The 214,029-nt window shown below is 43.8% G+C and overlaps 5 protein-coding genes across 23 annotated transcripts; 2 read left to right on the forward strand and 3 right to left on the reverse strand.

The window, feature by feature from the left end:
- Nucleotides 1-17,319: 17,319 nt before the first annotated feature.
- ttll10 (tubulin tyrosine ligase-like family, member 10) lies at nt 17,320-28,224 on the reverse strand (the record flags this gene model as incomplete). Its single annotated transcript, XM_084187121.1, has 11 exons — nt 17,320-18,140; nt 18,463-18,556; nt 18,678-18,794; nt 19,069-19,209; nt 19,784-19,955; nt 22,470-22,656; nt 26,304-26,389; nt 26,698-26,818; nt 27,028-27,146; nt 27,261-27,423; nt 27,933-28,224. The coding sequence occupies 11 exons, from the start codon at nt 28,222-28,224 to the stop codon at nt 17,320-17,322; spliced, it is 2,313 nt and encodes a 770-aa protein (XP_084043247.1).
- Nucleotides 28,225-90,101: 61,877 nt separating this feature from the next.
- Nucleotides 90,102-175,102, forward strand: LOC311150298 (E3 ubiquitin-protein ligase MIB2-like). Of its 3 annotated transcripts, none has more exons than XM_084187691.1 (19): nt 90,102-90,191; nt 125,362-125,751; nt 132,179-132,350; nt 143,836-143,942; nt 146,071-146,265; nt 146,439-146,581; nt 147,189-147,296; nt 149,611-149,715; nt 151,132-151,294; nt 152,339-152,472; nt 153,392-153,540; nt 154,174-154,330; nt 160,927-161,081; nt 167,156-167,282; nt 168,563-168,838; nt 170,036-170,214; nt 170,422-170,615; nt 171,945-172,010; nt 172,205-175,102. In XM_084187691.1, exons 2-19 carry the CDS (start codon nt 125,529-125,531, stop codon nt 172,444-172,446), a joined length of 2,895 nt encoding a protein of 964 aa, XP_084043817.1. In that variant the 5' UTR covers nt 90,102-90,191; nt 125,362-125,528; the 3' UTR covers nt 172,447-175,102. The 3 variants fall into 3 exon arrangements, with proteins under 3 accessions (XP_084043817.1, XP_084043815.1, XP_084043816.1); XM_084187689.1 differs by lacking the exon at nt 90,102-90,191 and adding an exon at nt 103,916-104,040; XM_084187690.1 differs by lacking the exons at nt 90,102-90,191; nt 147,189-147,296 and adding an exon at nt 103,916-104,040.
- A 3,831-nt stretch (nt 175,103-178,933) lies between these two features.
- On the reverse strand, nt 178,934-181,218 carry LOC311149789 (ubiA prenyltransferase domain-containing protein 1-like). The gene is made up of 3 exons (XM_084187016.1): nt 181,031-181,218; nt 179,951-180,551; nt 178,934-179,832 (listed from the first exon to the last, which is right to left on the reverse strand). The coding sequence occupies exons 2-3, from the start codon at nt 180,507-180,509 to the stop codon at nt 179,345-179,347; spliced, it is 1,047 nt and encodes a 348-aa protein (XP_084043142.1). The 5' UTR covers nt 180,510-180,551; nt 181,031-181,218; the 3' UTR covers nt 178,934-179,344.
- An 869-nt stretch (nt 181,219-182,087) lies between these two features.
- Nucleotides 182,088-194,096, forward strand: LOC311150063 (matrix metalloproteinase-23-like). Its single transcript, XM_084187327.1, has 8 exons — nt 182,088-182,461; nt 190,161-190,300; nt 190,519-190,658; nt 191,095-191,262; nt 191,721-191,885; nt 192,231-192,341; nt 193,353-193,479; nt 193,577-194,096. The coding sequence occupies exons 1-8, from the start codon at nt 182,333-182,335 to the stop codon at nt 193,749-193,751; spliced, it is 1,155 nt and encodes a 384-aa protein (XP_084043453.1). The 5' UTR covers nt 182,088-182,332; the 3' UTR covers nt 193,752-194,096.
- A 1,859-nt stretch (nt 194,097-195,955) lies between these two features.
- LOC311150061 (cyclin-dependent kinase 11B-like) lies at nt 195,956-212,781 on the reverse strand. Of its 17 annotated transcripts, none has more exons than XM_084187314.1 (21): nt 212,701-212,757; nt 212,001-212,048; nt 211,504-211,611; nt 210,882-211,021; nt 210,551-210,729; nt 210,289-210,433; nt 209,679-209,818; nt 207,843-207,977; nt 207,593-207,691; nt 207,275-207,382; nt 207,070-207,144; nt 206,637-206,866; nt 206,328-206,418; nt 204,570-204,691; nt 204,229-204,334; nt 203,810-203,931; nt 203,478-203,585; nt 202,503-202,619; nt 201,903-202,051; nt 196,810-196,999; nt 195,956-196,586 (listed from the first exon to the last, which is right to left on the reverse strand). In XM_084187314.1, exons 4-21 carry the CDS (start codon nt 210,935-210,937, stop codon nt 196,494-196,496), a joined length of 2,265 nt encoding a protein of 754 aa, XP_084043440.1. In that variant the 5' UTR covers nt 210,938-211,021; nt 211,504-211,611; nt 212,001-212,048; nt 212,701-212,757; the 3' UTR covers nt 195,956-196,493. The 17 variants fall into 17 exon arrangements, with proteins under 17 accessions (XP_084043440.1, XP_084043437.1, XP_084043436.1 ...); XM_084187311.1 differs by having other exon boundaries at nt 209,679-209,857; XM_084187310.1 differs by having other exon boundaries at nt 209,679-209,857; nt 211,342-211,611.
- Between the last annotated feature and the right edge of the window lie 1,248 nt (nt 212,782-214,029).

A 214,029-nucleotide genomic window follows, 5' to 3' on the forward strand; every position in this document is an offset into this window, starting at 1 on the left:
TGGTGACTTTAAAACAGTTAATGGTTGTGATGGGAGAAAACTGAGGATGGATCAACAACATTGTAGTTACTCTACAATACCAACCTAAATGACGGAGTGAAAAGAAGGAACAGAATAAAAATATATTTGCAATAAGGCACTAAAGTGGGGGGCAGGTAGCTTAGTGGGTAAGAGCGTTGTGCCAGTAACCGAAAGGTCGCTGGTTCTAATCCCCGAGCCGATTAGGTGAAAAATCTGTCGGTGCCCTTGAGCAAGGCACTTAACCCTAATTGCTCCTGTAAGTCGCTCTGGATAAGAGCATCTGCTAAATGACTAATTATTTATTATTTATTTATTTAAAGTAAAATTGCAAAACATTTGGCAAATAAATTAATTATGTCCTGAATACAAATTCAACACAACACATCACTAAGTACCACTCTTCATATTTTCAAGCATGGTGGTGGCTGCATCATGTTATGGGTCTGCTTGTCATCGACAAGGACTAGGGAGTTTTTTAGGATACAAATAAATGGAATAGAGCTAAGCACAGGCAAAATCCTGGAGGAAAACCTGGTTCAGTCTGCTTTCCAACAAACACTGGGAGACAAATTCACCTTTCAGCAGGACAATAACCTAAAAGATAAGGCCAAATATACACTGGAGTTGCTTACCAAGACGACATTGAATGTTCCTGAGTGGCATAGTTACAGTTTTGACTTAAATCGGCTTGAAAATCTATGGCAAGACTAGAAAATGGCTGTCTAGTAATGATCACCATCCAATTTTGACAGAGCTTGAAGAATTTTAAAAATAATAACTCAAATCAAATGTTATGTCACATGCGCCGACTACAACAGGTGAAATGCTTACTTACAAGCCCTTAACCAACAATGCAGTTTTAAGAAAATAAGTGTTAAGTAAAACATTTAAATAAATAATTAAAGAGCAGCAGTAAAATAACAGTAGCAAGGCTATATACAGGGGGTACCGGTACAGATGTGTGGGGGCACAAGTTAGTCAAGGTAATTGAAGTAATATGTACATGTAGGTAGAGTTAAAATGACTATGCATAGATAATAAACAGAGAGTGGCCACAATGCAAATAGTCCGGGTAGCCATTTGATTAGCTGTTCAGGAGTCTTATGGCTTGGGGGTACAAGCTATTAAGAAGCCTTTTGGACCTAGACTTGGCGCTACGGTACCGCTTGCCGTGCGGTAGCAGAGAGAACAGTCTATGACTAGGGTGACTGGAGTCTGACAATTTTTAGGGCCTTCCTATGTCTCCGCCTGGTATAGAGGTCCTGGATGGCAGGAAGCTTGGCCCCAGTGATGTACTGGGCCGTATGCACTACCCTCTGTAGTGCCTTGCGGTCGGAGGCTGAGCAGTTGCCATACTATGCAGTGATGCAACCAGTCAGGCTGCTCTCGATGGTGCAGCTGTAGAACTTTTTGAGGATCTGAGGACCCATGCCAAATCTTTTCAGTCTCCTTTGTCGTGCCCTCTTCACGACTGATGTGAACACCAAGGAACTTGAAGCTCTCAACCTGCTCCACTACAGCCCTGTCGATGAGAATGGGGGCGTGCTCAGTCCTCCTTTTCCTGTAGTCCACAATCATCTCCTTTGTCTTGATCACGTTGAGGGAGAGGTTGTTATCCTGGCACCACACGGCCAGGTCTCCGACCTCCTCCCTATAGGCTGTCTCATCATTGTCGGTGATCAGGCCTACCACTGTTGTGTCGTCGGCAAACTTAATGATGGTGTTGGAGTCGTGCCTGGCCATGTAGTCATGGGTGAACAGGGAGTACAGGAGGGGACTGATCACGCACCCCTGAGGATCAGCGTGGCAGATGTGTTGTTACCTACCCTTACCACCTGGGGGCAGCCCGTCAGGAAGTCCAGGATCCAGTTGCAGAGGGAGGTGTTTAGTCCCAGGGTCCTTAGCTTAGTGATGAGCTTTGAGGGCACTATGGTGTTGAACGCTGAGCTGTAGTCAATGAATAGCATTCTCATGTAGGTGTTCCTTTTGGCCAGGTGGGAAAGGGCAGTGTGGAGTGCAATAGAGATTGCATCATCTGTGGATCTGTTGGGGCGGTATTCAAATTGGAGTGGGTCTAGGGGTTCTGGGATAATGGTGTTGATGTGAGCCATGACCAGCCTTTCAAAGCACTTCATGGCTACAGACGTGAGTGCTACGGGTCGGTAGTCATTTAGGCAGGTTACCTTAGTGTTCTTGGGCACAGGGACTATGGTGGTCTGCTTGAAACATGTTGGTATTACAGACTCAGTTAGGGACAGGTTGAAAATGTCAGTGAAGACACTTGTCAGCTGGTCAGCGCATGCTCGGAGTACACGTCCTGGTAATCCGTCTGACCTGTTTAAAGGTCTTACTCACATCGGCTACGGAGAGAGTGATCACACAGTCGTCCGGGAAACAGCTGATGCTCTCATGCATGCTTCAGTGTTGCTTGCCTCGAAGCGAGCATAGACGTAATTTAGCTCGTCTGGTAGGCTCGTGTCACTGGGCAGCTCGCGGCTGTGCTTCCATTTGTAGTCTGTAATAGTTTGCAAGCCCTGCCACATCCAATGAGCATCGGAGCCGGTGTAGTACGATTCAATCTTAGTCCTGTATTGACGCTTTGCCTGTTTGATGGTTCGTCAAGGGCATAGCGGGATTTCTTATAAGCGTCCGGGTTAGAGTCCCACTCCTTGAAAGCGGCAGCTCCACCCTTTAGCTCAGTGCGGATGGTGCCTGTTCCATGGCTTCTGATTGGGGTATGTTCGTACGGTCACTGTGGGGACGACGTCATCGATGCACTTATTGATGAAGCCAGTGACTGATGTGTACTCCTCAATGCCATCGGAAGAATCCCAGGAACATATTCCAGTCTGTGCTAGCAAAACAGTGTAATAATACAATCCATGTGTGCAAAACACTTAGAGACTTACCCAGAGAGACTCACAGCTGTAATGGCTGCCAAAGGTGATTCCAACACATATTGACTCAAGGGTGTGAATGCTTATGTAAATGAGATATTTCATTTTCATTTTCAATAAATTTGCTAACATTTCTAAAAACATGTTTTCACTGTCATTATGAGGTATTGTGTGTAGATTGGTGAGATTTTTATGTAGATTGGTGAGATTTTTTATAATATGTAATCAATTTTTGAATTCAGGCTATAACACAACCAAATGTGCAATAAGTCAAGGGGTATGAATACTTTCTGAAGGCACTGTATACATGCTATCCACAAATGCAGTGTCTATTGATGAAAAGAGGCATGTGTCTTCTATTTTGTGAGGCAATTGGTCAGTTAGTCTCATTGATGTGCAATTATAATTGGTTCCTGGGACTCCTTTCTGCTCCTTTGTTTTTTTGGCATGAGGGGTGGAGCCGGGTGGTTTGAGGTAGCTTGAAGTTTATTTTCCGGCTATTGAGGAAAGAAATGAACACTACTGAATCGTTGCGACTACTTTTGGGTCTCTAATTTGATTTTTTCTGTAAAATCCGTTCAAGACTAAGCTAACTCATTTTTAGCATCCTGCATCTTCACAAAATGGATAAGCATGTATGGCTCAATTGGAATCAATACAGGCAAAAGGCTAGCCACACAGTTTTCCCGATTCATTTGTTTTGTTATTTTAATGGGACTGTAATGGTACTTTACCTGTTGTAGCTGGAAGATCCAGTTCTGATAGTCTTCAGGACAGGTGCAGGATACCTGCAGCGGCTCCATCAGTTCACCTGAGCCACACAACATACAATAGAAGTACAGTGCTCTTCACCAATGCATCCAGCAACACTTGATACAGTTGAATTGATACATATCTCTTTACAGTTTGGAGGGTCAATTTAGAGTCAATTTCCCTCATTATGCAAACATGTTAGAGCAGAATGACATGTAGTGTTTTGTATATAACCTGTTAACTCCAACTCCAGCCTCCCAGGTAATGCAGACCTCTCCACGGCTGTGATGCTTTTCCGAGGCAATCTACCCTAAAGTGTTATGAAATACAGGTTGAAGTGCCATTTATCTTGAATTGAGAAAGGTTAGTATTGGATCAACTCTATAATTTACAATATCTCCTAAACTGTACATCATAGTATATCACACCAACATCTACTTCATAGCTACAATTGGCAAACTTGGTAAGGTCACCAGGTTCATACTGTAGGAGTTACAGTGAAATTGTTCCTAGAGAACATAATTTGACTGTACCTCATATATGACACTGAGGCTCTTGTTATCCACAGAGAGCAGGAGGACATCTTGAGGGAAGAGTACCAGAAGTTGCTGATGGAGACCCTTCAAAAATCGATCAACATTGTCACACTCTTTCTTTTATCTCAAGTCCACTATGATAATTATCATTAGCATAATAATATTAGCATAATCAAGTATTATTATTAGCCCTATGATCATTATTGTTATCAATAGCATATTTATTAGCATTAGCATTATTTATATTTTCTGTCTTTATGTAGCAGATACTTGTGATGAGGTACTGGACTAGTGTAGGATTATTTTCAGAGTATTTGTTTCATTTGAATGGCATGCATACCATGTGTTGAATCTGTTTTAGAACAAACCTTTGTGTTTGCCTAATTCTGGAAATATGTCATTCATTATTTACCTGGGAATTAATGATCTGTTATTTGATTGACCAATGAATTAATTGTGTTGTAATAGCTTTATTGAAACAGGAAGTGACAGACAATTCCTGAGTTTTGGCTAATGGTATTCAATTGGGTCTGTCTAAATAGTAATCCATCTCCATCCACTCTTTGTGCTTAAAGGAAGTCATCCATCCAACTGTATGCGGCCCCTAAAGTTACAATGGTGGCAGCAGAGTGGTGCTATTTTTGATCGATTTGTGATTTTTGGTGAGTTCTATCTCTGGACATTGTGGATAGCTAAATTCACCTACCTAGCTTACCACTTGCATAAAATACTATTGAGGTCTTGAGCAGCTGTTGAGCTTTTTTGCTTTATGCTGGAGATAGAAGGGATTTCAGATTTTTTGGAGGTTATTCTGCCACCATTTCCACATAGTTTTGCCTTTTTCATTCCAGTACAACATGCCTATTTGAATCAGTTAGCATGGCTAACATGACAGCTATCAAGACCCCTTAAAATTGACTTTAGAGTACTGGTGAGTACACAAGTTACAGTGTGGGTTGTGTTACCTGTCTCTGTGTGTTGATGATGTGGACCATGGATATGTATACTGGCTGGCCCATGTGCTGGATGGGGGCCCCTTCCCACTGCTGTATTGGGGCTTGCAGTAAATACGTTTTCAGTTCCTCTTTCTTCCAGCTCTCATCGCAGGGTACCTACAGTAAGTGACAACAGAAACGTAGCTTCATATTTGGAGAGTTTTGCCAATGATAATTATTTGTAACAAATGTCCTTTCATGATAATGCATTTAGCTCATTAGTGTAATATACAGTGGGGGAAAAAAGTATTTAGTCAGCACCAATTGTGCAAGTTCTCCCACTTAAAAAGATGAGAGAGGCCTGTCATTTTCATCATAGGTACACGTCAACTATGACAGACAAAATGAGGTTTTTTTTCTCCAGAAAATCACATTGTAGGATTTTTAATGAATTTATTTGCAAATTATGGTGGAAAATAAGTATTTGGTCAATAACAAAAGTTTCTCAATACTTTGTTATATACCCTTTGTTGGCAATGACACAGGTCAAACGTTTTCTGTAAGTCTTCACAAGGTTTTCACACACTGTTGCTGGTATTCCTCCATGCAGATCTCCTCTAGAGCAGTGATGTTTTGGGGCTGTCGCTGGGCAACACAGACTTTCAACTCCCTCCAAAGATTTTCTATGGGCTTGAGATCTGGAGACTGGCTAGGCCACTCCAGGACCTTGAAATGCTTCTTACGAAGCCACTCCTTCGTTGCCCGGGCGGTGTGTTTGGGATCATTGTCATGCTGAAAGACCCAGCCACGTTTCATCTTCAATGCCCTTGCTGATGGAAGGAGGTTTTCACTCAAAATCTCACGATACATGGCCCCATTCATTCTTTCCTTTACACGGATCAGTCGTCCTGGTCCCTTTGCAGAAAAACAGCCCCAAAGCATGATGTTTCCACCCCCATGCTTCACAGTAGGTATGGTGTTCTTTGGATGCAACTCAGCATTCTTTGTCCTCCAAACACGACGAGTTGAGTTTTTACCAAAAAGTTCTATTTTGGTTTCATCTGACCATATGACATTCTCCCAATCCTCTTCTGGATCATCCAAATGCACTCTAGCAAACTTCAGACGGGCCTGGACATGTACTGGCTTAAGCAGGGGGACACGTCTGGCACTGCAGGATTTGAGTCCCTGGCGGCGTAGTGTGTTACTGATGGTAGGCTTTGTTACTTTGGTCCCAGCTCTCTGCAGGTCATTCACTAGGTCCCCCCGTGTGGCTCTGGGATTTTTGCTCACCGTTCTTGTGATCATTTTGACCCCACGGGGTGAGATCTTGCGTGGAGCCCCAGATCGAGGGAGATTATCAGTGGTCTTGTATGTCTTCCATTTCCTAATAATTGCTCCCACAGTTGATTTCTTCAAACCAAGCTGCTTACCTATTGCAGATTCAGTCTTCCCAGCCTGGTGCAGGTCTACAATTTTGTTTCTGGTGTCCTTTGACAGCTCTTTGGTCTTGGCCATAGTGGAGTTTGGAGTGTGACTGTTTGAGGTTGTGGACAGGTGTCTTTTATACTGATAACAAGTTCAAACAGGTGCCATTAATACAGGTAACGAGTGGAGGACAGAGGAGCCTCTTAAAGAAGAAGTTACAGGTCTGTGAGAGCCAGAAATCTTGCTTGTTTGTAGGTGACCAAATACTTATTTTCCACCATAATTTGCAAATAAATTCATTAAAAATCCTACAATGTGATTTTCTGGATTTATTTTTCTCATTTTGTCTGTCATAGTTGACGTGTACCTATGATGAAAATTACAGGCCTCTCATCTTTTTAAGTGGGAGAACTTGCACAATTGGTGGCTGACTAAATACTTTTTCCCCCCACTGTATGTCATATGTGCTATTTATATGTGCTATTAGATGTTGAAGTTGTGATCAAGCAAAGTGAACCTCACAATTGTTCAGACAGTTTAACATTTTGCAATGACATCTGTTTAGGACCTGTAATTTACTGTAAAAGGGGGTGGTTCTTATGGGGGGGGGGGGGTGTTGATTGAATACCTTACCAGGTAAGACAGTACACAGTGGGAGGGGCTTAGCGGTTGGCTCATGGATTTGTATCTCCTCTCCTCCATGTGGTGCATCCATTTGTTCATCTCTGCTGCACTGGCACAGGTGAATACTTTGGAGTCCACCATTGGACCTAGAAGGGGGAGAGAGATGGTAGCCATGTTCAATAAATAATTAAACCATTTACTGTTGGCTTTGTGTCATACCTATGACCGTTGCACCGCTGTGATAAACCACAATAAATCATGCACCCTTGTCTATTAATGCTTTAATGAACTCACTGCATAATCATAATAGGACTCACCACTGATCTGGAACATGGTTTGTTTGTTGGAGTCCAGTGAGGTGGCTTGGAAAGACAGTCCAGAGAGAGGCAGCATGCCCTGAGAAAGAAGAAGCAACACACTGACTAGCCGGCCTTAGGTGAACTCATTTTACATTCAAGTTAAATGTTCAACATGCATGCATCTGCACAGTGTCGTTACAGTATTTCCCCATTCGTAAAGGAACCAACCTCGTAGATAAATTCATGGAGAGAGTGGTCCAGAGATAGGATCAACAAGTGGAAGGAGAACAGCACCAGATAGTGTTCACGTGTCTCCTATAGGAACATAAACAAACACATGAACAGAACATCAATATAGAAGTACTAGAGCCGGAACATAGACAGTGAGTGATGATTGACGTCTACAGTATATCTGAGCTTGTTGTAGTGAGATGTTACCTGTGTGTAGCTGTTGTGGAGAAACACCAGGGAGGAGTGCACTATCTCTCCATACATGTGTGCACTCTGGCCCTCCCAGTCACGGATGGGCTGGTTGTAGATTCTGTGGTGTAGCTCCTCTCTGCTCCTGCCCCATAGCACAACCTAGGGGAATAGAATAGAATACTTCACCTGTCTCATGTAAATGTAGATGTAGTGAGGAGTTTACATTAGTATACATGAGTATCCCTGTATCATTAATGTGATATAACAACTTTGACATAAAATAGTATGTTGATGTTTGGCACAAATACATTCACACTTGCAAGTGCCAATATGTGCACTCGAAAGGTGCGATCCGCTGTTGTTTCCTGTGTGATGAGTGCATTGCAGAACTTTTTCTATTTCTATATCTTAGTGTCACTTTCATACAGATGGCCACTCTCTCTCGCTCTCTCTATCTCTCTCACACACACACACATACACACAGACACACACACACTTTCCTCCTCCACTGACCTCCTGGTTGAGGTGTCTCACTGAAGGGTAGCGAGAGGGTGGACTGTCTTTTCCATTCCTCAAAGAGCGCTGAAGCCTGCTCTCTCCTAGATTCCATATCCTGAAACATTAACCATATCAGCAGTCAACCCCATATCACATTAACCACAATACCTTCTGATGTCAACATCTCACATTTATCTCACACTACTGTAACATCTCACAAAACTGTAGACCAATTTGCCCACCTCATTTATGAGCCAGCCATCTTGCCTGACCCCCCTCCACCCCAACAGTGTCCAGACATAAGCAGATTAAAGTGGGGTGCACATGAGGAGCAGACACCCACCATCTGACCCCCTCACATAAAGACCTGTTGCCCTCATTGGCCCATTTATCTGGTAGTAATACAGTAGCTACACACCCCTAAACCATTCCCTATGTGTGGCAACATTTCTGTCACATCTGTGTTTGTGCTTGAGTGTCCGTCTCTGTTTGTGCATGTGTCCCTTTGTGTTTGTGCTTGCATGCATGCGTGTGTGCGCCGACATGCATGAACTGTATGAATGCAGTGTGTGGGAACCTATTCATGCATGTCTGTCTCTATGTGTGTGTGCATACATTCATAAGTCTGTGCATGTGTGTGCGCGAACAAGCATCCTCACGCGTGTGCACAGTATGTGTTGCTGGTGGCTGATCCCTCGTCTTCTCACAGTTTGGGCATGTGAAGTCTGTGAGCTGCTATTGTGATTAGATTCTTGTTTCCCCCACTACCCACATGAGGGGATTTAGAGGCCTGGCCAGTGTTAGACCAGACTGGACAGGAGGGAGAGACGAGCGGTAGCATTGTCTGCTAATTAGCGAGACAATATCACCGGCCGCTCATGTCCTAATCACATCAGTGCCGCATCAGTATGTTCATGTCTGTTAAACAGAGTCCAAACTAGTGTTTCGCCTCTGTGTGTGCTTTTGTGTGTAAATGAAAATGACACAGATATATTATGTTTCATTGTTCAATAAAATATGCCCTCAAATGTCATTGTTTCTTTCTTAAGGAACTGAAGTTCTGAGGTGGTTGAAACTGCTAGCACACTTGTCAATGTGTGCACTGTTTTTACCCGTCACCCCAAGGCAAACGACACCACTTCCTCTCAATACCTCGTCAACCAAACAGACCTCGTTCTTATGACCTTTAATAAGCCAAAACCCAACAATAGGTACTATTTAATAGTATTGCTTCAAACTTTCCTAGAAAGCCAAGAGGCTCAGTATTTTACTGTTTGTTTAATCTAGATTCAGAGAAGTTGATATTGTGAAGCGTGTCTATACAGTTGTGACCATGCTTGATAGTCTTAGATGCCGTCATGTGTCATCAACATATTTAAAACCTCCACAGTCATTACATTTACGTCATTTAGCAGACGCTCTTATCCAGAGCGACCTACAGGAGCAATTAGGGTTAAGTGCCTTGCTCAAGGGCACATGGACAGGTTTTTCACCTAGTCGGCTCAGGGATTCGAACCAGCGACCTTCCAGTTACTGGCCCAACGCTCTTAACCACAAGGCTACCTGCCCTGCATGTTTCCGAATTAAATTAAAATGTGATTGTGAGGTTGTAAAAAGCAGAATGGCAGTCTATCAAACTCAAACAGACCACTCCCATGAGGGATTGATAGGGTTCATGGTCTTCTGTTATACATCACAATATCAACAAAATAAGACTCACCCTGAGTTGTCAATCTCCAGGAGCTCGATCTCGTCAGGGCCCACCTCGTCAATCCCAGAATGTGTTCCTCTCTGAGTCACACTACAGCATCCCATGACCAGGTAGCCCTCTCCTCTCTCAGCCCAGTCGACTCCAGACAGACACAGAACTCCTTCCTTCACCCTCAGTCCCTAGTACACTAACTATAATGTACCATCTGCCTCCATCTGCACACATCCCCACAGCTTTGCGCTAAGACCAGACAGGGGGGATATGTAGAGAGAGGGAGGGGGGAAGGAGAGGAAAAGAGGACCGGCACGGTGCGTAGGGAAGAGGGGGCTATGTCGCTTAACTTCTCACTTCCCCATTTCTTCTAAAACACAAACCCTGAAATACCAAGAATAAGGTTCCAAAGCTTCTGAAATGAGTTGAGTCAAGAAGCAAAAAGCTGTGAGCAGCGTCACAGTGCACTCACTCTTCCTTGTTGTCAGTTTGCACGCAGAGAGCCACGCAACTTCCTTAGTGGCCTTTTCACTTTGACGGTGTCACAGAGCAAACTCAAGTTCTTCCGAAGCCTGTCTGCTTTCCCTTTGGAGAATCATTTAGATGAAGCAATTGATGGCAGAGCCATTGAGAAACAAGAGACGCTGTTGACCATTGTTGAAATAATCCTCCTGTTTACATGTGCATTGCTTAATAAGTACAGAGGCATGATAATTATGTGTTTTACAGCTGAGAGACAAAGGGCTGCAGTCATAACAACAAGCCACAGCTTCAACACAGTTGTGTGTTGTAGTTGTTGTTGTTCGTACAGATTACAACACTGTTGGATTGGTGTGGGCAATTCCACGATAACAGAGTGATGCTAAGACAGATTTTCCACGTTAAAATGTACACTACACGCGTTCTCTGGAGTGATGAATCACGCTACACCATCAGGCAGTCCGACGGACGAATCTGGGTTTGGTGGATACCAGGAGAACACTACCTGCCTAAAGTTTGGTGGAGGAGGGATAATGGTCTGGGGCTGTTTTGCATGGTTCGGGCTAGGCCCCTTAGTTCCAGTGAAGCTACAGCATACAATGACATTCTAGATGCTGTGCTTCCAACTTTGTGGAAACAGTTTGGGGAAGGCCCTTTCCTGTTTCAGCATGACAATGCCCCCATGCAAAAAGCGAGGTCCATACAGAAATGGTTTGTCGAGATCGGTGTGGAAGAACTTGACTGGCCTGCACAGAGTGCTGACCTCAATCCCATCAAACACATTTGGGATGAATTAGAACGTCAACTGCGAGCCAGGCCTAATCGCCCAACATCAGTGCCCCAACTCATTAATGTTCTTGTGGCTGAATGGAAGCAAGTCCACGTAGCAATGTTCCAACATCTAGTGGAAAGCCTTCCCAGAAGACTGAAGGCTGTTATAGCAAGAAAAGGGGACCAACTCCATATTAATGCCCATGATTTTGGAATGAGATGTTCGACGAGCAGGTGTCCACATTCTTTTGGTCATGCTGTGTATGTCAAACAAAAACCAATGATTGCAAAGTTAAACAAAACCAACTTTATACACAAAGACTACTTTAAACAATTTCCACAGAGTTGTATGGTTTGTTTAACTTTGCAATCATTGGTTTTAGTTTATAATACATTTCAAGTGAAAAGTCTTAGTCTCAGTATCACTCTGTTTCCGTGGAATTGCCTGTGTGCTATTTCACCAGTTGTTATACTGTTGTGCAATTGCATTATTGAAGCCACCTCAAAAATACCAAGCATCAAATGTCACGGTTTCGGCCGAGGCTGCCTCTCTCCCTTGTTCGGGCAGGCTTCGGCGTTCGTTGTCTCCGGAATACTAGCTGCCACCGTTGTATGTTTCATGTTCGTTTGCTTTTGTCTGATTGTTGTCACACCTGTTTTCATTTAGTGTCATTAGTGTCCTATTTAGTTCTCGTTGTGTTTGTCAGGTGTTGTGTGTTATTGATTTTTGTCTGTCGTGTGTAGGGCTGATGTTCGCTATTTCGCTCGGTTGAGCTTCCCTCCACTGCGTGGAGTGTTTACGCACCTGTGTAGTGCGCATTTGTTTTGTTCGCCTTCGTGCGTTATTTCGCCTACGGGCAAGTGTTCTCGTATTTCCTTGTTGGAGAGTTACTAAAGTCTGTTGGACTATACTTCGGTGTCCTGCGTTTGATTCCACCACTACACCCACCTACAGCACGCGTGACAGAATAACACACCTTAAAATGGAATCAGCAGGAGCCGCAGCAGCCCAGACGACGCTGGAGGACCAGGTTCGGGAACAACGGGACCAGATCCTGCAGATGGGGACCGCACTGCAGGAGGTGATCACCACCATTCGAGGCTGGGGAACGCCTCCACCGCCACCCTCCCTGCCAGCACCATCGGCCAGTCCGCCCATTCCAGCACCGGAACCCCGAGGAGTCCGACTCTCGCTCCCGAGGTCCTACGATGGAACCGCGGCCGGGTGTCAGGGATTCCTTCTCCAGGTGGAGCTGTACCTGGCCACCGTGCACCCGGCGCCCTCGGGACATGAGAGCGTATCCGCCCTGATCTCCTGCCTTTCCGGGAAGGCATTGGAATGGGCCAACGTGGAGTGGAGGAGGATCGACGCGGACACCATCACGTACGACGAGTTCTCCCGCCGCTTCAGGGCGGTATTTGACCATCCCCCGGAGGGGAGAGCGGCGGGGGAGCGTCTGGTCTTCCTCCGGCAGGGGAGGAGGAGTGCGCAAGAGTTCGCCCTCGAATTCCGTACTCTAGCGGCAGATGCAGGGTGGAATGATCGGGCTCTCGTCGATCACTACAGGTGTAGTCTACGAGAGGACGTCCGTCGGGAGCTGGCTTGTAGGGACACCAGCCTCTCGTTCGACCAGTTGGTCGACATGTCCATCAGGCTGGATAACCTACTAGCTACCCGCGGACGTTCCGAGGGGGGTCCGTCCATTTCACCCTCCAGCGCCTCCGAGCCGTGTCCCATGGAGCTCGGGGGTGCTGGCCCTAGAGAGAGGAGGGGTCGGCTTACTAGGGGGTCCATCCCCTGCACCAACTGTGGTCGGGGAGGACACACCGCGGCTAGGTGCTGGGGGTGGCCTCCTAGGGGAGAGGACGACAGGTCCCGCACTGGGGATTCCTTCCAGGTGAGTAGGCGCCCCACTCACCCAGAGCTCTCTATTGCACATTTCTGTTTGCCTGTGAGTTTTCCACAGGTAGCACCTCATTCCCAGCATAAGGCGCTGGTAGATTCAGGCGCGGCTGGGAATTTTATTGATAAGAAATTTTGTTTAGCTTTAGGGATTCCCCTTCTTCCTGTTGATGTCCCTTTCCCCGTTCATGCCCTAGATAGCCGTCCGTTGGGTGCGGGCTTGATCAGGGAGGTCACTGCGCCACTTAGGATGTGTGCGCAGGGGGGTCATCAGGAGATGATTCAGCTATTTCTGATTGACTCTCCTGCGTATCCGGTGGTGCTGGGCATGCCCTGGTTGAGTACCCATAACCCATCTATTTCGTGGCAGGAGAGGGCTCTGATGGAGTGGTCTGCCCAGTGTGTGGGTAGATGTTTAGGCGTTTCCGTAGGGGCTACCTCGGTGGAGAGTCCAAACCAGGTGCCCGCATTGCACGTTCCCCCTGAGTATGGGGATTTGGCTATTGTGTTTAGTAAGTCGAGGGCAACGCAGTTGCCGCCCCATAGGCAGGGAGATTGTGCGATAGACCTCCAGGCAGGAGCTGCGCTCCCACGGAGCCATGTGTATCCTCTGTCTCAGGAGGAGAAGAAAGCTATGGAGACTTACATAGACGAATCTCTGAGACAAGGATACATACGGCCTTCCACTTCCCCTGCGTCCTCGAGTTTCTTTTTTGTGAAGAAGAAGGATGGTGGTTTGCGCCCATGCATCGATTACCGTGGTCTCAATCAGATCACGGTGAAGTACAGTTATCCACTCCCGCTGATTGCGACCATGACTGAGTCCTTGCATGGGGCGCGTTTCTTCACTAAATTAGATTTCAGGAGCGCGTACAACTTGGTGCGCATCAGGGAGGGCGATGAATGGAAGACAGCCTTTAGTACCACCTCGGGCCATTACGAGTATCTTGTCATGCCATACGGGTTGATGAACGCTCCGTCAGTTTTCCAATCATTCGTGGATGAGATCTTCAGGGACATGCAGGGGCAGGGGGTCGTGGTGTACATAGATTACATTCTCGTGTACTCGCCTACCCGTGTCGAGCATGTGGCCCTGGTGCGCAGAGTGTTGCGGAGGCTGGTGGAGCACGACCTGTATGTTAAGGCAGAGAAGTGTCTGTTTTTCCAGGAGTCGGTCTCCTTTTTGGGGTATCAGTTGTCTGCGTCAGGGGTGAAGATGGAGGTAGACCGGGTGTCAGCCGTGCGTAATTGGCAAACACCAACCACTGTGAAGGAGGTGCAGCAGTTTTTGGGGTTTGCGAATTACTACCGGAGGTTTATCCGGGGTTTTGGACAGGTGGCAGCTCCCATCACGTCTCTCTTGAAGGGGGGCCCGGTGCGTCTGCAGTGGTCTGCCGAGGCGGACAGGGCATTTGGGAGGCTGAAGGACCTGTTTACCTCGGCTCCAGTGCTGGCGCATCCGGATCCCTCTTTACCATTTCAGGTAGAGGTGGACGCGTCTGAGGCCGGTATAGGAGCCGTGCTTTCACAAAGATCAGGCGCGCCACCTAAACTCCGCCCCTGTGCTTTTTATTCCAAGAAGCTCAGTCCGGCGGAGCGAAACTATGACGTAGGGGACAGGGAGCTGTTAGCCGTGGTACAGGCCCTAAAGGTGTGGAGGCACTGGCTTGAGGGGGCTCAACACCCTTTCCTCATTTTGACGGACCACCGTAACCTGGAGTACATCCGGGCAGCGAGGAGGCTAAACCCTCGGCAGGCTAGATGGAATATGTTTTTGACCCGGTTTACGTTTAAGATCACGTACATCCCTGGGTCCCAGAACGGTAAGGCAGATGCGCTGTCTCGGCGGTATGACACGGAGGAGAGGTCCGTGGAGCCCACTCCCATACTGCCGGAGTCGTGTCTGGTGGCACCGGTAGTGTGGGAGGTCGATGCTGAGCTCGAGCGGGCGTTACGCACCGACCCTAGTCCACCACAGTGCCCGGAGGGTCGGAAGTACGTTCCGCTCGAGGTTCAGGATCGATTGATCTATTGGGCTCACACGTCACCCTCCTCTGGACATCCGGGTATCGGCCGGACAGTGCACTGTCTTAGTGCCAAGTACTGGTGGCCCACGTTGGCAAGGGATGTGAGGGTTTATGTTTCCTCCTGCTCGGTGTGCGCCCAGTGTAAGGCGCCTAGACATCTGCCTAGGGGTAAGTTACTACCCCTGCCCGTGCCACAACGACCATGGTCCCACCTCTCGGTGGATTTCCTTACTGACCTTCCTCCTTCACAGGGGAATACCACTATACTGGTCGTTGTGGACCGGTTTTCTAAGGCCTGTCGTTTGCTCCCCATGCCGGGCCTTCCTACCGCCCTGCAAACTGCCGAAGCCCTATTCACCCATGTGTTCCGGCACTACGGGGTACCCGAGGATATTGTGTCTGATCGAGGTCCCCAATTTACCTCCAGAGTCTGGAGGGCCTTTATGGAGCGGTTGGGGGTCTCGGTGAGCCTCACCTCGGGTTACCACCCGGAGAGTAATGGGCAGGTGGAACGTGTAAACCAGGATGTGGGCAGGTTTCTTAGAACATACTGCCAGGACCGGCCGGAGGAGTGGGCAAGGTACGTTCCCTGGGCCGAAATGGCCCAGAATTCCCTACGCCATTCCTCCACTAACCTAACCCCTTTCCAATGTGTGTTAGGTTACCAGCCGGTTCTGGCACCCTGGCAGCAGAGCCAGATCGAGGCTCCTGCGGTGGATGAGTGGGCGAGGCGCTCGGAGGAGACATGGAACGCTGCACACGTCCACCTGCAGCGGGCCCTCCGACGTCATAAGGCGAGCGCCGATCTCCACCGCAGTGAGGGACCGGTGTACGCACCTGGTGATCGAGTCTGGCTCTCTACCAGGAACCTGCCCCTCCGCCTGCCCTGTCGGAAACTGGGTCGGTGGTTTGTAGGGCCATTTAAAGTCCTGGGAAGGTTGAACGAGGTGTGTTATAAATTACAGCTACCTGTTGAATATAAAAGTATTAACCCCTCATTCCATGTGTCCCTTCTCAGGCCGGTGGTAGCTGGCCCACTCCAAGAGAGTGAGATCAGGGAGACTCCTCCGCCCCCATTGGACATCGAGGGGGCACCGGCGTACTCCGTGAGGTCCATCTTGGATTCGAGACGTCGGATGGGGGGTCTCCAGTATCTAGTGGAGTGGGAGGGGTACGGTCCGGAGGAGCGGTGCTGGATGCCGAGGAGAGACATTTTGGACCCGTCTCTCCTGACGGAATTCCATCGTGGGCACCCGTCACACCCTGCTCCGCGTCCTCCGGGTCGTCCCCGAGGCCGGAGTCGGCGCACGTCTGGAGCCGCGCGTCAAGGGGGGGGTACTGTCACGGTTTCGGCCGAGGCTGCCTCTCTCCCTTGTTCGGGCAGGCTTCGGCGTTCGTTGTCTCCGGAATACTAGCTGCCACCGTTGTATGTTTCATGTTCGTTTGCTTTTGTCTGATTGTTGTCACACCTGTTTTCATTTAATGTCATTAGTGTCCTATTTAGTTCTCGTTGTGTTTGTCAGGTGTTGTGTGTTATTGATTTTTGTCTGTCGTGTGTAGGGCTGATGTTCGCTATTTCGCTCGGTTGAGCTTCCCTCCACTGCGTGGAGTGTTTACGCACCTGTATAGTGCGCATTTGTTTTGTTCGCCTTCGTGCGTTATTTCGCCTACGGGCAAGTGTTCTCGTATTTCCTTGTTGGAGAGTTACTAAAGTCTGTTGGACTATACTTCGGTGTCCTGCGTTTGATTCCACCACTACACCCACCTACAGCACGCGTGACATCAAAAGACAGAATCATCTGTTTTTTTCAGGGGATAAACATACTTTACTCATTTCAAATATGATTTAATGCTTTTCTGTAATGAAAAGCTAAGTAGGATTCCATTCATGACGAGGTTCCAACCTCAGCCATGCATATTGTTACCCACAAACCAAAATGATTAACAGTAAGTCTATACTTTGACAGGTGTGAGTGTCTCAGTGTGAGTATATCACAGCTGCTCCCTGTGCTCTTTGTCCTCTTACTCTTCCTTGGCTGCACTCTGTGTGTCTACACCGGGCTCCTGGCCCCCTTCTCCCTCTTGTCCCCCTTCCTTGTCCTGTTTGTCTGTCCACACGGGGCCGCTGGTGCCAGGTTGGGCCAGGCGGAACTGGGTGGGCCTCAGAGAGTAGCAGAAGGGTTGTTCCTGGTCAGGGTGGCAGGCTTTGGAGGCCCGCAGGCATCTCACAGAGAGGCGCGAGCCTTCAGTCATAGCCGGGGTGGACAAGGACATGAAGGTGCTCTTCACCCACAGGAGATCTGGGGGCTTGCGATGTTCTGAGTTCCCCGATCGCCCCTGCCAAGTGCACTTGCTGAGCCGGAGCTCCACGCGGGCTTGGGCTGGCTTGGGGGGCCGAGGACTGGGTTTATGGGTGGGATGGGGTCTGAGGACCCCTGCTGGGCCTGTGGGTCGGTTGGGACCGGCCTGCAGGGATGGATCATTGTGTGTAGTGACAGGGGAAGGATGGTCGGCGACGGAGGTTTGGGTGGCATCAATGCCAGTCAGGGGTTCCAAGACAGCCATCATGGATACAGGAGAAAATGTGTTTTCACTCACTGACTTCTCCCGAGACACTGATGCTACAGACTCGGCCTTCTGAGTCCTGCTGGTGGTGAAGGGCATTTGGGTGGAGGCACTCTTTGGGCGCTGGGCTCGGAGGCGTACTGCTGTTTTGCTCCTACGGCTGAGAACAGGGACAGGTGCGGTCTCGCCATCATATAGTAGCACAAAGTCCCTCTGACTGGCCAGTGGCAGCAGCTTCAGCCCACAGCGACACTTGTTGAAGATCTCCAGAGTCAGATCTGCAGGAGATAAGGCATAAGGCTGTAAGGCCTGACTAACCTACAGCTGGGTAGTAGCTGTCACACACCAGGCTATTTTCAACCCTCCAACAGAAAAACAGAGAACAGCCACACACAGGCAAACTAACAAATTAAAGGGGAACTGGTGACACATCAACAAATCATCTCGCTATCTTGAATTACAAAGACAAAAAAGTATTTCCATACTGAGTTTATTTCTGAGATCAGCTGCATTTGAGGATATCTTGTCAAGTTCTTGAGGTAATATCATAGTCCAACAGAACTGGTTAAGCCAGTCATGTGAACGGTAGTGTGTGCTCACCCAAAGTCTCCACAACAGTACTGGGAATCACTTCCTTCAGGACCTCACAGTTGGTGTGGAGGGCTGGGTTACAGTTCATCTCCAACAGCCACACCTAGATGAGAATAGACCAAGGCACAGCAAGCACATTAACTGTTAATTCGACCAACCGCTCACAAATACATTTAAACTCACACACACTGTACATTAAAAACCAAATGAGGTGTTTTGCCGACCTTAAAATCATCGTCAATCATGAAGTCACAGCCAATCAGGTCAAAGTACCCCAGTTTACGATCTAGCTTGGCTTTCACAGCGAAAAAACACTGGATCATGATCTGCTGCATTCGCTTCTAATGAATGGAAAACATACATAGGGCAAGGGAGAGACAGACAGAAAGACAGACAGACAGACAAACAGACAGACAGACATACAGACAAACACAGGCAGACAGACAGACACAAAGGTGTTGGTGGAGAGGATGTAGTTCGTAGTCTCTCCCAGGAGTAAAATCACACAAAGTATGTACATCACTTAACTATAAATAACAACAATGATGCTTTCATAATTGATCCCTGAAGGGTTAACTTAACCATGATGTAAACCTAACAAACGATCAAACTCACGGCAAAAGCGCCAAGCACCCAGTCCTTAGGCAGGCCCTTGGCAACACTGAGCTTGTCATTGACGTAAGTGTTGAATCGATCCATGGACCAGACGGTCTCCTCCTTCAGCACGCTGTAGAGAGGATTCTTCTTCTGCATGTACTGTGGGGAAACAAAAGGGGGACCAGGATACACATGAATGGGTCAGAGAGAGGAGTTGTTACTGGGCCAACAGTTTGAGACTGGATTGGTACCATTATTTTATGACCTGGTTTCTGGTCTATTTTCATGCAGTATCCTATGGAGATGCATCTGCTGACAACCTGATTCTGAAATAGTGATACTCTGCTTATATGACTAAACTTGCAGGTCAGGGGAGCAGGTTGACATTTATTGTCATGAGCCTTGTCCTGGAGGCAGAACTGAGCGATTTCCCTTACATAGGCCAGCTGCAAAGTCAAAATTGCCTATATTGTAAAAATTCATGAAAACAATTTTTAAATTTTGGGTCTTAATTTAAGGTTAGGGTTAGACATTAGGGTTAGCAGTGTGGTTAGGGTTAAGGTTAGGGTTAGGTTTAAAATCAGATTTTTTATGAATTTGTGGCTGTGCCAGCTAGTGACCACTCTGCAGAGCTGCCTCCAGAACAAGATTCATGACGAAAAACACTATCCTGCTCAGGGGAGGCAAAATAATTTTGTAAGCCAAGAAAGAGAAGCATCATTTTTCTACTAACCTGATTGGTCAAATGGGAAGAGAGGTTGGGGGAGTTGGGGTCATAAAGGTCACAGGTCAAGCGCACGTAACCATGGCGAAAAAATGCCATATAGGGTGAAGTGCAGGCAATGAGGAAATAGGAGCGCACATCAAACTTTCTCCCCTTTAGGAGCAGAGGGTTCTGGACATACCTGAGGAAACATTAGATATACATTATAATCCACTTGGCTGATCTAGGATCGTCCCCGCAGTCCAAATAATCATATTCATCATGATCTATAAGGCAAAACGGATCCTAGATCAGCACTCATACTCTGAGACTCTTTCTGAATACAGGCCCAGAGCCTTGTATCAATAGACGGGTTAGCTAAGAACGTCACGAAAACGATGCGCACGCTTCAATGGTGGAGAAGGCCGTGTGTTGTTGTGATTCTGGATAGCAAGATAGCTAGCAACAATGACAAGAAACTGCCATGTGGGGAATCGTAAGTGGCTCGTTTCAGTTAGTTTTATCTTGTTCTTAATACCATGTCTTGTTTGAGGTGTTTTGACTGATGTTTCGTCTATGCTAATATGGCTAAAATTCACGAGCTAGCTAACCAACAACTGTAACAATGTATTTGAGAGACACCAAGTGATCAATGTGCAGCTTTATTTATGTTTTTAATAAACATTGAAGACTAAATATAGTTGACATGTTGTCAACAATCTAAGCCAACCCCGTCTGGTTTGCCCCATAGTTGCGCACGTGTCGGTTTTGTTAAACAACCAACCCGTCTATAGTACATCACTCTTTTAAAAACAGATCTTGCATTCCCGTTGGTGAGAAATTGAATAATATATCCAATTCGAATGTGGTAGACACTGGCAGCTTTGCAATTCATGGAGAATGACTACAGTATAACCACATCAAATAAAATAAGAATTATAGAATACAGTACAGTGCCTTCGGAAAGTATTCACTTGACTTTTTCCACATTTTGTTACGTTACAGCCTTATTCTAAAATGGATTAAATAAATAAAAAATCCTCAGCAATATATACACAATACCCCATAATGACAAAGCGAAAACAGTTTTTTAGAAATTTTAGCAAATGTATTAAATACATTTAACAGAAATACCTTATTTACATAAGTATTCAGACCCTTTGCTATGAGACTCGAAATTGAGCTCAGGTGCATCCTGTTTCCTTTGATCATCCTTGAGATGTTTCTACAACTTGATTTACCACCTGTGGTAAATTCAATTGATTGGACATGATTTGGAAAGGCACACGCCTGTCTATATAAGGTCCCACAGTTGACAGTGCATGTCAGAGAAAAAACCAAGCCATGAGGTCGAAGGAATCGTTCTTAGAGCTCCGAGACAGGATTGTGTCAAAGCACAGATCTGGGGAAGGGTACCAAAACATTTCTGCAGTCCCCAAGAACACAGTGGCCTTCATCATTCTTAAATGGAAGAAGAGAGCTGGCCTCCCGGCCAAACTGAGCAATCGGGGGAGAAGGGCCTTGGTCAGGGAGGTGACCAAGAACCCACTGGTCACGCTGACAGAGCTCTAGAGTTCCTCTGTGGAAATGGGAGAAACTTCCAGAAGGACAACCATCTCTGCAGCACTCCACCAATCAGGCCTTTATGGTAGAGTGGCCAGACGGCAGCCACTCCTCAGTAAAAGGCACATGACATCCCGCTTGGAGTTTGCCAAAAGGCACCTAAAGACTATCAGACCATAAGAAACAAGATTCTCTGGTCTGATGAAACCAAGATTGAACTCTTTGGCCTGGATGCCAAGCGTCACGTCTGGAGGAAACCTGGCACAATCCCTACGGTGAAGCATGGTGGTGGCAGCATCATGCTGTGGGGATGTTTTTCAGCGGCAGGGACTGATAGACTAGTCAGGATCGAGGCAAAGATGAACGGAGCAAAGTACAGAGAGATCCTTGATGAAAACCTGCTCCAGAGTGCTCAGCACCTCAGACTGGGGCGGAGATTCACCTTCCAACAGGACAACGAACCTAAGCACACAGCCAAGACAATGCAGGAGAGGCTTCGGGACAAGTCTCTGAATGTCCTTGAGTGTCCCAGCCAGAGCCCGGACTTGAACCCGATCAAACATCTCTGGAGAGACCTGAAAATAGCTGTGCAGCAATGCTCCCCATCCAACCTGACAGAGCTTGAGAGGATCTGCAGAGAAGAATGGGAGAAACTCCCCAAATACAGGTGTGCCAAGCTTGTAGCGTCATACCCAAGAAGACTCGATGCTGTAATCGCTGCCAAAGCTGCTTCAACAAAGTACTGAGTAAAGGGTCTGAATACTTATGTAAATTTACATTTGAGTAATTTAGCAGACGCTCTTATCCAGAGCAACTTACAGTTAGTGAGTGCATACATTTTTTCATACTGGTCCCCCGTAAATGTAGTATTTCAGTTTTTTTATTTGTAATACATTTACAAAAAATTCTAAAAACCTGTTTTTTCTTTGTCATTATGGGGTATTGTGTGTAGATTGATGAGGGGAAAAAACTATTTAATCCATTTTAGAATAAGGCTGTAACGTAAACAAAATGTGGAAAAAGTAAAGGTGTCTGAATACTTTCCGAAGGCACTGTATATGATGATCATATCATTTGCAATTCCTTTTGGCTTTTTAGACACAGTACTGAATGTCCTCATAAAGTAGCGTTCACAGCCCTAGTGTTCACCCACTGCTGCACGATGCGTGCCTGGGGCAAGCGAAAAGGCAACGTCCTGTTGCACTGGCTCTCTGCGATGTTCTGCAGCTTGAGTCTGAAGGCCGAGATGTCTTCCTGGCTCCTCAGGAGGAAGATGCCTCGCCCCTGGTTGAGGCCCGTGGGCTTACAGATCCACACGCTTGTCTCCTCATCACACATACCTAGCAACGCAACATGGTCTTATTAGAATATCTTGTGTAAGCTTGAATAAAAAAACTGATACGAGCAAGAGCAGTGTGCGCTTTCTCTATTCGCATTATTCCCATGCACCTGCAACAATATAACTCAGATGTGGGAATGCTTTTTTAAATTTCTTATTAGAGTATCTCAAAAGTCACATTTAACCATTGTAGTTAAATGTGAACTATGCAGACAAATTAGTTATATGTCACCTTTGCTGACTACATTACCTATATGTCACAATAATTTGTTATTTATGTCACAAAGCAGACGTAAACCTTATTGTTGTCATTATGCATGTTATTATATTTCACCTGATTGTTGTCATTATGCCGTAGGTTTGAGAGATGCTGTTTCAGTTGATAATAATATGCACATGCAGATGTATCATTGTCATCCTCTTAACTTAAAGGAAAAATTATAGGATTTTCAAGAAGCAAAGTGGCACTTGCCACACATTTACATTACTCTTATCCAGAGCGACTTACAAATTGGTGCATTCAACTTATGATAGCTTGTGGGACAACCACCCAATCTTTTTTTTTTTATGGGGGGATGGGGAGGGGGGGTAGAAGGATTACTTTTATACTATTCCAGGTATTCCTTAAAGAGATATGGTTTCAAGTGTCTCCGGAAGGTGGTCAGTGACTCCGCTGTCCTGGCGTCGTGAGGGAGCTTGTTTGACTGGGCTGAGCGGGAACTGTGCTTCCGTAGAGGTAGGGGGGCTAGCAGGCCAGAGGTGGATGAACGTAGTGCCCTCGTTTGGGTGTAGGGTCTGAACAGAGCCTGAAGGTAAGGCGGTGCCGTTCCCCTCACAGCTCCGCAAGCAAGCACCATGGTTTTGTAGTAGATGTGTGCTTCAACTGGAAGCCAGTGGAGTGTGTGGAGGAGGGAACTTGGGAAGGTTGAACACCAGATGGGCTGCAGCGTTCTGGGTAAGTTGTAGGGGTTTAATGGCACAGGCAGGGAGCCCAGCCAACAAACAGCGAGTAGGAGTAATCCAGACGGGAGGTGACAAGTGCCTGGATTAGGACCTGTGCTGCTTTCTGTGTAAGGTAGGGTCGTACTCTGCGAACGTTGTAGAGCATGAACCTGCAGGATCGGGTCACCGCTTTGATGTTAGCGGAGAACGACAGGGTGTTGTCCAGGGTCACGCCAAGGTTCTTTGCACTCTGGGAGGAGGACACAATGGAGTTGTCAACCGTGATGGCGAGATCATGGAGCGGGCAGTCCTTCCCCGGGAGGAAGAGCAGCTCCGTCTTGCCGAGGTTCAGCTTGAGGTGGTGATCCGACATCCACACTGATATGTCTGCTAGACATGCAGAGATGTGATTCGCCACCTGGTTATCAGAAGGGGGAAAGGAGAAAATTAATTGTGTGTCGTCAGCGTAGCAATCATAGGAGAGACCATGTGAGGATATGACAGAGCCAAGTGACTTGGTGTATAGAGAGAATAGGAGAGGGCCTAGAACTGAGCCCTGGGGGATACCAGTGGTGAGAGCACGTGGTGCAGAGACAGATTCTCGCAACGCCACCTGGTAGGAGCGACCTGTAAGGTAGGTCGCAATCCAAGTGTGACGAGGTGTGAATGAAGGAGTCAGGCACAGGAGGTAAAATACAGAAGTTCAGAGTTTATTCCGTTTACATAAATCAAACGCCCCAAGCGTCAAACGAAACTATTACAAGGGAAAACATCCACCTTGGCATAAACACAGTGAATAGTAGCTCCACCGAGCTACACGCTCTCACAACAAACAATCACTCACAATGACAAGGGGAACAGAGGGAACACTTATACACATACTAATTAGGGGAGTGATGAGAATGGGATCGGCAGTAGCTAGTACTCCGGTGATGACAAACGCCGAAGCCTGCCCGAACCAGGAGGGGGGGCAGCCTCGGCGGAAGTCGTGACACCAAGAGTGAGCAATGCCGGAGATGCCCAACTCGGAGAGGGTGGAGAGGAGGATCTGATGGTTCACAGTATCAAAGGTAGCAGATAGGTCTAGAAGGATAAGAGCAGAGGAGAGAGAGTTAGCTTTAGCAGTGCGGAGAGCCTCCGTGACACAGAGAAGAGCAGTCTCAGTTGAATGACCAGTCTTGAAACCTGACTGGTTTGGATCAAGAAGGTATTCTGAGAGAGATAGCAGGAGAGTTGGCTAGAGACGGCACGCTCAAGAGTTTTGGAGAGAAAAGAAAGAAGGGATACTGGTCTGTAGTTGTTAACATCGGAGGGATCGAGTGTAGGTTTTTTGAGGAGGGGTGCAACTCTCGCTCTCTTGAAGACGGAAGGGACATAGCCAGCGGTAAAGGATGAGTTGATGAGCGAGGTGAGGTAAGGGAGAAGGTCTCCGGAAATGGTCTGGAGAAGAGAGGAGGGGATAGGGTCAAGCGGGCAGGTTGTTGGGCGGCCGGCCGTCACAAGTCGCAAGATTTCATCTGGAGAGAGAGGGGAAAAAGAAGTCAAAGCATAGGGTAGGGCAGTGTGAGCAGGACCAGTGGTGTCATTTGACTTAATAAATGAGGATCGGATGTCGTCAACGTTCTTTTCAAAATGGTTGACGAAGTCATCCACAGAGAGGGAGGAGTTAGGGGGAGGAGGAGGAGGATTCCTTGTTTTGCGTTTTGCATCATATGATGCATTTTGCATCATCATGAGATGTGGCAAGTGACACTTTGCTTCTTGAAAGTCCAATATCCTGAAAACTTGACTGCTGACATGCAAAACATTTTGGGATTGTATTAACAATGGGCTAATGAAATAAATACCAAAATATAGTTTTTGAGTGGATTTTACCTTTAACTTTTAGAATTAAAGTTACTATTAACTGCATGATGATGCACATTGCAAGTTATACTGCATCCTTCTTTTATGACAGCTGAGTCATAAGTCTACTTGTGCTATTGGTGTTAAGTGGGAGAACTGACTGTGTCATGGTTTCTTCTTCAACCCTTCTGTCTCTTTAACAAACCTTCTAACTGCAGAAGGTGAAATAAACAGTTTTCGAAGGCCTTGAGGCCGATATGTAAAGCTTAATAAAGAGCAGTGATACTAGCAAGAGCAGTGTGCGGGTTTCTTATTTTTTCTCATGTTATTCAACTGTTACCATGCACCTGCAACAAAGATAGCTCAGATGTGCGATTGCCTTTTGATTTTGAAATAAACAGGTTTGAAATTAGGAGAGGCGTAATGGTGGAAAGGCTGCTGCAGTGAGGCAGTAGCGACTGTTCAAAGGACTGTGGGTGTCATGGCTTTTCACTGCATGTCTCTCTCTGTGTCTCAGACCTGCCCTCTGCCGACATTTCTCTATGGCAACACAACAGGTTTCTCTTGTGATTTTATCACAATAGCCTGCTGGGAACTGAAATGCTGTACCTTAATGTTCCAATAAGTCAATAAATAATAATACATTCAAATCGCCAGGACAACTATTGTGTCACGCAAATCTGTCAGTTACGCATTATTTGTTTTCATTGTCTTTGCCTTCATTGTCTCTTCCATGAAGCACAAGTTCCTTTTTCAACTGTAGCCCCTACAGAATCTAGTTGAACCTGTATTATATTGTGCTAGTATTGACATGTCATCGTGTTACTGGAGGCGTTGTATTTGACTTAGGCCAATTTTTACCTTCCTGCTGGGCAAAGAAAGCCTCTCTCTCATCTCTCATGTCCATGCGGAAGGTGTTCGGGAAAAACTCGTCAATTTTCAACCTCCTACAAGGCACAGAAGTAGCCATTAGATGAAAGGTCACTGTCTTACTTAAAGGGATTGTCCACTTCTTTAAAGTGTTATCTTATTTTTAATACTGGATTTAAAAACAGATCCAGGAAAGACAACACCCTAGTGAAGTAAAATAAAAAGAGAAAAATAAAAAGTTAACCAACATAACTTATTATAGAAGTAGCCATTAGATGAAGTAACCATTAGAAGTAGACATTATGAACTACTCTATAGAGATACAGTATTTTACAGGACTATACTGTGAGAGCCCTATGCACCTTCTTTGTCTCGGATGCCTCACCTCAGTCCTCGACCGTGGTTGACCTTGCTGCTGACGCGGTCATACTCCCTTAGGCTGCTAAGGAGGCCGATCTTAGTGGTCAGCACCTTGTTGTTGGGGATCTGGTAAAGGAGCTGTTCACCTACGACATGATGACATAAGCAAAACCATTCTCCTTCATATAGTCATTTTACATCTGTTGTCTTCTACAAAAGAGACAACATTTCAATCACTGAACCCAGATATATATTTGGCGCTTATTATGAAATATTCAAGACTGAATTAACATTTTATGTAACTGTATTGATCCCTCTGTGGAGTGAAGCATATGAGCTTCTATAGAACAGCTACCTTCTTTGAAGTTGTAGTAGGTGACTGGGGATTTGATCTCGCACCACTTGAGTTTAAAGTCCTCTCTAGTCTTGTCGTAGATCCGTTGCCATCCTCTGCTCTCACAATAGGAGGTTACTCTACATTGAATAAAAGTAGTCAATACAAAAAATGTCAACACTCAAAAGATTGAATTAAGACCTAAGTTGAATTGTCTTATCATTTCACTTCATTGGTATAGGGCAGTGACTTACATGGAGGCTCCATTCCCTCCTCCAAAGAAGAAGAAGGGCCCCAGGCCCCTGGGCTCCTCTGTCCGCCTGTCCCTCTCCCTCTCTGGATACGGTAGTAACACCACCCCCCTGGGGGATGGCCTCCTCCTGCTCCCACTGAGGCACTGTTCCTCCAGACACACACCTGCCGCACCCAGAGATATGGATTAAAACACACATATACACACACACACACACACACGTAAACACACACGTGTACACTCGTACACTTACACACATTTGGACTGCTGAGTGCCAAATTCTATTCAAAAGTGTCAATATGTACTATAACTAAAATGGTGGAAACTCTAGTTCGGAAAATCTTGTTTACTAAACCATAAGAAATAACTTTGGTTTTATCACCTTTGTAGTTCCTGAGTGCTGACTTTGAGCATTCCTTTTCATTTGGGTATTCTAGCTTTTCTTTTATCTTTGTTCACTGAAGCATATAAGAACTGTTTTGCACTTTATGACTAACTGGTAGTTTATATGCCTCTCCTGTTACTTATTATTGGAAAACTTTAATTTCCACGGGGGGCCAGTATGAAAAATGTATGCACTCACTAACTGTAAGTCGCTCTGGATAAGAGTGTCTGCTAAATGACTAAAATTAAAAATTTGAACAACCTGAATCCCACCATTCCCCACACACACCTGGCCCTCCATCCTCCCCGCTCCTCCGTGCTGCAGACGTCCTCTGGTTAGCTCGGAGACCTGTCTCTGGGCCCTCCTGGGGTTGGCCTACCCCTTCACTGGGTTCTGTCACTTCCTGTATCTTGTTGTTGTGGGCCAGGGACCCGTTGTCTCCCACCTCGTCCTCCTGCATCCCTCCCTGGCTCTGTCTCTCCCGGGGCGGGTTGTCTCCACAGGCCAGCTGGGCGTCCGGCAGCCCTCTCACCCCTATCTCGCCCTGAGGACAGGGCTCAACCAAGTTCTCCGATGACATCACTTACCACTGACGCTGACCCAGATCGTGGGATTAGTGGAGTACTGTAACAGGAGGAGTTTTTCCATTAAGAATGACACCCGGACCGGACCAACCCTCTCCTTCTCGCAGTCTGTGACACCCGCCCTGTTCAAGATTGGAGACAGGAGTTAGCTGACTCATGCTGCACTTCAGCATGCACTCAGTACTAACTGGAGTGTGAAACCAAAGCTATGGATAAGATTCAAAAGGATGGCTGTTTAATTGTAGTTGCTTTCATGTCTGTTATTCTATTATTTATTGAGAAATACAATTTTCTAAATGTACTCACAAAATGCAATTAAATCTCAATGTCAAGCAAATTGTCTTTTACTGTATTTATAGCCTAGTACATTTGTCAAATTGTATAATTATTTTATGCTTTATAGCTAATAAAAAATTTAAGAACAAGTAATTTGGGTAATTAATACATCGCAAAATGTATTAAATGTAGTCCTATTGAGCAATATGCAGAATCGAGTGTTTAGCAGAAGTAGGTAGGCAGTACGTGATGACCTCTGACCTTATCTGGAGCTGGTCCTGTTGCACACTGATGCCTGTAGAACTTCAGGGGAAATTTCAGCTATGCCTGCAGCTATTTAGGTCCAAAACAACAGCTTTTTCTATGTATGCATTTCACCCAGTGGTCCACATGAGGCCCTGAAAAGGAGAAAAAAATGGCCCATGCACAAATGAAATGGTGTAAGTCAATATGCTGTAATTCAGCGTTAGTCCATGTAGGTTTTGGTCTGTATAAAATACTACTGGCACACTGGTAGCCAGCTTAGTCAATGCAGGGCAAACTGAGTAGGAAAGTGTGTAAACAGCCACTGGTTGCCTGGGAAATGGGTGCCTTGGCAACAGTTGCTAATTCTAGATTGAATCTTGCAACAATACCACCACAAGATATACTACTCAAGGATATGAATCCCACATGCACCCCACCTCCAAGTGTATCATCATTCAATATTAATTGCCAGTAAGCCTGTGGTGTGACTTCTATAGTAAAAAGAGAACAGAGTGTCAATCAAAATGGATTAGCCAATTTTCCAAGGCATTGTATCTAACAAAAGTGTAAAATAATATTTTCTGGAGGGTGCACACATGCTTTTACATACTGGCATTATAATGAAAGTATCCAGGGGGCATTTCTTTCCTTTTTATGTTGTAATAATCATCACACCTTGTCTTGGGTCTTTGTTCCATCAAGGTCCCCTTCTTTCCAGACTCAATTGAATAAGCAGTGATCTATAAATAAATATGTATAATTTTTATTCATTTTATCACTGAGTGTAACCTAATTTGTTTTTCTAAACATTGTCAAACTTGATGTGCTTGCTAGTTATTATTATTTGTATTTATTAATGTGTTTTTTTTTTGGGGGGGGGGGGGGTCATTTTCCTGCAATATGAATCAACTGGCAAATACTGGTAGGTTGTTAAGGAAACATTTCCCTTTTTTCTCTCCCTCATAAAATTTGCCTGCCCCTTTTTTAAATCCAGTAATCACTCCCCATCTCAACCATTTGCCTACACAGGACCCACCCAGTCACAGTTGGCAATTACCACTAATCCTCCCACTACCTCCGAACACCCTGATAATTTACTGGGAGTGGTGCCATTGCATCAAACAGCCAGGCAAACATACAATATACACTGTTGTCTGATTGTGGATTTGACTGTTATGAGGGTCATTCCACGAAATGGGTGCCTTTTGCGGCCCTTTGATATTTTAAGTAGAAATTGTACACCAATATTTAATTTTAAAGGCTGTTATATTAAATGAAGTTTCCTTTAATATAATATACTGAAGACCACATGGAGAATTTAATCTGATTTTTTATATGAATAAAGACTTGCTAAAGTGCCAAAAATTCAGCATCTTGACATGTCCCTCCGTGTACCCTTCTAGGAAGATTTTAACCCACTTAACCCCAACATTTCTCCATGTTTTCACCATCATTGTAAAGCCTTAGTTATTTTGTTGCTTTGACAACGTCATTTCTGAAGATTATTATTTATTTACTGTGATCACTGATTAATTTAAGTCTGTCCCTTATTTTAAGGTCAACCCTGTTATGTGAACTGAATTCTCGTTTTAATATGGTGAAACTATTCCTTTCTACATATTTTTTTCAAAAGAAACATTGTACATTTAATAGTCAAATCATAGTGTAAAGGCAGGAGAGCTGGTTCTACTCTTTTTGGCCATTTGCTGGTGTTTTGTGGTGGAAAACTGAGTGGGTCAAGCATAACACGTAAACCCTGTCATGCATTCATTAGATAGACAGGCTAGAAATGTTTTAACTATTTCACTTTTTTTGTTGTTGCTTGCATTCAATTGCCACTCCCTGTTGCACACACTGTAAAACCGGATAAGTTCTGGCTACTCAAACATTTTGAGAAAAAAAAAAAAAGAAAAAAAAATGTATTGGTCAATTTTGGGGGGAAGCCTGGCTTCCCTTGGCAACCATGAATATACGCGCACTGCCAAAAAATCTACCTGCAGTAGAGCATGCTGGGAAAAAAGTTCATTTGTTATCATATCTTTTTTTTATGTTGGTGTGACTTCTGATTAAGTTTTGAGTCAGTACCACATAAACATTTTAAGTAATAATGACTTTGAGTACAACTTACTAGAAGTATTTGAGTTAAAAATGCTTTGGGGTTTACAGTGAACAACAAGCTTCTAGTCCCCCTGTCACAAGGGGATTTATGGCTGATTTATGATGAAATCGTCAACCCTCTTACGGTCAACCCTGTTGCTGTTACTTTATTTGGCACTTAATAGGCGCTTACTATAGTCATTTTTTTATTTAACCTCTTGAGATGGGAGAACTTGTTTTTTATTAAGTTAAACATGTGCTCTTTATGACAGAATGTTAAAATAAGATGCAATCAAAAGGCACCGAGTTGCTGGAACGACCCATGAATTAAAAAAATTTACAATTGGGAATATCAATGTTGGCAAATAATGGCCAAAGAAAGTAATGGCCAAAAAAACACCAATACGTTTTCCAAATATATGCAAATATTAAATTTAAGGTCAGAAGACCACAAATCTCTTTAATATGACAGTGTAATGTCTTATGTCAGTGCTTGGTAGGACATTGAAGACACTCTAAGCACTCATTTTTACATGGAACCCTCCCATATTCTTGTGTAAAAGTGCTTTGTGTTTTGTTAGTGTTCAGCCAATGTCAGCCACACCTTGATAAAGAACCGCCATCTGATAGACACTCTGTGCAAAGTGCTGCATGGGTGGACAAAGAGAACAGGTTTGAAATACAGCCTAGTCGATCCCTTGGCTCGCCATCTGCCAAGAGTGACTGAGTGTGTGTGTGTGCGCGTGCATGTGTGTGTCTGTGTGTGTCTGCCATTGGATATTTTCCCATTCCCATGTCATCCCAACTGCCTCCTGTACCAGGAAGTAATAGGCAATTGTAGTGCACCCTTTAGCCATGGTGTCGCTACACAACCCATTATTTGGAGGGATTCTCCTTGTCAAGGTGTTGTAGTGGAAGGGAAAGAGTTAAGTTACGGTGTAAAGAAAGGCTGTTTTCAATGGCAGTCTCAAACCATTCATGATATCCTTACAGAATTACAGTGGAAAGGGGGGCTCTGGGGGTAAGTGTGTTCTCATGCTTAGGGTCAGATCCATTCCCCTGAGGGGGGAGATATACAAGATTGGGAAACCTTTAACACCAAGTTCCATGAGACAGGTTTCGCCAGCCTCCCCAAATGTGAGAACTAGGCAAGAAGTGTGTAACATGATTTCCTGTGAAACATCTTTCTTTTTGGGGGAAAATAGCAAAAGCAGTAAAGGCCAAAATGTTGTGAATATATTGTATGAGAATAATGCTGTATTCTGAGATAGAAAAGCTCCTTGTCTTGAATTGTGCTTTTGTGAGTGTGGCTATTACACAAGATCAACGTGGGATTCTGAGGGTGGTAGAACTACCTCCAATAGGTGTTGGCTAGTTGAGGATCATTCATCATCATAAAGTTGTATAATAAACTAAAAGTGTCATGTCCCAAATCCAGCATATGCTCCCAACCAATTTAATCCCTTCTTGTAATTCCATTGACATACTTGTACACTCTAAAGAATGCTGGGTTGTTTGGATAACCCAACTGCTGGGTTACAGACATTGGTTCACTTAGTTGGGTTGTTTTCTTTAAAAATAGCAAGGTTGGGTTGTTAATGCTGGGTTACTGATGTAGGGTTATTGAGATCATATGACCCAGTGGGTGGGTTAATTCTCCTGCTAAATCCAGAAGATCAAAGTGATCCGGCAAGCTCCTGAATAAGGATTGTTGCAGCTGTGTAGCAAGTCTACTAGACAGTGCAGCCGGCGCTGAGTGGAATTACTTTTAGATGGACAAATGGGCAAGGCGTTTGTGGCTGACCAAAAAATGGTGAGTAAAAAGCTAGCTAGCTAACATTACTAATTATTCATTCAGGAATAAATGACCTAGCTATCATAATTACATATTATCTCAGTCATTGATAATTTTAGATAATCTTAGCTAGCTAGCAAGCAAATAACCCCATGCATGCTAGCTCGAGCATTAGCTAGCTAGCAAGCTATTTTCCTGTGCTGTGTGTGGTAGCAAACATGTTAGATTTTTGTTGAAGTTTGGATAGCTAGCTAACGTAGCTATGTCAGTGCCTGTAGAAAGCTTGTCTTCTGTAAGCCTAACGTTAACATTACTGTGTGGTGAATTGTTCCACATCAGGTAGCTAGCTAGATAACTTGGCTTAGCTAGCTAGTTAGCTAAAACTAACATTAGGTTAGCTAGCTAACTATAGATTTTACTAAGCTAGCTAGGCCTATTCCCTGTGTCTGTTAATTTAACCTGATTGTAGCTAGTTGGCAAGCCTATAACTCTTGCTTTTATGGTGGTTCAGTTACTGTAGGTTTTTTTTGCACAAAAAAATATCAGTTAGCTAGCTAGCTGGTTAGCTAATCTCAGTCTGGATGCAGACAGTTAGTTTAACATTATATTGAAATTAAAGGAGTGTCTCAATTGTTCATCCAAGTTTAGGCTATCCATTTTGACTCTCCACTTAATCTGTGTTAACATTATGTTTTTATCACCACTGCCTAGATACTATTGGCTGCATGACCCTGAGAGTTTATCTCACCACCAGTGTCCTGAACGCAGGTAACTACATAGTTAAATGAAAGTCGTTTCTCAAATGTTCATCCACGTTTAACCATTTTGACTGTCACCTAAAACTTTGTCATTGTCCCCCAGATACTGAAGACGACATGGTCCTGAGAGTGTTTCTCCCACCACCAGTGTACCGAGTGCAGGTAACTACATATTGAAATGAAAATAGTGTCTCAAATGTTCATCCATGTTTATCAATTTTGGCTGTCCCATAAAAGCTTGTTATGTCTTTGTCCTCCAGATACAAGTGGAATATTGAATACTTTTTCATATGTAATACTGTAAACCAGAGGTGAGAAGTAACTAATTACAAATACTCTCGTTACTGTATATGAGTAGCTTTTCCAAGTACTTGTCCTTTTTTTTTTTTTTTTTTTTTTTACTTCTACTTGAGTAAAATGTAATTGAAGTAACAGTACTTCTACTTGAGTATGCGCTGAATACAACAGGTGTAGACATTACAGTGAAATGCTTACTTACAAGCCCTTAACCAACAATGCAGTTTTTTTTTAAAGAAAGAAAAAAGTTAAATAAAAAAGTGTTAAGTAAAAAAATTAAAGCAAATAACTAAAGAGCAGCAGTAAAGTAAAATAACAGTAGGGAGGCTATATACAGGGGGGTACCGGTACAGAGTCAATGTGCGGGGGCACCGGCTAGTTGAGGTAATTGAGGTAATACAGTGAGGGAAAAAAGTATTTGATCCCCTGCTGATTTTGTACGTTTGCCCACTGACAAAGAAATGATCAGTCTATCATTTTAATGGTAGGTTTATTTGAACAGTGAGAGACAGAATACCAACAAAAAAATCCAGAAAAACGCATGTCAAAAATGTTATGAATTGATTTTAATGAGGGAAATAAGTATTTGACCCCTCTGCAAAACATGACTTAGTACTTGGTGGCAAAACCCTTGTTGGCAATCACAGAGGTCAGACGTTTCTTGTAGTTGGCCACCAGGTTTGCAAACATCTCAGGAGGGATTTTGTTCCACTCCTCTTTGCAGATCTTCTCCAAGTCATGAAGGTTTCGAGGCTGACGTTTGGCAACTCGAACCTTCAGCTCCCTCCACAGATTAAGGTCTGGAGACTGGCTAGGCCACTGGAATACCCATCCACGACCAATTTTCAATACCCTGGCTGAGGGAGATTCTCACCCAAGATTTGACGGTACATGGCCCCGTCCATCGTCCCTTTGATGCGGTGAAGTTGTCCTGGCCCCTTAGCAGAAAAACACCCCCAAAGCATAATGTTTCCACCTCCATGTTTGACGGTGGGGATGGTGTTCTTGGGGTCATAGGCAGCATTCCTCCTCCTCCAAACATGGTGAGTTGAGTTGATGCCAAAGAGCTCGATTTTGGTCTCATCTGACCACAACACTTTCACCCAGTTCTCCTCTGAATCATTTAGATGTTCATTGGCAAACTTCAGACGGGCCTGTATATGTGCTTTATTGAGCAGGGGGACCTTGCGGGCGCTGCAGGATTTCAGTCCTTCACGGCGTAGTGTGTTACCAATTGTTTTCTTGGTGACTATGGTCCCAGCTGCCTTGATATCATTGACAAGATCCTCCTGTGTAGTTCTGGGCTGATTCCTCACCGTTCTCATGATCATTGCAACTCCACGAGGTGAGATCTTGCATGGAGCCCCAGGCCGAGGGAGATTGACAGTTCTTTTGTGTTTCTTCCATTTGCGAATAATCGCACCAACTGTTGTCACCTTCTCACCAAGCTGCTTGGCGATGGTCTTGTAGCCCATTCCAGCCTTGTGTAGGTCTACAATCTTGTCCCTGACATCCTTGGAGAGCTCTTTGGTCTTGGCCATGGTGGAGAGTTTGGAATCTGATTGATTGATTGCTTCTGTGGACAGGTGTCATTTATACAGGTAACAAGATGAGATTAGGAGCACTCCCTTTAAGAGTGTGCTCCTAATCTCAGCTCGTTACCTGTATAAAAGACACCTGGGAGCCAGAAATCTTTCTGATTGAGAGGGGGTCAAATACTTATTTCCCTCATTCAAATGCAAATCAATTTATAACATTTTTGACATGCGTTTTTCTGGATTTTGTTGTTGTTATTCTGTCTCTCACTGTTCAAATAAACCTACCATTAAAATTATAGACTGATCATTTCTTTGTCAGTGGGCAAACTTACAAAATCAGCAGGGGATCAAATACTTTTTTCCCTCACTGTATGTACATGTGGGTAGAGTTAAAGTGACTATGCATGAATAATAAACAGAGTAGCAGCAGCGTAAAAGAGGGGGATGCGGTGGGGTGGGGTGGGGGGGCAGTGCAAATAGTCTGGGTAGCCATGATTAGCTGTTCAGGAGTCTTATGGCTTGGGGGTAGAAGCTGTTGAGAAGCCTAATGGACCTAGACTTGGCGCTCCGGTACTGCTTGCCGTGCGGTAGCAGAGAGAACAATCTATGACTAGGGTGGCTGGAGTCTTTGACAATTTTTAGGGCCTTCCTCTGACACCGCCTGGTATAGAGGTCCTGGATGGCAGGAAGCTTAGCCCCAGTGATGTACTGGGCCGTACGCAATACCCTCTGTAGTGCCTTGCGGTCGGAGGCCGAGCAGTTGCCATACCAGGCGGTGATGCAACCAGTCAGGATGCTCTTGATGATGCAGCTGTAGAACTTTTTGAGGATCTGAGGACCCATGCCAAATCTTTTCAGTCTCCTGAGGGGGAATAGGCTTTGTCGTGCCCTCTTCACGACTGTCTTGGTGTGTTTGGATCATGATAGTTTGTTGGTGATGTGGACACCAAGGAACTTGAAGCTCTCAACCTGTTCCACTACAGCCCTGTCGATGAGATTGGGGGCGTGTTCAGTCCTCTTTTTTTTCCTGTAGTCCAGAATCATCTCCTTTGTCTTGATCACGTTGAGGGAGAGGTTTTTATCCTGGCACCACACGGCCAGGTCGCCGACCTCCTCCCTATAGGCTGTCTCATCGTTGTCGGTGATCAGGCCTACCACTGTTGTGTCGTCGGCAAACTTAATGATGGTGTTGGAGTCGTGCCTGGCCATGCAGTCATGGGTGAACAGGGAGTACAAGAGGGGACTGGGCACGCACCCCTGAGGGGCCCCCGTGTTGAGGATCAGCGTGGCAGATGTGTTATTACCTACCCTTACCACCTGGGGTCGGCCCGTCAGGAATTCCATGATCCAGTTGCAGAGGGAGGTGTTTAGTCCCAGGATCCTTAGCTTAATGATGAGCTTTGAGGGCACTATGCTGTTGAACGCTGAGCTGTAGTCAATGAATAGCATTCTCATGTAGGTGTTCCTCTTGTTCAAGTGGGAAAGGGCAGTGTGGAGTGCAATAGAGATTGCATCATCTGTGGATCTGTTGGGGCGGTATGCAAATTGGAGTGGGTCTAGGGTTTCTGGGATAATGGTGTTGATGTGAGCCATGACCAGTCTTTCAAAGCACTTCATGGCTACAGACGTGAGTGCTACGGGTTGGTAGTCATTTAGGCAGGTTATCTTGAGCACAGGGACTTTGTTGGTCTGCTTGAAACATGTTGGTATTACAGACTCAGTCAGGGACATGTTGAAAATGTCAGTGAAGACACTTGCCAGTTGGTCAGCGCATGCTCGGAGTACACGTCCTGGTAATCTGTCTGGCCCTGCGGCCTTGTGAATGTTGACCTGCTTAAAAGTCTTACTCACATCGGCTACGGAGAGCGTGATCACATAGTCATCCGGAACAACTGATGCTCTCATGCATGCCTCAGTGTTGCTTGCCTCGCAGTGATTTAGCTCATCTGGTAGGCTTGTGTCACTGGGCAGCTCGCGGCTGTGCTTCCCTTTGTAGTCTGTAATAGTTTTCAAGCCCTGGCACATCCGACAAGCGTCAGAGCCGGTGTAGTACGATTCAATCTTAGTTCTATATTGACTCTTTGCCTGTTTGATGGTTCGTCGGAGGGCATAGCAGGATTTCTTATAAGCGTTCGGATTAGAGTCCCGCTCCTTGAAAGTGGAAGCTCTACCCTTTAGCTCAGTGCGGATGTTGCCTGTAATCCATGGCTTCTGGTTGGGGTATGTACGTACAGTCACTGTGGGGACGACGTCATCGATGCACTTATTGATGAAGCCAGTGACTGATGTGGTGTACTCCTCAATGGTATCTGAAGAATCCCGGAACATATTCCAGTCTGTGCTAGCAAAACAGTGCAGTAGCTTAGCATCTGCGTCATCTGACCACTTTTTTATTAACCGAGTCACTGGTGCTTCCTGCTTTCGTTTTTACTTATAAGCAGGAATCAGGAGGATAGAGTTATGGTCAGATTTGCCAAATGGAGGGCGAGGGAGAGCTTTGTATGCGTCTCTGTGTGTGGAGTAAAGGTGGTCTAGAGTTTTTTTTCCACTGGTTGCACATTTAACATGCTGGTAGAAATTAGGTAGAACGGAATTAAGTTTCCCTGCATTAAAGTCCCCGGCCACTCGGAGCGCTGCCTCTGGATGAGCGTTTTCTTGTTTACTTATGGCCTTATACAGCTCGTTGAGTGCAATCTTAGTTCCAGCATCGGTTTGTAGTGGTAGATAGACAGCTACGAAAAATATAGATGAAAACTCTCTTGGTAAATAGTGTGGTCTACAGCTTATCATGAGATACTCTACCTCCGGTGAGCAAAACATCGAGACTTCCTTAGTGTTAGATTTTATTCACCAGCTGTTGTTTACAAATATACACAGACCGCCACCCCTTGTCTTACCGGAGTCAGCCGTTCTATCCTGACGATGTAACGTATATCCCGCCAGCTTTATGTTATCAATGTCGTCGTTCAGCCACGACTCGGTGAAACATAAGATATTACAGTTTTTAATGTCCCGTTGGTAGGATAACCTTAATCGTAGGTCGTCCAATTTGTTTTCAAATGATTGGACATTGGCTAATAGAATTGATGGAAGAGGCAGTTTACTCGCTCGCCGTCGGAACCTTAAAAGGCACCCCGAACTACGTCCACGATATCTCTGTCTCTTTCTCATGCGAATGACGGGGATTTGGGCCTTGTCGGGTGTCTGTAGGATATCCTTCGCGTCTGACTCGTTGATGAAAAAATCTTCGTCCAATACGAGGTGAGTAATCGCTGTCCTGATATCCAGAAGCTCTTTTTGGTCATAAGAGACGGTGGCAGAAACATTATGTACAGAATAAATTACAAATAACGCGAAAAAACACACATAATAGTACAATTGGTTAGAGGGCTGTAAAACGGCAGCCATCTTCTCCGGCGCCACTCGTATGTGTTCAGTACTCTTCCCACCCCTGCTGTAAACCATGCACAAAGTGTCTGGACTCAACTCAATGCAGATTAATGTCCTGCAAACAGCAATAGACTGTATAGAGTACCACAGTATGAGTCATAATACCCATAAAACCTAGTGGTCAAACAGAGAAATGGTTCCAATCGTTTTTCCACCATTCATCTTTCCCATAGGGGATTTTAGAAACACTTAAAATAAGGTCTTACCCTGGCATGACGTTTTGATAAACGTGTAAATCTCTCTAGGACAAGTTGACACTCAATGAAATAGTTATGAATTGCTTGCTCTTTCTGTGTCATGGTTTAAGTTCAATGACCACCAATAGATCTGGAACTGAACTAGATTGCATTTTGGGTTTCAGAATGCATCAAATATGAACCAGCTATGGCACAATATCGTAAATCCTACTAGGTGTTCGACCTATCTGACTCACTCTACTGGAGTTCCCTCCCTGTGCGTTTGTGTGTGCTTGCATGTGGTTGCATTCAGGTTTATGTGTGTGTGTGCACGCGTGCGTTTGCGTGACAGTCCTACAGTATGTCAGCGGCTCGTCGGCATGTCATAACCGTTTAAACACAGCCCCCGTACCTCTGTTATGGGGCCGTTCCACCTCAGCGGTATACCCAGGTGAACCTCACCCTCCGTGGTGACTTACAGGAATCTGGTCGGACGGCACCGGAGCATGTACAGACCAGCGCTGGAATCCTCACTCCGCCAGCTATGAGCAGTCTGGAATTCTCCTGTGATGTCATGCAAAGCCAAGATGTCCAACCAGTTTACTATCGCTCCCCCACCCCCCCTAGTCTAAACCATAGAAATATAATTAAAACATTGACTTTTAATGGGGATTCCCGTTCTAGTAATTCTATTACTCTGGACTAAAAAACCTTATTCAGTCCTCAGTGACAAACCATATTTTTACTTCATGATTTTGCCTTTTATTGGGATGAGAGCCATTCAGGTTCAAGAAATGTGGACTGAAGTTTAATCATTAAATAGTGTTTTTACATGTTTTATGTAGATTGTTTTTGTATATTTTGTGTATATTGTTTTGTGACCCATATACTCAGAAATCACATGAAAAGTGGGTGTTCAGTCAAAGCATTAAGGGAAATAAAAACGGATACAGTTCATTCATTGCATAGTATTAGTCAGTGATACAGTAATTTGACTGATTGTTAACAAAACACCTATTCATTAACATGGGAAAACCCTTTCATAGTAGTGAGGAATGAAGACAATTTCCTTTGGACCCTTTAACTTGCTCATTACTTGTTCTGCATGGGAGATCAAGATCAGGTCCAGGGCTTGTTTCAGTAAATGTTTAAAATGAACTCTGTGTTTGTGTTCCTCCTGATACAATCAGAGCTCCAGTGAACCCCTCAGAGCTCTAACAGCTTTATTATTTGTGTGTGTCTGTGTGTGTAAGAGGCCTTAATCTGTGAAAAGTGGCCCTATGCTTCTCAGCCTAGCAATGAGACACACTGGGCAGCCTGTTGAGCTGCTTCAGAGCAGGAGTCGGGACACAATGAGGGCTTGGCTGATAGGGGACCTCATTGGTAAACTGAGGCATTTAAAAAGGTGTTCTGTTCAGATGTAACCTGATCTCCACCTGACTGGGCCCAGGCATTCCGCTCTGCCCGGTTAAGAGTCCCCTGAACACAATGACCAGAGCACACATCAATCACATTCACATCCCTTCATACAAAACTATGTGACTAGAAACATAATTAAATGCATTCAGACAACACTTTATTGATCACAGTCTAAAAGGATGGGACAAAGTCAAATATTGTTTTATTTCAGGTTTATTTTATATTGTCATGTCATATTACATAACATTGGTGAAAATATATGTGTATCTATCGCTTGGTTGTAGTATAGACAGTATTTATAGATGAATTAGATCAATAATGGATTCATTTATAGTTGTTTTTTTTACTGGACCTGGAGAAATGTCAAATTCTGGGCAATGATCCTATTTGGAATTTAGCAACCATGACACGGTGACATACACACATCTTTCTTTTATAACTCAGATAAATGCTGTTCTAAATGCTTTATTACATGAACATAATATTATATCCATTTAGATATAAAATATTTGATACAGTATTTTTATGGACACACACACATAGAGACAGAGAGAGAGAGATATTTAAAAGCACCTTACAGCATTTGAATTACTTCTGGCATCACATATGTGTATATCCCCAAAAAACTGTATTTCTTTGGCCATCCTGGGCCGTTGCTTAAGGAAGAAACTCTGACACAAGGCACATGGAAGAGCACTGACAACGGAGTCAATCTTCCAGTGCAAGGTTCATAGTTCCTGTATAGTCATTATCTTCATCACCATAACGACCGTATCCCAACCCATCTGTCACTTCAACCAATGTGCCTATGCACTTGTCATATAAACACACTGTATACACACATTAACATAGAGTAAGCCTAAGAGGTCAGACACACCAAGACAAACTGACGAACGAGCTCAAACTTTTATGCAAGAAGAAGAAGAAAAAGAGAAGTTAACGCCATTCAATGGACGGCATTACCAGACAGTATTAGACAGGGATAATTAGATCTAACCATGTCTGGTAAGACGCCAATCAACAGGCTAAGGAGCTAGGACCGAAGGACGCCCTCTGAACCAACCGTCCATTGTACGCAGAGGGAGACAGCTGAAAGAGACAGGATGAGATACAGGAAGAGACAGGCTGAAAAGATACAGTATGTCTGTCTCACACACCGACAGGGATACTAGTCTGTCTTTTTCATATTCTCAAAGACTATGTTATATGGAGTATATTTACAATGAATTGCCACAAATAAAGACAAAAGAGATACTGGTGGTTTAAAGTTCACATCAAAGATGTAGAAGGGGGAAAGAAATTAGCTCAAGGGGGAAATGTGGTGCCTTCTCACCACAAATTAAATCCATACGCCACATTTGGGTTCAGTACAACATCAAATGGTCTTTTCAACCGTTTGAAAAGGAGAGGGGGGGGAAGGGAAAAAAAATATGACAAACATTGAACCATTCCGTGTGTCTATGTCATAAATAAAGGCAAATGACAGGAGGTGAGCCAATAAAGGTTTGGTTCAATATTTGGGAGGTAATTCTCCCTCCTTAAACAAACATTCAGGTCTGCCAGCTCCTTGTTTATTATTTGCCAACGTCTGTGATGTCTGTTTGAGGGCTTTACCTATTCAATTGGGATTTATTTTTCTTTCTGGAAGACGATAAGAAAAGGGGGACATGGAACAGGGTAGTAGTCTGCCATAAGGGATCAACTCATTCAAGTCTATGGCTGTTTATCATTTGTTTATGACAAAAATAAAACAGAATTCTAAAATTCAAATTGTAACAAAAGTTCTCCAATAAAGCCTTGTAAAACGACAAAAGGCACTACAGATAGAGCTGTGGGATATACTTAGCTGTGATAAAAATAATAATCATTCATGTGAAGGGATAGAGAGAGGGGTGAGGCTGAAGGGGAGTGGGAAGGAATCGAGGAGGATGTCGTTGAGTCTATTTTTATCGCAAGTGCTCAGGTGAGCTCATGTGTCAGTTTCAGGATGTGCCATGCAGGTAAGGCGAGCTGGACCACTCACAGTGACACAACACAAGCCACACACTACAGAGGGGAGGGGATAGGGAAATGAGTGGCATTGCAACCGGTTGAACCGTCAACCGACTTGTATTCTTTAACACAGGTTGGGTGGGGCCACCATAAAACAGGACAGGGAAGTGGATAATACAAAGGCTGGGTGAGCTAGGGCCCCTAACTGTCTCCTCTACTCGTTCTTGTTTCCCGGGGAAAGGCAATTGCCAGTCGTGCCTCTAATCTTCTCCATTTGTTTGAATTGATTCTTAACTGAGGAACACTGAGATATTTCTATTACTTGGATTGCCAAAGCACCCCCAGTCACATGTGCCATATATTTTCCCAATTCTATTCACAAAATAAGCACTTCATAGGTGTATATTTTCTACAAATAAATGGAGGTAAAATGGAGCATCTTTCAGATGTGTAGTTTCAGCTAGCGGAATAAAGGTGTGTCAATAGAAGAAGATTGAAGACAATTTAAGACAATCTCTTACAGATAGATACGACCCTAAACCAAGTCTTCTTATCAGTGACGTTATCAGACATCAAATCCTTGAAGAAAGATAGAGTTCAAACTGGAGTCAAGTTCTACCACTACAGATAATCTGATCAGGTATTGACTATGGTATGCTTTCATCAAGTGGTCATACCTGACCCTTTAAGCCCATCCTAAGCTGAGGAGTATCTCTGGAGGTATGTGGGTCGTCCAGGAAACATCGTTACCAGACAGTGTTAGAACTTTTTTGTACAATCCAGCACTGTCAGGTAAGATGGATCCTGAAAGCCATTTCGGGGGAAACCAGGCCATTTTATTGGAAACAAAATGGCCGCCAAGCTGAGATAAAGTGTGCTTATGTAGCTAGCTTGCGTTGTAAGTTGTATGGTGTATCACTGTAGTTAGCGGATGGCTAGCATCATCATTACCAGGCAGTATTAGAGAGATTGATGATATCCAATGCTGCCTTGTAAGATGGGGATGACCATCCAATACATGCATAGGAGACAATGGGTCATAAAAGTGATTATTTTACAGATCACAATAAGTGTACAGATCACAGTAATAATATTTTCCTCTAAGCATTTTACAATACAGGTTTCTTTTGTATAATGTGTTGTGTTATCTCCTGGTTTTGACCGACAAAAAAACTTGATAAAAGGCTAACCTTGCTTTGGTAGGTTTGTGTTGGGATAAGCCCCACATATGCGCATAAGGAACATTCCACTATGAAAAGAGAGAGGTGTACTAAACAGTAGGCAACCCTAACTGGTAATGCAAATTATCATTAGAAGGCCTGTCTTTCACATCTCTGAAGCTACATCTATATTTAACAGAAAGAAGGAGAAACTAATATAAAATCAAGTATACCCCCCTCCCCAGGCACACATGCAACTTATCATTAATATCCATTACAACTCCACTTCAGTTAACTCAACAAATTGCGGCCTTGGGTGGACTTTACTAACAATAGCAAGTTCAATATATCGCCTAACCCCCAGGTCTTAAACAAGAGATGAAGTGGGGGGAAACCACGTATTTGAAACTCGCCTCGAAACAAAAAATATAACGTTGTACGGCAGACTTTGTTCTAGTAGGGGCTGTAGGTTAGGTTCTGTCACAGGAGAGTGGGCCACAGTGGCTGTTAATGATTGCCCAAACCTGTTCTGACTGGTCTGGTTCTACGAAACGGTAAGGCTGGGAGGGCTGCTTTTCTCACAATGGATGGCAAGGAAAAATATCTAGAATTTTTAGCAGCCAGGGCATGTGAACACTTCAGCTTCTTCCCGGTCAGTCAGTCAGGGCCCATGAAATGAGAAAGCCGACCTGCTCTCACAGACTGCTGCAGCCTCTATTTAGTTAATCATCAGCATTATACACCAGGGCTGCAGGCCTAGAGAGAAAGAGAGAAAACAATATTAGGGAGAAAGAATGAGTATTAAAGCTTGTAGAATGAAGAAGAGGACAATGGAAATAACATTTATTAAAGTCAAGTAGACCCTATAGTTAAGTATTACCTGACTTCCTACTTCCCAAGTGCTTGCTATGCATTTCCTCAGTTATCTTTCCTTCTTTTAGGTTTGCTTAAGTTTTCCCCCTTTATCCCTGAAACTCGTCCCTGTTTTGGCTCTTGAATGAAGTTATTCCATTGTTGGAGCGGTTGTTCATTCGGTGTGGCACTTACGGCTGCCCACACTATAGCCTTACTGAGTTGTAAGTGAGGCGTGATCAGGTAACCCTGCCCTCTGCGCTGGAATGTGACTCCACTGTGAAATGAAACTGATAGGTAAACCAGCCTGGCCCTTAATCAATAGTTGGCGTCTTTGTGGAGAACAATGTCGGTGAAATCCAAAACCTCACTTTATCAACACCACTAATTGGCCCTCCAGACTACTGGAGAGTAAAGCTTAGTGGCTCGATTCGTCACTTTTCAGCTATTTCTCTTTGGTTGCTTCATTGTTTTATTTCAATATATACTATATTGTTCAGTTCCCTCTGCTATTTTACTAAATTAAATTACATTATATTTACTCTTCTACTATCTTATCATGGTTCAGTAATTCACTTTTCATAGTTCACTGTTACTTTCCCTTTCTGTTTGAGTATTTCCTATGAATGTGAGAAATTTGCAAGAAATTTGTTAAGCAAAAAGGTTTCTAGACTCCCTCATGCATGGTGCCTCCACCTCACATTACTATTGTCCATTCCTAGCTTCAATATTAATGTATTTCCATGATTTGCAGCTGTGCACAGCCCATCTGTAATTAGCCCACCCAACTACCTCATCCCCGTATTGTTATTTATTTTGCTAATTTGCACCCCAGTATCTCTATTTGCACATCATCTTCTGCACATCTATCACTCCAGTGTTAATACTAAGTTGTAATTATTTTGCACTATGGCCTATTTATTGCTCTACCTCCATAACTTGCTACATTTGCACACACTGTATATAGCTTTTCTATTGTGTTTTTGACTGTACGTTTTGTTTATCCCATATGTAACTGTGTTGTTGTTGTTGTTTTTAATCGCACTGCTTTGCTTTATCTTGGCCAGGTCGCAGTTGTAAATGAGAACTTGTTCTCAACTGGCTTACCTGGTTAAATAAAGGTGAAATAAAAAATAAAATAAAATTTTCTGAAAATGCTTTCTTGCCTTAACTTATTCTTTAAAACATTAAAATAAAATAAGAAATATAGGTACAAAGCAACAGCATTCCACCAACATCAACCATAATGTTAATGGTTTAAAACGGTTATGGCAAAAGCTGCTTAGTCACAGTCATACCCATTTAAACTGCCTGTTCTTCAGTTCACAAACTCAATGTTTTTTTCCCCTGACTTCTCACCTTATTCCGTGATTGGCACTACAGTTAACATACTAGTTAGCTTGTTCTTAGTTTCACATGTCTGTTTCCTAAGCTGTAAAAAATTAAAATCTATAAAAATAAAAGATTTTCAAATTTCAACCACCATATTGTATGGCCTACCAATCCTGTGAGTCACATTCTATGGAAATTCCCTACAGACCAGTTATGATATCTGTAATGCCCAACCCATAGTCATAATCTTTCAAAAGCTATAAACAATTACAAAATTACTCATTCAGGTAAGGGAAAGAAATTAACGAATGTCTGTCTCTCCACCAATCAAAATCTTCCACCTCACTCACTGCACTATTTGGTCGACATTTTCCCTCCATTTATCAACAACGCCTTTTAAGCTTTATGAAATATGAAAAAGATTGGTTTAATCTTCTTGCCAACATTCCAAAAACATAACCATCATAATGGTGATTTTCTACTCCCAGAAGTCAAACAAAATACAACAAAATCCTTTCACTTGCAACTGAAACCTACAGAAGAGTAAAATGGATGAGCAGACATTTTACGTTCAGCATACATCCACTATGTAAGCCTCGTATTTCTCACATCAAAAGGTTAGGAAAAACATAGATTATTCTTTGAAATCTCTATCTATACATGTCAAAGGAAATAAGTAAGAACATTGGTATTTTAGTCTCCTTTTCAAGACATGCAACATCTTAACAAAAGGCTGCGTTAAGAGTTATTCAACAGGTAGCAGAGATAAGTTATCAAAAGCCATTTTAAATCAACAAGAAACGCTCCCATGCCTTCATTATCTTTTTTTCAATCAGAAGAAATTGATAAAATATTTCAAATACATAAATGTTTCTTTTGTAAAATAATCAAAATATTTCACCATGATTTTTTTTGTCAATTGGTTATCATCAGCTTTTGTAGTAGTACAATGATCAAAATGTTACCATAACGGCTTGAATGTTCTTCCAAATGTGCATTTCCAATGTTACAATGGAGGGGAAAAGCCGCTGTCTGTATATCCTTTGACAAGTCTGTCTGTTTGTCTCTACCTGCCCCAACCGGTCTTTCCAGTTTAGGAATTAACATTTGGCTCTTTTGTTTCTGTTTAAATGGACTGGAATCTGATACAGTTTATAATATGCTTCCCATTTAAACTCATGCTCTTTTCTGTAACAGCATACAAGCACCAACGGCTTTATACAACGACCTTGTTTGCTTGCCATCCATTTCCTGACTATTACATAAGTATACACACAACTGGTCTTCAGTCTACCTGTAAGCCGGTGCTGAACAAGGTACGATGACAAAGCAAATTTATCACAAATAATGTCAGAGGAAATTGTACACGGACCAAAATGAAAACAAATAAGGAGGTATCATGTTGGTGAGTTACCGTGTCCTTCCCAGGTGTGGTCATGTGAGCCAGAAAGAGGCATCATGTGGCCTGGCTGTGGCTTCTGGCTGCTAGACATGTCTTCCTCTTCTCTCCTCTCACAGAGAGACCAACTCTACGATGTTCGCTTGGAAAAAGTTGCCGCTCTCAGGCAGGAGAATTAGCTCGGCTTGACTAGACACCCAACAAGGAGGCGAAGAACTAACCCCAAAAATCAACTCAACAGGTTTGAGTCGTTGAGACTCGGCTCAGGATTCCCGGGAGCTCACGGCGATGCTACCTGGTTAAGCTCCTCAAGACGAGTAGACTGAATTTGTAAAGGGGATAGGTTTACATGTAGCCTGGCCCCCCTCCACCACAGGTGTAATTTTCAGGTGGCAGCCAATCTCCTTAGCCTCTGGCGCTCACAGGTGTGTCCCATGCGCTGCGGTGGCCAATCAGATCTGAGATGAACCCCAGTCCCACCCAGTCCCACCTCACCGGTTCACCTGAAACCACCCACTCACGCACGCCCCCGCTCCCACCCCAGGTACTTTGTATGTGTTTATGACGTTAGCCTGAGCTCCTGTGGGAACGGCCTCAGTTCCTATCACAACACAAACTACACCAACATCATCCATGAGATCCCATCCACACCCAGAAACAAACCAAAACCATATTGAGGGGGGAAACATAGAAATTGCAGCAAATCTCATAGAGCCTACCTAAAATCCTCTGTGAAAAAAACCACATGACCTCTGTCATACTTGTAAGCGTATATATGAAATAGCCGTAACCAGAAATACCTGCCCTTTGCCCTTGTCTCTTTCAGTCTCTCTATTTTCTGTTCACACAACCCCGTTCCAGCCTCAGTGGCTAACAAAGCCCTACTGGTTTACAGCCAGATGACAGGTGAACAAAGTACAGGTAGGTGAAACAGACAGACAGAGATACAGACGGTTTGAGGCGAGCCAGGCTAGGCCAGGTCAGGGAGGGGGGTGACAAGAGCAGGATATGTTGGTCTATCAATCACTGGGGCTGGTGGTGGTGAGGCTGAGCCCCGGAGGCCTAATCCCTGGCCTGAGCTGGCTAGCTGGCTGAGCTGGGCAAGGCAGCCACTTTGGGCCTGGTGTAATTGACTGGATTAGCTTCAACAATGCAGACAATGCCATATCCAGATCATGTTTCAGGGGAGGGGGCATGGCAGTTTGCTGTGAAGCACGCGAGAAGAAAGGTGATTGTTCCAAGCAGTGGGCCATAGATATTCACTCTTTTGAGTAGAATTATGCAGAATCCATCTAGTCCATCTAGTTTGAACATGATACCAGTTGTAAATTCAACCCATGGTAGAGTAGAGTAGTCAGTGGCTTTACATTTTACATTACATTTTAGAAATTTAGCAGATGCTCTTACCCAGAGCGACTTACAGTCAGTGCATTCAACTAAGGTATAAAATATATATAAATAACACATCACAGTGGTTGTGAGAGTGGAATGACTACTCAGGGAAGACTATGATATGTGTTTATTTTTCTTCATTTAGCAGACATGCTACTATGGTATGGGTAACTAGGGCCCCAAAGCACAGAAGTGTTGAAATAAAATAAATACTGCCTTTTAGGATTTCTACTTCTCTCTTAAATTGCCCCTGAGTGAAGTCAGCCTTCCTCAAAGGGATTGGTGAGTAAATTGCCTGAATGGTCTGCTTTGTTTAGTCTTTTCATTTGCATTCCAAATTAGGTTTAGAGTGTTTAGCTGGGGCACAACCTGAGCTCATTTGGGTACTGATGGGTATCAGGCTGGCCTGTCACGCAAGGGAGGACGTAAAGACATCCAACATTGGCCAGCGTTAACGACGACTTCACACACACACACGCATGCACGCAAAAACACCAGACACAGCAAAGTCAGCAGCTGCATCATGATACTACTCAAAGGGTTAGTGCTCACGTCGTCATAGCGTGGGTGTTTTTGTATTACTTTGCATTTACACCCTGTTGTACTGACTTTCCCATTGTGTTTATCCAATTTTATCCACTTCTTATTGTGTGACTATTTGTTGTTGATTTTGTGAGGTCATTCATTTTGCATTGAGTATCATGTGCACAGTTTGTCTGTTTGTGGTCAGTTTGTGGACTCTTATGGCCCCTCCTGAACAGATCCCTGTAACCTTACTTCGCTGGACTCCAGTTAGACATGAGGTCACACTTTGTGCAAAGCCCTATAGACAGTCAGGGAGTTATGATTGCATTTAATTAGTTATCAAATTTTTTACAATTTCACGTAGCTACATGATTTTCCGCCTCTTACATCGTAAGCCCCATTACATTGCTATTATCAAGCAAGCAACTCATGAATGAATAAATACTTTACAATGAGATATCACTCCAGTTTGTCATTGCTCGTCAGTACTTGTCCTTCATTTGGCCAATATGTTGCATCTGTTTGTTCTCTGTTCTGTTGTTTTATCCACCTGTCTCCCTTTTGTCCTTCCGCTCAGCTGACTGCGGGATAATTACAGAGATTGACATTGTCTTGCAGGAAATTGGAGGACTTAGCACAGGTGTGATGCTAAAAGGGCTCTCATTATCATGACCAGTGCTGAACCATTGATTTCTATGAAGTCTCTCACCAATTACCTCCCTGTCTTCCCACTACTCAAGGTAAGAGTTTAGCTACCCCAGAGTTGACCAGAGAAGAGCTATGAATGGGAATGACTAGGCCTAGACACAGACACATTTTATGTGACAGAGTACTGCGACCCTCATAACTCCATTTTGAGTTCCTATACTAAAGAGGTTTAAAAGTGATATGAGAGGAGTTCTGTGTGTGTGGAGCATTCACATGGGGACCACCACACAAACAGTCTAGCAACCACAGCCTTGCTCCAACTTGCCGCCTCCTAACACCACCAGGTAATTGGGCCCCAATGATTGTGTGGGGGCAGGGTGTGTGTGTGCGTGTGTATGAAGGAGAGCCATTCCATAAGCCCCAATGGGGTTGTTGCCATGGGGACATGGGGAAGGGGAGTCAGACATACACATTATTAAAGCACCTTTATTCCACAACACATCTGTTAACCCAGCCCAGCGCTTCATTTTATTATTACATTCAATAGTACTCACCAGTGGAGAAAAAGCAATTTCAGGTGATCTTCAGGGCCTAAAGCTGAGATGTTTTATGTTGTTTTATAAAACACAAAATCCACATACAGTAGGTAGGCTATGATGTTCGGTCTCAAAAAGGATAGCAAAAAATGCTTGAAGTCACTAACTGGGCAATAGTCTCAAATTTAGAGCCTTAAAATGATAGTTCAATTTTTTTAGAGAAAAATAGAATGTTTTGTCACATACACTACCGGTCAAAAGTTTTAGAACACCTACTCATTCAAGGGTTTTTCTTGATTTCTACATTGTAGAATAATAGTGAAGACATCAAAACTATGAAATAACACATATGGAATCATGTAGTAACCAAAAAAGTGTTAAACCAATCAAAATATATTTTATATTTGAGATTCTTCAAATAGCCACCCTTTGCCTTGATGACAGCTTTGCACACTCTTGGCATTCTCTCAACCAGCTTCACCTGGAATGCTTTTCCAACAGTCTTGAAGGAGTTCCCACATATGCTGAGCACTTGTTGGCTGCTTTTCCTTCACTCTGCGGTCCGACTCATCCCAAACCATCTCAATTGGGTTGAGGTCAGGGGATTGTGGAGGCCAGGTCATCTGATGCAGCACTCCAGCACTCTCCTTCTTGGTAAAATAGCCCTTACACAGCCTGGAGGTGTGTTGGGTCATTGTCCTGTTGAAAAAAAATGATAGTCCCACTAAGCCCAAACCAGATGGGATGGTGTATCACTGCAGAATGCTGTGGTAGCCATGCTGGTTAAGTGTGCCTTGAATTCTAAATAAATCACAGACAGTGTCACCAGCAAAGCACCCCCAAACCATAACACCTCCTCCTCCATTCTTGACGGTGGGAAATACACATCCGTTCACCCACACCGCGTCTCACAAAGACACGGCAGTTGGAACCAAAAGTCTCAAATTTGGACTCCAGACCAAAGGACAAATTTCCACCGGTCTAATGTCCATTGCTCGTGTTTCTTGGCCCAAGCAAGTCTCTTCTTCTTATTGGTGTCCTTTAGTAGTGGTTTCTTTGCAGCAATTCGACCATGAAGGCCTGATTCATACAGTCTCATCTGAACCGTTGATGTTGAGATGTGTCTGTTACTTGAACTCTGTGAAGCATTTATTTGGGCTGCAATTTCTGAGGCTGGTAACTCTAATGAACTTATCCTCTGCAGCAGAGATAACTCTGGGTCTTCCATTCCTGTGGCGGTCCTCATGAGAGCCAGTTTCATCATAGCGCTTGATGGTTTTTGCGACTGCACTTGAAGAAACTTTCAAAGTTCTTGACATTTCCCCTACTGACTGACCTTCATGTCTTAAAGTAATGATGGACTGTCGTTTCTCTTTGCTTATTTGAGCTGTTCTTGCCATAATATGGACTTGATCTTTTACCAAATAGTGCTATCTTCTGTATACCCCCATACCTTGTCACAACACAACTGATTGGCTCAAATGCATTAAGAAGGAAATAAATTCCACAAATTAACTTTTAAGAAGGCACACCTGTTAATTGAAATGCATTCCAGGTGACTACCTCATGAAGCTGGTTGAGAGAATGTCAAGAGTGTGCAAAGCTGTCATCAAGGCAAATGGTGGCTATTTGAAGAATCTCAAATATAAAATATATTTTGATTTGTTTAACACTTCTTTGGTTACTACATGATTCCACATGTGTTATTTCATAGTTTTGATGTCTTCACTATTATTCTACAATGTAGAAAATAGTAAAAATCAAGAATAAGCCTTTAATGAGTAGGTGTTCTAAAATCTTTGACCGGTAGTGTACAACGGATAGCTGCAGTGAAATCTGTTGTTTTTACAGGATCAGCCATAGTAGTACGGTGCCCCTGGAGTAAATTAGGGTTAAGTGCCTTGCTTAAGGGCACACCCCAAAAATGTTTTACCTTGTCGGCTCGGTTAATCAAACCAGCAACCTTTTGGTTACTGGCCCAACGTTCTAACTGCTAGGCTACCTGCCGCCCGTTTTTGGGGGGTTATTTCTAACCTCCCTAAGGTGTTGTTGTTTCCTCCAAACCATTTTTAAATTCGTTAGCTGGTTATTTAGAAACATCCAGAATCTTCTGGCTAAATTTTTCTGAGAAGGCAGCGATGTTAGTGGAAACGGATTATATCAGTTAACAGTGCATTCAAAAACATGGACAATAACGTAATTATTTGATGTGATTATTTTTATTCAAACTTTACTTATACAGATTGTAATATTTCACAAGAGAGACCTGTTCATAAAGACCCACTACATTTTCTATCTTCATTTTTAATTTTGAGTTTCGCCCAATTTAAAGCACTTTAAACATTGAGAAAAATGCTCATTATTATTATTATTGACATTATGGTCATTGATCTCTTTATAAATTTGAGCGAAACCATCACTTTCTCATCTGCACACATTAACCCATGAAAGGCCCTGCCAGGCCTGACCCCCATAGCCCATTAAACACTCCTCGCCATCGGCTGCTCGGGGTCAAGTTTCAGTAATGGAGGGGAAAGCCACGCTCGGCCCTGTGGAGTTTGTTTAGGAGATGAGGCTAAATGTTGAACTCCAGGTCTCCTCTTTCATTGTACTCCTGCTAAAGAGCATGTCTGCTTGCATCGGCTGCCTCTCTGGCACATTGGGCATTGTGTAGTTGTGAATGGGTTTGTGTACTCTGGAGACGACATTATGGACAATTACAACACACCGTCTTCAAACACACCTGTCTGTCTCCCTCATTAGAAAATCCTCTCCATTGTTCCTCACAGAATACCAAAGCCAGTTATGAATTGTTTACACTAGAACAATGCATTCATATACATGAACAAATCTTAAAGGGACATTACACTCCAAACGTTAGTCAAAACATTTCAGACCTCAAAAGTAGCTGGATCTATAAATTAAATGGCCTGAGATGTGGATTTATCTAAATGGAATCAAGGCCGTAACTACATATGAGGTCCGGGCCTCTGTCATTTTTTCAAATATACACACACACACACACATATATATATATATTCAAGGGGTTTTCTATATTTTTACTATTTTCTACATTATAGAATAATAGTGAAGACATCAAAACTATGAAATAAGACATATGGAATCATGTAGTAACCAAAAAAGTGTTAAACAAATCAAAACATATTTTAGATTTGAGATTCTTCAAAGTAACCACCCTTTGCCTCGATAAACAGCGTTACACACGCTTGGCATTCTCTCAACCAGCTTCATGAGGTAGTTACCTGGAATGCATTTCAATTAACAGGTGTGCCTTGTTAAAAGTTAATTTGTGGAATTCTTTCCTTCTTAATGTGTTTGAGCCAATCAGTTGTGTTGTGACAAGGTAGAAGAGGTATACAGAAGATAGCCCTATCTGGTAAAAGACCAATTCCATATTATGGCACGAACAGCTCAAATAAGCAAAGAGAAATGACAGTCCATCATTACTTTAAGACATCAAGGTCAGTCAATACGGAACATTTCAAGAACTTTAAAAGTTTCTTCAAGTGCAGTCGCAAAAACCATCAAGCGCTATGATAAAACTGGCACTCATGAGGACTCATGAGGACCGCCGCAGAGGATACGTTCATTAGAGTTAACCTCACCTCAGATTGCAGCCCAAATAAATGTTGCACAGAGTTCAAGTAACAGACACATCTCAACATCAACTGTTCAGAGGAGACTGCGTGAATCAGGCCTTCATGGTCGAATTGCTGCAAAGAAACCACTGCTAAAGGACACCAATAAGAAGAAGAGACTTGCTTGGGCCAAGAAACACGAGCAATGGACATTAGACCGGTGGAAATCTGTCGTTTGGTCTGATGAATCCAAATTGGATGATGGATGATCTCCGCATGTGTGGTTCCCACTGTGAAGCATGGATGAGGAGGTGTGATGGTGTGGGGGTGCTTTGCTGGTGACACTGTTGGTGATTTATTTAGAATTCAAGGCATACTTAACCAGCATGGCTACCACAGCATTCTGCAGCGATATGCCATCCCATCGGGTTTGCGCTTAGTGGGACTATCATTCGTTTTTCAACAGGACAATGACCCAAAACACACCTCCAGGCTGTGTAAGGACTATTTGACCAAGGAGAGTGATGTAGTGCTGCATCAGATGACCTGGCCTCCACAATCACCCGACCTCAACCCAATTGAGATGGTTTGGGATGAGTTGGACCGCTCTGTTGGAAAAGCATTCCAGGTGAAGCTGGTTGAGAGAATGCCAAGAGAGTGCAAAGCTGTCATCAAGGCAAAGGGTGGCTACTTTGAAGAATCTCAAATATAAAAATTTGTTTAACACTTTTTTGGTTACTACATGATTCCATATGTGTTATTTCATAGTTTTGATGTCTTCACTATTATTCTACAATGTAGAAAATAGTCATAATAAAAATAAAAACCCTTGAATGAGTAGGTGTGTCCAAACTTTTGACTGGTACTACATATATATATATATACATACATATATACATATATATATATATATATATATATATACACATATATATATATATATATATATATATATATATATATATATATATATACACAGCATTCGGAAAGTTCAGACCCCTTCACTTTTACACATTTTGTTACGTGACAGCCTTATTCTAAAATGTATTAAATACCTTCCAGAAGGACAACCATCTCTGCAGCACTCCACCAATCAGGCCTTTATGGTAGAGTGGCCAGACGGAAGCCACTCCTCAGTAAAAGGCACATGATAGCCCACTTGGAGTTTGCCAAAAGGCACCTAAAGGACTCTCAGAAAGCTCAGAACGTGTATATTCTTGATCTGACTGAGCTCTAATCACGCCTGCTTCTTTGCGAACGAGTGGAGTCATGAACAGTGGTTTGTTCGTTATGTTCGCCTGCGCCCCCTGGATTAGCCTCCTGGATTAGCTTTTTAGACTGAGACGTGAAACGAACTACTCCAGCTTCACAGGAGGTTGGTGGCGCCTTAATTGGGGAAGACGGGCTCGTGGTAATGGCTGGAGCGGAATCGGTGGAACGGTATCAAATACATCAAACACGTGGTTTGATGCCATTCCATTTACTCTGTTCCAGCCATTATTATGAGCCGTCCTCCTCCTAGCAGTCTCCACCGCCCAGCTCCGAGTCGGCTCAAGTAAGCAACTTGAGACGCTGCTGACGGTATGTTTGCGAGATGCTGGACAAAAAGCAATTTTAAAACCGTCCCATGACTCATGCCGTGTCTACAGACATCCCCCAAACAAACAAAATACGACTCTTGGAGAATGAGTGCACTACTGGTAAATAGGCGCTTATAGATATGTCAGACATGTGGCTAGCTGCCGGCAGAGACTTCTATTGCAGTAACGTTGAAGGGCTCTGGATAGTATTAGCCAGCTAGAAGGATGAAGTTAGACGCTAACGTTAAACAGAGACTACCTCAGCAGGAGAAAAAAATAGGCTACTAAAGTTATCATAATAACTCTGCTTTACAGAGAGTAGGTTACTGAGACAGACAGTGATGTAGCGCAAAGTGGTCCCCGGAGAAAATCTGTACTAATCTTATCAAACAAGTTAGGAACTTTAAAAAAAGAGATATATTTCAAAAGGGGGGCTTCTTAGTACAATGGAAGTAATGGAAGGGTGTTAGGTGTACCATGGCGGTTGAGTCCCCTCCATGGCAACCAATCCATGTGTAAAAACGTAGATTTTGGAGTGTAATGTGATTTACTTGACTCACTTTGATATGCATTATGAGATTTGTATTTGCATTTATTATGGATCCCCATTAGCTGCTGCCTGCCAAGGCAGCAGCTACTCTTCCTGGGGTCCAGCAAAATTAAGGCAGTTCATAAAATTTTAAAACATTACAATACATTCACAGAGTCATTCAAACTTGTTTTCTCAGCCACTCCACAAATGTCTTGTTAACAAACTATAGTTTTGGCAAGTCGGTTAGGACATCTACTTTGTGCATGACACAAGTAATTTTTCCAACAATTGTTTACAGACAGATTATTTCACAATTCAATGTATCACAATTCCAGTGGGTCAGAAGTTTACATACACTAAGTTGACTGTGCCTTTAAACAGCTTGGAAAATTCCAGAAAATGATGTCATGGCTTTAGAAGCTTCTGATAGGCTAATTGACATCATTTGAGTCTATTGGAGGTGTACCTGTATTTCAAGGCCTACCTTCAAACTCAGTGCCTCTTTGCTTGACATCATGGGGAAATCAAAAGAAATCAGCCAAGACCTCAGAAGAAAGATTTTAGAACTCCACAAGTCTGGTTCATCCTTGGGAGCAATTTCCAAACGCCTGAAGGTACCGCGTTCATCTGTACAAACAACAGTACGCAAGTATAAACACCATGGGACCACGCAGCCGTCATACCGCTGAGGAAGGAGACGCGTTCTGTCTCCTAGAGATGAACGTACTTTGGTGCGAAAAGTGCAAATCAATCCCAGAACAACAGCAAAGGACCTTGTGAAGATGCTGGAGGAAACAGGTACAAAAGTATCTATATGCACAGTAAAACGAGTCCTATATCGACATAACCTGAAAAGCCACTCAGCAAGGAAGAAGCCACTGCTCCAAAACCGCCATAAAAAAGCCAGACTACGGTTTGCAACTGCACATGGGGACAAAGATCGTACTTTTTGGAGAAATGTCCTCTGGTCTGATGAAACAAAAATAGAACTGTTTGGACATATTGACCATCGTTACGTTTGGAGGAAAATGGGGGTACCTTGCAAGCTGAAGAACACCATCCCAACTGTGAAGCACGGGGGTGGCGGCATCATGCTGTGGGGGTGCTTTGCTGCAGGAGGGACTGGTGCACTTCACAAAATAGATGGCATCATGAGGATATATTGAAGCAACATCTCAAGAAATCAGTCAGGAAGTTAAACCTTGGTTAATTATTTATGCATAGTCACTTTAACTCTACCCACATGTGCATATTACCTCAACTAGCCGGTGCCCCCGCACATTGACTCTGCACCGGTACCCCCCTGTATATAGCCTCCCTACTGTTATTTTATTTTACTTCTGCTCTTTTTTTCCTCAACACTTTTTTGTTGTTTTATTTTACTTTTTTATTTAAAAAAATAAATGCATTGTTGGTTAAGGGCTGTAAGTAAGCATTTCATGGTAATGTCTACACCTGTTGTGTTCGGCGCATGTGGCAAATAAAATTTGATTTGAAATACAATGCTTTTAGTTTTTGAAATATTTAGGACTAACTTATTCCTTGCCACCCACTCTGAAACTAACTGCAACTCTTTGTTAAGTGTTGTCATTTCAGTCGCTGTAGTAGCTGACATGTATAGTGTTGAGTCATCCGCATACATAGACACTCTGGCTTTACTCAAAGCCAGTGTCATGTCATTAGTAAAGATTGAAAAAAGTAATGGGCCTAGACAGCTGCCCAGGGGAATTCCTGATTCTACCTGGATTATGTTGGAGAGGCTTCCATTAAAGAACACCCTCTGTGTTCTGTTAGACAGGTAACTCTGTATCCACAATATAGCAGGTGGAGTAAAGCCATAACACATACGTTTTTCCAGCAGCAGACTATGATCAATAATGTCAAAAGCCGCACTGAAGTATAACAAAACAGCCCCCACAATCTTTTTATCATCAATTTCTCTCAGCCAATCATCAGTCATTTGTGTATTTGCTGTGCTTGTTGAATGTCCTTCTCTATAAGCATGCTGAAATCTCCTGTACAGCGGAGTATGATAGTGCAAATAAATCTCTCCCATAGAATGTATCATGGGGACTTTTGCGAAGGGTAACAGCAGGTCTAAATAATGATGTAAGATGTGTTTGTGATGAGAGGGCCCTTGAGGAGCAGGGCTCATGTGAAGATACAGTCATCGCTGGGCCCACAGGGATTGGTTGCCAAGGAGGGGACCCAACCGCCATGGTACACATAACGCCCTTCCATTACTTCCACTTCCATTGTACTAAGAAGCCCCCAGGAACATTCTAAAAACAATATGTGATTTCTAAGATAAACAAAGATGATATCAAGATCACTGAAGCCATTCAATTGAAATAAATCCTCAGTACATCTTTTAGCAACATTACAGAGATATGAAATGTGAATATTGGGGTAAACATTTTCATAAATCCAACTAACACTCTCAAACAAATGTTGTATAGGTACAATAATATCTACAACTCAATGGTCCAATCTCATGTTATCATAAAATACACTCACAATGGACATAGATGTCAGATATGTCGAAATTTTAAAGCAGTCCAATGTTCTGTTGCCTATAACACCTCTCTAGGAACATACTCTGTATGTTCCTAGACCCCTCTGATCCTCAATAAAAGCCATCATCCAGAGGGTACAGCTGAATGAAACTGACTGCCTTAATGCCTAAGTACATTTCTGAATTGAAATGATGGATGTGTTTGTTGCTGGCTGCATGGGACTCTTTGTTCTCCAATGAGCGGTGTAAAACAACTGGTTCCTCTTCATGTTCAGTGACTGACATGATTTACTTGAGCACAGTGTTAAAGGTCCCAATTAAAAGTGATTTACTGAGAAATACTGAGAGCCCTCGCCAAAGAATCCATTTGACCTAAGCACTATAGTGAGTAGGGGGAAACCAAGATATTCAGCACACTCCCTCATGAACAAATACATTTGAGGAGCATGCACAGATGTACACAATGATAAATATATGTGTTGTCTTAGATCACCTATTTTACCAGGAAATGTGATAATCTAGACTCTCTCTCTCAAGTTTAAATTGTCCACACAGGCCCTCATGCCGAGTAAATTATTTTTAATGATTCAGAAAGAAATTAGGCATCAAAGTCCACGGACCTGCCTACGCATTATCTAACTCCATCATATAAACACTTTGGCGTCTGCGAGAAGGCTATACATTAACACATTTGGCAGTGTGTGTTGATAGAACAGGGCCTGTTGCTCAACCCTGGCAGGGGGTTTTACGGCTTTAAAAACACACCCTTCGGTTTGGGCGCCACTCTGTCAATAAAGAGGTCTCCATGCACACCTTTGCCCAATCAAAACCCAGCTAGACATAACACAGTCCCAGAAGGGCCTCTCAGAGAACGGGAGTTAAGGAGACCAGCGGTTGGTAATTCGCCCTAATGATGTTACATGGTGCTACAGTACATGTATGGCACAGATGGCATAGTATTTGGGTTGGTCATGTAGCCTGGTCAAGTGAGTTAAGAGGTATCTGATAAGCATATATTTTAGGAAAACAGGTGTTAAAGGAAAATTCCACCCCAAAATTATCTTTTGGTATTTGTTTCATTAGTCCATTGTTGATATAGTCCCAAAATGTTTTGAAGATATATAGCTATCAAAATACATAAATATTGCAATGATGATGCAATGATGCAAAAACGCAGAATCATATGATGCAAAATACATCATACTGGCTGAATTTGTGTATTTTGAAAGTTATATATCTTGAAAACATTTTGGGACTATATCAACAATGGACTAATTAAACAAATACCAAAACAAAGTTTTGGGTGGAGTTTTCCTTTAATGTAGCGATGAATAAGCAATCTGGTTTAACCTAAGAATTTCCTCTCACAGGTTTTGCTGACATCGTTGAGGTTTGCCTTATATGATACAAACATCCAGAACTCTGTTGTATGCAAACAAAACAATGATTTTGGTCCTTGAAAATATTGTTATAATTTTTATTATATTTAGAGCTGTGAGCAAAATATTTTGAAGAGCTGGAAAGGAAGAACTAACTCAACCTAGATACGAGTCGTTCCACTAATAGAGTACCTTTTGCGTCCCTCTTATAAGTAGAAATTGTGCACCAATATAGAATTTTAAAAGCCTGTTATATTAAAGTGCCCTTTAAATTAAATTAATCCGATTTTTAATATGAATAAAGACTTAAGTGCCAAAAATCAGCATTTTGACATGTCCCTCATCATGTTTTTCAGACTTCAAATCAAATCTTATTTGTCACATACATGTGTTTAGCAGATGTTATTGCGGGTGTAGCGAAATGCTTGTGCTTCTAGCTCCGACAGTGCAGTAATATCTAACAATTTCACAACATACAGTGGGGAAAAAAAGTATTTAGTCAGCCACCAATTGTGCAAGTTCTCCCACTTAAAAAGATGAGAGAGGCCTGTAATTTTCATCATTGGTACACGTCAACTATGACAGACAAAATGAGGAAAGAAAATCCAGAAAATCACATTGTAGGATTTTTAATGAATTTATTTGCAAATTATGGTGGAAAATAAGTATTTGGTCAATAACAAAAGTTTCTCAATACTTTGTTATATACCCTTTGTTGGCAATGACACAGGTCAAACGTTTTCTGTAAGTCTTCACAAGGTTTTCACACACTGTTGCTGGTATTTTGGCCCATTCCTCCATGCAGATCTCCTCTAGAGCAGTGATGTTTTGGGGTTGTCGCTGGGCAACACAGACTTTCAACTCCCTCCAAAGATTTTCTATGGGGTTGAGATCTGGAGACTGGCTAGGCCACTCCAGGACCTTGAAATGCTTCTTACGAAGCCACTCCTTCGTTGACCGGGCGGTGTGTTTGGGATCATTGTCATGCTGAAAGACCCAGCCACGTTTCATCTTCAATGCCCTTGCTGATGGAAGGAGGTTTTCACTCAAAATCTCACGATACATGGCCCCATTCATTCTTTCCTTTACACGGATCAGTCGTCCTGGTCCCTTTGCAGAAAAACAGCCCCAAAACATGATGTTTCCACCCCCATGCTTCACAGTAGGTATGGTGTTCTTTGGATGCAACTCAGCATTCTTTGTCCTCCAAACACGACGAGTTGAGTTTTTACCAAAAAGTTATATTTTGGTTTCATCTGACCATATGACATTCTCCCAATCCTCTTCTGGATCATCCAAATGCACTCTAGCAAACTTCAGACGGGCTTGGACATGTACTGGCTTAAGCAAGGGGACACGTCTGGCACTGCAGGATTTAAGTCCCTGGCGGCGTAGTGTGTTACTGATGGTAGGCTTTGTTACTTTGGTCCCAGCTCTCTGCAGGTCATTCACTAGGTTCCCCCGTGTGGTTCTGGGATTTTTGCTCACCGTTCTTGTGATAATTTTGACCCCACGGGGTGAGATCTTGCGTGGAGCCCCAGATCGAGGGAGATTATCAGTGGTCTTGTATGTCTTCCATTTCCTAATAATTGCTCCCACAGTTCATTTCTTCAAACCAAACTGCTTACCTATTGCAGATTCAGTCTTTCCAGCCTGGTGCAGGTCTACAATTTTGTTTCTGGTGTCCTTTGACAGCTCTTTGGTCTTGGCCATAGTGGAGTTTGGAGTGTGACTGTTTGAGGTTGTGGACAGGTGTCTTTTATACTGATAACAAGTTTAAACAGGTGCCATTAATACAGGTAACGAGTGGAGGACAGAGGAGCCTCTTAAAGAAGAAGTTACAGGTCTGTGAGAGCCAGAAATCTTGCTTGTTTGTAGGTGACCAAATACTTATTTTCCACCATAATTTGCAAATAAATTCATTAAAAATCCTACAATGTGATTTTCTGGAAAGATTTTTCTCAATTTGTCTGTCATAGTTGACGTGTACCTATGATGAAAATTACAGGCCTCTCTCATCTTTTTAAGTGGGAGAACTTGCACAATTGGTGGCTGACTAAATACTTTTTTCCCCCACTGTATACCCAATACACACAATCTAAGTAAGGAATGGAATTAAGAATATATACATATATGGACGAGCAATGACTGAGCAGCATGGACTAAGATACAGTAGAATATTATAGAATACAGTATATACATATGAGATGAGTAATGCAAGATATGTAAACATGATTAAAGTGACTAGTGTTCCATTTCTTAAAGTGGCCAGTGATTTCTAGTCTATGTCTATAGGCAGCAGCCTCTAATGTGCTAGTGATGGCTATTTAACAGTCTGATGGCCTTGAGATAGAAGCTGTTTTTCAGTCTCTCGGTCCCAGCTTTGATGCACCTGTACTGACCTTGCCTTCTGGATGATAGCGGGGTGAACAGGCAGTGGCTCGGGTGGTTGATGTCCTTGATGATCTTTTTGGTCTTCCTGTGACATCGGGTGCTGTAGGTGTCCTGGAGGGCAGGTAGTTTGCCCCCGGTAATGTGTTGGGCAGACCGCACCACCCTCTGGAGAGCCCTGTGGTTGCGGGTGTTGCAGTTGCCGTACCAGGCAGTGATACAGCCCGACAGGATGGTCTCAATTGTGCATCTGTAAAAGTTTGTGAGGGTTTTAGGTGCCAAATTTATTCAGCCTCCTGAGGTTGAAGAGGCTCTGTTGCACCTTCTTCACCACACTGTCTGTGTGGGTGGACCATTTCAGTTAGTGATGTGAAGATTTTAACCTACTTAATCACAAAATGTACCCAAGTTTTCACAATCATTGTAAAGCCCTAGTTATGTTCTTGCTTTGAAAGTGATTTCTGAAGATTATTATTTATGTCATGTGATTAATTTACGCCGGTCCCACATTTTAAGGTCTACCCTGTCACGTGAACTGAACTCCCGTTTTAATATGGTGAAACTATTCCTTTCTAAATTATTCCCCCCCCCCAAAAAAAAATTGTTTTACATATTCAAATCATAGTGTAAAAGCAGGTGAGCTGGTTCTACTCTTTTTGGCCATTTTCTGGTGGTTTGTGGTGGGAAATGTAGCGCGTCGAGCATAACACGTCAACCCTGTTACCCATAGATAGGCTCTAAATGTTTTCACAATTAATTTTTTTTTGTGAAGCTTGCATTCAACTGCCCTTTTGAGATAAAAAGAAAACTCAACTTTTACGGTCAACCCTTTTACTTGAATGGGTAACAATTAAGTACCTTACTGTGATAGATTTCTATTAAAATTGGCAAAAATGTATTTTTAGCCACAACAAAACATCTCAAGCAAGATGGGCGGCAGGTAGCTTAGTGGTTAAGAGCGTTGTGCCAGTAACCGAAAGGTCGCTGGTTCTAATCCCCGAGCTGACTAGGTGAAAAATCTGTCGATGTGCCCTTGAGCAAGGCACTTAACCCTAATTGCTCCTGTAAGTCGCTCTGGATAAGAGCGTCTGCTAAATGACTAAAATGTAAATGTAAATGTAATTGGGCTAGGACTGTCTGGAACTGGTCTGAGTGGGGAGGGGTAAAATGAAAACTAGCTGTTATAGGCAGAGAGGTTTTGAACTCTTTGTTATTGGTCTATTAACCAATTTACCACATGTTGATGTCACCATGGAAAGCCGAAACTCCCACCTATGCCAACCTGCTGATTAGAAAGTACTGTGTAGATTGTATTTTCAACCAGCAACTACCTACGTCTGTAGGTTGTTACAGTATGTCTGATATTTGTCTCAAACATTGTTCCCCTCTGCTGCTGTCTTGGTTGGACCAGGTCGCTCTTGAAAAATATATATGGATAAATAAAGGTTAAATAAAAAATATATTAAAATCAGGAAATAACACTGATCAAATATATGTTTTAACACTAGTTTCATCAGATGTTGTACAGTATGATATAAAACACAGGAAAAACTGAAATTTGAATGCACTGGGCCTTTAAAATTAGGTGAAATTAATAGTTGTTTTTTACCAAGTTACGCTACCCAAAATGTACTATATTCGTGGAAAGACCCATACATTATTTTCAAACAACTTATTTTGCCTGAAAGTGGTTTCAATAAGTAATTCCATTATACTCACTAATAATTATATGACAGTAAAATGCATGTGATTGATTATATTCTATTATTCCAAGAAATGCCTGTTTCCTGTCATAGTGACAGGTGGACACTCAGTAGGTGCAAGACCACCTTCTACCTTAACCCCAGGTGACCTACCTCATGATGAACATGACCTGTGCCCTGGAAGAGAAACAAATCCAGCTGTCTCCTGTTCCCCAGGAAAACAAAGACAACACCACCATGCTCCACCCAGAAACAGCTACTTCTGATATCCAACCTCATATGCCAATTTCAAACTCTCCAAAAACGTACTTAGCCTACTTGGTTACAGGAGCTTACGCAAGAGCTAAAGAAAGAAGGCTTGTGGGGAAGAGAGATGTTGGCAGCTGTGATGAGTGTCGAGAAGAATGCACCAGCGTTATCACTGTGGGTTATGCAAGAATAGCTTGGTGGAAACCTTTGCCTGGTACAGCGCTGGGCCCCAGCCTCCACACGGCCAAGGAATCCTGCCCTGAAGAATTCCTAATTGCCCTTCCTGAATGGGAGGCTGTCGGAGAAGTCAGACTCACCCAGGGTCTTCTGCCTGGGTTATCACACATGCTCCACGGGCCTCCCTTTTTTCTCAACGATACTATTTTTAGATTTAATCTTAAAGGCTTTTATAAAAAAATTTGACAACTGAGGGCATTAGGTGTATGGGAGGCATGAGGATGGACTCCATCATTGTACTGTATAGCCTGAGCCAAAAACCCTTAAAAGTATTTCCAGTAAGATAGGGACTTTCCCTCCCCCTGAACTGCAGTGGCGGTCGGTGCCGTTTAATATAACATAAACCGCATGATCACTTTGCTCGTTGTATATATAATTCCTTCTTGCATCTACGCTCTCTCCTGCTCTCACCTTTTCCCTTCTCTTGTGGACTTCAGTGCACAATACAACAGCTGTCTGTGACCAGGCGAAAAAACCTTTCCAAGCCAAACTTTCATACCATAATCGCTACACACAGCCTACATCGTTTTCACCATATTATAGTCATAGTCAACATAGCTACTAGAACTAACACGTTAGTAAATCATGCAGTACAGTAAGCAGTTTAGCAGTTACACTGGCGGGCCCCGGTGGCAATACATTTATAAAACCAAACGCTTACCTTGACTTGGAAGAGTTCCAGTGTTGGATAGTCATAGCCAGCTAGCTAACATAGCATCCCTCTCTTTTTGAACTGGGTGTTTGAATAGGCTAAACTAGCTAGCTGCATTCACTACCTAAGTAAGTGAAAGTAAAATATATATCTATATACTATGAAATATAGCTAGCTCTCGCTCTCTCTTGCTTCTCCTTAATTTTGTAATTGAATTTGTTCAAAACTATTTAACTATTGTCTTTCTCTCTCTTTGAGGCAACTACTCACCACATTTTATGCAGTGCACTGCAGTGCTAGCTAGCTGTAGCTTATGCTTTCAGTACTAGATTCATTCTCTGATCCTTTGATTGGGTGGACAACATGTCAGTTCATGCTGCAAGAACTCTGATAGGTTGGAGGACGTCCTCCGGACATTGTCATAATTAGGGCTGTTGCAGTAACCGTTTTACCGCCTGTTACAGGTTTGGGTTTTTTCATTTATGGTTTGAGGTTGGACTTCAGCACGTATAGCTCGTTAGCTCGTAGGGCGCACCGATTGGTGTCACCTTGTTAGTCAGTATGTGTTACACCTGTGCTGGTTGCCGTCTCGTTAGTGGGAAGATGTTTCACCTGTGCTGGCCACTTGAGTGTCTTTCAGGACCCCTCCTGTTTCATTTTGGTTGTTGGTCAGTGACTCTTTGTTAGTTCACCCTTCTGTTTGAGACACATTTTTAGTTTTCTTGCTGTGGAACGTAACACCGCCACACCAGCAGTCATAAGTCATGACCCGCAGTAAATTTCTACATGCGCATTGAGTCACGGTAATCTCCTTTGATGCACTCTGGACATGCATTAGAAGTAGCCTACCCAACTCACTAATGATCATCAGGTCGCTAATGGCCTGGTACTCAGGGCTCTATTGTCCCTCTAACCACTCTAACATCAATGCAAATGCACATCGAAAATCACATCAAACACTTATCAAAACAGTATGTGCTTTTAAAACTCACCTGGTCAAAACATGGTCATTGTGGATGTTTCAAAGCCTAACAACGAAATGGAGAGCGCTTTCTAAGGTGATGATTAATAAAAAATATCCATATGCATATTAGAGTTTATGCATAAGCATAGGCCTCTATACGAGCCCAAGCCCAAAAATAAATACAGAATTAAAATAATGATTGTTCCGTTATACAATACATAGCAAACCGCATATTACACATGGCAGAAAAACATACAAAAAATACTGATTTAAGATATCTTTGGTACATAATTGGTCTAGCCTAAATTAAACAAATTCAGATTTAGCCTTCAACTAGAGTGAATTTGTTTTAGATTTTGAATAGTCTAGTAATAGGGCTTTTTTTTTTTTTTCATAATTAATAGACTGACACATTTCCTATAACTACAGAATATCTCACTGCCGTGAGTTTACATCTCCTTCCCTCTCTCCTTCATTCCTTTCTCCAGCGCGCAGAGAGAGGGGCTGTCAACAATTCAATTAAATAGGCTATGTTTCGTTGTGAAAACATGTTACTATTGATGTTCCCAAACAGATTTCACTTGGTTTCCCAAATTAAGCACTGTCATACAGAGTTTTGGGTTGAGTCACTGACGTGATCTTCCTGTCCGGTTTGTCGCTCCCTCGGGCTCGTGCAGTGGAGGAGATCTTTGTGGGCTATACTCAGCCTTGTCTCAGGGTAGTAGGTTGGTGGTCTGTTGATATCCCTCTGGTGGTGTGGGGGCTGTGTTTTGGCAAAGTGGGTGGGGTTATATCCTGCCTGGTTGGCCCTGTCCGGGGGTATTGTCGGACGGGGCCACAGTGTCTCCCAACCCCCCCTGTCTCAGCCTCCAGTATCTATACTGCAATAGTCTATGTGCCGGGGGGCTAGGGTCAATCTGTTATATCTTGTGTTATTCTCCTGTCTTATCCGGTGTCCTGTGTGAATTTAAGTATGCTCCCTCTAATTCTCTCTCTCTCCCTCTCTCCCTCCCATCCCGGTGGACCTGAGCCCTAGGACCATGCCTCAGGACTACCTGGCCTGATGACTCCTTGCTGTCCCCAGTCCACCTGGTCGTGCTGCTGCTCCAGTTTCCACTCTTCTGCCTGCAGCTATGGAACCCTAACCTGTTCCCCGGACGTGATACCTTGTCCCAGACCTGCTGTTTTCAACTCTCTCTCTCTACCGCACCTGCTATTTCAACCTCTAAATGCCTGGCTATGAAAAGCCAAGTGACATTTACTCCTGATGTACTGACCTTTTGCAACCTCTACAACCACTGTGATTATTATTTGATCCTGCTGGCCATCTATGAACGTTTGAACATCTTGGAGAAAAATCTTGCCTTAATGGCCATGTACTGTTATTATCTCCAACCGGCACAGCCAGAAGGGGACTGGCCACCCCTCAGAGCCTGGTTCCTCTCTAGGTTTCTTCCTAGGTTTCTGCCTTTCTAGGGAGTTTTTCCTAGCCACTGTGCTTCTACATCTGCATTGCTTGCTGTTTGGGGTTTTAGGCTGGGTTTCTGCGAAATTACCGGAGTAGCCTACCCAACATGAGTGAAAAACGTACTGGCGGGAAAGTGGCTTACATTCACTATTCCAGTGCATACGGATGACATGTCTTTTTTGTCTTGCACCTGTTCGTACCCATTTGATAATGGGCCATTCTAAATCAAAACTTATTTCACATATTGGTAAAGACAAGATTACATTGAGAATAGTCTGATGGGTGGAAATATGATCACTTGATGAGACAACAGCGTGTGCAGTCTGAGGCAAGGAACAGAGCGCAAGCTTTTTTTGGCGACTTTCACAACTCAATAGCCTATTGTCGCATCATGCAGCCGATTATGCTTTGATTTCTAAGACATTCTAAGGTTTATATCATTCACAACTAAAGTTGACAAATAACTTTAAATCTATATAGCATATAGGACCAGTTTCAAATGATCACTTTTATGCTCAACTTCATCGCTCGGGAATGGGAAAAATATCCATTATATTTTATTCAGCTAAATTCAAATATATTCTTCTTACTATAAAGTCATATAATATAAAATAATGGCATGGGAATTATTGTCTGCTAAATGATCAAGCATCCCGCCTATGGCATGGTGCATAGCCAGATAACATACAGTAGGCCAACTCATATTCTGTTCTTCTGAAATACATTTTATTCATATCATAATGTTCCTTTAGACATGCCTAAAATAAATAATGCATTTATTGTGATGGTGTATATTCAATTGGTTTATTACACTTTTTTTATGTAGATGTTCCAAAGGCATAGAGTTGATTAGGCTGTTGATTGTGGCCTGTGGAATGTTGTCCCACTCCTCTTCAATGGCTGTGCGAAGTTGCTGGATATTGGCGGGAACTGCAACAAATCCTTGCGGCATGGGGCCGTGCATTATCATGCTGAAACACCTCATGGGGCCGTGCATTATCATGCTGAAACATGAGGTGATGGCGGCGGATGAATGGCACGACAATGGGCCTCAGGATCTCGTCATGGTATCTCTGTGCATTCAAATTGACATCAAGAAAATGCTAATGTATTCGTTGTCTGTAGCTTGTGCCTGCCCATACCACAACCCCACGTCCACTATGGGGCACTCTGTTCACAATGTTGACATCAGCAAACCGCTCGCCCACACGACCCCATACACGTGGTCTGCGGTTGTGAGGCTGGTTGGAAGTACTGCCAAATTCTCTCAAAATGATGGCTTATGGTAGAGAAATGAACATTCAATTATCTGGCAACAGCTATGGTGGACATTCCTGCAGTCAGCATGCCAAATGCACGCTCCCTCAAAATTTGAGACATCTGTGGCATTGTGTTGTGTGACTAAACTGCACATTTTGGAGTGGCCTTTTATTGTCCCCAGCCTAAGGTGCACCTGTGTAATGATCATGCTGTTTAATCAGCTTCTTGATATGTCACACCTGTCAGGTGGATGGATTATCTTGGCAAAGGATAAATGCTCACTAACAGGGATATAAAGATATTTGTGCTCAAAATAAGCTTTTTGTGCATATGGAACATTTCTGGGATCTTTCATTTCAGCTCATGAAAAATGGGACCAATACTTTACATGTTGCGTTTATATTTTTGTTCAGTATAAAAAGGATACATTTTTTCTTTTTCTGAAATTCACTGAGGATGGTCTTCCCCTTCCTCCACTGCTGTACTGTACTGTATCACTATCCACGTCAGGAATCCTGACTGACTCTTTCACACACATTTGGTTTTTTATACAGTGCATTCGGAAAGTATTCAGACCCCTTGACTTTTTACACATTTTGCTACGTTACAGCCTTATTCTAAAATTGATTAAATTGTTTTTTTCCCCTCATCAATCTACACACAATACCCCATAATGACAAAGCAAAAACAGGTTTTTATACATTTTTGCAAATGTATAAAGAAAAAACCCGGAAATACCACATTTACATAAGTATTCAGACCCTTTACTCAGTACTCTGTTGAAGCACCTTTGGCAGCGATTACAGCCTCGGGTCTTCTTGGGTATGACGCTACAAAATTGGCACACCTGTATTTGGGGAGTTTCTCCCATTCTTCTCTGCAGATCCTCTCAAGCTTTGTCAGGTTGGATGGGGAGCGTAGCTGCACAGCTATTTTCAGGTCTCTCCAGAGATGTTCGATCAGGTTCAAGTCCGGGCTCATTCAGAGACTTGTCCCGAAGCCACTCCTGCGTTGTCTTGGCTCTGTGCTAGGTTCGTTGTCCTGTTGGAAGGTGAACCTTCGCCCCAGTCTGAGGTGCTGAGCGCTTTGGAGCAGGTTTTCATCAAGGATCTCTCTGTACTTTGCTCCATTCATCTTTCCCTCGATCCTGACTAGTCTCCCAGTCCCTGCCGCTGAAAAACATCCCCACAGCATGATGCTGCCACCACCATGCTTCACAGTAGGGATTGTGCCAGGTTTCCTCCAGACGTGACGCTTGGCATTCAGGCCAAAGAGTTCAATCTTGGTTTCATCAGACAAGATAATCTTGTTTCTCATGGTCTGAGAGTCCTTTAGGTGCCTTTTACTGAGGAGTGGCTGGCCACTCTACCATAAAGCCTGATTGGTGGAGTACTGCAGAGATGGTTGTCCTTCTGGAAGGTTCTCCCATCTCCACAGAGGAACTCTGGAGCTCTGTCAGAGTGACCATAGGGTTCTTGGTCACCTCCCAAGGCCCTTCTCCCCCGATTACTCAGTTTGGCAGGGCGGCCAGCTCTAGGAAGAGTCTTGGTGGTTCCAAACTTCTTCCATTTAAGAGTGATGGAGGCCACTGTGTTCTTGGGGACCTTCAATGCTGCAGACATTTTTTGGTATTCTTCCCCAGATCTGTGCCTCAACACAATCCTGTCTCGGAGCTCTACTGACAATTCCTTCGACCTCATGGCTTGGTTTTTGCTCTGACATGCACTGTCAACTGTGGGACCTTATATAGACAGGTGTGTGCCTCATGTCCAATCAATTGAATTTACCGCAGGTGGACTCATATCAAGTTGTAGAAACATCTCAAGGATGATCAATGGAAACAGGATGCACCTGAGCTCAATTTCGAGTTTCATAGCAAAGGGTCTGAATACTTATGTAAATAATGTATTTCTGTTTTTTTATTTGAATAAATTAACAACATTTTCCTAAAAACTGTTTTTGCTTTGTCATTATGGGGTATTGTGTGTAGCTTGATGAGGATTTGTATTTATTGAATCCATTTTAGAATAAGGCTGTAACGTAACAAAGTGGGAAAAGTCACGAGGTCTGAATACTTTCCAAATGCACTGTATATACAGATTTTACACAAACCACACATCTTCCAAACGGGTTTTCTATTTCTTTGTCATCAAATCTTAATACCTAGCTTCATGCAACATTATTTAGGTATGCTCTTGCCTTGGATGGTGTGTGATAGGAAGTAACATCAGCAACATTACTTGTTTGTGGCCAACTGCATACAAAAAATTGAGTTTGCAGGATGCAGTGTAGTAGTAACTTTGAGCCCAGGGCCATATATCTTTTTTGCAGTGACAGTGGGGTGAGAAAGGTGGCTAACAAATGCACAGATGAAACGGGGCCTGTGGATTTAAGGCTTTTTGTCTTTGGTCGTTCAAAGGCAGCAGCTGCCGACTGCACAGAGCCTGGGGCTATTCATGTGGTGGTGGGGCACAGACACTTTAAAAGACGAGAGAGGTGTGTGTGTGTGTGTGGCAGATTCAGGACTTTCAAAATCACAGACAATTCTAACTGTCACGGATTCTGCCGAGGCTGCTCCTCCTCCTTGCTCGGGCAGGCTTCGGCGTTCGTCGTCCCCGGAGTACTAGCTACTGCCGATCGATGTTTCGGTGTTTGTCTTGTTCTGTCTTGAGTGGTTACACCTGTTGTCTATTATGTTTGATTGTAGTCCCTATATTTACCCATCTCTCGTTTGGTATTGTGTGTTATTGTTTTGTGTCTAGGCTGTATCAGCATTGCTGTTTTTGTCGTATACGTGTATTTGTTTTCCTCCCTGTTTTGGAGGTTTTGTTTTGCATGTTCTTTACTATTAGTAAAGTACATCTGCTAGTATCTCTGTGTCCTGCGCTTGACTTCACTCACCGCATTCACGTCGCCCCTGACACTAACGAATGGAACAAATGTAATTTAATGTATCATATATCACAACCAGAATATTGAGTCTAGTACTGTGGCTAAATTAACCACTTATTTAACAATTACATCATGCATCCCCTCATGGTTCAAGAATAGTGTGATTCCAAATGTTTGAAAAACAACCAAGGATAGGCCCATAGGATATGAAAATCCCTTTCCATTCATGAGATTAAAATGTGTCCCAGTCTTCTGTATCATGCTGCCTGCAGCTTGAGCCTCCATCCCAAGCACAACAGTTCACATTTGCATCCAAGGCAAATCTGGCTCTGTCCACAGAGAAAGTCTGGTATACTTCCTGTGCAATTATGGGTGTGGAACTGTGGATAGTGTATAGGGCTTCACACATAGGCCGACAGAGGGAAGACTAAACAGACAAACAATTATCTGAAAACATGATACGATGTGCATAATGTATATGTAATCTTTTGAGTAGTAATTCATGTTGAATGTAAATTAGGTTGGACAGTACTGTAATAAAATGGGTTGGAGGGTATATAACCCACAAACTAAGATTTATTTATCAATAAATACATTGATCAGATAATGATTTAGTGCACAGACACATTTTCAACTCTTTCTTGTAGAATAGGTTAGTATTAGGCTCGCAAGCCAATAGATCCAGGTACGGTTAGTACTAAATAGTTACTTCAATGTCTAATAGATCCAAAAGTAATGAACATATACAGTGGGGAAAAAAAGTATTTAGTCAGCCACCAATTGTGCAAGTTCTCCCACTTAAAAAGATGAGAGATGCCTGTAATTTTCATCATAGGTACACGTCAACTATGACAGACAAATTGAGAAAAAAAAATCCAGAAAATCACATTGTAGGATTTTTAATGAATTTATTTGCAAATTATGGTGGAAAATAAGTATTTGGTCACCTACAAACAAGCAAGATTTCTGGCTCTCACAGACCTGTAACTTCTTCTTTAAGAGGCTCCTCTGTCCTCCCCTCGTTACCTGTATTAATGGCACCTGTTTGAACTTGTTATCAGTATAAAATACACCTGTCCACAACCTCAAACAGTCACACTCCAAACTCCACTATGGCCAAGACCAAAGAGCTGTCAAAGGACACCAGAAACAAAATTGTAGACCTGCACCAGGCTGGGAAGACTGAATCTGCAATAGGTAAGCAGCTTGGTTTGAAGAAATCAACTGTGGGAGCAATTATTAGGAAATGGAAGACATACAACACCACTGATAATCTCCCTCGATCTGGGGCTCCACACAAGATCTCACCCCGTGGGGTCAAAATGATCACAAGAACGGTGAGCAAAAATCCCAGAACCACACGGGGGGACCTAGTGAATGACCTGCAGAGAGCTGGGACCAAAGTAACAAAGCCTACCATCAGTAACACACTACGCCGCCAGGGACTCAAATCCTGCTGTGTCCCCCTGCTTAAGCCAGTACATGTCCAGGCCCGTCTGAAGTTTGCTAGAGTGCATATGGATGATCCAGAAGAGGATTGGGAGAATGTCATATGGTCAGATGAAACCAAAATATAACTTTTTGGTAAAAACTCAACTCGTCGTGTTTGGAGTACAAAGAATGCTGAGTTGCATCCAAAGAACACCATACCTACTGTGAAGCATGGGTGTGGAAACATCATGCTTTGGGGCTGTTTCTCTGCAAAGGGACCAGGACGACTGATCCGTGTAAAGGAAAGAATGAATGGGGCCATGTATCGTGAGATTTTGAGTGAAAACCTCCTTCCATCAGCAAGGGCATTGAAGATGAAACGTGGCTGGGTCTTTCAGCATGACAATGATCCCAAACACACCGCCCGGGCAACGAAGGAGTGGCTTCGTAAGAAGCATTTCAAGGTCCTGGAGTGGCCTAGCCAGTCTCCAGATCTCAACCCCATAGAAAATCTTTGGAGGGAGTTGAAAATCCGTGTTGCCCAGCGACAGCCCCAAAACATCACTGCTCTAGAGGAGATCTGCATGGAGGAATGGGCCAAAATACCAGCAACAGTGTGTGAAAACCTTGTGAAGACTTACAGAAAACGTTTGACCTGTGTCATTGCCAACAAAGGGTATATAACAAAGTATTGAGAAACTTTTGTTATTGACCAAATACTTATTTTCCACCATAATTTGCAAATAAATTCATTAAAAATCCTACAATGTGATTTTCTGGAATTTCTTTTCTCATTTTGTCTGTCATAGTTGACGTGTACCTATGATGAAAATTACAGGCCTCTCTCATCTTTTTAAGTGGGAGAACTTGCACAATTGGTGGCTGACTAAATACTTTTTTTCCCCACTGTATATGCCTAGCTAACTTTCCAGCCTTCAAATACTACACTTACATTTTCCTATGCAAATAATTTTGCATTAGTTGAGCGGATGCTGTGCTGGGTTAGGAGACAAGGGTGCTCTGTGCCACCCTGTCCCTGCCCCAGTAAAAACCAAACCAAGATGCAAAGCAACCTTCCACAGGGCCCTTAGTCAACACTTACCGTCCATTAGAGCTCAAACAGAGGATATCAACAGATAACGACAAACTCTAGGTCCTTTTCTGTGCCATGGGTCTTGCACAGACACCAGGGTTAGGGAATAACGGATTACATGTAATCTGATTTTAAAGGAGAATTTCACCCTGGCTCTGCCACGGCATATAGTCATTACTATATTAACAACATTACCTTTTTATCATACACATCACAATTATCCAAACCACAAGCTGTGTTCATTTCACTGGTAGAATTGGGAAGTTTCAACTCCCTCTGTATTCGTCTGCTCAGTGAACCACAAAGTCCGGCATTCATAGAGAATGCTGATACCGCCTGCTAGGTAGAGGGGGCATGGCCACAAACTGAAATAATGGCGTTGTTTACTTTGAACGACCACCACATACGTGCGCGAACCTGCCAACGCCCTGCGCAGAGGAAATGGCGACTGTGCTTGAATCCGAAAGTGCGGCAAGTGAAGTGTGTGATAATGAATGGAAAATAGTGAAATCAAAGAATGGAACAAAACAAGCAAAAGTTGTAGTAGAAGAAAAGGACCGGTCCCATAATGCATTTCTTATTGGGATGCTGTCAGGGGTGCTGAAGGTGGGTGTGGTGCAGGAATCAAGCGCTGGACGCAGAAACTAAGTCCAAAAGACTTTAGTGAAATATTCACGTAGTACACGAGCACAACAAGCCCGGAGGCGAAATAGAGGCGCACACAGGCGTCAAACAATAGGCGCACTAACATGTGCGAAAACCTCTCCAAAACAACGGAGGGAAACACGTAGCTCAGAACACCAAACAGAAGAGCAATCACACACAACACCTGACACACACAACGAGAACTAAATAGGATACTAATGAGGACTAACTAGACACAGGTGTACAACATCAAGACAAAACCAAACGAACATGAAACATAGATCGGTGGCAGCTAGTACTCTGGGGACGACGACCGCCGAAACCTGCCCGAACAAGGAGGAGGAGCAGCCTCGGCCGAAACCGTGACAGTACCCCCCCCTTGACGCGCGGCTCCAGCCGTGCGCCGACCCCGGCCTCGGGGACGACCAGGAGGGCGCGGAGCAGGGCGCGCGGGATGGTCCCGGTGGAACTCCGACAGGAGAGACGGGTCTAGGATGTCCCTCCGCGGCACCCAGCACCGCTCCTCCGGGCCGTACCCCTCCCACTCCACAAGATACTGGAGACCCCCCATCCGGCGTCTTGAGTCCAAGATGGACCGAACGGTGTACGCCGGAGCCCCCTCGATGTCCAGTGGGGGCGGAGGAGTCTCTCCTATCTCACCTTCCTGGAGTGGACCAGCTACCACCGGCCTGAGAAGAGACACATGGAACGAGGGGTTAATATTCTTATATTCAACAGGCAGATGTAACCTATAACACACCTCGTTCAATCTTCTCAGGACTTTAAAAGGCCCCACAAACCGCCGACCCAGCTTCCGGCAGGGCAGGCGGAGGGGTAGGTTTCTGGTAGAGAGCCAGACTCGATCTCCGGGTGCGTACACCGGCCCCTCACTGCGGTGGAGATCGGCGCTCGCCTTGTGTCGACGGATGGCCCGCTGCAGGTGGACGTGTGCAGCGTTCCACGTCTCCTCCGAGCGCCTCATCCAATTATCCACCGCAGGGGCCTCGATCTGGCTCTGCTGCCAAGGTGCCAGAACCGGCTGGTAACCTAACACACATTGGAAGGGGGTTAGGTTGGTAGAGGAGTGGCGGAGAGAGTTCTGGGCCATCTCGGCCCAGGGAATGTACCGAGCCCACTCCTCAGGCCGGTCCTGGCAATACAACCTCAGAAACCTACCCACATCCTGGTTGACTCGTTCTACCTGCCCATTACTCTCCGGGTGGTACCCTGAGGTAAGGCTCACCGAGACCCCCAAACGCTCCATGAACGCTCTCCATACTCGGGAGGTAAACTGGGGGCCTCGATCAGACACTATATCCTCGGGTACCCCGTAATGCCGGAAGACGTGGGTAAATAGTGCCTCTGCGGTTTGTAGGGCAGTAGGAAGACCCGCCATAGGGAGAAGACGACAGGCCTTAGAGAACCGGTCCACAACGACCAGGATGGTGGTATTCCCCTGAGAGAGGGGAAGGTCTGTCACAAAATCCACTGAGAGGTGGGACCATGGTCATTGTGGAACGGGCAGGGGTTGTAACTTACCCCTGGGCAGGTGTCTGGGCGCCTTACACTGGGCGCACACCAAGCAGGAGGAAACATAAACCCTCACATCCCTGGCTAACGTGGGCCACCAGTATTTAGTGCTAAGACAATGCACTGTCCGGCCAATACCCGGATGTCCAGAGGAGGGTGACGTGTGAGCCCAGTAAATGAGTCGATCCCGAATCTCGAGCGGAACGTACTTCCGACCCACAGGACACTGTGGAGGGCTGGGGTCGGTACGCAACGCCCGCTCGATTTCAGCATCGACCTCCTACACCACCGGTACCACAAGACAAGACGCCGGTAGTATGGGAGTAGGCTCAACGGACCTCTCCTCCGTGTCATACCGCCGGGACAGCGCATCTGCCTTACCGTTCTGGGACCCAGGGATGTACGTGATTTTAAATATGAACCTGGCGAGAAACATACTCCATCGAGCCTGGCGAGGGTTCAGTCTCCTCGCTGCCCGGATGTACTCCAGGTTCCGATGGTCAGTCAAAATGAGGAAAGGGTGTTGAGCCCCCTCAAGCCAATGCCTCCACACCTTAAGGGCCTGAACTACAGCTAACAGCTCCCTGTCCCCGACGTCATAATTTCGCTCCGCCGGGCTGAGCTTTTTAGAGTAAAAAGCACAGGGGCGGAGTTTAGGTGGCGTGCCGGACCGTTGAGAGAGTACGGCCCCTATACCGGCCTCAGACGCGTCCACCTCGACCTGAAAGGGTAATGCGGGGTCCGGATGCGCCAGCACCGGAGCCGACGTAAACAGGTCCTTCAGTCTCCTAAAGGCCCTGTCTGCATCAGCTGACCACTGCAGGCGCACCGGACCCCCTTTCAGAAGGGACGTGATGGGAGCTGCCACCTGTCCAAAACCCTGGATAAACCTCCGGAAGTAATTCGCAAAGCCCAAGAACTGCTGCACCTCTTTGACAGTGGTTGGGGTTTGCCAATTACGCACGGCTGACACACGATCCACCTCCATTCTCACCCCTGACGCGGACAACCGATAACCCAAAAAGGAGACCGACTCCTGGAAAAACAGACATTTCTCTGCCTTGACATACAGGTCGTGCTCCAACAGCCTCCTCAATACTCGACGCACCAGGGCTATATGCTCGGCTCGGGTAGACGAGTACACTAGAATGTCATCAATGTACACGACCACCCCTTGCCCCTGCATATCCCGGAAAATCTCATCCACGAAGGATTAGAAGACTGATGGAGCATTCATCAACTCGTATGGCATGACGAGATACTCGAAATGACCTGACGTGGTACTAAACGCTGTTTTCCATTCGTCGCCCTCCCTAATGCGCACCAAGTTATACGCGCTCCTGAGATCCAGTTTTGTGAAAAACCGCGCTCCGTGCAACGACTCCGTCATGGTCGCAATCAGAGGGAGTGGATAACTGTATTTCACAGTAATCTGATTGAGACCACGGTAATCGATGCACGGGCGCAACCCTCCATCTTTTTTCTTCACAAAAAAGAAGCTTGAGGAGGCGGGAGAAGTGGAGGGCCGTATGTATCCCTGTCTCAAAGATTCGGCTATGTAAGTTTCCATAGCTTTTCTCTCCTCTTGAGACAAAGGATACACGTGGCTCCGTGGGAGCGCTGCTCCTGCCTGGAGATCAATCGCACAATCCCCCTGTCTATGAGGAGGCAACTGCGTCGCCCTAGCTTTACTAAACACGAGAGCCAAATCTCATATTCAGGCGGAATGTGCAGTGCGGGCACTTGGTTTGGACTCTCCACCGAGGTCGCTCCTACGGAAACACCCAGACATCGCCCCTCACACTGAGCAGACCACCCATTGAGAGCCCTCTGTTGCCACGAAATAGCAGGGTTATGGGTACTTAACCAGGGAATTCCCAGCACCACCGGGTACGCAGGAGAGTCGATCAGATACAGCTGTATAGTCTCCTCATGACCCCCCTGCGCACACATCCTAAGTGGCGCTGTGATTTCCCTAATCAACCCCGACCCCAACGGGCGGCTATCTAAAGCATGAACGGGAAAAGGCTTGTCGACAGGCAGGAGAGGGATCCCTAAATCTAAACAAAACTTCCGATCAACAAAATTCCCAGCTGCGCCTGAATCTACTAGCGCCTTATGCTGGGAATGAGGTGCAACCTGTGGAAAACAAACAGGTATACAAAAGTGCGCAACAGAGAGCTCTGGGTAAGTGGGGCGTCTACTCACCTGGGAAGGCTCCCCAGTGCGTGGCCTGTTGTCTCCTCCCTCGGGGAACCCTCCCCAGCACCTGGCCGCAGTGTGCCCTCCACGACCGCAATTGGTGCAGGGGACAGGCCCCCTCGGGCTCCTCCTCTTCCTTTCTCTAGCGCCAGCACCCCCGAGCTCCATAGGGCTCGGCTCGGAGGTGCCGGAGGGTGGAATGGACGGACCCCACTCGGGACGTCCACGGGTGGCCAGCAGGGTGTCCAGACGGATGGACATGTCGACCAACTGGTCGAAGGTGAAATTGGTGTCCCTGCAGGCCAACTCACGTTGAACGTCCTCCCGTAGGCTACATCGAAAATGGTCGATGAGGGCCCGTTCATTCCACCCTGCGTCTGCCGCTAGAGTCCGGAACTCCAGTGCGAACGCCTGTGCGCTCCTCCTCCCCTGTCTCAGGTGGAATAGACGCTCCCCCGCCGCTTTGCCCTCAGGTGGATGGTCGAACACGGCCTTGAAGCGACGGGAGAACTCGGCGTAGGAGATGGTGGTGGCGTCCATCCTCCTCCACTCGGCGTTGGCCCATTCCAACGCCTTGCCCGTGAGACAGGAGATGAGGGCGGAAACGCTCTCGTGTCCCGAGGGCACCGGGTGTACAGTGGCCAGGTAGAGCTCCACCTGCAGGAGGAACCCCTGACACCCGGCAGCTGTGCCGTCATACGCCCTCGGGAGCGAGAGCCGAATCCCACTGGGTTCCGGACCTGGGACTGGTGGACCGGCCGATGGGGGTGGCAAGGTAGGTGGAGGTGTGGGTACCCCTCTGGACTCCCATCGGTGCAGGGTGTTGATGACGTCCTGTAGAGCGGTCCCCAGTTGTCTGATCTGGTCATCCTGGCCGTGGACATGCTCCTCCAGCGACTCAGGCGTGACTGTTGCTCCTGCTGATTCCATTCATTAAAGGTGTGTGATTCTGTCAGGGGTGCTGAAGGTGGGTGTGGTGCAGGAATCAAGCGCAGGACGCAGAAACTAAGTCCAAAAGACTTTAGTGAAATATTCACGTAGTACACGAGCACAACAAGCCCGGAGGCGAAATAAAGGCGCACACAGGCGTCAAACAATAGGCGCACTAACATGTGCGAAAACCTCTCCAAAACAACGGAGGGAAACACGTAGCTCAGAACACCAAACAGAAGAGCAATCACACACAACACCTGACACACACAACGAGAACTAAATAGGACACTAATGAGGACTAACTAGACACAGGTGTACAACATCAAGACAAAACCAAACGAACATGAAACATAGATCGGTGGCAGCTAGTACTCCGGGGACGACGACCGCCGAAACCTGCCCGAACAAGGAGGAGGAGCAGCCTCGGCCGAAACCGTGACAGATGCGTTTTTTGGACAAGGAGATTAATTTGAGAAATCCATTTGTAATTTTGAGGACTGTGAAGAAAGCAGTGGGAAAGGTTGATTCAATCAAGGTGACTAGAAGCAGCCTTGTTTTGGTTAATTGTGTTGATGAAGAACAGAAGAAGTGTGCACTGGATCTGGCTAAATTGTCCACGCCAGAAGTAACATGTATTGACCTTCGGAGCAGGGCACCTGCCAAAGGAGTTATAGCTGGTCTCGTTGGATATAGATGATGAGTACCTTAGTCAGAAAATCCCAGGAGTGGTCAGTGTACGTCGCCTGACCCGTATGGTAAATGGAAGGAAGGAGAAAAGCCTATCGATATTATTGTTGTTTGAGGAGACTCTACCTGAATATGTGAAGCTTGGATATGTTAGGTATGCGGTGAGAGCATTTGTATCCAAACCATTACTGTGTGGAAATTGTAAAGGATATGGTCACGTTTCAAATGTTTGCAGATGGGAGAAGTATAATATTGAAGAATCTGTTAATATAAAATGTTGCAACTGTGGTGGGGATCATACTCCGGACTTCCTTGAGTGCCCTGTTCGGGTGAAGGAGGTTGAGGTGTCAAGGATCAGGGCTGCGCAGCGGATCTCCTGTGTGGAGGTGGTGAAGAGAGTCGAAGGGGTAAGAGGCAACAGTGTTGACGATATGGCAGTGGATGCATTGCAACCAGTTGCTAGTGTTTGGTATCTCAATTTGGTAGCCATCTATTCCACCCTTGTCTGGTAAACACTCTGTTACTAGAAATAGGATTGTCGTTATAGCTAACTCACTCTCTGTGTGTTGGTAGCAATGATGAATGTGTATAAACCGTCTATGGTTGGCTAGTAATCTTGCTGCCAATTTAGTGACGCTAGTTAGCTAACAGCAAGCTGACAATATTGAAATGTCCATGTTAGGTATGCTTAGCTAGCCAGTCTAATAGCGATCAATACAATTAGTGGGGTGGTTAAGTTGTGTATTGTTCTATATTTTGTTGTAGGTGGTACAGAATCTGATTCCACCATCATGCGCTTCTAACCCCTAGCTCTGCACAAGGTGAAGGTAAGTTGGCCAAAATATTTACAAGCTGACGGCTAAGATAGCTCAATTTACAGTAAGAATGGTATAAACATGAATTGGGTAGTGTTTGTATGGTTTGTGTTATGGGGTTACAGGTAGTTAGAGGTAGACTGAGGACCACAGAGAACCTTCCAGACCATGTAATACATTTAAGCTACCCCTCTTCTCTGTTTACCTTTTCTTTTTTGTAAAACTCAGATTATCTGGAGTCATTCCACAGTGTCCTGCAGTTAAAATACCCCAAAGCAGGGGCATTTTGGGTACACAAGCATGAGGGAGTGGACACACCTTGTGGTTATGGAGCACAACAAGATTGTGGGACAGAAACCAGCAAGGGACACTGAAAAGTATACAATCAAGATTACAACAGTAATGAGACAACCACCTCATTCTTCTCTCTGCAGAAAACACAATACAAAGACAAGTCTACAAAATTCCCCATGCAAAGGGCTACTATTGACAAGAATGATCTGTCAAAGTCAATGGGCTGGGGGATGTTTACAGACAGTACTTTGAGATGAGGAAGGGGGTTTTGGTTGTGCTTAGACAGTAAATGTATTGTCAGTGGTGGAAAAGTACCAATTATCATACTTGAGTAAAAGTAAAGATACCTTAACAGAAAATGACTCAAGTAAAAGTGAAAGTCACCCAGTAAAATACTACTTGAGTAAAAGTCTAAAAGTATTTGGTTTTAAATATACTTAAGCATCAAAAGTAAAAGTATAAATATTTTCAAATTCCTTATATTAAGCAAACCAGACGGCACTATTTTCTTGTTTTTTATTTTGTATTTACGGAGAGACAGGGGCACGCTCCAGCACTCAGACATAATTTACAAACGAAGCATGTGCTTAGTGAGTCCGCCAGATCAGAGGCAGTAGGATGACCAGGGATGTTCTCTTGATCAAATCAAATCAAATCAAATGTTATTGGCCACATGCGCCGAATACAACAGGTGCAGACATTACAGTGAAATGCTTACTTACAGCCCTTAACCAACAGTGCATTTATTTGTAATAAAAAAGTAGAATAAAACAAAAAAGTGTTGAGAAAAAAAGAGCAGATGTAAAATAAAATAACAGTAGGGAGGCTATATATACAGGGGGGTACCGGTGCAGAGTCAATGTGCGGGGGCACCGGCTAGTTGAGGTATTTGAAGTAATATGTACATGTGGGTAGAGTTAAAGTGACTATGCATAAATAATTAACAGAGTAGCAGCAGCGTAAAAAGATGGGGTGGGGGGGGGGGGCAGTGCAAATAGTCCGGGTAGCCATGATTAGCTGTTTAGGAGTCTTATGGCTTGGGGGTAGAAGCTGTTGAGAAGTCTTTTGGACCTAGACTTGGCACTCTGGTACCGCTTGCCGTGCGGTAGCAGAGAGAACAGTCTATAACTAGGGTGGCTGGAGTCTTTGACAATTTTGAGGGCCTTCCTCTGACACCGCCTGGTATAGAGGTCCTGGATGGCAGGAAGCTTGGCCCCAGTGATGTACTGGGCCGTACGCACTACCCTCTGTAGTGCCTTACGGTCGGAGGCCAAGTAGTTGCCATACCAGGCGGTGATGCAACCAGTCAGGATGCTCTCGATGGTGCAGCTGTAGAATTTTTTGAGGATCTGAGGACCCATGCCAAATCTTTTCAGTCTCCTGAAGGGGAATAGGCTTTGTCGTGCCCTCTTCACGACTGTCTTGGTGTGTTTGGACCATGATAGTTCGTTGGTGATGTGGACACCAAGGAACTTGAAGCTCTCAACCTGTTCAGTGTGTGCATTAGACAATTTTCCTGTTCTGCTAAGCATTCAAAATGTAACAAGTACTTTTAGGTGTCAGGAAAAATGTATGGAGTAAAAAGTACATTATTTTCTTTAGGAATGTAGTGAAGTAAAAGTTGTCAAAAATATAAATAGTAAAGTACACATATCCCCAAAAACTACTTAAGTAGTACTTTCAAGTATTTTTACCTAAGTACTTTACACCACTGTGTATTGTTGTGTATGAGAGCGATTGAGGAGCCATTTCTCCTCAATCTCCCATACACAACAATTCATACTGTGTAAGAACTGCCTCCCTAAGACTTGTCACACCTTCTCGAGCCCCCCACTCCCCCCCTAGTTCTGAAAAAGATCTGATGTGATTAAGACCAATTAGTGGGAAAAAAATATCAGAATTGGGCTGCCTGTGTAAACGCAGACAGTGTGGCTCAGCATAATATCATGTAGAACACACAGGAGGCTGCTGCTGAGGAGAGGACGGCTCATAATAATGCCTAGGACGGCACGAATGGAATGGCATGAAACACATTGACACTATATAATAATAATAATAATATGCCATTTAGCAGACGCTTTTATCCAAAGCGACTTACAGTCATGCGTGCATACATTTTTGTGTATGGGTGGTCCCGGGGATCGAACCCACTATCTTGGCGTTACAAGCGCCGTGCTCTACCAGCTGAGCTACAGAGGAACCACATATATGTTTGATGTATTTGATACCTGATGTATTTGATACCGTTCCACTCTAGCCATTACAACGAGCCCGTCCTCCCCAATTAAGGTGCCTCCACCCCTTTTCCTGGAGAGCTACCCTCCTGTAGGTTTATGCTCCAATCCTAGTTGTAACTAACCTGGTTCAGCTTATCAACCAGCTAATTATTAGAATCAGGTGTGCTAGATTAGGGTTGGAGTGAAAACCTACAGGACGGTAGCTCTCCAGGAACAGGGTTGGAGAGCCCTGATTTAGAACCACCATAAAATAAATATAGATATTTTCTGTTAATCTTTTAAACGTGTCTGTCCTTATGGATTCACAGAATACATTTTATATAAACTGTAAAGGGCTCTGTAGAATCAAACAGATGCTAGACATTCAGATATCCTCTGTGGACTCTCTACAGATGGGATTTATTCACCATAATAACCACCTTAACCAAGCCTCTGAGCATCAGGGACTGAATGGGCCAACCCAACAGCAGGTCCCTCACAATGAGGGGTGGGCTTTGGCTTAGCACACAAGTCCAAAACCACATGAGTGGGCTTGGGCTATACGGAGATTAGCATAAGTGCTATGTACTGGTTGTGCATCCCACCTAAACGTATCTGTAATTACTGTATTGGCCTGTAGTTCTGCTCTTATTTTTAGTGTATTTTTTAAATAAAGCTATGCATTTATGGTGTCTGTTGTGGGGGGGGGGGGGGGGGGGGGGGGTGAATAACATTCAGTAGAATATATCAAACAAGCGAGACTTGTGTGCTCAGAGAGTCAAACCCATGAGTAGAAACTGAAACAGGGCAACATTGCATCAGTGGGATTTACATCATGGCAACAGAGTCCCTCCACCCAGTTCTAAGGAACAGAACAGGGAGTGGGAGGAAAACAAGATTCTACTAATGGAACCTAGCATCCCCATGGTCAATATACAGGGCACAGTGTTGAATAATGATCAAATACAGGAAGAATCTAGGTTGGACAAAATACTATTGTCTCCCAAATATAGTTTTTGGTCATATCAAGTCAAAATACTGTTGCTGCAAATATTTGGAACTCATTATACGAGTTGAGATGTTGTATTTTACATAATTGATCCCAACAAATATTTTCATAATTTGTGCAGTAGAGTGGGAAAGCATGGAGGAGAATAAAGACTCAGAAGTGGTGGCAAAGAAAGCACAAAAGACTTTGGGTGGGTCATAGAGTAAAAACATTTTAGAGACCATTGCCACAAGCAACACATACTCCCTCTGTTGGACTCCTAGGATAAAGCACTTGCATCATTCAGTTACTGTTGTAGAAAAAACATTGTTTAAACATCATTGCCTTGTTGGTAATAATGTTGAAAACGACTAATTCTCTCTCAGTTGTAAAGTACCTGTAGATTAACTATAGACCAGGGGTTCTTAAACTTTTTCAGCCTGGGACCCAAATGAGAAATTCTGTGTTTTCCTGGGACCCAAGCTTATGAAAACATGCAACTATACGTAAATATCGGTACCTTTCATTACCCTTCTGCTTAAAACAAATGCAATTTAGACAAAAACAAATGACAATGAAATTAAATACCCATATAAATAGCTATTCATGTTTATTTTTCCCCATTAAAAACACATATCTGTCTAGGTTGGAACTGGAATAAACTGATTGATCACATCACACAGATGTAGACCAGAAGACACAACAGAAGCTTCAACAAGCATGTCTATTCTGGGCTCAGTTTTTGACAGTGCAACCCTGAGGTCATGCTCAGCATGGAGTCTGTTTCTGTACTTGTTTTTTAAGTACGCCAGAGTTGAGAACCCTGACTGGCATCGGTATGTGGTGCCAAACTGGATCAGAACATCTACTGCTTTCTCAGCCAGGCAGGAGACCGCTTCCTGCTGTAGATGAGCAACCCAGAATTGTGTGAGTGAGTGGGTTTGCCTCAAAATGCATCTTACTTCAATCAGTTTATTCCAGTTCAGAATAAAAATGATTACTTGTATTTTAACAGCAACAGTTCCAACCTAGACTTCACCAATCATTTCTACAGTAAGATGTACAGTAGGCCTGATCATTTTGCATCTTCATATTTAGTTACTTAGGGTTGCACTCAGTAGCTAGCTAGTTTGCTTTGGCTAACGTTAGCTATCTAGCTATTATAGCTGTGTACAAGCGAATTGTTTGAAAGATAAACTCACATCTACTATGAGAGATAGTACTACCTTATTTATGCTTATCATCACCTGTTATAAAATGACAACAATGCCTTGCTAGCTGATTTACTTTTCCACTGTCGAAGCACTGTTTCCTGAAGCATTCTGCCCTGTTCTGAAAGAACTCCCTGGCTTTACCGTCATGCTGTGGATGTTTGGTCAGGACGTGTCGTTTTAATTTATTCGTTTTAAGAGACTCATTACTAAGCACTTCCCCGCACAAAACACATTGTTGGCGCTCCTAGTTATTTCTCTAAATTTGTATGAAACCAAGAGAGAGAAACTCGTCGCTGTATTTGCGTTTCATGACGATTGAGGTCAGTCAGAAGTAGTGGCTACAACTCCATTTGATGACAGCGGTGAGTGATGACGAGTAGGAATGACAAGTAATTGGCTGACAGCGCATCATCTGCTGCTGAACGACAGCGCTTCAGCGTGTGGGTCGCGGAGTGATCTTCAAGAAAACTGCAGAAAAAATATCTGCTAAATCGCGAAGCACACGGGCATCACCCTCCTACTCGCGCAGCTGCCGAACTGAAACCGCTGCTAAGCAGAGAGCGATTTTGCACTTGGCCAAATCAATTCCAGTAATTAATGAAATTATTATACATTTACTATAACACATCACGACCCACTATTAACAGGTCCGCGACTCATACTTTAAGAAAGGCTGCTATAGACTGACCAAATCACAAAGTGATAATGAATACTATACAGTGATCTGGTTGAACCGTTTTTAAATAAACAGATTTGGTGTAACATATGACAAGGGAATGGAATGGAACACAACTTCTATTGAGTCATTTGATAACACAAAAAACAGCAATGATTTTTTAAATATCCAGTACACATGGTCTGTTTTTCTGCCACCATCAGAAAGAGCCATTTCCACTTTAACCTCAACTAGCCTGGACCGCCACTCTCTGTCCACAATTTGATGTGTATCAGCAGGGGGCGCTGCAGTTCAACAATACAACATTACATATTTTGTTAGTTGGAAGGACGACGCTTCAATTACACTTTTGTTGCTTTGAAAAGAAAAGTCACAAGCGAAAGGTTGGTGCACGTGCAGCGTTTAGCTAGCTACCTACCGAGGTTGACTAGCTAGGTCGCTTGCTTAGTTGCTGCCTCTAGCCTCCCTCGCAGGGGCGGTGTGTTCAATAGGGCGATATGGGCGACGCACTGCCAAACGGGAAAAGGAAGGGATTTTTTTTCTAATCAATTATATCACGGCAACAGTAGTTATCAGTGTTGTAATCTAGACGTCTGATCTGCCACAGTGCCACTAAATGTCCAATCAGGCTAAAGTCGTGCTTCAAATGGCCCCCCCCCCTTTTGGGGCGATTTCAGTCAGGTTGAAAATCGCCCAGAAGTCTGTCATAGACTCCCATGTAAAATCTATTTTTTTCAAATATCAGAGCTTTCAATACAATCTCTATGGGTTTCTGAGGGCTTGCACTTACGCGCTTTCGTCATACGTAACATAACCATGAACGTAACTAAGAAAAGAGCGGGTAGCAGCGTCAATCAATTCACTACTACTATCAAAATGGCTAGGCTTCAGTGCAACTCGATTGTGTCTTTGAAAGAAGTTCCTTTTTGTCGGCAAACAAATGAAGATAAATTGGCAACGAAACAATTAGGACCTCCCAGACCAAATTTAATAATTCAACAGGTTTCTACTAAAGGGGGGAAGTCCTACACCCGAGGATTTTCCAAAAATTGGTACGAACGAAAAACCTGGCTAGCAGGCTGCGATGTAGCTAATGCAGTCTTCTGCTACCCCCTGCTTACTCTTTCACCCTGAAGGCGGCACGGCAGACAGCACCGCTTGGACAGCGACTGGTGTGTAACGGACATGCACCATCTTTCAGGAAAGATTAAGAAACATGAGCTGTCAAAGACCCACATGGATGGCTGTTTGAGATGGTCTGCTTTGGGGAGAGTGAACATTCCCACTCAACTGGATGAGGGATACAGGCTAGCTGTCCGCCGCCACAACGATGAGGTTAGTGTTGATAATCACAAGTTTACTGGAGAACTGAAACTGACAAGGCTGACAAGATAGGACCCTTTTGTCCATTGTTATTGGATAGGAACAGAACTTATAACCAGCTCCTGACCTAAATAGATCTTAGCACAACATTTTACTCAACATATCATATTCACTATAACAAATATATTTACTACGACATTAGCAAGAACCGCCACATCCTCAGCCGGCTAATCCAGTGTGTGAAGTTTTGCGGAGTGTTTGAGTTAGCTTTGCGAGGCAAAGATGAAACTGAGGGCTCCACCAACCCTGGTAAGCCAACACTTTTGAGATCAGTCAATAAATGCTTCTGGTATTGACTTATATGCTGCCCCTGTCTTCATGTTGTTGCTGGACATATCTTTTTTAAAATGTGTGTAGGTCACCTAAATCATCAGAAAAATTGCCCCCCCTGAGAATTTTTTCAGGAGCCGCCACTGCTCCCTCGATCACACCGACAGAGTCATTGAGTTTTGTTTGGTACACCAGAAGTATACTGAACAAAAATATGAACGCAACAATTTCAAATACTTTACTGAGGTACAGCTCATATAAGGAAATCAGTCAATTTAAATCAATTAATTAGGCCTTAATCTATGGTTTTCACATGACTCGGAAGGAGTGCAGCCTTGGACGGCATAGGCCCACCCACTGGGCAGCCAGGCACAGCCAATCAGAATGAGTTTTTCCATACAAAAGGGCTTTATTCCAGACAGAAATACTCCTCAGTATACTCCACTATGCATTATGTGGGTTGAATGCTTTAACACAGAATAAAACAATTAAAAGTCCCATTATGGTAGTGACTGCCCATTACTGCTTATCACTTATTAACCAGAATTTATTCACATGACTTTAATAAAATATTTGTTTTATTTGATGAATCTCATCTCATCTCATCTCTATAGAGCTGCTGCTTATGCTGTCTGACAAAATCACTATTTTAGTAGTTCTTCAAAGTAAAAAAAAAAGGCATACTTTTATGACTGCTGAATACCAACTATCAAACACTTAGATCATGTATTTTCAGGTAGTGATACCATGCAAAGCAACTGCTTTCTATCCCTCTCGCGCGTTCTCTCTTCTCTGTCTGCTCCACACAGACTTGACAGTAAATGGGCGCGCAATGGATTATGATCATTGTAGTTAGTTTAGCACAGAAAACGTGGTAATTATGTAGAATATTGGCCTGTTGGAAACTACAACTCCCTACTACATCGCAAAGTTCGGGTTGATCTGATTTATCTCTACAGCAACTGAGCATCAGGCTCACAGAAAAAAAACGTACGAAATGGAATTCAAATAATTTAATAATAATAATAATAATAATAACCAATGTAGGTCAATTAGTTATTTAAAAACCAAAAAATTACCGACATTTCGGTTAATCATTCAGCACTAATAATGAAAAAATGTGACTGCAGAATTTATTACCCAGCATTGAATCAATGATGCTGTCGGTCTGATCAAGGCGTCAGTCTGCTAGTTAAGTAACGTTACTGGATAGGTGACAAACTATGTTTCGCTGAGCAGGCTATTGTTATTTAATGTATACAGAAAAAATAAATAACTGCAATAAATGAATAGATACATTTTATGCTGGGGTTAGCCACCCAGCTATTGCTGTGCATGACAAAACAAGAAGTGACGCACTGTATTTCCTCCACAATTCGTGGTATGTAAACAGATAGAACAATGAGCCAGATGTTTCACCGGATGTATAAATCTGATGCATCCAGTTGGCTTTTCCACCCACCACCAAATATGGTGATGAGAAGAAGCCCATTGACTGGCAGTGGGAGAAGATGGAGGACAAATATGGAAAACACGTTACCGAATGACAATTGAAAATATTTTGGTTTCTACCTAGACAGTTTTAAAACAAATTCAGACGGAACTGGAAAGGAGAAGAACCATCTAAACGGAACATGTCCATATTTAGTTCATTGAGTATTAAATAAATATATTTTTAAAGCAAAACAAATCATAAATGCAACAAAACAAGGAATAATGCAACATTTCTGTATCTCATGAAAGCGAAAAGTATCAGAGAGCTATAGTTTTAAAGCTTTAAAGCTGATCTTGTTTTTTTTTAAAGGAGAAGATGGAGGGAGATGGATTTTGGCCTACATTCTGCTAATTTCCTCATCTATGAAACATTTGATCTCAATACAGTTTTCTGTTCCTAAAACTAGAATCTGTTATGAACAGTGGACTAAGTTTAGTAGACTTTACCCTTTGCCAATGTTTAAAAAAAATTGCTTCTTTAGAAGGAGTGCAAGGGCAAATTGAGTTATTGCACACGCCCACTTCACAGAGGTCGCTAACCGAAATATGCAAATACATGCTAGAACGCGCCAATAGGATCACGCTAGCTAGTGCCTGGCGTGGTCTATCTTGGGTTAGTTATAAGAAATCTTTGGTATGGGCGTGTGGCTGGCTGGCTAGGTTGCTACTTGCTAGTTAGCCAATCAACTTCCGTCCTGAGCGCAGCAGACGTCAACCATGACCATAGACTCCCATATGGACACCCATATTACACGTTAACACTGATTAAATATTTGAAGTCAGGTAAGGAAAGCACGACAAAAAATGTTTTTCGAGCTAGTAGGTTAGCTAAAATGTTAGCTAGAAGTGGTTAGAGTAAGCTAGTTAAATGTGTGGTAGCTAGCTAGCTAACGTTAGCTTATCACAGGACTGCCAGCTGTAAATAATGAATGTAGCTAACGTAATGCATATCAGGGGTGTAAATTATCCATTAAGCCGATTCTGTTGCAAAACGTTTCGTCTGTTGCAAAACGTTTTGCAACAGAAACAGTTTACTCCAAACGGAAAATGTTTTGGAACGAAAACGAGAGTTTCTATTGGATAAGTTCAGGTAGGTCCCTCTCCGTTTCGTTCAGGTTGCTTCCGTTTGGATCTTAAACGGTGAACGTTTTCAAGACATAATGAATACACCCCAGTCCATACATGGCAGCTGTTGTCGCCTAATGTCATTATGGCCATTGAAAAGGATACAATTCCGGCATTTTAAGCAGCTATACTTTCTACTTATATTGTAAATTACTGTGGATTGTACTTTAATGCATATCCACTGACTCTGACACATTTAAAACCCATGTGAGCTAACGTTGCAGCTATACCTCCGGAAATTCAGAATAGCCAAAGTGTTTACATTGTGTGTCAGTCAAGTAGTGTATGTTCATTTGGTGCAACATTCATTACATTTTTGTAGGCTAATTGGCTAAACTAGCAACATTAGACCTGCTGCAAAAGAATAGCTTCAACATGCCTCAAAGCCTCAGTATGGTAGTATTGCCTAAATGAAGTCAGCTACATAATAAGTAGGCCTATGCCTTTAGTTAGCCCAAAGCCTGTATCAAAAATGAAAATCTCTGTTTAGCCTAACATTGCACCATAAGGACAATTATGTGACCTTACCCCTCTTTGACACACTAATATGTTTGGTTTCAATAGCAGGTGTGAGCCTGCTTCTTCACTGGTATCAGAAGTGTGATAATTGTTAAAGATAAACTCCAGATTTTGATGATAACGTTACTTAATTGCTGCCCAATGCCCCAGGCTTGCAATGACCCCTCTAGGGGGTGACCCCTTGATTTGCATACTCCTCAACCAGAATAAATACTTACTCAGTCCACTGCAAAGGTGCAGGCTATACACCCCCTTGCCACCACTGCTGAAAAAAATCATAGGGGAAACGCAATGTCTAGTCTTGCTAAATGTATGATTTATTGTGAAACTGAGTCCTTTGCACAAATTCTTCCCAAAAAATGTTTTACAAATACAGGTGCTATTCTAGCCTTGAGGTATGATGGTTCAGGTGCTGTTATCAGCTTATTCTTTCTAAACAGAGGTCTTAGAATCAATCATTTTCGAGTGGTGTTTGACTGGACTGCGTTGCTGCTTCTGTCTAGTTTGTCACCATTGTTTGATATTAGCCTGGCTAATTAATGTTCTTAAGGCTGTTTTGGGACAGTGCTGTTATCACTGTCTATCCTATCACACAGGATGTGTGATAATTTGCTCTGTGTCACTCAAAAATTAATCATATGCCCCTATGCATGTTCCTTCAAGTCTAGTATGCATTGAAGCTGTTTTTTCATGTATTGACATTGATCAGACATCTCTGAAACTAATGCTGGTTGATTGTTGAAAAATCACAGGCATCATGCCTATCCAGTTTATGTGTATTGCTTAGATGCTGCTGCTGATTGTTGTTTGAAACTTGGAAGTACAGAATGTGACTTGTGTGTGGGTCTTTCCATAAACTAGGGTACCAGTGAGGATTTCCTACACTGGACAACTTGTTACTGCTGTTGATAAGTCATTTATAATCATCTGATTTTTTTTCTTCTCATGTCATCACATTAAGAACATAGCTATATTCAGTAAAATTCACGAGTTGATTTAAAACCTATGTTTAACCCTTTCTCTTGGTTGGTGTCTTGACGGATTTGTTCAAAATCGTGTGACATAAAACAATAATTTTCTGTCCTAGCATTTATGACCGTGTAAGTTGTCGTTATAGCATATGTGAAGCATTAATCAGTTAAACTAGACATTGAACTTGAACCCTGTAAGAATCCTGGATCTAGCGGTGGGACAGTTTTTTGTATAGAGATCTCAGAAATGCAGTGTAACTACATTTCGTGTCTCCTCATGTGATGGGGTGAAAACACTTTTCACGTGCACACAAATCCCCCAAAATGGATGTGATTGCATAACCGGAAGCTTCTAACCAAAATAGTCACCTTACCTCGATACTGTCATTAACGTGGTTCTTCAATAATTAAATTCAATAATTACATTTGGTGTCGAGCTGTTTAGTAATACCATGATATTTTAACACATAATTATCCGATCCAGGAAGGAATTTTCTGAATGACAGTCAAGTGACGAACAGCTGTTGTGATAGCGCATGCGACGCAACAACAGCCCAAGAGCTGGAAAAAAGGTGTTCACGAGGAATGTACAGAATATTTTCGTGTCTCATTCGTTATGCCGGTGCAGACAGTTGTGTTTTGATCTAATTTCCCTACCGAATTGATGATGATCATATGTTGTTCTCTGCTTGATTTAAAGCAGGGTCTCGTTAGATTTAACAGAGAATCAAGGTAATGAGTTGATGTTTTTGTGCCTCGCATTGGACACAGCCTACTGTGCGCAATTGTGTATGATAGACTATTGCGCAACACCCAACGTGATTCTTATTAATTATTCTGGATATAATGACACATTACATAGCCTAGTGGGCTTCTTCACAATATGATCTGGTAATGAAATAACATGACAAATACATTTTGGTTTCCATGTTACACCTGCAATTTTAAACAATACAAGGGGCTTGAAGTAGCCTACTTGAATTTAGAGCTCAGAAATTCAAGAAGCCTAGCCTACTGGAATATGCCAACCTTGAAAATCAGACATTTCCTCAATTGGTGAAAAGTCCTTGTAATTATTGTAGCCAAATTATAAATTCTCCAGTGCCCTTAGAATGTTATATTAGGCCCTATATGTACAATTATATAACATTGAGTCCTTGAAATGTACAATTAAGTGCTTGAAAAAGTCCATGAAAGTCCTTGAATTTGACTTCCCAATGTCTGTATGAACCCTGCTTAAAGGATGTATAGTCCTAGGCCTATGTTGTAAAGGTGGAGTTATGGGCCAATTTGTATATATTCCTCTAAGTACACATGTGGAACTGCATAAAAATCGTATTTATTTTAGTTTCAAACAATTTTTTCCCAATGTCACACATTGGCCCCATTATTTATAGAAAGACCCTTGTATAGAACATGACTCAGAAGTGTACTAGCGTCTCCTGAGTGGCGCAGTGGTCTAAGGCACTGCATCGCAGTGCTAGCTGTGCCACTAGAGATCCTGGTTCGAATCCAGGCTCTGTCGCAGCCGGCCGCGACCGGGAGACTCATGGGCGGCGCACAATTGGCCCAGCGTCGTCCAGGGTAGGGGAGGGAATGGCCGGCAGGGATGTAGCTCAGTTGATAGAGCATGGCGTTTGCAACGCCAGGGTTGTGGGTTCGATTTCCACGGGGGGCCAGTATGAAAAAAAAATAAAAAAAATTATTCACTAACTGTAAGTCGCTCTGGATAAGAGATAAAATGTAAAAATTTTAAAATGTACTAGAGCTGAACGGAAGGGTATAGGATATACCCTAGGCCTAGATGGTCCAAAGGTCATGGCTCTGAATCACAATCCACAAGATCGATTAAAATGCCACCGTTAGGATATCACCTAATCGTAAAGCTGAAACTTGATCGTGATGGGCCTAATGTCATGGTTGACGCGTTACCCTTGTGACGATGAGCGATGAGTGACGATGAGTATCCCCTTTGTGACTCATTATTGAGCTTGCAGAGGCTATTTTGAGCCCAGTGCGGTATTGCATGTCTGTCTGTCTCTTGTAGAGGACATGTTGTGTAATGTACTCTTCTCTTCTAAATAGTCCTGAGCTGGCCTGTCTTGTCTGTCACATGGACAACAGCACATGATTGAACAGAGCAGCAGACTTCATTATTGGAGTCAAATCAAAGTTTATTTGTCACGTACACAGATTTGCAGATGTTATCGCAGGTGCAGCGAAATGCTTGTGTTTCTAGCTCAGACAGTGCAGTAATAATACCTACAATACAAAACAATACTCACATAATCAAAAAAGTAAAAATAAATCAATTAAGAAATATCAGAACGAGCAATGTCAGAGTCCGGAATATATACACTGCTCAAAAAAATTAAGGGAACACTAAAACAACACATCCTAGATCTGAATGAATGAAATAATCTTATTAAATACTTTTTTCTTTACATAGTTGAATGTGCTGACAACAAAATCACACACAAATTATCAATGGAAATCAAATGTATCAACCCATAGAGGTCTGGATTTGGAGTCACCCTCAAAATTAAAGTGGAAAACTACACTACAGGCTGATCCAACTTTGATGTAATGTCCTTAAAACAAGTCAAAATGAGGCTCAGTAGTGTGTGTGGCCTCCACGTGCCTGTATGACCTCCCTACAACGCCTGGGCATGCTCCTGATGAGGTGGCGGATGGTCTCCTGAGGGATCTCCTCCCAGACCTGGACTAAAGCATCCGCCAACTCCTGGACAGTCTGTGGTGCAACGTGGCGTTGGTGGATGGAGCGAGACATGATGTCCCAGATGTGCTCAATTGGATTCAGGTCTGGGGAACGGGCAGGCCAGTCCATAGCATCAATGCCTTCCTCTTGCAGGAACTGCTGACACACTCCAGCCACATGAGGGCTGGAGTGTCTTGCATTAGGAGGAACCTAGGGCCAACCGCACCAGCATATGGTCTCACAAGGGGTCTGAGGATCTCATCTCGGTACCTAATGGCAGTCAGGCTACCTCTGGCGAGCACATGGAGGGCTGTGCGGCCCCCCCAAAGAAATGCCACCCCACACCATGACTGACCCACCGCCAAACCGGTCATGCTGGAGGATGTTGCAGGCAGCAGAACGTTCTCCACGGCGTCTCCAGACTCTGTCACGTCTGTCACATGTGCTCAGTGTGAACCTGCTTTCATCTGTGAAGAGCACAGGGCGCCAGTGGCGAATTTGCCAATCTTGGTGTTCTCTGGCAAATGCCAAACGTCCTGCACGGTGTTGGGCTGTAAGCACAACCCCCACCTGTGGACGCCGGGCCCTCATACCACCCTCATGGAGTCTGTTTCTGACCGTTTGAGCAGACACATGCACATAGAATGATTACTTTTATACTATCCCAGGTATTCCTTAAAGAGGTAGGGTTTCAAGTGTCTCCGGAAGGTGGTCAGTGACTCCGCTGTCCTGGCGTCGTGAGGGAGCTTGTTCCACCATTGGGGTGCCAGAGCAGCGAACAGTTTTGACTGGGCTGAGCGGGAACTGTGCTTCCGCAGAGGTAGGGGGACAAGCAGGCCAGAGGTGGAAGAACACAATGTCCTCGTTTGGGTGTAGGGACTGATCAGAGCCTGAAGGTAAGGAGGTGCCGTTCCCTTCACAGCTCCATAGGCAAGCACCATGGTCTTGTAGCAGATGCGAGCTTCAACTGGAAGCCAGTGGAGTGTGCGGAGGAGCGGGGTGACGTGAGAGAACTTGGGAAGGTTGAACACCAGACGGGCTGCAGCATTCTGGATGAGTTGTAGGGGTTTAATGGCACAGGCAGGGAGCCCAGCCAACAGCGAGTTGCAGTAATCCAGACGGGAGATGACAAGTGCCTGGATTAGGACCTGTGCCGCTTCCTGTGGAATGCATTTCAATTAACAGGTGTGCCTTGTTAAAAGTGAATTTGTGGAATTTCTTTCCTTAATGTGTTTGAGCCAATCAGTTGTGTTGTGACAAGGTAGGGAGGGGGGTATACAGAAGATAACCCTATTTGGTAAAATACCAAGTCCATATTATGGCAAGAACAGCTCAAATAAGCAAAGAGAAATGACAGTCATTCATTACTTGAAGACATTAAACTCAGTCAATACAGAAAATGTCAAGAACTTTGAAAGTTTCTTCAAGTGCAGTCGCAAAAACCATCAAGCGCTATGATGAAACTAGCTCTCATGAGGACCGCCACAGGAATGGAAGACCAAGAGTTACCTCTGCTGCAGAGGATAAGTTCATTAGAGTTACCAGCCTCAGGAATTGCAGCCCAAATAAATGCTTCACAGAGTTCAAGTAACAGACACATCTCAACATCAACTGTTCAGAGGGGACTGTGTGAATCAGGCCTTCATGGTCGAATTGCTGCAAAGAAACCACTACTAAAGGACACCAATAAGAAGAAGAGACTTGCTTGGGCCAAGAAACACGAGCAATGGACATTAGACCGGTGGAAATGTGTCCTTTGGTCTGGAGTCCAAACTGGAGATTTTTGGTTTCAACCGCCGTGTATTTGTGAGACGCCGTGTGGGTGAACGGATGATCTCCGCATGTCTATTTCCCACCGTAAAGCATGGAGGAGGAGGTGTTATTGTGTGGGGGTGCTTTGCTGGTGACACTGTCTGTAATTTATTTAGAATTCAAGGCACACTTAACCAGCATGGCTACCACAGCATTCTGCAGCGATACGCCATCCCATCTGGTTTGGACTTAGTGGGACTATCATTTGTTTTTCAACAGGACAACGACTCAACACACCTCCAGGCTGTGTAAGGGCAATTTTACCAAGTAGGAGAGTGATGGAGTGCTGCATCAGATGACCTGGCCTCCACAATCCCCCAACCTCAACCAAATTGAGATGGTTTGGGATGAGTCAGACCGCAGAGTGAAGGAAAAGCAGCCAACAAGTGCTCAACATATGTGGGAACTCCTTCAAGACTGTTGGAAAAGCATTCCAGGTGAAGCTGGTTGAGAGAATGCCAAGATTGTGCAAAGCTGTCATCAAGGCAAATGGTGGCTATTTGAAGAATCTCAAATATAAAATATATTTTGATTTGTTTAACACTTTTTTGATTACTACATGATTCCATATGTGTTATTTCATAGTTTTGATATATTCACTATTATTCTACAATGTAGAAAATAGTAAAAATAAAGAAAAACCCTTGAATGAGTAGGTGTTCTAAAACTTTTGACCGGTAGTGTTTGTGTGTGTGTGTATGTATGTATGTGTGTGTATATATATATATATATATATATATATATATATATATATATATATATATATATATATATATATATATATATATATATATAATGTGTGTGTGTGTATGCACTACCGTTCAAAAGTTTGGGGTCACTTTCCTTGTTTTCGAAAGAAAAGCAAATTTTTTGTCCATTAAAATAGCATCAAATTGATCAGAAATACAGTGTAGACATTGTTAATCTTGTAAATGGCTATTGTAGCTGGAAACGGCTGATTTTTAATGGAATATCTACATAGGCGTACAGAGGCCAATTATCAGCAACCATCCGTCCTGTGTTCCAATGGCACGTTGTGTTTGCTAATCCAAGTTTATCATTTTAAAAGTCTAATTGATCATTAGAAAACCCTTTTGCAATTATGTTAGCACAGCTGAAAACTGTTGTGCTGATTTAAAGAAGCAATAAAACTGGCCTTCTTGAGACTAGTTGAGTATCTGGAGCAAGGGCAGTTGTGGGTTCGATTACAGGATCAAAATGGCCAGAAACAAATAACTTTCTTCTGAAACTCGTCAGTCTATTCTTTTTCTGAGAAATGAAGGCTATTCCATGTGAGAAATTGCCAAGAAACGGAAGATCTCGTACAACGCTGTGTACTACTCCCTTCACAGAACAGCGCAAACTGGCTCTAACCAGAATAGAAAGAGGAGTGGAAGGCCCCGGTACACAACTGAGCAAGAGGACAAATACATTAGTGTCTAGTTTGAGAAACAGGCACCTCACAGGTCCTCAACTGGCAGCTTCATTAAATAGTACCCGCAAAACACCAGTCTCAACGTCAACAGTGAAGAGGCGACTCCACCTTGGTCAAGACCAAAGAGCTCTCCAAGGATTTCAGGGACAAGATTGTAGACCTACACAAGGCTGGAATGGGCTACAAGACCATCGCCAAGCAGCTTGGTGAGAAGGTGACAACTGGAAGAAACACAAAATAACTGTAAATCTCCCTCGGCCTGGGGCTCCATGCAAGATCTCACCTTGTGGAGTTGCAATGATCATGAGAACGGTGAGGAATCAGCCCAGAAGTACACGGGAGGATCTTGTCAATGATCTCAAGGCAGCTGGAACCATAGTCACCAAGAAAACAATTGGTAACACACTACGCCGTGAAGGACTGAAATCCTGCAGCACCCGCAAGGTCCCCCTGCTCAAGAAAGCACATATACAGGCCCGTCTGAAGTTTGCCAATGAACATCTGAATGATTCAGAGGAGAACTGGGTGAAAGTGTTGTGGTCAGATGATACCAAAATCGAGCTCTTTGGCATCAACTCAACTCGCCGTGTTTGGAGGAGGAGGAATGGTGCCTATGACCCCAAGAACACCATCCCCACCGTCAAACATGGAGGTGGAAACATTATGCTTTAGGGGTGTTTTTCTGCTAAGGGGACAGGACAACTTCACCGCATCAAAGGGACGATGGACGGGGCCATGTACCGTCAAATCTTGGGTGAGAACCTCCTTCCCTCAGCCAGGGCATTGAAAAGGTTTTGTGGATGGGTATTCCAGCATGACAATGAACCAAAACACACGGCCAAGGCAACAAAGGAGTGGCTCAAGAAGAAGCACATTAAGGTCCTGGAGTGGCCTAGCCAGTCTCCAGACCTTAATCCCATAGAAAATCTGTGGAGGGAGCTGAAGGTTCGAGTTGCCAAACGTCAGCCTCGAAACCTTAATGATCAAATTCTTATGTCATGCAATAAAATGCAAATTAATTACTTAAAAATCATACAATGTGATTTTCTGGATTTTTGTTTTAGATTCCGTCTCTCACAGTTGAAGTGTACCTATGATAAAACATTACAGACCTCTACATGCTTTGTAAGTAGGAAAACCTGCAAAATCGGCAGTGTATCAAATACTTGTTCTCCCACTGTATATATGTGTATTGCAATGTCCATACTGTGAGACGCCTAAAACAGCGCTACAGGGAGACAGGACGGACAGCTGATCGTCCTCGCAGTGGCAGACCACGTGTAACAACACCTGCACATGATCGGTACATCCAAACATCACACCTGCAGGACAGGTACAGGATGGCAACAACAACTGCCCGAGTTACACCAGGAACGCACAATCCCTCCATCAGTGCTCAGACTGTCCGCAATAGGCTGAGAGAGGCTGGACTGAGGGCTTGTAGGCCTGTTGTAAGGCAGGTCCTCACCAGACATCACCGGCAACAACGTCTCCTATGGGCACAAACCCACCGTCGCTGGACCAGACAGGACTGGCAAAAAGTGTTCTTCACTGATGAGTCGTGGTTTTGTCTCACCAGGGGTGACGGTCGGATTCGCGTTTATCGTCGAAGGAATGAGCGTTACACCGAGGCCTGTACTCTGGAGCTGGATCGATTTGGAGGTCGAGGGTCCGTCATGGTCTGGTGCGATGTACACAGCATCATCGGACTGCGCTTGTTGTCATTGCAGGCAATCGCAATGCTGTGCGTTACAGGGAAGACATCCTCCTCCCTCATGTGGTACCCTTCCTGCAGGCTCATGCTGACATGACCCTCCAGCATGACAATGCCACCAGCCGTACTGCTCGTTCTGTGCGTGATTTCCTGCAAGACAGGAATGTCAGTGTTCTGCCATGGCCAGAGCCCGGATCTCAATCCCATTGAGCACATCTGGGACTTGTTGGATCGGAGGGTGAGGGCTAGGGCCATTCCCCCCAGAAATGTCTGGGAACTTGCAGGTGCCTTGGTGGAAGAGTGGGGTAACATCTCACAACAAGAACTGGCAAATCTGGTGCAGTCCATGAGGAGGAGATGCACTGTAGTACTTAATGCAGCTGGTGGCCACACCAGATACTGACTGTTACTTTTGATTTTGACCCCCCCCCCCCCCCCTTTGTTCAGGGACACATTATTCAATTTCTGTTAGTCACATGTCTTTGGAACTTGTTCAGTTTATGTCTCAGTTGTTGAATCTTGTTATGTTCATACAAATATTTACACATGTTAAGTTTGCTGAAAATAAACGCAGTTGACAGTGAGAGGACGTTTCTTTTTTTGCTGAGTTGGTGTGTGTGTGTGTGTGTGTGTGTGTATATGTGTATAAATATATTTATGTGTATATATGTGTATATGTATGTACATACATACGTACAAACAGTGCCTTCAGAAAGTATTCATACCCCTTGACTTATTCCACATTTTATTGTTACAGCCTGAATTAAAAATGGATTTTAAAAAATTTGAATCTCACCCATCTACACACAATACCCCATAATGACAAAGTGAAACAGGTTTTTAGAAATGTTTGCAAATGTATTCCAAATGAAATATATATATCTCATTTACATAAGTATTCACACCCCTGAGTCAATACTTTGTAGAAGCACCTTTGGCAGCTATTAAAGCTATGAGTCTTTCTGGGTAAGTCTCTAAGAGCTTTCCACACCTGGATTGTGCAACATTTGCCCATTATTCTTTAAAGAATTCTTCAAGCTCTGTCAAATGATACCCTATTGATGTCACTTGTTAAATCCACTTCAATTATTGTAGATTAAGGGGAGGGGAACGGTTAAATAAGGATTTTAAAGCATTGAGACAATTGAGACATGGATTGTGGATATGTGCCATTCAGAGGGTGACTGGGCAAGACAAATGCCTTTGAACAGAGTATGGTAGTAGGTGGCAGGTGCACCGGTTTGAGTGTGTCAAGAACTGCAACGCTGCTGGGTTTTTCACACTCAGTAGTTTCCCGTGTGTATCAAGAATGGTCCACCACCCAAAGGACATCAAGCCAACTTGACACAACTGCAGGAAGCATTGGAGTTAACATGGGCCAGCATCCCTGTGGAACACTTTCAACACCTTGTAGAGTTGAGGCTGTTCTGAGGGAAAAAGTATATATCACTCTTTTTTTTTCTGCGTGAAAAACGCAGAATTCTGCGTTAACGAGACCCCTGGGGTGTGTGTGTGTGAAGGGACCAGTACCGGGTGGTAGCCGGCTAGTAACAGTGACTAAGGTTCAGGGCAGGTCACTGGGCGGAGGCCGGCTAGTGGTGACTATTTAACAGTCTGATGGCCTGGAGATAGAAGCTGTTTATCAGTCCCTCGGTCCCAGCTATGAAGCACCTTTACTGTCTCCTCCTTCTGGATGGTAGCGGGGTGAACAGGTTGGTGCTCAGGTGGCTGGGTTCCTTGATTATCTTCTTTGATGCGTTGGACTGACCGCACCACCCTCTGGAGAGCCCTGCGGTTGCGGACGGTGCAATTGCTGTACCAGACAGTGATACAGCCAGACAGGATGCTCTCAATGTTGCATCTGTAGAAGTTTGTGAGGGTCTTAGGCGCCAAGCCAAATTTCTTCAGCCTCCTGAAGTTGAAGAGGTGCTGTTGCGCCTTCTTCACCACACTGTCTGTGTGAAGGGACCATTTCAGGTCGTCAGTGATGTGCACGCTGAGGAACTTGAAGCTTTTGACCCTCAATCTCAATCTGCTCTGTGGCACACCACCCCCTGTTCCTCCTTTTCATTGGCTAGTTGGCAGTAGGAATGTCAGCTGCATATTCAGTAGCTTGTTCATGAGCCAGTGACTGTTAGTAGAATGGCTGGCTGCAAAATGCACTGTCCTGTCCAGTCCATGCCCTCCACAGCTGTGCCCATTACTGTATTACTGTCCATGTGCTGTTCAAGGCAGTGAGAACACACACACACACATTATCCCCATTCCTCTTCCACTTCCCTTGCTATACCTCAACACACACGCACACACACAAACACACTTAGGTCTACTCACAGTCCATGATTGAAAATTGGAACCATGGCAGGTGCTCATTCTTCAAGTCCACATCCATCCTTCCCCTTTTCTAACACAGACAAGCACAGCCCCTCTCCAAACACACTGACCCTCCCTTCCCCCTCCCTTCCCCCTGCTCTTGCTGCCCCTCCCCCTCCTCTCGGTTCTTCGGTCATTTGTTCACTGGCAGCAGAAAGAGAGAGAGAGGTGTCCCTTGGGTATGGAAAGGAAGGCTGTGCAGCGCAGTGTGTAAAATGCGCACACAGACATAGTGTGTTGATGAGGGAGAAAACGCGTTCCCGTGTGTGTCACCGGTGTTCGACAGTAACAACGGATTTAGCAGCTGAAGAGAATCGCTTCCGCCTGTGTGTGAGAGTGGATGTGTACGTGTGCATGCATGCACGCCGACCTGAATGGGCTGCCTGGGCAGCCAATTTCCCCACTGCCCTCCTCCTCTGATAATCCCTGCTGACACTGCACACAAAGGACTAAACGCTGGCCGCATCCTCCAGAAAGACCCTCTTCACTCTGCTTCTCTGCCTGTCTCCAGTTCTGATTCCCCACACCCCAGCTGGCTACAGGGAGGATGCTGCTGCCGTAACGCTGCATGCCTGCTGCTACATCACCTCTTGTTACTGGGCTGCTGCCGCCTCCTCCACCGCTGGTCCATTCTGCTGGTTCATTCCCCCTCCACCACAGCACAGCGCTCTAGCCCCAGGATCCTCCCCCCTCTCAATCCCTCTCACTGGAGGTGTTCCTAGGCTGCTGGTGGAACCGCTGCATGGTCTCTCTCTCCTCACCATCTTGCGCAGATCTGAGGAGGCTGTCGCCGCTGCCTCCTCTCTTCCTCCCCCGTTCTTTTGTCTCTCGCTGACTGTGCCGCAGGCGTCTATTCCAACAGGTAAACCTGCGAACCGAGCCACAAATTTGTAGCCGTGACGCAATATTTCACTAAATTGGCTCTAGTTTCAGGGCAAAATGAGAATGATATTTGGAAATTCTGACAGGAAGGTTATTCCTTATCACATTTCTGGTAATACAGTGGCAATGCATGTATTGCTTTTAATGTTGCTATAGCTATTTAATTGTTTGGTTCACTAAAATTAGGGGAGTGTCTTTTGGAAACATGGCCGTATCCTGGAAACGTTTGTGTATTTTTTTTACTCTAAAATGGAGCATGGTGACCATCTTATTTGATTTTTTAAATGTATTGATAAATAGGACAGGACTGTTTATTTTGCAGTAGGGCACAATGAAAGGTGGACCAGTGAAATATTTGTGTTTGCGAAAAGACAGCAGCAATATAACCAATACTACAATGGCTACACGACTACATGTGTGCCATATGTCGTCTGAAACTGTAGTAAATCCAGCAGATAGGCCAGGCAGGAAGGCACTACCTCCTACAATCGTTGTGGTACAGGCTAGTGATGACACCTTTGGAGATGTGCCAGAATATTTTATAATATATTATATTAATAATAATAATATTTTATTGTTTGAGATTGAGGTGCTGAAACTGGGAAGTCTGTTTCGAAATTTAGAGTTAGACTAATTTCTCACGTGAAAGGTACGCTATTTGATCATACATATGCCCAGCTATGAGAATAATTTTACATATGTAATTTAAATCCCTCAAGATTTGGGTTGATCTATCATCAGTAGGCCTACTTCTGTAACTTATCAGTGATATGAATGGAGTTAGTGATACAGGACTACCATGGGGCTATTGCTACAACCCTTCAACAGACTTTCTTTACCTTGTTTTTTGTCACAGATAGTGAGTCCAGCATGTTCCGTTCCAAAAACAAAGAGCAAACTTCACCCCAAAGCAAACAGGACAGAAACAGCTTGAACAGGTTTATTCCTCTGATAGCGGGATGACTGGTCCATAGTGCTAAGACAGTCACATTGACAAGGCAGTGACACAGCACAAAGCTTCTCATGGTGTCCTGGAATACAGCTCTTCAAGATGTTCAGGAGTGGGCTGAAGATCATGGGGAGTGAGTTCACTTCTCTCTTTTTACCAACTAGTGGATAAACCAACTCAATGTTGCATTATTTGGAGCAATGATATAATACAGAAATATAATACTCAGTAGGATTGATTACTGTTCAAGCTTCTGTTCAGATTTTGTGTTTAGTATTGTGAAGTGGTTTGTGATAATGGTTCAGAAGCTCTGTGATGTGAAAATTGCTTCTTTCTCAGCACAGCGTGTCCAGTGAGAGTACATTGAGTTTTTGCCACATTCTGGCTATTCTCAACATGACTTAGGCCTAATTACACACCAATTTGCCTAGGCCTACAGAGGCAACATTTGAAGAGTATTTGTGTAGATGATCAGTAAATGTCATAAGGTAACAACACTTTTTCTGACTGGGGAGGAGGGGAGAAATTGGTGAGATTGGACTGTTGTTATCGATTATGTATAGCCTACATTTGGATGATGGAAAAAACATTTTATTGGCTTGGTCCCACCCTACACTCATGATTGCTTTCTAGTAAACACAACCTTAACAGTGTTTCCCCTAGGATATTTTTAAGCAGCGGTGGCAAAGTTCTACATATTTTGCCATGGGGCAGAGAGAATATTGTACAGTTTTAAAGCTAGTTTCCTACCATTCTGCACATTTTACCATGGGGCTGAGAGAAAAATAGCAGTTTTAAAGCTAATTTCCTACAATTCTACACATTTTGCCATGGCCTATGCTGTGTTCTTATGCTATCAGAGTGACTCAACCATTATTTTAGATTCTACCTAACTGTTTAGTTTTTATTTTGGTGATTGTTAGTTCTCAAAGATCTTATTTAAAAAATAGATATAACTCCATTATCTTTTATATCTGGCTTTAGTCGTTTAAGTTCACACTGAAAAAGTTTTACGATACTGAAAATTATTTAAAAATATATATAGGGTAAACATTGCTTTATTCCAGTTGGAATATACTGACACTGGTTCAATGTAAACAGTCAATAATTGTCTTGTACAGTAAGCTACACCGAATCAAAACCATGGAAGTCACTAGCCTGAAATGGAAAACTGCAAATGAAGTTGGTCCAGTGTTTTAGCCAGGGTGAGCTAGGTTATGTATTCTTGCCAGATGGGTTGTTTGTCCAGTATCCGTATTGATTTTCTGACATGTGCCAGTTCCATCAAGATTTTCTCAATTTCAGATACCAGGTCCAGAAAGTCTTATAAAATCTTTTAGCCTAAGTTTAGGCAATTTCAAAGCAAGTACCTAGCCTAATTCTATCGATATACATAGCCTATATACAAAGGCCTACCTACTTCAAAATGTGTGTATGCTTAGCCCTAGCCTAGGCCTATATGATTAAATAAATGATTAGCCAGATAGAATGTAAATAAACCACATTATTACAGCGGTCTAGATGTACAGTGCCTTCGGAAAGTATTCAGATCCCTTGACTCTTTCCACATTGTGTTACGTTACAGCCTTATTCTAAAATGGATTAAATAAATACAAATCCTCAGCAATCTACACACAATACCCCATAATGACAAAGTGAAAACAGGATTTTAGAAACTTTTGCAAAAATAATAAAGATAAAAAACGGATACCTTTTTACATAAGTATTCAGACCCTTTGCAATTGAGCTCAGGTGCATCCTGTTTCCATTGATCATCCTTGAGATGTTTCTACAACTTGATTGGAGTCAACCTGTGGTAAATTCAATTAATTGGACATGATTTGGAAAGGCACACACCTGTCTATATATAAGGTCTCACAGTTGAGTCATAGTTCAGTTTTTAATTTTTAATAAATTTGCTAGCATTTCTAAAATCCTGTTTTTGCTTTGTCATTATGGTGTATAGATTGATGAGGGAAAAAAACGATTTAATAAATTTTAGAATAAGGCTGTAACCTAACAAAATGTGTAAAAAGTCAAGGGGTCTGAATACTTTCCGAAGGCACTGTAGATGGGCATCAGATGTTAGTGTGATAGAATATGATAACATGGCTGTGTGGGCACTCAATCCTACCTTTTTACCAGTGCTTCACATAATCACACTGTTGAAATTTAGCCAAGTCAATCAAATGTTCACAATAAATATTATAGATATAGCATTTTTCTTCTGATATCTGTTGTTATACAGTGGGGGAAAAAAGTATTTAGTCAGCCACCAATTGTGCAAGTTCTCCCACTTAAAAATATGAGAGAGGCCTGTAATCTTCATCATAGGTACACGTCAACTATGACAGACAAATTGAGAAAAAAAAATCCAGAAAATCACATTGTAGGATTTTTAATGAATTTATTTGCAAATTATGGTGGAAAATAAGTATTTGGTCACCTACAAACAAGCAAGATTTCTGACTCTCACAGACCTGTAACTTCTTCTTTAAGAGGCTCCTCTGTCCTCCACTCGTTACCTGTATTAATGGCACCTGTTTGAACTTGATATCAGTATAAGACACCTGTCCACAACCTCAAAAAGTCACACTCCAAACTCCACTATGGCCAAGACCAAAGAGCTGTCAAAGGACACCAGAAACAAAATTGTAGACCTGCACCAGGCTGGGAAGACTGAATCTGCAATAGCTTGGTTTGAAGAAGAAATCAACTGTGGGAGCAATTATTAGGAAATGGAAGACATACAAGACCACTGATAATCTCCCTCGATCTGGGGCTCCACGCAAGATCTCACCCCTTGGGGTCAGAATGATCACAAGAACGGTGAGCAAAAATCCCAGAACCACACGGGGGGACCTAGTGAATGACCTGCAGAGAGCTGGGACCAAAGTAACAAAGCCTACCATCAGTAACACACTACGCCGCCAGGGACTCAAATCCTGCAGTGCCAGACGTGTCCCCTTGCTTAAGCCAGTACATGTCCAAGCCCGTCTGAAGTTTGCTAGAGTGCATTTGGATGATCCAGAAGAGGATTGGGAGAATGTCATATGGTCAGATGAAACCAAAATATAACTTTTTGGTAAAAACTCAACTCGTCGTGTTTGGAGGACAAAGAATGCTGAGTTGCATCCAAAGAACACCATACCTACTGTGAAGCATGGGGGTGGAAACATCATGCTTTGGGGCTGTTTTTCTGCAAAGGGACCAGGACAACTGATCCGTGTAAAGGAAAGAATGAATGGGGCCATGTATCGTGAGATTTTGAGTGAAAACCTCCTTCCATCAGCAAGGGCATTGAAGATGAAACGTGGCTGGGTCTTTCAGCATGACAATGATCCCAAACACACCACCCGGGCAACGAAGGAGTGGCTTCGTAAGAAGCATTTCAAGGTCCTGGAGTGGCCTAGCCAGTCTCCAGATCTCAACCCCATAGAAAATCTTTGGAGGGAGTTGAAAGTCCGTGTTGCCCAGCGACAGCCCCAAAACATCACTGCTCTAGAGGAGATCTGCATGGAGGAATGGGCCAAAATACCAGCAACCGTGTGTGAAAACCTTGTGAAGACTTCCAGAAAACGTTTGACCTGTGTCATTGCCAACAAAGGGTATATAACAAAGTATTGAGAAACATTTGTTATTGACCAAATACTTATTTTCCACCATAATTTGCAAATAAAATCATTAAAAATCCTACAATGTGATTTTCTGGATTTTTTTTTCTTATTTTGTCGGTCATAGTTGACGTGTACCTATGATGAAAATTACAGGCCTCTCTCATCTTTTTAAGTGGGAGAACTTGCACAATTGGTGGCTGACTAAATACTTTTTTTTCCCACTGTAGACGGGCAATGAATCTGAAAATTGTAATTTAGGCTTGGGTAACTGTTAATATTCGCTATTGATAAATCTGTGTCAACTTGCATTCAGCCAATGCACCTTGCCTCATATATAATGCTTAGAATTGTGGGAAAGGCCCACTCTCTTTGCGAAATTAGTGATTTCATTAGTAATGTTATGATTCATCCACCTATACAGGGTTGGAGACTTGTCTCGTGCACTGTTATCAGAAAATGCCCTTTTAATGTAGCCAATTTGTGCTACAAATTCTTATTATACTTTTCTTATGCACCTAGAGAGTATTACCTTGGAGGTATGCTATTTCTGTCTCTGTGTCCGAGCGCCTGTGTGTACGCGTGTGTACGCGTGTGTCTGTGTGTGTGTTGGTGATGTCAGCTTCACTGATAGGCCCTCAGCGATCTGTGACAGAGGCCAGTCCATCTTATGAGAAACAGAGCTGCTTATCCTCACTGTCTTAGCCCTCAGACACAGATTGAAAGGGATGGCTCCTAACAGGTGGCTTGCCTAGGGCTCAGTCCACCCCACCTCCCCTCGGGAAGGCAGGAGAGTGAGGAAACCCCGCCTGGCTACCACCTCTGCTGCAACCTCTGTCTCCCTGCACATGCCACCGGGTGATTCTCATGAAACTGGCACTACACCAGTTTTGGTTTTTAAGAAACACATAATTCCTCCTGTATCACTAAGATAAGGATCTGTAGTTATCTGTGTAATAATTATTGTCATGTTTATTGATAAGTTATTATGCATTTTACCACAATTTCCACAACTATCAACGGGAAAATGATCATTACCGCAAAAGTCTAAAAAAGTAATAAACAAATCAAATTATAATATTTGTTTAACATTGCCCACCTAATGAAAAGGCCTGAGTTAAACAACACTAAAAACAAATATATGAATCTTACAGAATCTTGTTTTTTGTCATAATGACTTGTGTATTGCCTAAATGTTATTTTTATGTACACATATTTGGGTAAAGAACAAAAGACACACTTTCAGATTAAGCCAAAATTACTAAAGTATACATTTTATTTTTCCTAATATTTCCTAAATATTGGTGCATTACGGTAATGATAGGCAGGTTTCGGAAATGAGAATGTATGTTTCGGTAGTTTGCCATTGAAAAACTGTACTGAGTTCTATTAGAGATTCAGTAACCCAATACATCATCAAACTGTGTTATTTGTTAATCACAAATGACTTGCATAATACAAAAATCACTGATTTTAATGCAATTGACTAAAATACCTTATGTTAGCATAAGTATAAGTACTGTAATTACTTGCATGTACTTTCAAAAGTGGACTTGAGCATAAAGTGACTTTTTTTGAAAAAGTAATTTCTCCAAGGTCTTTACAAATAATTTTGGTATATTAGGATGTGGTTATTTGTATTTCTAAGGTATTTAAGATGTATTTCTACATTGAATTGTATCCTATGGGCAAATTGCATAATATGATATGCCTATAAAGTATCTAAATATGTGGGATATGGACCAAAGACAGGTACACATGTCAAAATGAAGGATATCCTCCTTTAAGTGGCAGGGTTGCTCTTTGCTGAAACACAAACTCCAGATTGTGGCTTTAAGTACATTTTAAATGGGCTTTATACACCCATATTTCCTGACAACCCCTACTTAATCAAATAACAGATGTTTCACAAAACAATCTATACAATAGGTGTAAGCAGTGGTCCTAGTAAATCATTAAAGTTACCAGCACAGCACACCCATTTACTATACATTAGAATTAGCTTATTATCCTTACCGAAATTAAGGTTCTCATTACCGAAATAGACCCAAAAAATTATGCGGTAATGAAAAATGTGTGTTTCGGTAATGAAAGACCCTTGGCTGCAAGTAATAGCAGACAGCCATTATGAGTCAGCAAACAATTGACCACATCAATAAAGCCTATTCATGCTTCCATGTTGGTAAGGTAATGGTTCTCTAAGATTTCCCAATATGAGCTTTTTTGTCATTTCGGTAATGAGAAGATCAAGTGTCGTAAAGGGGGTGTTTGAGAATACGATCCTCATTCTGAAGGCATATAAGTGAAGAAATGAAATGAACTTGTGCTCATCTAAGGACTACTCCTCTAGATGATGCATCATGGTTGAATAAAAATATTTGGGGAAAAAATATTGGAGTTTTTACAGCAACTTGAAAAAGAGTTACGGTAATGAGAAACATGGCCACAGATGCTGTGTTCTTACGTAATAAATATGATAGTTTAATGTAAACTTCAAGTAGTATACAATTTTTATGATTTATGGACAAACTACAGCAACATATTTTGTTTTATTCAAATAAGTTAGGTTTTTCAAAAGTACAATTTTATAAAATGACCCGAGAATTTAAATCCGGACGCATTTCGGTAATGAGAATTTTGGGGTGAAAATGTACAAAATTCGAGGGAAATTTTGAAAAAAATATGTATAAGACTGTGCCATAAACTAGGCATCTTAGTCTTCAGAATGATAGTTGATTGTTGCAGATGTATCATGGTTTTCTAACAAGATTTGCTACTGCCATGGATTTGTTACTGCCATGGTTTTGGCTTGCTTGCGCTCTTGCTCGCCCACTCTGCCATAGGCCTTACAGTAATTATGGGTGGATACAATTTGGTGTCTGAGAATCCTTTTGAATAACCTGGTTGTCCTTTATGGCAGCCCTACTCCTTTTTCATGTTGATTTATTGATTAGGTCCTAAGCATGGCCTACCCAGAAGTCTGCTGCACACCTTTGTGGGAAGATCCGTTTAGCATGCCACAAATGTAACCAAATGATTGTGAATATCGATTCCCAGTTTTTCTCCTTCAGTCCAATGTCAGCCAACTAGCCACTGTATCCTACTGGGTTGAGCTAAGCTCCCACTGTGGAACAGTGTTCTTCTAAAGCCAGGATAAGGGCTTGTCGTGTAGGTAGTCACCCCCAGAATCACCCATGCTGGGAGTGTACTTGGCACAGTCAGTCCTAGTCCAATTTAATTCTGATGAGATATCAGTATGCTCTGGCAGGCTGGTGAAATCCCTGCCTGATCAAGATGCGCAAGCATAGAGGGAGATTGGTAGGCAAATTTCTCCTTTCCCTAATCTCCATAGATCTCTCCATCCAAAGGGTGCATCTAAGTCATTTCAATTATCCCAACCTTTTCTGTTACGGAGACCAACAAATCAGTGTCCACCATGTCGGAGTCGCAGTCAATTTTATCAGTGAATATAACAGATTAAAGGCCTATTATTATTATTATTATTATTATTATTATTATTATTATTATTATTATTATTATTATTATAAACTATTTGCATTGTGAAAAGTACTGTACAATTGCTTATAATACCATTAGCCTAATACTCCCAAGTCCCAACTGTGAGGCCTATTCTTTTTCAAATATTTTATTTTCGAACCACCTGCAGTTGAAAATGACTGGCCTAGACTATCTCTTTCTCCTAGTTTATTTTCCTGTATCAAGGGTGATCTGAAAGAACTGCTAGGATTTCTGACTTATTGCTTTCACCTCAGAGCAAAAGGAGAAGAGGAGCCGAGGACAGGAAGCTACTTTAGACTATCGATACTCACCCTGAGGCTCCCCTTTAGCACTGTGTCAGATGACTGGCCAGAGATATTAATCTAGTGAAAGCAGGCTAAACTGTGATTTGGGGGCTGGAAAAGAGAGAATATGAGCAGCCCCCCCCCCCATATGTTTTCACACTTAAGCAGATACCTTTAATACACAAATTACATAGTAATCTCTGTAAACATACAAATATAATCTCAAACATAGTATCGTAATTTTGTTTGGCCTATTGCTGCTGGATTAAGATGGATTTAGGCCTATACTAAACCACGTATCTGAATACTTATCATGGGATTAAGACTGAATTAGGCAACAACAAAAAATGCATTTGATCTACATTATCGGTTGTATCACCCAGGGTGAATAAATGTTGTTTGTAAGCGTAAAGCTTCCTAGGTAGTGTTGTATGCGTGGGTAGATAATAGTTGCAGGTTCTCTATGTTATTGGAAGCTGTGAGTGTGAAATAGTCTTTCCAGTGAGAAGTGACAATTGAAGGGAGAGCTGTCAAAAGTTCAGAACTTCTGTAGATTAGGCTAGATGCTTGGTTTTAACAAGGGAATATGTCAAATTTGAGTGTGTTTCACTTTCCAATCCATTTGTGACAGGCCTACGTTTTTATTGGATTAGTCTCTGCTTTTTTCTTGCCCTCACACAAATGCACAAACAAAATTCTGTAGGCCGTTACGTAAAGGCTGCAAGCCCACAGCAGGCAGCCCAGGCAGGCAGATCAAGAGGATGCAGAGAGACAGGCTGCTCCACATCTACAGGCGGCTGGACTGCCTGCCTCTATCTATGCAGTCGCTCCCCCTCGATTCCCCTGTGTATTGTAGACACAGACCACCGAAGCAGCATCCAGGAATGCCACCACCAACATGATCAACGGAAATCAACCAAAGCCAAACATTTGTTGGCCGAGGGACAACGGTAGGGAAACTGGTTCGAAACCATTGCGGAATAGCATTGTAAATTAATTGACCGTGATTAACTCAGCGGTTTAAAAAGGTGACCGTGCTTTAGCCTCTTTTTGTTATGCCTGTGTAGACAGTCAGTGTTTCAACAACCGGTCAACTGAGTCATTCCTCCTAGTGGTTAAGAGCATTGGGCCAGTAACCGAAAGGTCGCTGGTTTGAATCTCCAAGCCGGCAAGGTGGAAAAATCTGCCGTTCTGCCCTTGAGCAAGGCAGTTAACCCTCAACAACAACTGCTCATCGGGTGCCGATGATGTCGATTAAGGCAGCCCCACGCACCTCTCTGATTCAGATGGATTGAGTTAAACGTGGAAAACACATTTCAGTTGAATGCATTCAGTTGTGCAACTGACTAGGTATCCCCTTTCCCTCCCCAGGCGCCAATGATGTGGACGTCGACTAAGGCAGTCCCACGTACCTCTCTGATTCAGAGGGGTTGAGTTAAATGCGGAAGACACATTTTGGTTGAATGCATTCAGTTGTGCAACTGACTACACTACATGACCAAAAGTATGTGGACGTGCTCGTCGAACATCTCTTTCCAAAATCATGGCCATTAATATAGACTTGATCCCCCCTTTGCTGCTATAACAGCCTCCACTCTTCTGGATAGCCTTTCCACTAAATGTTGGAACATTGCTGCGGGGACTTGCTTCCATTCAGCCACAAGAGCATTAGTGAGGTCGGGCACTGATGTTGGGCGATTAGGCCTGTCTCGCGGTCGCCAGTAGAGTTCTTCTACACCGATCTCAACAAACCATTTCTGTATGGACCTCGCTTTGTGCATGGGGGCATTGTCGTGCTGAAACAAGAAAGGGCCTTCCACAAACTGTTGCCACAAAGTTGGAAGCACAGAATCATCCAGAATGTCATTGTATGCTGTAGCTTTAAGATGTCCCTTCACTGGAACTAAGGGGCCTAGCCCGAACCATGAAAAACAGCCCCAGACCATTATTCCTCTTTCACCAAACTTTACAGTTGGCACTATGCATTGGGACAGGTAGCGTTCTCCTGGCATCCACCAAACCCCGATTCATCCGTCGGACTGCCAGATGGTGAAGCGTGATTCATCACTCCAGAAAACGCATTTCCACTGCTCCAGAGTCCGATGGTGGTGAGCTTTACACCACTCCAGCCGACGCTTGGCATTGCGCATGGTGATCTTAGGCTTGTGTGCGCCTGCTCGGCCATGGAAACCCATTTCATGAAGCTCCTGACTAACAGTTATTGTGCTGACATTGCTTCCTGAGGCAGTTTGGAAGTTGGTAGTGAGTGTTGCAACCGAGGACAGACGTTTATTATTCGCTACGCGCTTCAGCACTCGGTGGTCCCCTACTGTGAGCTTGTGTGGCGTACCACTTCGTGGCTGAGCCGTTGTTGCTCCTAGATATTGCCTCTTCACAATAACATCACTTGTAGTTGACTGGGGCAGCTCTAGCAGGGCAGAAATTTGATGAACTGACTTGTTGGAAAGGTGGCATCCTATGACGGTGCTCTTCAGTAAGGCCATTCTACTGCCAATGTTTGTCTACAGAGATTGCATGGCTGTGTGCTCGATTTTATATACCTGTCAGCAACTTGTGTGGCTGAAATAGCCGAATCCACTAATTTGAAGGGGTGTCCACATACTTTTGTATATATAGTGTAGATATCACCTTTCCCTATGCAAGACGGGGCTAAAGTAGGCCATGTATATGCGGTCTGACCGGCTGGCTGTCTGACTGGTGGGCTGTCTGATTGGCATACCTCTCTTATTTGTGAAGGTTCCTGCCTTTCTGCCGACTCAGTCGTTATTTCATAGTTTTGATGTCTTCACTATTATTTCACTTATAATTCACTGTATCACAATTCCAGTGGGTCAGAAGTTTACATACACTAAGTTGACTGTGCCTTTAAACAGCTTGGAAAATTCCAGAAAATGATGTCATGGCTTTAGAAGCTTCTGATATGCTAATTTACATAATTTGAGTCAATTGGAGGTGTACCTGTGGATGTATTTCAAGGCCTACCTTCAAACTCAGTGCCTCTTTGCTTGACATCATGGGAAAATCAAAAGAAATCAGCCAAGACCTCCAAATCTTTTTTGGACCTCCACAAGTCTGGTTCACCTTTGGGAGCAATTTTCAAATGCCTGAAGGTACCACGTTCATCTGTACAAACAATAGTACTGTCACGATCGTCGATAGATGAAGCGGACCAAGGCGCAGCATGATAAACGTACATATTTTATTGAAGTACACCACACGAACAAAACAACAAACTAAACGTGAAGTCCTAGGTTAACACAAACCATTCGGAACAAGATCCCACAATGACGAGTGAAAACAGGCTGCCTAAGTATGGTACCCAATCAGAGACAACGAGCTACAGCTGCCTCTGATTGGGAACCACCCTGGCCAACATAGATCTAACCGATCTAGAACGAAAACCATAACAAACAAAACATAGAAAATCCACACCCTGGCTCAACAATTAAGAGTCCCAAGAGCCAGGGCGTGACAGTACCCCCCCCCCCCCCCCAAAGGCGCGAACTGCGACCGCGCCAACCAAACACAAGAGGGTAGGGGCCGGGTGGGCATTCCGCCTCGGAGGCGGATCCGGCTCCGGGCGTGACCACCACACTCTCTCTACCCCCCCGTTGCGCCCCTGGTCTGGTCCCGCTGGCCGGAGCTGGACTGAACACCGGTGGAGCGGATTGCTCTGGCTCCGGCGTGGAGCAGCTGACCGGTGCCGGACCAGGCACCGGTGGAACAGGCACGGACCGTGCCGGACTGACGACGCGCACCACTGGCTTGGTGCGGGGAGCAGGAACGGGCCGGACCAGGCTGACGACGCGCACCACTGGCTTGGTGCGGGGAGCAGGAACGGGCCGGACCTGGCAGACGACGCGCACCATTGGCTTGGTGCGGGGAGCAGGAACAGGCCGGACCGGGCTGGCGACGCGCACCACTGGCTTGGTGCGGGGAGCAGGAATGGGCCGGACCGGGCTGACGATGCGCACCACTGGCTTGGTGCGGGGAGCAGGAACGGGCCGGACCGGGCTGACGACGCGCACCATTGGCTTGGTGCGGGGAGCAGGAACAGGCCGGACCAGGCTGGCGACGTGCACCACAGGCTTAGTGCGGGGAGCAGGGACGGGCCTGACCGTACTGGGAACACACACCACTGGCCTTGTGCGGGAATCAGGAACGGGCCGGACCGGACTGGTGACACACACCACTTGCTTGGTGCGAGGAGCGGGACTGGGTTTCCTCATAAACCTCCGCTCCCTCTGCTGCCTAACCAGTTCCTCTCGCCGTGCCTCCACACTCTCGTGACCAATAGCCCCCGTAACCTGGCGGCCTCCTCTGCTAACTGGCTGAACCGCTCTATCGCGGCCTCCTGCTGCCTCGTCGTCCACGGCGTGAGCCCCCCCCCCTAAAAATGTTTTGGGCTTGTCTCTCCCCCGTGAACATGGCCTCCATGCCTCTCGCCAGACTCTCTTTCCTCTCCTCCCAAGTCCATCCTCTCTCCTCTTCACGCTGCTTGATCCAGTCGTGGTGGGATCTTCTGTCACGATCGTCGATAGATGAAGCGTACCAAGGCGCAGCGTGATAAACGTACATATTTTATTGAAGTACACCACACGAACAAAACAACAAACGATACGTGAAGTCCTAGGTTAACACAAACCATTCGGAACAAGATCCCACAATGACTAGTGAAAACAGGCTGCCTAAGTATGGTTCCCAATCAGAGACAACGAGCTACAGCTGCCTCTGATTGGGAACCACCCTGGCCAACATAGATCTAACCGATCTAGAACGAAAACCATAGCAAACAAAACATAGAAAATCCACACCCTGGCTCAACAATTAAGAGTCCCCAGAGCCAGGGCGTGACAAGTACGCAAGTATAAACACCATGGGACCACGCAGCCGTCATACCGCTGAGGAAGGAGACGCGTTCTGTCTCCTAGAGATGAACGTACTTTGGTGCGAAAAGTGCAAATCAATCCCAGAACAACAGCAAAGGACCTTGTGAAGATGCTGGAGGAAACAGGTACAAAAGTATCTATATCCACAGTAAAACGAGTCCTATATCGACATAACCTGAAAGGCCGCTCAGCAAGGAAGAAGCCACTGCTCCAAAACCGTCATAAAAAAGCCAGACTACGGTTTGCAACTGCACATGGGGACAAAGATCGTATTTTTGGACAAAAAAATAGAACTGTTTGGCCATAATGACCATCGTTATGTTTGGAGGAAAAAGGGGGGTCTTGCAAGCCGAAGAGCACCATCCCAACCGTGAGGCACGGGGGTGGCAGCATCATGCTGTGGGGGTGCTTTGCTGCAGAAGGGAGTGGTGCACTTCACAAAATAGATGGCATCATGTGGAAGGAAAAGTATGTGGATATATTGAAGCAACATCTCAAGACATCAGTCAGGAAGTTAAAGCTTGGTCGCAAATGGGTCTTTCAAATGGACAATGACCCCAAGCATACTTCCAAAGCTGTGGCAAAATGGCTTAAGGACAACAAAGTCAAGGTATTGGAGTCGCCATCACAAAGCCCTGACCTCAATCCTATAGAAAATGTGTGGGCAGAACTGAAAAAGTGTGTGCGAGCAAGGAGGTCTACAAACTAGACTCAGTTACACCAGCTCTGTCAGGAGGAATGGGCCAAAATTCACCCAACTTATTGTGGGAAGCTTGTGGAAGGCTACCCGAAACGTTTGACCCAAGTTAAACAATTTAAAGGCAATGCTACCAAATACTAACTGAGTGTATGTCAACTTCTGACCCACTGGGAATGTGATGAAAGAAATAAAAGCTGAAATAAATCATTCTCTTTACTATTATTCTGACATTTCACATTCTTAAAATAAAGTGGTGATCCTAACTGACCTAAAACAGGGAATTTTTACTAGGATTAAATGTCAGGAATTGTGAAAAACTGAGTTTAAATGTATTTGGCTAAGGTGTATGTAAACTTCCGACTTCAACTATATATATATATATATATGTATATGTAGCCACTAAAATATATGTAAACAGACCATAAATGTTAAAATGTTTGTTTTCTTGGAAAGATATTATATGATACAATATCATGTGTCCTCTGTAGCTCAATTGGTAGAGCATGGCGCTTGTAACGCCAGGGTAGTGGGTTCGATCCCCGGGACCCCCATACGTAAAAATGTATGCACACATGACTGTAAGTCGTTTTGGATAAAAGCGTCTGCTAAATGGCATATTATATTATTATTTTATTATATCAGTACTTGTTGCATTTACAACTCGTCTAAGTCCTATCATCAACTGATTTCAGCCAGTGTATGGCTGTGGATTGACTGCATTGTTTGAATGGAATGTTGGCATATTGGCAGTTAATTAGAAAAAAAATATGGAGTCATTCCTCTAAAACTGTCTGGCTGGCTAGCTAGCTAACAAACATACAGTTTGTGTAGATGAGGGATATACATTTTTAAATATAGTATACATCTAATCAAATTTTTCATTGTCCTATCATGATGGAAAGATCCCTAACCCTATAACCTGGACACCCACCTGAGCGACCCATACACCAAAGAGAAGTTCCCATCTCTTTTATGGACCTGCTGTGAATATGCAGCCTAAACAGAGAAATAAATGCGGTCAGAGACCTACTTGAGTAGCACCGCCCCCTCAAGATTCTGAGCCTGCCTGGCAGGGTTGGTCCTACAAAGCCAGAGCCCCCTGATGGGAGAGCATAATATACAAGGAAATTCTCAAAGCTGCTAATGAGAACCTTGACGACCTTTTACCTAGCCGGTGGGGATTCCGGTGGGGTACGCCCACCCAGGTAGTGGCAGTGCTGGCAACACTGGCTGCAGTAACCCATGGGGAGGGGGTCACACTCGGACAATCAGAGTGGGGGTTTATCATTGTGGCCAAGGTGGCACAAAATAATCAAAGGTCTGACCGCATGGAGATGCTTGGGAAAATGGTTACAACAGGGGATCAGAGTGTTTGTGTCTCAGATGAAGAGGGTGGATCTGATCTCCATCACCTAGGACTTGACATAGATTAAGTAGATTAATCAAATCTCACATTGTTATCAATTTCTGCTCAATCTGCATGCTTTCTCAATCAGCTTTAACTGTATGTGCACTCGTAAATCAAGTTATTTCTCGAGTTGGGCTCTGGGATATAACAGCCGTTGAGTATCTGATTTTATGGTGGATTGTGGAGGAGGGGGGTTGAGTGTGTTGGAGTATGTGAGTATGTGCGTGTGTGCTTGTCTGGCATCTGTTGTGGGGGGGTGGGGATGTTGGGGGGGGGGGGGGGGGGGTATGGGATGGACCACGGGAATTATTTGCTAGGATAATAATTGCTTGTCAATGAATTAAATGTAATACAATGGCAATCCGGGTTATATGTTAGAATCCTACGCGTGAACTGCCGACATTATTACGCATATTAATTGATAATGATGGAAAATAGGATATGCATAATTTTAAAAAAATAGTTATATAGATATATATATAGAGGTGAAAGCATTGGAAATGCTTTTGGCGGTTAATCTGCTTCTATTTTGTGGATGGCACTGTGTGCTGTTTTCGATGGATGGGTCCTGGCCTCTCGGGGCCTTAGGGATCCGGAGGGACGTGGGTGGGATGCTGATCACTGGGATGCCGGCTCAATTTGGGATGGGGAGGGGCTTTAGCGGGGGAATTAGTGGAGAACAATTGAAGGGTTACTCCGTAGCAATGCAAATATCACGGTACAGCTATATGGACACTCAATCATTACGATATTTTTTATTGGTAAATTTACAAACATATATAATGATAAATAGACTTGAAACTTGTATCTCATTATGGTGGATGGTGAAATAAGTATAGCCAGTTATAATTGTAATGGCTTAGCTGATAATAACAAAAGAAGAACAATATTTACATGGCTCGAAGAGAAGGAATATAATATCTATTGTATACAGGAAACTCATTCAACAATTCGAGATGAAGTAGCGTGGAAAAAAGAATGGGGGGGGAATATACTTCTCCCATGGGCAAAGAAATTCAAAAGGGGTGATGATATTAATTAATAGTAATTTCGATCCGAATGTGCAAATTGTCCAAATAGATAGGTAGATGGATTATTTTAAATATGTTATTGGACCATAAACAGAAATGGCTCATTAACCTTTACGGACCAAATAATGATGATCCACAATTCTTTGACAATTTATATAATAAATTATCAAGCCTGCAAGCAACTCAAGACAATATTATTATGGTGGGGGATTATAATACTGTTTTAAATAGCTCAATGGACCGTAAAGGAAATCACACCACAAACAATCACCCACATGCTCTTAAGGAAATTGTGAATGTCATGGATACATTAGAACTAGTAGATATATGGAGGCTTAAATATACTGATCTAGTGAGATATACATGGCGGAGACTGAATAAAGCTAGTCGTCTTTCTTATCTCATTCTCGTTGGCACCAAAAGTAAAAAAAAGTGTTGATAGGGGACAGAATGCGGTCGGACCATCATATAATAGGCATATACATTTCTCTTACTGAATTTCCACGTGGGCGAGGATATTGGAAATGTAATCAAAGCCTATTGGATGATAATTTATTTATAATTAGAACAAAGGAATTTATAACTGACTTTTTCCAACATAACATAGGTACAGCGAATCCCCTTATTGTATGGGACACCTTTAAATGTGCCTTTAGAGGCCATGCATTTCAGTACTCATCTCGAAAACAAAAGCAATTTAGGTCAAAAGAGTTTATACTAAGAAAGGAAATAGAAAGTCTAACAGAACAGATATATGGCAATAAAAACTGTAACATAGAGGCTCAGAATAAATTAGAGGAAAAACAAAAAGAAATGGAGAAATTTATTCAAGAAAGATCAAGTGTAATATATTATAAAAATTAAGCAAACTGGATGGAATATGGGGGAAAATGCACACAATTATTTTTTAATCTTCAACATAGGAATGCTACCAAAAAAACCTTAATGAAACTGGTTACAATTGACGGAGTCACCCATAATTCACCAAATTATATTTTGAAGGAAGAAACAAAGTACTTTAAGCATATGTTTTCTTTTCAGTCGCCTCCATCTCCTCTAACTGAAGCTAATTGTAGAGATTTTTTTCTATTGATAATGTCAAATTAACAGCCACACAGAAAGACTCATGTGAAGGTGAAATTACAGAGGAGGAACTTCTGGATGCAATTAAAGACTTTAAGTCCGGGAAAACTCCATATACCAAACCTTTTTTGATATACTAAGAGGACCGTTATTAGCATGTTTTAACCACACCTATGTAAATGGTAGATTATCTGACACTCAAGAAGAAGGTCTGATCTCATTATTACTGAAACAGGATACAAGTGGAAAATATAAAGATCCAGTCCATTTACAAAATTGGAGGCCCCTTACACTTCAGTGTTGTGATGCAAAAATCCTAGCAAAATGTATAGCGCATAGAATTAAAAAGGTATTGTCGGATATTATTCATTCTAATCAGACAGGTTTTTTACATGGAAGATACATTGGAGATAATATAAGGCAAGTATTGGAAACAATAGAACACTATGGAAAATATGGGAAACCAGGCCTGCTATTCATAGCAGACTTCGAAAAGGCATTTGATAAAGTTCGACTGGGGTTTATATATAAATGCCTGGAGCATTTCAATTTTGGAGAATCTCTTATAAAATGGGTCAAAATCATGTATAGTAACCCTAGGTGTAAAATAGTAAATAATGGCTATTTCTCAGAAAGTTTTAAACTGTCAAGAGGAGTGAAACAAGGTTGTCCACTATCGGCATATCTATTTATTGTGGCCATCGAGATGTTAGCTATTAAAATCAGATCCAATAATAATATCAGAGGATTAGAAATACAGGGTTTAAAAACAAAGGTGTCATTGTACGCTGATGATTCATGTTTTCTTTTAAATCCACAACTAGAATCCCTCCCCAGCCTCATAGAGGATCTAGATACATTTTCTAATCTCTCTGGATTACAACCAAATTATGACAAATGTACTATATTACGTATTGGATCACTAAAAAATACAATTTTTACATTACCATGTAGTTTACCAATAAAATGGTCTGATGGTGATGTGGATATACTCGGAATACATATCCCAAAGGAAATAAATGATCTCACTTCAATAAATTTTTATAGAAAGTTAGCAAAAATAGATAAGATCTTACTACCATGGAAAGGAAAATACCTGTCAATTTGTGGAAAAATCACCCTGATTAACTCTTTAGTATTATCCCAGTTTACCTATTTGCTTATGGTCTTGCGAACAGTTTTTTAAATTATATGAGAAAAAAATATTCAATTTTATTTGGAACGGCAAGCCAGACAAAATTAAAAGGGCATATTTATATAATGAATATGAATTCGGAGGACAGAAATTATTAAATATTAAAGCATTAGACCTATCACTAAAAGCTTCAGTCATACAAAAGTTATACTTAAATCCGAACTGGTTCTCAAGCAAATTAGTAAGATCGTCTCACCCAATGTTCAAGAAAGGCCTTTTTCCCTATATTCAGATTACAACCTCTCACTTTCAGTTATTTGAAAAGGAAATAATCTCCCAAATATCACTATTTCTAAAACAAGCCATAGAAAGTTGGTTGCAATTTCAATTTAATCCTCCAGAAACGACAGAACAAATAATGCAACAAATATTGTGGTTAAATTCAAATATACTAATTGACAAAAAACCTTTATTTTTTGACAGAATGTTTAAAAAAGGTATAATCTTCGTAAATGATATCATCGGTAGGACTGGTGGAGTTATGTCGCACATGCAGCTAACAAAAACATGGAAATATCTGCTCTACCCAAAATTACAACCAAATAATTGCAGCCTTACCGCAAAAGTGGAAGAGGAAAGTGGAAGGGGGAGAAAGTAAGGAACTTGTCTGTCGGCCTTGCATTAAAGAACATAATTGGTTAAGGAAAACTGTGATAAATAAAAAAGTATATCAGTTTCACTTAAGGACCAAAGGATTGACAGCCGTCCCATATAGATTGCAAAATAGTTGGGAAGAGATCTTTGACGTACCGATCCCATGGCATAGTGTTTATGAACTGACACGCAAAACGACACCGGATTCAAAAATTAGAATCTTTCAATTTAATTTATTATATAAAATTCTTGCTACCAATATAATGTTATTTATATGGGGGATATAATCTTCCCAGCTCTGCAGATTTTGCTGTGAAGAGACAGAATCATTAGATCATTTGTTTTGGTTCTGTCAATTTGTAGCTTGTTTTTGGACACAGGTCCAGGAATGGCTAAAGGATTGCAATATTTACCTGGAGCTAACCTTGCAGATAGCATTACTGGGTGATCTGAAAAGTCATAGTCAATCAATCAATAATATAATAATACTTTTAGCAAAAATGTTTATTTTTAATTCACAATCTGTAGAAGCAATGAGAATAGAAAGGTTCAGAACTTTTGTAAAACTTCACAGTACGGTTGAAATATATATGGCAAATAGAAATCCTATATGGATGGTGTTAAGAGATAGATGGGAGGTATTGAATAGAGTTGAAGGATGGGACTAATAACAAATAACAACAAATAATAACAAAGATAGCTAATAATGTAAGCATACTGTGTCCATAATAAGTATATAGGTTGTATGTTGGGAGCTTTTGGGAAAGAGCACAGTTAGAAAGATATGGCATATAGAAGCAAACCGGATGGACATCATGAAAATGATCGGAGAGGTTGAGAGTAGAAGAAGTTCAGGAGCAAAAAAAAAAAAAAAAAAATATATATATATATATATATAATAGAATTATTGTAAAATTAACTCTGTCCATAAGGTGCAGATAGTAAGTATAGACCGGAAGTAGAGGCCTGGGCATTGTTGTTCACTAATTTACTCCAAGTAGGGAAAGGATGGTGGGGTTGAAAAGTAATAAAGGGGAGTATATATATATATATAAAAAAACATGGGGGATTGGAAGTGATGCAGACAATTACATTGATAGAAGATACAATCTATCTGCAATATTAAGCTGATCCATTCCCCCGGGAAAAAATAAAAAATAAAAAAAATAAAACCTTCCAGTGGCTTGCGAAAGTATTCACCCCCCTTGGCATTTTTGCTATTTTGTTGCCTTACACCCTGGAATTAAAATTGATTTTTTGGGGGGTTTATATCATTTGATTTACACAACATGCCTACCACTTTGAAGATGCAAAATAATTTTTTTTGTTAAGTCGCTCTGGATAAGAGCGTCTGCTAAATGACTAAAAATGTAAATGTTATTGTGAAACAAACAGAACTTGAGCATGCATAACTAGTCACCCCCCCCCCCCCCCCCCCCAAAGTCAATACTTTGTATAGCCTTCTTTTGCAGCAATTACAGCTGCAAGTCTCTTGGGGCATGTCTATATAAACTTGGCACATCTAGCCACTGGGATTTTTGCCCATTCTACAAGGCAAAACTGCTCCAGCTCCTTCAAGTTGGATGGGTTCCGCTGGTGTACAGCAATCTTTAAGTCATACCACAGATTCTCAATTGGATTGAGGTCTGGGCTTTGACTAGGCCATTCCAAGACATTTAAATGTTTCCCCTTAAACCACTCGAGTGTTGCTTTAGCAGTATTCTTAGGGTCATTGTCCTGCTGGAAGGTGAACCTCCGTCCCAGTTTCAAATCTCTGGAAGACTGAAACAGGTTTCCCTCAAGAATGTCCCTATATTTAGCGCCATCCATCATTCCTTCAATTCTGACAAGTTTCCCAGTCCCTGCCGATGAAAAACATCCCGACAGCATCATGCTGCCAACAACATGCTTCACTGTGGGGATGGTGTTCTCGGGGTGATGAGAGGTGTTGGGTTTGCGCCAGACATAGCGTTTTCCTTGATGGCCAAAAAGCTCAATTTTAGTCTCATCTGACCAGAGTACCTTCTTCCATATGTTTGGTGAGTCTCCCACATAGCTTTTGGCGAACATCAAACGTGTTTGCTTATTTTTCTCCCGACCGGGAGACCCATGAGGCGGCGCACAATTGGCCCAACATCGTCCTGGTTAGGGGAGGGTTTGGCCGGCCGGGATGTCCTTGTCCCATCACGCTCTAGCGACTCCTTGTGGCGGGCCAGGCGCATGCACGCTGACCTCGGGTCGCCAGTTGTACAGTGTTTCCTCCGACACATTGGTGCGGCTGGCTTCTGGGTTAAGCGAGCAGTGTGTCAAGAAGCAGTGCGGCTTGGCAGGGTCGTGTTTCGGAGGACGCAGCGATGGGTCAAGACTGTAACTACCAATTGGATATCACAAAATTGGGATGAAAAAGGGGTAAAAAGTACCACCCAAAAAAATGATGGCACGTACCCATGGACAACAAAATCTAGGTTAAAGATTACAAGGTTAAGACAACGTGGTTCTGATTTCCCATAACTCTTTGCAATTAATGGGACCAGCGTTGCTAGTTACCCATCAGTCTGTACTGTGATTTGTTGAATCATCTCAACTGACATTACAAAAAAATACATTCCATTGCATGAGCCACATCAGTTAGCATCATTTGAATGAACATTCGACATTACCATGGAAGTTATTGCATCACAATACAGCCATTGTGAGTGTACCAATGCGTTTACCAGTCAAATTACCAGGGTTAGAGGTTCCAAGCCCATTCTATTTCTATGATCTTATCACAGCACTGGCAAACCATGGTTGACCAACTCCCTGACAAATATGGCTGATCTTTTCCCATCATAAGAAGGTTCATGTCCATTCTGGTGTTCTAATTCCTAATTCTATGGTTGAGACCATTGTTTTAGGGCTTAGGCTGACTTCTATAAAAATAAATGTCAAGATCATGAAATTGTTTACCAATGAAGAAATAGCGGTGAATGGCCAATCTGAGCTATCATATTTACAGAAAAGTATTTGTCACAAAATGAATACTGAAATGCCAGTTCTCATTCACATCTCTGCTAGTAGACGGCGCCCCAATTGATTAGACATTATTTTCTTTCTCTCTCTCTTTCACCCGTCAGTCACCCCTGATCTGGTCCCGGAGCCCCTGGTGCTACCCGTGGTGCCCTCCCTGCCCTCTGTGCGGGTCCGGCCTGCCCTGCACAGGCCACGGAGGCGCAACAACAGCAGCAGCGGAAGCGACCCCACCAGGCCGCGGCCCTCGGGCCCGGCTGGCCCCAGAGGCAGCATGGAGGTGGGCATGCGCGTGGTGCGTGGCCTGGACTGGAAGTGGGGGAACCAGGACGACAGCGAGGGCCACGTGGGCACAGTGGTGGAGATCGGGCGGCAGGGCAGCACCACCACCCCCGACAAGACAGTGGTGGTGCAGTGGGACAGCGGCACGCGCACCAACTACCGCACAGGCTACCAAGGCTCCTACGACCTGCTGCTCTACGACAATGCCCAGATTGGTGAGCACCCCACCTCAGCTGTTTACACACATATAGGCTATGTACTTTACACTGCATTCGGAAAGTATTCAGACCCCTTCACATTTTGTTATTCTGAAATTGATTAAATTAAATGTTTTCCTCATCAATCTACACACAATACCCCATAATGACAAAGCGAAAACAGGTTTTTAGACATTTTTGTAAATGTATTAAAAATAAAAAAACAGAAATACCTTGTTTACATAAGTATTCAAACCCTTTCTACAACTTGATTGGAGTCCACCTGTGGTAAATTCAATTGATTGGACATGATTTGGAAAGGCACACACCTGTCTATATAAGTTCCCACAGTTGACAGTGCATGTCAGAGCAAAAACCAAGCCATGAGGTCAAAGGAATTGGCCGTAGAGCTCCGAGACAGGATTGTGTCGAGGCACAGATCTGGGGAAGGGTACCAAAACATTTCTGCAGCATTGAAGGTCCCCAGGAACATAGTGGCCTCCCAATGACAGAGCTCCAGAGTTCCTCTGTGGAGATGGGCGAACCTTCCAGAAGGACAACCATCTCTGCAGCACTCCACCTATCAGGCCTTTATGGTAGAGTGGCCAGACGGAAGCCACTCCTCAGTAAAAGGCACATGACAGCCCGCTTGGAGTTTGCCAAAAGAAACAAGATTCTCTGGTCTGATGAAACAAACATTGAACTCTTTGGCCTGAATGCCAAGCGTCACGTCTGGAGGAAACCTGGCACCATCCCTACAGTGAAACATGGTGGTGGCAGCATGATGCTGTGGGGATGTTTTTCAGCGGCAGGGACTGGGAGACTAGTCAGGATCGAGGGAAAGATGAACGGAGCAAAGTACAGAGAGCTCCTTGATGAAAACCTGCTCCAGAGCACTCAGGACCTCAGACTGGGGCGAAGGTTCACCTTCCAACAGGACAACGACCCTAAGCACACAGCCAAGACAATGCAGGAGTGGCTTCAGGACAAGTCTCTGAATGTCCTTGAGTGGCCCAGCCAGAGCCCGGACTTGAACCCGATCTAACATCTCTGGAGAGACCTGAAAATAGCTGTGCAGCGGCGCTCCCCATCCGACCAGACAGAGCTTGAGAGGACCTGCAGAGAAAAATGGGAGAAACTCCCCAAATACAGGTAGCTCTGCATCGAAGGTGAGCATTTGCCCACTGAAGTCAGTTACGACACCAAACTGCAGTCAGGTCAAGACCCTGGTGAGGATGACGAGCATGCAGATGAGCTTCCCTGAGAGGGTTTCTGACAGTTTGTGCAGAAATACTTTGGTTGTGCAAACCCACAGTTTCATCAGCTGTCCAGGTGGCTGGTCTCAGACGATCCCGCAGGTGAAGAAGCCGGATGTGGAGGTCCTGGGCTGGCGTGGTTACACATGGTCTACGGTTGTGAGGCCGGTTGGACGTAGTGCCAAATTCTTTAAAACCTGTGTAATGATCATGCTATTTCATTAGCTTCTTGATATGCCACACCTGTCAGGTGGCTGGATAATCTTGGCAAAGGAGAAATGCTCACTAACAGGGATATAAACACATTTGTGCACAATATTTGAGAGAAATAAGCTTTTTGTGTGTATGGAAAATTTCTGGGATCTTTTATTTCAGCTCATGAAACATGGGACCAACACTTTACATGTTGCGTTTACATTTTTGTTCAGTGTAAAGTAAACGCAGACATTGAATATCCCTTTGAGCATGGTTAAGTTATTAATTACACTTTGGATGGTGTATCAATACACCCAGTCACTACAAAGATACAGGCGTCCTAATTGCAGCATTACTGCAAAAATGGAAGAGGCAAGTGGAAGAGGGAAAAAGTAAGGAACTTGTCTGTCGGCCCTCTATTAAAGACCAAAATTGGTTAAAGAAATTTGAGATAAATAAAAAAGTATACCAGTTTCATTTAAGGACCAAAACATTGACAGCTGTGCCATATAGATTGCAAAATAGTTGGGAAGAGATTTTCGATGTACCGATTTCATGGCACATGGTTTATGAGCTGATACACAAAACGACGCTGGATTGAAAACTTAGAATTTTCCAATTTAAATGATTATACAAAATTCTTGCAACCAATAGAATGTTATATATATTCACAGTACCAGTCAAAGGTTTGGACACACCTACTCATTCAAGGGTTTTTCTTTATTTTTACTATTTTCTACATTGTAGAATAATAGTGAAGACATCAAAACTATGAAATAACACATGTAGGAACCAGAAAAGTGTTAAACAAATCAAAATATATTTGAGATTCTTCAAAGTAGCCACCCTTTGCCTTGATGACAGCTTTGCACACTCTTGGCATTCTCTCAACCAGCTTCACCTGGAATGCTTTTCCAACAGTCTTGAAGGAGTTCCCGCACTTGTTGGCTGCCTTTCCTTCACTCTGCGGTCCAACTCATCCCAAACCATCTCAATTGGGTTGAGGTCGGGTGATTGTGGAGGCCAGGTCATCTGATGCAGTACTCCATCACTCTCCTTCTTGGTCAAATAGCCCTTACACATGGAGGTGTGTTGGGTCATTGTCCTTTTGAAAAACAAATGATAGTCCCACTAAGCGCAAACCAGATGGGATGGCGTATCGCTGCAGAATGCTGTGGTAGCCATGCTACTTAAGTGTGCCTTGAATTCTAAATAAATCACAGACAGTGTCACCAGCAAAGCACCATCACACCTCCTTCTCCATGCTTCACGGTGGGAACCACACATGCGGAGATCATCCGTTCACCTACTCTGCGTCTCACAAAGACATGGCGGTTGGAACCAAAAATCTCAAATTTGGACTCATCAGACCAAAGGACAGATTTCCACAGGTCTAATGTCCATTGCTCGTCTTTCTTGGCCCAAGCAAGTCTCTTCTTATTATTGGTGTCCTTTAGTAGTGGTTTCTTTGCAGCAATTTGACCATGAAGGCCTGATTCACGCAGTTTCCTCTGAAGATTTGATGTTGAGATGTGTCTGATACTTGAACTGTGAAACATTTATTTGGGCTGCAATCTGAGGTGAAGTTAACTCTAATGAACTTATCCTCTGCAACAGAGGTAACTCTGGGTCTTCCTTTCCTGTGGCGGTCCTCATGAGAGCCAGTTTCATCATAGCGCTTGATGGTTTTTGCAACTGCACTTGAAGAAACTTGCAAAGTTCTTGAAATTTGTCGTATTGACTGACCTTCATGTCTTAAAGTAATGATGGACTGTCGTTTCTCTGCTTATTTGAGTTGTTCTTGCCTTAATATGGACATTGTCTTTTACCAGATAGGGCTATCTTCTGTATACCACCCCTACCTTGTCACAACACAAATTATTGGCTCAAACGCATTAAGAAGGAAAGAAATTGCACAAATTAACTTTTAACACGGCACACCTGTTAATTGAAATGCATTCCACCTCATGAAGCTGGTTGAGAGAATGCCAAGAGTGTGTAAATCTGTCATCAAGGCAAAGGGTGGCTACTTTGAAGAATCTCAAATATAAAATATATTTTAATTTGTTTAACACTTTTTTGGTTGTTACATGATTCCATATGTGTTATTTCATAGTTTTGATGTCTTCACTATTATTCTACAATGTAGAAAATAGTCAAAAATAAAGAAAAACCCTGGAATGAGTAGGTGTGTCCAAACTTTTGACTGGTACTGTATATATGGCGGATTCAACCATTCCAGATCTGCAGATTTTGCTCCGAAGAGACTGATCAAATGAATCATTAGATCATTTGTTTTGGTACTGCACATTTGTAGCTTGTTTCTGGTCGCAGGTTCAGGAATGGCTGAAGAATTGCAACATTTACCTGGAGCTAACTCTGCAAATAGCACTGCTGGGTGATTTGAAAAGTCATAGTCAATCGATCAATAATATAATACTTTTAGCAAAAATGTTTATCTTTAATTTACAATCTGTAGAAACTATGAGAATAGAAAGGTTCAGAACTTTTGTGAAACATCACAGCACAGTTAAAAAATATATGGCAAATAGAAATCAAAACTGGATGGTGTTAAAAGATAGATGGGAAGGGTTAAGTGGAGCTGAAGGGTGAGACTAAAAACAACAAGATAACTAGTGTAAAATATACTGGGTCCGTAAAATGTATAAAGTTTCCGAATTTTTGTGAAACGGCACAGTTAAAAATATATGGCAAATAGAAATCAAAACTGGATGGTCTTCAGAGATAGATTGGAGGGGTTGAGGATAGCTGAAGGATGGGATTAAAAATAAAGAAAAAAAACATTGTGTCCGTAAAATGTATATAGTATGTATAAGCTGGAAGTAGAAGCCTAAGTGTTGTTGTCCATTAGTTTACTCCAATTAGGGGAGGGGTGGTAGGGTTAGGGGAACATAATAAAGGAACATATATTTTAAAAATATATATTTTATGTGTATATACAGTGCATTTGGAAAGTATTCAGACCCCTTGACTTTTTCCACATTTTGTTACGTTACAGCCTTATTCTAAAATTGATTAAATCGTTTTTTTCCCTCATCGATCTTCACACAATACCCCATAATGACAAAGCAAAAACACATTTTTAGAAATGTTTGCAAATGTATACACATTTACATAAGTATTCAGACCCTTTACTCAGTACTTTGTTGAAGCACCTTTGGCAGAGATTACAGCCTTGAGTCTTCTTGGGTATGTCCCTACAAGCTTGGCACACCTGTATTTGGGGAGTTTCTCCCATTTTTCTCTGCAGGTCCTCTCAAGCTCTGTCTGGTCGGATGGGGAGCGCCGCTGCACAGCTATTTTCAGGTCTCTCCAGAGATGTTAGATCGGGTTCAAGTCCGGGCTCTGGCTGGGCCACTCAAGGACATTCAGAGACTTGTCCTGAAGCCACTCCTGCATTGTCTTGGCTGTGTGCTTAGGGTCGTTGTCCTGTTGGAAGGTGAACCTTCGCCCCAGTCTGAGGTCCTGAGTGCTCTGGAGCAGGTTTTCATCAAGGAGCTCTCTGTACTTTGCTCCGTTCATCTTTCCCTCGATCCTGACTAGTCTCCCAGTCCCTGCCGCTGAAAAACATCCCCACAGCATCATGCTGCCACCACCATGTTTCACTGTAGGGATGGTGCCAGGTTTCCTCCAGACGTGACGCTTGGCATTCAGGCCAAAGAGTTCAATGTTTGTTTCATCAGACCAGAGAATCTTGTTTCTCATGGTCTGAGAACCCTTTAGGTGCCTTTTGGCAAACTCCAAGCGGGCTGTCATATGCCTTTTACTGAGGAGTGGCTTCAGTCTGGCCACTCTACCATAAAGGCCTGATTGGTGAAGTTCTGCAGAGATGGTTGTCCTTCTGGAAGGTTCTCCTATCTCCACAGAGGAACTCTGGAGCTCTGTCAGAGTGACCGTCGGGTTCTTGGTCACCTCCCTGACCAAGGCCCTTCTCCCCCGATTGCTCAGTTTGGCCGGGCGGCCAGCTCTAGGAAGAGTCTCTTGGTGGTTCCAAACTTATTCCATTTAAGAATGATGGAGGCCACTGTGTTCTTGGGGACCTTCAATGCTGCAGAAATGTTTTGGTACCCTTCCCCAGATCTGTGCCTCGACACAATCCTGTCTCGGAGCTCTACGGACAATTCCTTTGACCTCATGGCTTGGTCTTTGCTCTGACACGCACTGTCAACTGTGAGACCTTATATAGACAGGTGTGTGCCTTTCCAAATCATGTCCAATCAATTGAATTTACCACAGGTGGACTCCATTCAAGTTGTAGAAACATCTCAAGGATGATCAATGGAAACAGGATGCACCTGAGCTCAATTTCGAATCTCATAGGAAAGGGTCTGAATACTTATGTAAATAAGGTATTTCTGTTTTTTATTTGTTATAAATGTGCAAGAATGTCTAAAAACCTGTTTTCCCTTTGTCATTATGGATGATATTGTGTAGATTGATGAGAAAATAATTAATATAAGGCTGTAACGTAACAAAAATTGGAAAAAGGGAAGGGGTCTGAATACTTCCCGAATGCACTGAATCTAATGTATTTTTTGTATATAATTTATTATTTTTAGATATTTGTCTCATCTTTGTGACTCAAGCAAGGTTCCTCAAGCTCATGTTTACTCAGCATCGCAGAGAAAAGGGCATCTCTCTCCATTTCCCTCGCATCAAACACGAGACAGGCAATACAGCCCTGTTTTAGAATCGAATGCCAAGTGCTAATGCAGGATTCATCTGCATTTTGCTCCATTAAAGACAATATGGCTTCAATTAATGGAGCGTAAGAAAAGAGAAGGAGAAGGAGAGTCAAAAGGAGTGAGAAGGAGGAAGGGGGGAGGAAGAGCAGCATCTCTTGTCATCTCTGTCATCAGTCAACTCTTCTCATTTGCTGTACTTTGAACTAATGCTGGGCTGGCTTGTCTTAACCTCCTTCCACCTTGCTCTGACGCTCTCGCTCTCGCTCTCTCCCCTTTTCCCTGTCTCAGGTGTGCGCCACTCCAACATCATCTGTGACAGCTGCAAAAAGCATGGCATCATGGGGATGCGCTGGAAGTGCAAGGTGTGCTTTGACTATGACCTGTGCACGCAGTGCTACATGAACAACAAGCACGACCTGGGCCACGCATTTGAGCGCTATGAGACAGCCCACTCCCAACCGTGAGTACCATGGTCACCCCCCCCCCCCCCAAAAAAAAATCTACGTTCCCTCAAAACACTGTCTCCAGATTCACTTGGATTGATTTCTATTAAAATTGTGTGATTTGCTGGATTTGATTACAATTTGTTTTTATTTTCAAAGAATAACTTGTGCCAGATTAACTTGAGAGGGGCCATTCTAATTAAGTTGATTCCCCTAAGTTGATTCCCATTGTCTCCTCTGCCCGCCTTCTCTAATTAAGTGATAATGCCCGAGAAGCCGGTGTTTGGAGGATATATTGGCATGGGTGTTGTTAGGCCCAAAACGATGTCGAGGGCCGGCAAACCGTGCCAATATATCCTCCAAACAATGGCTTTGAGGCCATTATCACTTTTATACAAGTAAGTGAATTATCCCCTCCTCTCTCCTCATCCAGTCTTCTGCATCAGTTCACAGTAAAGTTCCTAGCCCTTACAGGCACTGTCTGAATGTCAGCTGGGTGGACAGTTCCCTTTATAAAATGGGGTGATACTCCTGGCACACTGCATTTAAAATGGGGCACAGAATTCTTCTACTAGTCCACCAGCCAAGAGCCAGCTCAAACCCCTGTATTCCTTTGTGTGCTCGCTGGTGAGTGTGTTTCTGGGCTTTTTGAAGCATGAGACAGAATTTCTCAAGAATTCCCCCTTCATGTAGTATAATACACTTAGTATTACACAGACACGGGCTGATCATCTGGCCAGGAGCTAAAATACAAAAAGTGAGAACAGCACTTAAGCGAATATTTTCAGTGATGCCAAGCAGCATACTGTTGGCCAATAGTACAGTAATTCCTTATGTGGAACCAATTCCCTCTTATCTGCGATCGTCACACATTTCATCGCATAATTACAGTGAGGGGAAAAAGTATTTGATCCCCTGCTGATTTTGTAAGTTTGCCCACTGACAAAGACATGATCAGTCTATAATTTTAATGGTAGGTTTATTTGAACAGTGAGAGACAGAATAACAACATAAAAATGTCAAAAATGTTATAAATTGATTTGCATTTTAATGAGGGAAATAAGTATTTGACCCCCTCTCAATCAGAAAGATTTCTGGCTCCCAGGTGTCTTTTATACAGGTAACGAGCTGAGATTAGGAGCACACTCTTAAAGGGAGTGCTCCTAATCTCAGCTTGTTACCTGTATAAAAGACACCTGTCCACAGAAGCAATCAATCAATCAGATTCCAAACTCTCCACCATGGCCAAGACCAAAGAGCTCTCCAAGGATGTCAGGGACAAGATTGTAGACCTACACAAGGCTGGAATGGGCTACAAGAACATCGCCAAGCAGCTTAGTGAGAAGGTGACAACAGTTGGTGCGATTATTCGCAAATGGAAGAAACACAAAAGAACTGTCAATCTCCCTCGGCCTGGGGCTCCATGCAAGATCTCACCTCGTGGAGTTGCAATGATCATTTACATTTTTACATTTTACGTCATTTAGCAGACGCTCTTATCCAGAGCGACTTACATAATTTTTTTTCATACCCCCTGTGGGAATCGAACCCACAACCCTGGCGTTGCAAACGCCATGCTCTATCAACTGAGCTACATCCCTGCCGGCCATTCCCTCCCCTACCCTGGACGACACTGGGCCAATTGCGCGCCGCCCCATGGGTCTCCTGGTCACGGCCGGCTACGACAGAGCCTGGATTCGAACCAGGATCTCTAGTGGCACAGCTAGCACTGCGATGCAGTGCCTTAGACCACTCTGCAAAACATGTGAAAAGTGAAAAACCACACTACAGGCTGATCCAACTTTGATGTAATGTCCTTAAAACAAGTCAAAATGAGGCTCAGTAGTGTGTGTGGCCTCCACGTGCCTGTATGACCTCCCTACAACGCCTGGGCATGCTCCTGATGAGGTGGCGGATGGTCTCCTGAGGGATCTCCTCCCAGACCTGGACTAAAGCATCCGCCAACTCCTGGACAGTCTGTGGTGCAACGTGGCGTTGGTAGATGGAGCGAGACATGATGTCCCAGATGTGCTCAATTGGATTCAGGTCTGGGGAACGGGCGGGCCAGTCCATAGCATCAATGCCTTCCTCTTGCAGGAACTGCTGACACACTCCAGCCACATGAGGTCTAGCATTGTCTTGCATTAGGAGGAACCCAGGGCCAACCGCACCAGAATATGGTCTCACAAGGGGTCTGAGGATCTCATCTCGGTACCTAATGGCATTCAGGCTACCTCTGGCGAGCACATGGAGGGCTGTGCGGCCCCCCCAAAGAAATGCCACCCCACACCATGACTGACCCACCGCCAAACCGGTCATGCTGGAGGATGTTGCAGGCAGCAGAATGTTCTCCACGGCGTCTCCAGACTCTGTCACGTCTGTCACGTGCTCAGTGTGAACCTGCTTTCATCTGTGAAGAGCACAGGGCGCCAGTGGCGAATTTGCCAATCTTGGTGTTCTCTGGCAAATGCCAAACGTCCTGCACGGTGTTGGGCTGTAAGCACAACCCCCACCTGTGGACGTCGGGCCCTCATACCACCCTCATGGAGTCTGTTTCTGACCGTTTGAGCAGACACATGCACATTTGTGGCCTGCTGGAGGTCATTTTGCAGGGCTCTGGCAGTGCTCCTCCTGCTCCTCCTTGCACAAAGGCGGAGGTAGCAGTCCTGCTGCTGGGTTGTTGCCCTCCTACGTCCTCCTCCATGTCTCCTGATGTACTGGCCTGTCTCCTGGTAGCGCCTCCATGCTCTGGACACTACGCTGACAGACACAGCAAACCTTCTTGCCACTGCTCGCATTGATGTGCCATCCTGGATGAGCTGCACTACCTGAGCCACTTGTGTGGGTTGTAGACTCCGTCTCATGCTACCACTAGAGTGAAAGCACCGCCAGCATTCAAAAGTGACCAAAACATAGGAACTGAGAAGTGGTCTGTGGTCACCACCTGCAAAACAGTCCTTTATTGGGGGTGTCTTGCTAATTGCCTATAATTTCCACCTGTTGTCTATTCCATTTGCACAACAGCATGTGAAATGTATTGTCAATCAGTGTTGCTTCCTAAGTGGACAGTTTGATTTCACAGAAGTGTGATTGACTTGGAGTTACATTGTGTTGTTTAAAAAAAGTGTTCCCTTTATTTTTTTGAGCAGTGTATATTTGCGAGAAAAAACAACATATGGGGGATTGGAAGTGATGCAGACAATTACATTGATGGAAGTTAAAATCTATCTGAAATATTAAAGCTGATCTACCCCCTAAAAAAATAAATAAAAAAATAAAAAAAGAATGAAGCGTCAGGGATCAACTTACAGGGGAGGTTTTGGAAACCCTCCGGGCCAGTCGATCATCCCCATCAGTGGCCCGCTTGGGCCAGTGAAGAAAATATTGTAAAAATGCTATTTTCAACCTAGACTATATAATTGAGCAACTCAACGAAGACCGACAGCGGTAGGAAAGATGTTCCAAGTTATGAGGCAAGAATGGGTATGCAAACCAGGTATTTAAAAAGTTCGAAGTCTTGGTTGAATATTTGCGATGCCCAATTTAGTCATCATGGAATGGCGTACCTTGACAATCAGACATTTCCTCTTGGCTATTTGGTCTTTGAAAAGTCATTTTGAAGTTATGGTAGCCGATTTAGAAGTTCTACTGCTCCAATATAATTATTCCATGATTTTGTTTCTGATCAGTTTTTATGAGAGATGTAGCCGCTTTCGTTTGTTTCCCGCCGTTTCAATTGAAGGGTGTTTTTTCTATAGGCTATTACAACAAATATACAATCTTGGTCCTTGAAAATTACAATTAAGTGCTTGGAAAAGTCCTTGAATTTGACTTGCTAATGTCTGTATGAACCCTGTAAAGGCTATTTGCTCAGCCTGTAAATGAAAGGTAAAATCATCTTCTATTAAAACTATGCACGCATCATTTGCTTTCCTGTCAGCTCTTGACCCGGGACAGTTTTTTAAATTTTTTATTCGAGCTAGTAGCTTTCAGTTGGCACTGGCCCGGTGTGACATTGGCAAATTTACCTGAATGTCGAGCCCTGCTGTGCGCGTAGGGCCAAATGTCTACCACTTTGTGTAGCTGTTAGCGATGCTAATGATAACAGTTTTCAGGTAGATTGAAAGGCAATTAAAAGTAGCCTATGACTACCTGGCATAATAATGATTATTTGCATCAATCTAGTGACCATTTATTTTGAAAATTCCATCACAAGTGTGCTACAGAAACACTGCTAGCCAAACACAACTGTCTGGCTGGTGCACACCTGAATTAAAGGGTAACTACACAAAATAATTATGTGGTTTAAGCATTGTTGTGGACTTAGAACTTCCCATTTTGAGAGCGAAAACCTGAAAAAAATGTTTTGTTTGTTATCGTTTTGGTATCAAGTATCATTTTTTCAAATTCTTCCCTCTACATGATTTCGCAGGAAAGAACACATGGCACTTTGAAATCTGCAATAAATACATTTTGCACTTTATTTTAACAGTCTATTTTCTTTGCTGTTATAGTAAATCTATCAAAATCAATGTAAGAACACAAGGGCATGCTAATTTAAAAGATGGCAAAAATAGTTGGTGCCACCAATGTAAAAAGTTAGTGTAGAACCCTGTGTACAGTACAACAGTGGTTCCCAGAGGTAAAGGCAAATGCAGGATTAGATATCGCAGTAGTTGAGTCCTGTGCACGAATGATAATGGAGGTTTTGAAATGGGGTGATTTTACCCAAAATGGCTGATGGTCAACACACGTTTAGTGCGTGTGGTCCATGCAGGAATTGATCTGCACCCACAAGAAACAGAGAGATGGTTTGAATATGAAGTGGTTCTCTAGAGGGATCTCTGTCACCCCAATACTAACACGTTATGAATCTCACAGCTATCTCTCTGAGACATCTTTAAGCAATGGAGTATTTAGTCTTAAGTGGAATGAAAGAATGTGACTCAGCTGAAGTCAGTTGGCCTTCAGTGATGTGATGGACCCTTTAGACATCTCTGGCCTTGGCTAGAGAGGACATACAGTAACGTGATGAATGGAGGGCAGTCGTGAAGAGGAAAACCACTCTGAGTGAACAGATGGGCTCTTACGCAACCCGCATCCCAACAGAGAACATTCATTAAGATGAATCTACTAATGTTTTCCCGCCGTTACCACTGAGGATTTGGAGAAACTAATCTCTCGTGGACAGTTTTACTTCTTGGTAACCGAGATTAGGAGAAACGGATGTCATCAATGATACAAAGAGCCATTGATGGTCTTTCTCAGTTCTGTTTAGGCCTCGCTACTTAGCCTATTTCAGACACTTATGCCTTTTGTAGTCACACAGCTCATGAGGTAGAGCAGAAGTCTTTAGAGAAACCCACTGAATCTTAATCAGTTTATTTGAACTATGACTCCCATTGGCATCGTTTTGAATTCGCTAGATTGGTGTCAGGCAGGAGGCTGAATCGGTTTCAGTTCTCATTTGACCAAATACGCACAAAATATAGCCAGTCATTTATATTTCTACACCTCATCATACCATAACTCATCCATATTTCATTAGATCACGCCAGTAGCATTTTAAACATACTTACACACACACAACATTCCATCCTTACCGTACAAGATTATGAAACATTGCACTCGTCCATTGCAATAAGCTTATGTGTATAAGGTTTCATTATGAATTCAACAGCTTATCGATCAGCCGGTCTCATAGACTAGATGTTACATAGTAAATGTAAATCCGGGACACTCAAGTTAGTATGATGTGTTACGTTTGGTATGGTTACATAAGAAAGAAGGTTACTTAAGGCAAAAACAAAAGGAGGGTGGTTGGTCGGGGTGAATGGGTGTATGTATAACGCGAACGTATAGCAACCCAAAGGTTGCGTGTTCGAATCTCATCACGGCCAACTTCAGCATTTTAACTAATTAGCAACTTTTCAACAACTTACTGCTCTTTAGCTACTTTGCAACTACTTAGTATGTTAGCTAACCCTTCCCTTAACCCTTTTAGCAAAGCCTTCCCCTAACCTTAACCCTTTAACCTAACTCCTAACCTTAACCCCTAACCCCTAGCTAACGTTAGCCAGCTAGTTAACGTTAGCAACCTAGCCACATAGCTAACGTTAGCCACAACAAATTGGAATTCGTAACATATCATACGTTTTGCCAATTCGTAACATATTGGACATTTTGCAAGTTTGTAATACAGTGCATTTGGTAAGTATTCAGACCCCTTAACTTCTTTCACATTTTGTTACGTTACAGCCTTATTCTAAAAGGGATTAAATTGTTCATTTTTTTCATCATCAATCTACACATAATACCCCATAATGACAATGCAACAACAGGTTTTTAGAAATCTTTGCAAATTTATAAAAAATTGAAATATCACATTTACATAAGTATTCAGACCTTTTACTCAGTACTTTGTTGAAGCACCTTTGGCAGGGATTACAGCCTCGAGTCTTCTTGGGTATGACGCTACAAGCTTGGCACACCTGTATTTGGGGAGTTTCTCCCATTCTTCTCTGCAGATCCTCTCAAGCTCTGTCAGGTTGGATGGGGAGTGTCGCTGCACAGCTATTTTCAGGTCTCTCCAGAGATGTTTGATCGGGTTCAAGTCCGGGCTCTGGCTGGGCCACTCAAGGACATTCAGAGACTTGTCCCGAAGCCACTCCTGCGTTGTCTTGGCTCTGTGCTTAGGGTCATTGTCCTGTTGGAAGGTGAACCTTTGCCCCAGTCTGAGGTCCTGAGCGCTCTGGAGCAGGTTTTCATCAATGATCTCTCTGTACTTTGCTCCGTTCATCTTTCCCTCGATCGCGACTAGTTTCCAAGTCCCTGCCGCTGAAAAACATTCCCACAGCATGATGCTGCCACCACCATGCTTCACTGTAGGGATGGTATTGGCCAGGTGATGAGCGGTGCCTGGTTTCTTCCAGACGTGACGCTTGGCATTCAGGCCAAAGAGTTACATTTTGATTTCATTAGACAAAATAATGTTTCTCATGGTCAGAGTCCTTTAGGTGCCTTTTTGGCAAACTCCAAGCTGGCTGTCATGTACCTTTTACTGAGGAGTGGCTTCCGTCTGGCCACTCTCCCATAAAGGCCTGATTGGTGGAGTGCTGCAGAGATGGTTGTCCTTCTGGAAGTTTCTCCCATCTCCAAAGAGAAACTCTGGAGCTCTAGCATAGTGACCATCGGGTTCTTGGTCACCTCCCTGACCAAGGCCCTTCTCCCCCGATTGCTCAGTTTGGCCGGGCGGCCAGCTCTAGGAAGAGTCTTGGTGGTTTCAAACTTCTTCCGTTTATGAATGATGGAGGCCACTCTGTTCTTGGGGACTTTCAATGCTGCCAAAAAAATGTGGTACCCTTGCCCAGATCTGTGCCTCGACACAATCCTGTCTACGGACAATTCCTTTGACCTCATGGCTTGGTTTTTGCTCTGACATGCACTGTCAACTGTGGGACCTTATATAGACAGGTGTGTGTGCCTTTCCAAATCATGTCCAATCAATTACATTTGCCACAGGTGGACTCCAATCAAGTTGTAGAAACATCTCAAGGATGATAAATGGAATCAGAATGCACCTGAGCTTAATTTCGAGTGTCATAGCAAAGGGTCTGAATACTTATGTAAATAAGATATTTCTGTTTTTTATTTTTTTTATAAATTAGCACAAAAAATATATATACAAACTGTTTTCCGCTTTGTCATTATGGGGTATTGTGTGTAGATTGATGAGGGAAACAAATAATGTAATCAATTTCAGAATAAGGCTGTTACGAAAGCAAAGGGGAAAAACATAATATGAAAGTCATGCCCGCTACCCCCGTTCTTCTTCATGCTTGTTGTGCATGGGACAAAACACAACTGAGCCCCTCTATACAGTGCCTTCAGTAAGTATTCACACCCCTTGACTTTTACCACATTTTGTTGTGTTACAGCCTGAATTTAAAATGTATTTAAATTGAGATTTCTTGTCACTGGCCTACATGTAATACCCCATAATGTCAAAGTGGGATTATGTTTCATTTTCAATACATTTGCCAACATTTCTAAAAACATGTTTTCACTTTGTCATTATGGAGTATTGTGTGTAGATGTGTAAGAAAAATATCTATTTAATAAATGTTGAATTCAGGCTGTAACACATTAAAATGTGGAATAAGTCAAGGGGTATGAATACTTTCGTGTGTGTGTGTGTGAGCGAGAGCGAGAGCTAGCGAGAGAGTAGCCGATATCTCAAGTCCTTAGTGACCCAAATGTCATCTAAAGTGCTACACTCTGTCTCGCGTCTCATAAGACCTGGCCCGTCTTAAGAAAAGGCAGGCATTCAATCTGTCCCAAACCGATATTGGGGGAGTCGAGAACTTGGCCCTGCTTTATTCTGCTGGTCATTTGTGATGGAGGGATTGGATCTGGGATTCATTTCATGTCAGAGACTGAGAGAGTAGCCGAGCAGGTTGCTCAGCTGAGGGCTTTAAAGCAGAGAGAGAGCCACTGTTAGGCACACACTGCCATGGGGTCGGATGGTTATTATTGACTAGTACAGGACCTGCAGTGCCAGAGTTTTGCTGTATCGTAATTAACCCACTTAATAATGGGATTAGCATGTTAGCAGTCTCACCTTCCTCCCCATAGAAGTGTGTTGTGAGGTAATTAATAGTGGCGTGATTTTGAATACAGATTTGGGGGAGTGAGGTGCCAGGGGATGTGCTGTGATTATCCTTATTACAGGATGTTAGTTTACGTGTGTGTGTGTGCCCAGTCTGTCATCATCTGGATACAGGCTGGGTCATCTGGATACAGGCTGGGTCATCTGGATACAGGCTGGGTCATCTGGATACAGGCTGGGTCATCTGGATACAGGCTGGGTCATCTGGATAATCTCTAATAATGTAGTCACATGTGTATGTGTTTTGTAAAGGGGCTGTGTCACATGGTGTGTATAATAACCAAGTGTTCACAATTACATGTTTGGTCACCGTTGTTCATGGTAAGTGGTGTGTATCATCGTGACGTGTGTGTATGTGTGTAGGTTATGGCGTGTTGACGGTGCCCTGTGCAGCATATGGGTGTCCATATGTTTACTGAGGTGGGGTGGAAACGCAACAACAACTTCGCTGTTGGCTAATCGGCTCCCGCACACACACATACTCACTCACACACACACACACACACACACACACACACACACACACACACACACACACACACAAACAAACACAGATGCAGAGGCCCTGTCAAGTAGACTCAGTTTAATCCTTATCTTGCATTTCAGGCAATTCAGCACCTCTCTACCTCCTACTGGTCTTGTTTCAGCTCACCACGTCCTCTATCTCAGTCTCTTGTCTCTGTCACTTTCTCTCTCCCACTCCAGACAATGTAATCAAATCATGAGCGATTTGGACACAGGTAATGTTCAGGAGTTGGCATTTGGTGTAATAAGCTATTAAGGACATTCCAACATTTCACATTATAGTCACTGCAGAGGACGCTATCACTCTAATAGCATTGTAGGAGGTTATGACCACACCTAGGAGCCCTCTGAAACCCTGTTGTTGGGTTTGGATGTTTGTTTTCTCCTTTCTCTTGGGCGACTCCTCTTTTAACCTTGTCAACATGTCTCTGACCCTGTTCTGGCTGAACAAGTGGGCTGTTGGTCAGACAGGATTAGACGTTCAGGTCCTTTTAAAGAGCTGCTCGCTCTCCCTCTCCCTCTCTCAAAGTAGCTGTTTAACAGCAACAACACCAACAACAGCATTATGTCTTCACTAATGCCATCTGTACCATTTTTGCATCATTACTCTCTACTAGATCTGTTTTGGATAGTTCCCCCCCCCCCCTATATATTTTGACCAATGGTATCTGGACCCATAAATCCCATAAAGTGGTGTTTTTAATCTGGCTAAAATGTATTGTTGAAAGCAGCCCATTAACAACCTCCACCCTAATCTACCAACTCAGGAAATCCTGCTGTATAAGCCAGCATTGTTTTATTCAGGTCTTATCCCCACCGCATCAACTTTGCATGGAACTCTCTGAAAATCCTGTTGCGTACCAACCCTTTCACCGCCTGTGGCCGTACACAGTAAACGCAGTGTCTGCAGCAAAGGCCTACATATGTGCACCCGTATCCTCACAGGACCATTTGGCACAGAAAGCTTAATAAGGGCCATATGTTGTCTCCATGGTGACGCGGATGTATTCTTGTAACACACACGCACTCTCTTAGCTGTGCTGTCTGACATCGTGCTTCCTGATTGCTCCGCTGTCAAGGGATTAGGCCTCAAATCTCTGGTTTTAGACACACGCCACCTCACCTCCCCACTGTCCCAGCCCCGGCCACACGGCCCACACCGGGATTTACTGTCAGTCTACAGTAAGCCACCAAGAAGCAATGGTGCCACTGGCTTCTTCTTCTAGGGCCAACGTGCCTCACAAGCTGACCTGATTAGTTTGGAAGATAACCAGGGCTAGCTTTGTTTTTTTCCGCGTTTGCGTTGATGGACACCACTCGCAGCCGAAGGGAGAGTGATGCGTAGGTGTAGCAAAGCCTCTCTTCATCCCAGAGGAAGACCACCCATGGGAGGATTGTTTTACTTTGATTATAGTGGATTGATAGAAATTCAAGTCAAGTCTCCAGTCTTTCCCCAAGCTGCATGGTAGAATGAAACCTCAATGCTGACCTCGCAGAGAAAGTATGGGAAATGGGAATAGGCAGTTCATTTGCCCCTTTGAGATCTGACCAAATCTTTACCATAAGGTACGGCTCCTCGTAGACCCCCCACCCCTTCTGATTTCTGAGGAATTTGATGTAACTGCCTGCCTGAACCTGTCAAACAAGTCTGGGTTTTTGGCAGCCATATTCTGCTTGGTCTTGTGGTTGTGATGACATTGATGTCCGCTGTTGAGCTATTTAAGGGTTTTGCAGCATGTGTTTTCAGTTTAGGATGCTGAATTCCCATCAAAAACCAAGACCTCTCCTTAATTTGGACGAGCAATCGAGCACATGTACGCCATCTCCCCTTGGCAAGGATCCACCACAGAATAGACTCCCCTTTGTCTCCCCACCACCCTTACTGATTCAAGTGTCTTGTGAGTGTGTCTCAGTAACATAGCCCCAACATTGTTGTATGTTATGGCCCTCTCTGACTTTCAGGCTAGTGTCTGTGACATAGCGTGTCTCTAAGCCAGAGAGCTGTTACATCTGGCCTGTTTGCCTGTGCCACTTAGTTGGACTATAATGTAGGCCAGACGGTTGGCTTACTTATTCGAGATAGCTATATGTTTTAGAGGGTTTTAGCTTGGGTTTTTCTGGTGGCCGATAAGCGATGCATTTGGAGCAAGCTTCTGTTAGTCAGTGGTTTTCTGTTTCTGAAACTGGACAATGTAATTTGGACAGAACATTCTGGATACACTCCATGATGTTGTATAACAAGTCATAATGCTATCTTCCTGCCATAGTGTTTCATGGAGAATGTGGTTTGTACTTTTTGCCTTTCACAGAGTGTGCTTGGCCCCGAGGCAGAATCTCCCACGGATCATCCTCAAAGGAATATTCCAGGGGGTGAAAGTGGTACGCGGACCTGACTGGGACTGGGGAAACCAAGACGGTGAGGGAGTGAGCGGAGCAATCCATCCATACCGACCAGGGCCTCTTGTTTACCAGTGTTGTTGTTCCAACTGTTTCACCATGACCCCATAACCTCATTCCATTATCTCTAATGTTCTCTCATTACCCTACAAACTGACAGTGTGAACTGGTGTGTTTGTGCTTCAGGATTCTTTCCCAGCCCAAAAGGGTCTCATTGAGTCTGTTTAACAGATGTTTCTTAACGAGCTGTGTTCACATGAGCAAGGTTTATTTTTCCTTTCGTACCGTTTACCCTATAGTGTAGTGGAATATAGCAAGAAGTCACATGAATTCGAATTATAGCATGTGTTGCATCTCTGGGGAGGAACAAATTGTCTTTGGGGTTATTTAGTTAGTTTTGGGACATGGTTTTTGTGGCTACTGTGCTGTTGGGTTTCTGTGGGTTTGCATAACATTTCGAGTCAAGATAATTTGTCTCTCAATGGCAAATCATTAGTGAAGAAACAGATTTTCCATACAAGTACTAACTTAACTCTTTGCAGGATCTCCGTCTGTGCAAAGTTTGATAATTGCTCCTGTTTCTTTCATTTTCAAAACCCTTGAATATCATTGCCTTTAGGGCTGGAGAAATCTGTCATTAGCTCTTTGTATTACCTAATGTGGGGTCAGAACCGGGAATGGCATTGGGTCCTCTCTGTGCTAAAGCACTGGCGAATGAGTCAAAATGTCCTATGCTGTCTTTGAAAGTGAACCTCTGGGGTCTAAGTCAGTCATCATCAGTCTTTACGCAGCATACGGTAAGTGCATAGGGACATTCTGGGTATGCTCAGAAGAGAGGCTGTCCCTTTCCTGAGTCCTGTCCTGAACTGAGGTTACCTGGCAGGCTGTGTAATCCTTGATGACATTGTAATCCTTGATGTAACTGTTAACCCGCATAACCTAGGCTATACAATGCCAAGCTCTCTATGTTTGTGGTGGAAACTGAATGTAGTATTTGATGACATTTGACCTTGAAGCCTGTCAGTATGTAATAAAGTAGATGCGTAGTGGTAGTAAATCAATGTATTTTATATTGTGTCTGGTACAGTAGTCTGAGAATGTGAGTGATGCTAGCCCCAGCCTCTAAGTGTGCTTTGTTTTGTGTTATTCTTTGTTTGGTCTCTCACTTCTAACCAGAATCAAAGGGATGATTGGAGAAACGTTGAAAGACAGCCAATGTTCACTGTCTGTTTAGATTGTTATCCATTTAGATTGGTCTTTGAAGACCTTTTCAGCATCCAGAGCACAGATTGGAGTCATGATCCTTACTTGTTGTTTCTTATTTTCAGTATGTGATGTTGAATTAGCCAAGTCTAGAATTGACAAGATTCCTGTACCAGTGTGGTCTTTGTGCTGTGTGTTCCCACAAAAAGGTTGACCATGTGGATGTGAAACAATGATGGGCACCATTTCCTGTTTTAACACTGGGTGCGTTCGTAAATTCACTCTGGCTATCTACTCCGATTTCAGAGCACTCTCGTGAGTGTGCCAGAACGCAGAATAACTGATGAATTTATGAACGCGCAACACCCATTGAATATGACCGGTATCAGTAAATGTTGTCAAAAAACATAACTAAATTGTTGCCAGCAGCACAGTTAGTCACCAATGCTCTAGATAACATGAAACCAGTCTAACCAGCTCTGCTAGGGCGAGTAAAATGGTCGGAGTGAGGTGTTCTCTCATTTGTATCTGGAAGTAGCTAGCAAGCTAGCCAACTTTAGCCAGTGAGCTTGGGTGCTTTACTGCAGTTGAAGTCAAAACGCTCGGGTCAACCCTACTCCAATGCCAGAGTGTCCAGTGTACGCTCAGAGAGCGAAACGCTCTGAATTTACGAACGGACAATCTGACAAATGCCCAAAGTGCACTCTGATCGCACTCTGGCACTCCAATTAATTTACGAACACACCCATTGTGTCTTTGAAGGGGTAATTTCCTTCCTGTGCACAGACTCAAACTACACAAAATATAATTGTTTCCATTGTGTTTGATATATTCACCCTAACTATTTATCTTCTCATCATTCCTAATTTTTCCCCAATAAGCCTATTTTACTCTTGCTCTCTTCGGTCTTTCTCTCCTCCCACACTCCTACACTGTGTGTGCAGGAGGAGAGGGTAAGGTTGGAAAGGTGGTGGACATCCGTGGCTGGGACACAGAGTCCGGTCGTAGTGTGGCCAGTGTCACCTGGTCCAATGGCACCACCAATGTCTACCGATTGGGTCACAAGGGCAAGGTAGACCTCAAATATGTGTCGGACGTCCAGGGAGGCTTCTACTACAAAGACCACCTACCAAAGCTCGGTATGAACCAAGGGGGATAGACTTTAAGTTTCTACCTGTTGTTAAGGATGCATGCTTGTTTTCGTAATTCATCAAATAGTATATGTATCCTACAGATCAATATGAAAGCACTGCAGTAGAGTTGGCCTATGTTGTCACGTGTGTGTTTTTATCTATGGTTTATGTGTACACAGGTGAGCATGCAGAACTGCAGAGGCAGGAGAGTGCAGAAGGCCACACCTTCAACCAGGGGGACAAGGTGAAGTGTCTCCTGGAGGTGGACATCCTCAGACAGATGCAAGAGGGCCACGGAGGGTGGAACCCCAAAATGGCAGAGGTACTAAACTAAACTCCCTCCAAGTCAAATAGTGGAATTTCTGATATAATCTTATCAAAAGAGTCTGACCTCATTCCAAGCTTTCTCCAGTCGTAGAACTACTTTGAAGTGTTTGCCACGTTGTCACTGCATGTGCTATGTTATTTTATTTTTTATTTAACCTTTATTTAACTAGGCAAGTCAGTTAAGAACAAATTCTTATTTACAATGACGGCCTACCCCGGCCAAACCCTAACCCGGACGACGCTGGGCCAATTGTGCGCCACCCTATGGGACTCCCAATCACGGCCGGTTAAGATACAGCCTGGAATCGAATCAGGGTCTGTAGTGACGCCTCTAGCACTGAGATGCAGTGCCTTAGACCTCTGCTCCACTCGGGAGCCCCGAGTTAGACAAGTACTGCTTCAAATTCTGAGTACCGTATCCCCATTTTGAACCTTTGAACCCAGGTTTATGTAACGTCGCCGGTGTGAATGGTCTCTGGTGTGCAATAGAACAAAATCAACAAGCACGTGTTACTTTCAAATCAATGGAGCCAGCGAAATGACAATGCCAAGGCCGGCCACAATCTGCGACTGCAAATCAAATCTGATTTGTGTGTTTACAGTACATCTGTAAAATTGGGATGGTACACAGAATCACTGACCGGGGAGATGTCCGAGTCCAGTACAGCAACAACATCCGCTGGACTTTCCACCCAGGTGCCCTGACCAAGGTACTCTAGCTCTACCAGTGAGAAATTAATACAGGCTCACAGCATGGTCTTATACTGTAGGTTAGCATTAGCTAGCGATGTGATGCTAATAAAATCAAATTTGAATGGTCACATACACATATTTAGCAGATGTTATTGCGGGTGTAGCGAAATGCTTGTGTTCCTAACTCCAACAGTGCAGTAGTATCTAACAATTCACAACAATACACAGAAATCTAAAAGTAAAATAATGGAATTAAGAAATATATACAGTGGGGGAAAAAAGTATTTAGTCAGCCACCAATTGTGCAAGTTCTCCCACTTAAAAAGATGAGGCCTGTAATTGTCATCATAGGTACACATCAACTATGACAGACAAAATGAGGAAAAAATTTCCAGAAAATCACATTCTAGGATTTTTAATGAATTTATTTGCAAATGATGGTGGAAAATAAGTATTTGGTCAATAACAAAAGTTTCTCAATACTTTGTTATATACCCTTTGTTGGCAATGACACAGGTCAAACGTTTTCTGTAAGTCTTCACAAGGTTTTCACACACTGTTGCTGGTATTTTGGCCCATTCCTCCATGCAGATCTCCTCTAGAGCAGTGATGTTTTGGGGCTGTCGCTGGGCAACACGGACTTTCAACTCCCTCCAAAATGTTCTATGGGGTTGAGATCTGGAGACTGGCTAGGCCACTCCAGGACCTTGAAATGCTTCTTACGAAGCCACTCCTTCGTTGCCCGGCGGTGTGTTTGGGATCATTGTCATGCTGAAAGACCCAGCCACGTTTCATCTTCAATGCCCTTGCTGATGGAAGGAGGTTTTCACTCAAAATCTCACGATACATGGCCCCATTCATTCTTTCCTTTACACGGATCAGTCGTCCTGGTCCCTTTGCAGAAAAACAGCCCCAAAGCATGATGTTTCCACCCCCATGCTTCACAGTAGGTATGGTGTTCTTTGGATGCAACTCAGCATTCTTTGTCCTCCAAACACGACAAGTTGAGTTTTTACCAAAAAGTTATATTTTGGTTTCATCTGACCATATGACATTCTCCCAATCCTCTTCTGGATCATCCAAATGCACTCTAGCAAACTTCAGACGGGCCTGGACATGTACTGGCTTAAGCAGGGGGACACGTCTGGCACTGCAGGATTTGAGTCCCTGGCGGCGTAGTGTGTTACTGATGGTAGGCTTTGTTACTTTGGTCCCAGCTCTCTGCAGGTCATTCACTAGGTCCCCCCGTGTGGTTCTGGGATTTTTGCTCACCGTTCTTGTGATAATTTTGACCCCACGGGGTGAGATCTTGTGTGGAGCCCCAGATCGAGGGAGATTATCAGTGGTCTTGTATGTCTTCCATTTCCTAATAATTGCTCCCACAGTTGATTTCTTCAAACCAAGCTGCTTACCTATTGCAGATGCAGTCTTCCCAGCCTGGTGCAGGTCTACAATTTTGTTTCTGGTGTCCTTTGACAGCTCTTTGGTCTTGGCCATAGTGGAGTTTGGAGTGTGACTGTTTGAGGTTGTGGACAGGTGTCTTTTATACTGATAACAAGTTCAAACAGGTTCCATTAATACAGGTAACGAGTGGAGGACAGAGGAACCTCTTAAAGAAGAAGTTACAGGTCTGTGAGAGCCAGAAATCTTGCTTGTTTGTAGGTGACCAAATACTTATTTTCCACCATAATTTGCAAATAAATTCATTAAAAATCCTACAATGTGATTTTCTGGATTTTTTTTTCTCAATTTGTCTGTCATAGTTGACGTGTACCTATGATGAAAATTACAGGCCTCTCATCTTTTTAAGTGGGAGAACTTGCACAATTGGTGGCTGACTAAATACTTTTTTTCCCCAATGTAAATATTAGGATGAGCAATGTCGGAGTGGCATTGACTTAAATACAGTAGAATAGAATACAGTATATACATATGAGTTGAGTAAAGCAGTATGTAAACATTAAAGTGACTAGTGTTCCATTATTAAAGTGGCCAGTGATTCCATGTCTATGTATATAGGGCAGCAGCCTCTAAGGTGCAGGGTTGAGTAACCGTGTGGTAGCCGGCTAGTGATGGCTATTTAACAGTCTCATGGCCTTGAGATAGAAGCTGTTTTTCAGTCTCTCGGTCCCAGCTTTGATGCACCTGTACTGACCTCGCCATCTGGATGATAACAGGGTGAACAGGCCGTGGCTTGGGTGGTTGATGTCCTTGATAATCTTTTTGGCCTTCCTGTGACATCGGGTGCTGTAGGTGTCCTGGATGCTGACAGATTAGCATTAGCATCACATCGCTAACAATTTGCTGTCTTCTTCCCCTTTCTTGCCGTAGGTGAACACGTTTGGTGTGGGCGAGCTGGTTCGAGTACTGGAAGACATAGACAGCGTAAAGAGGCTTCAGGCTGGCCACGGAGAATGGACAGACAGCATGGCACCAGTACGTTGACATAGGCAGAGGCTAACTACCTGTAGCCTGATGCTAACTTCCTGTAGCCTAACTGAGTGGGGAGGGGGAAACTGAAAACTAGCTGTTATTGGCAGAGAGGTTTCGAACTCTCTTTCTTATTAAGGCATCAGCATGCTTCAGTTGAGCGGGCACCTAGCCGAACTCGGCTAGCCGAACTGAACGAGTGTGCTCGCATACTCCCTTAAAAGACCTTCACTTGAAAAATGAGAAAAAAGCGACAATAGTACTGTTTGTCCATTTTAAGATGCTGTAGTCAAAATAGTCAGAATTAATCTAAGATAACTCAAGTAATATGTCATTAATTTTGACGTTTTTGCCGAACAGATCTTAGTCAATCTTAGCAATTTTACATCTAACTATGTTGTTTGGTGCAATATTTCTTTATGAAAAATTGTACATGAAAACGAGTCATCTCTCGTTGAATGACAACAAAGACTTTATTGAAGAATCTTTACTGTTGACCAATCACTGACTTGTGGTGTAGACTTCAGCTCCGAACTTCAGCTTGCCTCCAGAAAAAATGTTGTGTACCCTCACCGAAGGGTGACATCACAAAATGTCATCATAATATATGCACAAACTCTACCGAACTGTTTCGGCTAGGAAGCATGCAGACTCCTTTAGTCTATTAACTAATTTACCGCCTGGTGATCTCACCATCCCACCAAAACAGGCTGACATTTCAAGCCGTCTTTTCAAACAGCTCTTACACTAAAAGCATATTATCATTTTCACAATTTCACAGAATTTTTGCAACCTCATAGTGTGGAAATAATTATATATAAAACACAGGAAAATCTAGTTTTTGACTTCACTGGGCCTTCAAGGCTTCTGCGAAAGCAAAGCATCTTGATTATTTACCGATAAATAAAAGCCCTGAGAATTTCCCTGAGTGGCATGGATAACTGAAAAGAGTGCATTTGAGATGGCAAGATGAATCAAGGTTTGATGGAGGTTCTTTGAAATAATAATATAATAATAATAATATGCCATTTAGCAGACGCTTTTATCCAAAGCGACTTACAGTCATGCGTGCATACATTTTTGTGTATGGGTGGTCCCGGGGATCGAACCCACTACCTTGGCGTTACAAGCGCCGTGCTCTACCAGCTGAGCTACGGACTCCCTCTCCTCTCATTCATGGCATGTGATAGGTGTTTATACCTAATATACCTAATATCTTGTCATATCAGTGGTCGTGATGGAAAGGACATTTGAAACTGTAATGGGAAAGAGTCCATAGGCCCGCCTACCTATCTGGTGTCCTAACACTGTCAGTACCACTGTCTTTTCACTCTCCCCCCTCCCCCCTCTCTCCTCTGCCCCCCCCCCACCCCTCTTCCTCCTTCTGTTTTTTACACCCCCTCCTTTCTCCTCTCCGATCAGGCCCTGGGGCAGATGGGCAAGGTGCTGAAGGTGTACGCCGACGGGGACCTGCGCGTGGCCTTTGGCGGCCAGACGTGGACCTTTAACCCGGCATGCCTCTCGGCCCAAACCGTGGAGGTGGACGCCAACCTCATGACCGCCGAAAACCCCAATGAATCCGGAAGTAAGGACTACTGAGACCTTGCAAAAAGGAGGAAGGGGGCCTCTTATCCAACAGTCATCCAGCGACCTCTGCTTTTTGTCCTTCCTTCCCCTTATTCTCACTGAACCCCCGCCACCCCTCCCTCTTCTTCCAGCACTCTTGCTGCAAGCCATGCATGCACTACTGGCCAAGGGCTGTGACAGTGGCTGTCTGTTGCATAGACGGCCAATCATAACACTGTTTCTCCTGGTCACTGTCTGACCAACGGGTTTCATTTGCACATCATTTGCATGTCTCTGAAATGTCTGGTTTCTCTCTCAGTATCATGTCCCTGCATGTTGGAGGGAAGCTCCACAGGCCCCATCAGCATATGTGCCTCTACTGCTCCTCGTGTGTATATGAATGTGTGGTTCTCCTACCAGTCTTGAGTGCCCTGACTCAATCCCCCCTCTTTCTGTGTCCGTCATATTCATCATGGTGGAACAGAGAGTGGTGACGAGAGGCTCGTAATGCTGGGTTAGGGTGCACGGGGACATTTTGACTCATTCCAATGGTTGTACTTTGACTTGACTTTACAAATCGTCTTGGTAACTCTGTGTGTATGTATGTGCTCTCTGGGTTTAGAGGGTCCTGGAGGGCAACGCAGCACAAACTATGTATGTTCCCCACGCTCTCGAATCCTTCAATAACATGTCACACTCTCTTTCTTCTCTCTCTTTCTACTTTCTCCTTCCCTTGCTCTTTATTCCTCTACATTGTCTTTTCTCACTCTCCGCCTTTTTTCTTCGGCCTCGATTCCCTATCCTCTCTCTCTCTCTCTCTCTCTCTCTCTCTCTCTCTCTCTCTCTCTCTCTCTGTCTCTCTCTCTCTCTCTCTGTCTCTCTCTCTCTCTCTCTCTCTCTCTCTCTCTCTCTCTCTCTCTCTCTCTCTCTCTCTCTCTCTCTCTCTCTCTCTCTCTCTCTCTCTCTCTCTCTCTCTCTCTCTCTCTCTCTCTCTCTCTCTCTCTCTCTCTCTCTCTCTCTCTCTCTCTCTCTCTCTCTCTCTCTCATATATATATATCTCCAGACACAGTCATTTCAGTCCTGGAAAAGCTGCTGTCTCAGTCTACAGAGCAGGACAACCCCAGCCGGCTGGTAATCGAGGCGGCGCATGGCAGTGCCAACAAAGTCAGAGAGCTAGTGCAGAAATACCCTGACAAGGTGCGCTCACTCCCCGCCTGCTACCACAGACTGTGTGTGTGTTACATCTCTTAATGTGATTGTGTGTGTTACATCTCTTAATGTCATTGTGTGTGTTACATCTCTTAATGTGATGGTGTGTGTTACATCTCTTAATGTGATGGTGTGTGTTACATCTCTTAATGTGATTGTGTGTGTTACATCTCTTAATGTGATGGTGTGTGTTATATCTCTTAATGTGATTGTGTGTGTTATATCTCTTAATGTGATTGTGTGTGTTACATCTCTTAATGTGATTGTGTGTGTTACATCTCTTAATGTGATTGTGTGTGTTACATCTCTTAATGTGATTGTGTGTGTTACATCTCTTAATGTGATTGTGTGTGTTACATCTCTTAATGTGATTGTGTGTGTTACATCTCTTAATGTGATGGTGTGTGTTACATCTCTTAATGTGATTGTGTGTGTTACATCTCTTAATGTGATTGTGTGTGTTACATCTCTTAATGTGATTGTGTGTGTTACATCTCTTAATGTGATTGTGTGTGTTACATCTCTTAATGTGATTGTGTGTGTTACATCTCTTAATGTGATTGTGTGTGTTACATCTCTTAATGTGATGGTGTGTGTTACATCTCTTAATGTGATTGTGTGTGTTACATCTCTTAATGTGATTGTGTGTGTTACATCTCTTAATGTGATGGTGTGTGTTACATCTCTTAATGTGATGGTGTGTGTTACATCTCTTAATGTGATTGTGTGTGTTACATCTCTTAATGTGATTGTGTGTGTTACATCTCTTAATGTGATTGTGTGTGTTACATCTCTTAATGTGATTGTGTGTGTTACATCTCTTAATGTGATTGTGTGTGTTACATCTCTTAATGTGATGGTGTGTGTTACATCTCTTAATGTGATTGTGTGTGTTACATCTCTCCAGGTGGATATAAAGAACCAGGGCAAGACGGCGCTGCAGGTGGCAGCCCACCAGGGCCACATGGAGGTGGTCCTGGCTCTGCTGCAGGCCAACAGCTCCATGGAGGTGAAGGATGAAGACGGAGACACCGCCCTGCACTACACAGCCTTTGGGTGAGAGGAGCACACAGACACACGGGCCATCTGAAGGTGGCCAGTCTAAACCCTGTATTCAAATTGTCAGCAAACAAGTTATGGGGGAGGGGTTATCTGGATTTAATTGGATTTGGGCTTGTCCATTTCTCCAGCTGGGGTGCATTGGGTTCAGTAAAATCACTCCACACCCACAGAAACAGACACAGACAGGCATTACTTTTGTCCCTAATCCTCCACACGACAGAGAACAGGGATTAGGTAGGCAGCTTTAGATTCCATCTATGAGAATATGAGCCATTGATGGGATTTACAAGTATCCCTTGGGTCTCTCAGTGGTTACATGGCAAGTAAACAAGCATCAGCTTTGGGATGGATCTGTTATGAGACTCATGTAGTGGGTTTTTTATTCAGGCCTGCGCGTTTTAGTGGTTCCCTGTCCATTTTCAATTCATTCCAATCCGGTGAGGCTTTATTGGTGTGGAACTCATAGGTAAATATTGCCAAAGCTGAAATTCATTATCAGAATGAGTAAATAAAAAATAAAAAATAATATGAAAATGCATTGAATGATGCATATTGAAATTAATATGCTAAGTAGATATGAAAAATGATTATGCTTAGACCTAAGTGTGTGTGTGTGTGTGTATGCAGGAACCAGGCGGAGATTGCGCGTCTGCTGCTGAGCAAAGGGGCCAACGTGAACCTACTGAACAACTCCATGTGCACGGCGCTGCACATAGCCGTCAACAAGGGCTTCACCGACGTGGTGCGCGTGCTGTCGGAACACTTGGCCGACGTCAACCTACAGGTCAGTACCCACTAATAAGAATGACATTACCTGCGCCTGAAATGGCGTCCTATTCCCTATATAATTCACTACTTTTGTTCATGCTTTCTACTGTCATGCTCACTGCCCATACATAGAAAACACACACGTTCACGCAAAAACACACTCTCACAAGTCTCTCAAAACTAAACAGCATAGAGAGTGCAATGGCAGACAGATGTATTTTACCTAGGAGCAAAAGACAATGTTACTGCAGATAATTTTTACCTTCTGCTATGAAGCTTTTTAACAAACACTTTATATATATATATATATACAGTTGAAGTCGGAGGTTTACATACACCTTAGCCAAATACATTTAAACTCTGTTTTTCACAATTCCTGACATTTAATCCTAGTAAAGATTCCCTGTTTTAGGTCAGTTAGGATCACCACTTTATTTTAAGAATGTTAAATGTCAGAATAATAGTAAAGAGAATGATTTATTTCAGCTTTTATTTCTTTCATCACATTCCCAGTGGGTCAGAAGTTTACATACACTCAGTTAGTATTTGGTAGCATTGCCTTTAAATTGTTTAACTTGGGTCAAATGTTTCGGGTAGCCTTCCACAAGCTTCCCACAATAAGTTGGGTGAATTTTGGCCCATTCCTCCTGACAGAGCTGGTGTAACTGAGTCTGGTTTGTAGGCCTCCTTGCTCGCACACACCTTTTCAGTTCTTCCCACACATTTTCTATAGGATTGAGGTCAGGGCTTTGTGATGGCGACTCCAATACCTTGACTTTGTTGTCCTTAAGCCATTTTGCCACAACTTTGGAAGTATGCTTGGGGTCATTGTCCATTTGAAAGACCCATTTGCGACCAAGCTTTAACTTCCTGACTGATGTCTTGAGATGTTGCTTCAATATATCCACATAATTTTCCTTCCACATAATGCCATCTATTTTGTGAAGTGCACCAGTCCTTCTGCAGCAAAGCACCCCCACAGCATGATGCTGCCACCTCCGTGCCTCACGGTTGGGAGGTGTTCTTCGGCTTGCAAGACCCCCCTTTTTCCTCCAAACATAACGATGGTCATTATGGCCAAACAGTTCTATTTTTGTTTCATCAGACCAGAGGACATTTCTCAAAAAATACGATCTTTGTCCTCATGTGCAGTTGCAAACCGTAGTCTGGCTTTTTTATGACTGTTTTGAAGCAGTGGCTTCTTCCTTGCTGAGCGGCCTTTCAGGTTATGTCGATATAGGACTCGTTTTACTGTGGATATAGATACTTTTGTACCTGTTTCCTCCAGCATCTTCACAAGGTCCTTTGCTGTTGTTCTGGGATTGATTTGCACTTTTCGCACCAAAGTACGTTCATCTCTAGGAGACAGAACGCATCTCCTTCCTGACCGGTATGATGGCTGTGTGGTCCCATGGTGTTTATACTTGCGTACTATTGTTTGTCCAGATGAACATGGTACCTTCAGGCGTTTGGAAATTGCTCCCAAGGATGAACCAGACTTGTGGAGGTCTACAATTTATTTTCGGAGGTCTTGGCTGATTTATTTTGATTTTCCCATGATGTCAAGCAAAGAGGCACTGAGTTTGAAGGTAGGCCTTGAAATACATCCACAGGTACACCTCCAATTGACTCAAATGATGTCAATTAGCCTATCAGAAGCTTCTAAAGCCATGACATCATTTTCTGGAATTTTCCAAGCTGTTTAAAGGCACAGTCAACTTAGTGTATGTAAACTTCTGACCCATTGGAATTGTGATACAGTGAATTATAAGTGAAATAGTCTGTCTGTAAACAATTGTTGGAAAAATTACTTGTGTCATGCACAAAGTAGATGCCCTAACCGACTTGCCAAAACTATAGTTTGTTAACAGGAAATGTGTGGAGTGGTTGAAAAACGAGTTTTAATGACTCCAACCTAAGTGTATGTAAACTTCCGACTTCAACTGTATACAGTGGGGAGAACAAGTATTTGATACACTGCCGATTTTGCAGGTTTCCCTACTTACAAAGCATGTAGAGCTATCATAGGTACACTTCAACTGTGAGAGACGGAATCTAAAACAAAAATCCAGAAAATCACATTGTATGATTTTTTAAGTAATTAATTTGCATTTTATTACATGACATAAGTATTTGATACATCAGAAAAGCAGAACTTAATATTTGGTACAGAAACCTTTGTTTGCAATTACAGAGATCATACGTTTCCTGTAGGTCTTGACCAGGTTTGCACACACTGCAGCAGGGATTTTGGCCCACTCCTCCATACAGACCTTCTCCAGATCCTTCAGGTTTCGGGGCTGTCGCTGGGCAATACAGACTTTCAGCTCCCTCCAAAGATGTTCTATTGGGTTCAGGTCTGGAGACTGGCTAGACCACTCCAGGATCTTGAGATGCTTCTTACGGAGCCACTCCTTAGTTGCCCTGGCTGTGTGTTTCGGGTCGTTGTCATGCTGGAAGATCCAGCCACGACCCATCTTCAATGCTCTTACTGAGGGAAGGAGGTTGTTGGCCAAGATCTCGCGATACATGGCCCCATCCATCCTCCCCTCAATACGGTGCAGTCGTCTTGTCCCCTTTGCAGAAAAGCAAAATCGGCAGTGTATCAAATACTTGTTCTCCCCACTGTATATACAGTGGGGGGAAAAAAGTATTTAGTCAGCCACCAATTGTGCAAGTTCTCCCACTTAAAAAGATGAGAGAGGCCTGTAATTTTCATCATAGGTACACGTCAACTATGACAGACAAATTGAGGAAAAAAATCCAGAAAATCACATTGTAGGATTTTTAATGAATTTATTTGCAAATTATGGTGGAAAATAAGTATTTGGTCACCTACAAACAAGCAAGATTTCTGGCTCTCACAGACCAGTAACTTCTTCTTTAAGAGGCTCCTCTGTCCTCCACTCGTTACCTGTATTAATGGAACCTGTTTGAACATGTTATCAGTATAAAAGACACCTGTCCACGACCTCAAACAGTCACACTCCAAACTCCACTATGGCCAAGACCAAAGAGCTGTCAAAGGACACTAGAAACAAAATTGTAGACCTGCACCAGGCTGGGAGGACTGAAGATCTCACCCCGTGGGGTCAAAATGATCACAAGAACGGTGAGCAAAAATCCCAGAACCACACGGGGGGACCTAGTGAATGACCTGCAGAGAGCTGGGACCAAAGTAACAAAGCCTACCATCAGTAACACACTACGCCGCCAGGGACTCAAATCCTGCAGTGCAAGACGTGTCCCCCTGCTTAAGCCAGTACATGTCCAGGCCCGTCTGAAGTTTGCTAGAGTGCATTTGGATGATCCAGAAGAGGATTGGGAGAATGTCATATGGTCAGATGAAACCAAAATAGAACTTTTTGGTAAAAACTCAACTCGTCGTGTTTGGAGGACAAAGAATGCTGAGTTGCATCCAAAGAACACCATACCTACTGTGAAGCATGGGGGTGGAAACATCATGCTTTGGGGCTGTTTTTCTGCAAAGGGACCAGGACGACTGATCCGTGTAAAGGAAAGAATGAATGGGGCCATGTATCGTGAGATTTTGAGTGAAAACCTCCTTTCATCAGCAAGGGCATTGAAGATGGAACGTGGCTGGGTCTTTCAGCATGACAATGATCCCAAACACACCGCCCGGGCAACGAAGGAGTGGCTTCGTAAGAAGCATTTCAAGGTCCTGGAGTGGCCTAGCCAGTCTCCAGATCTCAACCCCATAGAAAATCTTTGGAGGGAGTAGAAAGTCCGTGTTGCCCAGCGACAGCCCCAAAACATCACTGCTCTAGAGGAGATCTGCATGGAGGAATGGGCCAAAATACCAGCAACAGTGTGTGAAAACCTTGTGAAGACTTACAGAAAACGTTTGACCTGTGTCATTGCCAACAAAGGGTATATAACAAAGTATTGAGAAACTTTTGTTATTGACCAAATACTTATTTTCCACCATAATTTGGAAATTAATTCATAAAAAATCCTACAATGTGATTTTCTGGAGAAAAAAAATCTCATTTTGTCTGTCATAGTTGATGTGTACCTATGATGAAAATTACAGGCCTCTCTCATCTTTTTAAGTGGGTGAACTTGCACAATTGGTGGCTGACTAAATACTTTTTTTCCCCACTGTATATATATATACAGTGAGGGAAAAAAGTATTTGATCCCCTGCTGATTTTGTACGTTTGCCCACTGACAAAGACATGATCAGTCTATAATTTTAATGGTAGGTTTATTTGAACAGTGAGAGACAGAATAAGAACAAAAAAATCCAGAAAAACGCATGTCAAAAATGTTTTAAATTGATTTGCATTTTAATGAGGGAAATAAGTATTTGACCCCTCTGCAAAACATGACTTAGTACTTGGTGGCAAAACCCTTGTTGGCAATCACAGAGGTCAGACATTTCTTGTAGTTGGCCACCAGGTTTGCACACATCTCAGGAGGGATTTTGTCCCACTCCTCTTTGCAGATCTTCTCCAAGTCATTAAGGTTTCGAGGCTGACGTTTGGCAACTCGAACCTTCCGCTCCCTCCACAGATTTTCTATGGGATTAAGGTCTGGAGACTGGCCAGGCCACTCCAGGACCTTAATATGCTTTTTCTTGAGCCACTCCTTTGTTGCCTTGGCCATGTAGTTTGGGACAAAGAGTTCAATCTTGGTTTCGTCAGACCAGAGAATCTTGTTTCTCATTGTCAGAGTCCTTTAGGTGCCTTTTTGGCAAACTCCAAGTGGGCTGTCATGTGTATTTTACTGTGGAGTGGCTTCCGTCTGGCCACTCTACCATAAAGGCCTGATTGGTGGAGTGCTGCAGAGATGGTTGTCCTTGTGGAAGGTTCTCCCATCTCCACAGAGGAACTCTAGAGCTCTGTCAGAGTGACCATCGGGTTCTTGGTCACCTCCCTGACCAAGGACTTTCTCCCCCGATTGCTCAGTTTGGCCGGGCAGCCAGCTTTAGGGAGAGTCTTGGTGGTTCCAAACTTCTTCCATTTAGGAATGATGGAGGCCACTGTGTTCTTGGGGCCCTTCAATGCTGCAGACATTTTTTGGTACCCTTCCCCAGATCTGTGCCTCGACACAATCCTGTCTCGGAGCTCTACAGACAATTCCTTCGACCTCATGGCTGGTTTTTGCTCTGACGTGCACTGTCAACTGTGGGACCTTATATAGACAGGTGTGTGCCTTTTCAAATCATGTCCAATCAATTTAAATTTACCACAGGTGGACTCAGGATGCACCTGAGCTCAATTTCGAGTCTCATGTCAAAGGGTCTGAATACTTATGTAAATAAGGTATTTCTGTTTTTTATTTTTAATACATTTGCAAAAATGTCAAATCTGTTTGAGAATATTTTTCTTTTTTAATCAATTTTAGAATAAGGCTGTAACGTAACAAAAAGTGGAAAAAGTCAAGGGGTCTGAATACTTTCCGAATGCACTGTGTGTATATATATATTAATTGATGGTCCCGTGTAGCTCAGTTGGTAGAGCATGGCGTTTGCAACGCCAGGGTTGTGGGTTCGATTCCCACGGGGGGCCAGTATGAAAAAATAAATGTTTATGCATTCACTAACTGTAAGTCGCTCTGGATAAGAGCGTCTGCTAAATGACTAAAATGTAAATGATGTGCTGCTTTTAGTGTCTTTGTGTCATGTTTCTACTTTGTATTTATTGTTGGTATAACTATTTTTCTGTAAGGGCTGTGTGATTTTTCTGTTCACTTGGGTCCAGTTGTTGAGCTCATTAAGGCCATTTAGAGGGCTCTCCAACTCTCTTTCTGGGCTTTCCTCAAACGGCCACATCTCGAAGCAGCTCAGTACGCCTCACAACTAGTCTCTGGTTTTGGGTACGGCTCGTGATATTACATTTTTTGGCTCAAGCAGTGTACGTGCTCAGCTGGAGTGGAATGGCTGCCTGGAGTTGTGTGTGTTATGTCTTGCTCGGGTGGTAGGAATACTGGGTGACGTCGGCGTAAATGTGCAACATGTTTAAGGTGTTGGCAGCTGCATAGGCTATTCTCGATGAGCAGTGGCAACATACTCTCTCTGTCCATCGCCGTTGTAATCTACTGGGAAGCCAAAATGTTCCCAAACTGGATATTTAAACGATGATGGAGAATCTTCCTGGATCCACCCCACCACTCGCCATCGTACAGAACTAGTTCCCGGCTGCGCCTCACAGAAGGACAATTTGAAATGCGGCAATTAAGATTAGAATTTAGATTACATCGTGCGCATAGGCTGTAGTTCTTTTAACGGAATAGCCTGAAATGTTTTTTCAGCTCAGATTTACTCGAGGCATACAACGCAGCGTAGGCATAGCCTATAAGCAGAGTTTTTATTTGTTATCTATTTTTTTATGTCTTAATTCGGGTTCACAGTGCGGACCGATCCAAGGTCCCTGTACCGAATGGTTTGGTACGAATATGTGTACTGTTACAGCCCTATCCTATATCTCACTTCCCTCCAGGACTGCTATTAGGACAAGATGCTGCACAGATTTAGGATCAGCTCTCCCTGCCCAAATTCTAACCCTCTCCTTTAGGGGCTACCACCCTCTAAACTGACCCCAGATCATTTATTATAGGGCTAACTTCTTTCTTCTCCTATCCCACCAGGACTCGTACGGAGACACGCCACTGCACGACGCCATCGCCAAAGACTTCCGGAACATCATTGAGATCCTGGTGGTGGTGCCCAACATCGACTTCACCCAGCAGAACAACCGCGGCTTCAACCTGCTGCACCACGCAGCCCTCAAAGGCAATAAACTGTGAGTACCACACTACTACTGCACTCTACACACTACCCCATACACACACCAACGCCACCCTTAAAGGCATCAGGCCGTGAGTACAATCAACACTACTACTACTAGACTACACACACATACTAGCTACATCTCACTACAACCCTCATACTCTCCTCTTCTTTACTCTCCTCTTATTTCTCTCTCTCTCTCTCTCTCTCTCTCTCTCTCTCTCTCTCTCTCTCTCTCTCTCTCTCTCTCTCTCTCTCTCTCTGTCTATGTCTCTCTCTCTCTCTCTCTCGCTCTCTCTCTCTCTCTCTCTCTCTCTCTCTTTCCCCCCCCCCAGGCTGAGATGGGAAGCTCCCCCACAGCTTCTATTCCCATGAGCCTCAGCACTGAGAACAGCCAGGCTCTCCTCCTGTCTCTCTCCCTCCTTCCCTTCCCACCAGCACTATTCACACAGAGAGAGAAGACACTCAAGACATCCCACACACATTCATGGCTATGCTACATTCTAAAACATTCTTTGTCCATCCAGACAGAAGGTGCAGCTCTGACTTCAGATACAAAGAACCCTAGTGTTGGCAAAGAGTCCACAATGACTTTGATCTGACAAGGAGTTTGAGGGTAGCAGAGAGAGTGGTTTAGGAGAGGAGAGGGGAGCCAGAGAGGGTGGTTTAGTAGAGGAGAGGGGAGCCAGAGAGGGTGGTTTAGTAGAGGAGAGGGTGGTTTAGGAGAGGGGTGCCAGAGAGGGTGGTTTAGTAGAGGAGAGGGGAGCCAGAGAGGGTGGTTTAGTAGAGGAGAGGGGAGCCAGAGAGGGTGGTTTAGTAGAGGAGAGGGGAGCCAGAGAGGGTGGTTTAGTAGAGGAGAGGGGAGCCAGAGAGGGTGGTTTAGTAGAGGAGAGGGGAGCCAGAGAGGGTGGTTTAGTAGAGGAGAGGGGAGCCAGAGAGGGTGGTTTAGTAGAGGAGAGGGGAGCCAGAGAGGGTGGTTTAGTAGAGGAGAGGGGAGCCAGAGAGGGTGGTTTAGTAGAGGAGAGGGGTGCCAGAGAGGGTGGTTTAGTAGAGGAGAGGGGAGCCAGAGAGAGTGGTAAAGTCATATAGGTTGTGTGGGTGACACTGTCAGAAACCATTAAGGCTCCAGACTTGAATTCTGCTGAGCTGAGGGAGGGAATAAAATCTAATCAGTTCAGTTATCACCCCAAAGCCAGGGTGAAATACATTTAATTCGGCAATAACTAGAATACCCAGGCCAACATTGTATAAAGTTGCAACATTTCGTTCAGTTTCGGTCTTCGTCAGGCCTTTAAACCCCACAAGTCAAGTGAAAAGCTTGAGCTGGTCTACACCCAAAAGAAGTTAGTAGAGGTGCTGACTAACAGTGAATAAACTGTAGGCTATAAAAATAAAGAGTTGCACACACTATATACAAGCTCCCAGTAATGTATTGGGTAAACCACCAACGTATGAGCATCACAGTGCCTTCTTCAGGGTGATAGGACTGAAATATAGGAGGAAATATAGGACAGAACAAATGCTTATAGACCCAACAAGTGATTGAAGTACATCAGAACGCAACTGTTAGACATTCTGTTGGCAGCAGAACGCAGTCTGTTAGTCATGGCATAACCAGAAATAGTCTAGAGCAGTGTTTCCAAACTCCAGTCCTCCAGTACCCCGAACAGTACACATTTTGATTGTAGCCCCAGACAAGCACACCTGATTCAACTTGTCAACTATTCATCAGGCCCTCAATGAGTTCAATCAGATGAGTTTGTCTGGGGCTACAACAAAAATGTGTGCTGTTGGGGGTACTGGAGGACTGGAGTTGGGAACCACTGGTCTAGAGTAACTGGCTTTGCTTAACCATCCACCTTATAGCAAAACACTTGTGTTACTGTTAAAGGGATAGTTCACCCAAATTACATATTGGTTTCCTTACCCTGTAAGCAGTCTTTGGACAAGGTTTGACAGCAATCATATCCAAATCATTCAAAAGTATCTAAAATTGATTGTGAAGCTCAACAAAGTCACGTATAGATGATTTGAACATGATGCACGAAAAATGATAATATCGGTACCATGACTTGAATGAGATTTGTGCCACAAGCCAGGCCCCCAACTTGATAGGACCCTCCTCCCTCAATGCCACTGGTAGTTGTCATGACCCAGCTTCTCTCATCACATTGGCACAGCTCTGGGGGGACTAAATAACAGCTACACCCCCGAGCCCACACACACATCTACCCTGTACTGCTTGTATCTCTATTCCACCCCTCAACCCCCCCAGTGACAAGCATCTTCTTGAATGGGGAGAATGTTGACTGGGCACAAACAGGGGGAAAAAGGGGAATACAGTCAGTCTGCAGCACAGAATCATAAAAGAAATGGCCAATCTGTTCGGGCACATGTCATATGTGCAGTGCTGGAGTTCAGCGTGCTCTCCCAAGCATCCATTTGCAGCTGCTGCTGCAAATGAAAAGAACATAGAGAATTACAGTATTCTGGAGGAGCTATTTTCACTCGTACTATCAGTAAATGTACACATTAATGTATTAAGCAGTGGTATTCAAACTTTTTCAGCAGGGACCCCATTCTTTTCCTCCAGAATTTCTGGGGACCCCATTTTTTTTTCTCGCAACAATTCCTCAAGACCCCAGCCCAAATCTGATGACACAACCTTAAAATTGGTCCATTTTCATTTTTACATCAACAAATAACCTTAAATTCATTACATTTTAATCTCTTATCGAAAATACATAAATACATTTACTCAAGAAATTTGTATTTTTCTAATTCTCTATAATAATAATTCTGTGCTCTTTTAAATGTTTTGTTCCCAAAAAAGTTACCCCGTCACTCCGACTTTGAATACCACTGTATTACAGGGTGGTCTAAGGTACTGTATGTATGTATGCATGCATGCTAAGGTATAGAGGAGATTTAGCAACACTTGGAGAATAACGGAATTACATTTTTAAAGTGTATTTATTGCTAAAAGTTAGCAGATGGATCTTTGTGGTCGTCGCAACGGGAAGCCTGTTGAAACCACATCAGACGATTATGTCGTCGACACTAGGAGGTCCCGTCCAGTTGACAGAGAGGTAGATAGCCGGGAGATGGGCCTGGCTCGAGGCTAGCTCAAGGCTAACTGGTGATTAGCCAACAACATCCATTCGGTTGCAGCTAGCTAGTTGCGATGATCCAGTGTTAAGGTCCAGTGATTCAGTGATTCCGGCAGAATCACTGAGTTGTTTGGGTTTATTTTTCCCCAAAGTAGCATCCCTAAAGCGGTTTTGAGTTCAGTCGGAATTCTCCAATTCTTCTCTCGCTCCTCTCCGGTGTTTTTGCCAATAGAAATGTGTGTTTGTTTATTTGAGTGAAGGTATTTATTTAGTTTATCTGAGGAAATGGAAAAAGAGCCTAGTTCTAAAAGGATCCTGGGAAGGCAGGCAGCCAGAGCAGTACTGGAGCTCCCCAGACACAGGCAGACAATGAGACAGAGAGCCTCATGGAGGCCCTTTCTCTCTCTTTCCCCATCTCTCGCTCGCTCCTGTCTCCTCTCACCCTCCCTCCCTCTCGCCAATCTTCCTCAATCTCTCTCTTCATCTCTCTATCTGGTGACCTGGGCTCTCAGTGCTCCTTCCCGAGTCCCCAGCCAAAGGCCAGTCCGTCTGTCCGTACGCACCCCAGCTAGGCCTTAACCCTCACACACAGTCCAACCACAGCAACATTAAACGTCTGAGACGACTCCCTCTAACTACTTCACATAACTACTCAGCAAATAAACACACTTAAAAATTCCTTTCTTTCCACCTCCTCAAATCGATGTCACTTATAAGCTATGGTTATTTTCCCCAGTGAGTCCACGATTAAGACCAAACGATGAGAACCCCAAAATACATTTGCTCTCTAGCGAAAGCATTACCATAGCGTTGGAATGCCCTCAAGTCATGCTGTATGAGCTCATGTTAAGACAGTAATGCCTCGTAGATCAGGGGATATGGGAATATTCATGAATGTGCAGGGGTTAGTATGGAAATGATGCAGAGATCTAAACCGAGGGGAGGCGAGGTAAGAGGCGACGGAGTGACTGGGCTAAAATCCAATCAGAAACACTTTCCAATGGCTGCAGGGGGAGGGGCGGGACTATGAGCTTGTGAAGTGGGGAGGGGTAGGGGGGATCTGAGAGATGCGGTTTTGATGGAGGAGCGATGGAGGCAGCCGTGACAACCTCCCTATCCACCCTCCATCCTGCCTCCCCCTCCTCCCTAAGTGATCCGCACTGCAGGTACAAATGACCTGGATGTCCCCCCCACCAGTAGTACAGTATGTGGTGAGCTGCTTCTAGCAAGGCTGGCTGACCATGCCCATCTGCTGGTTGTGTCCTAGTGATGGGTGAAAAAATCTACAGTTTCATATCGCAACATTATTTTGGACAATATTATATAGATACTCCAAGTATCGATTTGTAAAAAAATATATATATATATATGTCTGTACCTGCGCCAAAACTCCAGTATTTTTCATCGTATAACTTGTTCTCTATCTTCTTCTTAAATAGTGAGCCATCATGTTTTCAGCGCTTTTATTTTCATGACTGATCAAACTTTTCTCATGCTCTCTTGTCTCTCTGCAGCAGACATAATGAGCAATATGTTTGGAACATCAAATCGCAATAAAATCTCAGTATCGAATCGCAATACATATAGAACCATGAGAATTGCAATACATATCGTATCGGCACCTAAGTATCTTGAGAATCGCAATACATATCGTATCGGCACCTAAGCATCATGATAATATATTTTCATGATGTCCCAGGCAATTCCCAGCCCTTTTGTTTCCTCCCTGGCAGCACTGCTGGTCGTGTACAGTAATGCGTCTGAAACAGGTGAGCAAGGTGTTAATGAGGGCTGCACACTTTTTATTAATTTTTTTATCATAAATAATGCTGCATTAAATCCCCTTATTTTACTCCGCAGCAGAAATAATTTGACTTGACCGTGCTTTTACTGTACACTACTGTAACTACTTGTACTAAACAGCTACCCAGTCAAGAGTCGACACTCAAATGTTTAATCTGCTGTTCAGTAGTGGTCATTTCAATTAAAGATAGCCGTTTATTCTTGAAGAATATAATTTATAGATGCCTCATGAGCTTTCAAATTATTTAACAGTAACTTGGAGATGCAAATAAGAGAACCTACTTCTAGTTGACATTAGATTATTAAAAATGAGATGCAAGGGGAAAACAACTCTGACTAATGGGAAAGGGCATGCCTGCCTGTCTGCAGTGGCCCGAGAAGTGTATAATACTGTACAGGCCAGGGCTAGGGGACTGGGGCACTGACTAAGGTCTGTTGAGTTCAACATGCTATAAAGCAGCCGGCGCAGAGGATGGACACAGACAGCCCTGCTTTACAGCCAGCCAGCTTCTCGACAGACTGCAATATCAAAACCCAGTGCTTGAATAACAAAGCAGGATTACTCAATACGCCCGTCCTATTCGTCCTCAAAGCCCCAGCTCAGTCTCTCCACCACCACCACCTCTCATTTTGCGCTATGGAGATTGGCGAAAGTCTGTGGAAGTAGTTATAGAATATATTTTGTGGGCGAATATGTGGCGTGGATTAGAGTGAATTATGTTGAGTGCTTGAGGAAGCTTTATTTGAGTGTGGGAATGGTGGAGGAAGTGACTGATGGTAGAGTGAGATGCTGTATGGCAGAGGAGGAGGAGGGTGTTAGGAATGAGCAACGGTAATCCTTTAATGCAAGTTCAGCCGAGGGCTGGAGGTCAATGGTGTTTAGAGCCGCTGCTCCTCAGTAAAACGCTTAGCACTGCCTAATGGAAATCCCTGACCCATGTTGGGGCTCGCTTGGCTGTGTGTCGTTTCCTTTCCTTCTTATGGCGGCCTTAAGCTACCGATGTGACACATTGACCTACGTCACAACACACATCTCTCTGATTCCAGGGTTTCCGTGTGTGTGTGTGATTATAATCCATAAAGCACTCTTCTGTCCCCAAGGCACGAAACATGTACATTATATGAATAGTGCACTATATACTCCATCTGAACCCGAGGCCATTTGTTTCTACAGGGCCACGGAGAAGATCTTGGCTCGGGCGCGTCAGTTGGTGGACGTCAAGAAGGAGGACGGCTTCTCAGCTCTGCACCTGGCCGCCCTCAACAACCACCGAGACGTGGCCGAGATCCTTGTGAAAGAGGTAAGGAATGGGGCTGAAAAGGGGTTTCCCCCAGCCTGTATATCTCTGTATCTTTCTATCTCTCCTTCTCGCTCTGCTCCCTAGAGTTATGAAGGAGACCTCCCCCTGGTGGCTGTTAACATATATGACATGTTTGGTTGTGGAGCAGCTAGAAGGGTTGTTGTTTCCATGCAACACTTTCAAGGGCTTTTTGGCTTAAAATGAACTTTCCAATAAACTTTCCTTCATGCTGCCATGACAGCATCCTTTGAAACTGGGACAGAAATGCCACACTAAACATTACAGGTACTAGAACAATTGTGCTGTCTTGCAAACCAAACAGCCAATAATATAGGCCTACACATAGGCTAGGCCTACTGTCAATTAAAGTTGCAGTAAACGTTACTTCGACAAGTTAAACTTAAACTAATATGTATAATATTGTCAAAGTGTTTATTAATATCCTTGAATTGCTCAACAGGCAATCGGACATAAGCTCCCGCAGCAGCACTTTCAATAATCAGGAACAAAAAATTAATGAATGATGAGTCAGTGTTTGAATGAATGATGAGTCTTAAAAATGTTGCATTTATATGAAAGTCAACAACAATCAGATAAAACAAATTATTATTTAGCTTATAACATTCTTTATAACACTTAAATGAACATTGGGCTGAAAACAAATAGGCCCATTATCCTTAGGCTATGCCTTTTGCCTATCGAACTGTAAAAATCCTAGATATACAATCAGATAAAACAAAATTATTATTTATAACTTTCTTTATAACACTTAAAAACGAATGAACATTGGCTTATGCTAAAAACGAATAGGCCTATTAGGATATGCCTTTTGCCTACAAGTAACAAAATAAATAAAGTAGCCTAAACAAAATAATACATTTTAGCCTATCCTATAGGCTATGTCTTTCGGCTAAGATGCATCTGGATTTCAATATAGGCTACATTTAAAATTAAATAAAGTGCAATGAGGAACCATTAGGTCTAGTTGTTTCTTTACCATGTCTTAGGTCTACGTAAAGTTTCTGACAAGAAACACCAGTATATTGACCTTTTTCTTCCCCAGAGTAGCGAACCATTTGTCCTTTACATTGCATTCTTCCAGCCTATTGACCCCCGTACAGTACTGCATAATAGGAACAGCACTGTAAAATACTTACAGATACCAGGCAGTCACAGGACAGCGACATAAAAAGCAAACGCATAGAATCTAACATTGGTACCTTCAGAGCCTTCCCCAAAAAAATTCATGACATCAACACCCCTCACCCACCCTCTCTCAGGGCCGCTGCGACATTAACATCCGCAACAACCGCAACCAGACGCCGTTGCAGTTGGCGGTGACGCAGGGCCATGGGGACCTGGTGCAGCTGCTAGTGGCAGAGGGTGCCGACGTCAACATGGAGGACGAGGATGGGGACACGGCCATGCACGTGGCCCTCAGCCGCCCGCAGCTGGCCAACGCTACGCTCACCCCCGCCACCTCCAGCACCACGACCACCACGCAGGAAAGAGGAGAGGGAGGCCCAGGCTCATCATCGTCCTCGCTCTACTGCCGGGTAGGACTGTGAGGAGGGGTGTGATCCTTCTTGATTAATCAGGAATTCCTGATTTTCTAGCATTGTCCTCCATTCATATACATTTGAAACTGACCTATCCCCTAGCCAAAATCCTGCTTTTCCTAGAATGGTGAACACAGCGATCAGACTGGTTCCACAGGCTAGTTTTTCTATGTTGTCCTAATCACATCCTTAACCAGGTAGCCTGGTCCCAGATGTGCTTTAGCCAAACTCCTCTGACTATTGTTCACAATGGTAGCCAATGGAGTTGGCTAAAGCACATCAAGATGGGGACCAGGCCAGGAGAAGGGTGGTGTGAGAGAAATCATCTACCCCAGCTTCATTTAGGCACAATCACTCCTCACCTCCATTTTTTTATTGTTCCTTCTATTAGCTAGGTAGGTTATTGGGAAATCATTATCTTATACAATATGGACAAGGTATCGACAGAGCCTTGTATGACTACTTTACATGACCCAGGTTGGTGCAACAGATTGGTGGTGGAAGGAATGAGTTACCCCCCAATAACTGCACAATTACAATATAAAGCGCTTTCATTTTGAGAAGAGCTTTATGTAAATGCAAATCATCACCGTTGTGTTCTAGCTGCCACTGGCACCGCCGAAGGGCATCCTCTCGTATCGGCACGACCCCAAACACTGCAGTGCTCAAATACTGGCCACCCGCCAAGCCTTTTTGGGACTTGGTGGATGGATGGGGTAAACAAACACACACATACACTGGCCATTTCAAGGTGGTCAGTCTTAGTACTCTGTATTCAGCAAAGGAGAGGGGGCAGGGGTTCTGGATTTGTCCAGCTGGGGTGCATTGGGTTTAGTGACATCACACCCTTGCTGTACTCTAGTCTGTGTATGAGGACCAGACATGCCCTTTGCATTTAGTAAACAGGTGGGCAGCTTGCATCTGACGTGCCACTGATTACTATAATTACTAGAAGATTATTGATTAATTGATACTAATGATCAATTACTAGTTTTAGTGTAATCTTATGTCCCCAGTAATCTTGTTGTGGTTGTTGTGCACTGTACTGTCTGTCTGTCTTTCTCTCTCTGCTATATCTTATGTGTGCAGCTTTCAAGCTCTCTTATGTGATTCCTTTAATTTACAAGATTAAAGGCTCATCAGAACTCAATTCTCTCTCTTCCTTTTCCCTCCCTCTTCCTGTCTCCTGTGTAGCTGAGCAGCTCGGGGCTGATGGGTAACACGGAGCTGAGCGTGGGTGCGGCCATCGCCTGTTTCCTGGCACAGGAGGGCGCCGACATCAACTACGCCAACCACAAGGGCAAGAGCCCGCTGGACCTGGTGGCTGATACAGCCGTGCTGCAGCTCATCAAGAGCTTCTCCGAGAAGTACCGGTACATACAACAACCACTGACTGACTGACATAGTCCTACTATTATAACAACACCTCACACACTCCTAGCTCTGAGGGCTCAGCCTGGAGCCCCAATCAGACATAAATGGGCTTTAAAATAAGTGAAAAAGAAAAGACCAAAACAAAGAAGATAGATATCATACAGTATGTGTACCAAATCAGTCTTCCATCCATCTGTTCCTTTCAGGTTGCAGCGGCTGCAGGCCATCACGTGCGGCACGTCACTGAGCAGCACCAGCCTGCGGCGGGTCCACACAACACCCAACACCATGACCAACCTGGCCATGCCCGCCCTGCCAGGGCCCAGCGAGTGCCTCATCTGCTCCGAGCTGGCCCTGCTCGTCCTCTTCTGCCCCTGCCAGCACAGCGTTGCCTGCGAAGGTAGATGGATAGCGTGCAGGGCTCGACATTAAGCCTTGTCCGCGGCAATAAAATAATATAGAGATTTCAGTAAAAAAACGCAATATCAAATAATTAGTCCGATCAGAATTGGATAAGGCAGTGGCGATGCTGCAGTGCACAGCAGGGCGTACGTACATGGTTGACATTCTGAGTAAATTGTCTATATTCCCATTTGCTATAGCCTATTTCAATAAATATGTTATACTTACACAAAGCAAGAGAACAATGTAGACTGAGCTAAGAGTCTCACCAAAGCAGTGCAAAATATGCGGTCAGAAAATGTTATTTTTTTCTCTCAAATGTTGGATGATCTGGGCCAATATCCAAAGTCAATTTTTATAGCGGACACTCCGCTGTCTTATTGTTGTAGAAGCCCAAATTCTATATTTTCTCTCCATTTGATATGAATATGACTTGGCCTATTAAGCCACTCTTTCAGTTTAATGCATGTTAGATTTCTCCTGCCGTGCCATTTCATGATCAAAGAATGAATGAATCTAAATGAGTTCTAGGCTATCTCAGCAAGTTTTATGTTGTTTTTGAATAACTCAGGCCTAAGGTAATAATGAGAGAGATAGAAGAAACAATAGCAAGATATAAAGATCAAATTTGAAATTTGAACAAACAGTTGAGCAAAGCATTATAAAACAGAAATGATGCATGCATGCAAGGCTAGAAAAAATAATTCCTTGCAATTGTGAACCAAACGACCAAAAGCCTAATCCTACTAACTGAAATATCATAAAAGCATTAAGACAAATTAAAGTTATGAATAATATTTTCCAAACTATTCTAATAAAGTGTTTAATGTGCAGCTTTTAAATGGGAATAATTATGAAAGTCATGCTATGCTATTCTTCATTCAAATATTTTAAGCCACAAGAAGTGGAATTGAGCAAACAATACCAAGATGGAAAAATCTAATGAGGAGTCAAAAGAAATGCATGGTTGGCCTATTTCCATATTATTCTAGCAATGTGCAACCTACCTACAACACATATAGTAGCCTAGGCCAATAAGAGAGGAGGGAGAAGAAAAAAAAACCTTTCTAATTATCCAGTTCCAAGGACAGCAGAGTTGCTCTGCAGCCCATGATGATTTACAACACATCTCTTTCGTGCCACAGCTCTACCAGAGTGGAATAGGCTATTTGAAAATATTTGGCTTTTAGTCTAGGACTAGGTTTAGTCTTTGTCCGGGGAAACTGGCCTTTGGTGTTTCCACAATGGTACTCGGGTACCTTATTTTAGGTTTGAGGTCTTTGGGATCTGAAGTAACTCCTCGTGCCTCTCCCTAATCTCTCCACAGAGTGTGCTCATCGAATGAAGAAATGCATCAAATGCCAGGTTACGATCACCAAGAAAATAAGACAAGGTAATGGTACCACAGATAAGTAGAAGGCCTGTCTTGTTTTCTGATTTTTATTGATGTGTGTCGGTGAGGGGCATTGGTAGTAATTGATAAATAGAAGATGTCCGGATCATACTAATACTAGTACAGATCACAATACCTTTCAATGGAGTGTGATGTTGAAGTGAATGATGTGCATCCCCCTCCTCTTCCTCCAGACCAGACAGAGGTGGACTGCAGCCCGGGCTCGGAGAACTCGGAGCAGCACAACCTGCTGGAGCAGCTGCAGTCACGCTACCGCCAGATGGAGGAGCGCATCACCTGCCCCATTTGCATCGACAACCACATCAAGCTGGTCTTCCAGTGCGGCCACGCCTCCTGCATCGACTGCAGCGCCGCCCTCAAGACCTGCCCCATCTGCAGGCAGACCATCCGCGAGCGCATCCAGCTCTTCGTCTGACCCAGGCCCTCCTTTCTTCCTCTCTTCCCCTCCCCCCCGAGGAGTGGCCCAGGGGTGGTCAGCTCATTGCCCGCCTTCTGCTGGTGTTTGTTAGTCAGTCAGTCTGCTCCTCAGTCGTTCAGGATTAGCCACTCGATCGTCCATCCTGGCTCAGCTGCTGCGCTTTGTTGTGTTCCGTTGCATGACGTTGCGCCAGGGTTCCCAGCAGTGTCAACGAGCTGGATATGGTCGTACTAACTTGATTTTTTGTTTTGTTGTTGCCTGTTTCTTCACGGCTTTGTCCGTGGCCCCCAGTGTGCAGCAGCCGCAGCGGGTTGCATCAGGAGGAGGCAGTAGCGCCACAAGCTCCATTCTCATTGGTCCACAAGGAGGACATCCCTACGAACCAGGGAGGAAGTCCCTCTGAATAGGACCTCACCTGTGCTGCTCTAAGAGGATGTCTGTTACTCCCCGTTAGATTGCATCCCACCCTGTTCCCCCGTTTGCCTGTCTTGCCTCCCCTGTTTACAAGGCTGCAGAGAACTGGCCGATGTCTCCCTGTCTTGAATCCAGTGTATTATGTTTGCTCTCCTTCGTATGAAGCTCTTTGTAATCAGTGTTAGTCTCCAGAGGGTGATGGTATAACTAAAGGCTCCTCTGTATAGCCCCTCCTTCTTGCCATACGTACGCAAGGGGAAAATACACACTTTATATATGCATGAGTATATGCATATTCAAAGCTGAAGACTGTGTTGTGGGTTTGGTTAGATGTGTGGTTTTAAGAGTACCAGTAATTAGTACTGAGTTATGTCTAAAGGTGTTTCTATTTAGCTAAAGTCATATTATTTTTGGTGTTTGCTCAGTAAAAAAAATATTTCTGCTGAAATTGCACCCAAGCCTATGTCCTTCTCTACTCAGGGTCCTGATTCATTGAAACACTTCTAGCATCAAAAAGGTCACAGAATGTTTTTTTTTGTCAACCCTTTTTACATTGGAGCCATCTGACAATTTGGTGTGTGTTCATTAAGGGACTTGTAGTTGATGTCTGGTAACACAACAGCTAGGACTTTTATAGCAGAATAGACCTGTGGATAAGTTCACTTCGGCCCAACATACCTTTCCTGCTTTAGGTATGAAATGAATGTTTAAATTACACCATTGTAGAGAGTGGTTTGTGTGCCGCTTTAAAGAAAGGAAAGACTTTGTCAGACGACGCAGTGCAAGTCATTTTCCTTATACCATCACCCAGATACCCATCGGCTTTGTTCTTTTTAGATATGTATCAAAATCATGATCGAAGCCTGTGTCTGTTGTTCATCGGAACCTGAGCGTCTGTCCTACTCCTCTGTGTGTAGGGTTGTACTACACAGCGATAACGTTAGCCGCACGCAGACCCGCTTGCAAGCATCATCACACAGCCTCAGACAGGGCTCAGCCCATTGGGTGGTGCAGATAGGTTTGTCATTGAGTTTAGGTCAACTTTGGACTCTTGCAGACAGAATTACTTTTGACTTCTGGAGGCCTTGGTGTCCTCTAGTTAGAGGAAGACCACTGATACTGTACACTATGATGAATCAATCCTCCAATACAGAACAGGAAGGATTAATGATCAAGCGAGGTGTGTGAACTTCCACCAAAGCTGAGCCTGAAAAATAATGAGCATGTATTTGCTTTTTCTTTCTTATTTTGTCACAATGTGGAATTTTGGCAGCCTTTGGACTCTGTTTTCTTGTCATGTATCTTTTTTTTCTCAAACAGATGTATTGTAAACATTGATTTAGAAAGGGCAAAAATTATTGTTAAGTGTGCATCTGTAGTGCACTTGTCTCACATCAGTCAGCCTACCTAGAAGAAACCCTCCCCAGTCGGTTTGGCAAGGCATTTTGGATTGTACTTTATTGATAATCATCCTTTGTAATGTTTGGTTTGTTTTCCGAAGGGCTTATGCATTTTTAAAAAATTGATCTATTTTAATCTTCTATTTCATTTTTCTATTGTAAACTTCCAGTGACAGGGGTTTTGTAACGTTAGATCCCAACTTTGGGAGAGCCAATTAAGATTTACATTTGAATGTCAGAAAAATGTAACCTGTCTTACTTTGCCTTTTTGGGGGAAGGTTGTACAGATGCGTGGAAGAGAGGGAAAGTAAGGTTTACTCAAAAGTACTACTAACGTTACACCAGTGCCAAATCTTCAATAGGATGTGCACTACATAGGGAATAGGGTGTAATTTGAGACGGTGCCCAGTCCCTCTTTCCAGCTTCTGATTAACAACTGATATTAAAGAATTCTGTTCCAAAGTATAATCAATAAAACAAAACATTGGAGCCAAAAAGCATTTTTCTTTTATAATTTGAGGCGTAATGAATATAGAGCATTTCTGATTGAATCAATTAGATCATCAAAGATTGTCATCTGGGGTCATGTGAGTAGTCTGTGCACAGGTAAAGGCAATAATAGTTTAGAAGAGCCAGGAGGTTTGGAAATATACCACTAGAGGTTTGCTATGAGAAGTACATAACATTTAAGCAACAAATGTTACTGTTGGGGTGTGTACAGTACAGCACTTGGAGTTCTGATGTTGGCCTTACTGCCCATTCCTCTTATGTTCATGTTTTTTTCAGTTGTATTCTGTACAAAAATATTTTGCAATAAATATGGAACTGTTTTATAAGGATTTGGTGTTCTGTGCTTAATCAGTCACTGTCTCCTCCCAACATGTAATTGACATGTCACCCGTCTAACTTAAAATATGTTTATCCAACTCAAATGAATCAATCAGTATATTAATGTTTTCTAACTCAAATTTATAAATTTAGTTTACTCACAATAAGTGTAATTTGGGGTAATTTGAGTTGGGTAAAGGTATTAATCTGCGATCGTCTAGCAATCCAAAGGTTGCATGTTCGAGTCGCGTTGGGGAAAACATTAGCATTTTAGCTAACCCTTGCCCTTATTCTAAGCTTAACCCAATTCACCTAACCGGCTACGTAAATACACCTAACCTTTGTCGTTTTAGTTCAAACCTTTTCAAATAATCCTAACCTTTGTTGTTAGTTCCCCTAACCACCAATGTAAATTCTCCCCATAATTCTCCTTTGTTACAGCACAACAAGCAACCTGGTCTCGTCCTCCAAGACATATGGTAAAATACCTCATCCAATTCGTATGCTATTGCACGTCCAGGTAAGTTGTATGATACTATACATCCTATAATTCGTATGATATTGTACGTCCGCTATTCCATTCATAATGTAACCTAACATAATATATCATACTAAATTGTGTCACAGATTTACGTACAGAATAATACGAATTGCCCTGAGACCACGTTAGTGTAAACGCAGCCTATCTGTTCAAGCTTTTCCATGTCTACACATGGTAATGTGTCCACATTGGGCCAAGATTTCCTGGTCCCTACCTGTATGTATGCAAATTATTTGAGTGTTTCAAAAATATATATTTGTTTTAATGTTAAGTCAAATATTGATGTCTTGAGTCAATGGTGTCACCTGTCAACAGGGGTGGAAATAGTACTGAAATATCCTACTCAAGTAGAATTACTGTTACTTAAATTAAACTTTCCTCAAGAAATAAAATGAGACTCAGAAAAAAATACAAGTACTCAGAAAAGCTACTCAATAACAGTAACGAGAGTAGTGGTCCTCTGTAGCTCAGCTGGTAGAGCACGGCGCTTATAACGCCAAGGTAGTGGGTTCGATCCCCGGGACCACCCATACACAAAAAAAAAAAAAAATGTATGCACGCATGACTGTAAGTCGCTTTGGATAAAAGCGTCTGCTAAATGGCATATTATTATTATTATTATTAGTTGTAATTTGTTACTTTACATCTCTGCCTATTAATGATTTCAGAGGAAAGGTATAATGAAATTACAGGACTTGTGTATGGCTTGTTCCTCATTCATCAGTAAGTAGAAAAAATATCAAAATAAACAAGGGCAGTAGAGTTGGATAATGGTTTAATAAGCAATGATAGAAATCCAGACAAAACATTGTGCGAGCGCCTCACTATTCCCATCTCAGTGTCTGTGCTTTTAATGGGTCAATTATCTCGCTATGCTGCAGAGCACACTGATGATGCTAGCCAGCCTGTTCTTAGCAAGGCCTGTATCATAAACCATCTCTGTCCTTAGCCTAACATAAAATAACAACCTCATGCCCTCTTCATCAGGAACACATATGGTGCAAACACACAAATTGACTTGCATATGACAAACTGCTCATGAATGGATGATGACAGAGCCACATGAGAGCAGGGGCTTAACTCAGGTGGTGGAAGCGTTCTGAGCGGTGCAGATAGAAACAGAGCAGACATGATGATTCTCTTATGGATTTTAGAGAACAATATCTGTGTGAGGCACTTAATTTCTTTAAAGGAGAGTATAATTATTTTATTGCGATGGAATAGATATTCCTGAACAGGCCCCAGCGTAACCTAACCATATCAATAATTGCCTCAAGGAAGGAAGGAAAGATGGACAAAAGAGCATTTGGTCCAGTGTGGCTGTTTATAAGAGTGTGGCGCTAGCAATGACAAGGTGGAGGGTTCAATTCCTGCAGGGATCACATACTGGTATGCACTCATTATACTTTGCTTTGGATACAAGCATCTGCTGAGTGGCATATTTATGTATTTGTAAAGTTATTATTAAATACAACTTTAGTTGTAAAGTATTGAAATGGTGGATGGCTGTTATGCACCTGGTGGGGTGAGGCTGAAGTGTCAGAACTGCAAAAGGTTGTCTGTGGCTTGGTTGACCAAATCACTTTTTTTCCCTTTGTACCTTTTATTCAGACAGGCAATAAGTAGAGGGGGCGAAAGATGAAGGGGGGATACAGTAGGAAAAATGGACACACGGACCGTCGAGACTGACAAGTTCTATACTAAATGGTAGGGTGGGGCGATAAATAGCCTTTTAAAGAGGCAATCTGCAGTTGAAACAATAACAACGCTCATCCCCGCCCGTTTTGGTAAAAAGCTGAGGGATGGGGCTGGAGAAATGTAACCACTCTCAAATAAATAGACAGAGCTATGGATGCAAGGGCTGACCATCCATGATATCAAAAGTATAGTTTTATCCATGTAGTGAGGTTATACACAGTGTACAAAACATTAAGAACACCTTCCTAATATCGAGTTGCACGGGAAACAGTTGAGCGCGAAAAACCCAGCAGCGTTGCAGTTCTTGACACAAACTGGTGCGCCTGGCACCTACTACCATACCCCGTTCAAAGGCACTTAAATATTTTATATTTCCCATTCACCCTATGAATTGTACACACACAATCAATGTCTCAATTGTCTCAAAAATATTTATTTAACCTGTCCCCTCCCCTTCATCTACACTGATTAAATGTATTTAACAAGTGACATCAATAAGGGATCATAGCTTTCACCTCATCAGTCTGTCATGGAAAGAGCTGGTGTTCATAATGTTTTGTACAGTGTTGGTTTACATTGTCTGTTTACAAACATTGATTTATGTTGGATTCTGATGGGGTACAACAATTGAACTAAGCTCATGAGGCATTTCTAAGTTATATTCTTCAAAAATCAATGGGTACATTATTAATGTATACGTTTTTAAAAAATGTATGTAGCAACTGCAGATTGCTATTTTAAGGTATACAATACCCTCTATAAAGGTATTTTGTCTACATTAAGTAAATTAACATGATGCACATTTTTACCATCAGACTGAGTACTTTGGCTGACAAGAAGTCCAATGGTAATGTCCCAGGCCTGTTCCATAGAAAACACAAGTTATTTACAAATGAATACAAGTCTACTGGCTTCCAGATGATTAATACTGTGGGCTTGCATTTCTAATGATAAGCATTGGGCTCCAATTGGGGAATTGATGTCTTATTCAAACCTGAAGTTTGAAGCTCAACAGAAAGCTGTGTGGCAGAGTATGGGCACACAGTGCAGTGGCCCCATTTACATTGCATATTTCAAAACCTTACAAAAATGTAAGGCTATAGTCTTCTCTGAAATAGTCAAAATTATTTCAATATCAAATTCTGATAGAAGAACCTGAAGTAAATAAATAAAAATGACAATTTCTGCATTATGCGAGGAACAAGAAAAACAAAGACAATAGATGTCATTTCTTAATGAATCCATAACTTCCCAAAACATACAGCCTAACAGTAAAATCCTAAAAGGTCACTAACTGGTCCAATGCAAATTAGGCTGAGATCTGGACCATTTGGGGGCATTTCCATGTACTCACAATGCATCACATTAATTTAGATTTGTTTATGGACTGGATCAATTAATCGTTGCACTCCTCTGTCTAAAACTAAAACAGAAATGGAAATTACCAATCCTTGACTCCAAAACCTGATAATAACAAGGCTACCATCTCATACCAAAAAACAACAACATTATTGCAATTCATAATTTTAACCTCAAACCCTGATGAATAAATCAGGCTATTGTCTTAACATTAGCAAAAAAACAGACATTTCAATTTAAGAGATTAAAAGGTTTAGATTTGGTTTATTGACATTTTGAAGAATTGCATCACTGGTAGCAAGTCTAAGGGCCCGACGCAACGCATGGCAACAGTTTTTTCAATGTCTGTCCTCATTTTGAGGCATCGGGACATGAAATGTCCTCTGTACTGTGGTCTTATACCAAATGAGTCTGAACACATCTCAGACTTCAATCGATACACAGAACTCTGCAAAATACTGGACCAGTTACACATCTGGTTATATCTGTCAGTATTACAGAAGAGTAACTCAACTGTCAGTTTCTCTGGATGTATAAATTAGACAATAAATTAAAGCCTTTGAACTCAAGTAAATTATTACAAATACAAAGATGTACATAAACTAGTCTGTATAAAAAATAATAATAATAGCTATACAAAGAAGCTACAATTCGATCACAGTAGCGGTAAGCTGCCTTGAGGTGCCAGAATGATCCCAAAGACATAGAAAAGTCCCATCAGGAGGTTGAGCTTGGCCGTCTTTTGGGGGATCTTGGAATAGCACTGGCTGCGGAACTGCCTCTCCAGGGGGAAGGCCATGGGTAACGTGAGCAGGGGTAGGGCCATGCTGATGGTGTAGTGGGTGGCCAGGATGCAGAAGAGCACGTAGGGGACAAACAGCAGGAGGTTGAAGAGGATGTAGGACAGCGTGGGCCCAATGAGAATGGCCAGAGTGACGATGCCCGCCTGTTTGTCAGAGTCCATGTCTCTGGTGTTGTTGCTGTGAAGGATGGCCTCTGTGTTGAGGGCCAGGGGAACGGCGTAGACCAGAGGCAGGACAGACAGGTAGCCCACCTGCACAGCGTGGGCAAACATTACCGCCAGGGGGCCAAACGTGATCAGGATCACCACGTCCCCCAGGGCCACGTACTTAAGACCAATGCCTGGAAACAGGACAGGGAAGGTATCATAAGTATCTGGATATTAGTGTGTGTGTGTGTGTGTGTGTACTAGTAAATAAAGTGAGGGAAATAATGTCAGTACATTTAATGCCTAGCTCACCTCCTGTGTACAGAAAAGAGCTGGAGAGCCCTCCAAAATAAATAAGGGCCAGATGCTCCATCCTCAACGTGGAGATAAAGTAGAGTAGGGTGGCACACAAGCAGCCCAGAGAGTAGAGCAGCGCTCCGAACATGACCACGTCCTGCGGCGCCAGGATCTCATCCACCAGAGTCCTATCATCGCTCTTCTTGTGGTCGATCCCTTTGGAGAAGTCATAGTAAGTGTTAACCAGGTTTCCTGCCCCATGCACCACCAGCACTGCCACAGCACACACCATGAGGATGACCAAGTCCACAGAGCCCTCCAGCTTGTAGGCCAGGGCACTGCCCAGCACCACCGGTGTGAGGGAGGCGCTGAAACTCCACGGTCGCAGGGCCAGCACATAAGCAGCACACTTGTACCTCATGTCGGACGCGACTCTGGCCCTCCCTGAGCTTCGGTGGGCGGCGGTGTGATTCTGCACAGTGTCATTCAAACCGGAGTGCCTCGTCTCATTATGTCCATTCGATCCAGCCAAAACAAATGTCTCTGCGCTGCTTGGTTTCTGCCCCACAGCCATACCTCTGCCAGGGTCCGCAAAACAAAGAAACGGATGGTAAACCTGTAACAGAATCACAGAGGTCACACATAGAATGTAATTAAATGAACATCTCATTTAATGAACAAGAGCATTAGAATCCAGGCTCTGTAAGTTATTGAAAACCAGTATGGAGTAGTTATTGTATTGTCCTTCATTATTGAAGGGTTGCAAGAGCGTGCGACCAGAATTTGTTGTTGTTGAGCAGGATTAAAGGGTACTACTACATGCTAGGCCGTAGCTAGCAAACGAGTCTGTTTAATTTCCAGTACTTCCTGAGTAGCTAGAAATATGCTACTTGGACCACCTGTATTTCAATGCACCATGTTGTGAATTGTACAAAACACCTGTTGAATGGCCACATTACTTTCTCCCTACAACCTCGTAAAATTGGCATTTAGAGCATTGCACTGCTGGATAGTCAACTACAGAGATTAAAGGATTAACGCTAACTAGCAAGCCAAAAGCCAGACACAAATGAAATGTCCGAAACCGGACTTTACCTGTTTTATGTATCCGTTATCTGATAAACTATTTCACGCCATGTAACAACATCTTTCTGTGACCGCTAGCTAACCACAGGGCTGACCCTACTCCCTTGGTAAGCCAGCTACGTGTCAATTTCGAGGATATTTCACTGGCTGATCACAGTTAACCCTGACAGACGACATTTCGTCCAACCCTCTTGAGTGAGTGCGGACGTAAATAGGCGCCGTTGAAAACTCGCTTCAATGTGATCTGAGTTCCGGGTGTTGTAGATGACATGTCCAAGAAGAACCCTTTCCCCAATAAGAACATTTAAAATATAGCTTATTTTGTACACTCGCACCAACGGATATTTTAGAAATACTAAGGCAGGCCAGGAAGTTAGTTGTTGGTTATCTGGTGGTGGGTCAGTGCGATCTCTCCCTATCCCACCCTGATTCGTAAACGGGGAAAACGTTAAACTGAATTCAGACCATCATCTAATTGCAAATACCATACTCTCTAAAACTACACTTCTCCAAAAACACTTGGCGGCAATTTTTGTTTAAATTATTTTCGAACGTTGCAGCCCAGACTCAAATTGCGTGTTTCGGCCCTTCACATATGCACGAGTTGTACACAGATCTGCAGAATGTATGCCTATCAGCATAGGCCTACTGACATAGATTTTCACAATTAATTTGATGCAGATAATTTACTCCAATTAAACTACAATTTGAGAAATATAGCCTGTCACCAGATATACTATTTTCCTATGCAATAAGAAAAAAAAGATTGCATTTTAATTAAGAGTCAGAAAATATTTAAATGATGTTCAATATAAATCAAAGTGAACCTATTGCCCTATGCGTATTCCTCAGCTAAAATGAGAGACCTGCACATAGGTATTTGAGCAGGCCTACATTTTTTCAATCCATGATCAAATCTCTGTTATGAACTTCTAGATTAATAAGCAGGCAAAAATAATAGTTTAGTCAAAATAGTTTTATGATTGTCGACTACGTGCAGCTGGTTTCCTTTCCATTTAAACTTGTCAAGCTCTGACCTCCATTTAAAGTAATGTGAAACCATTTGGCGGAATAGCGCTGCGGCGGAGGTTTGTATAGAAAGCTGCAGAGTTTGATGCAGCCTGGGGCAGGCGGCGGGTGACCAAGGATTCCAGCCTTAACACCGTTATCCGCTGTATCCTCAATTTGAAATAATTTTGTCAAATAAAAGGATGCATTGGATGGCCATTGATATCCATGGGGATAGATGGTGGTGAAATTGACTAGTCTATATTTGTTTAGGGATTTTTTCTGGAAGGCGATATCGCAACGATGGTGTGGCAGACGTTCAGAAGTTTACAAAGAGGCGACTTCAGTGCTCTTCTGCTGGCTGTGGCGGTGCTTGGGGTTCTGTTCGCAGGGATGCAAGAAACCACAGCATTTCCCACCTGGAGAATAGAGGTATGGTGTGACAATTCCACTTTTTAACTGGATACCTCCTTTAATTGCACTGGTGAATACTTCATTCAGTTTCTATGCTGGAATAAGTTATGATCAAGATTTTGCATGATTAAACCCATTTAGGGCAACAATATTTTCTTTTCATTTGAACTTTTTTTTTCAGTGTCTACCAAGACATCTGCTTGGTGACAAATGAGCAAATAATAAATAAATAAAATGTAATTGTAATATTAATCATATTTTTGGTTAAAGGGTAGACTATACCAACTGACTTCATCAGACAGAAATTCCTTCATATAATCAGTAATTATACATGATATAATGTAGCCTATTCATATTATATAATTGGAGGAATTCTGTAGTTTTGATGGTGCATTCAATGAATATAATTGTAGGCATTTACAATGGCTACCTATCAACTGGATAGCCTACAGTTAGTATAGAATAAGAGACAACATTTTCTTTGAAATAGACATAACATCACAAGAGACAGACTCGCTTGTATGATATGCAATCTCTGTAGAATAATGAAGAATTTGGTTGGTTTTGCCCTGATTTCTTTCCCAGTTCAGGAAAACATAGGTCTACAACTATTTTTATTGCATTGTAGCCACAATAAACATGTTTTGATCTGGCTGGATGAAGTATTTTCCCTCACTTATACCAACTTAGCTATTCTAAAAAAAGTGTATTCTATTGTTCATTAATTCACACTATGTCAAATGCAGACTTCTCAGAATCCTTGATTAGTAAACCAGGGGCAAATAGTTTGGGAATCTTCAAAGGAGAGGACAGTAAGAGGAGCTTAGCATGTTGGTTGAGCACTGAATGATCAGGTTCTGAAGGTTAACTCCAGTGGCTTGTTTTGGAACATGTTCAGTTGTTTTCCATAGGAAGGAATGGAGTAGCAGTTTGCAAATGGTACAGCTTAGAACAACATGTAGCTTCAAGAAATCATGATTTAGGGCCAGGCTACATGGACTGTTCTCACATTGCTCCAACTTAAGTGGAATGCCTGCTCCAACTTCTAGGCTATGTCCTCTTCTCTTGTAGTGTATGTTTCCTTGACTCTGTTATCAGTGTGGCAGGAAGTCTTCAGTCTTCTGCAGGGCTCCTCTGGTGTTAGTCTGGGAGTCTAGGCCTCAGCTCTTGGCAAAGCCCTTGTTTTCCTGGAACATTGAAAAAGGAATGCATATGATGTGTGAAACTTACTCCTCAGCCTGAAGTGTCCCCACTTATGCCAGCGAATAGCTAGCTTTTTGCGTGGCGCAGACTGGTAAGCCGCTTCAGGAGGGCGGTCACATTTGCTAGCATGGCAGAGGTCCCGAGTTAGCGCCAGGTATGGGCCGAATCGGGGGGAAGTGGTACTCGCTAAGCAAGCAGCGTGACGTCCCTTACATATAGTGTCTACATCATTTCTCTGAGAATAAATATTTCCTTTACATACAGATATTTTAATAGTATAAATTCAGATTTTCATAAATAGCCATTTCTTTGGGTTGTATTCCCACTGTATTTGTATGTAAGTTTGGAACTTGGTCAGGACGTGTTGGTCCAATCCCTTATCGTTGATGGTAAGGACTGTGGAGTTGTCACACTCTGGCTCTGGGACTGTGTAGTTAGAGTCAGGGTGTATTTCATTTGGTGGTGTTGGGTATGGGTGCGTTTCATTTGTTTGTGTTTTTGGGGTAATTGGTCTTGTGACTCCCAATCGGAGGTAACGAGTGTCAGCTGTCGGCTCGTTATCTCTGATTGGGAGCCATATTTAAAGTGTGTGTTTTCACCTTGTGTTTGTGGGTTTTTGTTCTATGTTCAGTCGGTGTACTGAGGACGTTACGGATCGTGTTTTGTTTTGTCGTTATTTCAACATTAAAGTCATGTTCACTCCCAACGCTGCGCTTTGGTCCTACTTTATTGGCGATCGTGACAGAAAAACCCACCACAACGAGACCAAGCAGCAGTTGGAATACGAGTGGTGGAGCCAGAAGAGCGAAGGTTGGGAGAGGACTATGGAGGCCTGGTCCACCGAGAGGAGAGACCCCCAGAAAATTTTTAGGGGGGGGCTCACGACGTCGGGGCAGAAGGTGTACGGCCCGGAGGAGTGCAAGAGGTTGGCAGAGATGGCCGCCAGTTTAAGGGGGCCACTGGTTACGAAGGGGATGGAAAGTGTGGAGGCACGGCGAGAGGTACTGGGGGGTGTTTCCAGTCCGGTCCGGCCCGTTCCTGATCCCCGTGTAGGGCCAGGGGTGTGTGTCCCCAGTGCGGTTCTGTCTGTTCCTGCTCAACGCACCAAGCCTACGGGGTGCGTCGCCAGCCCAGCTCGGCCTGTTCCTGCGCCCCGCACCAAGTCTGTGGTGCGTTTCGCCAGCCCAGCCCGGCCTGTCCCTGCTCAACGCACCGAGCCTACGGGGTGCGTCGTCAGCCCTGTCCAGCCAGAGCCGTCCGCCAGACAGGATCAGCCAGAGCCGTCCGCCAGACAGGATCAGCCAGAGCCTTCCGCCAGCCATGAGCAGCCAGATCCTTCCGCCAGCCATGAGCAGCCAGATCCTTCCGCCAGCCATGAGCAGCCAGATCCGTCAGCCAGCCATGAGCAGCCAGATCCGTCAGCCATCCATGAGCGGCCAGATCCGTCAGCCAGCCATGAGCAGCCAGATCCGTCAGCCAGCCATGAGCCGTCCAGCCAGGATCCGCCAGAGCCGTCCAGCCAGGATCCGCCAGAGCCGTCCAGCCAGGATCCGCCAGAGCCGTCCAGCCGGGATCCGCCAGAGCCGTCCAGCCGGGATCCGCCAGAGCCGTCCAGCCGGGATCCGCCAGAGCCGTCCAGCCGGGATCCGCCAGAGCCTTCCAGCCGGGATCCTGCAGAGCCTTCCAGCCGGGATCCGCCAGAGCCGTCCAGCCGGGATCCGCCAGAGCCGTCCAGCCGGGATCCGCCAGAGCCGTCCAGCCGGGATCCGCCAGAGCCGTCCAGCCGGGATCCGCCAGAGCCGTCCAGCCGGGATCCGCCAGAGCCGTCCAGCCGGGATCTGCCAGAGCCGTCCAGCCAGGATCCTCGCACCAAGCCAGGGGCGCGTGTCGTCAGTCCGGTTCCGGCCAGCGGGGCTAGACAGGCCCAGGGGTACTTTGGGGGGTTGGAGAGGAAGTGGGGAGGAAGCCCGGAGCCGGAGCCGCCGCCGAGGAGGAATGCCCACCCAGCCCTCCCCTGTTTGCTTGTAGTTAGGCGCGGTCGCAGTCCGCGCCTTTGGGGGGGGGTACTGTCACACTCTGGCTCTGGGACTGTGTAGTTAGAGTCAGGGTGTATTTCATTTGGTGGTGTTGGGTATGGGTGCGTTTCATTTGTTTGTGTTTTTGGGGTAATTGGTCTTGTGACTCCCAATCGGAGGTAACGAGTGTCAGCTGTCGGCTCGTTATCTCTGATTGGGAGCCATATTTAAAGTGTGTGTTTTCACCTTGTGTTTGTGGGTTTTTGTTCTATGTTCAGTCGGTGTACTGAGGACGTTACGGATCGTGTTTTGTTTTGTCGTTATTTCAACATTAAAGTCATGTTCACTCCCAACGCTGCGCTTTGGTCCTACTTTATTGGCGATCGTGACAGGAGTAGAGCCGTGGATAGGCTAAATTAGCTTATTCACTTGTCATAAAAGTCCCCGGTCACAAAGTCCCCTAAAGTTATTTGGATAATCAGTCAGTGTATACTCTAACTGTATATTTTACATTCTATTATTATTATGTAATAACAAAGTCACAACATAGTTCTAAATACTCTTAAACAGTAAGCACCTATAGCTGATCCAGGTGTTATTATTTGGAAAGTCTTATTTGCCCCTCCCCAAAGGGACATCAGACATATTGTATCTGCAAAATGTATCATACTTAATGTTAGGAAAGCAGTTTTACTGCTGACCACTTCCTTTTTCTACGAAATGGAATGCCCTTGCATGAAAATGTAACATTCACATGCAAGGCATTGGAATAATAGCCTGTAGAAACTGCAGAATTACAATAGAGTTGAGTATCCTCAGCTGGTCAAGTCAAACCAGAACCCTTGCAGCATGGAACTGTTGATTGTTTAGATTTTGTACATTATAACTATAAATACTGTATAAATTAACACCATGAATCACAACTGTCAGTTCAACTAACAGTGTAAGTAGACTACAGTACAACGTTAACTCTGTGCTGCTCCCAGCCTGTTACTTGAAGTGTGTCAGAAGGTTGGGTACTGTGGCAGTAAAAATACAAATGTTTACTGTACCATGGTTAAATAAAGATCTGTTTCAAGAGACTTTCGTTTTTTTTTTTTACTTCTCATGAATGATGTTGAATAAATGTGTTATACATTTTTTTATGAATGATACTGCAGCAACATGAATAAAGGTATAATGACTGGTATCATAAAGGTGTAATGACTGGTATCATAAAGGTGTAATGACTGGTCTCATAAAGGTGTAATGACTGGTATCATAAAGGTGTAATGACTGGTCTCATAAAGGTGTAATGACTGGTATCATAAAGATGTTATGACTGGTATCATAAAGGTGTAATGACTGGTCTCATAAAGGTGTAATGACTGGTATCATAAAGATGTTATGACTGGTATCATAAAGGTGCTATGACTGGTATCATAAAGGTGTTATGCATGCTTTATGTATACCCCCTTCAAGTAAAGTGTTACCACTTACTTTTACTTTTTACTCCTTGAGGATCTCCACCGCATTCTGTTTTGGTCCAGTTTCTCATACTTCTGTTCTTCCATCTCATGTTGTTACCAATATTCTCCTGGTCCTTGGTTATTTGGTCAGGTTCAGACACTGGATCAAGTCATTCACATCACAATAATCTGTCAGTCAGCCACAAAGACAGGAACACTAACAGTGATAAAATACTAAACACTAGCTATGTATAGTTCAAAAACACAAAGACAAACACTAGGTTAATTATCTACTGAACAAAAATATAAACGCAACATGCAACAATTTCAAAGATTTTACTGAGTTACAGTTCATATAAGGAAATCAGTCAATTGAAATAAATTCATTAGGCCCTAATCTATGGAGTTCACATGACTGGGAATACAGATATGCATCTGTTGGTCACAGATACCTTAAAAAAAAAAAGTAGGGACGTTTCTGGATATTGGCGGGAACTGGAAAACACTGTCATACAAGTTGATCTGTAAAACGCTGTTGTACACGTCGATCCAGAGCATCCCAAACATGCTCAATGGGTGACGTCTGGTGAGTATGCAGGCCATGGAAGAACTGGGACATTTTCAGCTTCCGGGAATTGTGTACAGATCCTTGCGACATGGGGCCATGCATTATCATTGTCACGTTCATTGAGTAAATGGTCGGACCAAGGTGCAGCGTGGTATGCGTACATGTTTAATTTATTAAATAAATACTTGACAAAATAACAAAAGCAACTGAACGTGAAGTTCTAAAGGCTAACAGCAACAAGCCTAAACAGAAACAAGATCCCACAACTAAAGGTAGGCAAAATGGCTGCCTAAGTATGATCCTCAATCAGAGACAACGATCGACAGCTGCCTCTGATTGGGAACCACACCCGGCCAACATAGAAATATATAACATAGATATGTCAACATTCACACCCTGACCAAACTAACTAGAGAATAACAGGGTTCTCAAGGTCAGGGCGTGACAGTACCCCCCCCCCCCCCCCCCCCCCCCCCCCCCCCCCCCCCCCAAAGGTGCGGACTCCGGCCACAAAAACCTAACTTATTAGGGGAGGGTCCGGGTGGGCATCTAGCCTCGGTGGCGGCTCCGGCTTCAGACGCTGTAAACTCCTCTCCTTTCCTGCCTCCCCGTAGCACACCTGGTCCGGTCTGGATCCCGGTGCGATGCTTCCCCTCTCAGTCCTCCCACGATGCACCAAGTCCTGTCTGGACCCTGGTGTGGGAGGCCCCGATCCTGGAGAGGGGTTGACGTCTGGTTCCGGCTCGGACCCCGGTGGAGCAGATGGCTCCGGCATGGAGGAAGAGTAGGCGACCGGACCCGTACTGGGCACCAGTGGAGCGGACTGCTCTGGCACTGGACTGGAGCCGCTGACCGGAGCTGGATTGGGCACCGGTGGAGCGGACTGCTCTGGCACTGGAACGGGCCTTACCGGGCTGGGGACACGCACCACTGGTTTGGTGCGAGGAGCAGGTACGGGGCGCACCGGGCTGACGACACGCACCACTGGTTTGGTGCGAGGAGCAGGTACAGGCCGTACAGGACTGGAGACACGCACCACTGGTTTGGTGCGAGAAGCAGGTACGGGGTGTACCAGTGGTGCGTGTTGCCAGCCCGGTACGCCCCGTGCCTGCTCCTCGCACCAAACCAGTGGTGCGTGTCTCCAGTCCTGTACGGGCCGGACCTGCTCCACGCACCAAACCAGTGGTGCATGTCGCCAGCCCGGGGCGCACCGGGCTGGGGACACGCACCATTTGTCTGGTGTGAGGAGCAGGCACAGGCCGTACAGGACTGGAGACACGCACCACTGGTTTGGTGCGAGGAGCAGGCACGGGATGCGCCGGCGCATAGCCTGGTGCCTGCACAGTCACACGCTCCTCAAAGCGAGTGCGGGGAGTTGGCTCGCTTCTGAAACCTGGCTCCACCAGCCTCTGCTCTAAGGACTGAGCTCTCTGCTGCTGGAGGGTTAACTCCTTTCTCAGCTCCTCCTGTTGCCTGGCCAGCTCCTCTCTCCGTGCATCCACTGACTCCTTCTCCCTGAGGGCCTCCTGCAGCGCCTCCTTCTGAAGGGAGAGCACCTGCTCCCTCTTATCTATCAGCCCCCGTAAGGTGGTGGTCTCCTCTCTCAGAGTGCTGAGCTGCAGGTCTTTCAGGGCCTCATGCTGCTTCGCCCACCACCCCATGTGCCCCCACCAAAAAATGTATTGGGGCTGCCTCTCGGGCTTCCTTAGTGATCAGGACCTTTTGAGTCGCCGTTTTTTCTCCCTCGCTGTCTCCGTCTGCTCCCAAGGAAGGCGATCCATACCTGCCTGGATCTCCTCCCACGTCCATGATCCTTTTACGTCTAATATCTCCTCCCATGTCCATGATGTCTGCTCCTCCTGTTCACGCTGCTTGGTCCGTTGGTGGTGGGATCTTCTGTCACGTTCGTTGAGTAAATGGTCGGACCAAGGTGCAGCATGGTATGCGTACATGTTTAATTTATTAAATAAACACTTGACAAAATAACAAAAGCAACTGAACGTGAAGTTCTAAAGGCTAACAGCAACAAGCCGAAACAGAAACAGAAACAAGATCTTGGCAAAGAAGAAATGCTCACTAACAGGGATGTAACAAATTTGTGCACAACATTTTAGAGAAATAAGCTTTTTGTGCATATGGAACATTTCTGGGATCTTTTATTTCAGCTCATGAAACATGGGACTAATACTTTACATGTTGCGTTTATATTTTTGTTCAGTGTAAAAATAAGTCTCACTTAAGGCCAACCCAGCGAACACAGAACTTATCTGTAACGTTCCCTAAAGATTATCCTTTGTCAAATAACTTTCCCACAAAGTTCTGGAAACCAACATTTGTTTGCTGGGAATCCAGATCCCGATCATAAATATAAATTACATCTGGATGTTGAGGTGACATGTGTCTAGTAGGTTGTAACTCCTCCCCCTGCTCTTAACTGGTCGAGCCAAATCTCAGGTGGTTAATCTACGATTATTTTGTCCAAGGAAGAAGTTCACACCTCTGGTGTGTTACTGATTGGGATTCGCAAAGATGCCCGCACACAGGTTCTACACCTCTCCAGGAACAAGCGCTACACCCTCACCCCTGAGAAACTCAAATGGGACAAGTTCAAGCTCACATACAAGTATGGAGATTATTTTATTTCACCCTCCTTTCTTACCAAACATTTACTGCCTAAAAACAAAAGGAAATGCTGTTTGATTTGACTTCAGACATATTTACGAGGGACAGTTGTCTTAGAGATTTATTCAGACTTTCTGATAGAGCCAATTGCTTTTACTGATTTCTGCTGTTGTAATATGCCAAGTGGTTTCCCCAGATAATGTCATTGTGTCTGTGCAGGCTGCTCTCTTTCCCAAGGAACCTGATGAATGCCAGTGACACGCGCAGAGGCATCGCCAAAGCCTTCACTATGTGGAGTGACGTCTCGCCCTTCAGCTTTAGAGAGGTGCCTGCTGACCAGGAGGCAGACATCAAGATAGGTGGGGGCACAACAACTTATACCTAAAGCATATCAGGCATGATTACTGGCATATAATCTAGTAGAAGGCCTATACAGTGACGTGTCTGAAATGCCCTCAGCATTTGAAATGAACAAATCTCCCTCTACTGTAGAGTTATCTAATGTTCAGCATGATTCATGGCTCTATTTGTATGAGAAAGAGTCCTGTACACCTTCCAAGCATGTGTAATCATTTTAAAGTGATATAAATCATGCCGAAGCCATCCGAGTGGGAGCACGCACCACGGTCTGGGAGTCTTGACCGTGTGAAAAATGGCAGTTATCCTCAGGGGGGTTGAGAAGTTTGGAATCCATCATCTTCTAGACTCGACTGTATGTAGAATGAGATAGAGGCTGGAGAGTTTCCCCTCTTGGTTGTGCTGTCTGAGGCATAGCTCTCTCTCTCTTTTTGGCAGGCTTCTACCCCATCAACCACACAGACTGTCTGCAGTCCTACTTGCACCACTGTTTCGACGGCATCACCGGCGAACTGGCCCACGCCTTCTTCCCTTCGACGGGCGAGATCCACTTTGACGACCATGAGTATTGGATTCTGGGAAACATGCGCTTCAGCTGGAAAAAAGGCAGGCACTTCGGGTGATCTCTTTCCTGTTTTTGTAAGCTGCTGTTGTGCACTCAGCACCAAAGCTACTTGCTGGATGTCCAGCTCAATTAGTCAGATGCACTGGGTTGAAAAGTGAAAATTGTGGACATTGTAGTTGGTAATTATGTCTTGAAGCTGGAATAGTCCACAGTGTAATACTGTGCCTAAATGTGTAATGGTTGGAAGATACTGTGAACTTAGAAGCGTAGCTTGATTTTGCCGTTGTTGTTAGATTAGGCTCCTTCATCGACACTGATCTGAAAAGACAGGTATAGCTGAAAGTCATATGTTGTTAAGCCACTCGGAACTAACTTTCATGTGTATAGTTCCGTTAGATATTTCAGTGGATGAGGGAAAGGACTTGAGCCACTTTAGACTATTGAAATGCACCCCAATTACTGAGACAGAATTAACAGTGTTGTGTTGTTGTTTGTGCAGGGGTGTGGCTGACAGACTTGGTCCATGTAGCGGCTCACGAGATTGGCCACGTCCTAGGCCTCATGCACTCCCTGAACCCCAAGGCTATCATGCACCTGAACGCAACTCTAACGGGGCGCAAGCTCATCACACAGGACGAGGTGTGGGGGCTGCACCGACTCTATGGTAAGCCAAGAGCCCTGTAAAACAGACTGAGAATCAACAGTGTCGTATTGTTTTGTAGCATATCTTTCAAATGAAATAAATCCTCATTTAAAATAATGGTCCCACTTTAAACAACCAATTTATATAGGCTTTATAGAGTATTCATGAAGTCTTCCTAAGCACTACATAGATGCTTCACAAATAATTGATTTACTACCTGCTGCAAGTAAACGTGGCGTTAATGCGTATTGTTGAACCTTTACAGTGAGTCATTGTAAATGTGAAGGCAGATTGTCATCCCAAATTCCTTTGCTGCAGACTGAAATTTGCGCTCTCATCCCTCTCTTCCCTCCCCCTCTCCTGTAGGATGTTTGGATAGATTATTTATCTGTCCAGCCTGGGCGCGGAAAGGCTATTGCGAAAGCAAGCGCAAGCTCATGCAGAAGCACTGCCCCTCCAGCTGTGATTTCTGTTACGGTAAGAGCAGCACTGCAGAGGAAAAAAGATGACTCCCAATCTGCTGGTGCAAGGAATCGCATCTGTACCGTTTGCCAATACATCGAAACGCAGCCAACGAAGTCCAGCCATGCAGAACCATGATGAGGGTTTGCAGCCATCCTGATTTAAAGTCAGATTGGATACTTGCCACTGGATGAGACTCATTGAGAAAGAATTACCTCAATGAATTTTGGTCTGCTTTATAGTAAGCGAGCAGAGCATTTTAGTGAGGCACCTCGACAGCTTAAATTCCCATAACCTCCGCAGCCAGTCTCACCAGGACCAAGCCTCCAGTTGCACAACAGGATATGACTCCTCCTCGCCACGGCAGCCATAGATTGTTGTGGGTTTGTCCAATTTATATGTGTAACAAGGGAGAATGTGGAGAGGAGAGAGGATACCATTCCTGGCTCCTAATCTGTTCTTCATTGTTGATTGGGAGACGTTGTACGGCTGTGGAAAATTCCAGAGTGACTCCAAACCACTGGAATTTCAGACTGTGGCTTGAGGGTTAGAGACGCGGAAGGTCAATTTGGGATTTTTGCAGCCTAAACTAGTGGCTGTCTTTTAAACAGACTTCCAGCTGATCATGAGGCACAACATTGTGTTTACACTCATCGAATGGCTGTAGCACTTGGGTAAATTAACTAGGTAGAGAATGTCCTTAAACATCTACAATGGGTTTCTTGGCAGGTGCTATGGAGTTTTTTGATGCACAACATGTAGGCAGATAGGAGCTTTTATGCTTAGTTTGAGTGTGTATGTCTTGGGGGATAATTTTAAGTTAAATTCCTACTCAGATCAAATTAAACAATTAGTAAGAAGACATTTTCTGGGAGCTTCGTTTACTTTTTGGAGTAAACATTTCATGAAAAGACATTAACATCCTCTTGTGAAATGAAAGCCATACCACACCGAGTCATGTCTGGTTAAGACTATACAGAAGTGGATTCCCCAGCCTTTAACCTTATGTTCCCTAACTTTCCTCAGAATTCCCCTTCCCCACCATGGCCCCCACCCCCACCCCCCAACGGACCAAACACAAGCTGGTGGCTGAAGGGAAGAATCTCACCTTCCGATGTGGGAAGAAAATTGCCGCGAAGGCAGGCAAAGTATAGTGAGTATGTCTTATTTAGCCCAGTATCACTTCTAATAAATCACGATATCATACCAACAATAGACTGAATTTAAATGGATTTTTACTGTTTCTGTAGCTGGTACAAGGACGGAGAGCTTCTGGAGTACTCCCACCCTGGCTACATCTCCCTAAAAGACGACCACATCAGTATCGTGGCCAACGCCATCAACGAAGGCACATATACCTGCATCGTGAGGAAAAAGAACAAGGTCCTCACCAACTACTCCTGGAGGGTACGCGTGCGCTTCTGAGGGTGATGCCACCCTCCGCACACAGAAGCACTGGGAATTAGCACAGAGACCACACAGACAGACACGACCATAGAAATATAATTACTAGAAGAGGAAAAGCCCTTAGACCACTGCATTTTCACCCATTGACTTGAATGGGATGTCCGTTCTAGGAATTATATTTCAAAGCACACCTTCACTCACACATTGCTTGTTCAAACGGGGACCTCACTCACTTGGGCACATATTTTAATGTTCTGTCTAAACAATACCCTCAAAACAATCATGTTTTAGGTCTGTTTTTTTGTTTGTTTTGTAATGCATTTTCATATGTGCACAATAAACACTTTTATTGATGTAAAACTACATTTTGTGTCCGAGCGAGTATTAGATACACTGCTGGCATTGTTTCTGTTATGTATTATGTGAACAGACTGTTCATTGAGTTCACTAACACAGGGTAGCTAGTAGCCTGGAATTTCGAATAAATGTAACTAGCCTAGCTACTTTATGCCATGGGTAATGCATTCTAAAAGCTACTGCATCAATGCATGCCATCTACACAAAAATATAAACGCAACATGTAAAGTGTTGGTCCCATGTTTCATAAGCTGAAATAAAAGAACCCAGAAATTTTCCATATGCACAAAAAGCTAATTTCTCTAAAATCTTGTGCACAAATGCATTTACATCCCTGATAGTGAGCATTTCTCCTTTGCCTAGATAAAACATCCACTTGACAGGTGTAGAATATCAAGAAGCTGATTAAACAGCATGATCATTAAACAGGTGCACCTTGTGCTGGGGGACAATAAAAGGCCACTAACGTGTGCAGATTCGTCACGCACACAATGCCACAGATGAGACCTCAAGTTTTGAGGGAGCATGCAATTGGCATGGTGACTGCAGGAATGTCCACCAGAGCTGTTGATCATTTCTCTACAATAAGCCGCCTCCAATGTCGTTTTAGAGAAATTTGGCAGTACGTTTAACCGGCCTCACAACCGCAGACCACTTATAACCACACCAGCCCAGGACCTACACATTCGGCTTCTTTACCTGCGGGATCGTCTGAGACCAGCCACCCGGACAGCTTATGAAACTGTGGGTTTGCACAACCGAAGAATTTCTGCACAAACTGTCAGAAACAATCTCAGGGAAGCTCATCTGCGTGCTCGTCGTCCTCACCAGGGTCTTAAGCTGACTGCAGTTCGGCTTTGTAACCAACTTCAGTGGGCAAATGCTCACCTTCGATGGCCACTGGCATGCTGGAGATGTGTGCTCTTCACGGATGAATCCCGGTTGCAACTGTACCGGGCAGATGGCGTCGTGTGGGCGAGCGGTTTGCTGATGTCAACGTTGTGAACAGAGTACCCCATGGTGGCGGTGGGGTTATGGTATGGACAGGCATAAGCTAAGGACAATGAACACAATTTCATTTTATCTATGGCAATTTGAATGCACAGAGATACCGTGACGAGATCCTGAGGCCCATTGTCGTGCCATTCATCCGCCGCCATCACCTCATGTTTCAGCATGATAATGCACGGCCCCATGTCGCACGGATCTGTCCACAGCCTCCTGGAAGCTGAAAATGTCCCAGTTCTTCCATGGCCTGCATACTCACCATGTTTGGGATGCTCTGGATCGAAGTTGCGTAAACCAAAAACATTGTTGAACTGTTTGGACCTTTATTCAGATATGGAAAACCTAAGACATCCAGCTAGTTTTGCTATGTTTAGGTGGAGCCAATGCTTTTCCTACTCATTTGACACATCAGGTGTAATACTCCACAGAAGGGCTTAGAGGGGACTTGCAGATAAAACTGATTAATGTATATGTCAATTTCTGCTGGTTCTAAGGAGTACCCAGACGAGGGAACGTTTTGCAACTGTTCCAGTCCGAGCAGCCAGCCGTCTCCCAGGAATGAGACTGTACTGTTTATTTTCCTCCAGCTAGAAATCAAAGAATTTATTGGTTTAGTCCTAAAAATCACAAGCCACTTTAACAACAAAGACAGAAGTCTGGGGCTCTTTCTCCTGAAAGAACTAAGTCCTGAGACAAAGTGTGCAGAGCAAAGAATTACATCACTCTTGGACGGTTACTATTGAGCTGGGTTCAAGGCTGGAATTGTTTTGGGACTCAACGTCCCTTCTTTTTTTCTTTGGCAGGCAGTGTGTGGTGCTGTTTGCTTAGCTTAGACAGCATTTATAAATACCAGCAAAAAGGTTTAACATTTTATTTCTAGCAAAAACATGTCCTGGTATGTTAGCCGTCAGTCATACGGTTAAGTCCTTACAATATGATGGATTGATATGGATCTAACGCTGCTTCATTATTATACAGTAGCTCCAGTACTCAGGAAATACCAACCACTTAAAATCTGGTCCTCTTCCGCAGTGTAAAAAAAGATGGAAAACAAAAAGCCAACATGAGCTAAGCTACTGACAAATTGTAGTTTTGTTTCGATGCACTTGTCAGAGTCGAGAATGTTAAAATAATTGACGGTTTAACTGTTGGGATTCATCCATACGGAAAGAGACATTAAGCGGGTTTGTCCATGGTTCATGTCATGTGACGACCAGTCTGTACCCTCACAGGGTCACAATGAGGGCAGTAAGATGACCCCTGACACCGGAGGCCATTCCCACAATAAGCCCAGCCACATTAAAAACGACATGTCCCATGATTAATTGTCTGGTCAGGTGACCAGGCTAGTCTGTCTCTTCCCATACACAGGGTGTCCTGTCCTCCATGTGTAGCTCAGAACTTGAGGCTGAACCCTGGGCCCACAGCAGAAGCCCCTTGGTTGCTGGTAGTCAGATGGAAGCCTGTGTCTTTCAGGTCATCGTCACCCTGGAGAGAGGACAAGCCACACACTTTAGCTGATGAGGTACATTGCTGTTATAATAATAAACAGAAATAATGTATTCTAGAAACATAAGTAGTAAGCAGTGGGAGAATGTCTCGACAACACATAGTAAAGTGCTGTAGGTCAACAATCTGTGTATGACAGAAACTGAGCTCAGATGTCAAACCCTAGGTCGACATAGGGATGTAGAGTTAAACTCAGCCTCACCAGCTGACTGTAGCCCAGGCCTCCCTCGGGGGGGCGCGGGCTGGTGCCCCTCTTCACCCTCTGTTGCTCGCTCTTGGCAGGCCAGGTGGGGAACATGGACGGGTCGATGGGCTGTGGCGTCTCCCGGAAATACTCGTGCTTCAGTGCCTCGTCCGACAGGATCCTCTTGCTGGGGCAGTAGGTGAGGAACCTTGGGGAAAGGGAAAAGGTCAAGGCCAGGGGCGGCAGAGGTCACTCAAAATGGCAGCACTTCTGTAATCTGTTTTAGAGCTTCCACAGAGCACATGGGGTCCCTCTCCATAGTCTAAAGCGGCGTCCTTTCCCTCATCTCATCTGAACACACAAGGTAAGTGAAAGCAACAAGGCTGACACAATGCAATCTTGACCTTCCGGGATTAATAACATTGTTTTGAATTGAACGCCTTCCAAGAGTTGTCTTTCGCCTGTCCAGTTATTTCACATCAGAGAAGTTGGAGAGATGCCGATGAGAAGAAGTCCCCTTTAAACTATTGAGATTAGGGCTTACCCTATTTAGTCGACTGGTCGATTGTTTGGTCGACTGAGATTTCTTTAGCCGAGCAGTAGCAAAAAATAAAATATCATGGTGTACAAGACACCTGTCTGATTCGCGCCTGTGAGTGGACTTATCCATTGTGGAGGCAGTGGGGATGGCACAGTCCATCAGTCTACGACATGTGCTACTGAAACTGTATATAGTTATATTACATAAGAAAAATGGAGAAACGCTAATAAAAATAATATTATTTTATAACAAAATGCGCTTTCTCCCGCTGTTGAATTGGCACCTTTTCCTAGACCATGTTGCTATGTGCATAATAGCAAAGTTAACCAGCATATTGGTGTTGAGAACAATGTGGCGGAGGCAGCAGCAGAATGAGATGAGAAAACAGCCCTTGCCTTATTGTCTAAGAAAAGTGAGGAGCGAGGAAACCCTAACTTAATTAGGTCTATAATCAGTAGCCTAACTGTTAAATGTGCCTGGCTTTATACATCAATAAATCTACAGAAATAAGACAGGTCCTGCTTCTGTTGCCTGTTTGAGTGTTTGTTTAATAGCCTACTGATTCCGTGAGCACCAAGCCTCACTCAACAACATGTCAAGTAAACTATTTCACAAATTCAATCTTTGCTTAATAAAGGATTTACACTTTTTTCCCATTAGAACAGCCTCTGGTATTATTTATAATTGATTTAGTGTTCAGACTGTTCCAAATTGTCAGAAAAATAATATTTATAATAACATCACTCCTTTTTCTTGATCTCCTTCTTATTGTTATTTACATTTTAGTCATTTAGCAGAGGCTCTTATCCAGAGTGACTTACAGTTAGTGAGCGCATACATTTTCATACTGGCCCCCAGTGGGAAACGAACCCACAACCCTGGCGTTGCAAGCACCATGCTCTACCAACTGAGCTACAGGGGACATGATGTTATGATCATAAGTAGTGTCATTAACATTAGTAGGCTTTAAGATATGCTATAGGTCAGGCCCCATTGTACCCAATTCAGACGGGATTAGTTTTACTGGGGGAGGTCGGGTAATGTAATTATGTGCACGAGCACAAAACACCACATCTGTAATTTTAGTCTGGTCTGTACCCGCCATGGCAGTAATTTTTACATGGCAGGAGAGTAACAATTCCAGACTGAATAGCCTACTGTTTTTTGGCAAACTTCAAGGTTCTCTGATAATACTAGTCCTGTGCTAATCGACATCCCTGTGTTTTGAGAGAAATGTCTGAGTTTGACAGGTGTTGCTCGCGGTTTGCACATGAAAACAATAACTGATTCCATAAATTTAACTAAGTGCTGCGCATAAGCTATATATGCCTATTAATTGAATATTGCCAAATGCATCAGTAAAAAAATAGAGCCTATTTAATGCAACCCTTGCTGTTAATAGATAGCAAAGCAGCATACAACTGACTTAAACGTTTGGAAATGATAAGTTAACTTTCTCATCCATAGCCTTAAAACGCATCTCAAGCGCAATTGCACTGTTTCGCTCACATCTGAAGGCTGGGGGGCATTTAGGACGTACTGCGGATCGCTAAAATATCCTAATGATTATGGTCACACTTCCTCAATTCAAATATTATGTTGACACTATATGAATAATGGTTTGGTATGGTTTAGAAACTTGGGAACCAAGCTAGAGCAGTGTAGCCCGATCACCTGGACATGTTGAAATACTGTATATTCACGCCTCCAGGCTTCCGTCATAACTGTAAATTTATAAATAAAAAATTAAACACTGATGTTCTGTGGTGGTCGCTGCAGCAGGGAGGAGAAAGAGACAATGGGTGCTAGTCACAGTCACTCACTGTCTTCATTTTTTAAATATATATATTTTTAAACACAGCGCAGCAAGTCTGAACCTAGCCCGGCACAATCAAATCAATTGCTGGTCGGACTCCCTCTAGTCATTTGTGTGTCTTAATTATTTAACCAGACAAGCTCAGTAAATATAGTTGATTTGATTAAAACACATAGGATGTGTCAATATATGGAAAAAATACACGTGTTAAAATGTAGACCAATCAATTAGAACAAACCAAGATTTGATTAGAACAAACCAATATTTTATTTTTGTGGGGGCCAGCCCTAATTCAAAACAGTCTATGACTAGGGTGGCTGGAGTCTTTGACAATTTTGAGGGCCTTCCTCTGACACCGCCTGGTATAGAGGTCCTGGATGGCAGGAAGCTTGGCCCAGTGTTGTACTGGGCCGTACGCACTACCCTCTGTAGTGCCTTGCGATCGGAGGCCGAGCAGTTGCCATAACAGGCGGTGATGAAACCAGTCAGGATGCTCTCGATGGTGCAGCTGTATAACTTTTTGAGGATCTGAGGACCCATGCCAAATCTTTTCAGTCTCCTGAGGGGGAATAGGCTTTGTCGTGCCCTCTTCACGACTGTCTTGGAGTGTTTGGACCATGATAGTTCGTTGGTGATGTGGACACCAAGGAACTTGAAGCTCTCAACCTGTTCCACTACAGCCCCGTCGATGAGAATGGGGGCGTGCGCAGTCCTCTTTTTCTTTCTTCCTGTAGTCCACAATCATCTCCTTTGTCTTGATCACGTTGAGGGAGAGGTTGTTATCCTGGCACCACACAGCCAGGTCTCAGACCTCCTCCCTATAGGCTGTCTCATCGTTGTCGGAGATCAGGCCTACCACTGTTGTGTCGTCAGCAAACTTAATGATCGTGCCTGGCCATGCAGTCATGGGTGAACATGGAGTACAGGAGGGGCCTGAGCACGCACCCCTGGGGGGCCCCGTGTTGAGGATCAGCGTGGCAGATGTGTTGTTACCTACCCTTACCACCTGGGGGCGGCCCGTCAGGAAGTCCAGGATCCAGTTGCAGAGGGAAGTGTTTAGTCCCAGGATTCTTAGCTTAGTGATGAGCTTTGCGGGCACTATGGTGTTGAACGCTGAGCTGTAGGTGTTCCTCTTGTCCAGGTGGGAAAGGGCAGTGTGGAGTGCAATAGAGATTGCATCATCTGTGGATCTGTTGGGGCGGTATGCAAATTGGAGTGGGTCTAGGGTTTCTGGGATAATGCTGTTGATGTGAGCCATGACCAGCCTTTCAAAGCACTTCATGGCTACAGACGTGAGTGCTACGGGTCGGTAGTCATTTAGGCAGGTTATCTTAGTGTCCTTGGGCACAGGGACTATGGTGGTCTGCTTGAAACATGTTGGTATTACAGACTCAGTCAGGGACATGTTGAAAATGTCTGTGAAGACACTTGCCAGCTGGTCAGCACATGCTCGGAGTACACGTCCTGGTATGTGAGATGCACACTTCGCCACAGCCCTAAACTCTCCCCCTACAGCCTGGTGCCATGGAGGAGTGTGATGTTCCAAACTGAAACAGGACTGCCATGTCCATCTGGAAAGCCTACACACTCCATGGATAGACTGTTACTCCAGTCCAGTCCTGCGGCTGAAGGCAGTCTGGACCACAGGCGGTCAAGGTCTAATGAGACGGCTAGCAGCCACTGGCCAGGGGTCATTGCACTTCCTGGGTCATGTGACTGTTGCTGCATTCCACTCAGTTGGACTGGTGTCAAACTTCACCCAAAAGCTGACCCCAGCCCCTCCCTTGGCCGTACATGGCCACCCATTACAGGTGTGTGATGTAAATAATAGGGGTGTGAATGTTTAAACTAAATTGATATCGTCAGCGTTTAGAAAAAATCCCTAACTGAAAAACAATGTTAGTTTTTTCTCACAAAATGTAAATCACTGTGTAGTTATCACAAAACATATTATTTGCCGTGTTATAGCCTAACTAGATGATCTGCTATAAAGGCCTGGGGAAAGTTATGTAATTTAAATAAAACCAGGGTGGAAAAGGTGAACTTAAGGCTACTTTGGTAAATATGCGAGATACAGATTACCAAGACATATGCGCATGGTTCATTCTGCCTGCCGCATCCTCTCACCATCTTGCTGGCTCGCCTGCTCCTTCTCTTCGCTAATGATGCTAGTGTGTTCAGTCTTCGGTCTGTTGCGTGTAAAATATCCTAGCCTACTCATTTATGATAGGCCCTGCTTTACTGAAGTTGTGAGACACATGCAACACAATAAATAAAAACCAAAGCTGGTCTGTCTGTGAAATGCAACACAGGTATGGAGGAGGGCTGAGGTACTTTGATGCAACGCCAAGACGCTTCTTCTCTGTCCTGTTTATAGTCAGCTTGCCAAGAGTGCAGTGACTGAAGCAGAAGACATGGCGAGCATATCACAGGGCAGACCTGACGGCAGACGCACATTACATCAAGGCATAGCAATGCTGATGTTAAACCCCCTGCTGAAAGAGTAAAGAGCACACTGCCGCAGACACACACGTGCACATTGATGCATACACAATAGTCTTTCAGGTTGATGGATAATTAAGAATTAGGTCAAAATAATGCATTCACTAACTTTAGATATACCGTTCAGTTGAGGTTGAATTTAGAGTAAGTCTGAGGTTTGGTGTAAATAGGTTAGTAATGAATAGTGTTGTAATTAACCATGTGGTTGAGATGGTTAGAGGTAAGTGCAAGGCTGAAGTTGAGTAGACGTACTTGTTCATGAGGTCGAAGCCCTGGTCTGAAAGCAGGGCTCCGAAGCGCTTACGCATGTTGTTGTAGGGGTACTCTGTGAAAGTCATCTTCTTCACGGCAGGGAGCTCGTTGTAGCCCGGCCAAATCTTCTCGCTGGGCGACCCCAAGTCCTGGCGAGAACACGCATCAACACACAGACACAGAGTTAATGTGTGTGTGTGTGTGTGTGTGTGTGTGGGGGGGGGGGGGGTCCCCACTTTGTCTGGTATGTTAGGAACTGCTAAGTGAGGAGTACTGGAGCACAGTCAAGAGAACAGCTTTTAATCAGAGTTTTACAGTTTACCCAGTCAGACAAGACTGTTACATCACACTGTATCTAAAAGAGACTGGGTCATTGTCGCTTTCTGAAAAATAGATTGTGTCGTCACATGAAATCCATTTAATCCGACTATATTCTATTCATAACTCTGCCACCCTGTGGAGAGATCATAAAACTGCAAAACTCACAAAAACACATGTGGTGGCTATCAAGAATGTATTCAGATGTAGGCGTGGGGGTAAAGTGCTATTACGTTCCAGACAGTATGAAGTAAATGGACTTCTTGATCAAAATGAGCTAACCTTAAATATCTTGTTAATTTGGTCGATTTCAGATTTTCCAGGGAAGAGAGGTTTCTGGGTAAGGAGCTCTCCAAATATGCAGCCCACAGACCACATGTCCACAGCTGTGGAGTACTCCTGTGGAGAGAAAAACACACACTCGCTAAAACCACAGTATTCCAAGGAACAGATAGCACTACACAAGTCTGGGTTGGAGTGTATAGTCTGGGCGTGGACAACCTTTGACTTGGTGCTGTGTGTATGTAGTCTTGGGCTATGTTCAGAACCGCATACTTCTACACTACTTGAAGGTGTACAAAGTATGTGTTGTGTTGTCTGGGTGTGTTAAGGTTCACAGTCAGGTAGGGACTTATTTAGGGTTTAGAATGGCACCATTTTGACTGTAGAGGGTCTTTGATTACTTTTATGTTTCTTGAGACGTTTTGACTCAGAAGTAGTTTTTTTGAGTCTGTGTAGACCAGAGGTATTTTGACATAGTATTGTTGTGTCTCCGAATGCAGGTGTGTAATCTCGTTCCCAGACACTTCCGCCCAAATGCGAAGAGTCTGGTGGACCAACACGCCAAACTTGGCCTTCGTTAGCCAATACAGAAAGACCATCAGAAACTCCTGGTGCATAGGCATTAGCTTAATCTACCAACCAATCATCTCCCATAACACCTTCCACCTAAACTAGTACACCACAAGCACAGAGCTACGCTTTGCAGTCATGTGATTCGCAAATTTCTTTATTAGGACAAATACTTTACTCAGTAATGTCACTCCCATAGAATTCTATGGTCACTCCCACCAAGGCCAACTTTGAATCGTTGATATGCGCTGCGCTCAATAGCCTGGGAACGAGGTTAGTTACTGTGTGGCTATGTTGCCCCTGAGACACTGATCAAAGGTCGGTTTTGCATGTCATCCCACAAATGGTAATTAGGATTTGGGGAGGGTAAACTGATTCTAGATCTGTGCTTAAGTTTCGACTCACCTTGGCTCCCAGCAGCAGCTCTGGAGAACGGTACCACAGGGTCACCACAACAGGCGTGTAGGGCTTCAGGGGAGAACCATACTCACGGGCCAGACCAAAGTCCCCCACCTAGAACAGCGCAACAAACATTACAAAGATGCCTATGAGGCAAGCACACACTCTCACACACATTAAAGTCATTATTCTTTGTCATCAACAAGCCTAGAGCCTAGTATTTCTTCATCCGAGCCATGGATGATCTAATCCTCATCTGAAGTTCCCAACCCACAGTGGTTTTAATATTAATATAATGGGACATAGAATAATATAATACAAGAAGACATCTAGGGCACCTTAAGGATCCCCTTGTGACTGAGCAGCAGGTTGGAGGTCTTCAGGTCGCGGTGGAGGATCCAGTTGTCGTGGAGATGGCGGACGCCTCGCAGCAGCTGGATCATCAGGGTCTTCACTTCGCCTGAGGCCGACGAAAAAGAGGAAACGAGAGAGACAGGAGCTCATAAGCTTACATTAAAACAATCATTTAAACCCCAGACCACATTGCCTGGGAAGAAGTACTAACCCTTGTGGTAGCATGGTCACCACAGAAGTATGACTACATTTGCTAGGTAAACAAAGAGAACCCACCAGAGCACACATTTCATTTTAATTCGAAACAGAGCACCACTTACCTAGCCACATGACATGGGAAAATGGCTGGCGGACATAAGCGTACTGTATTTAGTCCAACTCAAACTGTATCCCACAAAGTTACCTGGCAGGAAAGGCTGTTTCATGGTCTCCATCAAGCTCTTCAGGTCGTGCTCCACGTAGTTCATAACAATGTAGATCTTGTCCATGTTGCTTCCAACAACGATTTCCTAACATGGGAGAAAACAGGATTAAGTACAAGTTCAGCTAGCACTAGTATACCTTGCTATTTTATCCGTTTTTTACCACCATTTTATAACTTGAATTTGTGATACACTTTCAGATGAAAGGAGCTAAACAAAACTAATTTCTAAATAATATTGAGGGGGCTTCCTCTGAATCAGGTGTGTGCTGCTCACCATAGAAATAGAATACCAATATGAGATGTATTTCTATGCTCCTCACCCTGACAGTGACGATGTTGGGGTGCTGGGCCTTCAGAATGGTGTTGATCTCTCTCAGAGACGTGATGGGGAAACCTTCTTTCTCCTTCTCCATCTTCAGACGCTTCAAGGCCACAATCTCATCTGAAAGGGAAAGGCATGTTTTAGTGTGTGTCGGAGTCCAGGGATGGATTGGAAATCGATTGCAAGGTAGCCCACATACAGTGCATTCGGAAAGCATTCAGACCCCTTGACTTTTTCCACATTTTGTTACGTTACAGCCTTATTCTAAAATTGATTAAATTGTTTTCTACACACAATACCCCATAATGACAAAGCAAAAACAGGTTTTCAGAAATGTGTGCAAATTTATTAAAACAGAAAAACAGAAATATGACATTTACATAAGTATTCAGACCATTCACTCAGTACTTTGTTGAAGCACCTTTGGCAGCGATTACAGCCTCAGGTCTTCTTGGGTATGATGCTACAAAAGCTTGGCACACCTGTATTTGGGGAATTTCTCCCATTCTTCTCTGCAGATCCTCTCAAGCTCTGTCAGGTTGGATGGGGAGCGTCGCAGCATAGCTATTTTCAAGTCTCTCCAGAGCTGTTCGATCGGGTTCAAGTCCGGGCTCTGGCTGGGCCACTCAAGGACATTCAGAGACTTGTCCCGAAGCCACTCCTGCGTTGTCTTGGCTGTGTGCTTAGGGTCATTGTCCTGTTGGAAGGTGAACCTTAGCCCCAAGTCTGAGGTCCTGAGCACTCTGGAGCAGGATATCATCAAGGATCTCTCTGTACTTTGCTCCGTTCATCTTTACCTCGATCCTGACTAGTCTCCCAGTCCCTCCTGCTGAAAAACATCCCCACAGCATGATGCTGCCATCACCATAGGGATGGTGCCAGGTTTCCTCCAGACGTGATGCTTGGCATTCAGGCCAAAGATAATCTCTTTTCTCCTGGTCTGAGAGTCCTTTAGGTGCCTTTTGGCAAACTCCAAGTGGGCTGTCATGTGCCTTTTACTGAGGAGTGGCTTCCGCCTGGCCACTAGCATAAAGACCTGATTGGTGGAATGCTGCAGAGATGGTTGTCCTTCTGGAAGTTTCTCTGATCTCCACAGAGGACCTCCGGAGCTCTGTCAGAGTGACCATCGGTTCTTGGTCACCTCCCTGACCAAGGCCCTTCTCCCCTGATTGCTCAGTTTGGCCGGGCGGCCAGCTCTAGGAAGAGTCTTGGTGGTTCCAAACTTCTTCCATTTAAGAATGAAGGAGGCCACTGTGTTCTTGGGGACCTTCAATGCTGCAGAAATTTTTTGGTACCCTTCCCCAGATCCATGCCTCGACACAATTATTTCTCGGAACTCTACGGACAATTCCTTCATGCATGGCTTGGTTTTTGCTCTGACATGCACTGTCAGCTGTGGGATCTTATATAGACAGGTGTGTGTGCCTTTCCAAATCATATCCAATCAATTGAATTTAACACAGGTGGACTCCAATGAAGTTGTAGAAACCTCTCAAAGATGATCAATGGAAACAGGATGTACCGGAGCTCAATTTCGAGTCTCATAGCAAAGAGTCTGAATACTTATGTAAATAAGGTATTTCTGTTCTTCATTCTTAATACATTTCTAAAAACCTGTTTTCGCTTAGTCATTATGGGGTATTGTGTGTAGAATGATGAGGAAAACAATTAATTTAATCCATTTTAGAATAAGGCTGTAACGTAACAAAATGTGGAAAAAGTGATGGGGTCTGAATACTTTCTGAAGGCACTGTACCTGTTTTTTTGTCCTTGGCCCTGTACACCACGCCGTAGGTCCCTTCCTCGATACGATTAAGACACTGGAACTCCTCGACACTGCGACACCCCTGGAAAAGACATGAAACCAATGTCAATCAACACGTCGATTTGGTGTGTGTACAGGTCTGGGTCAAATATGTATTAGCTTTGTCAAATACTTGAGCATTTCTTGGAATATTCTATTGGGCCCCATTGTACCGGGCAAGCTAGGTCAAGCGCACCTCAGGTATTTGAAATAAAACAAACAGGTATTTGACCCAGGTGTGGTGTGCTTCCAAACACAGACCTGTAAAGCTGGCAGGTACTTGGGCAGCTCCTTCTTTAGCTCCACCGGGGAGATGGGGGGAGAGTCGGGGATGTAGTTCTCCTCAGGCTCAGGGGTGGCTGAGTGGGAGTGAGACACCGACTGGGGGGTGACGTCTCCCTCCCCTGCCTCCGCCTCCTCCTCCTCCTCCTCTTCCTCCTCCTCCTCCTCTCCACTTTCTTCAGTGTCGTGGTCAAACCGGGACTCAGGCACTGTGATGGTTAATGAGGGGGCAGTTATAACTTATTGAAACAGGACAAAATTGCATCTAGCAGCTGGTTGAGTAAGAACTCCTAACCTTTTTAGATAAACAAGCTTCAAGACCAGTCAAAACAAACTTTACTCTCAGACATGACATAATAATAATACCTGTTCAAATGACTGCCACCAGACAAATGGGGTGTGAAATGCCTACCTGGGGGAATATGGTTGCTGTTCTCTCTCTCTTCCTCAAACTCTTCCTCAGACCGCTCGTCTTCACTCACGTCACCTGAAACACAGACAATGGGTGGGTCAGAACCATATCACTGTGACAACACCGTAATGGTAGTAAGGGATAAGACATGCGCACGATCACGCACACAATCACGATAACACAGACACACACAAATTCAGCAGACCTGCAGTCTGGTCAGATTCTCCTGAGCCTGAACCCGATTCCTCTTCCTCTCCCTCACTGCTAGATCCATCTTCATCATTCTCCTCATCGTCAGAGCCCGACCCTGAGCCTAGGGAAGAGAAATCCACTCCATGTCACCGCCAAACTACCCACATTGACATATAACACAAGGAGATGTGTCTTGACTGAATATCTATAACAGAACTCTGTTACTGATTTAACATCAGTAGGAGTGTGCTTTGTTTTCATTCCTTTTTTGTGATGCCAATCTTGTGTAAAGTGACAGTGGGGTATGTTGCAACTGTAAATGAGTGTCTACCTAAGGAGGACTCTCCTGTACTTGTCTTCCTCTCGCTGTCACTGATGTCCTGGAGGTCAGAGAGAAGGTCCTTGTCCTCAGGCTTCTCATCCTTTGCCGCTGGACCACAAACACAACACAACATGAGCACCCTATTCACACAGAACAATTACAAGTCATGGATTTAATTTATTTTAATCTTAACTAAGTTTTGAAATTAACTACCACCAAAGCAATATTATCTAAAACCATCTTGATTGGTTAGTCTCACCAGCAGTTCTGCGTGGCTCGCTATTGTGCTCCGGTCTATCCCGGGGAGCCTGGTTGGGGATGGGGCTGCGGCTGCGGTGGCTCTGTTTGGGCTTCTCACCGTACTCATCGGGCAGCGCACGGTGGTGGGACGGAACTGTCAGAGGGGGACAACACATTTAGCTTCCTTCACCAATAATGTGTCCTTACATACATCAAAAGACGTACAGTACCAGTCAAAGGTTTGGACACACCTACTCATTCAAGGGTTTTCCTTTATTTTTTACTATTTTCTACATTGTAGAATAGTGATGACATCAAAACTATGAAATAACACATATGGAATCATGTAGTAACCAAAAAAAGTGTATAACAAAATATATTTGAGATTCTTCAAATAGCCACCCTTTGCCTTGACAGCGTTGCACACTCTTGGCATTCTCTCAACAAGCTTCACCTGGAATGCTTTTCCAACAGTCTTGAAGGAGTTCCCACATATGCTGAGCACTTGTTGGCTGCTTTTCCTTCACTCTGCCGTCCGACTCATCCCAAACCATCTCAAATTGGGTTGAGGTCGGGGTATTATGGAGGCCAGGTCATCTGATGCAGCACTCCATCACTCTCCTTCTTGGTCAAATAGCCCTTACACAGCCTGGAGGTGTGTTGGGTCATTGTCCTGTTGATAAACATATTATAGTCCCACTAAACCCAAACCAGATGGATGGTGTATCGCTGCAGAATGCTGTGGTAGCCATGCTGGTTAAGTGTGCCTTGAATTCTAAATAAATCACAGTGTCACCAGCAAAGCACCCCCACACCATAACACCTCCTCCTCCATGCTTTACGGTGGGAAATACACATGCGGAAATCATCCGTTCACACACACCGCGTCTCACAAAGACACAGCGGTTGGAACCAAAAATCTCAAATTTGGACTCCAAACCAAAGGACAAATTTCCAACGGTCTAAAGTCCATTGCTCGTGTTTCTTGGCCCAAGCAGGTCTCTTCTTCTTATTGGTGTCCTTTAGTAGTGGTTTCTTTGCAGCAATTCGACCATGAAGGCCTGATTCACACACAGTCCCCTTTGAACAGTTGATGTTGAGATGTGTCTGTGACTTGAACTCTATGAAGCATTTATTTGGGCTGCAATTTCTGAGGCTGGTAACTAATGAACTTATCCTCTGCAGCAGAGGTAACTCTGGGTCTTCCATTACTGTGGTGGTCCTTATGAGAGGCAGTTTCATCATAGCGCTTGATGGTTTTTGCGACTGCACTTGAAGAAACTTTCCAAGTGCTTGAAAAGTTCCGTATTGACTGACCATGTCTTAATGTAATCTCTTTTGTTATTTGAGCTGTTCTTGCCATAATATGGACTTGGTCTTTCACCAAATAGGGCTATCTTCTGTATATCCCCCCTACCTTGTCACAACACAACTGATTGGCTCAAAAACATTAAGGAAAGAAATTCCACAAATTAACTTTTAAGTAGGCACACCTGTTAATTGAAATGCATTCCAGGTGACTACCTCATGAAGATGGTTGAGAGAATGCCAAGAGTGTGCAAAGCTGTCATCAAGGCAAAGAATAGAATCTCAAATATAAAATATATTTTGATTTGTTTTTAACACTTTTTTGGTTACTACATGATTCCATATGTGTTATTTCATCGTTTTGATGTCTTCACTATTATTCTACAACGTAAGAAATAGTAAAAAAAAAAAGAAAAACCCCTTGAATGAGTAGGTGTGTCCAAACTTTTGACTGGTAGTGTACATTCACGCACACTATAAAGCTATAAACTTGAACCTTACGTGTGTGTGTGTGTGTGTGTGCGAATGTGCATGTGTAAAGCCTGACCTTCTCGGCGCACCTCGCGCTCTTTCCGGCGCTCCTCTGCCCTTCTCTCCCTCTCCTTCTGCTCACGCTGCTCCTTCTGCTGCTGCTCGCGGAGCTTGCGGTCCCTCTCGCGCTGGCGCTCCACCTGCTCCAACCTGTCCCTGTAGTCCGGGGAAGACGGGGGAATCCTGTCAGGAGCTCTCCAGAAACCCAAAAGCCACCCACCCCACACCGTTAATGTCTGCTTCAGGGAAGGGGAAGAGTACAGCATACAGTGTGACAGGTAACTGCACAGTAAACATGATGGCTGACCACAGTGTGACTGTTTGAGGATCTGCACGTTTAAAAGGTAGACTAAGCAATATGACATCTGATGTTTTTTTTTGGTGGTCTACGCTCTTGAAACTGTTTTGTTCAAACTTGCCCCACTCTTGGGGGTCATATTCTGATTGAGGTGTACAGTATGAGAGGCCACTGATAAACAGACATGTTGACAACTTCATACGTTTGAACACAAGTAATTTCTTTGTTCTGTAGTACATATTTGCTAATACAAGCCACGCTAATACACACGTGTGTGTGTGTGTGTGTGTGTGTATATTTGTGTGTGGTCACAGTAGTCAGTGGTCACCTCTCTCTGCGGGATTGGGCTCTGGCCTGTTCCCTGCGTTTCTGCCTCTCCCAGTCTCGCCGGGCCTTGTCTTGCTCCTCCCACTGCCGCTTTCTTCGCTCACTCTCCCTGTCCTTGTCTTTGGGCCGCACGCGTTTCCCTGCTGCTGTGATAAATACAAAATGTGACAGCGTGCTAATAGGTGCTACATATGCATAAATACAGTTTAACACCACACTATGCAGCATTCTACAGCGATACACGTCCCAGGATGGCAACGTACCTCCTTCAGCAGAGTGACTGCGGCGGCGTCTCTTGTCCTTTCTCTTCTCCTCCTTTCTGTGGTGAGATTTGTCTTTTCTGGTAATTTGCTGGGGAGGCTTTATTGCCAGCGATTCATCCTCTTCTCCCCTGGAATTGGGAAGACTGTCTAGTGCCAACGACTCAACAAACAGGCTGCCCCTGTGCATAGCAGGGTGGCGTTCAGTTGGGACAAAAATGGGAGAAAATGTATTCAAAGGAATAAGTTCAGTTTTGAAACATTTTTTCTCCATTATCGGGCCCGCCTGAACGTGACCCCAATTCCCACGGCTCTTTTTTCGCATCCCCTTTACCTGTCCTCTGTGGAATCTTCCCGTATGTACGGGGAATTCCGTATTGTTATTTCCATGTTTTTATCCCGTAGTTCTCCTTCTTCCGGAGTGTCCCGTTTGGCTTCCCGATCATCCGTCTGTGGAACAGGGCACGGAACGCACTGGACAAGACATGAGAAAGAGGGGACATTTTAGACCCACCCCCCCAAAAAACATGTTCTAAAAAAACACTGTATGGTAACCATAACAATGATTGATTGCACATAAGGTAAGATTATAATAAGTTTGAGGCACTAGTACAAGTACAGCTCTAGTCTGTGTGATACATTTAGATAAACACGATACACGATTAAGTCAAAATGGGAACCAGCATCCTCTGATGGGGGAAGAGAAACAATGTGCCCCAAATCAACCCCTAGCCCATTGTCAGGTGGAGATCTGAGCTATCGGATATGTGTAAGCAAAATGGCAAACATTTCACCTAGTTTATCAGGGGGCAAGGTGGAGCCATTTCCACATTCCTTATCCCAATCTCTTTTCAGATCTCCTCAAGTGTATAGGGGGTACTAGGGTATAGTGGTCAGTTTGGGGCACCACAGCATTTCTCTTCCGTTTACATTTTTCAGACGTTTGGGCTCCGTACTCTCCTCCAGCTCCCTTCTGCGTTTCTTCTCTTGGAGAATTTCGTCGAGTGTTTTCACTTTCCAGGTGTCCTTTTCGTCCCCCATCAGCACCCGCTCGCCACCGCCTGCTACAGAGACAGAGACCCCCTGCTTCAGACTAACACTGAGGACAATGGAAGAGCAGTGTGCACTGAGATGTGTCATATTAGTGGCAACTGTGGTATTCATGTTCAAATATTTAATTTATGTTCATTAGATATGTGATGTAGGCCTGCATGTAGCCTTTGGACAGTACATTATACAGTTCAATGCATGCGTTTCATCATTTGAGCAAAGGTGTACATAGCTACACACACACACACTATTTCGCACCTCGGGACAAGAGGGTTGTACGAATAAGAATTTGATGGGTAATAATAGATGGTCTTGCCCAGGATATATATATATTTTTTCTCCATCGTATAGGGTTGTAGGGGAGAGGAGGCTCAAGTTTGTAGCCTATAATTTCTGTTGTTACCTGAGTAGCGCCTCGTATCTTATCCATAGCAGTAACGTCACACTTTCACTGGTAAAAAATAAACAAAAAACCAATCCAAAAATGATGGAAGGAAAACGTCGGGGTGATAGAAAGGGGGAGAGAAGTCATACGTCCAAGTCAAATAGAGATCTACACACACGTTGCGTGAAATCTCACTGAATCTATAAATATTACTCGCCTACACTCCTTAACAGTCTGTATTACGTTACATTATCGGGATACTGCCTAACTAGCTAAGTAGCTTTAATTCGCTAGTTAGCTAGCTAGGCCCGTTGACATAAATAAACCAATTCTAAACGTTACGTAATGCCAATTAGCTTACAGCTAACGGTAGCGTTAGCAAAATTCTCAATTACTAATAGCTACTGTAATATACTAATAAGTGGTGGTCGTTAGCTAGCTAGGTACACTTTCAGATGTTAACTATCTGTGCATGCGTCTTGTAACTAGTTAGCTAGTCAGGTACAGAGCCATATATATATATATATTGATCTGGTCAGGTTCTAACGTATGCTAATAAGCTAACATTAGCATTGGCGAGAAATGAAAGCGCTGGTTACATTACGTTTTAGGTTTTTTCAGGAGCAAATTATGATTGAAATTCGTCTCCTCTCAATAAATCTGAAGTGGGTTAACTGAACGCTTTCGAATCCTTCGCATTACAAGTGATTCAACAAACCTGAAATATGCTCCGCGCAATCTTGGACCACCGGAAGACTCAAACGCTTCCTTCTTCTTTTTCCGAGGTCATTCAATTACTTCCAGTTAATATTTCTTCGCTGGTTTTTTTAAGTTAAGTGGACACCTTAATGCCATCACCTGGACAGGAGTTGCAACTGTTTCTAGGTGCAAAACGACGGATACAAGCAAACAAAAAAACAATTTCCAGACCTAATGCAGTATAAAAATCTATTTTATTAAATCATGTGTATGCTGTACATTATCGATTATTAAACATCATTACACCTCATAAAATTCACATTAACAGCTCCCCAAAATATACAATTAGGACCCTCATTGACAATTTTAATGAACATTTCCCCTTTTTTTGTTGTATTAGCAGTAGGTCTATTTTTATATATTTTCATCCCTTACCAGGGATTGACATTAAGGGTTGCCCTATTGCCTGGGGCAAGTTAATTGAGTAGCCGTGTAAGCCTGCCCTGAGGTCAGAATATCTTTTTTTTTTTTATGTGAAAATAACCAAACTGCAAAGAATTTCAGTAGCCTCCCAATTGTCTAAGTGAAAGACAGACAATTGATGGTATTTATGGGAGTCAGGCAAGTTGAGCCTGCTCTGAATTCCAGTATTGATCTTTTTTATTTCTACCCTGTTTAGGTGAAAGGCAGGCAATATATGACATTTCTGTAAGTAAATAACTCATTTACATTTTCGGCAAGTGATCATAATCTTCGGGCAAACAAAACATACTCTTGACTTGCACGATGGCCTTTCAGACTTGAATGTCAATCCCTGCTTACTCCTACACAATACTTCTCTCTTTCATCCTTGTGACTCACAGATTTTGAGGTATAATATTGTGACATATTGCTAGAGGCATTAATTAAATGAGAAAAGTGGCTATAAATCAGTGTAAAACTACTATGTCCGGTTCATATGACAACCAACAACACAATTCTTTTGGGGAATGCATCAACATGAAATCTCAGTCCACAGGTTTCTTTAAAAAAGACAGAGGCCTCTCTTTTATGAGTGATACAGTACTTACAAAATACAACCAAAAAACGAGGTTCTGAGCAAATTCTCAGAGAATGAGACGAAAAGGTCACCTGGTGAGAATTTCACTTAGCAGTCGAAATTATGTAACCTTTGATATACCCCATCGGTTAAACATTTTGAAGTCTACAGTAAATATCTTAATCACAGCAGTCTTATCAACACTGGACCATCAGCGAAAATCACATTTTGGCAAGAACATGAATACAGAGAAACAGCCCTAGAGGCACAATTCATGTGCAAGTAAAGTGGCACTAGTAAAATAATTCA

This window comes from Coregonus lavaretus (assembly GCF_964263955.1).
Source record: "Coregonus lavaretus genome assembly, chromosome: 22".
Taxonomy (NCBI): domain Eukaryota; kingdom Metazoa; phylum Chordata; class Actinopteri; order Salmoniformes; family Salmonidae; genus Coregonus; species Coregonus lavaretus.

What these genes read in the sequence shown, in the direction of transcription:
- LOC311149789 (XM_084187016.1), bottom strand. Translation starts at nt 180,509, where the DNA reads ATGGCTGTGGGGCAGAAACCAAGCAGCGCAGAGACATTTGTTTTGGCT. An exon ending in CTCTTTTCTGTACACAGGAG is followed by an intron (nt 179,833 to 179,950) that starts GTGAGCTAGGCA and finishes TCCTGTTTCCAG; the next exon opens with GCATTGGTCTTAAGTACGTG.
- LOC311150061 (XM_084187309.1), bottom strand. Translation starts at nt 211,588, where the DNA reads ATGGGGGACGAAAAGGACACCTGGAAAGTGAAAACACTCGACGAAATT. An exon ending in CGAGCCACGCAGAACTGCTG is followed by an intron (nt 207,692 to 207,842) that starts GTGAGACTAACC and finishes TTTGTGGTCCAG; the next exon opens with CGGCAAAGGATGAGAAGCCT. An exon ending in AGCTGCTGCTGGGAGCCAAG is followed by an intron (nt 202,620 to 203,477) that starts GTGAGTCGAAAC and finishes TTCTCTCCACAG; the next exon opens with GAGTACTCCACAGCTGTGGA.
- LOC311150063 (XM_084187327.1), top strand. Translation starts at nt 182,333, where the DNA reads ATGGTGTGGCAGACGTTCAGAAGTTTACAAAGAGGCGACTTCAGTGCT. An exon ending in AAGTTCAAGCTCACATACAA is followed by an intron (nt 190,301 to 190,518) that starts GTATGGAGATTA and finishes GTGTCTGTGCAG; the next exon opens with GCTGCTCTCTTTCCCAAGGA. An exon ending in CAGCTGTGATTTCTGTTACG is followed by an intron (nt 192,342 to 193,352) that starts GTAAGAGCAGCA and finishes AACTTTCCTCAG; the next exon opens with AATTCCCCTTCCCCACCATG.
- LOC311150298 (XM_084187689.1), top strand. Translation starts at nt 104,010, where the DNA reads ATGTTCAGGAGTGGGCTGAAGATCATGGGGA. An exon ending in CTACGACAATGCCCAGATTG is followed by an intron (nt 125,752 to 132,178) that starts GTGAGCACCCCA and finishes TCCCTGTCTCAG; the next exon opens with GTGTGCGCCACTCCAACATC. An exon ending in GGAACCCCAAAATGGCAGAG is followed by an intron (nt 146,582 to 147,188) that starts GTACTAAACTAA and finishes GTGTGTTTACAG; the next exon opens with TACATCTGTAAAATTGGGAT.